Source organism: Crotalus tigris, unplaced genomic scaffold (assembly GCF_016545835.1).
Source record: "Crotalus tigris isolate CLP2741 ecotype Arizona unplaced genomic scaffold, ASM1654583v1 scf7180000017857.1083437, whole genome shotgun sequence".
Taxonomy (NCBI): domain Eukaryota; kingdom Metazoa; phylum Chordata; class Lepidosauria; order Squamata; family Viperidae; genus Crotalus; species Crotalus tigris.
This window is the reverse complement of record NW_024096679.1, coordinates 279,273-567,630: the sequence shown is the minus strand read 5'-3', so window position 1 is coordinate 567,630 and position 288,358 is coordinate 279,273. Positions and strand designations below refer to the sequence as shown.

Sequence of the window (288,358 nt, the reverse complement as noted above, 5' to 3'; positions counted from 1 at the left end):
ATTATCTAGATCAGGGGTTCCCAACCGGGGTGCTCACACCCCCAGGGGGTGCAAGACGATATTCCAGGGGATGTGAAAACTTGGGTTTTCAGAATTATAGTGTATATGTATAATTCGTTGCCATTATTTTGAACTTTTGTAAGGGGTGCAAGAATATATCAGAAGTGTTCTAGAGGTGCAGGGTATAGAAAAGGTTAGGAGCTGCTGAACTAGATGGAAAAAAGGTCCTTACCTCTGCACCATTCTCTTTGGTACTCAGCATTTACTTTGATAAAGTAAATTAGTATGAATTAATATACCATACATTTATTTAATTATGTACTTACAATATTTATATGTACCTAGTAGCCAAGCTAGCCATATGGTTTATAATTAAAAGAAAACAGAACGGAATACAGCCAACAATAGCACTAATGCTGAAAAAGAAACCGAGGTGAAAAAAAATGGGAAAAGATCTTCACTGAATACAATGTAATCAGATAAATATCACCAAAAAGCCTCTTTCTCTAGCAGCCATTTGCTATTTCTGGGCCTAATTCAAGATGCTGTTTTTAACTTTTAAACCCATGCATGAATCAGCAACTGTGGACCTCCGACATTTTCTCTCTTGACCAGAATCAACCCATCCTATGCATTCACCCAAGGAAGGTTGCTGAGGATCCCCACACCCTATGAAGTGAAAACAATGGAGATCAGAGGCATTTCCTGATGGTGTCCTCCCTGCCTCCTGCAGTTGGAACACATGTAGTTTCTATTCAGAAATATAACCCTTTTAAACTTCAGTTTACAATCCCACACACAAGCCAAGTGAGATTTATTTCTAACCAAACTAGGAAAGGGGTTACATAATTAATTTTGTAAAAAATATTAGGAATAAGGAACAAGGAGTTTATATATATTCTAGAGCAGTGGTGGCGAACCTATGGCATGGGTGCCAGAGGCAGCACTCAGAGCCCTCTCTGTGGGCACACGTGCCATCACCCCAGTCGTAGGCCTTCAGCTGGGTTTTATAAAACCTTTTCGCTTTAGGCCTCCGCCGTGTGCAAAAAAAAAAAAAGGTTCAATCAGTCAATATCAACTTCTCGCAGGAAAAAAAAAGATCTTGTAAAGTTGGAATTGATTGATTGAACTTTTTAGTCCCGCCCAGTCTGCCGTTATCACCGCAGCCATGCTCACCCAATGGGCCACACCCACCCGGCACTCGATGGGTTTGGGGTTGCAGTTTGGGCACTCAGTCTCTAAAAGGTTCGCCATCACTATTCTAGAGGATATATATTACAGTTTATCCCAAATCCAGCTCTTTTTACTTTCTGTAATGGTATGGGAATAACCTTGGGACAACTGGGCAATCGGATGCAAGCAAGGGAATGGCCAGACAAAAGGCAGTTTAGTCCACTGCAAGCTCAGAAGAGACCCTAGTTTCTTGGGCTGCAAAGCAGGCGGGAGAGAGAAGTACTTTAAGATTTACGATACTCTGTTAATATAATCTTACAGTAAACTAGAATTAGTTTACCTGGTTATGTCATCTGATCTACCTTGTGGCAAATGATGATATAAAATGGTTGCTTGCTGAAAACTCTTTGAATACAAAGATCAGAATCTACAGATAGAAGATGCTTTCTCCAGAGGACAGTTACTAATGTAAGGAGTTACTTATCATCAGACTCTAGTAAGATGGGAAACAACCATCAATAGTTTAAATTTGATAAAATGCAGGAAGCAAAACTCTTTATCAACAAATCATCTGTGGATTGCAATCTCAGGGTTGGGGGAGGTCTGAAAGTCCAACTTTGTAAAGTAGGACATGTAGCTTGACCTCTTTGGTTATATATTTCAGAGAGATGGATACCGTATTTAACCAGAAAATAAGTCCTAGCATGGTTTTTCAGGACCCTCGTAATATACGCCCCACCCCCAAAAGAAGCCCCAGATAAGATCGTCAGCCAGACAGACGCATTTAGTACTGTATTTCCCCCAAAATAAGACCTAATCAGAAAATAAGCCCTAATGCATTTATTGGAGCAAAAATTCATATAAGATCCAGTCTTATTTTTGGGGTAACACGGTACTAGTTGCGTGACTTACATTCACTAATAGAAAAGGTCAGGCCTCTCTACCAGAACTTCCCTTTTTTTAAGAAACAGATGAATGTTAGGCAATCTACCACAGAAATAATATTATTCCCCCAAATTAAATCAACTTCAATTCCCAATTCAGTACAATTATTAAAGAACTTAGCAGAGAAGTTGGTTAGAAATGGTTAGTAGTTGTGTAATTTTATCCAGAGATTTATGGCTAACTTTGATAATTGTACAAGAAAAGCCATTACTAATTGGGAAAGTTGCAGATTATATCAAGATGAGCGCAGGAATATATCAAGGAATTTCACCAGGAAGTTCAGCATGTGGTTGGAATAAATTAAGTTGAGCAAATCAATTTTAGGAAGACCTATTTAATGAACTCTGGGCTGAACCAGTTTGTCAGGGCAAGACATATAGTTTAGCGGAATTGTTACACCACCGTGTAATTATAGAAGAACACTGAAAAAAAATATGTCTTTCCATACTTGCTCCCTCTTTTTTTTCCTGATTCTTTGGATCTTCTGTTGTCCCAACTATGCCATTAAGACTACAGTAATATTACCCTCCTGTTTGCTCCAACAGAGGTGGTATCAGACTCCATTTGATTGAAGTGAAAGGTACTTTTATAAAAGATGCTGCTTGCAGTAAGGTCAGGTGGAATCTGAGTTTCCTGGGCAACAATACAAAACTACCCCCTTCCAATCCATCCCACCCCCCCCCCATGACCAGTCCAATCCAGCCAATGTGATGTCACTGCGATGTTTTGGGAACGCTGAGCTGCTTGGGCTGGTAACTCTCCACCCTCAGGGTAAACAACCTTGGAGATGCCTGCCACAAACTGGTTCCACATATCTCTGCTCTTCTTCAGCTGTCATACCCCACCCTAATTCCCACAAGCTGCATACAGGTTTATTGTCCATTTTCCCCCACCCCCTAGTCCTTTTGATGGCAGGACACCATCAAGGTGTCAAGCCGGAGATGGTGAAACTGACAGGTGGGCTCTCAGTTTATTGTGTCACCTCAGGTGACTTCTTCCTTGCCTACCTTGCTCAACTTGCTTGCCCTGAATCAGCTGGGAAATATTACCTGTGGAATCAAAGCCTACATTGCTATGTTTCAGAATTTGAGGGGAAAAAACCTTCTCAAGAGTTCAGAAGGGAGCCAACCAATAACTAAATAAAATTCAGATATCCAATGCAAGAAACCACTTTTTGCCTGCGATCTTAAGCTTTCAAACAAGCCCGTTTGTGTATCTTTTTTCACTATTGATCTCAGGAATCATGGTTAATTTTATTGATCAGAATACTATTCAGCAATTGCATAGAAACCTTATATATTTTTATGCCTTATCTGTTCTCATTATGTTGGGATTTGGGATTGGCTAGAAACTTTTAATTTGGATATTTATTAAGACGAAGAATCGTCTTACAAAGTCCCATTCCCCCATTACTGTAATTGTGTTGCATGCTTTCTAAACCTATTCCCAGGACTTTCTTGTCAATTCAGTTTCTGGAACTGCTTCAAGCCAAAATTCTGTGATACCAGAGTTGGCTTCTTTTGCTAAAATTTGCTGATGACAGCATTAAGAAAGGATTTATTAGAACTTCTTAGTCTGCTGCTTTTGTTCTACTTTGCCAAGTAGAAAGTGCTGTTTTGAGGATCTCTTTTGACTGACCCACACTTTTTTAGTTGTCACTAGAAAGAGAGGCTGCTTAAACAAGCTTATTCTATTTACTGAGCAGCATGCCTTGCTAAGTGTGCATAGCGAGATATCAAACTCCTAGCTATAACCCCAGCTAGATAATTATTTCCTGCTTTTGCCCTAAGTGCCAAATATGTTAGAATCAGTGTTTCTCAACTTTGATCATTTTAAGGCATGTGGACTTCAACTCCCAGAATTCCACAGCCAGCATTGCTGGCTGTGGAATTCTGGGAGTTGAAGTCCACATGCCTTAAAATGGTCAAGGTTGAGAAACACTGTGTTAGATGCTTAACAATGCAGCTAATCCTTACTAATATGTAATATTTTAATTAACTGCAATTGTGCTAGTGTATGTGTTCCCCTGTGTATTCCTCCTTTGCTATCTGACCCCAAAATACTAAAGTGACAATAAAAGATGGTTTACAATTTCACACTTTTGAAAATGATAACCATCATTACTCACTGTAATTTATTTCTGGTCTTCTGGAACATTTCCAAAGGCAAATATTTTTTTTTACTAAACTTGACTTGTGAGGGTGCTTGGAATTTGATCCATATGAAGGAGAGCCATGAGTATTTAATTGGCTTTGACACATGCTGTGGGAGATTTTAATGCATGGTCATACCCCGAGGACTGTCTAATTAGCCTTCTGTAGTCATGAGATTCATGAACAATGTATTTTTTGAGTCCTGGACACTTATATCATGGTATATTTGGAGGATATGTTTTTATTTTCCCAATTTGACTGTCCACACCAATCATGTCAGAAATGTTTTGGAAACACTGTGCGTATACAGGCTATTTGCTAAGTTTGAAAAAATGTGCTTTTAACATCCTTGCCTGGATCTCTGCAGACAATCTGCAAATGGATTCTACTAAGATGGACTTCATGCTATCCTGCTATTCTGCAAAGACTACAAGGGAAGAGCAATGGTATTTAGGCTTCTGCAATTTTTACAGGTGCTTTATACCTGATGTTGCTGAAGGTACCAGATTTTAACTCAACCTTACTATTAAAAAGGGGAGGCTTCTGCTTAAGTGGATTGCTGACTCAGGAAGCACTTTAGCATTGGAAACAAATCTTTACCTCCCAGATTTTGCTGCACCATCTGGACCACACACATTCTTTCATTGTGCAAATCGATGCTTCAGACTTTGCCTAAGGTGGTATTCTCATTTAAGACACTACTGAGAGGAGAAAAGATCCCTTGCCTTCTGCCATTTATTCCACACTGCTTTTACCAGTTGAACTGAACCATGATGTTTTTAACAAGGAACTGTTAGCCATAAAATATATTTTCCAATACCAGAAAGATCTTTTACAGGGTTCAGCACATCACAAAACACTCTGAACTGATCGCAAGAACTGAGATCATCTACAGACTTCCCAGAAACTCAGTAATGTCAAATGAGTTTGGTACAGTCTTTTCTCAATTTTACCAGTGTCCTCAGGGATTAATCATTTGACCACAATTTTGGTGGTTGCAGATATTGTTATTAAGATGATGCACTTCATTAAAAAAGAAACAAAGTGAACAAGCAGAAATTCATATACTCTGGGCATGCAATATAAGTGGATGAAAGGACTTATCAGCCAGGTGATGTAGAATTCATCTAAGTACCCAGCAATTTTCCCCCTCAAAACAAGATATTAATTTTCTCTTTGAGGTGTACTAAAAATGGCAGTATAAAAATATAGGCCCAATTAATTTGATAGCACCAACACTGCAGAGACATTTACCAGTTAGAAGTATCTTCTTTCTAAAACTGACAATGGAAATGTATCAAATTTTGCTAATAAAAAAGCATTACTATGCAAAGGAATTGAAAAAGTTGTAAAATAATTTTTGATTTGACTGGCTGCAACAAAGATACCTTTTAAAAAAAATCATAAGAAATCACGAGAAGGGGGAATTAAGCCTAGAAAGGTAGACTAATTTAAAACTTTTTCAGCTTGGACTGACTGTGACACTAGAAATGAATGTATTATCTAAAATAAATTTTCCATTTCAAGTGATTTGAATGGTTTCTACCAATTTCAATCAAAACCCTGCAAGATTGGCAGTCAATAGATTTATACGAAGCAGGAAAAAAATCTGGTAAATCAGTACTACCAATAGGAGGCACTGTATGTCCAATTTTGGTGTTTTTTTTTTTGTTTTTTTTTTTGGTCTTTCCTAGTCTGAAAGGACAAATGGTCTTTCCTAGTCTGAAAGGACAAATGAACATGAAATGGTGTACCTGTACAATTCATAGTATTTATAGGACTGCTTTAATAATTATGACAAGGATTTCCATGATATGGAAATAAAGAAATTACAAGGAAAAAATTATCTCAAAAGTGCTTTTTCAAAAGCCAACTGCACTGTTTTTTTCCCTGAGGAAGAACATACTTTGCTTCTCATCCAAGAAGCTTCATTGGTTCCGGTGGGGAAAAAAATAGAAAATCAAGCTGAAAAAAATAGAAAATCAAGCTGAATTCAACAAAAAAGGTATACATTTGTCCCTAATATCATTGGCTTCACCCTTCTCAGAATTATTCCACATTTGAAAAACTTAGCTTATAAATGTGGAAATAAATACAGCTTTGCAAAGGCAGGTAAATATATATTTCCAAAACTGTAAGGAATATAGATGCTGTTAATTGCATTAAAAAAACATGGATAGCATATTCACAGGTGAAATTTGCTTTCCATTGTTCAGAAAATCAGAAGAGATAATGCTTCTATAAGAACAAAATGATAGTAAGATTTAAATTAGATGCAGAAATGAATATATAGCCCACAGAAACATTTTAGCAATTTTCTTGTAAAACATTACTGTCAAGAACTCGAACCAATATTTAGTAACCTGACAATACGACTGGGAATAATTAATTTGGAATGCATTAGTGGATATCTCTGCATGACCTGCATTAGGTTCTACATTAGAACAGCATGTAAAAAATTAGACTTAGCTTGCTTGCTGAATATTACTGAAGTATCTGAAATAACAACAAAATATGTTATTGAATTCAAAAGTGGATGTTTTCAAGGACTGGAAAAATTTAAAGAAGAATGTCACACACGTAATACCTTGCAATTATGTTAGTGATTTATGGATACACACAAGTGCCATTTGTTGTACTTAAACTTAAGGAGACATTGCTACATTTGGAAAACAGTGGGGTGTTTTCTAAGATGGAATGAACCCACAAAAGGGGGTCAATAGCTTTCCTATTATTCAAAAGAACACTGATAATATAAACATTTGTTAGCTCTACAAGATTTTAATAAGGCAATCTGCAGATAAGTCATATGACACCAATCACTAATGTGGTTTTAGATGGGATAACAGATAAGACCTTATTTACCATCTTAGATTAAAGATAGAGAGATTGGCAAATTAAACCTCTATCACCTTGACTCCGCCAAGTAGAAAAGGATAGATGGCAATAGAAGGACTCTTGCCTATACTATGCAGGACAGGGTCACCTACCAGCCATTGTCCTTTCAAGAAGACTAGACCTCCCCAGTCTAGAAGGGCAACTAGACTGGGCCAATTGGGAGCTACTCAAACCCAAACATCCTGTGCTACTCCTGCTAAGGAGTGTGAATTTGAACAGCCAATCATTGATTTCTTAGGATATATTTCTTAGAATTGTTGGTCATCCCTCAAGTCTTCTACATTCAATTGGAAAAGGCTAATGAAGATTGCAAGTGATCTGAGGATAGACTCCATCAATCTGGCTCTTTAGCCATCATAGATTTAGTCAAAAGATCTCACAACACAACATCTATAGCAAAAACTGGTCTCTAGTTTTCTGGGCTCATTTCCATCATCAGCCTAGTGGTCTTTCAAATTAAATTACCTCCTGGCATCTGTGTATATCTAGGAATCCATCATTCCCTCTTGGTACCTGCATTGGCCAAAACCCCTTACCAATCTGTGGCAACTTCTACCACCACCTATCAATTCTTAGGTGCACACCTGATGCCTCAGCTGCTAGATGAAGTTGGTAGAGTGAATAGAGACTTGGAAGCTAATATAAAAGCTAGTATATAGAAGGAAGTAGCAGAGTCTTAAAGCTTCACAAGCCTTTCAAAAATGCAAACCAGCCACAATCAGCAACCAATAATTGTTTTCTCCCTCATAAACTGATCATCACCCATCATTTTAGCCATTGCCTATCCACTGTAGGATGAAGACCTCTTCCTCATGTTTCCAACCAATATGGTCCTGAGCTTTCTTTTGCCAACTGGGCCAGCAATACATCCTGATGTCATTGATCCATCTTGTTTTAGGTCTCTTTCATGGAAGCTTTTTATCAAATAGAGGCCATTCTGTGACGGCCTTGGTCCACCTGTCATCAGTTCTTGCTATGTGACCAGCCCATTTCCATTTCTTATTCTCTTGATGATATTGTATACTTTCGTTTGTTCTCTAATCCATGTGCAGGTCTTTCTAGCTTGTCTTGTAATGCTGACCATGTATCTTTCCATGGCTCTTTGCGCCACTCGTAGCTTTTGTATTGATTGTGAGGTTCATTAATTTTTGATCAATGTGTGCTACCTGCTCTTAACATATGATGATGAAACATGGACACTAACTTCATAAACTGATAAGATCTTTTAAAACTCTGAAATTACTGTAAATCCAAAAGTGATTAGAAAGTGAGATTAGATAAACCCAGTGTCTTAAAAAGCTCCATGATGATTGAGAGCTTGTTGACTTCTCTTGTCTCCTGATGCTCAGACCTGTAGGATCACTATTTTCTGCAGTCTCCCTGTCAGAAGTAGCCATGTAGCGCACAAATGGGCAATCTGTCATCCTTTTCTTATTTGGAGAGATTTCTGTCAGTTGTTAATATCTTGGCTCTTTCTGAAATGTCTAGACTAGGTTTGGCTAGTCTAAAGAAAAGAAGAAATAGGGGAGACATGATAGCAATGTTCCAGTATCTGAGGGGCTGACACAAGGTAGAGGGGGTCAGGTTGTTCACCAAACAAAGCACCAGAGGGAAGAATGAGAAAAATGGTTGGAAACTGATCAAAGAGAGAAGCAACCTGGAATTAAGGAGAAACTTCCTGACAGTGAGGACAATCAATCAGTGAAACAACTTGCCTCCAGAAATCACGGGTGCTCCATCACTGGAGATTTTTTAAGAAGAGACTAGACATTCACCTGCCTGAGATGGTATAGGTTCTCCTGCATGAGCAGGGGGTTGGACTAGAAGACCTCTAAGGTTCCTTCCAGTTCTATTCTATTCTATTCTATTTCACCATTTCCTCCCCAGAAGTCAACCCCCCCAAATGTTCAATTATCCCTAAAGTTATTTATAGAAGTAGTGAAAGTGGGAAAATGAAATGGAGAAAACAAAAAGAAATTAGCACCTCAAAATGACCACTGTCTTCCCATTTCAACTTGACCTAGATTGCTCTCTTTTCTCCTTTTCCTGATCCCATCTCAAATTAATCATCCTCACCCACAGGCAGAGCCTTCTATAATCCTATCTCTATAATCCACACTCAAACACAATTGCAATGGAGATTAGCATTTTTACTTCAAGGCTGAAGATATAATAGCAAACAAAGAATGTAAGCAAAACAGAATCTTGCTTGAAATGTTTGCTTTTAATAGGAGCATGCAGAACAGTCCAAATCCAAACCAGAGTTTTGAAAGCCAGGTCAGAAGTTCAAGGTTTTTTTTTTATACAAATAGGATTCACAGGAATGTCATACAGGAGTCAGAGATCAGGCATTGTTTTCGGCAAAGGGAACATGGATCAGAGCTGCTTCTTAAATCAGCTGTAGCCAACCATCATCAATCAAGAGATTTACTTCCTTGCTTGGCAAGAAGCTCCATGGAACATCTCTGCTCTCCTCTCTATTGACTGAGTTCAGACCTGGGAGACTTTATGTCATTGTCATTTGACTGTTCCAACGATTTGGGTGATGCCAATGTTTGATCAGCTTCATGTGATTCTTGATTTGGTATCTCCTGAGGCTGACATTCCAGATGTCCAGCTGGAGCAGCTTCTTCAAATTCAGATTCAGAATCTGAATCCTGAGTATGGGTCATGATGTCGTCAGAAGAATAGAAGCTGTGCTTACCAAATCTGAATTAAGTCCAAGGGCAGCCTAGCAAAGAAATTGTAACACATAGCAAAATGAGAAACTACAATGTTCCATTGTCAATTGAGTTATCACGTCTGGTTATTCCCTTAAAATGGATTCCTTCCTCGGCTCAACTGCCTCTCAAAGTCCAGCTTTTATCTGACAATAGACATTAGCTACACAGTCATTTTCATTTATAAGGATCCACCTAGCCCTCCCCCCCATTCAAGAAATTTGACCTCTCCGGTTTTCCCACCCTACAATCTCTCCATTTCTATATGAAAGTCTTGTTCCCTTTGTTTGGACTTCCTCTTTCTTGTAAAGCAGGGCCCAACAATCATTGCAGTAACTTTGATTCTTCTCTGTGTTGTGCTGCTTCTTTTTGGTGGCATCCACAATACACATTACTCTGAATTGTTATGTGATATATTACAAATTAATCTGTTTTGTTGAATTATTTTAATTTTCTCTCCTTTCCCAACTTCTCATCACAAGGAAGGTGTGATGCTAAGTTTGTTTTATTGTGTACCTTTTATGTGTGCAAGAAATGGTGCTCATGTTGATAAGAACATTCATAGATTTCCAGAACAATCTACAGGTATGGGCTGGCATACATTCCCTAAAGAGGCAAGCTTCTTTATACTTTTAACAACTTCTTCCTAGAAGAATAAATCTAATAAGTAAAGAAGCACAAAAGAAAAACAAAGCCCATTTTCAGTTCCAGCATAAAAATTTAATTGAGGGAGGGTGTACAAGGTATACAACCCAAAAGCACAAGCTAGTTCTATTCAAGGCTCACTATTGAATCTAATTTAAATAAAGACCATCTTAAAAAACCCAAACTGTTTGTTTGAGAGAAGAAAACTTGATTTATTTCCAGCTCTCAGGGTGCATATTCCTCAGGAGAGCAGCAAGAAAACATTTCACAAGCAGCAGTTGCTTTGAAATTTCAGATATGTTTTGCATATTTTATTAAAATGCTATTTTAACATATTTTTTTTCTTACAGTATTATTTATTGCTGGGGTGAATATATGTTTTCCAATATGAAAATATGATATATGATTTATGTATGCAGATAATATATGTGGTATAATTGTAGGGAAATATTTGTACACAGTAATTATAATTTGCCCTAGTTTATATACTTAACTGGCTCATACGCCTTTGTATTTCTGGATGACTGGGTCAGGGGAACAAATTCAAAACTTTTAATGAGACCAAGTTTTTAAACATACTAAATCTTCTCCAAAGCTAGCATTCATATGTAGTACAAGGGTATTCCAATTACATAAGGCACCTTCTGTATCTAGTTTGTGTTTTAGCATTGTGTTTCTATTGGAAAAGATCTGCTTTTCTCTTTGCAAGTATATAGCAAATCCAACAAAAAGCCACATCAGCTGGAAGGATGGTGGCAGAAAGCAGGAAGAAACCTTTTATGCCCTGTGTCATTCTTTCTTCCTTATCTTCAGACAGAATCAAATAATCCAGTGTATCTGGCTGGTGCCAAATTAGGGAAAGCTGGATTAGATATGCTTTGAGAAAAATTAGAAAATCCAAATTTAACTTAGCAGAACATTATTGTGAATTCTGCATGGACACCTCTAAAAGAACAATCCATTATGAGGAGGTATATTAAAAAAAATTGTTATTTTTTTCCTATATAGGGAAAGCTATACCCACCACCTTTGAGTGCAGAAATAAAGATGATGTGATCCTTGATTCATTCCCAGTCCATGGCAAATGCAATCTGCACCAACATTTTACACTTCTGGTTCACACACGTTATTTTCTGACCAGAAACACCTTAAGGCCTTCAGAATGCATACTTTATAGCGCTTAAATCTAGTGACAGTTGCTGCCCTTAGCCTGCTAGGTTCTCAGCTGTTTGGCAGCTGGCATTTTTTAATTAACATGTGCTTGATCCAATAACAGCCTCTTTTATTTACTTATTTGATTGATTAATAAAACCACCCAGCTCAAACACTGTGTCTCTGAGTAGTGTATAACAACAACAAAACAAACATTAAGCCAAAATAAGAATCACATGTTAAAACAGATACAATTAAAATTTGAATATTAATTATAAAATGACATTATAATGGCAAAAAAATCAGAACGGGGCTCTTGTCAACAGTCTTAACAGCTTTCCTAAAGGAAATCAGGATCATGTTATATATGAGTGAGATCACTGCAGAGAATGGGCACACACCAAAAGGCTGCCTAGGTCTCCTACGGTACAAAGATTTAAAAGACAAAATCTGGATCATGTCCTCCTTGTGGGAACATATTGGTGGGCAGATATTGTTGGAAGAAGGCAGTCCCACAAGTAGCCTGGTCCTATGCTATATATAGTTTTAAATGTGATAATCAGCACCTTGAATTATAACCAGAAGCCTACTGGAAGCCAATGCAATTTACAGAGCAGCAGTGTTGCATTGGCGTAATGAGCTGGGTCCGTAACTATTTGCACTACTGCATTCTGAACCAACTGAAGTTTCTGGGTGTTTTCATAGACTACATTGCAGTAGTTCAAACAGGAGGTAACTAAGGTATGAGTGACCATGAGCAGGAATGGGTGCAACTGGCACACAAGATGCAATTGTGTAAGGGCCCCGCCTGGCTATAGCTGCCAGGTGCTTTTTGAGCAGAACTGTGAGTCCAGGAGAACCCCCAGATTACATACCAAGGGCTAACAGGGTAATGCCACCCCGTTCAGAACTGAAGATGGAAATACTTCAGCTATTGAATCCACAAGACCCCAAAATCCATTAAATCTCAGTCTTGGCAGGGTTGAACCACAACCTGTTGTTTCCTATCAAAGTGCCTACTATCTCCCCATATATAATCAATTTCCCTTTAAATTCTTTTTGTAAAATCAGGTGCTGTAAAAATCTTCAGAACTGATCTCTTCTTCTTACTAAAATCAATATAAAATACAGTACGTGCATTAAATTGTTTTAAAATTGTAAATAATTTTTAAATTGTTTATTATTGCTTATCCTTTTCATGTGGTTTTTTTTATTATGTTATCTTTGTACTGTGTCTACAGCAGTGAGGCAATTTATATACGTTATAAACAAATGAATAAATTACTGCAATAATACCAGTGTTTAAAGCCAGCTGGCTCAACAAGGACATTAAAACATACTTGGAAGCAATTTTTGAAGGTAAGCACATATAGAAAGCACCTGTTTTTCTATATTAAAACAAATCCTATATTAACATTCTTTTCTGTGCTTTGAAAAAAATAGTTTCATTTATGTGTTAACTAAATGACAAAGTTTAAGGTAGTTTGTGCTTTAAAAAAAAAGTATTTATGCTTCCAAACTTCAGTTTAAATGTAGTGGAAAGTCTGTATTTGACCAGGAGTCTTGCTACAAGGAGCTACCTTGTAAAGTTAACCGGCTTTGACAAGCCCAGATGTTGTTCTTTTCTCCAAACCAGTGACTTGATGGGGCTCAAAGTGATCATGGAACTATGATTTCTACATTTTCAGCTCTAATAGGTAAGCACATTCATCCAATAATACGCACCAAGGAAATGCATGCCATGAATTCTCCTGATCATTGAATTGCTCAAAAGATTAATCCTTTATCTGTAACTCAGTGTACATCAATACAAGACAATGGGATAATTTGAAATTTAATAATCTTGTCATATATTGGCTACTTCCAGTTCTCCATTGAATTGATTCATCTTTATTTTATATTTTGTACCTCATTTCCATCTGTAATTCATTTTTTATGGCATTTTTACTAGGCTAATGTAAGGGGTAAATAAGTTCTCTTTCAGACATAATCTTTGCCTTTGAGATGACTCCACTGGAAAACAACAAATGGAAATCGAAATGGAAAAGGAGAAATAAATGTCCAAAGAACTGCACCAGCATGGAAGAGTGGGACAAATTTTATAACCAGAAAGTTATAGAAGACAAAGAAGAATCAGATTGTTATTGTTGTTAGTTGTGAAGTCATGTCGGACCCATAGCAACCCCATGGACAACATTCCTCCAGGCCTTCCTGTCCTCTACCATCTTCTGGAGTCCATTTAAGCTCACGCCTACTGCTTCAGTGTCTCCATCCAGCCACCTCATTCTCTGTCATCCCATTCTTCTATTGCCCTCAATCTTTCCCAGCATTAAGCTCTTCTCCAGTGAGTCCTTCCTTCTCATTAGGTGGCCAAAGTACTTGAGTTTCAACTTCAGGATCTAGCCTTCTAAAGAGCAGTCAAGGTTGATCTCCAGGACTAACCGGTTTGATTGCCTTGCAGTCTAGGGGACTCGCAGGAATTTTCTCTAGTACTATAGTTCAAAGTCCTCAATTCTTTGGCGCTCAGCCTTTCATACTATAGTCCAAAAGGTGATAAAGGAAATGTTGGTGATAGTGAACAGATACTGTAGGCATCTGCACAAGGATGGAAAATTGGCTATAGAGCTACTGTAGTGATAAACAAAATGTTCATAGCCATAAGATGGAGGAGGAAACAAATATTTCAATTGGGCCTTAAGGAACCAAAAATTAGGAAGAAGATTGATGTCCTTTTCTTAATAATACAGTCAAAGTGGATTTGGGTTTAAAAGTATCTTATGCAATCAACTACTGGACAAAACAGAAGTCATGTGATCCTAAATAGAAAGGCTATAACTCCAATTCTGAGAGCTGAATTCCACACTTCTTAAAATGTGTGGCAAACAAATCAGTGGAGAGGCAGATTCCTGCAAATAAATCAGGCTACATATTAATGAAGAGTAACCAGAAATATTTGTTAGAAGCACTTAGGTAAAAGGAGTCCAGAAAACTGTTTAGCTCTAGACTTCATACACCATTATCACACCATGAATGAACAAAGAGGAAAGGCAAATAATATAATTTCTGTCCCCAGACTTTTGTTATCGGCAATATCTGCAGCAATCCCTAATAACACCAAAATGACAGCACAACATCAAGCAAAAACTGCACTTGGATCAGGACATCCAGTTCAAGCACATTTAAATTCCATCATTTACATGGTTACCTTATCATGTATGTACCATCATTAGAGATATAGAAGATACTGATGTCTGCTAAATCAGAGGTCTCCAACCGTGGCAACTTTAAGACTTGTGGACTTCAACTCCCACAAGTCTTAAAGTTGCCAAGGTTGAGGACCCCTGTGCTAAATAGTTTGGTTCTAATAGGGCTATGCATATTTTTTTTTTTATTGAAAGTTTTATAAATTTTACAAAAAGACAAAAACAATACAAAACAAAAGACAACATATACAAAAAAGAAACTAAACATTACATATATATATATATATAAAAAAAAACCCCATCCCCCACCCCTCACAAAAACCCTCCCTTCCCCCCCCTGAGCTTCCCAGAGCAGAATATAGGCTTAATTAAAAATTAAGAAATAAAAATAAAAAATTAAATTAAAAAATTTATATTTATATATATATATATATAAAATATCTATATATATATATAAAAATAAAACTTATAAAAAAGCTATGTGATATTTTTGTATACCCAATCTAAATTGTATAAATTTTATCCATTTGTCCCAAACAGCAAGGAACTTCTCTTGCGTTTGTTGCTTTAAGAAAGCCGAAATCTTTGCCATTTCCGCCAGATAAGCTACTTTAAGAAACCATTCCTGCAATGTAGGCAAAGATTCCTTCTTCCAATATTGTCCTACTAACAGCCTAGCGGCTGTAATCAAATTTAACATCAATACAACCTCCTTTGTATCACAATCTGTAACAATGCCTAACAAAAATAATTGCGGAGTAAATTTTACCCTCCTTCTAAAAATTCTCTGGATATTCCACCATATTTTGATCCAAAATGCTTTTATCTCTCTGCATGACCACCAAATATGATAATAGGAAGCATCCTTATAACCACATCTCCAACATTTGGGTTGCACGTCAGGGTACATAAGAGACATTTTTTGTGGATCAAGGTGCCATCTATAAAACATTTTATAAAAATTCTCCCTAAGGTTCTGTGCTTGTGTAAATTTGATATTTCTCACCCAAATGGTTTCCCAAATGTCCAGTGAGACTGGGACACCAAAATTCTGCGCCCATCTAATCATACAATCTTTAATTAATTCCGTTTCTGAGTCCATTTCGACTAATACTCCATAAATTCTCTTGATATGGGTTTGTCTTTGATCCTTGACTTGCTTAATAAGATTTCCATCTTCTCTAAGAAAACCCAATTTACAATCCACCTTCCATTTATCTACTAGTTGCCTATATTGAAACCAAGAATAAATAATATTTTCTTGCGCTAAATCTTCTCGTAATCTTAACTGCCAGTTTTGCCCATCCCATCTAAGTAACTGACTATAAGACACCATGTCCATTTTTACTCCTCTTTTTATTCCTTCTATCGCATGCCAAGGTATAGCCCATAATGGAACTTTAAAATCACTTTTATAATATTTTCTCCAAATCCTAAGTAAAGAAATTCTTAAAATATGAGATTTAAAGACCCAGTCCATTTTTTTATTAAATATTAAATAGGCATGCCACCCATAAAGTAAATCCCATCCCTCTAAATGAAGTATCTCAGGATTTGTCAAATTTACCCAATCACTGATTAATGTTAAGACCACCGCATCGTAATATAATTTCAAATTTGGTACCTTAAGTCCACCCCTCTCACGGAAGTCTTGCATAATTTTAAACTTAACCCTTGGCTTTTTCCCTGCCCAAATAAATTTATTAAGACCCTTCTGCCACTCACTTAAATTAATCTCATTTTTCAAAATCGGTAACATTTGAAACAAAAAAAGAAACTTGGGTAGAATATTCATTTTTATCACTGCAATTCTTCCCATGAGGGATAATTGCAACTTCTCCCAATTCTTCAAGTCCTTCTGTACCCTGACCCACAACCTTTCATAATTATTTTTAAATAATTTTACATTAGAAACAGACAACATCACCCCCAAATATTTTACCTTATTAACAATCTCAAAACCCGTCAAGTTAGCCAAAATCTGCTTCTCCTGACTAGACATATTTTTAGGTAAGATTTTAGTCTTATTTACATTAATCTTGAAACCCGAAACCAAACCATAATGATGAATCAACTGTAATAAGTTTACTGCAGAATAATCAGGTTGCGACAAAGTAACAACCAAGTCATCCGCAAAAGCTCTCAACTTATATTCTTTTTTGTTAACTTCTATTCCTTTAATTTCCTGAGACTCTCGAATTTTGATCAATAATATTTCCAGTGTTAAAACAAACAACAATGGCGATAAAGGACACCCCTGTCTAGTACCTTTCTCTATTGTAAAAACCTCCGACAAACCTCCATTAACAATAAGTTGTGCCATTTGTTTTTGATATATTACCGTAAGAGCTTGTAATATCTTTTCGCCAAAATTCATTTCTTCCATTACTCTTAGCATAAAATGCCAATTCAATTGATCAAATGCTTTTTCAGCATCTAAAAATATGAGCCCTGCAGGAACTTGGTTGTTCTTGTCTAAATATTCTAATAGATTAATAATTTGTCTAACATTATTTTTCATATACCTTCCTGTTATAAACCGATTGATCTTTATGCACAAGATGATGCGCCACCCTCATAAGCCTATTTACCAAGATTTTTACAAATATCTTATAATCCACATTTAAAAGAGATATAGGCAGGGCTATGCATATTTTGAAAGAGATACAGAAGTCCTTTGGACCACACAAGGGGACACCTCACCTCTATTAGTTAAATTTAGATTTCCATGCACATCTGAGAAAAGATGCCACTATTTTAAGAATAACATTAAATTTAATTAATAGATTTACTAAAGAAGCAAACAGGTCTTTTTATGTTCCTTCAGGAAGACATTTTTTAACAGGTACTGCTTATCCACATTTCATAGCTGTCATACTTGCCCACCCAAAAAGAGATGACTGCTCGTGCAATAAGAAAAGATCTATATGAATTAAAGGAAGTGGATAAAGTTTGTCCTTCAGGACCGCTGTTTTGAGCCCTTTTAAAAACATCAGCTTTATAGATTAGATGAAGGTGGAAAATTGAAAAAGAGGCAGAATTGATTCATGGCTGTTGCTTTTGTCTGAAAAGATGGAGGAACTGTGTGAAGCGTTGGTAAGATTGACTGTTTGCTACGTAACCACAGACATTAGTCTTAAACCAACCTCCAGTCACACAATGATGCTTAAGTTTGTGAACCCTTTTGAATTTTAATATTTCTGCATAAATATGACCTAAAACACGATCTCTTCTTCACACAAGCCCTAAAATCTGATAAAGAAAACACAATTAAATAAATGAGTCAATACATTATACATGTTCATGTATTTATTGAGGAAATTGATCCAAATCTACCTGTTTGCGAACAAGTGCTTTCAGAAATCTACTTTTAAGTCATGACATATTTCTCCTTCAAATGAACTGATAATCCTAGAGGTTCGTATACAGTATACATGCTGAACACAAATACTGTATATACATTTAAATAATTTTCCTCAATGAATAAATGAACAAGTATAATATTTTGACTCATTTGTTTATTTAGGTTCTCTTTATCTAGTTTCAAGGTTTACGGGAAGAACAGAGTACATTTTAGACCATATTGAATGTTCAAAAGGGTTCACAAATTTTTAAGCACCACTGTATGTTAGTGATAGGGCAGTATTAATTAAGGCCTGAAAACCTCTTGTGGAAAGAAGATACTATTGTTATGGGGATGAAATGGAATAGCCACATAAATACATCTAAAGAAAAATAAATAGTCAAAAAAAGAGTACGATTCCATTGATTTAAGAATTTTCAAAAACTCCTTTTTCAAAAGACACACATTCTGTTTGCAGTTGATATATTGTCTGGAAATTTATTAGTTTTGAAAATTTAAAACTTACTCTTATTTTCTTGTATATAAGCAGAATCTTAAATAAAATACTTCCCATACTTCCATATTTTTGCACATTTCAAAGCCAGTTGTAATCATATTTTATACTTGGCTCCACTTGGCTGTCTACTATTACCTCAGAATAAATTGTGAGGTAAAGTAGAAGTCTATAATGATATTTAGGAGGGCACAGTTCCTTGATACCTGAATTAGGCAAATCCAAAGTTGTGCGGAATAATATTATGTTATATGTAGTATTACTAGTATTTGTACTAATACTGTGAAAATGTAACATACAGTATGTAAACTTTTTCCTCAATACTGAAGCATGTAGAAAAGATGGAAACCAGACATTTTTAAAAGAACTATAGGAAAGATAAATATAGAAAATTTTTCTATAATCTTAATATTTTTAACTTATGGAAATACTTCTAAAATACAAGCATTTTTCAAAGCATATTAAAATATTGACTTATGATATTTATATTCCAAGGATAAACATGGAAGCCATTCTAATGTAAGATCCAAAATACATTTTCTCAAAGATGACTCACTAGTGCTACCTAAATTTTGATTACTGTAGTGAAGTTTATTCTTCTGTTTCAATTTCACTCAAAATAGAAGCACTGTAGAAAGCAGAAACCTGAAACATTTTCTTCACCTTCTTTTTAAAAGTATAAAAAGTAAAATATCTTCTCAGAACAAAACTCTAGTTTCTGTAGTCATAAAAACTACCAACATTGAAATTATCCCACAAAGACTAACTTTTTAAACTGATAGTGTTCAGATAACAACCATTGGTTTCTTAATAGTATTCTATATACAGTATAACTGACTTGGATTCATGATTGTGCTGTAAAAAGCACAATTTTGCCTGTTATTTTCATGTCAATTTTTTAAAAAAAATGTATTGAGAAAATAGCACTTTCACCTTTTCATGCTGTTAAAACAATGTCCTTTGTGATGTAATCATTTGATTATTGCTTTAACTGAGTCCATCAAATTACCACATAAAATATTTCTATCACTTATGGAATAGTCATGCTCCCGAAGTGTTGGGGACAATGGACCTGGCCTGTAAATATAATCAAAGGTAAATACATTTCTGTATCATTTTCTGCTATGGGAACAGAATATGTAATATTATTTGTAAAAATAAACCTGATTGTTATGGAAATGTAATGTTTTAGGACAAGAAGCCCAATAGTTTTAGTGTCCTATGTAGTTAATTTTTGTCAGAGATAAGATAATGGTTTGGGCTCTTTCTTCATCAGATTGCCTATACCTACAGTATTTCATTATGGAGAGGAACGTTCCATCTGCCTTGAAAGAAGCATTGACTTGCCCATTTCTTAAGAGACCTGCCCTTGATCCAACAATATTGGATAACTATTGCCCAATGCATAACCTTCCTTTGAGGAGAAAGTGTAGGGAAAGTGGTGGAACAACAACAAAGGAAAAGCGGTACTGGGAAGAAATCACGTTGGTCATTTTATTTGTGACTTCTGACAATGCACGAGTAGCGTGAATATAACCATTCCGTCCTGCTATCAATCTCAACACCCTTTGACACTGTTGACCACAGGATCCTTCTAAACTGCCAATGAGAGCTTGAAGTGGGAGGCACTTTTCTGGAATTATTCCACTTCTTTGGAATAATCCTATGGAGTACTTTTAAGGCTCAGATCTTTCCAGTATCCTGCTTAACTTCCACTAGAAGAGGTTCTCTGCCATCACTGGCAGAGAAGGTATAATTAGTATGCCGACAATACCCAAGTATACCTTTCTGCCTCAGACTGAATATGATGGAAATCCCGATCCAGTGTCTGGAGGCTGTCAGGACTTGCATGGCTCAGAATCAATGCAAACAGCTCAGAGTTAATGTTGATTCAAAAGCCAACCGGTTCTATAACAATACCATCCTTGACTCTTTATGGGATTGTCCTCCCTCAAAAGTTCAGATTTGCAATCAGGGAGTCCACCAAAGGACCTTTGCTGAGCTTTAGCTAATACATCATCTTGAGCTTTAGCAAAGGTAGGATTATACTCGGAAGATTGTTGCTTGGTACCTTGCACTTGGATTCACTCAACTTGGGGCTGCCCTTGAAGGCTACCCAGAACCTTTAACTGATGCAAAATGCAGCTGCTTGGGTGCTTAATGGACAGCCACAGCATTGCCACTTAACATTGTTCCATGTGAGCTACACTGGTTGCTGAGTTGTTTCCAAGTATAATTCAAGGTGTTACTTATAAATTCATGTATGGTTTTTGGTCTTGGTACCTTAGAGATCCTAAATCTACTCTGTCTACCTGATCTGGATAAACAGGACTGCCTGCTGAAGGTCCCATCCCATTAGGAAGTAAAGTGTGAGGAGGTATGACACCAAGGAGGTATGTGAGGGGCAGGAATTCTCGGTGGCTCCTTTGGATAGCTATAGTAGGGTTCCCCAAAGTAGTCAATATCGGCCACCAAGTGTCAATGGGGCTATCCAGTATTGTTATTATTACTTGTTGTATTGTTAGTCAAGTACTTTATTATTTTCATATAATAAATATTTAGGGATCAGTGAACAATCTGAACCTACATGAAGAGGTCAATGAGCTGAAAGAATTTGGCCTACCCCCTGAAGCAAGAATGGTGTCTACTCTATGGCTTTCCAAAGGTTATTTTAAAACCTGGCTTTTTTGGAAGACTTTTTGCGATTATAGGTTTGCTTGCACCTATGCTTGCAGCCATCTCCCTTTTTTGTCAAAACAGACTTTTGCCTCGTCTATTTTTTTTTTAAAGAAATACTGTTATGAGAAGTGGTTTTTTGGAAGTATGCTAACCTTCTAACAAATGTACATATACAGGGAGATTCAGGAACTTGGCAAACTGATACTAATGATTATATGGCTTAAGGCAATCATTTAATCAATGGGAAAACTGACGCAATAGAATGCCCAGAAAACATTCTCAAAATTACAACTGTGTCTTACTGACCCCAAATGTTGGCAATCTCTGACCCAGAGACTGCTCCTTGCCTTCTAGTTTAATTTACACTTTAAAAATCCATTATTTTTTATTTTTACTAGTGAGAAATGTTTTGAGAGAGAACAAAGCTCCAAGCCACTAAGGGGCACAGCCCAGGCTATCCTACAGTAATTATTTATATAGATAGCTACAAGATAAAGCTTCTTCCCCACTGTAACTTTTTCTTCTCAGATCAGAGACTGGAGACCACACTGTACAAGATAAAACAACTGAATGCAAGGGTATGTAACTACAGGCAATTTGTGATTATCTGTGGGAAGGCATTCTTTTATTGCAGCCTGCTTTAGGTGAAGTTATAGCACTGTTTTTAAACAACTGTTTTATCTAGTGTTGTTTTATTCATTAAATATAAATTTAACAAATATTCTACCTCTGGCAGCAAACCAACCAGAAACTTCCAAGAGATTAAAAAAAAGGATTAAAGCCTTTGCAGAAAAGACATTGACTTTTATGTATACTTTTGAAATCAGTATCCCATTTCCATACATTTCCCCTCATTTTCAGCCACGGACAAGAAAGCACCTAACCCAAAATTTGTGGGAAAGGGGTCACACATTGCATTTATGTTTTAACAAGGTAAATTCTGCCAACTTATATCCCAGTCCTAAGGAGTAGATTTGCACACTGCACCAAACCTGTGTTTTCCAAACTTGGCAATTTTAAGATGTGCAGACTTCAACTCCCAGAATTCCCCAGCCAGTATCCTGGCTGGGGAATTCTGGGAGTTGAAATCCAGACATCTTAAAAGCTGCCAAGTTTGGAAAATACTGCACTAATTCATATATTAAGACTGGAAACAAGCAAGCATGATGTCTAAACAAGGTAAACTTAGCCACTGAGGTATATATCAAACAAATCATGTGTGAACTCTCTAGAAATAAGCACACTACTCCCAGACCCCCCCCCCACCTCCCCCTTTTTTAAAATACCAAGACCTTTTCAATTGAATGTAGGTGATTTAGCTTTCAGGAATTCTAATTAAGAATAATAAGATCAAGCCTCCCGCCTCCCTTCGCTCTGCCCACTAAACCCAACCCAGTCCAAGAAAGTTGTTTTAAATGCCTCAACACTTTAGCATTAAAAAAAACAAACCTGTCCCTCCCTCCCCCCCCCCTCCGCCCACCTTTCCCTCAGTACATTTCTTCTGCCATTGCCGGCAGAGGTCAGATTTTAAAACACTGAGACAAAAAAAAAGGAAAAAGAAACCACCCTCCTCCCCTTTCCCGCCCTTAACCCAGCGGAAGGAAAGGGACGTGGCTTCTTTCCCTTCTCTCCCCTTTTGCCCTCTTGCGTGTGAAGTAACTTCCCGCCTCTCCCAAGACGTCGTCTGAGTGACAGCACCAGTTCAGCCAGCCAGCATCTGCCCCTTGTCACGTGTAGCTTCCCCCCCCCCCAGTCTCGTTCTCACGGGCCGGCCTCTTTCCCCCTTTTCTGCTGCCAACCGCGTGGTTGGCGCTAGGTACAAATGGGGGACTTGGAAGTTCTCGGAAAGGGCGGCTCGCGTGTCGCCGATGGTGGTTGTTGTACACGGTAAAAAAAAGAAACACGCCACGGGAGATGCGGGATCCTGCAGGGGAAATCGGCTGGGTCGTTACAGTTGGAGAGCCCACTTTCACGCCACTAAGCGGAGAAGTCGCGCGTGTTTTGGAGGGCGAGAAGAACAAGGAAGGAAACAACCCAGTAAGAAGTTAAAATCATGACATCCTGTCCTCGAGGCTAAAAAGTTAATTCTGCGGGGCCTGAAATTGGGGTCTGGGGCTTTCTGGCTGGGACATGGCCTCACCTTAAACATGGCTTCATTCTCCCATCGTAGAATATTTCGTTGTGTTTTACACCAAAAATCGAGAGGTCTTTGTTGTAGGTAACGTATCTGGCTGGGTATTATGGGAGATGTCTGTTTGGTATATTAGTCTAGATGGAAAAAAGCTAATCCAGTTTCTCAAAATCAAATCGGGAATTTTGCATTACCAGAAGATTTATTTCTTTTTATGCAGCACTCTGATCTTATTGTGTACTAAAACATGGTCCAATATATTAATTTTCTTTCTTTATAGTGCAGTTCCGTTTTAAATAAAGCTACACACTGCTGAACAGCCTCACTAGACCCCTAAGGACTTCCAAGTATCCAGGATCAAATTATATTACACAAAGAGAGCATGTTTGGTGTAGTGGCAAAGGCACCAGACTAGAAACTAGGCGACTGAGTTCGAGTCTTGCTTTTGGAGTAAAAGATTGGGTGCCTTTGGGCCAGTCATTCTCTCAGCCCAATTTACCTCATGAGGTTGTTTTGTGGGGAAAATAGGAGGAAGGAGTATTACGTATGTTCGCCTCATTGAGTTATAAAGTAATAAAGGTGGGATAAAAATAAAAACAACAAAAAAGTCCCCTGGCCTATGTTTAGTATAGGCTCCACATATGCACACCCCTTTCCCGGACTTATTTAGGGGAAACAGGAAGAAGCTTATTTATGTGATTCTGTTAACTCTTAGGAAGCCTCAGACATTACTTTGAGAATATTTCATTCTGTATTATTTGTTTCCTTTCAAATAGTTGGTCATGGAGGCAATTCATCTAGATGAACAACCTCCCTTGAATGCTGAAAACTTATTTAAAAAACATGAGAGCAACAAGAAAGGTATGTATATTTAACAGCAATCTAATAACTTCTCATCATTTTCCTGAAAATTTATGCTCCTCATTTTGGAATCTTGATTAGTTTTTTGACACTCCACAAATGATTCTTAAATTTTCATAGTACCCAAAGATGCTTTTCAAAAGGCAATTGGACTTGGTTTTTCCCTTGAAAACGTTTCGCTTCTTCTCCAAGAAGCTTCTTCAGTTCTGACTTCATTCTCATGTTTTGTTGGTTGAAAATCCTCCTGAGGTTTTCAGATATTCCTGTAAAATATGGAATGACAGTGTTGCTTCGTTTGTTGTTCTCTTCTTTGTTATGGAGGAGCTTTTGCTGGATTTTTTTCTAGATTTGATGAAGGCCTAAGTTCTGAGGGGTTCCTTGAAGTGTTTTAGTTCTTTTTCTGTTCTCCCTTTGCTGGTAGGCAGACCTTCAGCCTGGTGAGGTAGAATTCTGATCACTCCCATTTTGTACTCACCAGTGGGTGGTGAGAATCAAAATGTAACACTGATCTCTATGTGTGGGTCTTCTGTATGCTTCAGTCTCGAGGCTTCTGTCTTACTTAATGTTACAGCTTAGTCCAGGAAAGCCAGACTATTTTCCTTAACATCTTCCCATGTGAACTTAAGGTACCTGAGAGTTGATATGTTTGGTGATAGCTTCCACTTCCTATGTTTTAATCTTAACCCAAGTGTCATTCACATACCTATACCAATGATTGGGTGGAATTCCTGTGAAGGAGTACAGGAGGATCTTCAAATAATACAATATACATGCACACTTTAAACCCAAGAATACACGTAAGGCAGAAGCTTGTCCACCCCAAAGATAAAACACCCAAACACAAGTTGAGCAATGTAGTATATGCAATACAGTGCAGTGAGATGGGCAGATCTGGACTTTGGGAAATCAACACACCACTTCACAAAGGCATAGCATAGCATAGGACAGTGTTTCCCAAACTTGACAATTTTAAGGCATGTGGATTTCAACTCCCAGAATTCCACAGCCAGCGTTGCTGGCTGTAGAATTCTGGGAGTTGAAGTCCACATGCCTTAAAATTGTCAAGTTTGGGAAACACTGGCATAGGAGAACAGACCTACCAGGATAAGCTTCAGCAGTATATCTGCATTTGAAAGAGAAAGGTTACTTTTTTGAAGGACAGAAAAGCCCATATCCTGGACAGAGAGGACCATTGATTTGAAAAAGGGGTCAGAGAGGCCATCTATGTTAAAACTGAATAGGCCTCTGTCCACAGAGGGAGAGGAATACAATGCCACTTATCTCCTGTCTGCAACATAGTCCTTTCAACAGTTCCAAGAATGTTCCTCGCCCATTTACACTCTGATTCAGGTGATCCTGAGATAACTGATAAATCCCCAAGGATCCTCAGAGAGCTAACTCAGAGAACTAACCAGATGGCTGTAAAGAACATAAATACTTCTACAGGTAATCCCCCAGGTATAAAAGCTCATTTAGTGAGTTTTCACAAAAACAAATTTATTCAGAAAGGGTACTTACATTAGAAATTGAAAACTATGACCAAAAAGAGGCCTCTGTAGCCATGTGACTTGGATTCAGTCACTGCTGCAATGGCAGCCATTTTTAACTCTGTGACTTGCCTGGGCTATTTGGGTTACAAATGCCATTTCCTGAAGCCAGCAGGGTTTTTTTTATTTTTATTTATTTATTTTTTTGTCCCTGGTCACATGGCCAAACAAGAGCTGGTGATATTTGCAGCCGGCCTCAGTTTGTTTTTGGTTTTTTGGTGCTGGTGGAGGATCTGCTGCTGCCTGACTGGAGTGCTAGAATTGCTTCTGTTAAGTATTTTAAAATATTTTTTTTTTGTTACTCTATAGTGCTTTTTGAAAAGCACAAAGCATTCTAATCTAAAAAGTGCTTTTATTTTGGAGATTAGCATATGTTACTGTAGTTTGTAGGTTTTAAATTTAAATTGCCTCTAGAAGTTGTGGGTGCCCCATCACTGAAAGCTTTTAAGAAGAGATTGGATAGGCATTTATGAGAAATACTCTCTTGTGAGAGCAGTGGGTTAGACTAGATGACCTCAGAGTCTCTTCTGTCTCTGTTACTGTTGCAAGCTGACAGTTCTGTAAACCCCTCCCCCATGTCCCTCTGGGTGCCTAGTTGGAGACTTAAGCTAGGGGCAAGTGTTTTGTTTTTAAAACAACAGCAATGGCAATTGGAGAATTCTGCTCCACCCCTCCTCTGGGCAGCTGTCTGAAGAAGCTTGAGCTGACTAGCAACAAATGGGTTTTTTTTTTTTTTTTTTAAAAAAGCATTGCAAACCGAGAGCTCTGGAGGCAATTTAGTTCCTAAGCTCAAGGCTGCACTGGAAACAGCTGATGGGTGGCCAGCAGCAGAGGGGAAAGCCTCTCAGTTCAGGCAGCGATCAACAAATCGGAGGAAATAGTAAGTCAGATCTTCGTTCATTTAACGATCCATTTGATTCAATTAATGAATTTATTTTAAAAATTTGTAAAATTGAGTCTGATCCATTTGACAATTTTTTTTGACTTACGAACTTAATGGGCAGGCTCCCTTAGATTCGTACCTCAAAGACTACCTGTATTCCCCACCATTCAGTTCAGAACTTGAAGAAGCTTTTTGGATGAGAAGCAAAACGTTTTTAAGGGGGGGGGGGAAACACAAGTCCAGTTGCTTTTTGAAAATCATCTTAGCTATTCAATCTCTTTTCCTCTTCTTCCTGCTTGATAGTTGTTTAACTAAGGTACCAACTCGGTTCCGTTACAGATATACAGAAAATAAATACAACATCACTGCCCTGCCATCTAGTGATAGAAACACGAAAAGCCACAACTTAGTTTTTCTGAATTGAATTTAATTTCCTCAAGCTTCCTGTAAAGTTTTGGTTTGTTGCCCACTTTTGTGATTTTATCTCAAAATAATAATTATTGACTATTTGGAACTTTTCAGTCAGATTTCAGGCATACTATAGCACCAAGATAGCGTTAGTTACACTTGTGGATGACATGTGCAGGGCTCAAGATGTGTGGTTCATCCTGTCTTGCCCTCCTTGATCTCTGAGTGGCTTTCAATACCATCAGTCATGGTATCCCGCTGGGCCATCTTTGGAGGGAGTTGAATACAGGGAACTATTTTGTAGGGAATGTCCATTTATCCAAGGTTGTTTCTAGTGTGGTGGGGGGGAAAAGTTGAATGACAGAGCCCTTCATGTGAAATGCTTTGGGGCGCAACTCTCTCTATCACCAGACATTAGTGGAGTTAAGTATGTGTTCATTTATTTTGTGGAATTGTTTTTGTGTGCCTCAATTTTTCTTCTCTGCATTGCATTATTTTTGGTCATAGTTTTTTTAATACTGTTTTTTTTTTTGTAAATTGATAGTTCACAATCAGTTTAAGATGGCCATATAAAATATCTCAATAAAAATTTGGGGGGCATTAACCATACTTCAGTATCAGTTTTCAGCATGTTGATAATATAAACTGGAGGTGATGTTTAGTATCATTTGTCTTATTACATAAACGTTTATTTTTTTAATTTTGATTACTATTATGTAAGTTTATTTTTATTTTTTAATTTTGAAATGCTAAGTAGCTGCATTTGGGCAACAGGCTTCTTAGCTCTCCTTAAAGGACAGCACTTGGTGCCTTAATTTTCACTATTAAATCATTACATTGCAAACATTATATAAAAGTAAGGGGCAATGATTTCAATTTCTAAAATGACTTATTTTAAAATTTTCTCCATAGGAGCACTTACAGATATTGAAAAGCTTTATCAAGCAGTACCTCAGCTTTCAAATGTGTTCAGAATCAAAGGGAAAATTGGTGAAGGTGAATATGATTTAAAGCTTTTTGAAAATCAAAGTTAAGAGGACTGTAAGTCATTTATCCAAATTTTCTAGAGCCCCTTTTATATACATTATTTCAGAGTTTAGTATTAATTTTTGCCTGCATGGTCAAACTACAGACTGGATTATCTGAAACCTTATAGATAATGTGTCTAATTTTAAAAAAATTAAACAACAGGGAAAAAAGACTAATTAGTGCTTTGGAATACAGGGAGCATTTAATTTGGCCATGTTGCTCTACAAGTAACCCCTTCTTAGCCACCCCTACACATTGCTAGTTCGTCTGGTAGATGGGTTCTCTTGGCATCATAAACATTTCTATCCTACAGTGAATAATAGGTAGGAAAGAGTTAACTCAGTTGTTTTCTGTGTCATTGTTCAGATTCTTCTTCTGTCTTCTTTTTCCTCCGGGAATCCCAGAGGGGCTTTTTCAAAGGCAACTGGACTTGTTTTTCCTTGAAGAGGTTTTAGTTCTCATTCAAGAAGCTGAAGAAGCTTCTTGAATGAGAAGAAGCTTCTTTGATGAGAAGGGAAACGTCTTCAAGGAAAAACAAGTCCAATTGCTTTTGAAAAGGCACCTTTGGTACAACCATGGCCTGGACGATTGAGAATCTATATAGAAGATAAGATAGAAACTGGTTATTCAAGATGCTAGTTTTCCATGTAGGTAGTCCTTGGCTTATGACCAGTTGCTTAGGGTGCAGAATAGCAGTTTGCACCATTCTGTGATCCTATGACCGCATTTTATGACACCTTTGGTGAAAACTTCCAGTTTTCATCAAAACTGACCCATAACAAATCCATTGGCTTGTTTAATGACCATGACATTAGTTTAACGACTCGCAAAAAAAAGATAATAAAATCAGGTCAGTCTCACGGGTAACATGCTTTATGACTTTATGACTATCGTAACTTATGATTGTGATAAACAGGCTGCATTATGCTTTTAAGTTGAGGACCTTATGCAAGAATTTCCCTTTATTGTAAAGAAAAGTATGTACCTATGTGAGTCCCTCCTGCAATTGAAGTGGCAGTAGCCAGTAGCAGATTTCCCATTTCAAAGCTATAATTAGGTTTGTAGGTGACCACTGTAAGGCTGATGTGTGCTCTGGAACAATACAGGTAGTCCTCAGCTTACAATGATTTGATTACTGACTATTCAAACTTACAACAGCACTGAAAAAAGTGACTTACAACTGTCCTCAGACTTACAACCATCGCAACATCCCCATGGACACATGATCAAAATTCAGGCACGTGGTGACTGGCATGTAGTTACAAAGCTGCAGCATCTCAAGTCATGTGATCACCATTTGCCACCGTCCCAGCTGGCTTCTAACAAGCAGAGTCAATGGGGAAAGCTGGATTTGCTTGATGACCATGTGATCCACTTCATAACTGCAGTGATTTGTTTTACCATAGGGGGAGGAAAAAGATTGGCAAAACATTGGGTGCAACTCACTTAAAATCCGCCTTGCTTACGATGGGTATCCTGATCCCATTTGTGGTCAAGTGGACTCTCTGTATACATAGTTGGGATAGATCCAACTCATGCTTGCTGTTATTTTAACATTATTCAGGAGTATGGCAAGTAAATAGTAACTTGCCTAGAACTTGTCCATGAATTTTCTTTAGTAGTGCTTTTTTCCTTATCTCTGATACATTAGAAACCTCTTTGAAGGACAAGGAACGTAGCTCTACAATAGTATCACATGCATAAGTTGTGTGGCTGAAATAGCTTCAAATTAGGTGACAGGATTTCAAAGAAGAGAAAATGTCATTAAAGGAAAAAGAAAAGAAGAAGAAAAATATTATTTCAAGTAACTACTTATTTTTTCAATACACTTTTTACTTTAACTCAGAGCAGATTTTAAAAAATGGAAATTGTTTAAATTAGTAACCAGTATTGTCTGAATTAGAGTATAAAGTGTGTTCGGAACTTTAAACTTTACAAAACTGTTAAGATCCCTACAGAAGTATAGCTGTTTTACAGAAGTTTTTTCCCAATCTAGTTCATGGAATAAAGTTCTGTAAAGGTACTATAAGTATCTGCAATTGATAATCTACCTTTATTTTGGGAAGACAAATGAATTAAGACGGGTGATTTCTTTTCAAAACCTCAGAGGGAATGAATTTGGTGGATACGGTGTTGGGCTGATCTCTCTTTGTTTATTTTTGATACAAAGAGCCAATGTGATTAAATCTTTTGTCAAAAAATAAAAATCTAATATGCCCTTTTCTGGGTAGTATAGAATATATTCTCTACCCCCATATTTTGAAGACATATAAATCCATAAGGTTGGAGAATCTCAAAAAACAAAGAACAGGCAGCTATTTTTTAAAAATCCAAGCGTACAGCTGCAGCATAGTGAATGTAACCTTCCTTCTTAAAAGTTCATCTGAACTATGTATCACAATGACAAGGCTCATGTTCTTGCAATTGCACAGTACTTTTTTTTAAAAAAAATAAAGTTTAAATGGCTTATGCAAAGATCCAAAAAGCTTCAGATGGGGATTTGGTGGTTTAGAGAAAGAAAAAGCTTATAGAAAAACAAAATCGACTACTAACTACAACTGGAAACTACTACATTTTTGCTAAATATATCTATATTATTTTTTGTAGGAACATTTAGTTCTGTTTACTTGGCAGTAGGCCAGGTACGAGGAGGCCGTGAAGAAAAAGTGGCTTTGAAACACTTGATTCCTACCAGTCATCCTGTACGAATTGCTGCTGAACTTCAGTGCTTTATAATAGCAGGGTATGTGTGGATGTAGATGTATACAAAGATCTTACATTTCCACAAGATTCACAATGGGTTTCTTGTCATTTAGATTACTTTGATTTATGCTTTTTATAGAGGAAAAAAAATCACTCTACCACCTTTGTTACTGCTATTTAGCATTCCATTGTCACACACAAACACAGAGATGTGTGTGTGTGTGTGTGTAATATATAATATATTTAGTCCTCAATTTATGGCCATAGTTGAGCCCAAAATTTATGTTGCTAAGTGAGAAATTTGTTAAGTGCATTCTTAATTTATAACTTTCCTTGCCGCATTTGTTAAGTGAATCACTGCAATTCTTAAATTAGTAACACTGTAATAATAAAATTAATTAATTTATTTTATTTTTTATTAGTAACACTGTTGTTAAGTGAATCTGGCTTTCCCATTGGGTTGGCTTGTCAGAAGGTCACAAAAGGGGATGACGTGACTCCGGGACACTGCAACCGTCATAAATGGGAGTCAGTTTTCAAGCATCCGAATGTAAACCACATGACCCTGGGGATGCTGCAACGGTCATAAGTGTGAAAAATGGTCATAAGTCACTTTTCAATGCTGTTGTAACTTCGAACAGTCAGTACATGAACTGTTGTAAGTCAAGGACTATCTGTATATCTAAATGAACCATGGGATAATATATAGATATTATATATATTATTTCATTTATTTCATTTCAATGGGACTAAAAAAAGTGACTTATGATTAGTTTTCACATTCACATTTCACATTCAGATCCTTGGCAACTTGCATGTATTTGTGAAAGTTGCACTGTCCCAGGGTCAAGTGGTCACTATTTGTAACCTTCCCAGCCAGCTTCCAAGAAACTAACAGGAAGCCAGATTCGCTTAACAACTGCATTATTTATTTAACTGCAGCATTTTACTTAACGACCATAGCAAAAAAAGGTAATAAAATGGAGCAAAACCCACTTAACAACTGCCTTGCTTAGCAACAGAAATGTTAGGCTCAATAGCCGTTGGAAGATATTTTCAATGTGGTGTGTGTGTGTGTGTATGTATAGTATATGCAGTGTATATATGTTTTATATAAAAACTTTTAACGTTTTAACTTTTCCTGGTGATCGTTTTATTCTCTCTCTATATATATATATACATACATATATACATACATACACTGCATATATATATATACATACATATATATAGGTCTTTGGTTGTTCGGGTTTTCTCCCGCGTAAAATTGGAAGTGTCTTGGCAACGTTTCGACGAAGTCACATTCGTCATCTTCAGGCTGGTGTTTTTAGCTTCTTGCTAAAAGAAGCTAAAAACACCAGCCTGAAGATGACGAATGTGACTTCGTCGAAACGTTGCCAAGACACTTCCAATTTTACGCGGGAGAAAACCCGAACAACCAAAGACCTATATACAAATACCCGCGAAAACCTCAGAAAACATACATATATATATATATATATATATATATATATATATATATATATATATATGCATATATATGCATATATATGCATAGATGTGAATATTTTAAATCATCTTTATTGTGTATCTTAAATTTGTATCTCGCTTCATGATTTTGAACGTCTTTAGGAATACAAAAGTAGTTTTGAAAAATGACATCAGCCATTTTCTTAAACTTGTTTTTTGGATTTCATCAATGGAAAGCAGTTAGTGTGAAATGGTTTTCCTTAAAGAATAATGAAGTGTTTGTTCAGAAAAGATCTGTGGAAACATGCTAACAAGGCTATGTTCTCTCTCTTTTCCCCTTTGGGTAGGGGGCAAGATAATGTCATGGGAGTTAAATATTGTTTTAGAAAAAATGATCACGTGGTAATTGTTATGCCTTATCTGGAACATGAATCATTTTCGGTGAGTTCTAAATTCCTTTTTATTAAAAGAATTAAGAGAGTTTGATGGCAAGTTAATGCATACTTAACTTATTACAACATTTGTACAGGACATCTTGGATTCTCTCTCATTTGATGAAGTTAGAAACTACACATTTAACCTCTTGAAAGCTTTGAAGCGCATTCATCACTTTGGTATCGTTCACCGTGATGTCAAGCCCAGTAATTTTCTGTACAACAGGCAACTGCAACAGTAAGTCTAACCTACCATGTTCTTCTATGGTATATTAAACCTAGTAAGTTAATAATGTATTTAGTAAAAAAATAATTGGGTCACGAATGTCTGGATAAGGTTGAGAAAAATCAAATATTTATGGTAGAAGGGAGGAGATGTATTGAACTCGTGGCCTGCCAGTTTGGTAAACTGGTAAATTTCCAAATCAATTTTGTCACATTTAGCAGACGTGTTTTTTGCTTGCACAGTTTTTCAGTAAGTTATTCTCATTCTGTTATTAAATACGGATATTAAATGTAATATGGTACAAATTGTATATACTGTGTTTTCCCGAAAAAAGACCCAACCAGAGAATAAGCCCTAGCATGATTTTTCAGGATGCTCATAGTATAAGCCCCACCCCAAAAATAAGCCTCAATTAAGATTGTCAGCCAGACAGACAGATTTAGTACCATATTTCCCCAAATATAAGCCGTAACCAGAAAATAAGCCCTAATGAGTCTTTTGGAGTAAAAATTAATATAAGATCCGGTCTTATTTTTGCGGAAACAAGGGTATGTGCTTTCAATATCTGAATAGTATTAAACAAGGAAGACGTTTTTTAGATTCTGTTACAAGAAAAGTGAGTGTCGTCATTAACTGTTTGTATTTTTAATTGTCTTCAGATATGCATTGGTTGACTTTGGCTTGGCACAAGGAACTCCTGAGACAAAAGTGGAACTTCTCAAAGTTATACCATCCGAAGCTCAGCAAAGAGGTTCTGGATACAACAAACCTTTGATAACTGTGGGAAGCCAAATTGCTTCCCCAACATCAAGGCAGCTCATTCATCAGTCAGCCACCAAAACAGCGAATAAAAGGGTTTCTTCCATTTCACAAACGCAGATTAAACAAGGACACAAAAGAAAGGTTCTAGTTCCTTTTTTTCATAATTTTGCTGGATGGATTTATTTAATAAGTAACTTTATCCAACAGGGGGAGATATAATACCAGAATAATATGTCGTTCTGTTTCAGAGTTTTTGTATTTATATGAAATATTGAAAAAAATATATCAGTATCTGATATCACACAAAACTGGATTTCATTACTCTGAAATAATTATGCTTACATAATATTCATATGAGAGTATTGTGATTAATGGGTTCCAGTTTGGTTACTACAGAATAAAAAAATCTGGGTCTGTTCCATTATATACCTCTTTGTATTAAGCTGTAACTGCTCCAAACATCACACTGAATGAATATGGGGTTTGTCTCAGCAGGTGGCAACATATGATCAACCTAATATGGACTTGGAAACCAAGTTCCCATCTCACCTATGGTGTAGTGGTTGTTATACTGGAACTGGGGAGACCCAGGTTCCAAACCATCTCAATCCCAGCAGCTTACTGGGAGACTTTGACCCAGGCGGCTTCCCAATGCCTCACAGATTGATCGATGGGTTGATTATATGTAATCAGGTCACATACTTTTCATGATGATCTGACCTTAGCTGGTCCTTCTATTTTTCCGTCATCACTATAACTGAGTCTGGCTACATTATTGCTGCCATTTTCTTCTCTTTCCTTTGCCTTTCCCAGCATGAAGGTTTTCTTCAGAGATCTAGATTTTTCACATAATGTATCCAAAGTAGGATAATTTGAGCCTGGTCTTTTGTGCCTCTTCGGGTTGATTTGTTCAGTTATGCATTTGCTTCTTTTCTTGGCTCTCCGTGGTTTTTCAGAAGTCGCCTTCAATGTTAATGCTCAAAAGCATCAATACTGGTTTAGTCTTGCCTCTTCAGAGTCTTAACTTTCGCTTTCGTAGAGTGTTGCATGAAGTACCGTTAGTTCAGGGGTCCCCAACACCTCGGGCTGCAGCCCAGTACTGGGCCGTAGCCCGTTCAGAACCGAGCCGCAGAAGTGGCAGGTGAGCACATGCAACTCCATTTGCGCAAGCAGTGGGTGAGCGCGCACACAGCTTGATTTGTGCAGGTGGCAGGTGCAGGTGCCCGCTGCTTGTGCACGTGGAGCTGCGCTCTCGCCCGCCACTTGCATAGAACCATCCCCTCCCCCCACAAGCCCACAAAGCCAGAAAGATTGCGGACCACTGCCATAGCTTGTACAATTTTGATCTTTGTAGGCATAGATGCATCATGGTATTTGAATAACTTTTCCAAGACCTTTGTGACTGTGTACCAAATGCTAGGCTGTGGTGTGTTTCATAATGCTTCTTCCTTTATTGTTGATGGTGGATCCTAAAAAGCAAAAGCTATCCATTGTTCAGTACCTTCTTTGTTAATTGTAAGGTTTGTTCTGCCTGCTGTTGTTAGTTTGAGGTTTATATTTAATATTAGTCCTATTTTTTACTGTGCTCCTTGATTTGTATTACTAGATCTTGCAGATCCCTCACATTTTTGGCTTTAAGGATAATGCCATCAATAAAGCACAGCTTTATTCATGTTTCTTCTTCCAGTTTTAAAACCATGCTAATTTTCTACTGTCTCACAGGGAGGTTGAAAAATCAGAGGATGGAACACTATGTATTCCGTCATGAGCTCCTGAGTAAAAACAGGATAATTGATGAATACAGTTATTTCAGTATTTGCTCATTAACTTAAAGGATGTGAGTGCTGCATTAGAGATAAAATCCTCATTCTCTTTTCTTGACATCACAGGAGGATCCAGACTGTCATTCTGTTCAGCGTTCGGTTTTTGGGGAGAGAAATTTCAATGTGCGAAGCTCAGCATTTCAAGCCCGTTCCACAGTTAAAGTAAGTATTCTTATCCCAGAGGAACATATTCTGAGGAACGGTTTGCCTTTGGTCAACCACCATTCATTCATTCAGTGACCAAAGTTACAGCGGTGTTGAACAAATGGTATTTCTGTCCAGTCCCCCAAATTACATCCATTGCAGTTTCTCTTTGGTCATGTAATTAGTATTGAGCGTTAGGCAGTACAGGGGCACTTTAACTTCTCCCACCTGTCTATCTCCCCTCCCATCTCTGCTCTGTACTCCACCACCTCTGCCAGCCCTATTGCCCTGTGCCATACCAACTAAGTGGTTGGGGCGATGGAGGCTTTGCACTGGGGAACTGGCTGCAGCAAGGGGTTTGTGGCAGTACTTTGCAGTGCTAGCGGTGCCGGAGCTGAGTTATAGGCTGGGGGTCATGGTGGCTGGCCTTGATTGGTAAAGGTCCAGGGCAGTGCTTTAAATCCTAGTGGCACTTTGTAGGATAGCTAGAAGGGAAGAGATGAGGGGAACATGGGCGGATGGGGTTCAAGAGGCGTTGTAGCCTCAGGACTGGCAGGGAGCAAGCCAGGAATGGCTTGAATTAGGGTGAATCCTCACCTAATGGCTGGATGGAATTCAGTTAATACGACAAGGACTGCCATGATTGTTGCCACTGCATGATGCACTCATGTGATGCCGTGCTTTACAACTGCATGCAGGGAGCAAGCCAGGAATGGCTTGAATTAGGGTGAATCCTCACCTAATGGCTGGATAGAATTCAGTTAATATGACAAGGACTGCCATGATTGTTGCCACTGCATGATGCACTCATGTGATGCCGTGCTTTACAACTGCATGAAGGGAGCAAGCCAGGAATGGCTTGAATTAGGGTGAATCCTCACCTAATGGCTGGATAGAATTCAGTTAATACGACAAGGACTGCCATGATTGTTGCCACTGCATGATGCACTCATGGGATGCCGTGCTTTACAACTGCATAACTTAATTCTGGTCCCAATTACCATCATCAACCAAGGAATACCTGTATTTATAAAACTTGGAAGCCTGGACTGACTGAGTTCTGTTAAGCAATTAGGGAATAGGAATGGCATTTTATTTGTAATGTTTTTTTAATCTGTGTAATTTGATATGTTTTCTCAAGTTTTTATATTTAGCCCTTTTTATATAGTTGTACATTATTAGTGCAGTTAACCATTACAAGTCTCATGAAATAAATCAGCACACCTATTCTGTGTTTGAATATGCCTTGCATTAAAATGCAACTTTTATTTTACTGCTCATAAAGCAACCCAGGATAATGGATATTCCAATGAGGAAACTGTCGGTGAAGAAGAAGACAGCTTCAGTTGTAAATAATGGTTTAGGCAAGAAAGCTGCCAGCAGCACCCCAGCTCACTCGACCTGTGACTGTTACGCAAAAGATAGCGTCTGCACCATTTGTCTTTCAAGGTAATTCATTACGGATGTAGTAAAAGTATTCACTCTGTTGCCAAGCAGCATTAAAAGTATAGATAAATGAGGAGTTAGCAAGCACATGCTACATTTAGAACCTTGAAATGTAACAGTAAAAAAAAATATCAAACACTTTGTTCGCCCACATGATTTTATAATGGCGTACACTTTCAGTACAAGAATTCTCAACACCAACAAAGACTTGAGCCCTTTCCAGTTTCCATTTTAGCGGTGTCAGTTTGGGAGGATATCAGATATAGAATGCATAGAAAAGTAGATTTATTATCTACTTGTTACTCCTTCCTATATAAACTGATTTAGTCAGTATCAGTTAGATCAGTGGTTCTCAACCTGTAGGTCGGGACCCCATTTGGGGTCGAACGACCATTTCACGGGGGTCGCCAAACCACGCTGTCCGCCATTTTTTTCCCTTTTCCTTAGCTGTCCTACTCCTTCTTATTGGTGGCCACACCCATTTGGCCACACCCCTGGGGGTCACCACAACACGGGGAACTGTATTATGGGGTCACGGCATTAGAAAGGTTGAGAACCACTGAGTTAGATAGTTCATACAAGTATCAAAACAACAATTGTAGACATAGAGCAGTAGAAAAAAAAATAGCACCCAAGTTCTATAGGATAAGTTTAAATAGATAGGTTCTCTAGAACCATAATGATATAACTACAAGACAAATCCTTTGCAATTCTACTCATGAGTACTGTGTAAAGAAACGTAAGCTGTATCTCTGTGTATATATTCCCAGTAACAGGAGAAGTAATTATATGGTTTAATTTTAAAAATGTTGTAGCTAGAGAGCAAGATATTAGAACAACTTTCCCTAACATGGTATCCTCTGGGGGTGATTGGTTCAGTTTTTGGGCTTCCAAGTTAGCATTTGACTGTGTTGGCAGAGAATTCTGGAATTGCAATCGCAGCATGCTATTTATCTTGCTAGACATCCTTTAATATCACCATATAGAAGTACATCCAAGATCAGTCCTGCATAGTATACGACAGTGATGGCGAACCTTTTAGAGACTGAGTGCCCAAAACCCGTCATGCCCCTGCTCTGCCCCCACCCACCCACCCACAGGGAGACCTACCGCCTCCACGGCCCGCCGCAACAGATGGCCCAGGTGGCCCTACAGTGCCATGGCAGCCATGCCCTCTGCCCGCACCCCGCAGCATCATCTGCGTGCAGTGGGGCTCAAGGGCTGAGTCTTGTCCCCACTGCCCGGCTGCCATGTCCTTGGCTGTGCTGCTTCACGTGGGCTGCGCCTGGGGGCGACTCTCTGGGGGGGCTGCTGGTGAGAAGGCCACAGGGGGAGGAGGGGCTGGGGCGATGGTGTGCGTGTCCACGGAGAGGGCTCTGAGTGCCGCCTCTGGCATGCATGGCATAGGTTTGCCACCACTGGTATACAGGTAGCATGTGGCCCACCAAGCAGCCTTGTGTGGCCTGCAGACCTTTTTTTTTTTTTTTTTTGAAAAAATGTAAACTTACAGCAATCAGAAAACAAATGCTGCCAAGCTCACCAGCAGCTCCAGCATTTCCACTGTTCCCTAAGACACACAATCATCACTCCAATAATTTATTTGTGGCCCATGAGGATTTTTAATGTATCCATATGGCCCTTTGCCCTCAATGAGTAGAGCAGGCCTGATCTAGAAAGTACTTTGGTTGTGGAATGTTCAAATTGTATGCTATTTGCTAAATTGTTTTTTTTTTTTTCTATTTAACCCCAAGACGTCAGCAGGTTGCCCCAAGGGCAGGCACTCCTGGATTCAGAGCACCAGAAGTATTAACAAAGTGCCCTAATCAAACTACAGGTACAATAAATCAAACTTACACCAGCTACTAAATCCAGTAAACTACTAAAACTATTAAAATGTTCTTTTATTAAAACTGGTTAGCTAAAATAAGAACCTCAGATAGAAACTTATCTTTATCTGAAATATTTACTATGATGTTTCTATTTTAAACAAAGGAGAACAAGTAGAACATTCAAATGATTTTTAGTTTTGTGCTATTTTTTTTTAAAGCCCTTGTTCTGAATATGTAATATCCATTAGCATGCTGTCTTAGAGCAAGCGTAATTAACATAATATTCTTGCAGGCAGATTTTTTTAAAAGTTTCAAACTGACAAAAAATATTTAATAAAGCTGTTAGATGTAGAATTTAAGCGTTTTGGAAATATGAATACTACTTCCACCTGTCCCTCAGAAAACCATCCAGATTGATGCTGTTTCAGTCAGTGTATCTGAATTCTACAAGATTATTTTTTTAAAAAAACTTTTCTGCTGCTGAAATAATAATATCTTGATATCTTTTAGGATCAATACTTTTAGGATATACTGCAATGGGACAGATAGTGAGGAGCCCAAGTTTCCTCTTGAAAAAAAAAAAGTCATGTAAATTCGGGCTTATCAGAAACATTTTGCTGTGATACAATTTTGAACTAATTCCTTCACTGAACTTTCCACAATGGCTGATTTTACCCTTTTCATAAATTGCATCGAGTATTTACAGTATAAGGTGTTATTGCAGATCCTTCGTCCTTGCTTGGTTCTTCCTGAAGTTCATTTGGGAAAGATTATAAAATATGAAAAGCCAAAGAAAGAACAGCAGTCTCATGTTGAAATATATAAAATAATGCTTTCTATAATGTGCTTTGACTTCTCAGATTTTTTTTTGTTAATGCTGGGAATGAATTGGAATAACTAATCATTGTTACTAAAGTCTTGTTTCTAATTACAGCGATTGACATGTGGTCTGCAGGCATTATATTTCTTTCTCTGCTGAGTGGTCGGTATCCATTTTACAAGGCCAGCGATGATTTAACAGCTTTGGCACAGATCATGACTATTCGTGGCTCCAGAGAAACCATTCAAGCTGCTAAAACATTTGGTACGCAGATTTTGTCATCCTTTTTTGAACCTGTTTGTAACTGATGTTATGATTATTGGTCTGCATGTAGATAATTAGGATTATGTTCATGGATTTCTACATAATTTCAGATAAAACAGCATTGGAATTCATTCATCTAAAGGTCAGGACCAAATTCCTTAAATCATGTCCGACTTCTTAAATAATTCCATAGAAAACAAACATACAAATCAAATCAGAGGCATCCAGTTTGTGAAGTAAAAAAGGCAGCAAGCCAACATGTGGCTAATTAATTCTAATCAATGTTACTGGCTCTGAATCACCCCTCCTCGGATCTGCATTCCTCTTTCATCCCCGTTCTCTTTTGCCAGAATTGTAACCAGACCTCTTTTTTGCTGCATTTCTCAATAGTAGTACAGGTAGACCTCAACTTAACGTCCACAACTGAGCCCAAAATTTCTGTTGCTCAGTGAAGCATTTGTTAAGTGAATTTTGCCCCAGTTGACAATCTTTCTTGCCCGCAGTTGTTAGGGTGAATGACTGCAGTTGTTAAGTTAGTAACATGTTAAGTGAATCTGGCTTCCCCATTGACTTTGCTTGTCAGAAGGTCACAAAACGGGGATCACATAACCCCCCAGGACACTGCAACCGTCATTAATATGAGTCAGTTGCCAAGCCTCCGAAATTTGATCAGCTGACCATGGGGGAATGCTGCAATGGTCATAAGTGTGGGAAATAGTCATAAATCACTTTTTTCCGTGCCGTTGTAACTTTGAATGAACTGTTGTAAGTCGAGGACTACCTGTACTCTCCCAAAAGAGACTGCCAGCAGAAAGGCTTCAACTCCAGAAGAAGGAGCAGATAAGGGGGGAGACCCAGGCGACACAGTATTGAATAACTGGAGGTTGTATAAATGTTTATAGAAATATATACCGAGAAGGTTAGATAAATAGAAATATTAATCTTATTGTATATAATACAGATAGGGAAATTTGGAGAGAGGAGTTGCTCGGACATTACCCCTGAATTGTATCTGAAGAGGGATGAGAGGGAAGAAAGGAGAGGAGAGAGAAAAGAGTAAAGGAGGGGAGAAGGAAGTAGGAAGGTTGGAGGAGAAGAGGAAAGGGGAGGAGAGTGGTGAAGGAGAGGAGAGGAAGAAGAGGGAAGTAGGGGAAGAGAAGAAAGGGAGAAAGAAGGTAAAGAAGAAGAAGTGTGGATACGGTGAAAGGGGAAATGGGCGAGCAACACCAAAAGTTATGTGTATGTATTTATTTCATTTTGTTAAAAGTATCTGTATGTGAGTGTGGAGGGAATGTATGTTAATATCTGATAAGTATTACAGTATATGTATGGGGGAGAGTTTGGAAAAATAAAAAATTATTAAAAAAAAAATCAGAAAAAAAAAGAAGGCTTCAACTCCCAGGATGGCTCCACCTGGATGACATTCCTCACTTTCCATTTCTATCTACAGCGTTTAGTTCTAGTTATCGGATGATCATCCAGAGTGATTTGTGCAAAATATTTTGCCCTAAACATCACGATGGGGAAAAAATGTTTCTAAATCTGTCAACAAAATCCCATTAAGGCAGAATCAGCAATTCAGTAAACATAGTTATATATTTGGCATTACAGTGAAAAGTAAAACAGATTAAAATGAGAGCCACAGTGTCAGTGCTGCTTTTGCTGCACTCGGAAGAGCCACAGATATTCAGTTTAAATACACTTCAGATACCTGGGGATAACAAATTTTCACCAAGTTTAAAGGTTCACAGATTCCCCCACATCCATCAGAGCCACAGCAAAAAGTACAGACTCACTGGTGATGGTGTCAGTTAAGTCTTTGTTTATATGTCTCGGGTATTACCGTAAATGCCGGTGTACAAGGCGACCCGGCGTATAAGACGACCCCCGTCTTTATAGCCGGGCCGCATTCCTAGAACGTCGTCTTATACGCCGGAAACTACCAGTATTTCCGGCGTATAAGACGACTCGGCGTATAAGACGACCCCCGTCTTTGGCGCCGATTTCAGCGCTCGCGGAAGTTGCCTTATACGCCGGCATTTACGGTATGTCTTGTGGTGTCTTCTGCATCTCTTAATATTAGAGCTGCTCAGCAGATAACGGTCAAACAGCCTCTTCCTTCATAGGGTAGTGCAAAATAGCTCAAAGATATTTTGCGCTTGAAACAGCTGATTTGACAATTCCATACCGAGAACAAAACTTGCATGTCTGGCTTGTAAGTCAGGTACAGAATAAAACAGGCTGCTTTGTTTAGGCTGCGAAAGGCAATACGTTCACTTGTAGCAACACAGTTTCAAGGGCTTCCAGTTGATGAGGTGAGTGTAGCCATGAACTGCATAGTTGAGGTCTGGCTAAGTTGACTCTTGGCTGCTGTATCTTCATAGTCACGCACAGTGGGACCAATATACACAGGGCAATCAACCCAGAATTTGACAGTTTCACTTATTTTTTCCAGAAATACATGTGATCATGTGGGATGTGTTCCTTCTCTCTCCCTCTTTTTCTCCCTCCCTCTCCCTCTCGATGAGGATGTATAGAGAGACTGGCTCAGTTTGGGGCAATACACTTGCGCTATTGGCTATATACCTATAGCTGTGTATCTAATAACTGCCAATGAATTCAGTAAGAATTGTCTTAGCAATTTTTGCTGTTCTGCATGCTTGCTGCTAATTTTTATAGCCTCGCGGTCCTATACAAAATGTTTAACTCTGTACAATGTACATAGTCTATGTTGTAGTGTTAGACCACGTTGCAGAAAACAGCTCTGCATTCTGAAAAACATTCTAACAAGTGCTTTTCATTTAGGTAAATCAATCCTGTGTAGCAAAGAAATCCCAGCACAGGATTTAAAGAAACTCTGTGAAAGGCTGAGAGGGAAAACTACCAGCTTTGACAATTCAGCAGGTGATGTACAAATCAACCCTTCTCAGGAATTTGCTTTACAAGTTGGAATAGGCAACGCTTCAGATTCCCCCCTTCAGACATCCAAAAAGCACGTGCAATATCAAAAACAAAGCGGTCATGAAGATGGTGCTAAAGAAAAAAAAACTATACAGAAACCGGCTGAACCCAAAGGATGGGACAGAGTTCCTAATAGCGCCTATGATCTCCTTGATAAACTATTGGACTTAAATCCTGCTACAAGAATTACTGCAAAGGATGCTTTGCTGCATCCTTTTTTCAGAAACATGAAGCAATAAAAAGACTTTTGACACTGTATTGTGTGTGTGTTAAAGTACTATTAGAGTCGGTCACTTTTTAAAGGAAACCAACAATCCAAGAAACATTATTTACCGTGCAGTGTTGGTCTAGGTGCAATTGAAGTAGTAAATATACTTCTGCTTTTCGGACAGGTTTTTAAACAATTTCAAAGTGCATTTGATTATTTCACCATTATGGTGTATTCAGAAATGGCAACATGCAATCTATATAATGGGATTGAAATCTGAGGAGGGTAGCTTTCTGCTGCGTCCTTGGGTTTTAGCAATCCTGTTATATTATGCAGCTTCCTAATATTTGGTTAAATTTGGCTGGACAGATATGGTAAATGAATTATTCTGGTAGGCAATGAATTAAATGTTGATATATTTTTAATTTCACAGATCTGGGCGGGATTGATTTTTGTGATTTGTAACTTCTGCTAGTTGTTGACAAATGCTTAACGTTTGTTTCTAGCAGAAGAAAAGTAACCTTCATTTTAGATGTAATGTAAGATACATGTAAATGTAGCTCCTTTGACAGAATTGTTGGTGGGGAATTCTGACAGTTTAATCTTAATATGATAAAGGATGTATATTGTTAAAAGCTAACTTAAGGCATTGCTCAAGAATTTATATTTTATGACTAGGAAAGAGTATTGAGAACACTGACTCTGAGGACCTGGAACTTTTTCTTCTTAAGAGCATATGATATCATTTACTTTCTTTTTCATATACCTTTGGAACTGTTATCTTTTCATTGTATAAACTGTATAATATTATTTTCTTGTAAAAACAATGTACAGACACAGCATTAGCTTATTGATTAATATGTACAACTGTATTATAATTTTGTGATGAATTTATTAGAATGAACGAAATGGAATATTTTTTTAATAAAAAAATAAAAGCCATTATATAAAACATAACAAATGATGTCTGCAGACAAAAGATAGTATGTTTGTAATAAAAGCAATCCGTACACATTACAAACATATCACAGTCAAAGGGCTGCCTTGGTTCTTGGAACCAATTTTCCAAGACTATAATAAGCTTACAAGGTAGACATATTTTAGAATGAAATGATATCCCTTCTCAGTTAAAAAAATATATGTAAGATTGGAATGAAGGTTCAGTTATCTTGTCTTTTATACAAAAATGAGTTTTCTAGACATAAGTCTAGGCTCTACTAATTAAGAATACATCTCTTGACACCTATGGAGAAGAGTAATCGGCATTAGAAGCATTCTTCACTCAAGTAACCATGACAAAACTAGAGTCAAATCTTACTGCAATGTGAAGTGAAGAGGCATGCATATGCTTATCTTTTTTTTTTTAAGGACTGCTTTCCCAAGATCTGTGTTCGAATAAAGCTAGGTTAGTTTTCTTAGATTTGTGTTGACTTTCTGGTATAGAATGAAAAACGGCGCCGCACAGCAAAAACGGAGCGGGCTAGTGAGTGTCACTTGGGTGCTAGCACCGCCCTGTTTGTGTCACATGCTTGCAGCCCCGTTTGTGCGTGTAAAATGCTTCCCCCTCCCTTTCCCCCCAGTCCACCAACGGAGAAAGGTTGGAGACCTCTGTTCTAGTCCCTGCCAGCTGTTACATTTTGGCTAGTGGGATCTGTAGCATGCCCATTCTACTAGATCTGGTTGGAAAAAGGCAAGTCTCAGGTATGCTGGTCCCAACCTCTGTAGGGCTTTAAATGTAATCACCAGCACCTTGAATTGTACCCGGAAACACGCTGATAACCAGTGATCACACAGAAGTGTCATTACGCGTGCCATCTATCTGGCACCATTTACTACCCCCACAGCCACGTTCTGCCCCAGATGAAGTTTCCAAATGATCCTCTGGGGCAGTCCCATGTAGAGTAGTCTAAACAGATTACGAAGGCATAAGCTAACGTGAGCAGGGCTTCCCAGTCCAGGTCAGGATGCAGCTGGTGCAGCCTCTGAAGGTATACAAAGACCTAGCCACAGCTGCCACTTGCTTGCTACTCAAGCAGAAGCTGCAAATCCAGGAGGACGCCCAGATTGCACACCAGGTCTCTCTAGAGTATGCAACTCCATCCAGAACCAAAGATGGAAGAACCTTGTCTGTTTCTGGAGTGTCCAAATACCCACAGCCACTCTGTTTTGCTTGGGGTGAGTCAGAGTTCATTTTGTCCCATCCCGCCCCCACATCCCCCAGACACTGGGACAGGACAGCCACAGCATCACTCAAAGGGCCTGAGATAGAGATATCTTCCCCCAAACTGACGGATCACCTCACCCAGCGACTTTATGTAAATGTTCAATAGGAAGAAAGAACTCTGAGGCATCAATTGCACAAAATAGAAGCTGTGGGCTGGATTTCTCTCCCTCCAGTCAGTGGACTGGAACCAGCCCCGGAGGAAGGAGGAGAACCAGCACAATTCCCGAAGCCGGTCCAGAAGGATACAGTGATCAACGGTTCCGTGTTCAGGCAGTAGCAGGCAAATTAATAATTAAAGTAAAGCTTCCTTCAAGTTGAGCTCAGCTCTTGATTATGTCATGGACATACTGATGCCACTTTCTTGGTAGAAATATGTCGTTGCCTTCTTCCAGATTATTTTGACTTGCCAATCAAACCTATAGTCCTGAAGTCTCCAGCTATGAAAGCCAAATCCTGCCTAATTTCTGCCCAAAGTCAGGTAATCTACTTGCTGAGCCCAATAACTATAGTACTAGTACATTAACTAGTAAGAGACCGATAGAGTCAGAGAATCTTTGGCATAGTTCTGTCAGCATCTTCATTTGTCATCTTGCCCTAGTGAGATCTTTCAATGTATCTTCATGAAAATAGTTATAATCCTAAAACTACAACTTCGGTGTCTGATGCAACAATGATGGATCAGCTAGGGAGACCCTGCTCCAGGGTCATTCTTAGTCACAGAAATTGATTGGGTCACTTAGCTTAGCCTACCACTCAGCGCTGTGATAAAATGAAGCATTTCTGTGTAAGCTGCCTTGGGGTCTTAGAGGAAAGACAAGAAAATAATTCTAACAAATAGTTGTATGCAATTGGTATTAATAAATTCATAGGCTGCCAGAGAGCTCTTATATGTGTGTGCGTGTGTGTGTGTGTGTGTGTGTGTGTGCGTGTGTGTGTGAATAAGCGCTATCAGCCGTAACACTCTTTGCAACACTTTCTGTTAAATTTAGAATCAAGTCTGCACCATCCTCCTTTCTATATAAAGTCAGCTACAGAATAAATAATGATACATAGCGGCAAAATAATTCGTGAATCAAGATCCTTAGAGTGAAGTGATGGCATTTCTTTCATTTTTTGCAGCTTTTTGGCATCAGCTCTTAGGGATAAATGTTTGCAGATGTCAGAATATTGATTGCAGAAAATCTTGAAACCCACAAATCCCTGGGGCCTAGGTCTTAGTAATTTCTGCTGTTTATGTAATTTCAGCACAGCACGTCACCGAGAAGTTATTTATCTAAAAGAACTGTGGCCAAATTTGGCAGGCAAAGCTGCTGCAATGCTTATGAAGGTACTGCTTCCTCCAGCGTTCCTTTGTGCTATGGTAATCACAAAATGTTAGCTAATATCCATTTTTTCTCTCTCAGACTTAAGGCCTAGAACAGGTGAGTGGAATGGCCCTTTTCTTTTGACAAAAGTAGTACCAGTTCAGCTGGCCAAATGTTCAGCAATGCAGTCTTTAATTTAGTTTTTTAACTATCAATGGAAGAGAATATTTATATGTTAGGGTTGAACTGTGGGTCCTTGGTGGTCTCTGAGCTTGGTGGTTTTCTTGCAGACGTTTTGTTACCCAAATAGATAGCAACATCAGTGCTAGAAAGGAACAGGGTTTGCTCTCTTTATATGCAAGTGGCTTGCCCTGTCATTGTTGGCTTATTTATCTGAGTCAGTAGTTCCTTGACTGAGCAGAGATTAACACCAAGATTAACATTAGACCAACAATCAAGAAGTAAACAATACCTCAATCAAGGAACTACCAATTCAGACAAAGAAACTTATAGTAAACAAAAGCCTAATCATAAGAACACTCCCACCAACACTGATAGGGAAAACACTAGTATATAAAAGGAGCAAACCATACTTCCTTCTAGTATTGATGATGATACCTAGTGGGGTAATGAAATATCTGCAAAACAACCAAGCTCAGAGAGCACCAAGGACTCCACAGTTTTAGCTATTTTAAACATCAGGATTCCTAATTTAAAAAATTAAGTCCTTTTTCATGTGTTCTAAACAAAACGTAGAATTTGTCATATACAGTAAAGATATGAACTGGTTTAACTTTTCCTGGCTCTTCCTAGAGCACCAAACCAAATATTCTTCAGGTCTATTTACACATTCTCCTGAAATATATTCATATCACATGCTGTATTTCAGCTACAGATGCCATTTATTTTTGCCACTTCATATTGTATTGGTTTGCAGTCAGATACTGGAGTCCTTAATTTGGGATACAAATCAAATTTATAGCAGTACTTGGGGTCAGGAACTTAAATGCAGATGTGTGTATTGATGGACATGTGTTTGTCATATGGGATCCTATAAAGCAGTGGTTCTCAACCTGTGGGTTGGGACCTCATTTGGGTCGAACGACCATTTCACGGGGGTCGCCAAACAATGCAGTCTGCCATTTTTCCCCCCTTTTCCTTAGCTGTGCTACTCCCTTTTATTCTATTGGCTTTTGAAAGCCAATAGAATAGATTCTCTTGAATACAGTCTAATTCTATTGGCTTTCACAAGCCAATAGGAATTGTCCAGGCTGTCTCTGTCCTGCTGAGCCTGTCAAAAGTCCCATTCTGCAAACGGTGCTGCACCAGTTGAGTAGTCCTCGACTTACGACCGGTTGGGGGTCTTGGTATTAAAAAGGTTGAGAACCACTGCTATAAAGTCTATGTCCCTGTAGGTTGCCTGGGTCATCATATTTTTAACTCAGAGGAGCTGCCATAAGAATTCTATGGAGCAGTTAAAGAGGAAAATCTAGGACAAAAAAAAATGAGAGGGGAATGAATAAAAAGTAATAGGCACAGGACAGCATAAAGAAGAGAACTGCATTCAAGCACCTTCTCACAGTGCTCATCCTGCAACAGGTTTGAGGTCAGAATGTGCCTGAATGAAAAGAGTTTGTCTCCCAACGAAGGTATATAAGAGCAGAGATTAAATGCTCAGCGGTGAGTATCTGATTTAATGGCTTCCGTCATTTACGTATTTATATTGTCTTGCAAATTATTATAAAGCATGTATTATCTGAATTGTTCATGTTAAAGCTTTCCTGCTTTTCTGCTTTTTATTAAATACATTTTGACTGCAAATATTTTGTCTTTCAAGATTGCTTTATTTAATTGTCTACGTTACATAGGTTTTGCTGTCTGAGATTCTGGACTAATTCGATTTTCACAGAGCTTCAGGGTTGCTCTGACTCTCTGACATTTATTCAGCTTGGAGAAAAAGGCATTGAACCTCAGACCACCTCGCCTCTCAGTTCAATATTGGATTTCACTAGTCCCTCCAAAAGCCCATTTGGACTTGAAGCAGTGCATTTTTGATGCTGTGTTTCACACTGACCAGATCCTGCCATTACTTAGATGAACTTTCTCCCCCAGCAAATTACCTAACAAGCATTTGGAGTGTGTTAGGCTGAAAAGCTTTATAGTTTCTGTTTTGCTGCAAAGTAAATTAATCCAGGAATATGAATTAAATAAATAGATAAATGAATGAATGAATGAATGAATAAGCCCTTTTCCAGTAAAAGAGACAAATAGCTGTGGCAAAATGGGCAGGTCAAGCATTATGGAAGTTTTGTAACATACAATACCGACCTTGTCTACAATCACTTTAAAATGTTGAAGATGCCCCAGTGCATCATGTAACCCAGACTTCCATCTGGAAAATGGAGGATTGGCTGCTGGAGATGGAGAGTTGTTCCTTATTAATCCTGAGTTAGCCCACTGTCTGTTTCAAAAGTGAACCAGCATAACAAAAAAATGGCACTTTTAAGAGTGCATCTAAGAAGTTTGAACTTCTACTTTCAGGGCCCTGCAATCCTGGGTTACAGCTCCAGAACTGTGGATTGGTGCCAGCCCTGGATCTGATGCAGTCATTCCCTCTCTCTTTTGATGTTTGGTTGCTTTTTTCACTCTATACTTCCACCTCAACCTTTTTTGGATTGCATTTCCTAGTTTGGAAAAAAATCTTCTGGTGGTCGTTTTTTCCCCAAAAGCCTAATTTTCTCTCCAAACACTTGCTAACTATGGGGATCGTGCATTTTTCTTTGAAACATTTTTTATGACTATTCCTGCTTGAGATTTTGTAATTCTGTCTCCTTTGGGGTATTTTGTTTGTAAAACTGCTTTGGGCTCAAATCTTGGAATGGTTTCAAACCACAGGTCTTAAGAATATCCCTGGCTGTTCTAACTCTTGGAAAGTTTGAAATAGCAAGTGTAGTCCTGTGTAATTCGGGGATGAAACATACCATTTTTATGTGTTATAAAAGAGCACAACAAAAGAACTCTAAAATTCCCTAATATTTGGGAACATAACCTGGCACCTTTTGATATTTAATGTCTTTGGCCAATTCTCATTGTAGAGTTCAATTTGTTTGAGTCTTACTAAAATGCAGGAATTTAGAGAACTATCCAAAGAGGTACTACTTCTTCTTTCTTACATACACATATTCTCTTTTTGGAATATGGCTCATAATTATAATTTTTGTGCTGTATGTTGAAATGGAAGTAAAATTACAAAAGAGGTTAGGATGAGGAGCAGTGAAAAAGCAGAAGAAATTGATTTGCTCAAGTAAAAGACTAATAACAATGTGTTTACATTGGTTTTATTACACTCTATTACAATATATCCACAGTCTATGTTATCCAGCCTCTGCAAAAGATTAGGCTGAAAGTGAATAACATTCAAAGACCACCCAGTAGATTTCATGGCTTAACGAAGGAAGAGGAGCAACATAAACAATTAAAGACTGTCTTACAATACAACAATATATCATTTTATCTATTTTGCTGGGCAGGAAAATTAAGGTGTGGAAAAAGGGAAACACTCAATAGATCCTCTGCTGGCAATTATTATTCATTTTAAACAATAGGATGGTCTTTTATTGTATCCATTTCTTATTTTTCCACTTTCTTTGTTTGGCCCTTGCTTCATTCTTTCCAATCACTGTAGCTGTCCTCCTCATATGAAACTTCCTCACTGCTTTTTGTCTGTCTCTTCCAGGCTGGACTTATTGACTCAGGCTTAAGTTCTGAATTCTCAAGTCAGAATATCAGAATAATAATAATAATCAATGCTTTTTTTCTAAAAAAAAAAAAAAAAAAAGGTGCCGGAACTCACACACGTCATACAATCCGCCTTACCTACCCTACAAGGTTCCATCCAAAAAAGGTGCCGGAACTCCATTCTGGGCGTTCTATGAGAAAAAAAGCCCTGATAATAATAATAAAAAAGAATGGATTTAGGACCTTTTTCCAAGTACAAAAGGTAAGCATGTGAGAAATATAGAGAGAAAGAGAAAGGAAGAGCACTGGTTTAGGGCCTGCAGAATAAATCCATTTATTCTGAAGTAAGCTCTACTGAGTTTACTGGGTTTATTTCCCCATAAATTTGCATCAAATTGTAGCCTCAAAAGACGTGTTTCTTCCTTATTTCTTCCACCAACCTGCCTGGCTTTAAAGAAGTAATTGCATACTGGAGGGGATACGTTTTAAAAAAAATCCCTTTGGGCCTACATCATAAAAACCGTTAAGAAATCCAGTATTTTGATGCTTCTAAAATCCCAGATTCTCAGCTTTCATTAAAGGAAATGAGGTTCTGAGGTAGCCCTATGTCAAAACAAACCCTGTCATGATTCCTATCATTTCTCTCAGGTTTTGAAAGAGTTTTCATTTAGCCCACGTTGAAAGAGAATAAAAATTGACAAACTGAACTGACGCTCCACCGCAAGCCTAAGAGACAAGAGTATATTCTTTCCCCAACTACGTTTTTCATTTCCAGAAGAAACAGAGCTGCAGGGAAGTCTTTGACCATCAGAAGCAGAGGCTGATCATTCTAAAAGCCTTTTAAGCAACCACCCATTCCTTTTTTCGTTCCTTTCCCCTACTAGATTTACATGATGAAAACAACCACTCCTTGTCACTTGGTTTTTCAGCTTGCCAAATCAAGAGCTGCTTTCAGATTTTGGGATTTCTTTTGCAAACTATCCAGTAGTTGGGAAGGTGTGACCCATAATTTGGGAAGGCAGAAATTTGTTTCACCAACATTTTGTTCATTAATTCTGGCCAAGGAATCAGCAAGGATTTTTTTCAGAGTAAAACAGAAGCCAATGAACCAGGATATCTATTTGTATTGGTGAGAATGTTAAGTCTTTTATCTCAAGCACAGCAGTTTCCAAAAATCTAGGATCTTAGAATATACAAGCCTACTCTGCTCTCTCTCCATCTTTCATCCATCCATCTAGTTTTAAGCAGTATTTCAACCTTAGATATGAATTCTGCAAAGGCATCCTAATGAAAACTACAAAGGAACCAAAAGCAAAGTAGTATTTTTTAAAAATTACAATGGTGTTTGTAGAAGTAAGGAAGAAGAAGGATTATAAAGTTAGAATTTACAAAAAGGTAAGGGAGAATTGGTAGAAGAAACTATCTCTTCTTTTTCCCAGAATGATTCAGCTCCACTTTTTCTCATGTTAAAGTAGGATGGTCATTTGAAACTGCTAACTAGTCTTAAAATTGGTATTTTGGAAAGTGTTCCAATGGAGTTCAATGGGACCTATTCCTCTCTAAGTATGGGGCAATAAGATACTAAATTTAGAATTCAGTTCTAGGACACTTTCCTGAGTAAACAAGTCAAATATGTTAGGATATTCCAGCAAAGGTCTATTCAGAATTAATGTTTCTCCTAAAAAAGGAGAACCAATTGTTTTTAGTCCAGCAACGTTTGATTGTATGTAGATAGGAAAATGTTTGAACTAAAATATATAAATAAAATAAAACAATAAAATAAAATACCCTCAGATTCACAGTTGTCATTAAAACAAACAGATTAACCAGGGTGTGAGAGAAGCAGCTCATTTGGAGACCATGTAGGTGGGAGAGCCCAGTGAATAAAAATGAATGCACTTTACAATGGAAGAGGAAAGAAAGACAAGGTAGTCAGTTGCACATCTTTCTTTTGTAGCATTTGTCCTTTGCCCAATTCCTTTGAAATGTTTGACAATCCTGTGGAAGAGAGAGCTTTGAGTTAGTCTCTGACACTGTGCTGAGGCTAGGTTGAAAGTTCACTCAATTCAGTCCTGGGTGTCAAACAAGGTGCTACAGGGCAACCTGGAACAGGCAGAAATTCAACTGCCACTGTGCAGGAAGTCTTCCAGCTGAATGCTTGACAACTTCCAATCCAAATTGTAATACTGGAATGGGTCTTATGAACTTGTATAATATGGGTTGAGAGCTCAGGGATATTAAGAGGATTCAAGGGAGAAAGTGTGGAATAGGGAACAAATCATGGGCCTTAACTCACACTAATATAACGAAGTTACTATTATGCTCCTTATTTCAACCCCCATTTGGATCTTTTGTTTTGTCAGAAGAACCTGATACCCCACCCCCACCCCAGATTTAAGCATATTCTACTAACCAGCAGTTCCTGATTAAATTCATTCAGCTGCATATACTACAGTGGTTTTTCAAGTCAAAAATCCATGAATCTACATGTGGAGGAATGCATTCAGATTTCCAATTGGTGTTGTTCCAATCATGTGGTAGTGGTGGCCTTGATGAATTTATCCTTGATGCAGATGCCATAGTACTCCCTCCCACAGTATATGCCACATATTATTGTAACTGTGGAGGAGAAATACCAACATTTCCCATTAGTTTCGACAGTAATGTAGTCCCATTAGTTTCTACAAATACATTTCTCTGATTGTGTAGGGAGAGACATTTAGAGAGGACTTGGACCAAAGACTAGGCAGTTGTGGAAGGAAAAATACAGATGCTGGAAGCCTGGGATGAATTTTATTACATAAATCTGATCATTTTGCTTTCATTGGCCAAGGGCCATAATAGTAGCTTGAAGAAACGACAGAGAAAGAGTAAATGGACAGGACTTTTCCAAGTTAAGTAGTGACTGGTCATTGTGCCAGAAAGTGCTGTCCTTATTTAAGTGAACAATTGTACCTTGGATGCAGGAGGCTACAGGTCAAGCCAACATATTGTTCTCTGCATCACCTCTGCAATGCACTGACATCATCTCAAGATGCTTATGAAGCAAAACAATCTAAGAAATAAAATAAGATAAAATGAATACCGGTCTTGCTAAATGATAATATATAGTTGTTGCATATTTCTACCTACCACTTATTAGGTTTGTAAACCAAATCTTATTTCCACGGGTGCAACATTATGTCCTTGAAGTTAATACTTGCTAATTTCCTTCCATGAGAATTGGCAAGACGAGCAATTGCTTTGCAATACAGTCCAGTAGTTAATTTCATTACTGACTGAGGTTGAACAGTAAAAATTAACTTGCCAGACAGATCAAAGTCACATGCGCAGGGTTATTTCTGCTTCTCTTCAAAACTATAAGTGGTATATTTTGATTATCATAAACTTTAAAATTTAGCAGCATATTCACAAGGAACCAGAAATATATGCATTTGTAAAGAATTTCTCTTGGAAGTAAACAACATAAACACTTTAATGTTATTTTATGGACTCCTTGGTGCCCCAAGGACTCTACAGTTCAGTCCTAAGCAACATATATTACCTTCTCTGAGAACTCTAATTTTTCCAATCAAGAGTACATTGATCTCTGGGGGGGGGGGAAATCACACATCCCTCTTTTGATTTTCTGAATGTTTGTAAATCTTGCTCCTGAACACTTTCAGAACTTCAAATTTATTATTATTTTTTACTAACTCTATTTTATGCCACTCTATTTCTCAAGAGCTTCTGATAGTGCAACTGATCAAGTCAGCATATAACTATAAAGTGTGGGGTCTTTCTTCCTTTATTTCAACCAGCTGAATTTAATCCATCCAATTAAAAGAATAGCTAGGAACAATTATGGAACTACCCTTATTAATCATAACTTACATCAGTGATGGCAAACCTTTTAGAGACCGAGTGTCCAAAAACCGCCCTCGCCCCACCCGCAGGGTCACCCACCGCCTTCACGGCCCACCAGAGCAGATCGCCCAGGCAGCCCAGCAGAGCCAAGGTGGCCACGCCCTCTGCCTGTGCCCCGCCTCATCTGCGCATGATGGGATGCAAGGGTGGAGTCTTGTCCCTGCTGTCCGGCTGCCATGTCCTTGGCTGCACTGCTCTGCAATTCTCCTCTGGGGGGCTGCTTGGTGAGGGGGCCGCAGGGGGAGGCGGGACTGGGGCAACGGCGTGTGTGCCCATAGAGAGGGCTCTGAGTGTCGCCTCAGGCACGCGTGCCATAGGTTCACCACCACTGACCTACATAAATCTCAGAAAGATTGACATGGTCGTCACAGTGACATTCTCCCCTCACAAAGGCACAGGTAGTCCTCAACTTACAGCAGTTCATTTAGTGACTGTTTGAAGTTACAGTGGCACTGAAAAAGTGACTTATGGCCACTGTTCACACTTAACGACTGCTGTGGCATCCCCATAGACATGTGATATCAAAATTTAGACATGTGACTACTGGCTGGCATTTATGACGGTTACAGTATCCTGGGGTGATCCCCTTTTGTGACTAGCAAGGTCAATGGGGAAGCCAGATTCACTTAACAAACGTGTTACTAATTTAATTTAATTTAACTGCAGTGATTCACTTAACAACTGTGGCAAGAAAGGTGGTAAAAATGGGGCAAAACTCACTTAACAAATGTCCCACTTAGCAACAATAATTTTGGGCTCAGTTGTGGTGGTAGGCTGAGGACTACCTGTACTACAGGAGTCTTTGGAGCTTTTATTTTGACCAAAGTCAGCATTCGTAACTTAGCCTTTGGAAAACTACTAGAAAGCACTCCGGTAGATAAACTTGGGATTCGTGGAAAGTGGCAGAGCAAAAGCCACTTGCTCACTACCAAGGGAATTGAGATTTATCTCAAGGTTATCAAAAAAATACCTGGAAGACCCACTGCACTTCGGAAGGAACAAGTTGTCTGATTGAAACCAAGCACTCCATTCCACAAAAAGAATCTCACACTGGCTGCCAAGCAAGAAGGGGATAGTGCCATAGTTTGAGGCAGGAGCATCTGCAAGGAGGAAGGACAATGACAAGAAAATGGCAGCTGTGACCCACCCCTTTCTACAGGTATGTGAGGTATACAATACGTGTAACAAGGGGCAGGGCTTAGATGACCCAGTCACACTGCTCTTTTGATGCCTTTGATCCCCTCTTTGCCTCACCTACCCAGATGCCCTTAATCCATGGATAATTTGCCATTATGCAAGGCAATATGGATTTTGTTTTCGGTGAGTAAATTCTACAGGAGAATGTCCAGCCACCTATCTATCAGCTGAAGCTGAAGTACAAAGGGGGTCATACAGCAAAACAGCAAATCCAAACACACAGGCTGTCACTGCAACAACTAATCACTGGCTCTAAGAAGATCATTAATGTTTTACCTTAGCATATTGCAGGTTAGATGTCATGAAATCAATTAAACAAGCGTTGAGTGGTATTATTTGTTTAAATAACAAATCACTTAGGATCCCATGGAGCTCTGCTACTATTTTGTGGCAAAAGTATGAAAAAAAAAACCCCAGAATGTTCAGAAGGTGGTAAACATTTTTTAATAGAATGATTGTTGGGGAAATCGGCTTCAAACTCTTTTGTATGCTACTGCTTTCTCTGCCTACTGTCAAACAATATGCAAAGGGGGAAAAATAAGCCATCTGAAACGGTCAACTTAAATTTCATTAACTATGCGTTGTGTGCAGCATGCAGTAAAAACGGTGAATAAATTAGACCCAAGTTGTGTAAGGCAAATAGTAATGCCACCCTTCTTCAAAATATATAGAACATTTATTGCCTTGTTTCCTCCAGCTACCTCATGCTGATTCTTGGAGACAAGAATCTATCCAAAAGTTCTCATTACAGTCAAGAAAATAAGGCAACCCAGCAGAGCACTAGAATTTATCCTTTGTTTTAATCATAATAAAAAAACCTAAAGAAATATGAGTAGCTATCTTTCTGATGATCTTGTTTGTCGATCAAAAATATAAAAAGTGCTGTTAGGAGAAGAAAACATTGGGAAATCAGCCAAATCTACCTAATTCCCTACTGTTTTGGAGTCTCATATTACTTTCAAATTAATGTTTTTATTTTAGGAAGCTTTATATTACGTTCCCTAGTCACGGTAGAGAAGTAATTACTGTCTTCAGTGTAACATTTTCCATGTTGTCCCACTATTTCTTCCACCTTTTTGCTTTACTTTAAAAAAAAAGTTGGCAAGAAAAGAAAAATGGAATAACCACAAAATATATTTTAATTGAAAGTACAACAAGAAGCTCTAACTGGAAGCAGCCTGACATGTTTCTTGAACATAAAGACTCTCAACTAATCAATTTTAGGTTAGGTAATTTTTGGCTACGAATATTTATCGTTCTCCATCAAACTACACATAGCAGAAACTAATTTTCTTCAGAGAAAAAAAGTCAAACAGTAGCAATATTAAGAGTGGTTTCAGACAACTGCTGAGAAAAGATCCATCACTTCTTCGGAGCCATGCATATTGTTTCAATTAACGTTTAGCTGATGTCATAAAACATTATAAAGTCAAGTTTGAAAAAAAGAATAAAACGTCTGCTTATTAATTTATTGAAAAGATTAAGAGATACCTCCAGAAGCCAGTTTTTGTAAGGCTGGAAAACAGTTTAATAAGGACTCAGATATATAAAATGCTAGAGAGTCTGAAGAAAAAAAAACTTTCAGAGGCTGTAATATTTAAGATTTTTGTGCTGTTAGGAAGAACCTCCTGGATTTTGAAGGTGAAAGGAGATTCCAGAAATAAAGAATTTCATACTGGTTTGAGAAACAAGATGTAAACAGTAGCTTTATGATCATCACAAATGTTCTAACAGTATTATTGGGAAAGTAGAAATGATACAATAAATATAATAAGGATGGGATAAACATCAGTCAATCAAACTAACAAACAAAGAAGATAAAGAAGTCAGCATTTTAATGCTCCCCAAGAGGAGAAGCACTTGCCAGCATCACTTTATTGATGCCTGTTGTATCCCAAATGTCTATCAAAAGGAGGCTCAAATGATGACATATGTATCACGACATTACTGCACAAATTATGCAAACTTACATAATCGTCACTTGCGTGTTGTAGTTTTGATGTCAACATGGCTTGTAACAGACACTTCTGAAAATACTGTTCCTGTTTATTCAATATTTATAATATAGCTTCCTACCTTAAATATGTGACTCTGGACAGCTTATAACATTAAAATGGTAAAAGATACAATGACGTAAGAATCACAGCAGATGAGAAATTATGAACAGCACTCAATGTAAGCAGATGACAGGCTTTCTCACATATCTGGGCCTGAAGTTCAAGCACAGAGCCAAATCTTCAGGGCCATAAGAAAGCCCAGCGGGGTTGGGACCATTCCAGATGGCGGGCACACAACAGAAAAGGCTCTTCTCGGAGATCCCATCAGTTGATACTTCTAGATCAGGGGTAGGCAACCTTGGCTCTTTTATGACTCGTGGACTTCAACTCCCAGAATTCCTGAGCCAGCATGGCTGGCTCAGGAATTCTGGGAGTTGAAGTCCACGAGTCATAAAAGAGCCAAGGTTGCCTACCCCTGTTCTAGATGGATGAAATTAAGAGCATGCCCTTTTGCGAGACTGAATAGGATGGCTGGAAACAACTGGGGAGATGGTCATATATGAAAATAATACAGGCAAGTAGACATATTGCTATTGATAATCTTTCTTTTCCTCTGTTCAGTGGGTCATCCGAATTGCTGAACAGAAGCAGATCATTGGAACGTTTGAAGTCAAAAAACAAAACAAAACACCGAGTGGAATAAATCAGAGTTTTTGTTACCCCTTCTGGAATTCAGAGATCCTGGCCAACCTCAAAAGCTCCAAGCTTAGAAAAGCAATCATGCATCAGTAATAATACATAGAGGATAACTGCCCAACTCTAACTGAAAATAACGCATTGTTACCAACAGTTTCTTAATCATAATGTCTGAAATCTTGTCAGAATTGGGGGTGGGGTATATACTGACATTAGCATATGCAACAGAAGAACTAAAGATGAGCCTGGCCACATTAGACAATTTTAGACCTGGAGAATAAAAACTGGGGATTTATGTGACACTTAATACTGTATGGTATGATTATTCTCCATAAAAATCTGCCAATTCTCATCTACACCAGCATTAAATCTCACCAAAAGCTAAAAAAAGAGCTGGAGATCATAAATTTGAATTGGTAAATTTCCCAATTTATTGATGTATAAAACAGCTCTGGATCCCGCAGTGCTAAAATTAGACCTTTCTATGAAATATAACAATAACAACAATAATAAAGTTGGAAGGGACCTTGGAGGTCATCTAATCCAACCCCCTGCTCAGAAAATATTTCTGTTTCTATTTTTTTCTATTTTTCACCCAAGTTCATTTAACTTTTGGAGCTCAGCAATTCCACAAGTCACTTGCTCATTTCTTAACTTTGTATTTATTAGTAAGAATAATACCAAAAGGGCAAGAAAAAAGCACCTTTTTATATATAACAGCCAATCAGGACAGTACAATGTGTTTCAAACTATTTTTGTATAATTCAATTTATTTTTTTAAAGAAGAAAACAGCCTGTAAAATTTAAAATGTTGTAACATTTAGAGGTTTTCCTCTTTTATTTTTATTAGTAAAACCACACTTTAGAAGAACAATGACCCCCATTTATAGCTGTAATGTTTTTACCATTTATCAACATTAGGTTTTAAAAGGACAGAGGGAAGACAAAATTTGCTCCAAGAGAGGATTATGATTAAATGCTGGAACTCTGCAAATCAGAAAAGCACAGCAACAGTGCAGAAAAGGAGAATGCGTCTAATCTGATGGCAATCTCCTTCCACCGAGTTCATCAATATCATTTTGACAATCCAAGTATATTCTTACAGATGAAAGAATGCAGGGGAAAACCCCCATAAATTGTTGAAAAAGAAACCAGTGATATAACTTTTGGGCTATGATTTTGTATAGATTCTCTACAGCAGGGGTATCAAACTGCCGGCCCGTGGACCAGTTCCATCATTACAGAGGCCATGCCCATCCCAGCTCCGGCAGCACGAAAAAAGTCACGATACATCGCAACATGTCACGTGACGCGGCGAGTTTGTTACCTGTGCTCTACAGCAATGTTTATCAACCTCAGCAACTTTTAAGATTTATGGACTTCAAGTCCCAGAATTCCCTAAACAGCATGCTGATTGGGGAATTCTGAGACTTGAAGTCCACACATCTGAAAGTTATAGAGATTGAGAAACACTGCTCTAGAGAAGGGGTGTGAAACTCACAACGTCACGTGACATGTCACGATATATCACGACTTTTTCGCCATTGCCAGCAATGGGGTGGGTGCAGTTTTGGCATGACACATCCGGCCTGTGGGCCAGCAGTTTGACACCCCTGCTCGACAGCAATGAAACAAGTGAGGTTTAGTGTGTTTAGTGTGACTAGAAGAATGTGAATAGATGAGTTACTATCAGTGAACTCATCCTGTACTATTGTTGCAGCTCTTATTTTAGGGGACAGCTTGAGAAACTTTAAACTCTCAAAAGGCAATAGATACAAAGATTCCTACACACAACAGTGCAGATCATTAAAGGTGCTGCCCACCTAGCATCTTCCAAATAATTATTGTTCAGAGCTAACCCAATCCACATATTTAGTTGTGAACATAAGGAACTAATTTCAGGGACTGCCGTGAGGCTAGATAATGGTTTCTCAAGCGCAACAAGCAAAATGTTACTGATTCCCCCCCCCCCCCAGTCAGTACTGCTTGAATCTGGTGTGCCTGAGAAGGAAATTGGATAATGAAAGCAGGAAAAATCTGAAATAAATCTACTGATTTCCTGCTTGTGAATTTATGCACTAAAAGCACATGCTAAACCAAACCAAATAAACTCTTTTAATTTATACATAGGTTAGATTAGCAAACGCATTAGATTGGGCATAACTCAGAGACAGTACATTCATGTCTGTGCGTAATTGCAGTAAGACAAGAAAGCAATTCACATGTGCAAAGCCAAAGTGCATTGAGCAATAGATTACCTACTCTTTAAAATGCCTAAAATGAAGTCCACATTTGGAACTGAACAAGGGCCAGTAAATGGCTTCTATCCTGAATTTCTTCCGCAAAAGCCAAGATGCCATTCTTTCCAGAGTTAACAGGCCACAAAAAGCAAAGGAACAACCTAAAATGTCAGTTCGCCTTATTTTCTTTTTGCTCCTTAACCCAATCTACCCCAGAAATATTAATAACTTCCTTCCCTTTTAATCCTATCAACGATTCACTCCCACAAACAAACTCAGACTTTGACCTGGGAAGATAGAATGACAGCATGGAATCCTGAGGCAGAACAGACTGTACCAAATCTGACTGCATGTGAGGGGAGGATTTTAGACTTCTTTTCTACAGTAATACTGGAGAGAAAAATTTCAGGACTGAAACTGATCCTTTTATCTGTTAATTGGTTGGTGTTTATCTGTATAGAACTATATGTGCTTCTTACTTAATATCAGGAATATTAGAATGTAATCCCAAACTCACATCCAGAATAGTATGGCCTATTTTAATCACTTCAAAGTCAGTGTCTATAGACAACCAAGTAATGGTTGTCCCAAAGGTGCTTTTTTAAGAGGCAACTGGGCTTTCTTGTTTTTCTTTGAAGATGTTTCGCTTCTCATCCAAGAAGCTTCTTTAGCTCAGAGCTGAAGAAACTTCTTGGATGAGAAGCTAAATGTCTTCAAAGAAAAACAAGAAAATCCAGTTGCTTTGTGAAAAAGCACCTTTGGGACATTTCAAAATCAGCTGCTGCATGTGTAGTTTTCTTTGTCCTGGCCTAGTCAGGATCCAAATGGAAGCAGCGGAAACATCCAGGAGAGGATGGGTTGGTCATCAGACTATCCTAAGAAACTTATTGTTGTTTTTTTTTTGTTCAGCAGTAAATTTTCCCTCAGCTCCTAGGAACCAAACACTTCCTTCTTATTAACGTAAATACAACCACACATTAAAATGTTTTGTTTTATTTACTTGAAATTTTTATACAGCTCTCTGCCTTATACAATATAACCCAATAGTGCCATAGCATTCCTACACCAAGTAGATATGTGCTGAGCTTAACAACCATGCTGGCCTGGGAGTTTAGAATCTACTAAGATGTTATCCTAAGATTTGGGGTGGGTGGAAGCTGTGTTGGAGTAAGGAAGGGCAGAATGACAAAGCCGTCTTGAGCTTCAAGTTCCGCCCCCTTTTTGTTTGCATCACTGTACACTTGTACAGAAGAAGTTTTAACGCTGTTCTGAAAGACCAGGCAACTGGAGGTGGACCTTACCTCTGATGGGAGAATATTCCAGAAGTTGAGGGCCACATCACATCTTCTGGATCCCACTTTGGCAGATAGAATGCTAAGTAGGCCTCTTCGGCTGGAACAAGTGGGATGAGCTGATCCCATTGGGGTGAGATGACTCCTCTTTAGTATAAGAGGACGTTGAAAGAAACTATCATCTTTGATCTTCTGACTCTATAGCAATAAAGTTCTGATAGCCTTTGTGATGTCACTGTCAGCAGTACTATCACTTTCCATGATCTTGATGCTATCCTTCTGCTAAAGCAGGCTAGATCTGTTTTTTTCTTTTTTCTTTTTGGCTGCCGCAACAAACTGCTGGCTCACTTAAGCACAGGTGCAGAGGTACAGAATAGGCAGTTCCTGGCTCAACAGTAGTGCCTGGGAGAGAGATCTAGCTGTCATGGTGGACCACTGCTTAAGTGAGTCAGCAGTTTGTTGCAGCAGCCAAAAAAACCCAAAATGGACCTAGGCCGCTTTAGCAGAGGGCTAGCTTGAAGATCATGGAGAGTAATAGTACTGTTCTATACTGAACTACTGAGGTCACGCTTGGAACACAGATAGTCCTCAACTTACAACCACAACTGAGCCTAATATTTCCATTGCTAAGCAAGGCAGTCGTTAAGTGAGTTTTGCCCCATATAGTGTCCTTTTTGCCCTGGTTGTTAGGAGAATCACTACAATTATTAAGTAAATCATGCAGTCATTAAGCAAATCTGGCTTCCCCCACTGACTTTGCTCGTCGGAAGCAGGCAGGGAAGGTTACAAATGGTGAACACATGACCCTGGGACAGTGTGTTCACCATAAATACATGTCAGTTTCCAAGCCACCCAATTTTGATCACGTGACCATGGGGATGCTGCAACCGCTGGAAGTGTGAAAACCAGTCAGAAGGTCTCTTGTTTCAGTGCCATTGTAACTTTGCATGGTCACTAAACGAATGGATATAAGTCAAGGACTGCCTGTACTGTGTCCAGTTCTGATCACCACGATACAAGAAAGATGCTGAGGCCCTAGAAAGAGTGCAGAGAAGAAGGACAATGATGATAAGGGTCTGGAGGCTGAATCTTATGATGAGCAGTTAAGGGAATTTGTTATCATAACAAAGAAAAGGGAAGGCATGATAGCAGTTTCCCAATACGTGAAGTGCTGTGGCAGGAAAGAGGAGGTCAATTTATTTTCCATAGCAACTAATGTCAGGGACAAGAAGCAATGGGTGCAAGCTTATCAGAGGGAAATCCAACCTGGAAATGAGGGAATTTCCTGACAGTGAGAACAATTACTCAGTGGAACAGCTTTCCTCCTGGTGTTGTGGGTGTTCCATTGCTGGGTTTCAAGATTGGACAAACATTTGTCCAGAATGGTATAAGGACTCCTACCTTGGGCAGGGGATTGGACTAGAAGATCTCCAAGGTTCCTTTCAACCCTATGAAGAGCTGACAGCATCTGGTATAAGGATGCCATCACATGGCTTTCCAGCTGCAGAGAGAAGGGAGAGCCAAGGAAGCCGGAAGAAATTCTTCTTGCAAGCGGGCCACTGGATTTTTGAAAATAATTTGTCAAATGGGTATGGCCATTCTCACAAAAAAGTGACTATGGGCAGCATACAACACAAATAATAGGATCTGTGCCATGCTCCAGCTGAACCAGAAATAACTAAATTGGCTCAGCTGGCCTGTGATGACAACAGCATGGGAGAACAGGAATGTAGTGCTAATTTGGAAACAGTGCCACAGCTCTCTGGGAAAGTCTACTGATCCAACAGGAAGGTTTCATTTTCTCTGTGGTTTTCTCCTGTGCACGAAACACACATAGATGCAAATGTTCATCTATGTGGCAGTAAATACCCCCATCTGGATGAGATCTAAACAATGAATTCTTAGCCACTTATCATTAATTCAGAACATTTTCTCCTGGCACCATTGTAGCCATAAAGAATCCCTAAGAACATTCATTTCCCAAAACATCAAAATACATGGAAGAAAAAAGGATTCATCCTTATTACTACATTTTTAATAAAAAAATATCTTTGTAAATCAATGAGGGTGAGGCTTTTTTTTTCCTTTTCTCCTTAAGCTTCAAAAATGCCCAATGAAACTTTAAGAGAAAAAGTAATCCTTTACTGGACTTACTCTCTGACCACTGAAATGGCCACAACTTTGTGAATAAAAGTGGTCTGAAGAGCCTTAAAAATCCAATTTCATGGGAATAGTGTGTCTTGGATTTCTTATGCATTCTTTAATTTAGCAGGTTTGAGGTAATGTAATTCATAAATTGTACTATGATGCACCCTTTGGGCTACTGGAAGGATGAGTTAGTGAGATCTCTCAAATGGAGATAACTATATGGTATTGTTGAAAGAAAAATCTTCATCAGGGTCCAATCCAAACCGGGAATAAACAAACATGAAGACTGCTTTAGAAAGAAGGTAGTAGTTTATTGAAGAGGAGAGCCAGACAGAAAGATGGCTCTGGAAAAAAAAAACCTGACCACCTGGAGCTTTTCTGGGGCTCTTGAGGTTGTTTCATGTTCCTGTTTGAGGCTTTGTATTTCCTGTGTCATGTACTTGGACCTGAATCTGAGTGTGCCCCTTTGGCACTGGTGGGTTAATCCTATTATGTCCTGTCTTAGAATTTGGGTGGGGTATGTAGATTTTAAGGGTCTTTGTCTTCCTAATCTCTTCAGTTTCTAGCTGGAAGACTCCAACCTTCCTGAATGGATTATTACATCTGCATTTCTAAAAACTGGTTTCTGCTGAGTTGCCTGGCTGGGGGAGGGGAGGAGAAGTTTCTGTCATGTTAAAGATCTTCTCCATTATTCATTTGGGGAAATATATTCTGCCTTTTTAATATTCCCCAAAATATTTCTTTCTCTGGGTGGGGGCTGACTTCCCACAGTATCTTCCACACAGTCCTGCTGAAGTCCATACATCTCAAAATTGTCCAGGTTGAGAAACACTGGTCTAAGGAAATGAGAATCACAGCATCCTGAGAGCAGAACCAGTATACATCCTTCCAAGTGCTGAATTAGAAACCAGTGAGATCAGATCTTCTCTTAAGCATCAAAGTCAGCTGGGTGACTTTGGGTGGTTACTCTCTTTTAGCCTAATCTGTCTCACAGGCTTGTTGTAGCTACCACTGGGTTACTTCTACTAATCTTTTCCCCTCTAGGTTCCTGTGCCTGTATATATATTCTCAAAAACATAAATCCCATTCTATAACACCACACACTCTTGCCATTCCTCAATAGATCTGCAACATCTTCATTACAGTTATAAATATTAAGCTTCACTCAGAATGGATCCAATGAATGAACTGATGTCCGTTAGTCAATTTGTGCGTGTGTCTGTGTGTTGTTTTAAAAGAATTCACCACATCACCTGAATTTCCAAGAGTATTTGATTGTGTTGCTCTAAAACATAGAGATACTTTACCAACAACGAGGGGCAAATCATATATAGACCAAACCTCTCAGTTTTCAAGGGAACTCTAGAGACAATGTAATACTTCTGCTTGACTATTGCCATCTAGTGTTTCTTTCAAACATTAAACACGTTTGAGCAGGAGACACAAACCGCTTTTGAGTCATCCTTGAGCTATTTCTAGGAATGTCTAACAATTAGAAAGAGAAAAAAGAAAAAAGGCAAAAGGAATTTTTACTATTAACAAGCCTTGTGGTTTAACCTCCACCTTATAAACCAAATCAACAATAGTTACTTTAAGCCTCCTGTGTAAAAAGATCGGTATGTGAGTAGCTGCCTCTTCCAAGATCCTACTGGCCTGGATGAAGTGCAGGAAGATCACTCCCTTCTTTATTTCTAGTTCCCCGTGTCCGTTTTCTTCTTTTCTTTTTACTGTCCAATTAAGTATGGAAATTCACTTCAATGGTGGCATCCCATCCCACCCCCAGTGAAAGTTTTTTGGCTCTTGCAAATGCAGGTGTTCATTAGTCTGCCTCTAGGCCAGGGATAGGCAACCTTGGCTCTTTTATGACTCGTGGACTTCAACTCCCAGAATCCCTGATCCAGCCATGCTGAGGGGAAAGGGAGAGGTTTCCAAGCTGAGCCATGCTGGCTCAGGAATTCTGGGAGTTGAAGTCCACGAGTCATAAAAGAGCCAAGGTTGCCTACCCCTGCTCTAGACATCCAAAAAACCTCTTTTTCACCTTCAGAGCAGTTATAGTGGAAGAGCAATGGTGGGAGATGTTTTCACCATTGCAACCAGGTAGCTTTGGGACAACATACCTCCTTTGACTACAAATTTTCTTCTCCATATGAGCTCTTAGTGGGGTTTAACAAACTGGGTTTCCTGGAACTCCAAGGTCGGGCAAAGACTTGAACAGGTTTTCTAGGAGTAAGAATGGGGAGGTATTTACTCCACAAGGGATAAAGGAAAACAAAACCCTCTGCAAGGAACAAAGAGGTGTTTTTTCCCCTGCCTAGTCCCATGTGAAGAGTGTTCTCTCAATCCCTCGTAGACAGGTTTTTTATTTTAGCCCTTAGAGCAGGTATGTCACGTGACGTCGCACAACATATCAGGACATTTTCCCCATTGCTGGCAATGGGGTGGGCGCGGTTTCACCGTGACGCATCCAGCCTGCGGGCGGGCAGTTTGACATGATTGCCTTAGAGGGGAAAAAAAACTCAGAGGGTGAGGTGGGGGGGAGAAGCCCCTTGGAAAGATTTTTCCCATGGCTTTTTGTGGAGAGTACATCACCACCACCATTTAATCACCAAGTTCAAATAGAAAGGACCAGATTTGTCAGCTGACGTTCAAAAGGCTTATCCTTCTTATTCAATGTTTTGGGTTTTTTTAAACAAACAGTTTCTGTAGGCTGAAAAAGTTGAAAATCCCTGCTGTTAAAACCATTTATTCTATATTCCATATTTTTTATTTTATTTTTTTATTTTATTTATTCCCTGTCTTTATTAGTTTGATAAAAACTCAAAGCAACTAACATATCTAATACTCCTTTCTTCTCCAATTTTCTCTACAAAAACAATCCCATGAAGTGAGTTGGACTGAGAGAGAGAGAGAGTGATTGGTCCAAAGTCAGCTGGCTTCCTTGCCTAAATCAGAACTAGAACTTACTGTTTCCTGGTTTCTAGTCTGCTGCCTTAACCACTACAACAAACTGGCTCCAAACTACATCAGTACGGTATCACTGTAACATTGAGAGCTGAAGTGCATATCTGGAAATTATTTCCAGTTTCGTTAATAACAGATCTTGCTCTTAGGATCACATATACAATGAATATGTCAGCAGCTAGTACATGATTTTAGGAAGTGGAGATACCCTAAAGTGAAATTTGTTTCTTAATACATTCAGATTAATCTAAAAACGTTAAGTCTGTCAGTGGATATTAACCATTTCCCATTATGTGGGAAACCCGGGGCCTTCCTTGCTGAACACGTTGCAGAATTCCCCCCACAATTGTCAATTTCTATCTATCAGTTTCTGGTAGACCAGGGGTAAGCAATCTTGGCTCTTTTATGATTCATGGACTTCAATTCCTGGCTGGCTCAGGAATTCTGGGAGTTGAAGTCCACGAGTCATAAAAGAGCCAAGATTGCCTACCCTTCTGGTAGACAAACAGTTCAGAAGGTTAGAACATCTAACTTGTTAGAACATGTAGATGTTAGAACATCTACATGTGCTCCTTATTAGAATCCCTGAAGCATCTATCAAGTTTTGGAGACAGAATTATGGACTAAATTAACAATAAAAATTCATTAAGTGAATTTGTTATCCATTTCCACATTCAGCCTATGGTCATTAGGAAAGGTGCAACTGTATAGCACCCTTGGGCTTCATCCAGAATGACACAGATCATGCCCTTCATATGCTTTTTATCCTATAAGACAGATGTCCTTTTCATGAATGGATGGGGTTAAACTGGTTGCCAGTTCAAATTGTTTGTTAACATGTTTGCCACCACAAGAGTACAGTCAACTTAAAATATGTTTAGATTCTTTGGAAAGGAAGGGTGGATAACTGGAGAAGAACACAAAAATCTCGTTTCCCATGGTATTAACATTTAATGTACATGAAACTGCTGGGAAGAATTGTTTGCAGATCTGGAGTTAGCTGTCATCAATATACTGATGATTCTCAGCTAATCTTTTTTTCCTGTGACCCCAGGGTTGAATATCTTTAGAGAATCCACATGTCTTTTAAAACTCACTTGTGTTTAAGTAATGCTGAATGCAGCTGTTCCTGCTTTCCCCAGATGGTGCCTTAGAGATGTGTTGGACTTCAAGAATCAATATTGTCCGGAATAAAATAAAAGTTTATGTGAATTGAAATTCTACAACTCCATATTATGTAGGAAAATAGCCATGATAAAGTCTTCAGTGCCCATTTGTTAACTATGATGGGACAGATACGATGCTCATCCATGCTTTGTAATGATATATGAGTATTATTATTTTTGAAGTATGAATTATACATAAATATAACATGTTGCAGATTGAGCACTCACAGGTCTCCACATCAATGCAACATTTATATATTGGTAAACATTGTTAAGAATAATTAACAACTCCTTTTATGTATGTATACATTGAATCCCATTGTGTTCAGTGAAGTATTACTATGAGGCAAGTAGATTCAAAACTGCATTTGAATTCTACAATCCTGTAAATCAGAGATCTAACCAGGTTTAACTAGCCTTCTTCTGAAGTAAAAATATAAGATAGCAGCTTTAATTATTCAAACATATGCTTAAACACTCTAAAAAAATTGCTTGTGTTCATTTTGTCAATATGCTAACAGTCTGACAACACACTTAGAAATGAGAAATAGCAAAAAAATATATCTCACAATGGTCTAGGCACTATATTTATTGAAAGAAATACTTCATTTTTTGGCTTGTTCTCTTGACAGTTTATATTCCTTGGAGAAACAGATCCAATAGCAGCACCATGTCAGAATATTTTCACTTCAGTAAAATTACAGACACTTCTTTTTAATTGGAACATTTTGTTCTGTAGATTTTTTTTTTCAAAAATAACTTGCTCAGAACTAATTAATGGTTTTTCCATTCAGATGGTTTGAGTTACTTTTGTTTGAAGGAAAAATTCTAGGTAGACTTTAGGGATTAAAGACCATAACCTTTTAATCTAATTAGCAGACCATATTTACTAGTTTTATCTTTCACTTAGAAAGCTCCAGCCATTTGAATAGAATATCTTTTGGGACTGAACAGTCCTATATTTCTTAGTAAAGTTAGGTTAAGTTTCAAGTGAACTGATCTGTCTGCTGTGTCTGAAAATTAGCTCATATTCCTTTTATAGAAATTACAGCACATCACTCCATATTTTCTGCAGGCAGGGTTAGAATAAAAGGAGCATCAGTGCAATTATTAGAGGGAAAAAAATAGGAATGGGGCCTGACATATATACATACTCTTGATATTTGAGTAAATTTAACAAGACTCTGTTTTATGTCCTGATATTTTCCAGTAGATGAACTACAAACAACTTTTAACTGTTCTGTATTTAGGCATTTTTTTCAAAGTTGTAAAGAAGGATAGTTACTTAAATAAGCAGATAAATAAATAAGAACCATTGAGAGTTAAAGACCACAATTGATGTGATGGTTAAGACATCAGGATATAAACTCTGAGACTGTGAGTTTGAGTTCTGCCTTCTGCATGAATCCAACTGGGTGATGGTGGGCTAATCATTCTTTCTCAGCCCTAAATAGAAGGCAAGTGGAAAACCACTTCCAAAAGTGTTACCAAGAGGAGAGGCTTCCAGTTAAGATATGGTGAACTGACTTCAGCCAAAAATTGCAGATGGATATTGGTTCTGGACCACAAAATTGCTCCAAAAAAAAGGAGAGATCTTTGAGATCATTCACACATATTCAATGTGTCAGTTTTATGTGTGTAGATGGCAGAAACCAAGATTTTTTTTTGCAGCTGCTTGCAATCATTTGGGAGTCATGGGTATTTCATTGAGCTTATAGCCATTAATGAAGGCTTCATGGACTCAAGGTTTGACCAAACTTGACTTCTTAATTTTGTATCTTACTTTTTTAAATTGCTTTTTAAAGATTGAGGACCTTCAGAACCACAAGTTTTATCATGTTATCATGTTCATTGGATGAGCTTTTTCTTCAATCCTTTAAGAAAGAGGATTACAAGTTTTTATAATATATAATTTATATTTTTTTTATAATATATAATTTATATTTTTTTGGAATATACAGCAAAAGGATTAGAATGTTGATTTTAGAAAGTTTTAAATGGATTAAGGGTTTAGATGGACTTGAATTAAGAATTTCAAGTTAATTAAAAGAATCCTTCCCATGGGAAACTCTCTATGTTTACATCTGAATAACTAATAAGAAAACTTTGAAGGTTGGTCACTAGAGGGCAACAGAAGAAAATGAATGCATCAATGGGTCCTTGAGAGTGATCTATGGTTTTGGGGCACATAGTTATCTGCTATGATACATAAACTGGAAATATAATAGAGGAACTAACTAAAAGTTGAAATTGATCTAAATGTGGATTTAAAAATATATAAGCAGATGGGGGGGGATGAAACAGTGGGTATACAAAAAATGAATTCTTGGTTATACAAGATAAGATAACCTTTATTGTCATTTTTATACTGTGGGCACAATGGCACACATCAAAAATGAAATTTAGTTGCCCACTCTCAAGTGAAACACATACATGATGCACACCTAAACATACTATGAACAACATATGTATAGACTCACATCCCTATATATACGTAGCAAATAAATATTAAATACTGTCCATCTTGAATATATAACAGAAGGAGGAAGCTTGAGAGTTCACAAGATTAATACTGTATGGAATTAAACTCTGGCTGAATCTGGATGTTCTGCTTCGGATACCACGAAGCCTCCTCCCAGAAGGTAACAAGGAAAACAGGTCGTGAAGAGGATGTGTAGTGTCCCAGATAATCTTACGGACCCTGCTCAAGCAGTGCGTCTGTGCTATGTCCTGGATGGGAGGGAGGGGACTGCCAATGATCTTTTCAGCCATTCTCACCACTCTCTGCACCTCCTTCCTGTCTGAAGCAGTGATTCCTCCAAACCAGATTGTGATGCTGTATGACAGGATGCTCTTGATTGTCCCCCTGTAGAAAGTGGTCAGGACAGGGGAAGGAAGATGTGCTTTTCTCATGCGGAGCAGAAAATGCAGGTGCTGCTGTGCCCCCTTCACCAGTTTCTCACTGTTGAGCGACCAAGTCAGCCTACTTGTTAGTAAAACCAACTGATATTTTAACAATTAGCAGACACATACTAAATCAGAAGACAATCTTTTTACATTGGATTTTCAAAATAGATTTGATGAAGTTGTTTACAATTTTGGGAGAAGGGACAATGAGAATAGGAAGGGTGATGTGAGTAACCTCTTTATACTGGATCTACAAAAGGGGCTTACTAAAGTTGCCAATAATTATATGAGAGAAGACCAAGTATAAAAAAACCCCAGATGTTTGGATATTATCTGAGAAGACTAAAAGTTGTTTTGAGAAAATGGAAGAATCAGTTTATTCAATCAAAATTTAAAAAGACAGATTGCTATTTTTGGTAAAATTTAATAGATTTATGATGGTCAGGACTGGATGACAATATTTTAAAGTTTTGTTTATTTAAAAAATGAAGTGAATAAGATTAAGAAAAAAATCCATGCTCAGAAGACAAATATTTATTTGAAGCACACATATACAATAACAGCTGTCCATACTGGCTTAAATGCATCTTTTCCTGGTCCTATAGGCTTGACACCACATGAGTCAAAGAAAAGATACAACTTCTTAAGCAGTTACTGGCAGGAGGAACATAACCCCTATATGCTGTCCATCACATTTTCAAATCCAGATTTAATCCACAGCCCTAAAAGTTTATGTGTCTCTTGAAGCAGCTATATTGTTTTTTTTCACGTGGAACCATGGAAAAAGGTCTGTTTTATTATCAGCGGATGCTACACTCATGCTGACTCCAAAGTACTTTTAAATCATTTTCAAAGGACTGGTAGTCCTTATTTCTACTCTCAAAAGCTCCTTTGCTTACATAGAAATCTGCAAGTTTGGGTATAAATTATTACAATTACTATTTGGTTTGAATATCTGTAAGGACGACAGGGAATGCTGCTGCAGTTCACAGGGTATTATGAAGACATTTTCTGGAATTAAATTGATATATTATAGGCTGGAAGTAATCCCCTTTTTTGACCTAATTGAGGAGCTTCACTAAAATGCAGTAAAATATCAATTTTACAAATCCTCATTCAGCAGAATTTGTATGCAACATGCATGTAGTTTACAGACATTTGGATTTAACAGACATTTGGATTTATCAAACACCCTTCTCCCAAACTGCTCCTTAAAGTTGAGGTTTATTGTAATCTGTGTTCCAACAAATAATTTGGTAGAAAGGAGAGTCATCAGTTTTCCTTTTCACATTGTACTCTTTTAAATTTTAAACTGCCAAAATAAATATATTGTTTTAGTTTTCCATCCACCAATCTAACTTTTTCCCCTTCTGCGGCACACCTGGATATTGGAAAACAATGGTGTTTTTTCCCCCCAGCAGTTACTAGATTTCTTTTTTTGCACAAATTGTTTGTTCCAACACTATGACAACTTGTCCCTTTCTAGTTCCTCCCTGAAAAGAAGCACAATATTTGAATTGCTAGGAGGGTAAATTGGACATACAGTCCCTTGGGATCTAGGAAAGTGTTCTTTTCTAACAATGTAGAGCAGTGTTTCTCAGCTCATATGCTGACTGGGGAATTCTGGGAGTTGATGTCTAGATGTTTAAAGTTGCCAAGGCTGAGAAACAATGAATGGGCACTAAAGCAACTATGGTAATTAGGAACTGGAACAATTCGTTTATATGAAGGCAGATTACAGCTTTAGCTTAGCTTTTAAGCTTAGAGTGCAGGCTGATAATGGACCACATGATCAAGATATATAGACAATGCACAGTGCAGCAAATGGGAACAGAGAAAAAGATTTTCTCCCCCGTTGTTAGCCTTATCAGGTAGACCAGAAATGCAACCAGGTAAGCTAATTCTATTTTTAAAGCTACATTAACAGAACCTTGCAAGACTGAAAGTACAGTTCTTATGCCATCTCTTTTACCGCTGGAGAAACTTGGGAGGTTCCGTCTGAAAGTCATTCCTTGCCCCACTATCCAGCTGAGGGTTACCGTAAATGCCGGCGTATAAGGCGACTTCGGCGAGCGCTGAAATCGGCGCCAAAGACGGGGGTCGTCTTATACGCCGAGTCGTCTTATACGCCAGAAATACTGGTAGTTTCTGGCATATAAGACGACGTTCTAGGAATGCAGCCCGGCCATAAAGACGCAGGTCGTCTTATACGCCGGGTCGCCTTGTACGCCGGCATATACGGTATGTTGTTTTTTGTCTGACTGTTCCCTAGACAACATTTCTTCATCCTGTCTCCAAGGTCTTTTCCACATGCCATTACACTCACTTAGAACTTGGGATCATCTCTAAAACTAAACCTATAAAAGGACCTTGTTGTATAGCCAAAACTTTGTTTGTTTAAATGATTTGTATGGCCACCCATCTTAGAGTACACCAGTTAAATTGTGCAATCTGTTGTTAGATTTTACAGTGGCTACTAAATTAGACAGTTATAGACCAGACAAAATAGTAGAGCGGGTCAGCTTCCCATGGGCACTTATTTCCTGTTTTCTGAATCATAGATAGTATTGTTTAACTAGAAGATACTATAGGAAAGGGCTCTCTCTTTCCTATTTGTGTATATGAGTTTCCCAGTTGTGTCTGGATGCTCAATACATCACACAGAAGGTTGAGTAGATTGGCCTTTAGCTTCTTCCAATGGGGCTCTTCTAGTTTTTCATGTTCTTATCAAGAAAGCATTCCGCTAAAATAAGGGAATCAAAGTGGTATCATATGTCCTAATGATCAAAAGTCATTACTTTGGTATTAATATATATTTTAATTCAAAAATTCTTCTTACCTGAAATAGGACAAAAAAAAAACCTTAGGGTTGAGGATACTACCAGCTTTTTGCCCTCTTATCCCTGTATCAAATTGTATAAATGTGAATTATGATGACTTCTGGAGGCATATAGGTGCATAAATCTTATTTTAGGGCAAATTGAGAGCATATTCTGTACCAGTACAAACATCAGACAAAATGTTAAGATTACTTATTCAAGATAAAACAGTACTTAAAGGTGTTTCTTAATAATCAAGTAGAACAAGTTAATTGATTGCCAGTTTTATCTGTTGTCAGATGAGTATGTTGAAAGGCCTATATAACAATACTATTCTTATTTTTTTAACTAGGAAAAGCAAAACAGACAGTATGGATTAATCTTTAATTCTGTATTTAATATAAAATGCACATGCCTTTGCACACAATTTGGTGTATTATTTGGAAAAGGCTAGTTTATGGTCTATCACTTTAAAAATTGTTTCGGTATTGCATGCCTTACAATCAGGCTTGATGGCTTCAGTTAAAAGGACATTTGCTTCCATCTTCTTTCAACAAATCTCCTTTACATCTTTGTTGCACAATGCTGGCAGTGTCTTTTGTACACAGTGCTATTTCATAAATCTTTGACAAGTTCCAATTTAACACTATTTTCTTCTGCCAAGAGACTAATTCATACAGATGGTACGTTTCTTCTATGAGAATAGAGGCATGATTGTTTTTTTCCCCCTTTATTTTTATTTTGAGTTCAATTGTATATGGTAAACCAATTGATGGCTAAATGCCATTTATCAACAACCTGTTTAAGAAGACTTAAGAGAGAATGGGCTGCCTAGGGCATTGTTAGGGTGTAGTGCAATGGTTCTCAACCTGTGGATCGGGACCCCATTTGGGGTCGAATGACCATTTCACGGGGGTCGCCCAACAATGCAGTCTGCCATTTTTTCCCATTTTCCTTAGCTGTGCTACTCCCTTTTATTCTACTTGCTTTTGAAAGCCAATAGAATAGACTCTCTTGAATAGAGTCTAATTCTATTGGCTTTCAAAAGCCAATAGGAATTGTCCAGGCTGTCTCTGCCCTGCTGAGCCCACCAAAAGTCCCATTCTGCAAACGGTGCTGCACCAGTTGAGTAGTCCTCGGCTTAGGACCAGTTGAGTAGTCCTTGACTTACAACCGGTTGGGGGTCGCGGCATTAAAAAGGTTGAGAACCACTGGTGTAGTGTATACTCTCTGGAGTTAGGCAGCTGATCTTCAACTCTTTTTGACTTTCCTAAAACTTTGCCATTGGTCCAAATGCCTGAGGCTGACAGCAGTAGGAACCCTGAAGCCCCAGTTCACCTGATCCTAGATTCCTAGTTTTTCTATAGGTGGACAAAATAAGAGTTCAGAGAAACAATCTGTGTATGGATGAGAACCATTAGAAAACACTAGAGCTATGACAAAATGTGACCACTTTCATATTCTTACTAAGAAAAATCTGCAGGTTTGTATCCATCTGGTTACCAAGACTGAGGCTCTTCAAATGCTTCTTCTGTCTCCAGATTCTGTGCATTAGGAGAAGGCTAAGGACAGGAGTGATTTCTTTCAAAAACGTCAATGCATTATTTCTTTCACAGTGCAGTTCCACACAATGAATTCAGAGGTCCATTACTAAAGGGTGAGAAAGTGAGGAGCAGCAGCAAGAATTTTCCTCGTCCATTGCTTAATCTAAATGCCCCTTTGAAGCCACCTAAACTAGTGGCCCTCACTGCAATACTTCCACCTCCAAATCTAGATGGGATTTCTTTCAAGAGCAGGCTAGCAACCAGCCTTGTCCAGACATGACACTCAAGGTTCCAGACAGACAGCTCAAAAGTTCAAGAATCTCTATTAAGCCAAATTGTTTTTCCCATATCAAGCCTCTGTAAACACAGCTGGATATTTATCTCCTCCTCTCCAAAGATGTTCGCAATCTTTTCCAAGTACAGACCTTCAGACATAGTTACCTTACTGTGTAAGGGCTAGTTGGTATGAGGATTCAGCTATTTTTTGTAAATAAAATTAAAAACAAAATGCGAGCCCTTTTTTGTGCTAAAAGTCTCACAGATGTTAGCAGGACAGCTTTTCTCTAATCCAGGAAGATGTTCCAAGGGGACTATCCGTTGCTTGAAATAATATTTACAAATAGGATTGAATATGAATGTATTTTTGCCTTTTAAAAAATAGCTAGTCTTCTTCCTTTAATATCTACTAATTTAGAGTTCTGTCTTCTCTAACCTGAAGTCCTTCAGGTGTACTGGGGGGCTCCAGGTATATTAATTTCCCTGTTTGCATGGATTTTGGCTGCAGTTCCCAACACATCCGAAGATCACTAGCTCAGAAAGAACCAGCTCAACATTATCAATATAGAATGACAGCAGTCTTCGATGATTTCAGAAAGGACTGTTTTAAACTCAACCAGGAAATGCCCAGAATTAAATTGGAGGATTGTACCTTTTTACCTAATAGCCTACGCATTGAATAACCTCACAACAGTATTGTATCAAAACAGGGAGGTAAAAATATGAAAAGAAATGAAAAAGAAAGGCAGTAAAGGCATTTGGTGACAGTAAAGCTATTGCATATTTTTTTACACCATTACAACTTTGTACCCATGTTCTTCAGAAATTCAGTAGAGAAAACATCAGCACCAACTGGCACTGCTCAAAGCGGTATAACTAACCTCTCCTCCTATGATATTGGCTACTAAAACTTGCAGGAGCAAGAAAATTACATGAGGTTAATGATTTGGGGGGCTTCAACAGTGAAATGAGGCTTAGTTGTCTCCACCCAGATTCCAGACTAGATTAGATCGAATGGCTCAAGATAGATTAACAAAGAAATGTCTGCTTGAAGATAAAACTTTACTAGTAAATTCATGGACCCAAGTATATAGTTTTCTTGGAAACAATGCAAAAGTGGGTTAACGAAACATCTTCCAGGATTTCCCAGTCTAGCATAGCTCTGAGTTTCCCTGATAGTCCATCATCCAAGCATTAACCAGGTTAGTAAATCCAACCAAAGTGCATTAGAAAACACAGTTAAATGACTAGGAGCTTAGTTCAGTCTATCTCATAATACCAGCCTCTTCCACCCAAAACAGCTACTACTCCTGGGCCAGGAGACCCAAATGCCATTCTATGAGGCACAGAAAAGGGAAATTGATAATAATGTCCATGTGCGTGCATGCACACACACAAAATACGCACACAGTCTGTTTGAACACTAGCCAATCTTTATAAACACTTCTGCAATCTAAGAGTTTCTCAACATGTCCAGATGGGGATGGCATTCATCCATGTCTGCTTTCACTGGGCTAGAAACTATCTCTCATTTAAAAGTCAGTGTAAAAGTAATGGAGAGTGAAACTTTTAACATCTTCATAATTGGCTTGACAAAAGAAAATATTTTATTTATCCTAGACTACATGAATTATTTGGTAGTATATGATACAACCGCAGTATTCTTTGCCCTAAACAAATATTTTATTAGCAGAATTCACAGCTGACATGTTTATAGGAGATTAGAATTCAACAAAGCTGTGTGCTTTGTATCAAGTTTTATAGGATAGATAACTTATTTCTTTCTGGAAGGTTTATATATATATATATACTAGTAGAATCTACAATGGAAATCCTTTAAAAAAAAGATAAACATTATCACAGGGTAATACCATATAAGGTCGGTCAAGATCTTTCTATTTAAATAAGTAACCAACTATTTATACTTTTATAAGCATCTGCCCTATTTTAGTAAATATTTGGCAAAGTGACTTGATTAAAAGAACAAGCTGATCTTCTTTAAACCTACTTACTTGCTATAACTATATAACTCCACTCATTCAATCAAAAGTGAAAAAGAAAAACTGCACAGTTTAAGAACAATACTCACAATTTGTAATGGCTCTACTTCATTAGAAGTACGCTGGCATGCTTCTTTTAATCATAGACTTTAATTTTTTTAATTACTTTGTAGTAAAACATAGACATTATTTTGATATAGTAGTATTTGTATAGTATTGTCTATAGATTACCGGTATTAACTCTTTAAAATTAATAATAAACACCACCCCCAAGCATAGAAGAGTCTTTTCCCTAGCCCGTTTCAATGTCTTGCCCTCAGCACTACTTGACAGGCGATTCAAGAGGCTCCCGTTTAGTGAGCGATTATGCCCCTGTGGTAGGGCTGAAGTTGAAACTGTGGAACATGTCTTATTATACTGCCCTATGTATAATACAACCAGAATTAAACTATTGCCTTTCCTTGGAATTGATCCCTCTAGTTCTAATGTTAGTAATTTGGTTTTATATTGTCTAGGGGATGGCTCCTCCTATATTACTTCTCGGGTTTCTAAATTTCTTTTAAGAGCTGTAACTATTAGAGGAGAACGTTGTAATTCCCCTTAGCCCAGGCTTCTGGTGTTAATTGTTTGTGATTATATTTTTCTTGTGTTTTCTTTTGTTGCACTTGTATTTTGGTCTGTGACCGCAAAATAAAAATTATTATTATTATAATAATAAACATGGAACTTTGGGGGAAAAATGTCAGGGGATGGAATGATAGGCTATTGCTCCATGACAAAGTTTTACAAAAATGTAAAGAGGAATTGATTTTTTTTAAAAAAATACAAATAGGGCACCACGAATCTCCCATACCGCCATCTGGGAAACAAGTAAAGCGTACATGAGAAGCCTCCTAGTTAAACTAAATGAATTCACTTCATGGTGCTGGTTATTGTGAGATGCTCAATGGAACAGAGCTGGAAAGGTGGGAAGGTCAGGCTATGGGTATCTGTCCAATCAAACTAAGTGTTGCCTTTGCCTCTACTGTCCTCTAATTTTTGCCCAACCTGAACAATTAGGTCGATTCAGCAACTGAATTTTTGAAATAAATTTGCAAGGTACGTATATATTGTTTTGGAGCCTTCAGTCGCTTGTGTCTCATGGAACCAATTTATATATATATTTAAAATAGACCTACTACCATAGCCTGAAATGAAGATGTATGACATCAAACTAATCAGAAAAAGATGCATTAAGAGGTAACGATGACATTTGAAACATGTTACTTCCCAGGATGCGCACACTGTTGGTCGTGTACAAGCATTCCAAGCTGTGTTCAAATGCTTGCATCCACGTTTACAGCGTTGAATTCGTAACAGGCTGAGCAAGCCTTAAAAATTAAATGAATTTTAAATCGAATTTTAACTTGATTTAATTAAAATTTAAGTTTCAAATGAATTAAAAATGAAGAGAGAGGCAGAGATCACTCATCACTAATAAAAGCAGGAGGTATCCTATTGCCCTATGGCTTTATTTATTTTGAAAGATTTGTAGATCTTAAATGGCTCCAGGCAGGTCTCAGCAATAAAACTATAAAAAGCATAAAAGCATATAAAAAGCAAAAAAAAAAAAATCCCTGGCACTTCGATCCACCTGCCAGAGTGCCCCAATAACTCTCTGAAGGGCCCATCACTCTATCTCAGTGCCTGGGTAAAGAAGTAGGTTTTGATGGCCTTCCAGAAGCTAAGGGAGTGGGAGCCTGCTGGCGTTTTGGAGCTAGAGATAGAAGCTGCCATGAACAAGGCATACTAGATCGCAAAATCTAAGGGAAAAGACTCGTAGGGGCTTATCCTATATAAGGAGGTCCTGCAAACAATCTGGGTCTGTGCCCTGGAAAGCTTTAGCTGAGTCTTTAAGCTGCAATACAGCTCTTTGGCCCTCTGTACTGAAATATTTTGTACAACAATAAGGTGACCAACCGTCCTCCTTTAGGGAGGACAGTCCTCCTTTTGTAAGTTCTGTCCTTCCTCAAAAAGTCTCCTCCTACATGTCCTCCTTTTTGATATTTGAAGACTAATCTGCAGGGCTTTTTTTAACTCATAGAACGCTCAGAACGGCGTTCCGGCACTTTTTGATGGTTTTTTTTTTTCAACTTTTGCATGAGCTGTGCTACTCCCACTATTGGCTTTTGAAAGCCAATAGGAATTGCTGCTGAGCACGCCAAAACACCCGGCTGGCAAACTTTGCACATGCAAGTTGTCTGTATTATTGTTGCAATGAATAAAATGTTTCTTTTATTTACGATATTTTTTTCTTCAATTTATTTGTGTCCTCCTTTTCATTGTAAAAAAGTTGGTCACCTTAACAACAATAATATGAGATGGAGTAGATATTTATAAATTGTCTTATAACCAACCTTATTAAGACTTCTCAATTTTCTACCGGCCTCTCCCTTGGATCATGATAGGTATCATTTAATCACAACTAAATTTGATTCAACAAATACCAAACCAAATTCTTATCTTCCGTTTTTCTGAACTTTTTCTCCCCCCCACAATCAGCATAGCTTTCCTTACTGTTTTTGAGGTTGCTTTAGAGTTACAAGTTTCTGTTACACATCTCTCAGGACCTTAAGCTGTGCCTGCTTTGTAGTGGTAGTGCTTGGACTCTACACCAACTTAAGAAGATTATTTCTAGATGGGGTGCTTTGTCAATAGGTTGCCAGGAGTTCAGTCCAGGCTGCTGGCTGCTATATCCCTTCTCCCCTCATTAATCAGTTCCTTTTAGCTGTGCCTTCCCAACATTTAATGTCCAAAAAGTAATTACCTCGACTGTATTTTCTTGCCTCAGCATGCACACTTGGGTTAAAGAAAAAACCCCAGAGTTCCAGTTTTTCATATATTATATATCACCGTAGCCCAGGAGGAAACAATTTTTTTCAGAAAGGACTTGGGAGGTTAGACCTGCAGAGGAGAGGAGTGATTTAGTTCAATAGATAGGGATCTCCAGACTTGACAATATTAAGACTTGTGGACTCCAATTCCCAGAATCCTTTAGCCAGCCATGCCATTTGGGGGAATTCTAGGAGTTGAAGTCCATACGTTTTAATGTTGCCTAGTTTGGAGAACCCTGCAATAGATGATGTATTCAGGAACTAGTTTCAATCTTACTCCTTCTGGAATGAAGATGATAAAGGAATGTGAAATAAATATAAGTGGGGTTTATGGATTTTATAATGAGTGGTTATGATTCTACACAATTTGCCAATTTGGTCTAGGGCAGGGGTAGACAACCTTGGCTCTTTTATGACTCGTGGACTTCAACTCCCAGAATTCCTGAGCCAGCCATGCTGGCTCAGGAATTCTGGGAATTGAAGTCCACGAGTCATAAAAGAGCCAAGGTTGCCTACCCCTGGTCTAGGGGTTAAGACATCCGATTAGAAATCTGGAGACCTGGAGTTCTAGTCCCACTTTGGCCACGAAGTTGGCTGGGTGGTCCAGTCACTTAGTCTTAGCCCTAGGAAGGAAGCAATGGCTTCTGAAAAACCTTACCAAGAAAACTGCAGAGATTTATCCAGGTAATCTCTGAGAAGAAGACACGATTGCACGTAAGAAGAAAAAAAAGAATACTCTCATAGAGAAAAAAAATTGTCTAATCCAGAACTAGTCACACACTAAACCTATTCATATCGCTTGGATTTAATCTCATTAGTGTATGGTCATCTAATACAATAAATAACATTTTTAAAAGGCCTGCGTATTCTCTAGGGCACATTTGTGCTCACAAGCACCATACTGCTTACTCTGAATTAGCAATAATTAAAATGCTAGTGGGGAGGAAGATCTAAGGAGTAAGAATGTTTTGTTAAGTGAATAAAAAAGAGAAAGATTCCATTGCTTCGTCCCCATAGGAAAGATAATGGCTGTCACTCCATAAACCTCTAATTCATCGCATCTTATTCTTCAGCCCCTAGAACATTAGTGATAGAATAAATCAGGGTTGCTTAAAAGATAAATGTTGCTATATGGCATTAATCTCCATTTCAGTAGTAACTGAGAGATACGAAGGAAGGGTCGCCTCAAAAATGAAATATGTGCTGGAGCAATAATCTCAAAAATGCACAATAGCAAAACACACTTTGACTACCCTCTTGGAACTGAATCCTTGCAAAGAGGGCACAGCCACCTCTCCATTTCTCCTACTCATTTTTCTGTCACCAAAAGATTAAAAACTCTCCCATATGTTTTGTAATCAAAGTACACTGAGCATAGTCTTAGCTGGCCACAAAACTGATGATCCTTGAGATTTTTTTTTAAACAATAACAAAACATATCTGAAGGTCATTTTGGAGAGAAAAATCTCAAGGGGAAGATGCTGAGGGGCAGAATTTTTGCTGACACATTGTTCTCTTATTGAAAACCAGGCACACAGTGACACGCACACCCAGTGACATATACACAACCGCCTTTCACTAAAGTATTATTAATTGTGTGTGGCTTGCATGACCTTCAGGGTTCTGTAAACTTTTGGACAGATTTTGCAGGACTTCCTCATCATAGAGGTCAACTCTGAAGGCCTGGAATGAAGGCAACATGCTATCATGCCTGATATGGCTGGCTATACAATTTCTCAGAGTCAGCAAATGAACACACTGATTCACCCTGCTGAGAGTTAACAGTATTATAAGTGAACTCTCAGTGTATGCAATCTCTAAATAAAATCAGAATTTTCTACTTATAAATAGAGAAACAGGTAGTCCGCGACTTGCGACCATAGTTAAGCCCAAAATTTCTGTCGCTAAGTGAAAGATTTGTTAAGTGAGTTTTGCCCCATTTTACGACCTTTCTTCCAGCATTTGTTAAGTAACACGGTTGTTAAGTGTATCTGACTTCCTCATTGACTTTGCTTGTAATAAATTCGCAAAAGGTGATCACATGATCCCCAGACACTGCAACCATCAGAAACAGGAGTTGGTTGCCAAGTGTCTGAATTTTGATCACATGGCCATGCGGATGCTGCAACAGTCATAAGTGTGAAAAACGGTTCCAAATTCTGCCCATTCAATAATTTATTTGCATAAGACCCCCAATCTATGTTCGCATAGGAACTTGAATCTCTATTTATTTGCATAGGATTCTAAATCTAATGTAGTAATGTATAATGCAGCAATGTAAAAATGTATTAACTATATTAATTCTCCCTCTGCTTTTGCAAGGACCCACATTAGACACTCCTACATGTAAGACCTCTGTGCAAATGGCAGCTTGAAGGCATGTGAGTGAGGGACACAATGATTGCATAACCATTCATTTGTATATTCATTTCTCTGCAGAACAATTTTCACAAAACTTTTACCCATTTTAGTCTTTCCAAAAGGAATATGCATGAAAAGAGTCCTTGCTACCCTTTAGACAGGTGCACATAATTTGGAAAGCTGCTATGGTTTTACGCACCTCTGTTTTATTTCAACAAATGCTACATCCAAACACAATCCACTTACACATGGATGGAGAGAAAGGGTAAGGAGTAACTTCCTTCACCTCTGTGATGAAGGTGCGCACGTAATCGAGTGTATGCAATAAAATAATCCTCTGTAAAGCCAATATTTATGGATAAGTCAAAAACAACAGAACAGCAAAAAGCCCACACTTATTTTAATCATTCAACATATTCTGATGTTTGCATTTACACGTTAGAAACTGCTACTATGGGGCCAAATTTAATACTTTCTGTTTTCTACTTCTCAATTTGGAATGAGAATGCCAAAGGTTTAGCCATGCATCATATAGAATGTCTTTGGTTTTTTTCCCCAGTATTTTCAGTGAAAAGCAATGGGCTGCATTGCACCTGCATTTTCTTCTTAAAAGACACTGTTTCACATCATTTACGTGTTATAAAACTGAAGACAATGTTATGCAGTTAGAAAGAAACTCTTATTTTTAGAAACAGAGCCAAGCTTAGGAGTTTATTATTTATTTTTGAAATATCTTTGCACTCTAAAAAAAGAGAACATGTCACAATGTGTTGCTGTGGGGGTCTTGATTTAATGATAAGCTTAGTGAGTTGAATTAACTTTATTTAATTATTTACAGTTATATGGATTTTTTTTCTCTCTCAATGAATTGTTTTGCTTTTTTTGGCACATTTAGTTTATTTCAATCGCTGTAATATATTTAGTGAGGTTTTTTATTCACTGTGGAAACACTATTTTTTCATTTTTGTTTGTTGGTAATGGAGACTTTTGCACTTCAACTTTGTTTTAAATGTATATGACACAAACATAGCTTGTTTTCACATATCACTTTGGCTGTCTTAAATCACACATGAAAACTACAGATTTATATCTCACAATAACTCTTTAGTAAAACTAATATACATAGCCTATAGAAGATGGATGGATGGATGGTTGGAGAGAGAGAGAGAGAGAGAGAGAGAGAGAGAGAGAGAGATCAGACAGACAAGCAGATAGACATACAGATAATAAAATGTAGAAATTGATGATATTCAGTCCTGGTCATCACCAGTTTAACGTAAGCATCAACTACTACAGGAGTTCCCAGCCAGGGAACCTGTGGGTGAGAGATGATATTCCAGGGGGTGTGAAAACTTGGGTTTTCAAAATTATGGTGTATATGCATAATTCATTGCCATTGTTTCAAACTTTTGTAAGGGGTGAGAAAATATATCAGAAGTGTTCTAAGGGTGTGGGGTATAGAAAAGATTGGGAGCCGCTGAACTAGTGGATGTTGGGAAAGAATGTTAAGAACTTCTGCTAGTTGGGTAACCCCTGTTGAACTGAATGGACTTATGGTTTGTAGTGTTACATCTAGAACAGCTGCAGTTGGGAAAACAAAATATCCCTGAGACAGACAGTATGTGCACCAGACATTACAATCTTCCTATAACCAGTGTGCATAAAGGGACCTTTACAGTTTTTAAAAGGCCTATCGGGCTTCCCATAGTTTTAGTAAAATCAGACCATCTGGTCAACATTGCACTACACCCTCATATTTTACGAAACCAAGCCTAAATGACGCTTAATAAATAACATTGCTTTTACTCCCCATTGTTTAGTATTCCATTCATTTCTTATGAAACTTAATGCAGAACACATGCATTGAATCCATACAATTAACTGCAGAAAAAGCTTTGCTGGATTGCAAATTCCATCTATCCTGGCAACTATTATACACATTTCCTCTATTTCCAAGTATACACTGGAGATCTAGGGAGCACCATGCTGGCTTACAAAAAGGCATTCCCAGCTTAAGCAAGCGAATGGCAATAAACTGCTGACAAAATACCTTTTCACATGAAGGAAACACGCTGTGATAAGAAACAAAAACAGCACAGGGGAGTTTTCAGGAATATATTTATATATATAATGCTAAGCTCTCTCCTTTCTACAATACCTTCTTGTATATCTGATCCCAACTTGCTAAAATGTTAAGCATATATCCTTTTAGAATTCATTAAAGCTGTAATATGCCTCTGGCTGTGCCCAGCAGGGTGCTTATTATATATACAATATTGGGAATATTCAGGAGAAAGGAAAAATTGATAGATGTAATCATTTTCACTGGGGATGGGGTGGAGCTGGAACATGCTAGACTTGCATTGAAAGTACTCCACATACAGAAACCTGCATGAAAAAACGCACTTTCCTGAGTCCAGGTCCACCTACACATCTTCACCGAAATGCCTGCATGTGTATACGTCACAGTCAAGGCCCATCTTCACTACCTTTGCTGTTTGCTTACACTGCTGCCTTCCTGCTAACAATAAACATAGAAGGCAAGTTGGAGTTTGTTTCTCCATTTTGGGAAAATTTTATTTGTGTTTGAAACAAATCTGTGGGTTAAAAAAAAAGAGAAAATATTTATTTATTAGATGTATCTATATATCACTTTGCAAGGTATTTAAAAGGGTGTCTGGAAGCATGGCAATACAATAAAAGCACTCTAATAAAAGATCCCACAAGATGGAGGACTAGATTATTTGTTGGGCTTTCCTCTCTCAAACAGCATCTGCCTGTCCCGCTCGCTCTAATGAAGTAGACACAATGAAGGGGAATATTTGAAGCTTGGGGTTGAAAGAGGCATCCTTGGTGCTCTCTGAGCTTGCTTGTTTTCTTGTAGATGTTTCATTACTCTAACGAGGTAACATCATCAGTAAGGTGACCAACTGTCCTCCTTTAGGGAGGACAGTCCTCCTTTTGTAAGTTCTGTCCTCTCTCGAAAAGTGTCCTCCTACATGTCCTCCTTTTTGATATTTGAAGACTAATCTGCAGGGCTTTTTTTTCCCTCATAGAACGCTCAGAACGGTGTTCCGGCACCTTTTTTGGGTGGGTTTTTTTTCAACTTTTGCATGACCTGTGCTACCCCCCCTATTGGCTTTCGAAAGCCAATAGGAGTTGCTGCTGAGCACGCCAAAACACCCGGCTGGCAAACTTTGCACATGCAAGTTGTCTGCAGCAAAGGTAAATTGGCAGGAACTTTGCACCCCTCCCTGCTACCCAATTACACCATCTCCTAGTTAGTCCCGAAGATACCTGGAGGAGGCTAACTTCCATTTAGGGATGGAAAAATCAAAAAAGAAGAAATGCCATTTCAACGATAAATTGAATAAAGAATTTCCATTCATCACATCAAAGAAGGATAACATTGTTTTCTGCAATATTTGCAGCGGAAAATTTTGTAATGCAGTTGGGGGCAGAGCAGCTATTACAAAACACTTGACCACCAAGAAACATAAGCAATCATCAGATGCATCTGCTTCCAGTTGTAAAATAACAAGTTTTTTTTTAAAACTTCAAAGTATTCTGAAGATGAAAAACAGTTAGCTGCAATGGAGGGAACATTTGTATTCCATACCATACCATAATTCACAATCAAAGCTTTTGTAGTATGGATTGTACAACTAAATTATTGAAAAAGTTTCACGATGCTAAATTTTCGTGTGCCAAGACAAAATGCAAGGCTATTATTAAATCAGTATTTAAAAATTACTGTGACAAAATACTTAGAGAAGACTTGGAAACTGCAGCATTTGTAACGGTTTTATCTGATTCAGCCAATCATAATGAAACTAAATTGTATCCAATACTAGTAAGATATTTTAATGTTACCAAGGGCATTCAAGTAAAAATTTTAAATTTAGAATCCATTAAGGGCGAAACTGCTGAAATTTTGTCAAACCATCTATACAGAGTAATAAATGAAAACAATTTGAAATCCAAAGTTGTTGCACTAACAGCTGATAATACAAATACAAATTTTGGTGGGCAAAGACGCAAAGGGGTGAATAATGTGTATGTAAAATTACAAGATTTACTCCAAAAGAAAATACTAGGAATAGGTTGTAATGCACATATTTTGTAAAATCCAATCAACACGGCGTCATGTGCCATGTCAATTGATGTGGAAGTAATAATAACTACAATTTATTTGTATTTTAGTCGTTTTACCATTTGTGTGGCTACTTTAAAACAATTTTGTGAAGAAGCCAATGTTCAATACAAAAAAACTTTTAGGATATTCAAAAGTTAGATGGCTTGCTCTAACACCTGTATAGAGCATGTTCTACAATTATTTGAGCCTCTCTGTTCATATTTTTTAAGTTTAGACAAATGTCCTAAAATCCTGGAATTGTTTTTCAATAATGAAATATCTGGGATATTAATGTATTTTGTACACAATCAAGCATCTATTTTTCACAAAACGATTCAAAAGATTGAAGGTGAACACATTTCAGCTACAGAAGTTAGTCTTATTTTGAATGACTTTATTCTTTGATATAAAACTTGATTTGATGAAAATTTTCTTCCTTTAGTTATAAAAATAAAATTGTCAGACTTAGAGGAATCAAATCCGGGCATAACGGAAAAGTTTATCAAAGAAGTGTAGAATTTTTACCAAACATGTTTTCAATATATCAAACAATAGTCTGAAACAAACACCACAGGAAATAACAGTTTTTGACTTCATCACAAGTATATTGGACAGATATTGAATCTTGTGTTGAGTTTTTATCTGAAGAAATGCCAGACATTAAAATAGATGACAATTGTCTCTTTGAAGAAATTAGAAGACTGAATGTATTTTTAAATTCTGAAAAATTAATACAATGGGAAAATAAACACGTTGAAATTGATAAAAGATGGGTGGAAATATTCAGCCATTTCAAAAATGAACATATTCCATGTGAACATTTATTTATTCTTGTTTAATTTACGTTGTGCTGCCCTGGAACTAATGCAGCAGTTGAAAGGGTTTTTTCAATTGCTAATGATTTTTGGAAAAGTGAGAAATCGAGATTGAATGTTGATACTCTAGCTGCAGCACTTGCCGTAAAATTCAATATGAAGGGTATTTCTTGTTCAGATATTTCCAATATGTTAGAAGATGATACATTGACAAAAAAAATATTCATTCAATGGAAAAGTACTCATTTAAATAATAATTAAAGCATGTAAGCATAATTACAATATAAAATGTTATTGTTACAAATGTTTTTTATTATGCGTTTATCATATTATAGTGTATTCTGTATTATTGTTGCAATGAATAAAATGTTTCTTTTATTTACAATATTTTTTTCTTCAATTTATTTGTGTCCTCCTTTTCATTGTAAAAAAGTTGGTCACCTTATCATCAGTGCTAGTAAGGAGTGCTGTTTGCTGTCGGTTTATATTCTGGTGTCTTGCCTGTGTGGATGGGTGGGGGGGCAGTCTTAGGGATTCTTTGGTTGGGCTGTTTACTAGTGGCTCTGTGGCAGTTTCTCCTTGGAGATAATCTATGCTTACCTGAGTGCTGATTAGTGGTGGGGAGGTGCTGGAGTCTTTTTCTCTTTGGGGCTGGTTGATTGTCTCTTTTGCTTAGTCCAGGGGTAGGCAACCTTGGCTCTTTTACGACTTGTGGACTTCAATGTCCAGAATTCCTGAGCCAGTCATGCTGGCTCAGGAATTCTGGGAGTTGAAGTCCACGAGTCATAAAAGAGCCAAGGTTGCCTATCCCTGTCTATAGATGTTGTTCATGTCTATGTGTCTATTGATGGCTGATTTGTCAAGAGTGCCAGGCTTCTAGAAATTCCCTGGCATTTTTGGATTTGGCCTGGTCACATTTTCCCAATTGGAACTATGGTTAAATCTGTTTATATGTTGCGAAATTAAAGAATTTTTTGTCATGCCTTTTGACTGCCAATTGATGTTCATGGATGTGTTCTCCCAGTCTTCTGCCTGTTTTCGTATCCTCTCTCTTTGAAACTGCCATCTGATGGCACCAATGTGGCAGGCCTTCTCAGCAGCAACTCCAGACATTTCTTTATGTATTATTTGGAGTTACATAGTCACCCTTCTCTAGAAGGCTTACAGCATTTTTTTTTTTAAAAAAAAGACCCTACAAAAACCACAAAATACAATATAAAAAAACATGAGGCCATCTGTAGCCTTTGCAATTATTTCCCTCTAATCCCTCAATGTCAGAATACAGAACACAGGTGGTCCTCAATGTATGACCTCAACTGAGCCCAAAACTTATGTCGCTAAGTGAGACAGTTGTTAAGTGACTTCTTGCCCCATTTTACAACCTTTCTTGCCACAGTTGCTAAGCGAGTCATTGCAAGGGTTAAGTTAGTAACACGGTTGTGAAGTGAGTCTGGTTTACTCATTGTCTTTGTTTGTTAGGTGGTCACAAAAGATGATTGCGTGATCCCAGGACACTGCAACCATCATCGTAAATATGAGTTGGTTGCCAAACATCTGAATTTCAGTCACATGACCCTGGGAATGCTGCAACAGCCGTGTGAAAAATAAGCATGTCACTTTTTTTCAGTGATGTTGTAACTTTGAACGGTCACTAAATGAACTGTTGTAAGTTGAGGACTACCTGTAATAGAATTGGAATGACCTTGGGTATCTTCTAGTCCAGAAGTCCCCAACCTTTTGGGCACCAGGGACCAGTTCCATGGAGAAAAGTTTTTCTACGGACCAGAAAGTGCGTGGTTTTGTGTGCTGCCTGCATTCCACTGGTGGGGCTTTGCTTGTTTGTGCAGATCGGTTGCTGGCATGCTGCGGCCCGGTACCAGTCCACGGACTTGGGGTTGGGGACCCCTATTCTAGTCCAGCCCCCTGCTGAAGCAGTTGCCTTAACTTTAGCATGACCTTAAAACTGTGGTTATTTCTCCAATCGTGAGTAAGTTCTCATTAAAAGAGCATAGGAGTATGGGATTGTTACTGTTATCATCTATTGTGTTTTTATTTTATTTTTGTTAGCCATTTAGACTCACATTGCTGGGTAGCCATATAAATTCTTTAAATAAACAAATAAGCAGGTGGATGCGTGTGAGTTCATGTGTCTGTACAGTATATGCACAGGTGACGATGCCTGGCAAATATGGACCCATCCCTTGCACTTTTCTTGCAACTTTTTCAGAAATGGTTTATCATTGTTTTCTTTCTTTGCATGGGCTGAGGGATGGTGGCTGGCTCAAGTTCACCCAGATTATTTATGTTCTTAAAGCAAGATTTGAACTCAGGTTTTCCCACTTCTAGACCAGCATTTTAACCATTAGAGCAAACTGGTATACATTTTTCTTTCTCTTTCTCTTTACTCTGCTCTCTCTCTCTCTCTCTCTCTCTCTCACACACACACACACACACACACATACACACACACACATATATACAGAGCTTCTATTTGGGGTCTTTTTCCCATGGAGTGGTTGTAGCAATAGCCTTATGGGATTGAAAAGGGGAGAATTGAACTGCAGCAGGCTTGGCAATGGGCCTTGCCTACTTCCATCTCCAGAAAATCTGAAGAGGGACCTAGAATACAAAGAAGGTAGTAACAAACAGAACAATTACATCTTTTTTTAAATAAATTTTATTGAATAAAAAAAGGAATTAAAAACATTGAACATGGTAAATCAACATTTGACAAACATCTCAGTCCATATTTACATTAATTACAAATAAATCTCTTTACAGTAACATCATTCTAATCTCAATCTTGACTTATCACATTACAATGACCTCCATTTTTTTCCCACCATCTATAAAATTTATTCCATATTTGATAAAAGTCTGTTTCATCCTGATTTTTTAATCTTTTAGTTATCCTGTCTAATTCTGCGCAATACATGATTTTCTGAATTAATGTTTCCCCACTCAGTACATCCGTAGCTTTCTATTTTTGAGCAAATAATATCCTTGCCGCTGTAACCACGTGAATGAATAAATATGTGTCATCTTTACTTACATTTTTTTCAAGTATTCCTAACAGCAATGTCTCAGGTTTGTACTGAATGTTTTGCATAATCATTTCTATTGCCCATTCCCAGACCATACGCCAATACACCTGTGCTTTTCTACATGTCCACCAAACATGAAAAAAGTGCCCCTTTCTTTTTTACATTTCCAACACATAGATGAATATCTGTTATACATTTTGGCTAATCTGGCTGGAAGGAGATGCCATCTGTAAACCATCTTATACAAATTCTCTTTATATGTTGATGCCAATGTGATTTTATTATTTCGCATCCATACCTGCTGCCATTGATCCAAATTAGTATTATGTCCTAGATCTATCGCCCATGTCACCATTGTTTCTTTGACCTAGAACAATTACATCTTTTGAAAGGAAAGATGGAACGGGAGACATTGAAGGTGAAGATGAGTAGAAGAGCATTTTGAAAGAGGCTGGAGGAATAAAAACCCAAAACAAGATTTATTTATTTATTGCACGCCACCTTTATTACTTTTACAAATAATTCAAGGTGAAGAACATCCCTAATGCCCCTTCCTTCTCTTATTTTTCCCACAATAATTTTCCCCTGAGGGGTGGGTTATTGAGAGGACTAAACAACTTTTGAAAAGTATAAGCATTAGTAGAGTAGCTTATTTTCCCATTTGTTTTGAACCTTTAAAAACATTTCATTCCATTCCATGGCTACGTTCAATTATATCTTATCATTTAACACAGCGGTCCCCAACTTTTCCGGCTCCATGGCTGAGGCAGCAAGGAGGGGGAGAGAAAATGATTTCACACATGGCCCACCGCTTGTGCCAATGACGCTTTGTGTGCTCATGTGCTTGCCTGCTGTTTGCGCAGCCCAGTTCCCAATGGGCCACAGACAGGGTCCAGGCTGTGGACCCGGGGATTGGAGACCCCTGATTTAACAGACACAAATATTTGCATGTTTTCTCTAGCCTTTATGACTCCCATTTATCACCTTTTTCTCATGTTATATTAAACTAAGCAAATATTAAAAAAGGAAAAAAGGAACAATGATCTTATACTTGGTATTTCATAGACTTAACACCTATAAAATTCTTGATGCTTCTTTTTCAAATAAGAACGTCTACGACCTCTGCAAGCTTTTAAAACTCTTACTCTCCTGTATGCAGGGTTTACCTTCCCTTTCCATAAATATTTTTTTTTCAGGATAAAAAACAGCAACAACAAATGGTGAGACGGTCGGTTATTGAAAGATGAGGTTGCATCTCCCAGTCCGAATTTCTCCCCTTCTGAAGCTCTGCTGAAAAACTAATTTCATTCAGAAATCAGGCAAAGCCTTCCTCATTTAAGTTCCAGCTGCAGTTAGAAACCCAGACATTCCTCCTGCAGTTAGAATCCCATTTGCTGACAGTGCCTGTGCAGTATTGCACTATTTATCCCAAGTTCCCAATGCTTGCCATCTCTTTTGAGCCAACGTCTACAAGTTGGGAAGCAAATGTTCCCAAACGTTAAGGCATTTTCCTTCTGTCCACCTGATGCGCAGACCATTCCTTCCCGTTCTTTTATCGTCTTCTGTTCTTCTAAGCACTTTTGAGTTTCAAGGGGGAAAAAAACTGGAAAAGATTGCAAGAAGCACAGCTGGAAATGATTGAGACATACCCTGGCAAACTCTTAGCAGGAAGGGTAGTACTTTATGCCAGACCCTTGCTTTCGGAGAGGTACACAAATAAGCAGCTCTTCACCTCAATGGAAAATACTTAGGAGAAGAAAGTAGAAAAAGTAGCAAAAAAAAAAAGAAAGTAGGAGAAGAATATAAGGAATACACCAGCTGTTCCCCAATATGATATGAACTCGCCAACCATGCCTGAGAAGGCCAGCAGAACACATTTTAAAAGGGATGAAAGAGGTTAAAGTGAGATTTATATACCCATTTATAAATTGCATAAGGTATATGCAATTTATAAGTGTGTATTTTATTTCTTTCTCTTATGCCTATGGAATGTTGGACAGTCTTCTATTCTATTTGGAGTTGCCTAGACCTATTAGAGAAAGATGGCAAGAAGATCCTGTTAAGTGCAGATTGTTATCATCTGGCTGAATATTTTGTGCATACAATCAACGGCATTCCCTCTGAGCTGGAGGCTGGTTAGATGGAATCTGTTGATGACAGAAACAACATTTTGCAATGTTAGTTGAGAGGCTTTCCAGAAAGTGGGTGGGATGCTCTATGACAGACATGTCAAACACAAGGTCCAGGGGCTGGATGAGGCCCACGAAGTGGTTTCATGTGGCCCGCGAAGCCATTCTGGAAACAGTGAGGGAACGGCCCCTGCTGCCTTGGCCCTGGCCCAGGCTAGCCGGGAGCCAATGTACAATTTTGCGGTGGCCATTTATGCTGAAACGCATTCAGTCTTAGCTCCACAAGGCCGTCTAGAAACAGCGAGGAACCAGCCCCTGCTGTTTTGGTCCTGCTCCCTGGGTGCATGCTGGGGAGGTGTCACCCTTTGTGAGGAATGAAGAAATGCACCATGCCTTGGCGCTTGCCCTGGTCTCACCCCCTTCTGCCAGAGACCCTCAGATCTGTCCCACTCCTGCCCAGGCTGCCACAGGCACCCTTGACGCAAACAATGTAGAGCCACGCCCACCCAGTAGGCCGCACCCACCCTGGCTACACACCTCCGCCCCCCCCCTGAGGGCAACCACAATCCTGATGCGGCCTTCAATGAAATTGAGTTTGATACCCCTGCTCTATGTATGATGTTAGCTTTGCCCCTTGTGGCCTGGACCTCTACCCCATATGATTCATTAATCTGCCATTTTGACATCCTGGAATCTATTTTGGTTTTCAGATTAAATAAACTCATACCAAGGTATCTGCTTAATTGTTTATTGTTTGTGGGAGTTGAGTCAACAGTGACTACAAGATGGCAGAGTTTGACTCAGTAGCTCACCTAAATCCCTTTTCTCCTCTTTAAAAGTCCCTGGGCTCTATAATTCAACACTGGGAGATCAAACTGAGTTTCAGAATATTTTCAGATGGATATTGTCCCATTATTAAAACTGGTGCAATTTCAACAATGATTTAATTTGAGTTCTTGGAGAATACGAGAAGGGTAAAAATCCTCAAAATGTCCCTATGAGTTTTATTACTATTATATCACTAAAAAAAAAAAACTATTGATTTCTATCCAGGTTGGAGAGCGTGGAAGCATTTTTTTCTTTCTTGTGCTGCTTTTAAAACTTAAAAAGTTGTGGGTCAAGCTGAGTGAAAAATTTAGCAGTTTGGATTTAAAATCCATATACAGGAAGGGAATACTGGTTTTTTTTCTGTTTTAATAAGTTTTCCTTGAAGACCAATTAAAAAAGTGTTTTGGATCTTCTGCTCACCCACATCTTCATATATAACAGGACAGATTTATTTATAAATATATTTCTTTGTTAAAAAATTTCTCTTTTATTTTTGGTGAACTTAAGGCAAACCATATTTTAAAAGTTGTGGTTGTCATCCTGCATAGTTTGAGCCTGAAAAATCTTAAGTAGGTTGTTTAAACTGACGTACAGAAAGAGTAGTGGGATCGATGCTTAATAAAAATTTTGCCTTATTGACTAGTAATACTTGTAGTTGTATTTTGAACAGTTGTATTGAAATCATGTTATGACTTCAGTTATTTAAATCAAGTTGTGACCTTACTTTCTTTCAGACAACTAAAGCAAGCACCCATCATCACCAAAGAGCATACTTGTTTAAGCCTGTACATTTCTCTTTAAAATAAAGGCATATTTTTTTATTGTCCTGACCTTTTGTCTCTTGGAAATCAGTGTAAAGAAGTAACTATCCTCAATATTTGTTTTCTCCTGAGGCCTGCACAAAGACCCCAGCATCGTGTCAATCAAGTCATGACTAAAAGTTTACTCACTCATTCAGGAAACAAAACATCAGAAACAATTTTAAATGGTTTTGGCATCCTCTTTGAAATGTGCTTTGGCATATAGACCGTTCCATCACATTGGGATTATTTTCCATCAGCAGCAACAAAAGAGAACTCTGGCAGAAGAACACATGTTTCTTGTTTACTTCAAAATAATTTGGGGTGAGACCATAATGCTAGTTCCATATGAATATATCTTGACAGGGGATTTAAAAGACACCCCAATTCTTCGAGTGATATTCTAACTCTTAACTTATTTTCCTTTACAATAGTTTTCCATTATAAAGACAGTCTTGCTGGAACTGAGCAGAACCCATTGAGTTTCGTGTTGCTATTCATCAGTAATCAAATGCTTTTGAAAACTAAGAAGCAAAGTGTGAAAGCACAGCCAGTTCCTTCTTCCTCAACATATATTACTTCACTAAAACTCCTTTAAAACTCCTGAATGTTTTATTCCTGATAAATCTGATTTTTCTTCCTGTGAGGAAGTCTAAGCAGGTTTCAAAGGAATTATAGAACGATATATCTGAATTGCTCCAAAGAACAGTCAGAAATTTCAACATCATCTAAACCAGACATGTCAAACACAAGGCCCGGGGGCCGGATGAGGCCCACGAAGTGGTTTCATGTGGCCCGCGAAGCCATCCTGGAAACAGTGAGGGAATGGCCCCCTCTGCCGTAGCCCTGGCCCAGGCCAGCTGGGAGCCAATGTACAATTTTGTGGTGGCCATCTATGCTGAAATGCATTCAGCCTTAGCTCCATAAGCCCTCCCCCTGCATGGCCTGAGAGGAACAGTGAGGCTTCTCCAGTGGACCATGCCTTGGCACTTGCCCTGGTCTCACCACCTTCTGCCAGAGACCTCAGATCTGTCCCACTCCTGCCCAGGCCCCCACAGGCACCCTTGACGTGAGCGATGTAGAGCTGGCCACACCCACCCAGTAGGCCACACCCACCCCATCCACGCCCACCCAGTAGGCCACATCCACCCTGGCTACACCCACCCAGCCCCCTGAGGGCAACCACAGTGCTGATGCAGCCCTCAATGAAATTGAGTTTGACACCCCTGATCTAAACTCAAAACAATCATTCCAAGATTCTAGAATGGAACAGTCCTGTGTAGCGATTTGTCATGAACCTTAATTTTGTCCTGAGATCAGGATGAAACCAGCCGCTTTAAGTATTCTTTTACTTCCTAATTCACCTGCTCTTTTTTCCTCCAAGCTATTGAATCTTTGAGTCTCACTAGTCAATAAAACAGCAAGTACAGAAAACAGGAAACTAAAAGATTATCTAAATTCAAAGTTTATTGATTATATTTATAGACAGAAGCAAAGCATAGAATGAAAAATTAAGATACTGACTATGTTAAAACAGGAGAGTAAAGAACAGTTTAAAAGAGAGATATGAATCAGCTTATGGGAAAACAAACTAACAAGATTGCTAGACAATTAATCACCTTGCAATAAAGGCTATTAGAAGAAAAATTGGCATCTCTTCTAGGGATATTTGCTGTACTGTCAGCTAAAAGAAAGCAAGTGTTCTCTTTGCCTGGTCTTGCATGATGGTGACTCAGAAGAGGAGTTATTAATCGAATGTGTTAGGTTACATAAAAAGGACATCATTGCAAGAAGATATGTGAAACTTTTTCTGTTTCTTCTAGGATCATGGGCAAAGTTATTCTTGGAATATTTTGAAAGCCGTCTTCTAAAAGGGAGGAAGGCAAAATGATACATTGAGCAAGACTTTCCTGTAAGAAGGGCAGAGAGGATGTTTGCTAAGCATTGTGCACAAATGCCCTTCCAAGCATCCCCATATAGCAAGCAGGGGTTTTGAGCAAGTCCTGCTGAACAGCTGTCCACTATTTCAAATCTAACCAAGCTCTTTCTGGACTTAGAAAGATCAAACAGTGAGCCGAAACTTTGTAATACTTTAGGCCAGCCAGAATCCCTTTCTTCCATGTATAAATGTGGTTGTCCTACAAGATCAAGGAGATCGAGGTATTATCAGAGGAGGACAATGTAATCCCTAATTTCAGGAGATATTATTGCATACAAATCTCTAGAAAAACTCCAGTGTTATTTCATGTTTGGAGCAAGGCCTTTAAAAACTTGGGCTGAACTTCCTCTGTAGGATTTTGGTCATAATAGTAGCAAATCGTAGCAGCTAATGATCTTGGCTCTAAAGATGTTCATGACCTCCAGTATAAGGACACTTCCACTGTGATGGCAAAACAAAGGATGGTCTTTGAAAGCCTATGAGTCTGGGTAATAATGGCTCCGTATTATTTATTCCAGGAGAGTGAACCATGGAAATGGCCTCTAGGTATCTGGGTGTCCACGTTTGCTTGATAGCGAAGCCATCAATGCTGCAGGAGTGGTGGTGACAAATGATTTCTTTAATGAGAATGACTACTTTGGTGTTGTTGTAGTTGACAATGAGTTTGTCCATTTTGCAATATTCGCCGAGAAGATTTTGTCTCCACCCACTTCTGTCGCGGTGGCTCTTGCATCATCAACATAGAAAAGCAGTGATACGGATTTGTTGTGGAAAATAAGGGACATAACTCAGATTTTGTTAACTCTTATACAAGTATATTGACATAAATATTAAAAAGGAAGGGTGCCATTAAGCAACATTGTCTCACCTCTTTAAGGGCCTGAATTACCAGTGAAAGGTGTATTATGCTGTTTCAGTGAACCTGCATATTTTCCTGGAGTTTCATGATCAATTTATTCCCCAAGAATTGAGTAAAATGTCACTTTAAAATTAATAAAGTAAAATGTGTAAGTAAAATGTCATTGATAAATATACTGATTGATTGATTGATTGAGCATTAGTTAGAAATTTATTAATATGAACATGATATAATATTTAAGGAAACTAGAGAGGGAATCTTTATTGATGTAACCTGAGATACACATGAATGATTTTGCTATTGGACTATTGATTACCCTATCACCACGCTGCTTCCTAAGCACCTGGATGTAAAAATTTGAAAAATTAATAAAACTTGTTTAATTTTTTTAAAATAAAGATGACATAAAAGGTACTAGATTATTCTTCTATTAAACAATGTAAAAAAAGGACACTAATCAAGGGCTGATTGTTCCTTTCTGAAACCGTCTTTCTCTTCCTGGCCAAATTGAGAAATAACAGTGTTGCATTTTTAATCTTCTTAAACCACCTGACCCTTAAAATCCTATCCAAAGAAGTGTTAGCTGAACAATTTAGGTCCTGTCTAAAGGTAAACTACTTACAAGGGAAACAATTGTCTGTAGTAATTTCAAAATGAGCGGAAGGTGGTTACGGTTGGGTTGTATAATAATTTGAACAGATATGCCATTATTGTAGGCTGGATGATACCAGACAGATGTTAATTGTTTGGGCATTTCACATATGCCAGTACTTAACTTTGTTAATTTAGGCCCCAAACCAAAAGACAGATTTCTCTATCATGCCCAACAGGAAATACGTTATGGTAGAAATACAGGGGATGACGTTCGATCAGCTTTGTATAACAATAGAACAGAACAGAACAAGTGTTCCTCAAACTTTTTTTTCTTAGGACCCCTTTTAGAAATTATGGATGATTCCAAAAGAGCTTTTGTTTCTTTGATTATATTTATCAATATTTGTTTGATTATATTTATCAATAGTTACTTATTAAAAATTTAAATTCATACATTTGCTGCTGCTTGTGAGTCTTTGATGAGATTTTAGTATTGTATTATTTTTCAACATAAGCTGGCTGAAGAACAATTATAAATTGGTGAACCCCTGATAGGGTCTTCAGGAATGCCTTAAACCCCACTTTGAAAAACACTGGAATAGTTCCCTCCCCTCCCCCCCAAAAGTTAAAAGATATATTTGGCAGTTCAGGCCTCTTAAACGGTATAAAGAAAACAAAGCCAGAGTCTTTTAATAGCAATTGCAACTGAGCAAACTTTGTATCTTCCTGGAAATTTCAGTGGAAACTTTAGGAAATGCAAAGCAAATGTCTTCAATTTTGGTCAAGCCTACACAGTGACTATGCTGTCGACATATGAGCTCCATATCCAGAGCACAACAGAGGGGGCAGTGAACTTAACTGTTTTAATTACTTGCATGGGTTCATTTATTCTGGGAGATATTAGAAATGGGACAATGAAAGCCACAGAAAGACCCATGATTGGCTGTGATCATCTTCCAAGTGGAAATAAACATAATCAGCCAAATTAAGCACTGAAGACTTTGGGAGTTCAGATTGTGCCCTCTTGAGTTTGTTGCATCCAAGAAGTGGACAACTGGAAAAAGTTAGCTCTTCATTTAAACAACTTTGTTTAGGAAATGAACCCTGGTTTCTCTTCAGATCATACAGTATAAACCTTTGGCCTTTTATTAAAGATTTCTGTGGGGGAGGAAGCCATACACTGAAAAAGAATTCAGTCAATGCCTTCATAGTTAAGGCAGAATTTCTCTCTCTTTCTTTCTCTGAGCATTCATTGAAATTCCCAGTCTTTAAAAGGAAAAAATAAATGTATGTGGATCCAGAGCGCTTTTTCCAAAAGGCAACTGGGCTGTCTTGGTTTTTCTTTCCTTTGAAAATGTTTGACTTCTCATTCAAGAAGATTCTTCAGTTCTAACTAGTGGGGAATGGAAGGATTTATATTCTTTGCACATCTTCTTCTATTCCCCACTTGTCAGAACCGAAGAAGCTTCTTGGATGAGAAGTAAAACTATTTCAAAAAAAAAAAAAAAACCCAAGAAAGTTCAGTTGCCTTTTGAAAAAAAGCACCTTTGGGACAACCATGATCTGGATGATTGAGAATCTCCATAGACACAAATGTATGCAGAACACCGGAGATTGAAGGCAGTTGCAAAGAGTAAAAATTATCTAGATCAGGGGTTCTCAACCTTCAACTTCAACTCCCAGAATTCCTCAGCCAGCTTTGCTGAGTCCACAAGTCTTAAAGTTGCCAAGGTTGAGAACCCCTGATCTAGATTAAAAGAGAGGAAAGACTAAAAAGAGAGGAAAGACTATTGTTATTGCAAAAAGAGTCTCTTTGAAAGTTTGCTCCTCCATTCTTACCCTGACCTTACCCACGGCCTTTTCATCGTGAGAAATGGAATATATGGAAGATCATAGCACTACACAAAATTGCAGGATGCATTTTTTTAATATAGTCTAATCTTGTCTCAAGCCATAAAATTAGCACTTGATTTAATATTCTTGCAGAACCGTAAGGGAGCGATTTCAGTTCATTATATATCATCAGCATCACTCAGAAGACAATGAAGGTGTGAAGCCTCAAAGGACTTTCCTTACAGAACTGAGAAAAAAACACAATTCTGGGTGGCTTGGAGAATTGTCCACAGATGCTATCTGGCAGCTAGGACATGGGCTGTGACAAAAGCAGCAGCTGTGGAGTATATATACTGTGGGAAGTCAACCCCCCCAGAGAAGGAAATATTAAAAGACAGAATATATTTCCCTAAAGGATTTTAAAAGCAGAAATCAACCCTGCTCCCAAGTCTCTCTGTTCCAAACAGAAACCAAGTCTGCAGAACTGCAGATGTGATAATCTTGTCAGAAAGACTGGAATCAGGAAACCGGGATTAGGGAGAAAGTTCCCTAGAATCAACACACCAAAAATCTAAGAGTCATCAGCCACAGCCCCAGGGAAGCAGGATTGACCTTTGGGACATAATAGAATTAACCCACCACCATCAGAATACCAGAAAGACACACTCAGACTCAGGTCAAAGTTCATGCCACAGGAACAATTCCAAACAAAAGGCTCCAGATGGTATAAAAAACCATTCCCTACATGAGCTTACTCTCTTTTTCTTCCAGAGCCATCTTTCTGTCTGGCTCTCCTCTTCAGTAAATGCAACCTCCTTTCTAAAACAGTCTCCATGTTGTTTATTCCCGGCTTGGACTGAATCTCAGTAAAGACTTTTCCTTCAACAATACCATTAGATCCAGTGGTGGGATTCAGCCAGTTCGCACCACTTCGGCAGAACCAGTAGCTAATTTTTAGTTGCCCAGGCCCAGAATGGACTTACAGAAGCGGCATCCACACAGAAAACCGGTTGTTCACATATTTGAATCCCACCACTGATTAGATCATAAAATCACCTTATGTTTCTACATCCATTTTTACTAAACTTTTCTCAAGGAGGAACCCAACTGGCTGAATTAATGAATCCCCCTGTAAAGTAATACACCAATAGTATCATCCTTTGCCAGAATTTCTTTCTAGATCTACCACTGTTTTCTTCAAATACACTCCAGTGTGCACAAGCACTAGGCCGAGATGGATTAGCTACAGAAAGGGGGAATATTTTGCATCCTACAATGGTTCAAATACCTACTAGAAAAAGGATATCCAAATTTGGCAACTTTAAGACTTGTGGATTTCAACTCCAAGAGTTTCAGCTGGCTGGGGAATTCTGGGAGTTGAAGTCCGCAAATCTTAAAGTTGCCAACTGTGGAGAATCCTATGCTAGACCAAAAGTGCCCTAGCCTTTTGTCATTGCTTATTTGCAGTAATTATCAGCTCATAAACGTTAGGGAGAGAAAGATGATTGTTTACAGCCTTGTATATTTTGTCTGGCGGAGCAATCTTGTCCAAGGCCAAATGGAAGTGATTCTTGGTTTTGCCACACTGCTTATGTTAGCTAAATTCACATAAATACTTGGTTCTTTTTTGTTTGTTTGTTCGTTTGATTGCTTGTTTTCAGGCTATTAATCTGGTTTTCTTCTAATATTTCAGCTAAAAGAACTGAACCCTGAGAAGTTATATATTTAAGTTATATTTATATTTAAGCTGGTTTGGTCTAATATATACATTTCGTATATGCCCACACAAATATACTAACAAAAGACAGGTAATTCTGTAATTTAAATCACAAGGAGCATTCCATTGTCTGCACTCTTCTCTACTTTCTCAAGGCCCTTTTTTCTCTCTTTTTTTCTTTTTCTCCAAATGTTCAGTTCGTTTTATGTCTTAACAAATAATTCTCTTTCCTTTTGAGGCTGGGCAGCTCTCAAACATGTCTCTGAAACTGTATATTTGGCAATCCCCATCTCATTATAGCATAGCCTTTTCATATGAAGATATGAAAGCCTTCAAAAAGGCCTTTTGTTTAGCTCCTTGCCTGGTTTGATTGTTCCTACTCTTAATAAATGCCTCTCCTTTTTTTGGGGGGGGGGGGAAGCCTCCAGTTACCCTCAGGTATTTGGCACTCCTTACAGGCTTAGGAAAGAGTCTATGAATTAGACCAGGGGTAGGCAACCTTGGCTCTTTTATGATTTGTGGACTTCAATACCCAGAATTCCTGAACCAGCCATGCTGACTCAGGAATTCTGGGAGTTGAAGTCCACGAGTCATAAAAGAGCCAAGGTTCCTCCACTCCTGAACTAGACTATATAACCTGAAATCTCAAGCCATTCTAAAGTCTCCATTCCATCCCACTTGACCGGGTAGCCTACATCTTGCAGGATAGATTGAAGCGTAAGGACAGCTGTCTATATCCAACACTACACTTTGTGACATAATGGGCAGCAAATGTACTCAAGGAACTGATAATCCAGCTGATTTGGGGCCAGTCCCTCTCTCTCAGCCCACCCCATCTCACAGGGTGGCTGTTGTGGGGAAAATAGGAGAGGGGGAGGAGTGTGTTTGCCACATTGATTTATTTATAAAGTCATAAAGGCAGGATTAAAAAAACCCAAATAAATATAAGAAAATGTGAATCTGATGCTCCTTATCCATTGGCATTTGGCCTTTCATTCCATTTATTCATTTTTATCCTCCAGCACAAGGCGGGGAGGGGAGAAATCACATGTAGTTGGCCATGTTGAATGTTTATCATCCTTACAAAGCTATTCAACATAATGTTATTCTTGTCATATTTCTTCAAGCAGCAGGAACATTGTTGTTACTCATTTTTAGTTTACCTTGGAAGGTTGTAGCAGTTTTGATATATATTTTTCTATCTCTCTGTCTCTCCATCTTTTTGACTATCTATCTATCTATCTATCTATCTATCTATCTATCTATCTATCTATCTATCTATCTATCATTATGTTTGAACATAGATTAACTGTTCTTTCAATATTGAAAACAAAATAGTCCAAGTCCTTTGCTCCCATATAAGATCAATAGTACCCCTCTTATATTTTCAGCTCTCTGCATTTGTAAATTATACTAAGCCATCCTTTGTTTTAATCATGGTGTTTTGAAGAACAAAATTTTATTTCTGATGGGCAAAATAATCTTGATTTGATATGTTAATTCTTTGTTTCCTCTTATGTATCAGTAGTTTCATTTAAAGCATTGTTAAACTACCCATCTGGGCATCACCTTCGGCTACAGTTGCAATCAGTAAGCCAAAAAAATAATGTAAGATGTTCTGTGTTCTAAATCAACTCATGCCCTTCCCCACTAGCCCCCATTTGTAAGTTCTGCAGAAATGTAAACTATAAACAAATAACTTCTTGGAATGAACAGGAGGGTTTGTTTGTTTTTTGTTGCATGTAAGAGTCTGCGAGGGCAAGCTATAATTCTGGCACTGAGAATAAATTTCTGGATTCCGGAGCTCACGAGCTCCTCATCCTGTAATTCTGTGTATTCCTTCCTCTTTTACAGATGCTGGACCTCAAAATTCTAGCGAAAACAAAAAAGATCCCATTAAGTCAACGGAATCACATTGCTGGCCTCTTGTGGGGCAAAGAGAGAGAACCCCTTAGAAAATTTACCAACTGTTGTTTTCTATGAAAACATTCTTTAATCAAGCCCTTGGCTTTGGCCAGAATCTGAGACAGGACATACTCCATCAACAACCAAAGAAAAATCTGAAACAAAAAATTTCAAGTAATATTTTGATAGATAGTCCTGGAGGAAACAAATATTCCCCGAGATCTATATTATTCATAAGATATCAAAAATTCCCAGGAAGGAATGATACGGTCTGCCTCAAAACATTAAGATCATTTGAGAAGAAAGTCAATGAGATATAAATCTAACAGCATCAAAAAAATTGGAAGTCTTTCCCATTACAGATGCATCTAAAGAATTTTCTTCCAGCTGTTTTCTTTATTAGTACAATAAGTTAACAAATATTTTGGGCCTCCAAATCCCAGAAACCAAGATTGGCATAAAGATCTTGTTTAAAAAGCCCAGGGATGAGAGAATTCCAGTCATCTTTTGAAAGACGCACCTGCATTTGTTGAGGGACTGAGAGAATAAAACAGGAAAGGGATAAGGCAGAAACTTTGCCAGCCAATCTTGTTGACTTGGGGATGACAGCTCTTCATGAATGCTTGGGATTGCTTTCCTCCTTTCAACGATTTTCTGTGCAATAATTCATCTTTTTATGTCCTTTGTTCTTTTTAGGCCATTTATAAATTAATATGTAAAAACGCATGAAAAAAACCTGTGTTAGAATGCTAATTCCCCGCATATCTCCACAGCAACATACTGCAATTCTGGTTCAAGCGTGTGACTCATCACTGTGAAAACCAGGGCCTCTTTTAAACATAAGGGATATAAAAGAATTTCATAAATAATTCCACTGGAAATGAAGTGGAGCATTCTGTTCCCGCTAGGTAACACAGTGTCAGAAATGTATCTAATTTTAATCTTTCCATCAAAAATCTGCAAAAAAATATGCCTGGAAAAAGGTACACAATGGACAGTTATATGCAAACAGAGGTAGTTCTCTTTTAAAAGAGAGCTTATATTAAGAAAAATTATATTTTAAAATTCTTCATTAGGAAGAGGTACACATCCCAGGGCAAAATTGTGGTGATTTGCATTTTCTAAAAGTTAGGCTAGAAACGGGGATAAATATACCATAAACCAGTGATTCTCAACCTGTGGTCTGTGGACCCCTGGGAGGCCACAATGTTGTCACAAGGGGTCTGTGAAGGCTTGAGCAAATGTTATGATTTAAATGTTAAATCTTAGGGGGTCTGTAGCCATGGTCTGTGGCACAAAGGGCATTTAAAGATGGGGAGGTGTGGTGAAGAAAAGATTTAAAACCACTGCTATAAACTGTCTCTACACACTGATAAATATAAACCAATATTCATATGACACTGTCACAAAATTTGATTTCATACTGTTCTCTGGAGTAATCCTGTTATTTATTCAATCATTGTCAATGGTAGTGGTGGAATTTTTGTGACCAGTGCTTCTCCATTTTTTTTTTGCTTTCCAATCAGAAAACTGCCCAGAAAGAGTAGTTGGATTTTTGAGGATTGGAAGTACACAACTCTATCAAAATCCCAGCAACCTGGCACTCCGTTCCTTTGGAGAATATGTACGGCTTGTTTAACGTGTTTATACAGAAGATTGCATCTAGGTCAGATCAGTGGAAACATTTACTCCAAACTTTCCATCACCCTTGTAATTTTCACTAATTCTCCTGGACCCACAACACCCTGAATGGGATCAATTCATCTCTTCTGTAATACTTTTTAGCTCTTTCATTCATACTTGAATCTACTCTCTCACTTCCTTTCTTATATCTATTAACACTGATACAAAAATCAGGCACCTTAAATTACACCTATTGGTAGTCCTTTACATATGACTGTAATGGAACCTGCCATACAGTCATATGTTGTGATGGTTGTAAATGGGTTGTTCCTGTGGCTAGCCTGATTTTACAACCTTTTTTTTTTTACTGCAGGAATCAACTTAATTGAAATAGTGAAATAGCCATTAAGTGAATTCATGGTTCTCCATGGGGCCAGTTTTGCCAAAATCTGAAAGTAACTGTCACTTTTCAGCAAAACAGTTGTAAAATGTGATCATGTGATGCAAACCGCCATATATTTAGCCGTATTGCCAAGTGTCTGAACTGTGATCATGTGATTGCAGGAGGGCCCCGACGAACTTCAGAACTGGGGTTGTAACTTGGTAGGGGCTTCAAAAGGTCAGTAAGCAACCAGTTGTAAGTCAAGAACTACTAGTATTGTATTTTTCCCCCCTTCTCTTAGTTTCAACACAACCTAGATATTTAAATGTCATTTTTAGCATTCATTAAGTTATGTTCTTTGCTATCGTTCATGTCAAACTTCAGCGTTGTATATTCCATTCTTGTTCTCAGATAGCTCAGGAAAAAAAATGCTTGCAGCATTCCTTGTTAACAATAAATACTGTACCTGTCTTTTTAATGTTTTGACCAGCATTCTAAAACTGCAAAGTCCATTTTCCCCCCATGCATACTCCTACTATTCTTTGTATGTTAGGATCTCTAAGGATTAACTTGCAAACTAATAAACTATAGACATCTAGGGGTTATCTACAATGTATTGGTACACTCTCAGGATACAAAACTGAGCAAACTATATAGATCAACTAATGCTGAAACCATTTTGTAAACACAACTATACTGTTGCAGAAACTGTGATTGATTACAATATCTGTGGGACTAGATCCATTCTGCATGTTTCTAATTATACTGTCTCATTGCTATACCTTCTTCCCAGAGTTTGTGCCCTCTCTGCTTTATATATATCTAGAATATCCACACAGAAGGTTGGGAATATACATGCAACCGAGGCCACCGACTTCTGTTTGCTAGTTTGTCCTTCATGCTGAAATAAGGATTGTTGTAAAAGGATGGTGTCCGGTTCAATGTAATGTGATCTATCCAATGAGCTACATCTACAAGGCTTTCAGTTCATAATTCTCAGGGATGGAAAAGCATGTCAGCATCCTTCCCACATAATCAGTGTGCCTCTGTAAAACTAAAAGCATCACAAACAACACACTGAACAAATGGCAGCACACAGAACTGATTAATAAACTGGTGCCATTTCATGGGCTTCTTTGACAGACACTGGCTGAAATCTTAGGGGTAATGCCATTCATTCAAGAAAACAAGTTTAACTAAGAATGCTTCTATTTTAATTTTTGTCAATTCTGACTCTTTTCAAATGAACATCCTTTTAGATTGCTATAAATGCAGACTATTTGAGCAGAAGCAAGCACAAAGGAGAAAGAGTTAACTTTTTATGTTGGCTTTTGGTACCACCAACCATGATGTATGTTCTGTTTCAGGGAAACAGGCGTTGAGACAAATCAACGAGTTCCAACAGTTCTCCTTTATTTCAAACACCAACAGAACAGATTTTAAAATGGTGCAGCCCCCTTTTATAGCCCCCCTGCACAATACCTTGCTGGCCAATCATTGCAAAGGATCTTTTCCTGCCGTGCATGTACATGCAAGGCTGGGAACAGCCTTTCTTGTCCCGGGCATCCACATGGTCTGCCCGGGCCAATCGCTGCAGCCTGTGCCTGCCAGCCCAGGACATAACAATGTCCATCTGCAAAGCAGCCTGACCAAGTATAAGCACCTTCTGAACAGGTGTAACATTGCCCATTCAATCAAATTGCTATTAAAAGTACAGCTTTGAAAAGTTTGCAACCTTAGATCCATCTTGTAGGCATCGTGTGAAGAGAAATCAATTGTAGAATGGGTCTATACATCAACAGCTCAAAATCTACACCCTGTTTTCTCCATTCACCTTTAGACATAGGACTTTGGATGTTCTTGGCAATAACCATACTAGTGGGGAAATTGTGGCAATTAAAGTCAACACATCAGAAGAGCATCCAGGTTGGGAAAGTGTGACCTGCATGTCCGCCCCAAGGTATAAAACCTACATGGTTCTAGAATGTGTGAAGTAGGCATAAAGATCCGCAAAGGCATGGATGTTTGGTTCACGGCCAGAGGCATTTCCCTGCAGCCCTTGCTGTTTGTGGGTCTTCTTCCTGCAGCGCCTGCATATAGAAAGAAATGTGAGAAAGAGACCTCTGATATGGATCCTGTTCCATATCTGATTAGTCAGGCTTTATTCCTGGGATGCCCTCTAGCTTAAAGTTTATAAGTCTTTTCTCCTAAAAGGTCACTGTACTCTTTGCGTATTGCCCCGGGGCATTTATTATGGAGGAAACCAGAAAGAACAAAAATAAGGGGCTAAGAATTATTAGAAGCTGTCAGAAATGAAAAAGAAAGAAGCATGCAAGGGAAGCTTTTATTGAAAATTGCTTCTCAAACAAAGGTCAGCAGTGCAGCGAGGGGGTCTCCTGTTGATCGCTTCAGCTGGTGGGAGTTGGAAATTCCCAGTAGAGTTCAAAAGATTTATGTGCATCAAGACGCTATCTAATGATGGGAAAATGGATGAATTGGAAGGCAAGGCGCAGCTTGGAAATCTGGGGTTAGGCAGTGGATATTAAAGGTCAAGGATATCCTACTGCTGTGAAAGATCCTAAAGATGGAATGTTTTCTTTTATTATTGTCATCATCATCATCAAGATACACGTCTCAAAGTAAATAGAATAATGGAAGCCTATGCCCTCTTGCCTTTCTCTTTCTCCTAGGACCTACGGAATGGCAAGTGCTTTCTGGCTGCATTTATTTTAGCACCTTTGCAATGTCTAGATTTGGCATACAATTTATTGGAGGTGCAGCCCTACATCAGGAGGATGACTTTCTACTAGCGTTGCATCTGTTAATATTTTTATGAAACAATATATACGCTGCCTTTTCACAAGAAATATTTTCCCAGGGCAACCCAGAAGGTTAAAAAGCACAGCTCGACTAAAAACAGCAGTTAAAAATGCCAACGGGCAGACAGGCACTTGTGATTTTTTAAGCTGGGCAAATTGAAACAGTAAGAGCAATGAAATTAGCTATGAATTGACATTGCAGTGTATTAGCTTACTTAAAATATTGGCCCTGGAGAATAAATAAAGGCATTGGGAATATACTGGAAGTATGTGTCAGAAATAATTTGGGCAAGGCGTTACAGCAGTGTTTCTCAACCTTGACAATTTTAAGGCATGTGGACTTCAACTCCCAGAATTCCACAGCCAGCATTGCTGGCTGTGGAATTCTGGGAGTTGAAGTTCACATGCCTTAAAATTGTCAAGGTTGAGAAACACTGTGTTACAGGATTAGGGGTGCCACACTGTTCTTTGTGAGTTGAACTCTGTAGTTCAACTCACAAAGGCGGCTTGAACAGGGCCTCTGAAATCTGCAAAAGTTTGAGAAGCAAAGTCTGGGATTGTTCATTTATCAGGACGCAATGACACAAGAAGTAAACTGCCTTTGTTTTATTCAGATCTGCTTGGAGTAAACTCTGACCTGGAAGAAAAAGAACTGCAGTAAACATACTGGACATACAGTAAACATACAGTAAACCATAAAATGGGCAGGTGGAATTGGGGGTAAATACCTACTTCCTGACAAGCTCTTCTTTCTAAACAGAATGATACATCCACACAACATTCAACACTGTTGAATAAGTCTCTTAGACTTTGTAAATTCGTATCTGCCCTGCGTAATTTATATAGTGGCATGTGGATAACCTTTGTCATCTACATTTGGGGCTGGTTGTTCGGAGATTTCTGCTGATTATGCTTAAGGCTAGTTTTTGTTTATTAAGGTCTGCTTGGACTCAATTCTGATCTGGAACAAAATGGAATTTAATCTATTGCAAGGAACACATCTTTTTCCCCATAACAAGGTTAGGCCCAACTTTTGGTAAATATTTGCTTCCTCATAAAGTCCTCCCCACCCCCAAGCTTTTAAAAAAGTGTGTAATGGTTTGGTTTCTGAGCTCACATACCCAAACTACAAAAACTATGAGTTCTTTTTTGGAAAATGCAAGTAGAAGAAGTATTTTAAACAGAATACAACTTGTTTCTCACAATATTTATTGGTGAAAGAGTATATGCTTTTGAATTCAGTGAAATTGAAATTCCTACATTGTTTTTCAATATATTATTGTATGATGGAATCGTAATAGTAATGTTTCCAGCCTAGCCTGCAGCAGTTGAATGAAAGGCTTAGCCATTCAAGAATTTGTGGATAACATTTTCATAATAAATTAGCTGATGTAATTGCTTATATATAGATGCAACAATAATTTCTCTTTTTAATTCTGAGGAGGCCTATGTCTTGAGATTTGCTCGTGAGATTAGTTCTTTAATCGTACTTCGTCCAAACTGATGTTCTCAAGATGAGATAATACTAATAACCAGAAAATTCTTAACTGTCATTATCAACAGAAATAACTTGAGGAAGACTACTTTAAAAATATTTTACCGGTGTCTGAGATTTTTCTTTCTTTCTTTCTTTCTTTCTTTCTTTCTTTCTTTCTTTCTTTCTTTCTTTCTTTCTTTCTTTCTTTCTCTTTCTTTCTTTCTTTTTTTCTTTCGTTGCTATGATTGAAAAATCTTTAAAGAAGAAACAAATACACATCAGCAGTTTAAATAGAAGTTTTATTTAATTCAATGTAATTCAGTTTAGGTTAGCTTGGCCTTTGTCCTTCCAGCTATTTGGAGCTGGATTGGCCCCTCCTAAGATAAGATGATGATGACATTTGATACTCCGTTACAAAATCTAAATTGCATAAATGGGCCCACAGGCACAGAGGTAGGTATGAAAATTTAAATCAGAGGCAGACTAGAATTCAAGGGGGGAAAAGTGGTTTATTCTCAGGATAAATTGTTGGGAATGAAAGCTTAGAAAAATCTTACAGAAACTGGTTAATAAAGAATTCAGCTTCAATTTCATATATATTTCATGGGTCATAAAAAAAAATCTATGCAGTCCCTAACAGTTGACAATTACTTAATAGCACATCATCAGTAAGTATGCAAGTGCCCTTCTCTTTCAAATAGTAAAAAAAAAATATCCTTAAGTTGTTGAGGCCTCACAAGGAAAGATTGCAACAATAATTAGATACTCCCTCTTGGTAGTTAAGTTCCCTACTACAATCATCTAAAATATTAACTATCCCCCAAATAATTTTTTTTTGAAAGACTATATACTTCTTAGGTCTGCTTGCCCTCTGAAGGCCCTTGAGACTTTTGGATTTCTCATCTGTGTGGGATGCGCATGGAGGCCTTCGCCTCCCCCCACCTGGTAACTGATTGCTTTCCATGATGCCAAGTCAAACATTTCTCTTGTTCTCCTGCTAAGGTTTTGTGCAAAGGAGAATCTCATCATCACAGTAGGATAAAGTAACCCAACAAATTGGACTCATCGTTAACAAATTGTAAAGGAAGTCTCAATGAACTCCCTCAATGCATATGGAATTGTATTTGGGGATGCCAGAAAGAAGAGAAAGAAGGAGGCAGGAGAAGCCCTTATAAGTGCTATCACTACTAGATACATGGGAAGGGAAGGGAAGGGAAGGTGGGGAGGGGAATGAGTAGCGGAGGGGGAGGGGATGGGAAGAGAAGGGAGGGAAGGGAGGAGAAAGAAGAGAAGAGGAGAGGGGAGGAGAGAAGAGAAGAGAAGAGAAGAGGGGAGGGGAGGGGAGAGGAGGGGAGGGGAAAGGAGGATAGGAAAAAGAAGAGAGGAGAGGAGAGGAGGGGAGGGGAGGGGAGGGGAGGAGAAAGAAGAGGAGAGGAGAGGAGAAAGAAGAGAAGAGAAGAGAAGAGAAGAGAAGAGAAGAGAAGAGAAGAGAAGAGAAGAGAAGAGAAGAGAAGAGAAGAGGGTCAGTCAGCACTGATATCCATGGTAAGATTCCAATATGAATGTAGGTCTGAATTTTAAGGGTGAGCCTGCTTAAAATTGAAATAAAGTTATATAATAAAGTTGAATAATGGCTGGCTGTAAGTTCTATTATTCTCACTTACTTGAGTCACACATTCCACTAAGTCGCAACCTACTTAAGTATGGCTTGTGGAATAAAAATCACTTAGTTGGTTTCACAGAATGCACTACAGTTTGTGGACAATTGCTGAGTTTATGTCACACATTAAATCAAAGACAATTAATCAAACTTATGGCTTAACATTAGATGTGGACCCTGCCACAAGTTAAGTTTCCTTTGTTGCTGATTTGAAAAAATAAGACCTGCATCTGTTTTAGAGTAGGAATTAATAAATATGAGAAATTTAGAGAAGGAAAGACCTGAATTTGTTCTTTTGATACTACACAAAAATAGACACGGTGGGTAGAATTTAGTACTCTTTACCTGCTGACTAGTGGAACCCCAAATGAAATAAACTTCCCTTACACAACTAAAATCTACAGCAAATTTGGAGGAATAGCACCATGGGTTGTATGAAGACATATTGTTGAGCAGAAGTCAACTTATGCAATGAGTACGACTGAATAAACTTAAATGTGAGTTTGAAGCTTGAAGAAGGCAATAGCTAGTGCTAGAATCTAAGGAACAATTTTGATAAAGATCACAATAAGCAGATTTGAGGAGAGAGAGCCAAATTAGTATATTTAGTGTTTACTCTAGTTAAAACAAGTTGAATTAAACAAGGTTACCTTTGTATAAAATACTTTCACCCTCATTTCAAGCAAATATATTCAGCATAGACTGCATCCAAAAAACAAACACCTGTTGTTAGCCAAAGTGAGAAATTCTAGAACTATGGCTATTGCAAGTTTCTTAAGAAAAAAAAACCTCTAGAAAATTGATATGAACTTAATTACTAATTAGCACTTTTTTCAATTGTTCAATAGGGCATTTTCCAGACTACCTGAATTTAAAGAGTTTTTTTAAAAGATCTACACTGTGTCAAGAAGTAAGAATAACTTCTCTATATGCATCTTGACAACCTCAGCTTTTTTGTTAGTAAAGTGCAAATATATTTTGTATAGGCTTACCTAAAGATCAATCCTCTTGTGTATAAATAAAAATATTGAAACAAATGTTTTGAGTAAAGGCCCTTATAGGTAGAAATCTGAGAATCTGCTATGTTATGGGAAAAATTATTTTTCTGGAAATTCTTTGGTTTGACATACTTAAAATCAGGTATGTGAAACAAGAAGAGAGGTTATTGGACCAGAAATGTAAATTGAAGCAGGGGAATAATTCCATTTATCCAAAGAACTGGAGAGGGGAAAAGTTAGTCTAGGGAATAATTCTGAAACATTTAATGGTCTTTAGCCAAGAAAGCTCCCTGCCAGATTTACTTAAAGCTAAATAAGACATTCTATTGTTTTACTAGCAATTTTATTAAATATTACAATTACAACAGTACAAACTAATACAAATTAAAAGAATAAAAACAAAAAAGATGCAGATAATAAAGAAAAAATAGAAAGACAAGTAGAAAAGAAGGAAAAATAAGAATAAAAGATTTCCCCCTTCATTAGAAGTATGAACAATTTTAGTAATTTATTACTTTTTAAACTCTTCTTCTCATATCCCACCTTTTATCTACAAACAAATCCTTAAAACCTGATCAGCAAAAGTCCATCAGGGATTACCAAAGACAACAACATATGTATTTTAATTTTGATCAAATAAACCAACTGCATATTCATTCTTTTTTCATTTAACAATCTTAATCTTTAGCCTCTTCAAATAATGTTTGATCTATTTTGATTTATATTTGATCTATTTTTTTTTTTGCCTCTTCTCACAAAATTCTTTCAAACTTTAACAGGACTTTTTTTGCAAATCCAATATAGGAAAATTATCCAACTCATCTCTTGATTTATTATTTATTATCCTTTTTAATTACAGTATTAAGATATCAATTGTTTTTTGAGTGTGTGTCCAGTGTAAAATTTTTCCATGTCATTTTTGTAACTTATCATTTTTAAATTGACTTTCAAATCAGTCTTAATCTTGTCAGGTAAAATGTGTTTCTTTTTCATAAAATTTTTTAGACACAGTCTATCTATAGAGGCAGAGACTCTTAAAATTAACCTCTGGGTCCATTGTTCAAAAATATCCTTCAATATTTTGCTTCATTCTGTAATTGTAAGTTAAGATTGAGAGTTTTTCTCCTTTAATTATATTCTTTAATTCCCTATAGTTCCCTATAGTGGCCAATTTTTAAAGTCTTAGCTTTTAAAGCTTTTTTAAAATTCAGAACAAAAGCATTTTCTCATGGATAGGTTTTTTTATTATTAATTCAAAAATCTTATTTCAAATTTATTTAGACCTTTATTTCATTTGTAACTTTCTAAAATCAGTTTTCACCTTTTTGCTAATTATTCCCCCCCAAAAAAATTTGAAGTTAATACTCCTTTCACTCATGATTAAAGTGTGTCAAATATGTCGATCCAAAAGTTCCTAATAGTCAAAACAATTAGCAAGCAATTTCCAAAAGTGATTAGAAAAGGAAGTATGCTAAATGTCCTTCTAAAGTTGGTAACTGTGGATTGAGCAGGATGATCATTCCCTCTTTACCCAGAGCTCTAAACCCACTGGAGATCAATGTCATGTGATCTCCTCATGAGGAGCAGCTGTCTAGAGTACTTATGGGTGAACTCAAGCCTTCTACTTGTCTGGAGAAGAATTATATCAAAGGGCCAGTCTACTCAATGGCTCTTCACTCTACTGTGATCATCAGCTCACCATTTTTTTTTTTTTTTTTGCAGAAGTCCATGCATCCTAAATAAGAAATTATAAATTTAAATTGGTTCTTCAGCTGGTGATGCCAATGAACTTTTGTTGATATAATACCATTTGGAATGAAGTTAGACTTCGATCCAGCACAATATCAAGGTAAATTTTTGTTCCAGATAGCAATTTCCAAAGCCACCATTAAATATTTGTGCCTATATTTTAAGAAATGGAAGTCATAATGAAAATTAAGCTTCTGCAACCGAACTATGTTTACACATTCCATTTTATATAATGAATTTGATACAGTGAAATAAATTCCAGATGGATTATTTCTGTTGAAAACTTCCTAATTCCACTGCTTATCAATAGGAGCAATAGCATAGAAAAGATATGTTTCCTATTAGCATATGACTTTTTCTGTATTCTCTGTTGGTCTTCAAGGCCTATCATTCCTCTCTTATCCAAATATATAACTCCTGCGAGCCTTCAGGGACTAATGCTTGTATAGCCTTGCAGGATTTCTCCTCTTTTCTTCACCTCTTCTTTTAACAGGTTGAGCAAATATGGTTACATCATACATTTTTAATCTGGTTACTAAATAAGTCCATTGTCTAGCTTTCCACAATGCCATAAACTAAATGAAACATGCCCTTTCCATACAAAGCCAACTCTTAAACAAACAAAGGCTTAACAAGGTTAACACTAACAGAGCTTAGCACATTGCGTGATGGCATCTGCTCAGCTGTTACCCAATCTGTTTAAATGTGTGGTATGCATAAAACCAGATAATAAAAGTTAAAAATAAAACCGCAAAACCTAGATAGCTTATATTATCTACACTTCTTGTTCTTTAAAAAAAACCTGTTAAGACAAAGAAAAGATTCCTACTTTATAACTGCATGAGGGGAATTGAAGAGATAAATGAATCTACCCTGTTACTCTGTACAAATTTTAGGTTCTTTCCCTTCATTGTTATGCACTTGGGGGTTGAGACAATTAGCCTGATTGTATCGTCTTTGGATTTTGGTTGCTTCAACACAAGCTGTGAAATCTCTGGACAGTTCATCAATTAACCCATCTTCTGACTCATTTTCTGGATCTTCTTCACTCCTAAATCAATGAACTACTTCTACTATACCTTCCAAGCTCGGGGACAATTTTCAGAATGGCTTATAATTGAAACTGCTGGACCATCAACATTATTTGGAGACCATTGCTCCACAATCAATTCCCTTGACTAGTTACTAGGCTCGTCCTAGCAATTCAGTCAAAGCTTGCCTTTAATTCATAGAAAAGGATCATTCTGTGTTCAGTATAGGCAAATCAGCCAAGGAGAAGCTGGATCTGATTTCTGCCTATTTCTGCAACATAGAACTTTTTTTTTTCAAAGCATACATATAGGGAGGCTCAAAAGCACTCAACTCCACTGTGACTTTTCTGTTCCATTTGTGTAATAGCCAACTATAGTGGTGGCTTTGAGGCTGTGCTATTAAGGCTATCTCAGAATTTGTAGTGGGCCACCTGCATGGAAAGACAGCTTGCTCCCCACTTTTTGAAGAGCATCTGATTGGGCAAGACTGGGCTACAATGTCAGGATGTCCCCTCAGGAAAGCCACATTTCCAATCTCATCCCAATGTGTGTTCAGGCCAATCTCCCCTCCCTCATTCCTCCCTCCCTCTCTCTCTCCATGTAACCTAGAGAGAAAGGATGGAATGAATAATAAACAAACATGTTGCTAGCAGCTGTGGCCAAGAATGCCGACAACTTGAGAGCAACTGTTATTATTTTCTAAAACCCAACTGACTCCCAAATAATCCATAGGCTCTCATGGCTGGTAACCTATACACACTTTTAAACCTAGGATGATGACACTTCAAGGAGTCTTATTTCTCACATTTCTAGGAATTTCACCAACTTCCTCAGTGGCATTTTTAAAAATTCTTGGCTGTAACACAGAGCTCAGTTACTTGATACCCATGATCTGTTTTTTGTTTGTAAAGGAAAGTAAAATGTGCAATCGTGATGATCTGTTTGCTATAGGCAGATCATTATGTCATTAGGAATCACCACCACCCCCACCCCATTGTGGTACTGATTCAACAAGCTGGTGTTCCTAAATCATGGTTTCTGCAGATTAAACAACACCTTGTTGAGCGCATAACTCCAGGGAATACAACTCTTCAAAATCTAACTCATCTCTTCTTTTTGTCTGCTTTAATCTGATAAGATCTGAGTATGGCTAGCTGGGGAATTCTGGGAATTGAAGTACGCCCATCTTCAAGTTGCCAAACTTGAAAAACGCTGCTTTAACCTTTCTTACAAGACTCTGTAGGGCAGGGGTTCTCAACCTTGGCAACTTTAAGACTTGTGGACTTCAACTTCTGGGAATTGAAGTCCACAAGTCTTAAAGTTGCCGAGGTTGAGAACCCCTGCTGTAGAGGCTCCTTCCAATGGAAAGCTTGCAAAAATAGTTCCTCACTTATGGTTTTCTGCAAAGTGGTAAAGACCTGGCTGTTTCGAATGACCCGTGGGAATTGGTTCTAACACAGAGGTGTAAGATGGCATTTATGATACTTATATGCTGTTCATTTTTAAAATATTCCTGTGTTTAATTATGCACGTTCCAAATCACCTAGAGTCAAAGATATGCATTTCATAAATAAATAAGTACAAACATTTGTATGCTGCTGTTCCTAAAACATCAGAGACCCAACAATGACTCTCAAGTTGCTGGCTTAAAAACAGACACTCTGGAGCACCTAGATGGAGCTGTGGCCTTTGGCTCAGTTTCAAAAGACCCCAGAGGTTGCCTGTGTGCCTCTTATTTAATTACTGAGTTAATTTTATTTATTCTAACAATGCACTCAATTATGAATAAACCCCAAGGGTTGGCTTTGCACCTCTTGCAAATCCGTGAAAACGAAGCAAATTAAACCCAACCCAGTTTTACGTGAACGCTACCACTGGATCTTTAGCTGTCCAGGTTAAGCTTTTGGGAAATGTCACCAAGAGGCAATTTAACTGCAGCAGATGCAAATGCAATAAATCCAGAAATAAATCCAATCAAAGTAACCGAATAACATCTTGAATACCTTCTTACGTTGGTATTGGATAGAGAACACAAAAAGGAAGACAACGTAAAAATGTTTTATCAGAGATGGGGATGGAGACGGAGATGGATAAAAATTCCCTGTCCCATTTCTATGCTCTTCCATTGCTACCTGCAACCTGATCCACTCTGGCTTGAGATTTCCCAGCAGATGGCAACTGTCAAGAGGAAAAAAATTGCCCAGTGCCCAACAGTTGACAGGTTTCTTACTTTCAGAGAATCTTTTCACATGTAATTATTCTCTACAAATTTAAACATGCTCTCTCTAAGAAATGCCCTATATGTTGCAGAGAGTTCTGCAAGAGTCTTAAGTGCGACTCAGCCTCAAATCAGGGACTTGAAGGATGAGAATACAGTCCTGTATAGCTGCAAATTCCAAGTGAAGATTAAGGGTGGGAGCAAGCTATTTTTCCATGCAGGTAGTCCACTACAAATTCTGGGATAGCCTTGATAGCACAGCTTGGAAGCCACCACTATAGTTTGCTTTGCACATATTTTACCGAAAGGTTATAATGGAATTGACAGCTTTTGAGCCTCCTCTATATTCATGCTTTGTAAAAATTGATCTATGCCACAGAAGTAGGCAGAATTCAGATCTGGCTTTTCCTTAGCTGGTTGTCAACCTAAGCTTAAGATCTAACTTAACAAAGATGTGTGAACGGCAAGGATAAAGTTAACCTCTTATTGCCAGAGATTGCTGCACATCCACCATAATAATCAGCAGTGCCCCAATTATCATCTTTTAGAGATGTCTTCTTGTTATTCTGGATTGACCCCCCCGCCCCACATTCTCTGTTATTTTTCTTCTGATCTATTATAAAGGTACTAATAAACTGGTATCGAGAATATATGGAGAATGTTACACTAGGTGGTTTTGGACTTGAGTCAGGGTAAGACATTTGTCATTGTTTTGTAATTGTTTGTAATATTGCTGAAAAGTAGTTCTGATGCACTTCTTGTAAGTACTCCATGCTAGAAAGTTGGGTAAGATAAGATAAGATAACCTTTATTGTCATTTTTATACTGTGGGTACAATGGCACACATCAAAAATGAAATTAGATCATTAGTAGATAAATTCTTGTTCAGGTTGAAACTAAAGAGCTAAAACTAAGCTAAAGGATTGAGGAACAGCTTTCGCACTTTTCCCTCTCTCTCTCTCCAAATTAGTTATCCTTTTAGTGGGAAAGAACTTTATGTTGGCTTCCATAATACGGTCAAGTGTTTAGTATCACAAGTGAGTTATTCAATGAAAGTGTTACTCACAGTATAAAGTCTTTTTAAAATCAAGCTGAACTGAATTTTTTCTTCAAAGATCAATATAAATGGTTGCATTACGTTTATCCTCTGAATTAATTAAATGACAGTTTGTGGGTTTTTCCAATCTTCATCTTTGCCAATGATCTCCAAAATAAAATGGAAACATGTCCAGCATGTAAGGTTAAGTAAGTTGTAACAAAAGGCCCACGAACACAGAGGTCCAAAATATTGCTTCACCATAAACCCTTCCACGTGCAGATTCCCTTATGGCTTCCAATAAATAAGACAATCTATGAAGGAGTAATTTAAGCTCTGGCCCTTTTAGGAGATGGGTGATGTCATTTGACTTTTATATGTGTCTGAGCAATCCAATCCATGTAAATGCACTTAAGTGCAGAAGGTCTGGTCTAAAGTTATGACAGTGGGAATAAAGAACAAAAACAAAGGCAGCAAGCAGACTTCAGCCCTCATAAATTTTGGCCTTGCAATTACAAGATGACTTATAATAGACCTTTATCTGAACATGGCCTCATATGGTGCCTTCCTCTAGCTCACAGAGCTATATATTTAAACTTTGTTTAGAGTAAGGAAAGGCTCTGGACTGTATTCTTCTTGCAGCTGACACTCAGTAATCATTTCGATTATCAAAATTATAATTTATTCACAAGCGACTGGCAAGCACAAGCACAATATGTTGGGTTTTCTGAGTAATATTCTAAGATGTTAGTATATTCCATTGCAAAAAAAGGTCACAGCTCAGCTGTCCAACTCGATAGTTATAAACCATTTTTCTTAAAAACAAGCTGTACTCCGTTGTATTTGCCTTCCAGCTGGATTCTGCCTTGTAATGAGATTCTTCTTCTGCACTTTACGAGGGTTGGAAAACTCATATTTGAGGTATCCTGGAGATAACAGGTGGAGAACATCTTTCATCTGACATTTGAAATCATTGGCAAGGGCTTACTTCAAAGTTAATGTGTTATGGCCATATCTACAACCATAGAAATATCAATGTCCTGATTAAATCCAAACCCAATGGTTAAGAATAGAGGAACACTGTCAGGGATATTAGAGAGATGCCTTCAAGCAGGTGAGAACTTCGAGCTGTTTTAAGCAGTGGAAGAAGTCAAGGAGAGACTAATGAAGAGCGATACACAGAAGGAGGTGCTCAACTCTATGGGAAATTGTGCCGTTTCCAAGAAGGGTGAGGTAATGGTATGTGGGAATGACTTTGGGATACAGGATAAAGCACCACAGATTAAACAACTGTCCGACAAGTTGTAGCTGAGTCTGCAGAAGGAAGGGGTGGTGGCAAACATCTCAGGAGGGACCCTCCTTAATGTCTTGGATTGTAAAGGTGAGAGTTGAGAAATATACGGTTGTTTTAGACTTGCATGATTCTGTTAATGTAACCTTACAATAAAGTTCTTATCTGGACTACTGTGGTTCTCAGACTGTTGTTCTTTTATGTAATATTTCAAGTCCCTATTAAGTTTGAAGAAACTGTGTTGTTTGATAATCCCCTTGTACGAAATGTAAGCCTATACTTAGTAAAAGAAGCACTCGGTTTTATTAATAATTGAGATATCTTTATTAAGCACAGAGAACACAAGGAACATTACACGGGTTTTATCAAAACTGTACAACTTATCAAATGCACAAAGGAGTGTTTTGTTTTTGTTTTTCCTGGAGTGGGGAATGAACCAGGCACATACACAAATGGGATGTCAGACTGGCCACAGGGATTATAAAAAGGCATATTTTCCAGACTCATTGGCTTAAAAAAAAAACCCAGGTTTTTTTTTCCTTTTCCATTTTTTTTTAAAGGTTAAAGTATTTGCGTTTGGAAATGGTCGACTCTAAACCGTGAATCAGTCACTTCATGAGCACCCCAGTTTGGACAAACAAAACAGAACAATTGCCTCATTAAAAATACTCTCCTCACACAAGGTGCAAAGCAGCCTGGGCCCACCGCTGTTTATCGTCCGTTTATTCTAATGAGCTTGGCAGGCTGGGACCCCCAAGGCCCCTTTGAAATGGGAGGAGGCATTCAGCAGCAGCAGGGCCCACTGGATTGCACTTACAATCAGCAAGAGTTTTCTTTTGAAGCCTGAGGTAGATCTACATCATAGAAAAGACAAGGACACACACATACAGACAGAGACCATTAAGGGGTGGATAGGGAGAACATACAACCTTCTTTTGAAAAAAATAAAATAAAATAAAATCTGCAGACTGCAGTGACAGTTCTACACAATGCATGGCATGGCGACAGTCAGCTTAACAGCTGCCCAATGTGAAAATATTTGAACAGGCGAGAGCTTTGATTAGACAGGTATATCAACAAAACAAGCAAAACAGAGTGAAGTTTATACGTTTGCCAAAATAAAGTTTACAACGCACAGTCCTTTTTCGTCTTATCTTATTTTAGTAGTTCCACTATTGGCAAGCTTTATAAAAATACGATTGGATGATAAGGCAAGCAAATATTTATAAGTATATCTGGATCAGAAAGCCCGCAATATAGGAAATATGATACTTAAGTTTTTTTAAAAAAAGATAAGGAGTGATTTTTTGCCTTCACTCTTCAGGACAGAGGTCGCTCGGAATGATACTTTTATTGGAGGCACCAGAAGAATTTTGTCCAATTGTGAATAAGGATAATATTTTCAAGCTAACTGACAAATTTTGAATTAACACAAGGTTGGGCTAGGAAATAGGTTATAACAATTTTTTTAAAAAAGAAACCTAAAATATTGTATTTATTTTTAAGAACAGATATATAGTATATTCGTGTGTGTGTGTGTGTTGTGTGTTTAGCCTAGCCATGATACTGGCAAATTGGTATACATATTAATCAAATTTAAAAAATTGAAATCAGTGAGGGAGGCTTGTTAAAAAGGATCAATTTGGTCTCTGCCAAAAGCAGTCTCCAAACACATATTACAAGGATTATAGCTGATTATTCACAATAGTTCTGACAAAATCCCTGCAAAATGCCATACCATAGATATTTAAAACCAAGTTTTAAAAACGTGTTAGTGTGGCAAAATATATTCACAAGTAGCACTACTATGCAACATTAAATAGTATACAAGAACCACATCATAAAAAAAACAAACTTTGAGTAAATAATGGCATGATAATGCAAAGCTTATATCTGTAGAAAAAAAACAGACTTCAATGAGTGTGAAAAAAATCTCTTGCTTGTGGTACAGTTATCTGCTAAAAACATTCTTTCTTATTTGGTGTCTGGTTTATAATAGTAGTTGCTCCCTTCTTCAATATTACTACTATCAGGACTTCTATAATTCAATTGAAATATACAATTCACCGTACTAAATCGTCTATTACAGCCCTCCTCCAATTGATTCTCTCCAGGTGGAACTACAACTCCCAGAGTTCCCAGTCAACACACCCAGACTGGTTCAATATGCTAGGAGACATTCAAGCACATCTGAAGGAGTGAAGATTGAGAAAGGAGCTTCACTGTCCAATCAACAATATAAGAATTTTCTATTGTTAACAGAGGGCAAACAATAAAGTCAATATATAATAAAACTGAGCTTTCTGTAGTATGTTTAAGTGCAGCAAGGTTGCTCTGTTTATTCTATTTTAATTTTTTATATAGGTCCAGGAAAATGTAACTTCTCTACTTGTAAAAATGGAATTAATTTGTATATCAGGAACTATAAAGCTACTTTTCAGAGTAGTTTTCAATAGAAATATTCATAATGCAGCATCTTTCGGGGAAAAAACACACACACTTAAGCATTTTACACAAAATGTTTAACCTTTTACTCCAGGAATCAAATTTATAATAATTCTATACTTCTACTTTTTTTTTTTTAATCTAAAGAATCAAAAACAGGGGAAATAACTCTTAGACAAAGCCACACAATTCACAGTAACCAAACTTACCCATCTTATATAAAGCCATTTAGATTTAAATATATGTATTTTTAATATATACTTATATTTTATGCTCACATTTAATATAATAGAGCTATGATTGATTTAAAGACTCTAGTCTTCTCTGAAGACATTTTAAAGGTTTTCATACACAGAATATGATTGCATAATACATTCAGCTGAAGGTTAGGCAAAGAGCATTCTTTTTAAATACACAGGTAGCATCCTGGCTGCCTGTAACCCTCCCACCAATCCAGTCCTGCAAACACTTAAGCAATTGTTTTGTCTGGTTTCTTTTAAATACATTCCAAATCTGCCAAAATCCCCCAATTTGATCACTTCTGCACCAGAATTTTATTTTAGATTCATTTTAATCTGTCTTTTAAAAAAATTCCATCTTGGATTTCAATTATGAGTAGTAGTCCTGAGTATTTTTTTTAAAAAAAACAAAATAGGCTCTACACTTTGTACCACCATTTGTATCTTACCTATGCAGGAAGCTAAATACGAGGTTGCATGAAATGCAACCCAAAAAGTGGTCTTCTACTGGGTACCAACTTTGGAATATGCTCCTGGAGCTGAATGTTAAGTAAAATTGATAATGAAAATGTTGACCATCCATTAGGTGAGAACGTTCTACTCTAGGGGGGCGAGAAGCTATGCTTACTTCTGATGGAAGAGACTATTTGTAGCTCAGAGTTGAACTGTGGGGTCCTTGGTGCTCTCTGAGCTTGATACACCTCCTTAATCTGTTTTTGAGCTGCTATTAAAAAAAATGGGATCAGAACTGACTGCTTCTAATTGGACTTTTTGGAGTCAGCTTGCAATTCTTTTGTTTCACAGAAGTAATTTTAACGGAATGGAGAGGTGGGGGTGTAAACCCCAGCTTTCTTTGGACTCTACTGTGAGCAAAAGCCAGCCAGCTATTGTGCATTTAGGCATTCTTGACCTCCTCTGAAATCCTTCCACAGTTTCACCCAAATTAGCTAAGGAATCCTTTCCAAACAGAGACCGTTACTAATCTACCCGTGTTTTCCCGAAAGTAAGACCTACCCTGAAAATAAGCCCTAGCTTGATTTTTGGGGGTGGGCCTAATATAAACCCCACCCCCCAAAATAAGCCCTAGTTTTGGGGCGAGGCGCACACCTGAAAATCAAGCTAGGGCGGGGGTGGAGCTTACCATTGCAGCCAGGCCTCCCGTGGATCGACACTTGCTTCGCCAGCCCACTTCTTCTGCGGCCGAAGGAGCAGCTTCGTTCTGCAGCTGAGAATGGAGCTCGGCCCTGCATTTCGCAGTTAGAGGCATTTCCGGAAGGCCTGTGCAGCCGAGAACCGAGCTATGAATTCAATCCGTAGATCAGTTCTCAGCTGCAGAGGCCTTCTGGAAAAGCTTCTGACTGCAAAATGCAGGCCAGAGCTTCATTCTCAGCTGCAGAATGAAGCTGCTCCTTCGGCCGCAGAAGAAGTGGACCGGCTGGGCGAGGCTGTCGATGCTGCTGCGGCTGCGAGGTGAGTGGAAAAGATTTCCCCCCTTTGCGAAAATAAGCCCTGGTGCCTCTTTTGGAGGGGAAAAAAAATAAGACCGGGTCTTATTTTGGGGAAAACATGGTGTATAGCTCCTGCCCCGTCTCTAGGGGGGGACATGAAACAAACAACAAACTAAGATTGGAAGCAGGTAGTCCTCCCTTACTGATGGCCTCATTTAACAACCATTCAAAGTTACAACAGTGTTAAAAAACTGATATGTAACCAATCCTTGTATTTATAACATGATCACCATTCAGGTGTTTTGCAAACAGTGTGCCTTTACAACTGTTGCAGTGTCCTGCAGTCATATATTTGCCATTTGCATTCTTCACAACTGGCTTGCAACAGTTAAGTAGAGAAGGGGAAGTAAAATCGTAAATTGTGGTCACATGATGTCTCACTTAATGACTGTAGCACCTAGCAAAGGAGTCCCAATGGTGGCTGTTAAGCGAGAAATACCTATATTTTGGAATGGCCAAAATCTCAGGAAATCAGCTAATCTCACAAGATTTTCGTTTCCTTGTCCGAAATCTCATAAAATTTTAGATGGGATTATCACTACTGCACAATATTTTTTAAATTTTTAAAGCTTTTGGTGCAGGCAGTGATAATAATGATAACAATGAATCAATATAGAAAATCAATAATCTTAACAGTTTGTGTTGAAGGGGGAGGAGTTTATAGGACTGTTCGACACATATTTAAATATCTCAGTTAAGATAATCTTTATGTGGCATATTCATCTTGGTTCCAATTATCTACCAATATGACTATACAAACGGAATGTATGTCATCTAAGCTTAAATGGGCACAATTTCTGATTCCCTTGCAACTGACCAGTAAGTTGCTATAGTAAACAGTCAGATCCAGAAATATGAAAAAAATACTAACATCTGAAGTTATCAGAATAATACTTATGATATCTGCAAAGGAACAACTGTGCTTATTTTGTTTTCAGTTCTCAAAATGATAACATAATATTTTTACAATTTCATGCCACTTCAAGCGTTACTTTGATATATTTCCAAATGTGAAACTGAGATGAGTTGGAATCAAAACATAAGAAAGCTTTTTTACAGGAGGCATCTCATTGCTATCCATGCTACATGTCATAAACAATAGCATGATTCAATAGTTGTCTCCACTGAGCAATAAACAAATGGAAAAAAAGTAACATGATAGAAAACTGGATCCACAATACTTGACCCTAGTGTTTTTCAATAACCCAAAGGGGAAAAAAAACCCTAACTATTTTTAAAGCAGAGCATTCTCATGGAGCACAGAACTGAATCTGAATATTAGTTTATACTTTTAAAAGTCAGCAATATATACTTAATGGGTCATGTTAAGCATTGCCATATGTATTCTACAAACATCTCCAGATACGTAAGGTCACGAATCCAATCAAAATGAATGCCTTACAATAAATGACTCTGAAAATAATGTAAAAATATCTTTAAAAATGTATCAGGGAACCATTTTAGTTTTCGTAGTCTTTCTTCCTTTGGTGAAGCATATTTAGGCATGTCTAAGTTCAAAATTGGCCAATGAAGAAACCCCATCCTGAACTTCCAAGTGCAATCGTAATACAACCCACCCATCCCTTTCCAGAATATAGCATCATGAATGTATCACTGGGCATGGCCTTTACAGGAAAAGCAAGATTTTCCTATTTTGTCAATTGTCAGAGACAATCCTGCAAATTCACTCAGTGGAAATGCATCTACGAAGCAACGTCTAACACAGCAGTGAGTAGGGAGGCTGTTACATCTGCAAGCACACGTTACATCAGGGGTCTTGAAACTTGGCCCTTTTATGACTTGTGGACTTCAACTCCCAGAATTGGAGATGAAGTCCACAAGTCATAAAAGGGCCAAGTTTCAAGATCCCTGTGTTACATCAATGGTCTCCAACCTTTTTGGCACCAGGGACCAGCTTCGTGGAAAACAATCTTTCCATGGACCGGGGCTGGGGGAGGAGCTTGCAACCTAGATCCTGCACATGCGCAGTTTAGAGAAGGGTTTTGCGCTCCTATGAGAATCTAATGCCTGATGATCTGAGGTGGAGTTGAGGCCATGATGCCGTAGTACTGAGGAGCGGCTGCAAATACAGATGAAACTTTGCTCACTCATCTCCAGCTGTACAGCCCAGTTCCTAACAGGTCGCGGACTGGTACCAGGGCTTGGGGACCCCTGCCTTTCACGAAGCAATGCTGTGAGACAGGATTACTTGATGGCTTAATGCAAATTGCCACAAGACAAAGAGCAGGTGAAGAGCATGCAGTATACAAAGAGTATCTTGTAGAGAAATCTTAGCTTACAAGGGTGAGACTTAGCTGCTCCATCCTGAAAAAAAAAAAAAAGGTAGTTCCCAGTAAGGGAGGAGGGGAAATGGAGCAACCCTGAAAACTACCCTAAGTATTCAAGCAAGCTTTTTGGATATATGAGAAGGAAGGATAAGTAATTACAAATACCTAACCAACATGTATTTTTAGCCCCTGTATGCTGCTTTCATTTCAAAAGCTTCAGTGGATATAAATCCCCTTAGATGGAGAACAGCACAACCAGGGCCAAAAGGCTTCCCGAAGTCAAGCTCAACAATTACACAGTGACACAGCTACGGTGACCTGCCATGCGTATCAGAGGAAATCAGTTTCAAATGTGGCATTTGAAACCACCCTGCCTTTGTGCTCAGTGGGGTGGGGTGGGGTGGGGTGAGGGAGGGAGGGAGGTTAAGAAAAAAAAAACCCAAACCCCTTCCCCAGCTTATGAGACTGAAATCCCTTGGCGTCTCCTGCACGTTTGCAAAACTCAGCCCTGGGATTCTCTGGAGACAAAGCAGCATTTACAGGGGGTGGGGGACATTGTGTTTCACATTGAGAACGTGTGGACAGTCCACAGCTGCACAAAAAGAGTAGCTCCATCATGTGTAGCCTTAGCATGCGGCGGGAGGTTCGAGGACCATGTTTATCTGGAAAAAGCCGAAAAAGAAGGAAGCGCCTTCTCATTTTTGCCAAAGAATCCAAACCAATGGAAGCAAAAGGCAACAAACAGCTGGGTTGTTGTTGTTGTTTTTTGAACCTCTGATCTCCGATGTTGCTGCATGCATTTCCATGCTCCCTCCTGTGTTAGGCCCTGCTGCTGCTGGAACAGGGGGTGCTTTGTGTGCTGCCAATGCTGTGGCCTGCACTGCTGTTTTCAGAAGGTGGTGGCGAAGTGGGAACTGGCTGTCTTCCTTCTGGTTCTCCTGGAGGAGAGGAAGAAATAAACACAAAGCAAGGTCAGAGTTATTACTTCTACTGTCCTCACATTCTCCTGGCCATCCCGGGGAGGGGAGGGGAGGGAAGGAGGGTCTTCAATTCTCTATTATTTAAGATGAGATAAGATGAGATGAAGTGGGATGGGATGAGATAAGTTGTAAGATAAGATAAAATGATAAGCTAAAATAACCTTTATTGTCACTTTTTTTCTGTGAACACACTGGCACAGATTAAAAATGAAATTCTGATAGCCACTCTCAAAAGGATATACATACAAACATACATATACATACATGTGCGCATTATATATATACACATATATATGCACAGACACATACATGTACATATCTATAAATTGTACAAATCTATAAATTTAGATTTTGCTGACAAATAAATGGTTTACAGAAATGGTTTATCGCAGTAGCGACTTGAGCCTGCAACACTCCTAGATTGGGGCTGCGGGTGTATCATAAAAAAAACACTTAACACATATCTCCCCCACGGGTCTCTCCCCTCCCAGATACAGTTGACAAAGTGGGAAAGAGCCTGTTGCCTAGAGGTCAACACAGCTGCCTAACGTGCAAGAAGCCCAGGTTCGAATCTCAGAAGGGTATGGCTGGCTGATGAGAGCTAAGTAGCTCGAAACAGCTATAGTAATCTCCCTTTAACTCTTTGTTAGCAATCCAAATTTAACATAAAAATGATTGTCGCAGTAGCGACTGCTGCCTGGGGATAGCCCTAGATTGGGGCTGATATAGGCAAAAGATTTCTTCTATATATATCACAGTCCATTCAGCAAAGTATCTTTCCCCTTGCTCCAAGCAGCCAAACATTGACCGACTAAATTTCCCCCTTTTTATTTCCCCAGGGATTTTCTAGTGAATGTAATTGACTGCCCCAAAGTGGGCAGTCCCCTCATTCAGTGGGATGTGCAATCTAAAAGGCATTCAATTCTGTAGGTCCTGGGACCAAGTGCAGCCTTTTGCCCCCTTCTCTGCTTTCTTCCTTCCTGCACTGTTTAAAGAGAAAAATCCACCAATAACTCTCTCTGTTATTATTTGGGGAAATATTTGGGGGGGCGGGTGATACGTTTTTGGCAACAGGAAGTAGAATTAAGGCTGATTTTTTTTTCCAGTGTAACCAAAACAAACTTTGGACTTCATCCTGGGTTCAGTTCAAGCGTCTCATTTGTGAGGTTACTTTTAGATATTCTTTCTTTGATCCCAAAGCCTTTCCTGACATTGTGAACGCTATCTCTAGGTAAGAGAAATCCTTCCCCCCCCCGAGATTTTTTTCTTTTTTCTTTGTAAAGCTTTCTTAGCTAAAACCAAAATAAAACCTGAGAACGTTTAGGAGAGAAAAGCCACAATTTCTATAGATTCAAGTCCGTAGCTTTCATTCCCTTAATGGGGCCTCTCAAGCTTTCTGCCAGGAAAACGATCTGCAAAATGTAGAACTGGCCGCATCCCCTGCTGCTGGGTCCTGTTACAGCGATGTTGTCACCCAGGCTACAAACCACCTTATTACACAGCCTTGTGCACCAACCTCAGCTTATCAGCTGCAATCTGTATATATTTTGCTCCAACTCAGTGTCCGTGAATACCTTTTCGTCTTTGGGGAAAAGGGCACATACAGCTGTCAATATCTGGATGGCAAAAACAAAAAATACCCCGTCTCATGTTTTTCCCCCTCCCCCTATTTCCTCTTTCTAGAAAACTTTCCACAGATGCATTTTTCCCCCTCTTTCAACTATGGGGTTATGTCCCCTTGTCTCAGTGGCACAGACCTCTGCTGGAATTTCAATCTTTCCTCCAGCATCTCCCCCTTTTATAGAAAATAAATCCTTGATTTTTCTGTTCAGCAGCCCTGTATTTTCCAATTGCTCACCTGTCACTCTTAAAACACAGGTAGTACCTTAAAGCCTAAGAATATATTTGACTAGCCACTACTGCATGGAAAATTGAGTGCTGCAGTTGATTGGGTGAGTGACAGCCCAAATTCCACCCCTTCCTGATTCCATCGTACAACGTGCCATCGGGAGTTTGGGAGTCTTTAAAAATGAAAAGAAAGCAGATGAAATACGGGTAGTCCTCAACTTACAACAGTTCATTTAGTGACTGTTCAAAGTTGCAACGGCACTGAAAAAAGTAACTCTCGACCGTTTTTCACACTTACGACCATTGCAGCATCCCCCAAAAGGCTTGGCAACTGACTCATATTTATGACAGTTGCCGTGTCCCAGGGTCACGTGATCCCCTTTTGCGACCTTCTTACACACAAAGTCAATAGGGAAAGCCAGATTCACTTCACAACCACATTGCAAACTTAGCAACTGCAGTGATTCACTTAACAGCTGTGGCAAGAAATGTCGTAAAGCGGGACAAAATTCATTTAACCAATGTTTCAGCTTAGCAACAGAAATTTTGGGCTCAACTGTGGTCGTAAGTCGAGGACTACCTGTATGTCAGTTTATGCGTTGTGACAAACAATGAACCTTCAGACTTATTCAAGAGGATTTTTGCAAGCAACTATTCCTAGGAGTAAAGAGCAACAAAGATGATTAGGGGACTGGAGGCTAAAGCATATAAGGAACGGTTGCTGGAATTGGGTATGTCTAGTTCAATGTTTCTCAATCTTGGCAACTTTACGATGTTTGGACTTCAGCTCCCAGAATTCTCCAGCTAGCAATGCTAGCTGGAGAATTTTGGGAGTTGAAGTCCACACATTGTAAAGTTGCCAAGATTGAGAAACATTGGTCTAGTTTAATGAAGAGAAAGACGAGGAGGGACATGATAGCAGTATTCCAATATCTCAGGGGCTGCCACAAAGAAGAGGGACTCAACCTATTCTCCAAAGCGCCTGAAGGCAGGACAAGAAGCAACAGGTGGAAACTAATCAAGGAGATAAGCAATCTAGAACTAAGGAGAAACTTCCTGACATTTAGAACAATTAACCAGCGGAACAACCTGCCTCCAGAAGCGGTGAATGCTCCAACACTGGACGTTTTTAAGAAGAGACTGAACAGCCGTTTGTCAGGGGGTTGGACTAGATGACCTCCAAGGTCCCTTCCAACTTTATATATATATAAAAAGGGGCCCTGTAGCAAATTTCTGAAGACAAAAGCTGGCTGGAAAGGAAGATTGTTCCTGTAATGGGTTCTTATCACCGTTTCTCCAAACACTATTTAAAGTGGATGTTTTTGTAAATGTCTCTATCCCAGCTATAGGCCATAAGCAATCTTTTAAGCCACTTATAGTCATATGTATCTGAATGCAACAGCATGTTCTTTATTATTCACACTGAAGAAGCCTGCCAATGTGGCTTCTTTTCAAGGCAGTCTGTTTGCTTTTTCTAGCCTCAGTACACTAAGTTCGCACATGCCAAACTCTTCCTTTTTTTCAGTCAGAACTTATTAAATGGAGTCTTCTAAGTTTCCCCCCAAATTATTGGGGGGAGAAGGGAGAGCAGGCTGCATAATCTTGTTATTTGAAAGGAGAGATTTTCCGAGGTGCTTAACTAGGAAAAGTTACATACGTTTTGAAAACCGGCTTTCCTTTGAGTTCAGATTAATAAATAATAGACCGTTCTTGGCCCTTTGCATTCGCTGGATGGACTCGTCACGTACAAGGAAGGGGGTGGGAAGAGGGGATCTGCAAAGGAACGTGTTTTCTGTACCTATTTGTTGAGAGCTCCTTGGACATGAGCAAAAGTCTGACATCTGAAAGAGTTACTTGTGTTCAAACTACGAACTGGAAAACTAATAAAAGTTCAGCCAGTGTACTAGGTCACTGTTGAACAAATTGTTCAAACAAGGCTTATATGCTGTCCCCCCCTCATCAACCAGGCAAGGAGGACTTTAGGGAATTTTGCCAAATTGCTTAATCCCTTCCTAGCATAAAGTTGCAGCCGGATAAGCCATAAACACATTCAAATGATCAAATATTATCCCAGGAAACCAGCTATATAAGGTGCAGATACGCACACAGCCCCATTCCCTTCAATTTGCTTCTCACTTAAATGCACAAATCCTGAGTGAACAAGTCACAATTAATCAGAATTTTCCATCAGGAAACCATGCCTAATAACTTCAGGTAAGACAGAATGTGGCCTTATAGTTTACAACTGCTTTCCATATCCTGGTTTGTTTGGAAGCTACTAGTTGTAGTTTCTGATTTAGACAGAATTTGAAGTTGCTAATAGAGGCAACTTTCTCGCTTAGTCACCACGTGTGAAAGATAGAATTAAGTAGGAGACAAGATCTGATTGCTCAAAACCGGACACTGCTTTTTTCCAAACTAGCTCTGATTCATAAATGATAGGAAACGGGATTCAGAGGCATCAAAGCCAAGTCGTATACTTTAGAAATAAATGAGGCATTTAAACAGGAAAGCAAGGTGATGTTTTCTTCCACACTTCTTTAATCTATGGCAGATGTTCCAAAACTGTGTTAAATGGACCTTCTCCTTCTCTTATTGTAATGCAAACACAACAGAACAACATTCTTGACTGAAGTGCCTCTTTTTCTATTGTACCAAAGCTCTTCTCCGTATGGTTTTAGGAAATATAGACTTTCCTTGCTAATCATGTCTTCCACAGAGGACCAGCAATTTCCTCCACCCCACCCCCAATAGAGTACCCCCCATTTCTTCTTCCTGCAGTGGATTAAGGTGGTACAATAATCTAGATACAAAATGTGATCTGGAGCATGTTTGGGCATGCGTGTTGCATCTGCGGAAAATGCCTCGGAGTAAAACATCTCTTCGTAAAATCTCACTTCATCTGCAAAAGGTAAGCCACAAGAGCTCAGGAAAAGACCATTTTTAAAAATACTCCCATTTATACTCTTTGAAGCCGTATCTCTGCAGAGCCCTAATGTGTACATTATGGGAGAGCACCAAAACGGCATTGGAAAAAGATTAATTACACACATCAAATTAAAATCCCAATGAGCGATACAAGAGAGAAACATTGGGACGTGCTCTCTTTTTATCCAATGAATTGCATAAACGTTAGCATCAATACAGTCACTGATGGTGTGCCTCAGTTTTCAATCATAAAGCAACATTCCTTTATGGTGATCGGAAGAAATTACAACTCCTAAGAAACTTGTCCACACATTTCTATACATTTGCATACAATTCTTTGTATTGGCTCATATTCAATTTTATGTGTCAAAGCCGAAATTTTGTACTTCCATATGTAATCATGGATAAAATCTTAGTATAGCTATTCCTTGGTTAATCACATCTAACCTTGCTTTTAAAACCAAGATCATGGCATCCAGCCCTCTCAATTTCTGGCAAATAGATGGGGAAGAAATGGAGGTAGGGACAGATTTTATCTTCCTGGGCTCCAAGATCACTACAGATGGGGACTGCAGCCAAGAAATTAAAAGACGCTTGCTCCTGGGGAGGAAAACTATGGCAAATCTAGACAGCATAATAAAAAGCACAGACATCACCGTGCCAACAAAAATATGTATAGTCAAGGCCATGGTTTTCCCAATTGTAATGTATGGCTATGAAAGTTGGACCATAAGAAAGGCTGAGCTCCGTGGAATTGAGGCCTTTGAACTATGGTGCTGGAGAAGACTCCTGCGAGTCCCCTGGACTGCAAGGCGATCAAACTGGTCAGTCCTAGAGGAGATCAACCCTGACTGCTCTTTAGAAAGCCAGATCCTGAAGTTGAAACTCAAGTACTTTGGTCACCTAATGAGAAGGAAGGACTCACTGGAGAAGGGCCTAACGCTGAGAAAGATTGAGGGCAATAGAAGAAGGGGATGACAGAGAATGAGGTGGCTGGATAGAGTCACTGAAGCAGTAGGCGTGAGCTTAAATGGACTCCAGAAGATGGTAGAGGACAGGAAGGCCTGGACGAATGTTGTCCATGGGGTCACGATGGGTTGGACCTGACTTCGCAACTAACAACAAGAAACCTTGCTTTTGTTTTCAAGAAAGCCAAAATCATCTTCTGAACACATACTCTTTCTTCTTTTTAGTGGATCGGTAATGTTTGTTTAGTTACTTGGGTTTCCTCTACTGACTTATACCCAACCACAACATGGATCTATCCTTATATTCTTCACAATGCAACGAAGAAGCTATCTATGATTCTTTGAAAGAAAGTCTCAGGAAACTCAGCGAACCTTATTCCCAGATAAATGGCTACAGAATGGTTGCCTCAGTCTCTATTAAGACACGTTGATATGAATGCCAATTAACATATTTAAATGCTTTTCCATTTTCCATTCAGATGCAAGATACAAAATTCCACTCCTACTTACGACAGCTACATTTTTCTCTATCCTTTCAATGTATTCGCTGCAGTTCACGTATCTTAAAATGGCCAAGTTTGAAAAAACAATGCTATGGTCATTTAATGTGTTATATAAATATTCTCCACTCTTGAAACTCTATTGTTCAAAAAGAAATCCTTTTAATGGCAAACTATTATTCAGGAGAGGCATCTATACCAATCCGTCAGGAGCTTTTATTTTTCAAGGCAAAGCAATGGCTAGTGAACAGGGTCAGTGTTCCAGATACACTGTGCAATTTGTGGAAAAACATCCGACTCACCTGTGCGGGAATAGATAAACCATAAAGCTCCTGTTAGCAGCGCGCCTATCATAAAAGCTGCAAAGGCAATTCCCACAACTGTCAACGTGTCCAGGCCGTGTACAACAGCTGTGAAATTCAGAGATTAGAGAGAGAGGGGGAGAAAAAATCAACACATTTGTAACGCAGAAACAAAGATATTTTACTTGCATTCAGAAAGAGAAAGAAACCAAAAGCGATGGCATTTTTCTTTCCCTAAAGTGCGTTTTGTAATCAGGACTCGGCACCTTTTTGGGCTCATCAAGTGTACCTCAAGCTCTTTTGGCCCCAAAGAGGCTTATTTGGTCCCTCCCTCTCTTTCTGGCCCAGGTCAGCTTTGCTTTCTGCTACCTATCGGGGAGAATGAGAAGGAAACAGAACAGTACAAGTAATCCTCAGCTTGCAACCACTCGTTTGGTGACTGTCTGAAGTTACAACAGCATTGAAAAAAAGTGAACCGTGGGTGTTCTTCACACTTACGACCGTTGAAGCATCCCCCTAGTCCAGTGGTTCTCAAGCTTTTTAATGCCGCGACCCCCAACCGGTCGTAAGTCGAGGACTACTCAACCGGTCATAAGTCGAGGACTACTCAACTGGTGCAGCACCGTTTGCAGAATGGGACTTTTGGCGGGCTCAGCAGGGCAGAGACAGCCTGGACAATTCCTATTGGCTTTTGAAAGCCAATAGAATTAGACTCTTTTCAAAAGCCAATAGAATAAAAGGGAGTAGCACGGTTAAGGAAAAGGGGAAAAAAATGGCGGACTGCGTTGTTTGGCGACCCCCGTGAAATGGTCGTTCGACCCCAAATGGGGTCCCGACCCACAGGTTGAGAACCACTGCCCTAGTCACACAATCAAAATTCCTTATCAACTGGCTCATATTTGTGATGACTGCAGTGTCCCAGGGTCATGTGATCGTCTTTTGAACCTTCTGACAAGCAAAGTCAATGGAGAAGTCAGAGTCACTTAACAGCTGTATTATTAACTTAACAACTGCAGGGATTCACTTAACATCCGTGGCAGAAAGGGTCGTACAATGGGGCAAAGCTCACTTAACCACTGTCTTGCTTAGCAACAGAAATTTTGGGTTCAGCTGTGGTTGTAATTTGAGAACTTCCTGTAGATGTTCAAGCTTCATGCTAATTCCGGCAAACTGCTGTCCATACAACAAGAGAAAGCTGGGTTGAAAAAAGCTGGTATGGAGATTTGGGATCATGTCAATCCAAAGGAAAGTCTAAACAACACTATTTAATACATCTTTGGTTAGCGTGGCCTGTTGTTTCACAAGAACAAAGCAGAGAAGCAGGATACAATTTTAAAATGTAGCTCTGTTATGAACAACTTCAGCCTGGTAGGTTTCCCGCTGATTTCTGCTTGTTTTTAAGTTGGAAAGACCAAAATAACTTACTTCTCTAATTTTAGCCTCCTTAGTTTTCAGGTCACGCTTGTGCCTTTGAGGTAAGGCAGGATAAACTCATTCAAATAATTAAATAAGACCTCTGCCAATTCTGTTCCGTCTCCCCAATGTCTTCAGCATATTAAGTGGGGAGCGGAAAAGCTGTCAACCAAGCGGGAGTGCCAGCTTGAAAGTCAGCAAATACATAAATAGAAACAATTGTTTTTCACGTTTGGCAGCAGTTTTAATTACGGAAATCGGTTCCAGGCTGTAATATGGAGCCCGCTCTGGGAGAGGCAGGATAATCTGCGTGAGTGTACATCTGGTTCCTGAAAGCCTGGCTTTGAACATGTGCTGAGCAACGGTAGTCACTTCCAGCCCTTCAGAACTTTCACTCTTTTTATGCAAGGATAGCTACAGGGTAGAGCCTCATTAATTCTTACTGAGGTTCGGCTCCAGCTTATCAAGACAATAAGGACACTTTCTTTTGGCACTAATTTCACTGGAAGGCCATCTTAAATCGGAGTGCTCTCCCTCTCCCCTCTCCCTCTCTTTCTCTCTCTCCCTCCCTCCCTCCTACCCTCCCTCTAAATTTGCAGGATTCTTTTTTAAATTCCCAGGATTCTTTTTTTTTTGCCATTTGACCTAGACTGTAATGTTTCTCTGTGTCATATATATGTGTGTATGTGGGTATATGTATAATGATATTTTTTGACAGTTGAATGCAACAAAATTTCATTTTAATGTATGCCTATTATTGTACATTTAAACTGACAAAATTCTATTCTATTCTATTCTATTCTATTCTATTCTATTCTATTCTATTCTATTCTATTCTATTCTATTCTATTCTATTCTACTCTACTCTACTCTACTCTACTCCCTCAGCTGACTGCTGACAATGACACCACCTTCTTCAACACCACAGTATTATGTATACAGGTAGTCCTTGACTTATAACCACAACTGGGACCAGAATTTCCATTGCTAAGCTAGGCCGTTGTTAAGTGAATCCTGCAGCTGATTTTATGAACTTTTTGCCATGGCTGTTAGGCAAATCACCATGATTGTTAAGTGAATCCAGATTCCCCCATTGACTTTGCTTGTCTGAAACCAACTGAGAAGATTGCAAATCATGATAACATCATCCTGGGACCCTGCAACCGTCTAAATAATTGCCAGTTGCTAAGCACTCAAAATTTCGATCATGTGTCTGTGGGAAAGCTGTGACGGTCGTAAGTGCAAGGACCAGTCGTAAGTCAATTTTTTCAGTGCCATTGTAACTTCGAATGGGTGCTAAATGAATGGTTGTAAGTTGTACTATTTATTTATTTATTTATTTGGATGTCATACAATTTCATTTCTACATGGCCTGTGCATGCCTTATTTGATTTTTTAAAAAAAGTATAGAGGGCTTGCTCAGGCAAAGTAGCAAGCAAAAATGGAGGCCATGGATCTAGTGATTGGTGAACCCAGTGGTGGGATTCGGTCGGTTCACACTACTTTTTTTTGTTGCCCAGGCCCAGAATGGACTTCCAGAAGCGGCATCCACACAGAGAACCAGTTGTTCACCTATTTGAATCCCACCACTGGGTGAACCCTATTCACCAATCAACATAGTTTTATTAATTTAAATATTATTTATTTTATTTTATGGGTAATTTTATGTATATTTACTTCTACGGCCCAAGATGGAGAATTCTTGTCTTAAGCCCCCTTTCCAGAGCAAATATCCTGAGACTCGGATGTATTCCAGGGTCAAATAGGAATTTGAACCTGAGGGCCTAGTGACTCTTTGGCAGTTTCCTCACATTAGATTAGATTAGATTAGATTAAATAGATTAGATAACCTTTATTGTCATTTTTTCCCTGGGGGCACAACGACACATGTTAAAAATGAAACTTAGTTGCTTGCTCTCAAGTGTACACATACATAACACACATTTAAAATATACTATATAAACATACGTATAGATGTACACATGGGCTTTCTCCTAAAAAAAACCCGTTTCTCTGTATAACTCATACATTCAAAAGGTTTAAAACCATTCTCAGTTCAGCTGAGAATGAAAGAGTGAAGAGAAGAGCAACAAAGATAATAAAAGAGGCTAAATCGTATGGTGAACGGCTAAGGGGCTAAGGCAGGGGTAAGCAACCTTGACTCTTTTATGACTTGTGGACTTCAGAATTCCTGAGCCAGCCTTGCTGGCTAAGGGACCCAGGTATGGCTACCTAATGAAGAGAGGGCTTAAGGGTGACATAATAGCTACCTGAGGGGCTCTCACAGAGAAGAGAGGGTGAACTTATTCTACAAAGCACCTGAGGGCAGGACAAGAAGCAATGGGTGGAAACCCATCAAGGAGAGATCCTTACAGAGAGAACGATAAATCAGTGGAACAGCTTGCCTCCTGGAGTTGTGGGTGCTACATCACTGGAGGTTTTCAAGAAAAGACAATCATTTGTCCTGGATGGTATAAGGCAGGGGTAGGCAACCTTGGCTTTTTAAAGACTCATGGACTTCAACTCCCAGAATTCCTGATCTAGCCATGCTGGCTCAGGAATTCTGGGAGTTGAAGTCCACGAGTCATAAAAGAGCCACGGTTGTCTACCCCTGCTATAAGGATTCCTGCCTTGGATAGGTGATTGAACCAGAAGACCTCCAGGACCTTCCAATCCTGTGATTATTCTGTTCTGTTCTGTTCATTTCCTAGATGTAGTTCTTTAAAAAAAAGTTGAACTATATATACTTACATAATGATCCTTCAGAAGGATTCAAGTGGGAGGATTTATCTGCCAAAAAAAAAAAAAAAAAAAGTAAAGAAAATTTTATACACATCAGAAATTCTTAAGGTGAATCTGTAACCTAGTAAGAAATCCAGTTAAACTGACCAAATCTGAATGAGAACATGAAGAAGAGGAAGGAAAATCCCATCTATCTCATTAACCGTCTTTGGTGAAATAATCTCGAAAAACGCACGCAACGAAAGTTACCAGGTGCTGTCCAATTATTGCCAAATAACAAGTATTGGCGTTTTCTGTAAAGAATTTGATTTCACCCTTGAGGTAATGGTAAAATAGATACGGTTATCCCAAAGACTAAATAAGTAAGAATAAGTTGGAGACATGTAAATCCAAGGCACTGAAAGAATACAGAGGCAAACTTATTTTACTCCCAAAATAGTTTGCATAAAACAGTTTTCTCCCAGTCAAGAGACCATTCAGAAATGTGGATTTCAAAACCCAGAATTCCCTCAGTCACTGCTGAGAGATGAAGCCCACAGATTCTGATCTGATTGCAGAAGACAGGCACGTGACATCTACCTAGGTTTTAACTGTCACCAGTTTACCAAAACCATGATTAATATTTATATCTTAATATATATTTTATACACACATATATACAATCTTCCATTTCCTGTGCTGCTTTCCACAGTCTTGGAAAGCAAATGAGTGGCACCAGAGTAACAGAAAAGGCAAACTAACTAATAAAAGAAAACCATATAGTAGCCCAAGTCAAACATTTCTAAATAAGTTTCTCATTTCACAAAGACTGAATTCCAGTGATGGCGAACCTTTTAGAGACTGAGTGCCCAAACTGTAACCCAAAACCCACTTATGTATCGTCGGGTGTCGGGTGGGCGTGGCCAATTGGGTGGGTGTGGCGCATTGAGTGGGCATGGCTGTGGTAGTAATGGCAAAGTTCAATCAATCAATTCCAACTTTGCGAGATCTTTTTTTTTCCCGTGAGAAGTTGAAATTGATTGATTGAACCTTTTTTTCCCACACGGTAGCGGAGGCCTAAAGCGAAAAGGTTTTATAAAATCCAGCTGAAGGCCTAGGACTGGGGTGACGGCGTGTGTGTCCACAGAGAGGGCTCTGCATGCCACCTGTGGCACACATGCCATAGGTTCGCCACCATGGCCCTATAGCAATGGCGTCCTCTACATAACCCAACTTTGCAACATTTAAAAGAAATCTGGAAGGATTTCTTTTCTCTTAAACACGCAACTATATTATCCTTGATCACCATTAATGGGAGTCACGTGTGTAACACGTGGAGAAAAAAGCAAATTGTGGAACTGAACATTCTGTTCTGATTCTGTATCTATGGCATCTCCAAGTTTCTTTATTTGGCTTCTAATGCAGATCTATCAGGAATGGATCCAATAGTATGTTTGTAACAATGCACATGACAAATGGCCAAATGTCTTGGAGATGCAACTCTTATTTAGTTGCTGTCATTTTTAAGCCTTACAAATTTGCTCTTAGTTCATAATGACAATGGGCTACAAGGGCTTGCTTCGTAACCAAGAGGGTGTATACTGCATGCTGGTGCCCATTAAGCTGAATATCTGAAAAATTCTAGGACACTTTCCAGTAGACATCCCACAATAAATTTTGCCAGCCCTTAGTTCACTATGTTTATTATCAAACTCTTTTCTCTTCTAAAATAAGAAAAATCTAAAAAGCTCTATAAAATATTTGCTTTAATTTAAACTACTGAGGTACTAGATTCCATAGAGAATTGAACCCAAATGACATCTATTCTTGCTGATCCAATGAGGCATTTTGCTAGCTATTGAAATTCATGAGAGATTATGGATATGGCCAGAAAAACACAAAAAAGCAAGCATTTTAATTGCATTGTGCACGGAGACCACGGGATTGTCCTCAGTGGATTCATTTGTGTCAAGAATAAAGATTTGCAAAAAAACAAACCCAAAAAAACAAACCCTTGAGGTCTCAAATAGCTAAGCAGAAACAGTTGTTCTTCTCACACCCCAAGCAGTGCACCATGGTATACCATCAATTGCTTAAATGCCAAGAAGAACTCTCTCTATGTGACTGAGGTTAAGGGATTTTTGATCTTCAGTTTTTTTTTTAAAATCCCTTAGAATTTGAAACAGCCCTCGCATAGAAGTGAAAGATTTTGATCTCCATCTGAAAGAACTGTAACCCTTTAATTAATGTGCCATGTCAACACCAAATGCAAAAATGCAAGGTTGAGGTTTTAAAAAATAAGTAAAAATGCTCATTTGCTGCTATTGTTAGAGGGGCCCAAAGAAAGATTATTTTTATATGCGCATGCATGGTTAGCTGGACTCACCAGCTTTTGCCACCCATATTAATCAACCCCTGATTTTGAAAACATTGGTCCAACTTAAATTGGTTAAGATTGGTTGTTTAATCACCTATTGCTTTTTCAACTATATTTTATATTCTCTCTTTACAACATACAATATGGGGAGATTATATTTTGTAACTTTCTACCATTTTTCCATTCATGAAGCTGGGGGGGGAGAGGAAGAGGAGAGAGAGGAAGCACAACAGGGATTTACTTAAACAAAACAACAACAACCAGTTCCAATATAGGATGAATAAAGTAATGTTGGCTTAAATAGCTTTTTCCAAGTTGGCAGCTATTCTGGTCTCTCTCTCTCTCTCTCTCTCTCTCTCTCTCTCTCTCTCTCTCTCTCTCTCTCTCTCTCTGTGTGTGTGTGTGTGTGTGTGTGTGTGTGTGTGTAGGGATCGCATATTCCCCAGCTAGCAATAATGCCTGAATAATTTGGGACAGAAATCAGAATTTTGGATGTGGATTATGTTTTGGCTTATCCATGTGCTTTCAACTACACAATGAAATGAACCTTTATATGCAACATCATTCATAAGGAATGTTCATTGCACTCAATTACAAAGAGGCAAAAAGGGTACATATTTATCCAGCATTTCAGATTTCTGGCAGCTTCAAATTAAAAATAAATAAATAAAAAATTAATACACATCACATAGGATTGTTTCTTTTCTCCTATGGGTAGAGAGAAAAGGGGGAAGATTGTATAGCACTAACAAATATACTGAGAGAGACAAAGATTTCCTTTGTAGTTCAATCTGTGCAAATAATTTTGGGTTATCAAAAAACCTGCAAATTTTCTTTGAACACAGGACACTATTCGTGTGTTAATATCGGATGGGTTCAGTGAACCAATTAACTGCATTAGGTTAATTTAATTGGTCGGAAGCCTTGCAAACCTCGGGAAGCTAAATTCCAAATAATATGAGGAGCATTTTAAGAGAAAAAATTGTGTGGGAGAAGGAAATCAATATAGAAAGTAAAAGTGTGGATTGTGGACTCAGACGTGAAGCACCAGAAAACGAAAAGCTTAAGATAGAAAAGTTTTATCAAAGCGGGTAGAAAGTAAGGGGTTTTTTTTTTTAACATACCAATTCAGGCAGTCCTCAATTTATGACCACAATCGAGCCCAAAATGTATGTTGCTAAGTGAGAAATTTGTTAAGTGAGTTTTCGCCCCATCTTACAACTTTTCTCGCCACAGTTGTTAAGTGAGTCACTGCAGTTGTTAAATTGGCAACATGGTTGTTAAGTGAATCTGGCTTTTCACGTGACCCCCCCGGGACACTGCAACCATCATAAATATGAGTCAGTTGTCCAGCATCCGAATATAAATGTAAATCACGTGACCATGGGGATGCTGCAATGGTCATAAGTGTGAAAAATGGTCATAAGTCACTTTTTTCAGTGCCATCGTAACTTCAAACGGTCACTAAATGAATTGTTGTAAGTTGAGGATTGCCTGTAAGGATAAGGCTAAGGGTAATCTAGAGATTTGTTATTTACTGTATATACTTCCTCCTCCTGAAAAAAAGAGGTTAACAATGATACAGATACAAGGAGGGGAAAAAAAGGAATCCCTTCAGATTTCTAAATATAAATATTGCCATTTTCTTTGTTGGTTGTCTTTATTAACAGGAACACATCATGCTATGGAATATTTTCAATATATTTGAAGTTCCGTTACAACATTTAAATAAGTATTTACTGCCCCAAAGAAAGAAATTATGCAAGCTTTCCCAATATCTATAGCATAATGAACAGCTGGAATCAATTGGGCAGCATCATTTAATGTTTATAAATTCCATATATAGAAGCAAAATACATTCCTTTGTGAATCCTTGGCCAAATTGCACTTGGAAGAAGATTCAAGGAAAATATGAGCGCAAACAAATATTAGTGTTTAGCAAATAATGGTTATTTGTTATAAATTAGGAATAATAATAATAATAATAATAATAATAATAACAACAACAACAACAACAACAACATCACCAGAATGCAAAATTGTATATGCCTGGAGGCAAACTTGTATACAGAGATTCAAAATGTGTTCAGTACCTTCTGGTCTCCCTTTAGTTATCACAGCAAGAGGTTTGGTGAAGGTTTTCTTATTCTGCATCATTGCAAAGATCATATCAACATTAAGAAAGGTGCACGCTTCATCTGGAAGGATACACTGCAAGAGGGAGACAACAGGTGACTTGTAAGATCAGAGACTCACTGAAAACGTTTATATTATCACAGCAAATGTTCATCATCATCGTCATCACCACCATCATTATCAGTATTTAGTGATATTTACTCAAGAAAGGGCAAAACGTAAAAAAAATTTCCAAGAACATTTGCAAGAATTTATTTCAGTTACATTTCAGCTTTTCCTTGATATTTGAGTTACTTAAAACTCTACCAATCCCATCACAAGACCCACACCTGAAGCCCTTATATAAGTAGAACCCTGACACTGACACTGACGTCCCCTAAACCCTGACACTGACATCCCCAAACAGTGGGTCGGACGCATCATCCGGAAGCCACGCCCACCCTATTGCCGGCAATGGCAAAATTGTCCCGATACGATGCGCGACATCACATGACATCGCGAGTTTGACATGTCTGCCCTAAACTCCGCTGAAGATGTTACCTAGCCTGGTAATGAAACATTTGGAAACCAGCCCTCAAGCTTGGAGAACGAACCTTCACCCTCAACCTACAACCCGAGCTATAGATGTTCATCCCTATTGCAAACTCTACCGATTCTCAAGGCCGCAGATAGTCCCCTGTGTGCAATGTCCATTTGTTGCTTCACCACTGTGTTGAAAGGTTCTTCTGTTTCCTACCCCATTTTCTATCTTCATGAACACAATCAACACAATAGGTAATGAGACTAGACAAGATGACTGTTGGTCTGCTCTAAGACTGTTCAGTTCCCCCACCCCCGAGTAGAAAAGTAATACTGCCCATTTAAAAAAGATGCTGATTATTTTAATGTTTTAGAACAAAGAGACTTTTTTCCCCCTGCTTAGAGATATTTACTACATCTATAAAACAGATATTCTATGTGAGATAAACAATTAAAAATGCAGAAATTAAGTTTAATTTTATTTTCCTTCAAAATCCTCTGAAGCAGATCAACCTAATAATTCACCGGTAGAGATTCAGAAACAATAACATTATTTTATCTCAGCAGGATCTGGAAAATTAACGCTAATGCATTGTTTACAACAAATGTGATGAGGACCGAACAGTTTAAGTAAATCTGAACCGCTTCAACAATAGAACGCAATTTCTGTCTATCACCTATAACCATTTAATGGAAAATATATCTCATGCCGTCAAAAGCTACAGCAGTTTTCATTGGGAAAACTCAACATATATTGTCCTACTGCTGTTAACTGCAATTATTCCTAAGTTTATTAACCTTCTGGAATCTATTGTAATGACAATTTATACCACGTAGCTTCATGAATGAAGGCAAATGTACATGTCCCAGGATCCAATGGGGTCAGTCACCAGGGACCAGAGATTTAGTCTTCCAAGCTTTCAGACTTGTGCTGGAGCCTACCTACAGAGAACTTCTCTCTCACCAGAATGTGTGCTTTGGTCTATTCCAGTGATGGCGAACCTCTTAGAGACCAAGTGCTCAAAAACTGGCCCCGCCCCACTCCACCCCCTGCCCCACCCCCGCTCTGCCCCCCATCCCCTGCCCCACCTGCCCGCAGGGCCACTCACCACCTCTAAGGCCCCCTGCAGATCGCCCAGGCAGCCCAGCAGCACTATGGCGGTCACGTCCTCTGCCCCAGCCCTGCAGCATCATCTGTGCACGATGGGGTATGAGGGCAGAGTCTCGTCTACGCTGCCTGGCTGCCATGTCCTTGGTTGCGCTGCTCCACGTGGGCCACGTTCAGGGGTGACTCTTCTTCAGGGGAGCTGCTGGAGTGGAGAGGTTCGCGGGGGGAGGCGAGGCTGGGATAATGGCACGTGTGCCCACAGAGAGGGCTCCAAGTGCCGCCTCTGGCACCTGTGCCATAGATTTGCCACCACTGACCTATTCTATACATAGTATTTATGTGGTGCCTGGTTGGGTGTGGCTTCTTACACTCCAATCAACCAATAAGAAGCCACACCACTCAACCACCATATAAATACTACGCATAGAATAGCCCAAAGCACACATTTAGATAGAGAGATTTCCCCGGAGGATGGGCTCCAGAACAAGTCCGAAAGCTTAGAAAACTAGACCTCTGTTCCCAGTGACCAACTCAGATTGGATCCTGCAAGTAGCTACAGTTCACCTACGTTCAAATGAATTAACCCTAGTGGTTAAACTGGCCTTCTTAAGAGAATTTTTCACCTCCCAGAAATGCCCAGCTGATATGGCACACTGGTGGAACTGGATGGCCTCCAGTCCAACAACAAGGAATGCACAGTTTGGGCAAGATGAATGGATTATTAGAATAACTGATATGGGCCTGTCTTATATGCCTGAGTAAAACCCTAGGAAAACACAGAATATTCTTTAGACTAACAGCCTAATCTTACAATGGGCAAAATGCTACTTGGCAACTACAGTCTAAAGTCTTGCTACATAAGATCTTCCAAAACTGATCATCCCTTCTGACTCAAATGCTTTCAGAAAATGGAGTTGAATATATTATTCTTTTTTTAAAAAAAGTTTGTTTTGAATGTAAAGAAGAATGAGACGGAGGAGGAAGCATAGAAAAAAAGGGGAGGAATAACAACAAAATACCTATTAGGTTACATACCAAAAAAAATACCATTCAGCCACATTTTTAGAAAAACCATTAATCCTTGACCATATGAAATTGTATTCATCAGTCTTTCTTTTATGCTGGAAAAGACCCAACTCTGAGCATTCATATTAAGCCCTACCTCAATATTATAACAGCTCCCTGTTCAGAGGGGTAGCTTCACACTGTACAATCTATTCTAGAAAAACTCACTGTTACTCATGTAGAAAATGTATTGGTTAACATTATCTGTTGCAAATTGGTTTAACCAATCAGTCACACTTATAACTTCTTTGGCTATACTATTGTGTAAAGTAGCTTCCCAAACTTGGCACTCTCCAGCTATGCAACTCCCAGCCAAAGTCTAAGGCTGGGTTTCCTAAACTAAGGGCCATGAGCCCCCATAAGAAATGTGGCCAGACTCACATTTTAAAACAAAAACAAAAACTGGGCATGCAGAGGCAAAGAGACAGCAGGGCAATATTTTGTTTCGTGCTTTTTCTCTGCAAGTTGGTTGTTGGTTCATCCACGGCAGAACACAAGCAAGTTTTGACAACACTCTCTAGGGCTGTCAAACTCCATTTGCATGCTGATCTCTACCTTCCCTGTTCAAATCTGTAGCAGGAAGTATTTCTTGATTGAAATTACATTATAAAGAGCATGCGGTATGTTTATTTCTTGCCCAGTTTTAACCTTAATACAATCAGTAGTTTTCTTCATTTGACATTCATTTTAGAACTTTGGCTTTCTCTATTTTCTTTTTCAGTGATTCACATTAAATAAACAAATACTTAGTTTCTTTAGAATTGTTAACCTACCAGAACGGTTGCAATGTAGGTGAATTACACTATATATGATAGGTGCTCTCAGAAAACAGTCTATGCCCACCTTTATTGTCAGATCCACACATTAAACCACAACCAAGAAAGTTTTGGCTTAAGTTTTATCTTAAAACTCTTAGTGGTGGTGTAGATTGCAGCACAAGGTAATTACAGATGTGTGTTTGTGTGTGCCAGAAAGAGAAAAAGGGAGAGGAACCTTCTCACAAATTACCTGAGCTAATCCTGGAATATCTTTTTCTTTCTTTGTACATAAAGTCACCTCACAGTGTAGAAAGAGAAGAGAGCTGTTGAATGTGGATTTGAATAAGAAGCTAAATCGCTTTTTGACGGTCTGTGTATTCGGGACAGGAAAATTAGCTTTCGGAACATTGAAGAATCTTACAGACTCATCTTTAGGACAAACATTTTCAATAATGGTAAATTCTGACATTCGATCAGGATAGGAATTTGGTGAAATAAAGCAAGTTTGGATTACAAAGCCCAGGGATCTCTCAGCCTTTGTCAGAGAAATCTGCACAAGAAAAGAAAAATAGATTATGCTACATTTAATGTTTTTGAAGACGGCAGAGCAGTATAATAAAGTCAGTCAATCAGATGTTGAATACCTTGGCTATCCCTCCCACTTGGATAATCTGCAGAATTAGGAAACTTGGTGCCTGTCATTCCCCCCACATCAGGAGGGATTTTAAGAGTTTTACCAGACTTTTTTTTTCTTTTATAGTAACCACCATTTTTAAAAGTGGAATATGAAAACATACTTTTATAGGTGTAATATCCTCAAAGTCTTTGGTATGTTAAGTCATGGTTTCTTTGTAGTTTGTTCACTAAACCTTAATTGGCTGGGTTCATTTATTTATTTATTTATGAGACTTATATACCGCTTTAAGTGCAAGCACTCTCTAAGCGGTGTACACCAGTAAGCAATGTATATATATATTTACATTGCCCCCAACAATCTGGGTCCTCATTTTACCTACCCCGGAAGGATGGAAGGCTGAGTCAACTTTGAGCCGGTGAGATTTGAACCGCTGACCTGCTGAACACAGTCAGCTAAAGTGGCCTGCAGTACTGCACTCTAACTGCTGCGCCACCTCGGCTCTTATCATATATAATACCAAGTCAAACAAAAACTAGCTGCATTCTATTTTAGCACAGGGTAAACTCATTAACCAAGAGGGATTGCACTCTTTCAAAGTGTGGTGACACAAACTTAGTCGACTGTAGTTGGGTGTGAGTGTTAGTTTTTACAGAGTCAAAAATAATCAGCTTTATACTAGAACATGACATTAACAAATTAAGGAACAAATGAGAATTTTATCTTCTACCCCTTTCAGAGAGAGGAGACAGAGAGGGACACTACTGTATATTGAGAATTTGCATGTGATACACAGCAATTCTTGGAATTGTTTGAAACCACCCAGAGATGCTTGAGATGGACGGCCGTATAAATCTTTTAAATAAATAAAAAGGAAAGAACTCATTTTTTAAACTGTGCGTGCTCATGCATGTTTTGCTGGCAATTTGCATGAGAAAAACATGAAACAATAGAGCATTATTTTCATGAATGATTGTTATTTCATAGAAGACTTGATGAGGAAGACACATGTTTTGCACCGGACTTGCCATATTACTAAGATTTCTTGGTCTTTACCACAAAAGAATTATTTTATTCAAGATTGGTACAATTTCCTTCTTTCAGAAACCACAAGAGGACGCATCTGCCTGCCAGAGGCAGTTGAACCAGGCCAGCTTAGGACATAGGAGAACAGCCTCTTCTCAACTACCGTGTTCCTGAAAAACATTTCATTGATTCCTATTTCTGCTCGAGTCAATTACCTCGACAAAAATCTGGCTGTTGTCTGCCACAGAGAAGAATCCTTGAACTGGGGTATGAAAAAGCTCCGTCTCGTAGAGTTCCATTCCAAAGGTGGCATTGCCAACATGTATTTCAGGGGGCCAGAACTTGGAAATCCTTGGATCTCTGGGTTGGTGGAATGTGCAATTGAACTAGTCCATAGACAAGAAGATAAATTAATTTAAGAAGATAGAAAAACATATAAGGAAAGGCAAGAACAGTTGTGGACTCCACGTGGACTCCCAATTACATTTTTATAGCCTTAGAAAACCTTACAGTCCTGTTGCCAAAAGACCATATTTCAGAAGCGTAGTCTTTTGCCATTTTATTTTTTAATGTTTTGAGACTTGGGTTAGATCTAAAATATTTGAGAGCTTTGGTGGCCTAATTCCATCCAGTCAGACAATGTCTCCATGAAGACCCAGACACACATCAACACTCCCATCACAAACATATTTCAAGTATGACTGATTTACAAACATTTTTGAAAGGGAGAAAAATCAAGCTTTCTTTAAAATTGACTTATCTCTCCATTGCTTTGGTTCAGAATGATGTTTTCTTTTTATCTTATTTTCTGTCTAACCCTCTCATGAGTGATACCATAAAGTCCTTATGAATACACACAATCAAACAACGCTTATTAAGGCAGCAATTTAAATCTTCTTCACTAAATTTATGGCAAGAGAGACATATATTCTTAAATACAGACAACCGAACAAAAATATATGTTTGGGGCGAATTTATCATTTTGAACAAAGAACAGATTGGGAGATAGGATAAATGAAGAAACCCAAAAATACTCGCTGAAGGGAAGCTTTTCTTAAAACCAAAAAAAAAAAAAAAAAGCCTATTTGGAAAGAAAAGGTTCATTGGGAAAATACAGAGACCATTCATACCTTAACAGCATGAAAAACTGATATTGTTTTGGGATTGGAAGGAGAAAGTTAGTACTCTGGTTCCTGAATCAATAAAAGATATATAATTCACAGGTGCACAGAAATGTGTCTGGCTTTCAATCAGTCTGTGTATCATAAATGTTGTTTATCAAATACTTTAAAAAACTCAAAGTTCCAAGCAATGATCATTATCAGTCTTCTGGATTCTCAAGCCAAACGATGGATAATCACTACATACCACAACAATGACAGGCCGGCTGAAAAAGGTGATGTCCGATTCATCGGTGTCCCCAGGAAAACCATTATCCCCTGATTCCATGTCTTCATAATCAACTAGCCAACCACTAGCTTCAGATGATGGTGACACCTGGATAACAATCTTTAACCAAATGGAGAAAGGGAAAAAAACAACAACTGTCAAAGCTTTTCTGGATTCTGGTCCCATCTCGCTTGTCTCCTTGATAAGAAACATGCAAGGAAAAATTGGTTATGGGGACGATCTAATAGTAGTAGATCTGTTATCTGTTGTTTTAAGCTTATCCTACTTTTCCGTGCAACCATTGTTTGAAATGTTAGATCAAGACAATAACCACATTCATAGGAAATACCCTCTGCTTTCCCAAATTTTAGCCCCTTCCGGGGGATATGCTGGCTAGGCAGTTTCAGGATATGAAGTTCACAAATCGGGAACAACTTGTTTCAGTTTGTGTACAGCATGCAAACAGAAGAAGCCTATACAAAAGGCTATACAGGTAGTCCTCGACTTACAACGGTTCATTTAGTAAATGTTCGAAACTGCAACAGTACTGAAAAAAGTGACTTGGGACCATTTTTCACACTTACGACCGTTGTGGCATGCCAAAGGGTGATGTGATCAAAATTCAGACCCTTGGTGGCAACCAACCCATATTTATGATGGTTGCGGTATTCTGGGGTCACCTTTCGTGACCTTCTCACAAGCAAAATCCACGGAGAAGCCAGGTTCACTTAACAACCATGTTACTAACTTAACATCCACAGCGATTCATTTAACAAGTGTGACAAGAAAGGTCGTAAAATGGGGCAAAATTCACTTAACAAATGTCTCACTTAGCAACAGAAACTTGGGGCTCAATTGTAGTCATATGTTGAGGACAACCTGTATGCTCTGGTCAGCAGGATATCTTAAGAACAATTTACCTTAAATTTTGCAGTTGATTACAGCAGGGGTCCCCAACCCCCGGTCCGTGGACCGGTAACGGGCCACAGCATGCCAGCAACCGGTCCACACAAACAAGCAAAACCCCATCCATGGGATGCAGGCAGCACACAAAACCACGTGCCCTCCAGTCCACGGAAAAACCTCTCTCCGTGGAACCGGTCCCTGGTGCCCAAAAGGTTGGGGACCTCTGGATTACAGTTTATTTAAACTGTGATTGTTAGTTTGCACAGAATTTGTCAGGTCAAAGGTAAATGAATGCTGAATGATTCCTGTTCTTTTCAATAGACAATAAAAAGAGGAAGTAGGTACAGAATGGCAAGTTTCTAAACGATGCTGAACATTCATCTTGTAGGAAGTTACTGAATATTATCATTACAAAGAGCCACCCCAGGATCTAAACCCTTCAATTCCACCCCCATATCTTCCAGGTCAGTCAATTTATCTATTTGCATGGTAAAAATAGGCTTATTGTTAGGCTTCCAAACCTGGAGTGTAATAGAAGTAACATATTGGTTTTAAAAAGCCATCTGAGTATTGGCACATAAATGACTATACCAGCAGTTTTACTTCTCCTTCTGGTAAAACTATAACATATTCTGCATTTCAAAAAAGTAATGGGTCGTCGAACTGGACTTGCATATATCCTACTTTTTAATAATCATCACAGTATTCAGTAGGCAAAGAGCTTTAACTTTATACTACTTCAGTATTTCTTTATTTGAAGAACACACAATAATAGTGAGTTTTCTTCTTCTTTTTATTTTGTATTATCTTCTTCCTTCTATACCCATTAAGTTTTTGCTATTCCCAACTTTGCTTTTTTAAAAACAACAAAATAAAAACCCTTTATTTCCCAAAATAACCCCCCTATTGAGCGCATTACTCATTTGTGCTTTTCATACACAAATGTTCCCTACATATTCTTCTGGATTTCCTGATGATGCAGTATTTCTTCAATTCAGTTCTACCTTTGTTTGCTCACATGACAGATGGTTGACATGCAAAAGGTATTTCTAAGCTTTTTCAGATATTTGCTTCATAATTCACTGCTCGTTTCAGTGAGTTAGAAATCGGTCTGAGTACTAAGAAAAAATCTGTGCTTTTAAGATCAATTTAATGTTTAAAGATAGGAGTCCAACCACTGAGTTGAGATCCAGATGTATTTTTCCACAACCTGTTGATCTATATTCTATAGTTTTTGTTGGGTACATCTCTAGATCAAATGCCAAAAAGGATTTTAGATGGTCTTTTAAAATATCCAAATTTCTTTTTCTGACAAAGAGTTAAAGAATTAAACTGGGAGACTAAGATGGCCATTTTGAGCTCATTCTGCTCTCTTCAGTTAGCCACAGCCTTTATGGGATTCGAACCTGGGCAGTTTACATACTAGGCAGTGATTTAACCACCAAGCGACAGGCTTTCCAATATATATATTGGATATGGCTATGTCTGATCAGGTTGCCTTAGCTATATTTGAGTTGGACAACAATTTTTTCTTCATTTGCCAAAATTGTCACCATGTGCTGAAATTACAAAAGCCAATAGCTATGCTTGTTTACCTGAACTGGCTAACATCCACCCAAGTCACAGTAAAAATGCTGAATCAGACTGAAAGGAAAAAAATCTTACATGGGCAAAATAACTTGCATAGCTGTTTATACACTTGGAAAAATCCATTTCAACCCTTGGATTCAAATTTCCAGCACTGGAAATACATTAATAATGAAAATATATTTAACATAACTAGCATACACCAGAAACCCCCCCCCCCAAAGCATATACAATATCCTTTAACTTAAAATATGACTTATTTTGGAATTGCCAAGTTACTGTATTTGGTTTACTTCTAAATAAGTTCGTGCTTGCAGCTACTACTGAAAAATAACTGCGATTATCCAAATACTCTCACCCCAATCCAATAATGATGAGCAACTGAAAAAGATATCATACAGTTCTATTAAAAACATTTATCCTTGTTCTGATTTTTGCATACCTTTGCCACTGAACGTTATCAGATATATATTCTCTGTTGAAATAGAATCTGTGTGACAAACTTTCACCCTTGCTTCATATATGTCCTAAACGAAGTCACCCCATTGGCAAAATGCTAGAAAGAAAACCCAAAATTTGTAGGTTCCTTAATTAGTTTTCACCATTTTAATTGTTATAACTGCAACCAAACAGTTCCAGTTCTTGGTGATCAGTCTTTTACATTGTTCTGTAGGAATTTTGGGCCATTCCTCCATGTCAAGCTGCTTCAGAAACATTTGAGGGTCTTCTAATGTAACCATTTCCGATCCTGCCATGTTTTTGCTGCACATTAAATGACTTTACTTCAAAAATAATAGACACAAGATCAGATCCTCTGTATAAGTCAATAGGACCCACATTCTTGTAATTTTCAGGAACAAAGACATGCAAAAATTCAGACAATCAAAAGGGTGGCAAATTTTATTTCACAGATGTGTATTTAATGAATGGTGTCATCCCACCATCACTTATTAGAAATCAGCATTAGATATGGTACCATATGCATCTGATGAAGGATATTATAATGGTAACCTGTGGACTAAAAAGCAGCTAGGAAATATTCCTCCCCTCTGACATATTTTGCCCTTCAGTGTTTTTAGCTATAAAATCTGGAAAAAGATGTGGAGCAGATTTCAGTATCTTTGTATCAGAGAAACAGCTCAGAAATAACCTCTGCTGCTCCTCCTGATGTCTTCTAAGAACTGAGGAGCAGAAAGAGAGATTTGGGGTTCCATTTCAGTATTTTTCTAAGAGATAAGAGACTCACAGAGTTGAGATAGACGATGTTATCCAAAGGATAGGGAATCTGTCGGGTCCCACAATCTCGCAAAGATGACTCCAGAATGAAATGGGTCCTGTTTGTTTTAGCTCTGCAGCTAGGATCCAGCAGAGAGAGCTGAGTCCCAACGAAACCTCTAGCCTAAAAGGAAACAGAACAAGCTAGAAGGTTATACCTGAGCCACTGATCAGAACTGCAAAGGGCAGTGATAAAAAGCAACAACTGGTACCAAGCATTTTCTCTCACATCGAGAAACTCTGTATTAGAAATCTGTTGTATGATTATTTGTGCTGACACAATGAGTGAAGTAGGAAACCAGCAGGGCAGGCATTCAGCAGACAAGCAACTGGATAGTCTCTACCCGTTCAGTAGAATGAAGAAATGAAGATCCTGAGAATGCAAAGTAGACTTGAACATTTCAGAATACAACACTGTAGAGAAATGGGATTTTTGAAGTTCCCATCCGTTTTTGAAGAAACAAGACGGAGCTTCTTTACATGCACAAAAGCTATCATAGAAGGGAGGAAGGCAGTAAACTTTTTCATTTCCTCTCTGTGGGATTTCTTTATCAGTGGACTTTTAAATGGAGAGATTTGCAAAAAGTGATCAGTTATTTCAGGGGTCTCCAAACTTGGCAACTTTAAGGGCTGACTGAGGAATTCTGGGAGTTGAAGTCCACAAGTCTTAAAGTTGCCGAGCTTGAAGACCTCTGAGTTACTTGAAACGACATGGTGCATTCTACTATCTCAAGACTGCACCCTACCTAAACAAAAGCTGCACTGCTGAGACTATGGACTCAGCTGAGTGTCACTACTTTTTTAGAGCCAAATGGAACACTAATGGCCCCTTAGGTCACATGACGTTTGCTGAGCTGATGAGAAGAACATCTTCTGCTTTTGCTTTGAGGTTCAGCAGAACCATATTCATCAGAACAAGCAAGAGGAACCCCAAACAATACAAAGCAGCTGTAAGGATATCGGTCTTGCGCCGGTATGAATCTGACTAACCAGAATCCAAAATAATTTATTTTGAAATGAAATTAAAACAGCATACTAACCTCCAGCGAGTCTTTTGCTACAGCTACCATCATGGATGTATCATTACATATCACAGACATGGCAACATCAACGCTACCCTGCACTTCTTCTGGCTCTGGGTCTTTTGGAAGAAGCTGTTCAAAACCATGACTGGCCATGATTGGGTCAACAGTGTCAGTTGATGGCAAGGAGCCTTGGTTCTTCTCATGAAGAAAACCAAAATGCATGTCTTCATTCAAACGTGGGGCTTTAATGCCATGCAGCAGTTCCGTCAGCTCTGGTGGAAGGAAATCGTCTTCTTCATCATTCATTTCTTCTACAGAAAGAGAGAAATTACGAATAATAATTCCATTCAACTTATTCATAACTAGAGTCATGCATTGGTTAGTTCACACAGCATGTTAAACATGATATTATTTTTTTCTTTGCCGTCCCAAGAAACAGTTTCTTTGGCCTATTTTTCTTGCGACAAGTCAATATTTGATGGTTTATGATTTCCAGCTTGCTTTAACCATGACTTATTATGTTTGAAGGTGTAACACTGGCTTATTCCTAAATTTGTCTTTTACTCAACTTAGCTCTTATTGTTCTTGGCAGAAGTAACAAAGAGAAAAATCCTAGGAATTTACCCAATATGTCTTATCAGCAAAACTGGCTTTGGCTTGTTCCTGGCTTTCTCAACCAATCATGGTTATAATAAATGATTATAACAAATGCTGACTTAGCAGGATGCATGAAACGGACATTATATTAAGAATGCTATTTAATTTGCTAATTGTTTATGTACAGTTAGCATCTGATACTTCTCTTTCTTCACAGGAAACAACAGTGAAGGTATCTCATTTGGTAGGGCATGTGCAAAAGAAGATATGATCCTCTCCATTCTTTCAACCTGCCCAAATCTAGATCCCTTTTAGTTCCTTGTTCTTGGAGGGATAAACACTGCCTTGGTAAGTTATGCAAAATATAAAAGTATGAATTCCCTCTGCAACCTTAGCTCAGGAAAACAGAACATTTGAAAAATAAAGTACAAAGCTGAGAATCATCTCACAAATGTTAACAGATGTAACATTCTGCACTGTAACTTCCAAGAGCAAAAATGCCTGTCAAGTATCTTCTCAATTCAAGACCTTTGGAAAATGGACTAAGGAGAGCAAAAGAATACTGTTGTATTTAATACGATCTGATGTTCTTCCTTACCTGCATCCATGAGGTGTAGGTGAAACTTATTAGCAAGGGGTGCTTTTGTATAAGTAGTAACTGGGTAGTAGCCATGCTCATATGCCCAGGCAATTAAATTCTCATGAGAGGAAGGCATATCAAACACTATAGTTTTACTCATCGCCATAGAGCGTTCAGTTTCTTTTCCAAAGCCAACCCCATTTGATGTCTATAAAACAGAAAATAAAAACGTTAGCCCTGGACAGAACTATTTTTTCTTACAAAACTTAATTTTTTTTTTTAGTTTTGAAAGGTTTAGTTAACTATCACTTCAGATCAAACTTTGCATTCATTCATTCATTCACTCACTCACTCATTCATTTTGTGCCATTCAGTCAGAAGGAATCAATGTTTTCTTGTCCACACGAGGACTTTTACCAAAAGGAACAAAAATTAGTGGGTAATCGGTAAGATACGTTCAAACAATTTTAACTGAGGAATATCCATATGACAGAACCTCATTGCTTCATGAGATTCTTCTATTGATAACCACAACATATAAAATGGCTCTATGGGTTTGATCGCACAAAATAGTGCTCTTGACCATAACTCCGCTTAGCAAACAGAATGAGATCCTCCATGCCAAGGGATAATTGAGAGGAAATACACACTGCGACAACTTTCTGCAACCTGATGCTAAGTACGTTTGAAGTTCAAATTCTCAGAATTTCAAACCAGTAGGAGAAAGGACAGAAAAGACAGTGTAATGATTCTTATGGCTTATAACTCATTACTAATAATTGGCAGGAAAATCTCTCTCCTCTACTGTCCGCCCCTATCAGGCAGCAAGATTTGAATTAAATTGTAATTTTTGATGTCAGAATGTTTGGAGAATCAGGGGACCATCTGTAAAACTGAAGATCATCCCCAAGTAATCTTTAAGTCTTTGAAAAAATATATATTTTTCACTATGGCAATGAACACAATTAGAGCAATGTATTAAAGTGTGCAATAAAAAATAAAACACTGTATATACATCATCCAAGTTCCCCTGTTTGCAAAAAGCTTCCAAGAATCCCCAAACCGGACCACTTTAGCAAATGTTGCATTTAATCGTTGGAAAATGGATACTCAGAAATCATACTTAAAAGGAAATACATATAGTATTGAATATAGTAAAATAAGAATAAGCCCCATTTTGAGTACAGTATTCCTTGATTCAACGTGCAGCAGGCATAGAAATGCTTTAGGAAGAGAATTGATCTATCTCTAAGCTTACCATTGCCTTGCATTTTCCAGTTATTGAACTGAATAGCTCTGTTCCCATTTATTTTTTTCCCTTATGGATGGGCAATCTTTTTATTCTAGACAGCATTTTCTCAGAGATACTCTGCTGAGGAATCATAGCGAGCAGGACTAAAGCACAGAGGGAATCCAAAGCCAGAGGGCGTATGAGACCCCTATCCCCTCCCTCTGTAGGGCGCTCATTTTCCCTTTCTGATATTTCTCTTTCTCCGTTCATTTTCTCACCAAACCATCTTTTCTCTCTTCCAAGCAATCTTAAATTGCTGGTCATCCTTCCCAGTTCAGCAGGTGCTTTCTCTTTGCCATTCACCTTAGCACAGTGGTTCTCAACCTGTGGGTCAGGACCCGATTTGGGGTCGAACGACCATTTCATGGGGGTCGCCAAACAACACAGTCCGCCATTTTTTCCCCCTTTTCCTTAGCTGTGCTACTCCCTTTTATTCTATTGGTTTTTGAAAGCCAATAGAATAGACTCTCTTGAATAGAGTCTAATTCTATTGCTTTCAAAAGCCAATAGGAATTGTCCAGGCTGTCTCTGCCCTGCTGAGCCCGCCAAAAGTCCCATTTTGCAAACGGTGCTGCACCAGTTGAGTAGTCCTTGACTTACGACCGGTTGAGTAGTCCTCAACTTACGACAGGTTGAGGGTCGTGGCATTAAAAAGGTTGAGAACCACTGCCTTACCAAAAGCCCATCAAAGTGTTATTGATTTTAAACATACATCCGAGTCTAAAGATGTAATCACACCTTCTAGCACGATGTGGTTCAACTTACAACGTCCCCGTGCAGTTGTAGAAATCTGATTTTCTTGAGCCGCAAACCTACCACAAAAATGCTATGTAAACAAGGTGGGCTCTACAGTTTAGCCTGCCTTGGTGTCCTCTGATGGGCGTAGCTGCTGTATTTCTAGCAACTGTTTTCATTTTTCACAAGGCCCCCAAAAGGTAGCTGTGAGAAATGAAAAGGCCAGTTACATCCAGTTGCGCAAAGCTGCTCAGAATGCCACATTTTAATCCTATTTAACAATAGGAGATTCTAACATTATGTAATGAGATCCCAGCACCTGCCCCAAAATGCCAAATGCTGATATGAACACTGTCTAAACTGGAGTTATTGTCAGTGAGAAATACCCCATATTTAGCAATACTGTGTAACTGACCACTGGTGAGCACTGCTCTGTGCAATTATTGGTTTTATCGTATGCCTCCCAGAATCACATTTGTGACATGAGCAGCCATATAAATTAAACTGACAAGACAGATAGATAGAGAATAGATATCTTCATTTATGAATGCATTCTTGGGAACAGAAGGAATATGATAGTCACTGAATCCCTTCAGCTTTTAGAACTGTGAGTGGAACAACACAGGAACTTTGCATGTATGGGACCCTTCCCCTTTCAATTGCTCTTAATATTTAAATAATAATAATAATTTTGATTTAACCCTTGATTTTTGTTGAATGAAGAGCTTTAAAAAAAGGTTCAAATTCAACAGGTGCACAGAATAGGATGCAATGGCATCCCTGAGCTTTATAAAGGCCTTCAGAAATGAAAGTTGATCCATCCCTTACATCAGCAGTAGGGAATGATGGCTTTTTATGACTCGTGTACTTCAACTCCCAGAATTCCTGAGCCACCAGGAATTCTGGGAGTTGAAGTCCACAAGTCATAAAAGGGCTATCATCCCCCCCCCCTTGCCTCATGTAGCAGGCTGCTTGGTAGCTAGGAGAAAACAAAGCACCAACAACATTAGCAAAAGAGGGTGAGACATTTAGTCAGCCATCTGTTATCAGGCCTTTCCTTGTTCACAACAAGGCATGAGCTGTTACCAGCCCCAGTGCCTCCTCCAGGCCACAAAGCAGGGTAGTATTTACTTACAATGGCTTCCAATCTTCCCTGCACGTCATGTGATTTGATGACCCAGTTGACTGACTTTCTGCACTTGAGAATAAGTACAAGATCCCTGACAAGTGTAGTGTCTGGCTGAGATGGTCTGATGTCAACGATGATATCCACCTGGAAAGCACTGGATATGGAAAAGCAAGGCAGAGTCAGCCAGCACGCCAGAAAATTTCTGCTCTCAACCTTCTTCCAATCCATCATGTTCCCGGTGTCTGGCCAGTAGATTAAAACACTGGAGGTTATCCCAGACGTCCAAGCATGTGCAAAACAGACTGTTCCGCCACACTTGCTAGAACAATTTTAAATAACAATGGAAACAACATACTTCTTTACGCTAATAACGCTGCTCAAAAGCTTGTCTTCCCCATTTAAAGAGTGCACATTTTCTCTGCTTTGGTGTTGGTTCAGGAAAACCACTTAGAGCTGGCTTTTCACATCTGCACAAAAGAGTTATCTCCGTTTGCATCAGGAGTTTTTTAAATGCAGATTTTATACCTCCGTTCCCTCTGGTACGAAGCTAAAGTCCCTTTGCTGTCTCTTCAAACTAGAGTTTGGCAAACAGCAAAATAGACTGAAGAGTTCCATCTGCTTGCTGGATTTTAGAAGCAACTTCTACCTACGCAGAATTACTGAAGTAAAGCTTCGTAGCTTTACTTCATATTTTAAACGACACAGAGATACGCTAGCTTTGTTGTCAAAGATATTGTTGCCTGTTTTAAATCAATAGCCCATTTCTTGCTCCCCAACTCCCAATTGTGAACCCTATTCCCTCTTCTCAATCCCTTTACAACGTTATACTATGCCCTTTTAACTCATGGACTACTATCCTCTGTCTCCTTATGCCAGCCCCATAAAACTATTCAAGTCTTGGTGGACAATTTTCTTAACAAAAATGGGTACGTGGTCTCTGTATTACCTTCTCCCACGATGTTTAATCAACTTTCTAGTTTAATTTTCATCACTTCCCAGTCGTTTCCCACTTAGTAGGAATCACGTCCAACCTTCCTGAGTTTTTCTGAGTTCAGAATTAAACAGGTACCTGTCAGGCCCAGGTGAAGGTCCAATTTAGTGCTGATTTAGTGCTATTCATGTCTTTGCACTGGAATATTCTCAACTAATAGCATCTGCATGGAGTCAGATAAGGGGCAACAGAATTCAAGGGGGGGGTTGGTCCCCTTATTTTCTCTTATGTAGGGAATCTAGGTTGATCCCTCCTTTAACTCTGTCCTCAGGTTCTGCCATTCCTTTCCCTACAATATCAATCTTATTGTCACCTCCTATGACAGTTTCCTATAATGAAAAGATAGTGCCCAACATACAATCCTAACCATCGTAGAATTTGGAAGCAAATAGGACTTCAAACAATTTTTAAGCTTATGTCCAATTATTGTGTGCTACCTGATGTTTAAGCCAGACCTCCAATCCGCTGAATCCTGTGCTTATTACAACTTGGCATCGAAACCATCATTTTAAGAGAAAATATCACATCTAATTTGATTTGCTTCATTAGATTTGTCCCTTGTTTGAAATGTTAGGTCAAAGAGGTTGAATTTATGACTTTAAAACATCAATATATCAGTTCCAATTATAAAGTGGTTGGTTTTATCCCGATTCCCTTTTACGAATTTGTATCAAATGTCTACAAAAGCTAGTCTCAACTTGAATATTTTGTTCTTTTTATACTTTTTATACTGCTTTTACAATATGAGGCTTATTGCCTTTAAAACTGCTATAGGGCTGAAAATCAGTTCTTTCCCATTCTGGAGAAATATAATTTGATTTAAAACTTTTACCTGTTTGAATCAGGTGCAATAAGTTCAATTATATGAACTTCTCTATCATGTGCCATACTAGACATAATGCATCCCTCTGCTGTCTTTGGTTGTAGGTATCCGGCAAGGTAGTTCAAAGAAATAAAGTTCTTTTCTATATTGCATGTTGTAGGAAAAAATTGAACTACAAAAAAAGAAAAAGATAAATTATTTCAGACATTGGTTTTAATTACCTGAGATTATCAAATGCAATTAAATAGATTACATTTGCAGTGATGCCAAGCCACTAGAAACTTAATAAAATAGGAAAAGTACATTCATTCTCTTAATTATTCTGGAAGTTTTTCTGTTTTGAATAATTTCTTCAAATTTCTGCCTTATTTAGTTCTCTCTCTCATCAGTCAAAATATTCGGAACATCATGGGTTTCCAAGACACTGCGCCCACAATGTTTTAATGACAATCAGCGCTAGAAACGCTATTTTTTTTAAAAAAACAAAACTAAATACGATATTCTTTTGTGTTCAGAACTGTATTTTTTCTGTTTCTATGTTTTTTACAAATTTAATCAATTATAAGTCATACCAAAATGTGGTAATTTATACCTCTACCTGACATTCAAGAAATCTCATGTGCTGAAGGTCAAAATTTTCCTCCATTTCTATTTGATTTTATTTGTTCAAGTCTCAGAAAAGCTGAGTATAGAGTAAGAGGCCTGGAAAGAAATTTGATTTTTAGCCTTTTCTGTCTCTGCAGTTCATATTATTCAAGCCTTTTCTTATGCTTAGAGTAGATTTTTGTTAACAGAGTTATAATTCAACAATTAACGTGCAGATCCAAAGTTCTTAGATTACAGAATTCATAATCAAGGGTAAAGAATAGCAAAACTCAATCTAGCTTAAATATGCATATCAGGTATCAGAGTAATGGATACAATTTCTCACACCATTTCAAATCTCAAGCAAAGCTTTGGTGCCAAAGAATGGTTAAAGACTGAGAATTCTTTAATGAAAAACAAGTTTCCCTATTTGCCATTGTTTCTAAATTTGCTTTAACTCAGGCTTACAATCACAGAGCGAGTGCCACATTTTTGTAATAGTTCCACATAATGTACACATGGGATGACTTATTTCAGATGCACAACTTTTGACCTTTCAGCATCACCACTGCTACCTATGGAACACTTTCTTCGAAAACAAGAACTCCACTTCACAATTTGTTTATAATAACACACATGCAAAAACACAACAGACAAATATCCCCAAATGCAATCCCACACAAAGAATACATGCAAAGATTGTATTCACTGTTCAATGTTTGAAGGACAAAGCAACTCTAGATTTATAATCTTGGAACTATATATTCATTTTCTGGTTATGAACTAGCTCTTGATCTGTGTAATAAATTAACTCATGTACTTATATGTTTAGAAATTAAGGTGACTGATTCCCTATATCTATATGGAAGATATGTTCTGGATGTCTTCTTTTTTTCTTTGCTTTCCTCTCTGTTTACTTTTGTTATTTTTTTATTACTTTTCTTTTTTTATCCCTCTTCTCCATTTTTGAATATTGTTGATTAAAACAAAACATGTCATGAATATCTCACTGTTCACAGGGTTTTAAAACAACTTCCAATACAGGTAGTCCTCGACTTACAACCGCAATTAAGCCCGGAATTTCTGCTGCTAAGCAAGATAGTTGTTGAGTGAATTTTGCCCCATTTTACGACCTTTCTTGCCATAGTTGTTAAGTGAATCACTGCGTTTATTAAGTTAGTAATCCGGCTGTTAAGTGAATCTGGCTTCCCCATTGACTTTGCTTGTCAGGAAGCTGCATGTCCCTGGTACACTACAACTGTCATAAATACGAGTCAGTTGCCAAAGGACTGAATTTTGATCATATGACCATAGAGATGCTGCAATGGTCGTAAGTGTGAAAAATGGCCATAAGTCACTTTTTTCAGTGCTGTTGTAACTTTGAACGGCCACTAAATGAACTGTTGTAAGTCGAGGACTACTTGTATTATAAAATAGAGCAGCGGTTCTCAACCTATGGGTCGCAAATGGTCGAACGACCATTTTACGGGGGTTGCCAAACAACACGATCCGCCATTTTTCCCCCTCAGGGGGCGGTGCCGCGCATGCGCGGCGTGTCCGTGTGACAGGGGTTGCCGTCACACAAAGGTTGAGAACTGCTGAAATAGAGAAAGAAACCTAATCTCGACAGACTTCCCTCCACATCATATCTAATTAGGATTACTGCTTTATATCCTGCTTTGGAATCATTATGATTTTCATGAAAAGCAGATGGCGCTTTTTACAAAAAACAAATAGAAATGGGAACTGCAGTATCGTTTTCCTTCTCTTGTCCTTTTAAATAAACTAAATGCCACAAATGTTGTAAACTTTTCCTAGAGGGGAATAGCTCCAGCCTTTTGATTGCTTGGGTTGGCTTTTTTTTTTAATCCTTTCCTAATTTTCCAATATCCAACTTGAGATCTGGCAGCTCGAACTGTCTATGAGGTGATTCACATCTGATCCTACCAAAGACGGGTATGAAGGGATTGAGACTGGCAGTTTTGTTTTATTTATTTTTTAATATTTTCCATCCTGACTCAGTTTTAGTGTCCCTTCGCCTTCCTCTCTGGAGCATCCTTCTGTGTCAGCCATGAGAAAGTAAATCTATTCATGGAGCCCGACAGAGCACTCCCCAAACATCTGCTAAGTATCCTGCCAGATGGGATCTCAAAGCTGCAGAGATTCTGCCAACTCCTCCCATCCAGACCGTGGAAAGTGATCCTGAAGATGTCCAGTTTGCGTTCAAGATTAATGTACTCAAAAGGGCACACATGCAGAATTGATGCTCAGTACAAGTAATGCAAGTTCTTTAAATGGGCAGCTGGCTTTCCAACCAGTTCTCTGAGAGTTATCACCACGTGTTTCAATGTGAAATACTATAGGAGATTTTGTATTTTCACTGTGTGTTTCTGGAGCGTCCTCGTGTTTCAGTCATCAGCACTAGCAGATAAATAAGTAAAAAATGGGACAGCTGCTTTCATTGTGTGGGTATCACCTTAAATCATATGCTGTTTGGATGAATTCAGCTGCAGGGGACAATCATAGTGCAATAATAAATTACCAACACTGGAGGTGAAGGACAGGAATCCTTTGAGCTGAACTAGACTTCTGGTGATTATGTGGACATACCGAGGTAGATTTCATGGCAACAAAACCAAATTGCTTTTACATTATGCTCCCCCAAGGTGGTTTTGTGACTTCCCAGTCTTAACCTTCCACCCAGAGATTATTATTGTATAAGCGTTCACGAAGTTTGTCACATATCTTTGTTTTGTTTTGTTCTTTAGCTCTGCTAAGCTGGTTAGGTCAAACGCTGCTAAGCTGGTTATAGTGTTCCGCACTTAAAATAAAAGATACAGATGCTGAGTTTTGTTTTAGCCTTAGAGCACAATTTGCTGTTGGGCGTGGCTTTGCAATAGCACTAGCAAATAGCACTTAAGACTTATATACTGCGTCGTAGAGCTTTGCAGCCCTCTCTAAGCGGTTTACAAAGTCACCATATTGTCCCCAACCAGCTGGAAGGATGGAAAGCTGAGTCAACCTCAAACTCTGTCAGGATCGAACTCCAGGTTGTAGGCAGAGTTAGCCTGCAATACTGCATTCTAACCACTGAGGCATCATCTTGAGTACAAGTAGTCGTCAACTTACAACAGTTCATTCTGTGACCATTCGAAGTTACAACGGCACAGAAAAAAGTGATTTATGGCCGTTTTCACGTTTGTGACCACTGCCGCACCACCCATGGTCACGTGATCAAAATTTAGTCATGACATCTGCAGTGTCCCAGGATCATGTGATCACCTTTTCCAACCTTCTGACATTGGGGAAGCTAGATTCACTTAACAACCGTGTTACTAACTGCAGCGATTCACTTAACCACTGTGGCAAGAGAGGTTGCAAAATGGAGCAAAACTCACTTAACAAGTGTCTCACTTAACAACAGAAATTTTGGGCTCAGTTGTGGTCGTATCTCAAAGACCACCTGTACTTTCAGAGTCTGAGATTGGATAGTTGTGTTGTCCCTTGTGATTGGCTTGCTTTTCCAGAGTGTATGGTCCCCACAACCAGTTACATTCTTGCTGCTACTGAATTAGGCTGGCGCAGTTGAGGGAGGAATGGAAAGCATTGAATAGAGATTATTTAGGCCTGTCTACTAACAGAACTTGTAAATTAGAGCTTTTTTTAAAAAAAACAAAAAACAAAACACTATTACTATGGAGAAATTAATGTACATATAAGTGGTTGGGCTTTATGTTTGCTGTGTTTTATTTTGCAGGTAATTAGTGGAAAAGTGGGTGAGTGGGTGGCTGGGTATGTGCACTACACTGTTCTGGTGTCTTATTACTTTAATGTTATCCGTGTAGTTTCCAAGCCCCAGCAGCCTTTTGTATATGTATCTATATGTGTATCTGCTTTCAGCAGTTACTCCTATGTGCAAGCAAAATCCTCAGCGAAAGTTAGCTTCAACTGCTATTTTTATTAATAAGGCCCTAGTTCAACTTATTCATTTTTCTCTATATAATTCTCAATTAAAAAAGAGTGTTTGTCGGTAGTCCAGCTTAGGGTGAGAGGAGACACAGTTTTCATTTCATATCTGCATCTACTGCATATGATATACTTGGGCTGATAAGCTACTCCAACTGAAAAAAATACCCCAAGTAACGTAAAGCCCCCTTTACAGGAAGCAGTAAACAAGACAATGAATAATGACAGCCATCTCCCCTTCGTCAACTGCTAGTGGCACCTCCTCTGTTTAACCATCCACAAAGGTCCTCCAGGTAACCCAGGTCCTGACAACTTTCTGAAACACTACCAGGTATCAGCCAACCTCATCTATGTAGATAAAATCTTCCAGAGGAAAGAGGGAGAAGGCTCGCCACCAGGTCACTGATCACAACACTTCCTTGGGGTTGGGACCTATAGCAAGCTGCCTCTTCTACATCTTACCAGATAAGCAGATACCACTAGAACAGTGGTTCCCAACCTGTGGGTCGGGACCCCATTTGGGGTCGAATGACCATTTCATGGGGGTCGCCAAACAACGCAATCCGCCATTTTTCCCCCTTTTCCTTAGCTGTGCTACTCCCTTTTATCCTATTGGCTTTTGAAAGCCAATAGAATAGACTCTCTTGAATAGAGTCTAATTCTATTGGCTTTCAAAAGCCAATAGGAATTGTCCAGGCTGTCTCTGCCCTGCTGAGCCCGCCAAAAGCCCCAGTCTGCAAACGGTGCTGCACCAGTTGAGTAGTCCTTGACTTACGACCGGTTGAGTAGTCCTCGACTTATGACCGGTTGGGGGTCGCGGCATTAAAAAGGTTGAGAACCACTGCACTAGAAGAAGGAGTCTGATACAGAGTTTCTAAGACACAAAGGCTATAAAAGTAATGACCAATATCTTGAATTGTACCCAGAAGCCTACTTGGCAACCTGTGCAGCTTTCATTGTACCACTATAGAACAGACAAATTAGGCTTAAACTATTACTAATCAGGCTACTGCATTCTAGGTGGTATTCAAGGTAGCATGAGTTGCAAACCTGAAATGACAATAAAGGGTGATTATTTACAAAGCTTCCTGATTCAGGAATAGCTAATTTGGTGCATCAGACGGAGCTATACAAATGATTTCAATTTGCTCTCCCTGCAGAAGTTGTGAATCCAGGAAGTATAAAACAAATACTATAACTGCGGTTTTGCTATAATGCTCGTGCAAATGAAAAGTTGTTAAAACCGTGTATATTCTGAAGTATATGTCTGTAAATTTAATATAAAAGAGATGGTTTGTCAAGAATTCAGTGATTATTATCAGTGGAGAAGAAAAGTTTGGAATCTGGGTAGATGCTAATAGCAGATCAACGGCATGGCTCAGAATAAGACTGCATTCTACAATCTTACAAGATCTTTTTGTCATTGGGGAACGTTAGATGGTCTATACAAGGTTCTCAGGGAATGTATACTTATTTATCTGCTGGTCACTATTTTATTAATGAATTTAGATTTATTTATTTACTGCTATTACTATGAACTAGTAGATATTATAGCAGTAGTTTTTTTTGTGCTATATGTCTAGCCCTATTGTACATGGATACAGTAGTCCTTAGGCCACAGTTGTTCCCAGGCAGGTAGTAAGGATCTGTATAGCAACTTTATAGCAATGCTGAATTCATGGAAAAACAATTCCTCAACAGATAAACTAATGGGGACAACATATTAATTTCTGATATTTTTTTTATAAATTTTTCCAATGTCTTATACACAACGATTATTCTTCCACTACATAAAGGGTGAAAATTACTGTTCAGTTGTTGGACTTCAGCTTTTGTATATCTTAATTTTCCTTTACAAGAAAATCAGTGCCAACAACCTTCACCTGTCCTCTACTTCATTATGCCACTCACATAAACATTGCCAGCAAATGAACAATAACAGCAAAACATCAGTTTGGGATATGTGGTTGCCTGGAGCAACAATTGCTAAGAAAAGGGCTGATTCCAGGAAAAGAAAAGAACAACTGACAAATAACTCTTACCTCCTTTGGATGTTGCCAACTTTTTGATCTGAACTGAAAAAGTGTGTCCTGGATCTTATTATTTATGTGTGAATGTGTGTCAACAACTTTGCTTAAAAATGGGGAAAGCAATATCATGCTTTTTATTAATTAGGTGTTATCTTGATATTCCTATCCAACATGACCCGACATTGGTGTAAACTTTAGTTCTTTGGGCTTAACAAGATAAGCCCTTTTATTGAAAATGTTCATCATGTATCAACTTTCCTCAATAAATTATTCCTGCCAAAAGTCATATATCAATAATAAAATTCCCCTGCAGCTGGAAGGCATTTTAAAAAGATTTAACTCTAGGATAACGGAAAACTAAAGGGTGCTAACAAAATGCTAACAGGGAAAAGAGTTTCAAGCATTGAAGTGGGAACACTTAAATTCATCGAAGTAGATTTTGAAAGACTGTTAACTAATTAATGCTTTATGAAATAAGGGCATAATAATATAGAAAACAAAATGGCAAATCAGAAAAGTTAGAGAGCTCAGTTGCCATGAAAATACAGTAACTGTAATATGATAAATTATAGCACGACAATTAGAATTAAGACCGAAGCCCAACATTCACATCACATTTTCAATACTCTAGAAATGGATTGCTTAAGGCTAAAAAAATCAGACACAAAAGTTGGCCGTCTCAATTGCTATAAACTGGAATCTCAAAAGATGGCAGTCAGAACCCTTTATGTTACTTTCTGATGTTCTGATTATAATTGTAACCCATGCCTGCAATGTAAATAGCCAAAAGATCTATTCAAAAATACTGGTAATATAAATGGCAGGGGACTGGATTTATTAGATTCCAGTTTAAGTGCACAAAATTAGAGCATCCATGTTAGCATCCCAAAATGAATTGGGTTCCTTACTTTCAAGGAAAATATTGAGCAATAAAATATTGTGTCAAATTTCGGTATTTCCCTGCACTGCCAAAGAGCAAATTAGTTTGAGATGTAATCAGTGCATCATATAGCATTCCAGTAACAAACAGGTGTTATGCCAGTTTGGTCTGGGAGTTCAGGCACCAGGCTGGTAACCAGGAGATGGTGAGTTCTAGTCCTGCCTTAGGCACTCTCAGCTCAATCCATCTCACAGGATAATTGTTGTGGGGAAAATATGAGGAGGAAAAAACATTAAGTTATGTTTACTGCCTTGAGTTATTTATAAATAAAGGTGGGATAAAAATGAATAAAATATTATTAACATGTAAAACTTTAAATTCCAGTCAAAAAACCTTTCTGATCAGCTCCCAGTTATTCAAACATTAGTTTGACAAGCACCAGGATTAGAGACAAATTGTCAGAGTGTGGCAAGCCTTATTTTACAGTCCTCCTTCTTTTAACCTCTTATCTCTCAATTGCTACTTCTGGGGGGTATCAAATGAAACCCTTTGAAAGTCAAAATTCACCCAGATGTCCCCAGCTAACGTTCTGTGTAACTTGACCCTTTTTAATACACTGCTTTCCCCCTGTGGCAATGACAACGGTACAAAGGAAACAACTTTTGGAGTGATTTTCTTATCTCAGGAGAGCCAAGGAATGTCCCTCGGGTAAAATTGAAGACAAACATTAATTAAACCCCATTTCTTATTAACAGTCATATAAGCTTCAACGGACTTACCTTCACCCACTTTTATGTAAACATTCCTGGATATTTTAAATTCAGTGAAGGACGTTACTGCTCCATATTCCTTTTCAGCCCACTCTAACAGACGCTTATTTCCTTGAGGAAGGGGTTTCTCTTCTCTCTTTGCTGTCAAGGAGAAGTCTTCCTTCACAAACTGCACCGTGGAGCCTGCTGAAACCTGAGGAGATTGGAAGCCATATTTAAGGTGACAGTCACCTGCTACCAAACAACTGTCTCTTCAAAAACGTACCAACTGTAAAATCATGACATTAAAACGGTGACACTGTCTCCACTACCTGCTAAATAAACTATATTGCAAACACTTGGACAACCAAAGTTACTTTAAATAGAATATCGCACCAAAAGCATGGATTTCAATTCTTCTCAGTTATCAATGAAAGATTCAGTGTGGATAAGAAGGTATTTTACCTTCTAGAAAGAAAACATAGAAAACATGCATAAGAATTTGAAAGATGGTCCCAAACACTAAATATTTCTTAACAAGATCTTTTGCACTGTATCCCAATAAATAGCAAAAAACAAGCCTTACATAATTAAGAAAATAATAACAAAAAAGCTGATTCTTTTGGGGGATACCTGTAACTCTACTTTAAAGAAAAACAGCCTATGACGGCCTTCTTCAAGCTGTCACTCCCCAGTTGTGGTAGGACACCTCTCAGAACCCCAATAAACAATAGCTGAAAATGTTAGGTCCTGTAATTCCAGCATAACCTGATTCACACAAAGCAGTCTAATAAAGATTAGGGGAACCTTGTTAATGGGAGATTCCATTGTTCATTGAACCTCCATATTATATTGCATATGAAGACGAATGCTGATGTAATACTGGGCTCCTGTTCGCTACACAAGAAAACAGAACATGGTTTTTTTTTTCTGCTTCATTTGGTGAATGGATAAAATTCACTCAGATATACATGTAATAATTGTATAGCATGAAAGTATGGGCTTATTAATGATATGCCATTATTCACCATTTTTCTATATTCCCGTCTTTCTTCCTTTTAAATATATAATTTTATTAAAATTATCATAACACAAAATACAAACGAAAACAAGATAATAGAGTAGTGGGGGAACAGAAAAGAAGGGGAAAGAGAAGTGTGGGGTCGGGGAAAAAAAGAAGGGAAAAAAAGCATTAAGTTCCAACTTTTTCCAGTTCAGTAGAATAAAAATAATAAAACATAGCCTCATTTTTTTTTACTTTTATATGCTTAATATATACTAGCCATTTCTATAATAACAAGCATATCTAACCAGAAATCCCATTTTATTTATTTTTTCTTCCCTGAGCACAAAGTCTAGAAACAGTGGTGGCAAACCTATGGGACGGGTGCCAGAGGCGGCACTCAGAGCCCTCTCTGTGGGCACCCGTGCTGTTGCCCCAGACTTGCCTCCCCCCGCGACCCCCTCATCAGCAGCCCCCCTGGAGAAGAGTCACCCTCAAGTGTGGCCCACGCGGAGCAGTGCAGCCAAGGACATGGCAGCCAGGCAGTGTAGACAAGACTCTGCCCTCACGCCCCATCATGCACAGTTGATGCTGCAGGGCGTGGGCAGAGGGCATGGCTGCCATGGCGCTGCTGGGCTGCCTGCGTGATCTGTGGCGGGTCCTGGAGGTGGTGAGTGGCCCTGCGGGCAGGCAGGGGGCAGGGCAGGGGATGGAGTGGGGCCGGGGCCAGTTTTTGGGCAGTCAGTCTCTAAAAGGTTTGCCATCACTGGCCTAGAAGCAGTTACAGAGTAGAAACAAAACTGGATATATGCTTTTCTTTAATTGAATTAGTCAATTTGGCCATCTTTCTATATTGCATTAAAGGTATCGTTCCACTTCTTCATTGTCATTTATGACCTCCAAGTTCACAAGAGGTTCTAAAGCAACTGAAACATTCAAGTTCGACTCTTGGAAACAGCATTAGAGGATATGAAGTCAACCAACACAGGAAGCTGCCTTACACTGAATTAGAGGACTATCAGTCCATTGATGGGGGAGGGGGAATCTTTCTGAGACAGCAAAGCAGGCATTGTGCAATGAAAATGGGTGTTTTCAAGGCCAATCTGATACAAAAATGGCTTTCATACGGTATATAAGCCCAAGCAAGCCAACTGATGCAATGAAATAAAATCCTGAGGTACAATAGCATTTGCAAATGGGACTGTACTGATCCTGCAAGAAAGAACCTTCTTACTCTTAAAACTGATTTTTGAAAAGTCAGTCAAAGATAGTAGAAAGCATTTAAACTACTATGGAGCAGTTCATGTAATATCAAATCAATCGCAAAGCTTCTTAAGTGGGAGAAACAGATCACAGAGAAATGTTTCTATGGCATGTGCTTAAGGTTAATGGAATTTGATCTTTTGGATCACTACTGCTACTAGCCAGCGTCGTTTAGGTAAATCTTGGATGGTATGAACTGGTAGACTAACCGCTTAGCTAAACCAGGAAGTGAAATGATCACAAAGCACTAGAAACTAATACACTGGAAAACTGCCTAACCCTCGACAAGTAACTTTCATGGGCTTATGTATGGGAGCCAAAAAAAATCAACATGAGAATCCTCATTATCATTGCATTTAATAGTTATGGATATCAATGAATAGTGCAAGACATGTACGCTATTTTAAAACAGATGTCAGCAGCACATGTGTTCTTAATCAAATTAAATCCTATCTTGGAGGGATAAAAATCGGAAAATTGATAACTTGTCTTTCATGTTGTCAAATCTCATAGAACGGAGGATTGCATCATAGGAAACTTATTCTGGTGGGAAAAAGGAAAGGATCTGTTTGAGAAATGCTCACAACAACAGAGTGAAATAGAGTAATGTGATTATTTCCATAGGATACTTTTTTCCTTAAATACTGTGACCAATGACTTGTCATGGTGATTTTGAACATCACCCGGACTCAATAGAGCTTTGTTTCAAACAACAACATGTTGCAAATAGATATGAAGATACTTTTGGATGAGTAAGTGGAAGCATACGTACGCTCTTAAACAGTGACTCTGGGCAGGGTACATAGTAGTAATCAAGAATTTATAAAAAGGTCTCAGGGACCACCAGGAGTCCTTAGAGTAGACCATACTTTGACAATCACTGACCTAGATCATCCAAGCAGAAGAAATTGTGTGGCGTTCTATCCATTTTTGTTGGAATAGTACTACTATTGCTGCTGTAGTAGTAGTTGTTGTTGTTATTGTTGTTGTTGTTATTATTATTATAATACCCTCTATAAAAGAATTTATCTCAACAGTAATGCATCAGGATATACCTGAAATTTTAAAAACATTGCCCCTAAGCGATAGCACAGTAAAGCAACAAATTGAAGAAATGGCAATTAATGTTGAAAAAAACCTTATAAGTGTTCTCCAAAACTCTTCATTTTCCATGCAATTGGACGAGTCTACCATTGCAGATAATAATGCTTTATTGATGGCATATGTACGTTATTTTGATGAAAACAATACATTACGAGAAGAAATGCTATTCACAATAAATCTCATTACAGATACAAGAGGATTATCTATATTTAATACTGTGAAATCAAACTTTACAAAAAATAATATTCTTTGAATAATATCCTTTGAATAATATTGTTGTATGTGCTACTGATGGAGCACCATCAATGGTAGGTCGCTATCGTGGATTTGTTGTTTATTTGAAGGAAGAAGTGCCAAATGTTTTATGTATTCATTGTGTGGTGCACAGACAACATCTTGCAGGAAAACATCTAAGTACAAGTCTCCATTCATCATTAACTATAATAATTCAAGCCATAAACAAGATCAAATCCAATGCAAAAAATGAAAGAATGTTTCGACAGCTTTGCCAGGACAATAATGAAGATTTTATTACATTATCTTTGCATACAGAAGTTTGGTGGCTGTCAAAGGGTACATCTTTGGCTCATTTTGTAGCATTATATGATAGTGTCATACAATTTTTTTAAAATAATAATAATAATACAATTGTATTGTAATATTGTAAGATTATTACAAATAATTGTAATAATACAATTTTTTGAAAGTAATAATCTGTGTCAACAGTTAAAAACAGTAAAGAATGATGCCTTTTATTTGGCAGATATTTTCAAGAGATTTCATGATGTCAATTTGCAGCTTCAAGGAGCTAATAAAACTCTTATAGGTTGCCAAAGTATTGTGTCATTATTTATTGACAAACTTGAACTACTTCGTTATAATCTATCGAACAGAGAATTTCATCAGTTTCCTGAATTATCATCTATAAAAGATGATGTAACTCCAGAGGATATTGACAGATTCAGTAGCCACCTCAACGAACTTAAATTGGACATGGAAAAACGATTTGAAGATATTTTGAAACTGAAGGTGTATGACTGGATGAAAAATCCTTTTACCGCAAAATATTGAAGAGGCTGATACAACTTGCTGATACAACTTGCCAAATTAGATATGATGAAGAAAGTAAACAAAAATTCGATAGTGGTGGATATGAAAACCTATGGCAAAGTAAAAAAATGCCTGTCTTATATCCAAATAAGTGGAAAATGATATTCAGTTTATTGATACCTTTCCCTACCTCATATCTTGTGGAATCAGGCTTTAGTGCTGTTAATCATATTATGACCAAAGAAAGAAACTGCCTGAATATTTCCGAAAGAGGAGACCTTCGTTTGTTCCTTACAAAAATTGAGCAACATATCCAGTATTTAGTTTTGCAGCATCAGCCTCAGGGATCTCATTATTAATTTAATTAAATTAAATGTAATTTCATCAGACTTCATGCTTCTGTGTATGCAAAGTATAAATAAAAAGATAGATTTAACTACAGTAAGTTGTTTTATAAAGATTTATTCTGCCAAACTTAGCGAAAGTCCGACATAAAGTATTTGGTAAGTAATTATTATTATATGCTTTAAACTTGCTGTAACTCTGCTTTATAAATTTTATAAAGTAAAGTTACTTCCCTACTTTATAAATCACCATTACTGTGGAACCGGTGGGCGGTTAGAAAATTTTCCTACTAACAGAGATATAAAAGTGGGCGGTAGGTATAAAAAGGTTGACTACCCCTGTGTTAAACCAACAACATAAATGCATCAAAAAAGCCATACTTCAGTGCGTAGGCTAAGTACATACTCTTCATATGTGACCCCATCAAAATAAAACAGCCACACTGCCCTTCTAAGGCTACGAAATGGGGGGGAAAGCCACTGTCTGGTCAGTCAACACATTGCTACGCTGCAGTTTCCAACTTTTGGATAAAATAATTCTAATTAAGCTTTAACATGACTGCCTAATTTACAAATAAAGTCTGGAATCAAGTGACAGAGGCAAGAGCAAAGAAGGCTTCTGCTGTGCCTGCCAGGTCTCAAAAGTTTTACTATGAGGGCTTAAGGCTACATTAAATGAGCCAAGCATGTTATTTTCTTTGGATCATGTTCAAGAAACTCTTCCAGAGAAGGAAAGAAAAAGCAGCCTCACTTGGGTTTCACTACTTTTCATCAGACATTAACTGCTTCCTCAATAGGACTGATGTCTTCCAGAAGAGTTAGGGCTGCTCTGGAAATCTCCAGGATGTGAAAGTACATCTGGCTTGAGAAGGTAACTTTTGAGGCTAACAACTGGACAGGCCTGAAATGGCATGAAGGACATAAGGTTGGGCTGCGTGACCATACACAAAGCACCAAGCTGAATGGAGAGCAAGGTGGGAATTGGGTAATCCCACAGGTCTCCAAGAGGAGCATTTTTATGACCAATATAGATAAAAGTATTTGATCATTCCCTTGTGGGTTGTGGGTTTTCACTCAAGTTGTGGGTTTTCACTCAAGAACAATCACTGAAGATTGATTCACTAAGAGTTAAGGAACTGACTCAGAAAGATTTGCACTATTTGTGTGTAGGGGTATATGTGTGGCGATGTGTGTGTGTATGTGTGGGGGGGGCTGTGTGTGTGTGTGTGTATGTGTTTGTGGGTAGGTGGGTGGGTGACTGGGTGAGTAGGTGTGCTTTGAATCTTGGACAAGTTACTGCAGCTTTCTTGGCAAGAGGTAGTTTGTCATTGCCTTCTTCCTGGGGCTGAGAAAGGGGAACTGGTCGAAGGTCACCCAGCTGTCTTCGTACTTAAGGCAGGGCTAGAACTCCCAGGTATTAACCTGGTGTCTTAACCACTATATCAAACTGGCAATCTTGCAAAACTATAAAAAAAAATAGTAATTCCTTTTCTGAATGATGGGTGTAGCCCGCCTGAACTTTGTTGAGTTTTCATTCTGAAGCCGGATGTACAGTAATTGCTATAATGACTATGTCAGCAGTTATTTCCCGCACTTATTCCCAGTACTTAGTTCCTCTTTGTGGCAAATAAACTCTTGTCCGTTGCTTGTCTGACAGAGCAGAGGAAAATATCCTAACTAATATCCCATATTAGTTAATATCCCTCTAATTATTTGCAATATATCTCACCAGTAAGCGTTTATGTGTAAGCATGTAACTGCTGCAAACAAATGCTAATCATCTATGGATAAAGGGAATTATGCTTGCTAACTGGAACACTAATTTGTCTAGTTCCACAAGACCCTAGGTTGTCTATAAAATAAATCAGAAAGTTATGCATACTATTTGTTGGATGATTACTTGCCCAGCCAACTGGCTAGCTAACAACTCCCCTGCCAAAGCCTATAGTTATGAAATGTCTGCCTATCACTGTGACAAACTTCACCTGTCACCACTTGGCCTTCATTTTTATAAACAAGCATGTAATGAAGCTAAGAAATGTAAGTTCACAACTATTGTGAACTTTATACACAGGGAGCTCTATATAAGGGTCTGTTCCAATATATTCTCCGGTCTTCTGCAGTGACCTTGTTCACTCTTCTCAGAACAATGACTTGGCTTAGGGCACTTTTCCTTCCCAAACAAGGCATTCTAACTACGATGAGAAATTATCTTAATCCTAGAACTTGGGCTAGTTTTTAAAAATATTCATCCTTTGGGAAGAATGAAATCCCTTAAGTAAGATTAACCCTGAAGTTTAACCCTGCTGTTTTCTCTACCCCAAATAGTCTCCTGATTTGGTCCTTAGAGGGCCACACACATATCCCACCTAGAAAGCTGGCCTTCAGATGGAATCTTCCCAGTGACCATGATCTGAAAGGAAAACTGAAGTTTGAAATACTTTACCCTTTTTACCTAGTGAAACCGTGTCAGAGTCCTAATATCTTTAGACATCTTAGTGTCTATTAAAAATAAAAGCTGATGTTCTGCACAGATTCTTTACTTAAGTAGGGCTTTAATGCTAGAGAGTTTGTATGTCTTTCTCTGTGTGTATCAACATACACATAGACATACATGTATAGTATTCTTTACACCCCTGATCTTGAGTTCAATTCTTAATTGTGTTGAATTAATTGTTCTAAGTGGCTTTTATAACATGTTTTCATCATGGGTTTTATGGTACGCTGCTTGGAATCATCATGTGTGAAATGGATGGCCATATAAAGTTGATAGATACAGGTAGTCCTTGATTTACAACAGTTCATTTAGTGCCCATTCAAAGTTACAACGGCACTGAAAAAATGACTTGTGATGATTTATCACCCTTACGACCACTGAAGCATCCCCATGGTCACGTGATCAAAATTCGGATGCTTGGCAATTGGCTCTTATTTATGACTGCTGCAGTGTCTCCCGGGGTCGTGTGATCAACCTTTGCAATCTTCTGACAAACAAAGTCACTGGGGAAGCCAGATTCACTTAACAAACCTGTTACTAACTTAACAACTGCAGTGATTCACTTCACAACTGTGGCAAGAAAGGTTGCAAAATGGGGCAAAACTCACTTAACAAATGTCTCACTTAGTAGCCAAAATTGTGGGTTAATTGTGATTGTAAGTCGACAATTACCTGCAAAGTATCTGACAAGCTGAAGAACCAACCGAACCAGTGGTTTGGACCAAATATGATTTCCAATAGCTCCTTACTGCAGATCTGACCATCTGCATTGGCAAATCACCGATATGTACAAACTGCCAGGCAGACTTTCTGCTGTATGTTAGGCCAGTGTTTCCCAAACTCGACAATTTTAAGGCATGAGGGCTTCAACTCCCAGAATTCCACAGCCAGCAATGCTGGCTGTGGAATTCTGGGAGTTGAAGTCCTCATGCCTTAAAATTGTCAAGTTTGGGAAACACTGTTAGGCCTTTAGCAAAGCACTTTACACCCCAAATGAAGACAGTCCACATATTTTCACACCAAGTACACAACGCAAACCATTTGCTTTGGATCCCAATCTGAATTATAAATGAAATGTTTTAGCCTTGTTCTTGTCCTCAATTCAGGTCACGGCCTGTTCCTCATCGAGTAAAACATGCCATATGTTGAATTCTGTACACTATTTGTCTTTTGCATGCCTTACAGCCTCTATTAGCCAGTGATCATCATGTGTGCGTAATTTAGGATTGAAAGTTTATGTCAATCTAAATCCTATCAGTTGGAGGGGCAAATGGCTGCTTTCGGGGTGGGGTGGGGGTTGGAAGTATTTATATCTCCATCACAAACAAAATATGGCTACCACAAAGACTTGCATATGGTTAATAATTACATCTTGTAAAATAGCAACCGTAAAGAGGTAACATGGGTTGGGATAATTAACTTACAAAATCCTAATTCAGTGAATTAGCAAAGGGGTCATCTAAGGATTCAGTAGTGGAAGATCAGACAAGTCTGATCTCGTCTGGCAGATCAGTGGGAAAGTTAACGTCCAATAAAACTAATTTTCCCCTTTCATTTAAGAATGACTAATCTTGGAGTGGGAGTGGGGCTCTTTTTATCATAAAGCATTCTAATCTCTCTGTTAAGTGTTGAAGAGAGTGAAAACATTATTCAGGGCACTTTCTAGGGAATTAACATCTTTCACTTATTGAATTTTACACAATTTGGAGGTTTTTTCTTCCTCTTATAACAGACATCATTTGTTTGGTACACTTATTAAGGTAGCAGAGAGGAAGAAAAGTTTACTAAAATAGAAACACTCATCAAGCTGGTTAGTCCATGATCAAATGACCTCTGGCCACCAGATTTAATGGTGTCTACCCTTCTTTGGGTTTAATATGTAGACATTATTTTTATGAGATTATAAATATTCATTCTGTCCATGAATACATTATCTGTCAAAAGCCTTTGCCTTGAAACATGCAGAGTTTTGATAAATAAGTGACTAAAATAGAATTATAGTCCTATTCTCATTAATATGGACAAAACAATGGATGCCCTGGCAGTTTCAGTTGTTATTAGATATTTCAATTCTGCCGATCCATTTTTATACCTTGATAGTGAATTTCCTTTTTTTATCCCATTTGTTTTGGCATTACTAGAATTTAACAAACATTTCTCTTCCTTTCTTTTGGTATGGAATGTCACTTCAATTTCATCTGTAATGCAGCAGAAGAAAAAACTAAAAATTTGCGTAGTGCCAAACCTATTTTTAAAAGCAAGCTAATCTTTGCTTCTTAAGATATACTGAAATAAAGCATGTTTTAAGTGGCATTTAATATATCTCTGCTGAAAGCAAAAGATTTTTTAAGCAGATGGAACAAGAAAGGGAAGTATTTTTTTTTCTTCATGTTAACAGGGCCTCAGTTACATCACTGTCTTTGGGATGGGATTCTGCCAAAACATTTATTTGAGGTCATACTGCAATACATATGCTTCTTATAAAAGAAGGAACAATTATTTAAACTTAAATCCCTAGGGAAGAAAAAAAGGAAATATGCAGTGTATGGATCCCTTTTAGTACCTTTATCAACAATGATAGGTGGTCCCCGCTTATTATGAACAAGCTTTCTGAAACAGAGCTTTTAGTACAATGACTCAAACAACAGCTTTTAATACAATCAATCAATCAGCCATTCTCCAAATTGTCAATTTGGAGAATACAAAGCCTACTTTAAAGATGCTTAGGACATTGCAACAATTTCAAATGGGAAATGGAAGAATTTGTCAAATAATGGCTTTCAGACTCAGACATGTTAAGTAACATCAGGGTGTATCTTCATTGAGGTAGACATGAGAAAATATACTGATTTTGTGATCTATTCATTTTTTATATCTAGATTGTTCAATACTTCGTCAATAATTTAGCCTTTTTTTTTTTTACAGAATGTGAGTTAATCAGAAAATACAAAAAAAAGGGAAAGGTTCCATGAACTGATTGTTTCCCACTTGATAGGCACAAATTTGTGTGGGGTGGATGGGTGGGTGGGAATGTGTTTTGGCTATATTTTAGTATGTAGCAATAGCAATAGCACTTAGACTTATGTACCGCTTCACAGTTATTTACACCCCTCTCTAAGGAGTTTACAGAGTCAACACATTGCCCCCAACAATCTGGGTCCTCATTTCATCAATCTCGGAAGGATGTAAGGCTGAGTCAACCTTGAGCCAGTGAGAATCAAACTGCTGACAATCGGCAGAATTAGCCTGCAATACTGCATTCCAACCACTGCTCCACTATGGCTCTTATTGTATTGGAAGTAAATACTACAGCTTTTCCAAATATTCTTTAGTTTAAGGAAGTAATCATTACAGTTGTTTGAGAGCTGAGTAAGGATTCGATTAATGTTAATGTAATGTTAAGCTTTTAACACCTACTTTGGCCAATATATTGCAGCTCTTTCTGCTATTGTACACTAATTATTGAACATACCATATTGTTCGAGGTTGCCAAGTCCTGACACTATTTCATTCTTAATTAAACCACTTTGCTATAGTGAAAATAAGACAGGATTCATCATTCTCTTTCTCTCTCCTTTTTAATCTGGTGGAATACTTTTAACATAATTGCATGGGAAAGCCAGAGTAAACAATTCAGCTCTAAGCAGATGACAAGTTATGTTTTATATTGTAGATAAACTAGAATGTTTTATTCCTAATTTCAGTTCATTAGCATTGAGTCAGATATCTGCCAGAGTTCATATCACTAGTTCACAAAAAATGATTCTTACAAGTACAAGGATTAGGGTTTTAGAATATATGGCATTCTTTATTTATCTTGGTGTAAGTATATCCAGGAACCTTTCAGAACTGGTAAATTGGAATGTAACTCTTGCTTTAATATATATACAAGAAAGTCTATAGTTTCTTTGACTGTTTAGGAAAACATAAATGTGATCAAGAAGACTACAAGCTCCCCAGCACTCTTTGAACCATGAACAATGTTTGCATTTAATTTAAATTTCAGGAAAATCTGTAAATAGTTCTTTACCTGAAGGATTTGTGAGAGGCCAGTTGCCATTGTTCACAGTTTGTTTATTTGATTGACATTTCACCTTTCATTCAGGAGCACAATACAGAGTTCTCTCCTTCTATTTTACCCCACAGCAACATCCTGGGAAGTGGGCTAAGTAGAGAGAGAGAGAGTAACTGGTCCAAATTCATCCAGGGAGGTGTTCAGCTGGAAGAGTAGACTAGGAAATGCCCCCCCACCCCATCAATAGTCCAACTCTTTAACCACGACACCATGTAGCTTTACTGTATAATAGAGATACACTGGCACTTACACAACATATGTCCAGAAACTTTAACGTTGATTCCCAATGGAAAGTCAAATGGGTCACTGAATGTCCATGCACAGATAGTCATATAAATGACCCCACCAAAAAAAAGGCTTCGAACTACCAGGTCAGTAATGGACAACCTTGAATAGCACACCTGGAATACTGCATCCAGTTTTGGTCACCACATTACAAAAAGATGTTGAGACTCTAGAACAGTGGTGGCGAACCTATGGCACGGGTGCCAGAGGCAGCACTCAGAGCCCTCTTGTGGGCATGCGCACTGTCATCCCAGTCCTAGGCCTTCAGCTGGGTTTTATAAAACCTTTTCGCTTTAGGCCCGCCACCGCTGTGTACAAAAAAAAAAAAAATAGGTTCAATCAGTCAATTTCAACTTCTCGTGGGAAAAAAAAAGATCTTGCAAAGTTGGAATTGATTGATTGAACTTTTTAGTCCCACCCAATCTGCCGTTACCACGGCAGCCACGCCCACCCAATTGGCCACACCCACCCAATTGACCACACCCACCCGGCACTCGACGATGCATAAATGGGTTTTGGGTTGAAGTTTGGGCACTCAGTCTCTAAAAGGTTCGCCATCACTGCTCTAGAAAGAATGCAAAGAAGAGCAACTAAGATGATTAAAGGTCTGGAGACTAAAATGTATGAAGAACTGTTGCAGGATTTGGGTATGGCCAGTCTAGAGAAAAGAAGGACTGGGGGGGGGGACATGATAGCAGTTTTCCAGTATTTGAGAGGCTGCCACAAGGAGAAGGGGGTCAATTTATTTTCCGAAGCACTAGAAGGCAAGACAAGAAACAATGGATGGAAACTAATCAAGGAAAGAAGCAACCTGGAATTAAGGAGAAACTTCCTAACAGTGAGGACAATTAATCAGTGGAACAGCTTGCCTTCAGATGTTGTGGGTGCTTCATCACTGGAGGTTTTTAACAAAAGACTGGACAGCCATTTGTCTGAATTGGTATAGGAGGTTCTCCTGCTTGAGCAGGGGGCTGGACTAGAAGACCTCCAAAGTCCCTTCCAGCTCTATTCTCATTGATTGATTGATTAAACATCTTTATCTAATAAATGCCTTGAATAGTCTTTCCAGCAGCTCTGCAAAGCTTTAAGCTCTCCCTACCCAGCAAAGCCAGGTCACCTTGAACAGAACTGGTTATCTGGCTATCTGCAGACGCAATGAAAGCAGAAAATAATTGAGGCAAACCTTGATAAAAGGTTTTACCAAGTTCAATCAGATTTATTATTTTTTCTCCTCTAGCAATGCTTTAGGCATCTTTTCTACTAGTTCATCTCCTGGAATTCCTCTAAAAACTAGGGGGTGGGGGGATGTTGCTGGGTAGAGTTCTCTGGGATTCACACAAAGAGAGATTCCATACCACCAAGAATATGACTTTTTAATAAAAATTCTAAGTTAGGCTACTTATCTGAAAGTTGATCTTTGCGCAAACAAAAAAAGGCCTGTTAATTTAGATTAGCTATAATACTGAAAATACATTCCTAGAATCACAAAGTGGTCAGATGCTCTGTTTTTATATTCTGCGCCTTTTGTATGTAGCTTTGGTGGGTGAAACCAATACTAATAAAGCAGTTGAGCTTGTACTTGTATTTCCATTAGAGAATTGGTCGTAAGGTACTCTGAAGATTTTCAGGAGGAAAATGTGTGCTTCTCTGTTATACGCTTGAATGTAAATCTTTCAGATACCACATTTCTGTTTACTTGAATACCTTATTTTTTTTTTAATGTCTTTGTCTTATGGATTGTAGATAGCTCTTTTCAGCTACAACATAATGCCGATATAAATGCACTGAATTGGAACGCCAGCTGAATTAGAACAGTTGCGATATCTATGCAACTGCTTTGCATGTTATCACCAAGGAGAACCAGTTACTGGGATAAAAAGAAATAATAAGTGATAGCTGCTTTCAGAGTGAAATTCCAAACACTAAAACAGATAAATTAATTTCAAGATTTTACATCAATTTCTATGCAAGATTCTATTATCAGTTTCTAAAAGTGTAGCTACGTTAATCTGTTGCATTATAAAGAACAGATCACTGTATAAAGATGAATAAGGTTTAATGAATGTGTTGGTCTTTAAGATGTTATAAGATTCTTTGAGGTTTCTAGATCAATGACAGTGGAATAAAGGAATACCTCTAATATGTTAAGAACGTGCACTATAATATGCACAAAATCTATTGAAATAAAAATGATGTAATATGCCCTAAGAAACCAGACAAGTTGATTTGCATAGATTCTACCTAAATAAAGGCTATGAAAGTAATATAGAGAATCCAAATATATTCCATTGCTTTTCTGTTTCCCATTCTAGATTATAGCACAGGTACCATGTTGTAAAACTATGTATTTATGGAAACAGTTTCTATTAAACTAGTAGGCAGTAAGGCAGGTGAAATTCATTTCAGACAGGGATTTGTCTATGCCTCAGAATTAGAGTGTGACAGACCGAGGAATCAATATTCTTGTTTATGTTTCTTTCTAGTCTGTTTCAAAAACTGTGCAGACTTACAAAAAAACACCCTTGTAAGTGCATCAAGGACATATTCAGGCTGAATTATTTAGTAAACTAGAACCTGAGGCAAGTACAGATCACATAACAAAGTCCCATGGGATGCACCGATTATGATTTTCCATTACTTTCATTTTTGTTTTCTGTCCTTTTATTTTTCTTGATGTATTCATCTTAACCATTATATATAATTAAGTGGTCAATCTAATCCCCACTGCCAGTCCAAAGAAAAAGACAACCAGGCAACTATTACTTGGTAGATAAAAGAGTAGCAGATCTGTTGATTTTCTATTTAAAATACAAAAAAATGAGATTATGGAAGCTGAAGACTAAATGGCTGAAAGAACTGGGATAGCTGCTTTATCAACACTGACCATTATTACAGATAATTTATCAAATGCTAACTTAATACAGAATGTATGTAACACTGGTGAGTTTATTCTACTATAGGGCCCCCAACCCTGGGGCCTATTTGGAATTGGGCCACGAAGGTGGCATGCACGCATGTGAAGCTCTCCTCGCGTGAGCAGCGGACATCTTACACTCTCGTGCAAAGCTCCCCTCATGCGAGCGGCAACCGCTTGCGTTCACGCGCAAAGTTCTCTAGCTCACCTATCACTCACAAGGAACTATCCCTTCTCCACACCCCCCTGCCAGGCTGCCAAGCCAGAAAGGCTGGGGACCACTGTTCTAGTACATAATGAAACATAAAAAGAATATTGCAATAAATGTATATAAACACTTGTTTTTACTTCTATGTATACATAGTATTCTGCACCCATATGTTAGCACTGCACATCATTATTATTATAACTGAACACATAGTTCAAACATAATGGTCAATTTAGAGAATACAAAGCCTATTTTAAAGTTGCTTAGGATAGTGCAACAATTTCAAAGCATCCAAAATCATGTAGATGTTGATGAAATAAATAGATAACAACAGAAAAGGTGTTAGGTATTAAATGCTGCTCTCAAATGTAATCTAAAATTGTGGAACTTATATATATGAGCAGTAAGAGCCAAGTCATTTAATTTCATGATTTTACCACAACTTTCTCCCAATTCTACCTCATTATTGCATGCAGGTTTAATTCCTCTGAGCCTAGCATATATCCTCAATTTAAAAAACATACAGGAAGGCATATTCATTGCCTTCCATTTGCTAGTAAATATTCAAAATATATTTGGCAGCCTAAAATAACTATATTACTTCCAAATATTCTTAAAGAACCTCAGACTGGAAAAGCAGGGGGGAAAAAAATCAGCTGCGTCATTAATTATACAAAACTTGAAATAATTATTTTTGACTACATATACAGATTTAAAAATCCCATAATTAAACTTTAGTAAAGTTGCCCTTCTCTTATTTTTTTTTTTCCTTCTTGGAACATAGCACGTCACTATGTACCTGTGTTTTATCAGCCCAACTTCAAGGAGACTAGCTAACCTAGCTTGTTCCTCTCCTCGACCTCCTGTTCAGTTCACATCTGGATTGGCTTAACAAGTAATTGGAAATGAAGCCTCCTGATTTCCCGTTAAATACTAGGCACAGGAAAAGAAATAACACTTGTTTTTCAGTGAGCTTTGACCATCATCCAAAATCCAGCACAAACCAAAGAGCTGCCTGCGGTTTGATGGCAGCCACCCAACATTTCTGAAACCCATTCTTGGGGGAAGGGAGCACATCAGAAATAATGACACAGGTTTGCCTTTTACGAAATGCAAATGGGACTTTTTAAATTACCCACATTAAGCTGGGTAACTATCCTGTCATTGTAGATGCATGTTTTACGTCTTCAGATATAGAAGCCATTTCTTTAAACTCATGGGATTACTTTGTAAAAGAAGCTTGTGCCCCTCAGCATTTTCAGATGCATGCGATCCTATAAAAAAATCAATACTGGTATGAAAGGAAATAAAATGTTTTCTAGAGAGCAGACTCAGAGCTGTACATTGTGCATAAGGAAGGGCTGTACCTGCAGGATACCTTTTTGCTTCAACAGCTGAGGCTCTGCTTATGAACTCTGGACTAGAGGTTAGTTCACATGAGGAGAAATTTGCAGCAAATACATTGTGCCCACAAAAAAAAAAAAAATCCATTGTGGCCCAAAGTATTTAACATAGTAATCTATTACACATGATCTTAATTGACTATTTAAACCTAGAATGCCATACAACCACAGAATTAGGTATCTAAGGACGTTTCATTGTAGTTTCCATAACAACCAACTTCAGTTCAGCAGGAAAGATCTGGAGCCGTGAAAGTCAACGGGCCCACCGCTTGAAGCAAAAGTTTCCACCAGCTGAGCAACACCTGCAAAGGCCACCTCTCTGACACAAAAATAAAACATTAAAAAAAAATGGCCTCCTGCCAACATCTTCATGTGGAAACTAGCTTGAAAAAGAAGGGTGGGAAGAAAAAGGAGAGAGAGGGAGGAATTAGCCAAAGGGGGGGGGAATAAACAATGCTATAGTTTGGAGATACTTAAAAGACAGAGAGAATGAGAAAACCTCCCACCAGTGGGAGTTTTAAGTATCTCTAGATTTAAAAAGCTCTGCTAATAAAACTGCTTTGTACCGTAAGCCAGATATCTCACATACCTTTGAAAACACAGGTGTAATTGTCTAGCTTTTCTCTTCTGTGGATTTCCTTTTAACTGAAACTCCAAACAGTGCAGGATTTGTGGAGAGTTAAGATGGAAAAGCAGAACATTATCCTTTTAATGAAATTTATTTTCTTCCCTTTCCTAATTGATCCAATTATGAATCTTTAGATCAGGGGTAGGCAACCTTGGCTCTTTTATGACTCGTGGACTTCAACTCTCAGAATTCCTGGCAGTTGAAGTCCACGAGTCATAAAAGAGCCAAGGTTGCCTACCCCTGCTTTAGATTATGCAACAGGATCAATGGGGCCATAAGGACTGAAATTGAAGTATTAATTTGGCCCTCTCTCATTTAAACTGAGTTTGTCTACAAAGTTTGGCCATTGGGGCCCAGAAGCCGCAGTGCTGCAAAAGCTGCTGTTCCTAATTAGCATGGCTGAGCAGGGCTGCTAGAAGCTGCAGTTCATCAGAACCAGTTTGATCTAGTGATGAAGGCAACGGGCTAGAGGCCAGGAGACTGTGAGTTCTAGTCAAGCGTTAGGCATGAAAGCTGGCTAGGTGACTCTCAACCCAACCCACCTCACAGGAGTGTTGTTGTTGAGGGGAAAATAGGAGAAGGAAGGAGTATTGTGCATGTTTACACCTTGAGTAATAAAGATGGAAAATGAAATCTAACAGCTAACACTATCTATCCCGCTCCTATTATACAGTAATTCTTCACTCATGGACAAACTTGGGACAAAAAAATAAATACAATCTAAAGAAGAAATAAAAGGAGCTATAGAAGTTCAAAGAAGAAGAAAAAGTACATGACCATCAAAGAACTGAAAAAAACTCATGATAGTTTTTGGGCAAGATAATTGCGTGTGGAAAGAATGATCAATCAAAACTAGCTTATTTTTATATACAATTTTTATATACAATTGGAAAGGCATAGGAACTCTCTCTAACTATTTGATCAATTCAGCTGGAGCAGTTATTAAAAAATAATGAGAAGGAAGGGATAACATCCAGGGGTCTTACTAAAGAGGAGTTTGATTCCTACAAGGCTCCAAAATATGCTTGGTATAATCATAACAACTTGTCATAAAACTTTACTGTAGGAAAAACCATAAATACCCCGAGTATATGATCCAAGTTTTGCCTTCAAGAGGAATTGAGTTTTAAGACCCAGGAGATTCCATGCTCAGATTAATGTAATATTTGTAGCTCAGGTGCTAGTATCTTATGAAACATAATATTCCATTACATGAATTAATTTACAGCACAGTCTCTACATTTTAACAGAGAGATATGTTCCATTAGACATATTGAACCGCAGCTTCCTTTTGATTGTCTTCCAGCTTCTGTTCAACTCACTTTCAAGACTATTTGATGCACACGTAACTAAAGATAGCAACCTTTCATAGTGATTTATTCCTGCTATTAAATTAGTCCCTCAGTATAGGCGAGCATAATTTATTTGCTAATAAGAAGTTAGAAGCTGGCAAGGGAAGAAGCTACATACCTGCTTTCCAGTGCAAATAGGATTAACCTCTTAAAATATAGTAAATTCAAACTCCTTTTTTTAATTTGCTGTCCCATTCATTATGTTCAAAAAATACATAATTTGTCAATATATTAATACAAAGGACACAGAAGAAAATATAAATAAACCCCCAGAGTTTGGTTTACAATAAATACCTGTGTTTTTAAAAAGAAAATTTATAAAAACAGAGTTTATTTTTTAAAAAGTTAGACTAACTACAGGGTGGTTATATCACAAAAATGAAACAGGATTTAACATCATAGGGCCATTCCCATTCTCTTAATGAACATGTCATTTAGCAGGAAAACAAAATAACAAATTAATACACATGTGAGAATACAGTATTCTAAGACTGGAAAGTCACCAGTCAGTGTCTTAAAAATCCATATATGGAACAAAGTACCTTTGTACTTTACAAAAACAATTGTAAAGTTTAGCCAAATATGGCAAGGCATACTTTAAGTCAATGAGAAATGAACATATAGTGCTTTTTCAGAAGAACAATGGCATAGATAATGATGCGCAAACTTCACTCTGCCTATGCACCAACTCTACTTTTGTGAGCTGAACTGATTCCCAGTGAGATTTGGGTGTGCTGCTTATCTTCTACAATCTATAATTTTGTGAAGCCATTCAGAGTTATCTTTTGGGTTGGGAGGCCTAGGAACTGGGTAAATAAATAATATGCATATGTTTTATAATTCTTTTATTGGATCTTTGTTTTGAAAAAACACAGCCATTGAAGGGTAAAACAAAATGGGGGTGGGAAAAAAATTGTTTGATTCTCTCCTTTTGGGCTATTTCCTCAGCAAAAAAAGTTCCACTACATATTTTGTCAGGTAATGTAGAGAAAAACATGTTCCACAGCAAGGGTAAATAAAACTGATGTGATGGGGGGGGGGGGAGAGAGACGCTAAATTGGTGGCATGAAAATAAGTTCTCTCTGTTATGAAGGAAGGCATTGGAAAATTTATGTTTCATTCAATTTTACCTTTTTGGCTACAAATATATCATTTTTTCCTTCTTCCTCTCTCACATCTCACTTTGTTATAAATCTCTCTCCACTTATTTGTCATAATTTTACTTCTTATCAAAGGTTCTGTCAACATGTGCCAATCAGGGAAAATTATTAAAACAATAAATACATAAGTTCTGGCAACCAATTAAGAACCTCTTAAAATCATGTGGTCGGGAAGCAATCTAAGCCAAACCAAAATCATGGTAAACATATGTCACAATTGAGATTCTTTTCTCTTTTTCAATGAATAGAAGAAACCATTTTAATATTTTAATGGACGGTGAATTCAATCTTCCTGCAAAATACAGAAAATGATGTATAGAGAGAGAGGGTAAAAACTCTTCATCCATTCATAACTTTATGCTGGAATTACATCAGTAAATTCCAGATTGAAAGGCTATAGCAGGTGGAATTGTGCCTTTCACTCAAGATTATTTAAAAAGGGGAGTCTTTGATGTGGAAAAACATTTCCCTGGATGATTCCACTTCTTCATATAAAATTGTATGACTTCAGGAGAATTAGCCTATGTGATCTCTCTTTTATATCTTAGGGTCACATTCTGTAGAGCTGTGTCTATTCCTCACGCAATTTTTCAGGTTAATAGACCTGATCCAAAATACTTTCTTTGAGATTTAAATGGATGAGACACCACACTATAGTTTTCTCTACAGAAAAGTAACAATGAAAATTAAGGGTTTCTTTTTAAGCAAAAGTGTTGTCCAACAAAACAGAACATTTTATGGACTGGCACATTCATTCACCAAGTCCACCAAAGACTGTCCCCCACTATTTCTCAGCTCAACAACACCAAAAGTATGTATTTTAAAAGCACAGGAAAAAAGCATACTGTGTATCATATTTGGGTAAGTACACACAATAGTTTTTGCAGATTTCTTTAATAGTTTTGTTATTTTAAAAAAAACTAAGGAAGATTGATTCCTTACTGGTAACACATTTTTGTAAAACTGTCATACAATATTATATTCATTATTTTGGAGAATGTCCCTCCAGGTGCCAGATGTGACATTTTCCAGAGATTGTTTGGGGCTTGTATAACTCTTGTATAAAGCATTAACAATGTTTGTTTCAGAAATTGGGATGTTAAATAATGAAGTTGTAAGAAGTCATCATCAGACATGATATCACAGCCTAAAAATTCAACCCAAACAACCCGTCTGGTCAGCTTTACTAACAGCACGTCCTGGCCAATGATCAACGTGTAATTTATTAAACAGGTGACTGCTGGACCTTTCTTCAGAAACATGCCATGGTTTCACGCTGGACTTAAGCTTGTGCCTTTAACAAAACCTCAGCTCAAACTTTCTCCTGAGCACAAGGGGCTCAACTCAACAAGAGTTTTGCTGGCAGACCACACAGCAAGCAAGTTTCTTGCTAATTTCCTACAGTCCTCTTGACCTTTGACATTACAGTTACTGCGTCTTCTAAAGCTAGTGATCTGTCAGAGGCACCATCACTGATCAAAACAGGAAGCCTGCCATAGTCAATAATCACACAGTAAGGGCAATCCTATAACCTCCCTCTACCATCACCCATGTTAAACAAAAATTCAAATAAGCTTCCACACGGCCCTTAAGAGATATTTGCTGAAATTAACATTTATTTTTCTCTGTCCATATCCATCAGCCGCATATGAAATATTATGAAGTACTACGCAAGATCAGGATATTCCAAATACTCACAATGAAAAGTCTCTGGATCCCCAAAGCAAGTCTTTCTGTTTTCACTTTCCATGTCAGAGGCACAGGAGAGTTCAGGAAGAACACCAATGGTTTCTGATGAATATGCATTGAAGCAATTGGATTCAAATGCAAAACAACCTGCAAGATAGAAACAAATAAGTCAAGACACTGGAACTACCACTTGATCCAATTGAGAATAAATCAATAATAATTAGCACTTCTGCTGTAGGCGCTTAATTACTTCAGGGGCCACCTGGTACTTTGCACATAGACTTGCTCACAGATTTGAAATATTTTTTTGTATTTTCTAGAGAAAGAGTGAGGCTAAATCTCAAAGTCAACAGCGCTTAAGGATTATTTAACTGATGAACGAAATGTCAAGACTAGCATCATTTGGCATGCTCATGTCTTTTCCAGGCAAGAAGATAGAAACAGAAAAATGGGGAAGAATTAATACCTTCTTTATGTCTTTCTCTCTCCAGCCCTCGTCCTCCCAACAGTGGCAAGATTGGACATGTAAGTAAGGCAATGTGAAGAGCAATGGGATGGAAGAGAAGGATGTACTACTCTCAGGGAGAGGCCCCTGAAGGCATCTTGCCAAATAAAATTGCACCATGCCCCCAAAACATGGAATTTTCTAAATTATAGGCAGAAGGGGGGGGGGCATGAAGGTGGGATGGTACACTTAAGAACACATTTAGCTCATGACCGAGTTAAAAATTGAACCTGAAACTTCCAAATCATAGTTTTTACACCCTAAGCATAGCTCTCCTCAAGGATCAGGGCTGGCAAGAACATCCTTATTTGAAACCACTCAATCTGTTAATTATAATGAGCGACAATAGTAGAGACACTAACACCTTAGTCTTAAGCCCTTTGACATAGTAAAGTAGGACTTAAAAAGGGGGCATTGTCTTATGTCACGCAAATGTCAGTAACATAATATGATGAAAAAGAGGGGGGAAGAACAAGCAATACAGCATTCTGAAAACATTTCAGACGCTACAGAAATGTTTCTCAATCTTGCTGGCTGTGGAATTCTGGGAGCTGAAGTCCACACAGGACAAAAGTGCCAGGGTTGAGAAACAATGCTCTTTCAGTTTGCAGCCTGGTTCCAGATTTTCAGATTTCCTGATTCCCATTTTCAGATAGTTCCCTTGAATTTGCAGTCTTTGATATTATAGATTCCTGCAGGATCAAGAAGCACATGCCTCTTGTAACCCTGTTCAGGACACAAGAAGAGAATATCATTTTTGCAAAGCGTAGGCTGAAGAGTCTGTAGAGAGGAAATCTACACGTAACATAGAAAACTGTAAGAGGTGGTTTGCTAATTAAAAGAACCATCAGAAAGGATGTTTTGCATCTGTAAATGATAGTGTGTGGCCCAACTGTGAAAAAGACCTGTTCAAAGGTACAAAAATCTTCCGTTCTGGCAATTATCATAAAAGCTCTCCTTGTTTGTAAATCAGGAGATGTATTTATTTTGTTTTGGAGATTTGTTTCGCCTTATCAATGTTTGGAATACAGGACATACTAACCCCCACATAGTGGCATGTTTCCTTTAAGGGCCTGTGTAAACAAGATTTTTTTTTTATTCAACTTCCTTCTTTGTCAAAGAATTAAAGATACACCAAATAAAACAGGACACAATCAGCAGATAAAATGAAAAGGCTAAGGACAAGGATAGATTTGGGAGTACATGAGGCATACCACAATTAATGAGTCAGGATTATGCCAATAAAGGCAAGTTAATTAAAAGTCAGGGCCACTTTTAAGCAAAACATGTGATAAAGTGTACCTTGGATTATAATATGTCAAAATTTGGATAGAAAAATTCTATGTTTGTTTACCTTTTAAATAGGCTTTCACATGTAGAAAAGTTATGTGCCAAAGAAAAGAACAGAATTATTTTTCGTAACTCTCTAGTGTTGTATATCCAGGGTGTTTTTTATATAAGAAACATCAAATCGCACAATCCATTAATCTATATTCTGAAACTGTTTTCTCCCAGAAAGATCATAATTCCCTTTTTAAAAACCCATTTACCAGCACTTAATCAAAAGGAAAATGCAAGTTCAGCATTGTAATTAAAACATACAGTAAATGGCCATGCCTTTAGAAAAGTCTCATTTTTTCTTTTTGTTTTAGAAAGGTCACTGACTTTATTTTGTACCTTAAACATGGGCATTTATATATTTCAGTGCAAACTTATACAATTAGGAATTGCTTTCAGAAATGTTCTACAAACATAGACAATATCCAGTTGGTAAAGACGGCAACAAATTTGGTCTCCCTGGAGATGCCAGGGTTGTGGAAGGCTGAATATTATTACCACAGCAACCAAATTACAAAAACATTCTGAGGGCTCATGCCCATTATTCTGGCAGAGTAATTTATATTACAAAGAACAGGCTAAGGCACAAATGCTGGAAAATGATTAAAGTAAAAAGAAAACCAACAAACCCTTTTAGCTTTATATAACTTTAGGACTTGAAAATCCCACACAATACACACTCCCACACACAATGTCATTATAAAAGTAAATATCTAAGGTTTTGAAATGCTGAACCACCTTGCTAGTGTGAAGGACTCCAAATTAATTCACAGCATAGTTTTTTTTTCTTCAAAACAGCCATTACAAAATTGTGCTAATAATGCAGGGTAAAATGTATCAAATTACAGTACCCATACTGAGACAGCTGTTCAGAAAAGCATGGGAGAGGAAAAGATGAGTTCTACGCCTGAGAAGTTTCTGTCTTTAAATCACAAAATTCAAACATTATGTCTTCAAGGAATTCTTATATGAGTCTGATTCACTGGCTGGATTAAAAACTAGTCCATTGCATCTCTAAAGTAATCTACTTAATGTGTTGCTTTCCAGATGTGTTGGACCACAATTAATTCCAATAATCTCAACCCAACACGGTTCACTCAAGGAAACTGTAGTTCAATACACCAGGATTAGACTTTCCAAATTACCTTGAAGAAAGCTGTTAAGATGATTGTCACAAAATTCTAAATAAAAAACTACACCACGTTTTTTTAAAGAAAATTTAGAAAATGTATATGGACATCCAACTATGAACAAAGAGCTCAAGGAGAAATCCAAAATTATAATTAGAACCATAATGTCAACCAGAAGAAAGCAACACTTGATCTACAGTAGCATGCAGACGGGAGTCATCCAACAGTCATTCCATCTTAGGTTCAGCTATCCTTCTGCCTCACTTTGGTGGTACCACTAGAGTAGCATTTCTCAACTTTGGCAACTATAAAAAAAAATGTGGACTTCAACTTCCCAAATTCCCCAGCCAGCATTGGAATTGAAGTCCATACTCCTTAAAGTTTTCAAAGTTGCGAAACACTGACCTTGAGATAGGACAAACTGAGCTGCATTGATTGTTGCATTGACCTGTCTTGAATCTCCTCGGGCAGATTTCACTAGTATTTCCCACCTGAGGCTGATATTAACTCAACAGCATGAATAACACAGCTGTTCTAGTTTTCAGAAGCTGCATTTGGTCCAGTTTTTTTTCAAATGCTGATGTCTAAAACACGCTCCTTCACCAATATGCTAAGTATTTCTGGTGTTGTTTAGCCTTTGTTTTTATTGAACAAAATTTAGAAACACAATTCTTTACTCATAGATTCCATATATAATATGTTTCCAGGTCTTACAATCAGAGCAGAATAAGTAATATTTAGATAAAAATCAAATGAGTAAGAACCTGAAACAAAGCTAAACCAACAATTAACAAAAGCATTCTGTTTTAGATAATGCCCCAGATCCGTATAATGTTTCCTACAACAGTAGCACTCAGCTATGTTCCAATTAGGCAAAATTGTGGTTGGCAATGCAAAACCATGAAATTTGGCTGATGTTTAGGCCCAGTCAAACCAAGACAAACATATACTTCATAATATGGATTGAGCATCTTTTGAAATACAATATGTACACAAACTTCATATGTGTCTGTCTGCATTATCAGCTCCCTGCTTTGCCAAACAGCAAAACAACTGATAGTGAACAGGTCAACCAGGATATAATTGAGAGCAAAAAATCCTGGCCTTGCTTCTTAACATCAAACTTACATAAAAATATCTAGAATGAAGATTTAACTCCCAACTACTGAGGAAATCCAGCCAAGAGAGTTTTCCATCTAAGCCATTTTGAGAAGGACAGGGGGAGGGGGAACAGAAAAATGGGAGGGAAAAAAAACCAAGAATATTTTTCAAATAGCCGTATTCAGTCTGGGAACTATTAAAGCCAATAATTGTAGGGCACTACAGAAGTTTTGAATACATGTCATGTCCTGCATTTATCTCCTACTATACCAGTGGTGGCGAACCTATGGCACGGGTGCCAGAGGCAGCACTCAGAGCCCTCTCTGTGGGCACGCGCGCCATCGCCCCAGTCCTAGGCCTTTAGCTGGGTTTTATAAAACCTTTTCGCTTTAGGCCTCTGTCACCATGTGCAAAAAAAAAAAAAAAGTTCAATCAGTCAATTTCAACTTCTCGCAGGAAAAAAAAGATCTTGCAAAGTTGGAATTGATTGATTGAACTTTTTAGTCCCACCCAGTCTGCCGTTACTACCGCAGCCACGCCCACCCAATGGGCCACACCCAGCCAATGGGCCAGGCCCAGCCAATGGGCCACACATACCCGGCACTCCATGATGCATAAGTGGGTTTTGGGTTGCAATTTGGGCACTCAGTCTCTAAAAGGTTCGCCATCACTGTACTATACAATGTGTCGTAAATAATTTTTGTTCAATTATTTACATCCAGATGCTGATGATTTATTAATAACACACATGTAAAAATTGGTTCTGGAATCAAGTTACTGATTTCTGTACATTTTGAGGCCTAAACAAGAACAGTATGAAATCTCCCAGGGTTACAGTATATCATAGAATTATCTGTGGTCTGGTCTGTTCTCTAAATTCCATTCCTTGCTTATTATTTCTTTAGACATCCCGTCCTGTCACTCCATGCCCCCTTTCCCTGCCCAGCAAAATGAAACTATCTTAGGATCATAATTTATCTCTCTCTCCATTATCCCAGCACATTCAAACCCTACCATCCTAGTCAGAGAACTAGAAAATCCAACCTGCTAACTATATTATGTCTTGAAGGGTGGCAGAAGGTATAGCAGTATAGAAAAGAATATACCACGTGACAATATTTATATTCCTCCATAGGTGAAAGCAATAATATGCATACATAACTTTTAAAAGACACATAACTTCTAACCTGTAACTTTTACTAAGGAAGAAATCCGCATTTGACAAGTGTTTGTTGGACAGATAAGTTGCAAAGTAACAAGCTGAAAATGCACAGCAATGGAATGGGTAAACAGGTGCCATTTCAGGCTCTTTAACATTCTAACTGTGGAAAGATGGGTGAGCAATATAGAACTATTTTATTTTATGGAATTTTTCTTGTGGAATAGTTACAAGATAGCTTGAGGATGAAACCAAACAGTATCGCACTTCAAAGTTAAGTTTTTTTTTTCTGTTGTTGCTGTTATGTTCCTTAGAAGCAGCAACACATCAAAACCAAAATAGTCTGAAAAACAACTGTTGCCGATTCAAACATACCATAATGAATTAAAATAAGTCTCTATTAAATCAATTAAATTTATGGTTGATTTATCTGGTGATTAAACATGTTGAATCATATCTCTCACTGATGATTTCAAACTTTCCATCTTCAAGCAAGTGTTTCATCAGTGTTCTGTTGTTGATAAACCCACGAATCTACTATGGAAACCAAATTCATTTTAAGTGTACAGCAGATTTTTGGACATACTGTACTTTCAGCACATTAGGAGCACCAGTGCCCATGCAAATAAAAAGATTAGACATCACTATTAAACTCTAATCAAAGCATAAATATGAGGACACATACCCAACTTAAAATGTGTCACCAAAGGAGACAATAAATTCCAATCTTACAGTGTGTTCTGATTTTAAAATTTCATAAAATTGAAATATAGACTCTATGCATAAAGAAACCCAAATGTTATATGTAGTACAGGTTTGTGTATTTAACTACGATTTAGAAATGGTTTCCAGTTTGAATTAAATTCTGTCAGATTCTCCTTCTCCTCCTCCTTCTCCTCTCCTCCTTTATGGCTTCAGGTGTCAAGGGAGACACAAAGTTATGGGTCTTGCTCTTCTGACAACTTCAATCATTGTTAATTGATGATGTTACAATGATATTGCCACTGTCATATTAACTTTTAAAATATTAAGTCATTCTAAGCATCAGAATACATTCCCACAGCTTGGTTAATCATTCTTCCAATAAAGAGATCAAAGAACGTTTCCAGGAAAAGGCATACAATAAATATCCTTGCAGCACTTTGCATGTACATACTTTTTACATATTTTAGGAAATATGTTTAATAAAATTTAATTTTAAAAAATAGTTGAAATAAAATTCAGCTTTTAAGATGTGTCTCATTTGGGTATGAATCATTTTCCAGAATTGTTGAGTTTTACCCAGTTGGCACAAAATAAGAAAGAATGACCCAATCTGCTCATTACTTTTTCTGCAATTTTTAGAGCAGGGCTTTTCAACCAGTGGTACGGGTACCACCTGTGGTACATTGGCACCTGGCAGGTGGTATGCGGCCATCCTAGAAAAGTGGTAGCGGGGGAGGGGAATGAGCTGAACTGGTGGCAGCACTTTTTTCCTTTTTTTCTTTTTTGGTCATCAAGTTTTTGACACCTTGCTAGGCGACTGGTGGTACTCGGATATTGCCATATCCTAAAAGTGGTACAATGGGTGAAAAGGTTGAAAAGCCCTGCTTTAGAGAATGGACTGTCCATTTTGTAATCAGGACTGAGTAATATATCAATCTTATACAATTATCTCTACTATTTGGAGTGAATAAAATGTTCTTCCATTGAAATTCTCATTGTTGCATATCTATTACTATATTCAAATTTAGCATCTATTTAATCATATAATCTTTGACTTGTTTGGTTTCTAAGTCATACCTCACTAGCAATTTATAAAAAATGTCCAGCAGATGATATATGCTACAAGGATTTCACTTTCACTCATATCTAAACTCAAATTGAGTAAACTAGACATTTTAAAGTAAGTATAACAAAAACAAAAGATTATAACTTCATCTTATATCAAATCTTACAATCAAAATGAATTACTGTCTCCCTAAATTTTATAGGTACATGATATTGTATATAAGGCTAGGCCAACCTCATATTTGTCTGCCTCATCAACACATTCTTGGAAAATTTAAAATGACTCTCTCATTTTAAATAACAATATTTGGGGAAAGAGGTAAATTCCAGGTAAAAAATAGTAAAGCCACTTCTCATTTAGCACAAATACACTAATAAAATTTCATTTTTTGACTCGGGTGCATTTACAACCAAATTTCATGTATCTGACAAAAACGTCAATGCAAAACTGATTAAGGTCTAATCAGTTTCAGGCAGCAGCTGAGCAGCCTGGAGGGTTCTATTCAACTAATTAAGATCACAGAACTGAGCTTGTTAACTGGCTCAGCTAGCTAACAGTTAAAAAAATTAGCACTTTTAGGGACCAATATGCTCCTAAGAAAAACAGCTCAGGAAGACATCTCTCTGCTGTGTGAGGGGGCAAAAAAGAGAGAGCGGAATCTCTCAGGCACAGAACACTACAAGAGACCATATCTGAATGAGATGGCAGTAACCAGTGATCTCCACAGTGTGTGTGTGCGTCTCTCTCTCAGCCATGTGTTCCCTTAGAGACCATTTTGTTTAATGACCAAGTCTTTGGAACACTAATCAAGGAGAGGGTATAGTTCAGGGCTCTTTTATGACTCGTGGACTTCAACTCCCAGAATTCCTCAGCCAGCATTCTGGGAGTTGAAGTCCATGAGTCATAAAAGAGCCAAGGTTGCCTACCCCTGGTATAGTTCAATGGATGACTTGATGCCAGTAACTATTTATCTGCCTAAGCCCTAAACTGATTCATAAAGATGTTGTAAAAATAAAAAAAGTGAAAGAACAGTGTGCATCCAAAGAAAGGATGGTATCTAAATGTATTAATAAGATAACTCTCATTAAAAAAGTCTCAGTGTGCAGGATTGCAGAGCTAACTTTGAAGGTACGCCAGAATAGTTAGGTAAACATCCACTGAGCCTTGGGAAAGAAGACAGGGTGAAACTTAAGATTCTCTTTGGTATAAGAGAGAGCAAAGGCCATCTCTATCAGACTTTCAAGATTGTGTTATTATATCCTACAGTATTGTTTTTCAACCTTGGCATATTTAAGATGTCTGAACTTCAGCTCAAAGAATTCCCCAGCCAATATTAAATAATTCCAGCTAATGCAACCCCTACAGTCTCAGGAAAACAATTTAAATGCTATTGTTCTAAACAGAGTATATCTTTTTCAATAATCCCATCTTGAGTTAGCTGTAAAGAAAGACTTCTGTCATCAAACGTGTTCTGTAAATTAAAGTTTTAGTAGTCTTTAGAAACAAAACATCCAAGGAATTGGCATAAAATGTAGCTCTGCTACTGGCAGTATTTGCAAACGCTATAAAACATTGCCAGTATCTGCCATAAAAAAATTTCCATCAGCACTGAATTTTAACGAATAATTCGCCCAACGTATTTCTCTTACCCTAGACCAGGGGTAGGCAACCTTGGCTCTTTTATGACTCATGGACTGTCCTGCTTTTTTGGAGTTTCCCAGGTCATCCTGAAAGCTTTATTAATATGCTAGCAACTTTCTTTTGGGATTAAATAATAAAACACAAGGAAAGATGAAGGATCACCATCTGCTGGACAGTGCTAGTCTTTCTATAAGAACCTATATAACTTGCAATCTCAGCTGAGGATTTAAGGAGAGCATTATTCACAATATTCCTTTCCTTTTTTCCTCTTCCATTCAGCAATTACCACTAGAATGCAACCTCAAAGTGAAAACAATAGGACTGATGGGAATGGGAATCAGGGGTAGGCAACCTTGGCTTTTTTATGACTCTGGACTTCAATTCCCAGAATGTTGGCTCAGGAATTCTGGGAGTTGAAGTCCACGAGTCATAAAAGACCCAAGGTTGCCTACCTCTGGAATAGGTGAATTTAACAGCTTTTTGGTCATTGGTCGCTAGCTTTTCAGTACAGTCCGTGTATGATCCGAAGCATATGGGTAGACTCACTAATTTCAACCTGAATAGTTCAGCAATTGGGAACAGGATTGCAGCTTCACTGATGTTAGCAATGGCAACATTAAGAGAGGGATGGATGTATAAAACCAGTAATTTAAACTAAAGCTACCAGAACCATTTCCTCTGTATCTGCAAAGCAGATATGGATTTAAAGTAAAATGCAATCACCCGGCCATTTTGCTTTTTCTAATTTTTCAGTAACAAATCTGAACTGTTCAATAACCTTGTCTTGATGAATCCATTAACAACAGAAAATGGAAAATACTAACCAAAACATATAAAGAAATTAACTTACATGGGAAGCACAATTGTACTTCTGGGATATACAAGTAGTCTACGACTTACAACAGTTTATTTAGTGACTGTTCAAAATTACGGCACTGAAAAAAAGTGACTTATGACCATTTTTCACATTTATGACCATTGCAGCATCTCCACGGTCACATGATCAAAATTCAGATGCCTGGCAACTCGCTCATATTTAGGACAATTGCGGTGTCCAGGGATCGTGTGTGATTTTACCTTTCGCAACCTTCTGACAAAGTCAATGGGGAAGCCAAATTCACTGAACAACCTTGTTACTAACTTAACCACTGCAGTAACTCACTTAACAACTGGGGCAAGAATGGTCGTAAAATGGAGCAAGATTCACTAAATGTCTCACTTAGCAACAGAAATTGCAACCTCAGTTGTGGTCACTACCTGCATATCCTTGTATCACTCTTCAACAGAAGATCAGTGAGGAAAGCTTCAATGCCCACCTCACCGCTTTTAGAAATGAAAGCTCTACTTCATTTTTACATCTAGCCTTTCTAAGTGCTGCTGGAGATCCAAGAGCAATTGCATAAGTATGCTTTACTTGTCCAGGCATGACTCAAGCAATCCATCAAAGTTAAACAAAAAAACAAAAAAAAACAGCAAGCATCAGATTATTGGAGAGAAAGCCTTCGTGAAATCATCTTATCTATCACAAATTTGGCAAGGGACAGAATCTTCTGTTACTCCAGCAATTTGGAATGCATTCTTTGCAAAAAAAAAAAAAAAAGAGGGTACTAATTCTTGGCTCTTGCAAAGAAAAATCAGTTAACTACTGATTAAAGCTGGTTAATTACCGGTTCTGTTAATTTTAGTTATGAATTCAACTTGTTTCATTTGATTGTTTTAATTTTAAATTTTAACTTTTAATCTCAAGTTGCATTATTGTACACTTACCGCTGAGAGACCTTGGACGTCTAGAGAAATATTAAGCCAAATAAATAAATATCAGCATTTCTTAAAAAAAATTAAAAATTAAAGATATTTGCAATCTGAGCTTCTGCTTAGCTTCTTGGAAGTTTACCTAAAGCTTCCTGTGATTTACTCCCAGTTTAAGATATAGAGGACAGCAGTCTTTTCTTTATCAAGTGTAAACTATCTTAAAAGTTAGTTTAACTAATTCCTCGTGACAGGCCATTTAACAAGGACATGTTTTTGGATTAAATACAGAATAGTGTTTTAAAGTAGGAAACAATAGCCACATGGCTGTAAAATTAAAGAAAAACTCAATCTACAAATTAGTTTTTCTCCAGCAATTTGACAGAGATTGATCAGTTAAAAGATGTGCCTCAGAAGAAATACAGGAAATATCAAATTTAAGTGAAACAGAAGCCAGTGTAAAAAGAAGCATATGAGTCATAAATATCATAAGTCCAAAAATATCTGAATTTAAGACTGAGATCTGTTAAGGATGTCTGTATTAAAAATATTAGCGGATGAGATAAAATATAGCAATAGCACTTAAATCAGAGGTCTTCAAACTTGGCCCTTTTATGACTTGTGGACTTCAGTTCCCAGAATTCCTCAGCCTGGCTGAGGAATTCTGGGAGTTGAAGTCCACAAGTCATAAAAGGGCCAAGTTTGAAGACCTCTGACTTAGACTTATATACCGCTTCACAGTGCTTTACAGCCCTAAGCGGTATTCTAACAATATAGTATATTAGAGGAAAATTTGTTATGGCAATATATGTATTTGTACTATTCTCTCCCTGTTGACAAAGAGCAGGCATTCAGCTTAAGCTATCCACATGTTTGAAGCATGTTTAACTCTTTCATAAGACAAACCATGGTTTTCTGTAAATTAAAGTTTATATGCACCTATTTATAAGTATGTCTCAGTAATTGTTCCCACATAGCTGAAGCAAATCAGTGAAGGCAAGACAGATCTATTTATTAAACTGCTCGAACTCCTTAGCCTCAACCTTTGAACAGCTATGATGAAAGCAAACTCTGCTGAAAATAATTGGTTCTTATCCTGTTAAGACTAAACTATGATTACACTAATATTTCTCTTGGAAATAAAGTTCAAGGCAAACTGAATTGTGGCCCCACACAGCTTCCTCTGAAAGTTCTGGTGACTAGACTTCAAAAGAATTTCAAAATTGATGACCAGTAATTTTTGAAGTAGTTTAGAAAATAATCTCAAAGACAAATCTATCCTAAGTAAATAAATTGAATAATTGCTGGATGAACACTAAATATCAACACCAACACTGAATCCACATTGAACAAATCAGGTTTGCTGTGCAAGCAGGTTTTATTAATTAGATTAGAAATAAAGCTTTAGAATTTCACTTGTAGCACACGTGCACACTCAGACACAAATCAAATCAAGACAATTAATTGACAACATTAACATATACAGTAGTTCCAACAGCTATCTATAAAAAATTAGTGATTCTGAATGAAATTAGGAAACGCTTCTCACCATAGCTAGTGAGTAAAGTAATGGAAAAGCAAATCTTGCCCAAGTATTATCAAATTAAATATCTTTATCAGTCTTTAACCAGCTTTTACAGTAAAAAGAGAAATAGTTTAATACAACAATTCATTATTCGGGAAAGAACAACAGGACAATAAAAGGATATATCTAATTAAAAATTTTGTCCACTTGTATGACTTAGTAAAACTATCTGGCCAAATTGGTAGGTGAGTGTGGAGTTAGCATCCCTTAAAAAGTAAATTTATCAGGGCAACCCTCAGATTTGGAGATGATTGGGAAGATCAGAGCAGGCCTTGGGGCATTATAAAAAGGACACCATATGAGAAATAAGCAAGAGTTTCTATCTCCCTGGATCCACAAAGTCAAAATCTCTGCAAATAAGAAATCCCATGAAATCTTCCTGCCAATACAGCTGACATCACAGTGAGCTCTGGAAAAGGCCATCTATATTAGCTCAGGGTTACATAGACTGTATTTAACTTTTGTGTCAATTGTATTATTACTACGCAGTAGGTTGCTTGCGGTTATCTAACATCTGGAGATACAATTCAGGGACCCTAGTGAGGTCATTTTGATGATCAGTGTCCCTGATTCTCTTTTACTAGTGATTTGGCTTTCTCCTGGGTTAATTGACCTAAGTATTCAGCAGACAGGCCAAGATTGCATAATTCCTCTACAGATACAGTGCTCACGAGTAGATATGCAGATACAGTGTTCATGAGATTAGTAGTTGTCTGAAAACAGCAGAGGCATCATGTCTGTAGACTCTAAATCCTGAGATTGGAATCCTATCCAAGCCTGAGCCTTAATACTTATTATCTTCAAGCCTCAAAATTGCATTGGGAGTGCATTTTGGGGCACCGAAGTCCAAAGGAAATGCAACCTGAATAACTTCAAAACATCTTAGGTTTGTATATGGGCCAAGTTGAATTCCAAATAATGAACACAAAATTGCCACAAAAGGAGGAAAAGAACCAACAACCAACACCAGAGAAAAGTGTGTCTGGAATACCTTATCTGTTAACTTTTTAACTTTGATTTTTTTTTACTTTCAACTAGTACATTTAACCTTGTTTTTAAGCTGTTTTTAATTGTGCTTTAAATAACATTTTTATATTATGATTTTGTAAATTGTGCAGTCACTTAGGGGAGAGAGAGAGAGAGAGAGAGAGAGAGAGATCTGCTTTTGTCACTGATAAGTTACTAAATTGTCTTAAATAATAACAAGTCTTTGCTGTACTATCCTTGAATTCCTTAGAGGCAGTTTTGGACTCAAGCTCTATTTGAGAAACCAAAGCAGAAAATGTGTCCAAGTACAGGATAAGAAGAAGAAATAAACTTCTGTCATAATGTTGCTCCACAGGAAACAATCATTTGATAAACACGGCTTCATAATTTAGGAACACTTTTATTAAGCGCCATCAAACTTTGACAAATCCTCTGTAAGGTTCACCTTGCTCCCTTCTCATACCAATTATAGCATTTCACAAATGTCTCAAATAGATAGATAGCTGCAAAATTTAATCTTAAGAAATTGAATTTTCTCCAGATAAATATTATCACAGATAACAAAAGCTCCTGGGAATTTTTATGCCTTCAAGTGAAAATCTCTCAAATCATGAGATAGGAGAGGCACTCTCTGTTGCAGTCTGCCATGCTTTTAGCTATTATAAACAGACGCCACACAAATCATCTGCCTTGTTTCACTGCTGCAGCATCTCCAGCTTCTGTCCTAAAAGAAAACCTTATTTATTTGACAAGAAGAATCTCACATTTTGGCATAAGTTGTCTTTCCAATGGTTGTTGTTTTCAACTAGTTATTTGCTTTTAGCTGATTTGTGCGTTGTCGAATAAGCAGGCTCCAATCTAGTTTTCCTGAGTAAATTATTTTTGTTGCTCTTCTACACAACCAGTACAATTTGGATCCTACACAGGTGTCAGCTACCATACAGACCCCTGAAATGTTGATGCTGATGAAGCTACCAGTTTTCCCCAAGTAAGCAAACAGGCCATGCTGGGGAAGCATTACAAGGGCAGAAGACTAAGCTAGTGATCTGCTCCAATTAGTACGTGGTTGCAATATTACTACAGCACAGCAATAGATAAATCTGATAGTGACTTGAGAGTATTTTAGTCAGTCTCCTCTCTTCATCCATAAGGACTACTTAATAATATAGGTGGCAGATTGTTAGATGTTACAAGTGCCCTTGAAAAAAATTAGATTTGCTCTCAGAATGCTCAGACACATATTGACTATTGAATTTCTACAGTCTGAGGTTGCATCAGTTATAATATCCTCACTCTGTCACGGAAGTCTGAAAATTATGGGAGCCATATGAGCAGAAACACAAATTGCATACATAACACAGTTTTCTTTAATTCTGTCCATTGCCATTTTTAATCCCTTCCCCAATGTCTTGAAGCTCTATGCGTTTGCATTAAATTTTATTAGCACTGTCTGTGGAAATTAAGAAAGATTTAAAGGGATAAGCAAATAAACATGCCCCATTCATGTGTGATTTTTGGAGACTGTGAAGGGGTATGCTGTTGTGTGGCCTCTGGGCCATCTGGATGTGTTACATGAGAATGGGGCGTGCTTTTGCCCAGTTTTCTGAGGCTGCAGAAGCTGCGGAAGATCATTCTCCAAAGTTGCTTCAAGAATGAAGGCCTAGTATGATTTGGATATGACAGCTGCAAGGGCCTCTCAATAGAAAGAGAGGACCGCCTGAAGTAAGCGGTGCATGATGGATCCCAGAGAATGCTGAGCGGTGAGGGCAACTGCACCATTCCCCATGGCTAGCACACTTTGGGGAATGGCAGATAACAGAGGGGAAAATAGGAAGAATAATTTTTAAAACCTCCGTTCCAAACTCTATGAACTTTGATGAGCTATTTAAAAAGTTAGCCACAATTAGAATTTGTAATACTTGACTGATCCAAAGATTGAAGGAGCTGGGTAATATTTTAAAAAAATGACAAGCAGTCACTTATGCAATTGAGTTGCACAATAGAATTAAGAAATGGGTATGTATGTATGTATGTATGTATGTATGTATGTATGTATGTATATCCTGCCTTTATTATTTTTACAAATAACTCCAAATGGCAAATATATCCAACACACCTCCCTCCTCCTATGTCAAATATACTACAGAAATAAATGATTCTACCTGTTTTTAGTTTGCAGTTATGGATTCACTTATCTGGGAATGAATGAACTCAGTGAGATTTTATTTTCCCAGATATCAGCCTTCCATCCTTCCGAGGTAGGTAAAATGAGGACCCAGATTGTTGGGGGCAATGTAAATATATATATACATTGCTTACTGGTGTACACCGCTTAGAGAGTGCTTGCACTTAAAGCGGTATATAAGTCTCATAAATAAATAAATAAATAAATAAATAAATAAATAAATAAATAAATAAATCTTAAATAAGCTAAATTCCAATATTGTTTTTCAAAGCACAACTGCAAAATGAAGGAAAACAGGCAACATTTAATGGAGGAACAACCTGCCATTTCAACAGTCTGGCAGCACATTTCTGATGCACTGGAAATGCTTGAAATTCAACTCCTTTTCACAACATTTGAACGAACACTTCTTTGTAATAATCTAAAATGCAGACGTAAATAATCTTTATTCACTTCATCAGAAGACTCAGCGCTGGGAATACGTAGTGATTACATATGAGAGGTTGGTTTTCTATATGTTCTAAAAAAATGTCAGAAAGGTTCTACACGTTATATATTTGGGAGAGTTAGGATAGCAGAAGAATGTTTAATTTTGAAGGATTTGCTAGAAGAAGAAAAATCGTGACTCCTCAGCATATAAGACATGTAAATTTGGCAGAACCTGTAAAGGGATAAGTTTAAGGAACCAAACAAAAACTAATGAGACTTGCAATGTGGATTTCTAATAAAAACCTTTAATGTTTTCAATAAGGGCATGGGAAACTGGCTTGCCTTAGCTCTCTCCATGTTAGACAAGGTACAAATCAAAAATAAAATTAAAAATACTAATTATCCTCCAAAACGCTGGAAGCATTGTACAGTCAACATATAAATCTTGGTCTTTGCCGGATGCATCTTCCGGTGCAGGAAATGTCACGAGGGACAAAGTAAGACTGTTCTCAGTATAAGTTGAAGGGGACTGCAAAACGTGGGCTCTTTTTGTGTAGAAGCAAAAAAAGAAAAAAAAAGGTTAATGATAACCTTTGCTCTGCTTTGTTTCCAGGCTTCTGGAACATAAGGGGAAAGCTGGTCTAAACTTGTTGTTTATACTCTTACGATTTCCCCTGTTGTCATGAAGTCTTTTCCTAACTTCCTGCTCATTTTCTCAGGGGCCATCGCAAATGGTACAGGAACCCTGCTTTTATAAAGAAGCAGGAAGCCAAGGAAAAACTGAAGGCATGGAATGTGCCATAAAACATTGTCAGAAAGACAGGAAGGACGGATTACTTGAGAAACTGTTTTTGGAGACCCATCTTAGTACAATGATTCTGAACCATAGTAGCTGTCCCATATCAGATAACAGAGCTGAGCATTCAGAATCTGTGCCACACTAGGGAAAAACAAGCTGGAGGACTTACTACACAGGCTCAGATTTGCTTCAAAATTCAAAATATTTGTAGAGGAACTAGGTCAGGTTTCCATGACACAGTAACCTCTACATAGGTTAAATTCCAACTCTGCAACATTCCAGGAGATCAGCAAGATGGGGAAAGCCTCAGTTCTCTACAATGCAAATCACTATAATTCCCACAGATTTGGTCTGTATCCCAGCCCATCCTAAAGATTTGTGGGGGCAAATGTTTCTGTGAGAATGCAGTCCTGCAAGCAACATCTACTACTTCTGTGTGTGGATTAGGCAGGCTGAATATTTCATACCAAAAATTCCATTCTAAGCAGATTTCCTGGAAAGCAAATTAGCCTGGAGGAAGTGGATCTATCGCAGTTCATGGATTGACATGGCTACTAGTCATCATTCTGAAGAATTACTCTCTCTTTCCCTCTTCCTGGTGTTCCTATTCATTCCTATTATCTATAGGATAATGCCAGCATCTCTGGAATTAAATCTTTGTATCTTGCTATTTCCTCAGCCATATAATAATAGCAATAGCAATAGCATTTAGACTAATATACCACCCCATAGGTTGAGAGTTCATCCTAGGTAGCAGCAGATATTTCTTAGTGCACACACACATAAAAAAAAATCTGCTGCAAACTCCACATAGGTGTCAGAAAGGGCATCCAGCCAATAAATGCTCAGCTCCATCCAGTTGCCCCAACTCTATCTCAAATAGGGACTACAGGGTCATTAAAAAAAAAGGAAGTGCTTTACAGCAGGGCTTTTCAACCTTTTCACCCATTGTACCACTTTTAGCATATGGCAATATCTGAGTACCACCAGTTGCCTAGCAAGGTGTCAAAAACTTGATGACCCCCCCCAAAAAGGAAAAAAAGTGATAAAGTACAGGTAATCCTCAACTTACAACAGTTCGCTTAGTGACTGTTCGAAGTTACAATGGCACTGAAAAAAGTGTCCCCCAAGCCACAGCCGAGCAAGACACCTGCCCGCCCGCCCGGCAGCACTCTTCCTCCTGTCCGAGGTTTTCATTGTTGTGAGCGTTTCTGTTGAGGATTGGCAGCAGGGGTGGTGTGTGGGGGTGTTTGGTTTTTATTCCCCCTGTCTGCTGGGTGGTTGCAGCAGGTTTTGGTCACTTCACATGACCCTGGGACACTGTGACCGTCATAAATATGAATCAGTTGCCAAGCATCTGAATGTAAATCACAAGACCCTGGAGATGCTGCAACATTTCAGCTGATCGGCGCTTCTTCTGGGCTCAGCAGAAGCACCAGGATCAGTGCTGCTTTTCAGCTGATTGGTGCTTCTTCAGGGCTCAGGAGAAGCGCCAAGATCAGTGGCCGAGCTCCAGCTGGAGCCTGGCGCTTATCCTGGCACTTCCACTGAGCCCTGACAGTCCCGAAGAAGCGCCAATCAGCTGGAAAGCAGCACTGATCCTGATGCTTCTGCTGGTCCTGGCAGCCCTGCAGCTCCAGCCATCTCTCGCTTAGGCTTGTGCGGTACTGCCACCAGTTCAGCTCATTCCCCTCCCCCGCTACCACTTTCTTAGGATGGTCGCGTACCACCTGTCAGGTGCCAATGTACCACAGGTGGTACCTGTACCATTGGTTGAAAAGCCCTGCTTTACAGCACTCACTGGGCAACTTACAATGTAAGCATTATTTGCATATTGCCCCCAACAATCTGGATCCTCATTTTACCAACCTCAGAAGGATGGAAGGTTGAGTCAAACCAGAGCTCCATAAGGATCTAATTCTAGATTGTGGGCAGGTTTAGCCTGCAGTACTGCACTTTAATAACTGTGCCACTAGGACTGTTACTATAACATGATAATAATTGTGTTGTCTTCTCAGGCAAAGTTGTTTGAAGTATCCCTTCTCCAAAGTAAAGCAGCCTTATCAATCTTGTCCACTAAAGTTGGGTTCCACTTAGAATTATGAACCAAACCAACAAAATACTGTGGTGGTTTATGAGAGTTGAAGTCCAAGACAGTTTAGAAGGCAATAGATTTGGGAAGATAGTGATATTTAAGACTAAGACACAGAATGATTTCCTCCATACCTCTCTTTCATGGTGGCCAGAATCTTCTGAACTCCTAACGTTGAGGATGTGAACTTCTTGTGGCAATCCAGCAGTTCCTTTGCTTGCACAGCCAGATAAGACAGTAAAACTTTCTAGCAAGGCTTGGACAGGATGTGAACTGTTGACCTGAGACAATAGACAGCCACTTCTAGGCACAGGACCTGTAGAATAAATGGGAAGGAAGATTAATTTGAGGTGAAAGGCTGTAGCAAAACCTGAATTAGAGCAAAGTCTGAGCTATCTCACCAGCTCACACAAATTACATAAGGTACCAAGTTGATAGCATACCAGTTGCAAATGGAAGGGAAGGGATTAAGATGGGTACAAGAGGAAATTCTATGCATACTTCTTATTCAATGGAATTTATTGAAAAGTTCAGTGCCCTGATTTCTGCCTAAGGATGTAATCCTACCTATATTATACTGAGAATATGATCTGTTGAAAGCACTGAAACCAAGCTTAGAATAAGCCAGTTTCAGATTAGGATGTAACTCAAAACGCCTTCTTGGAAGTAAAACTATGGTAGTCATCTATCTTATTTTTTCTGCAAGAAGTAAACATTAAAATGAAAAATCTGTGGAATTATACCTCAACCCTAAACTGATGAGGAGTGTGTGATTGGAATTTATATATAGGATTATAGACTTAAGACTCACTTGAATTGCTTTGGACTGCATCCAAATCTTATAACTATAGCCTTCTACAATGCGGTCTTCCAAGGTAGTTAATTAGTCATTCAATTGTTCCTGGAAACAAACCAGCAACTAATGCGGTTCCTACAGTTCCAGTATTATTACCCAGCAATAACAGATTATCCCTGTTAGTATACTGAATATTGCATTATGTATTAGTTGTAGATCCTGGATAGTCTTCAAGGGCAGTCCTTTGTAGCCCAGTGTGAGGTGACAAGGGTTTGAATGCCTGTAGCCAATGTCTGTTGTTAAATAAATGACCAGGGTGCACCAGCCAAAGCAAACGTACTATACTAACATAATAAAGTAATATCTCAAAGCATGCTATGAGTAGGATAGATAGGTGAAATGCAAGGTGGGTTTTTTTAAAGGAGAACAAAGTAAAGATGCATTTATCAAATATGCAAATTGGGGAAAACAAGTGTCCTTATATGTTCACTGCACTTTTTTGTTGATGTTGCATTCAACTGAAATGCAACTATTACTAATCTGAGTTGGCTAAACACTGATAAGGTTTACCTTGACTGAATACCCATGTACTGAATCTAAAAGCAATTACCTTAGCTAATAACCACACTCTTTAGCACAAGAAACAGTGTGTGTCCTTCCAAATATCCCCTTCCAGCATAGTCTTGCACTCTTTTTTTTTTTAAGGCATTATCTTATGAGACAAAAATACAGCAGGAGAGCTGAAGGGCACAAAAGAGTTTTACACATTAAATATATCTGCAGGAAGCTAAAATGAGGCAAATATTTATAAAAAATGGACCTGGCTTCTCCCAATCTATATAGAAACCCACACTGCATTGCAAAACTCATTGAAAAAATGCCATGATTTTAGCTACTCCTTTCACATATTCTAACTCCAATTTGGAATTCATTCAGCATAGCTGAAACTTATTAATCTTAAATGGTAACTTTGGACTTTTCTTCTCTTCAGAAAAATCTACTTACTGGAGACTATTATTTACAGAGATCATACTACATTTACTACTTCTAATAGGAACTTGTTATTTGACATTTCTCAGCTTCCTGAACCATCTACAAGCACCAGAATAAAGTCAGTTAGTTTAAAGAGGCAGGCAATAGTTAATTTTTTGCTCCATTGTTTGAAGAGCAGCTGGTTTTGCTGTAATTTTCTATGGTTAAGGAATTTACAGAAGTTAATTATTGCTGCATTCTTTAATGCAACCACCTACTTTGAAAACACATTTATAATTTCTCATGTTGTTGTACATTGCCACGGGCACTATTCTCAGAAATGGCCTTTTCAAAATCTCATGCATCAAGAAATACGAAAATGAGCCAGTTTCTCCTAGACTTATATGGAGATGACAGGAATGAATTTTCACTACAAAGTCTATGCTCCACCACTGAGCAAAGACACTGAGTTCTAACCTTCTTGCTACAATAAAATGGTTACAAACTGCCTTACTCAGCTTGGCATCTCTTGCTCCTTTTATTGAAGAGGTTTTTTTTTTTCTTCTCAAATGTTGTCATACTTAGCATCACCAAAAGATACATTTGATTTTAAAAACTTAAATCTCTACAGGTAGGGTTTATCCCACATCTCTAAGGTATATTCCTTCATATTTCCACCATCATGGCTTGTCTTACAAGCATCTGGACTCAATCGTGGCTTGTCCAACATGCATCTGAATAGAACAAAAATAAAATAGGTACTTTATGCCCAAAACTATGAAGAAGGACCCTGAGGGCCTTCTTTGCTGCAGTCCCTCTGACTCCTTAGTGCAAAGATCATTTTTGGAGTCCATGCTGCCTGCCATACTCCATCTTAATAATAAATGGCTCAGGGTGTTATTAAATAAACAGGAAAAAATTCCCAGTAAGCTCAAAAGGAGAATGTTAAGATGTTGCAAATGACGAAGATGTTGGAAGGGCAAGTTTTCTCAAGCAACTGGGGTCATAAGGTCGAGGGAAAGATACTCTTCCCCATATAGTCCAAAAAATGTACTTTAAAAAAAACTTTCTCCCATAGATATGAATGGCTGTCATTCATTCTTTTGCCAAGTCTAGATTATATTTTTTTCTGTTTTAAAAAACACTTGGCTAGCCTGTTGTTTGATTATTGGTCTCCTGGTTACACTGACCTCTTTTTCTTCTTGAAAATTCCACTACTTATAGCACCATCATACTGATGACTATTCAGTTGATTTTCTAATAAGTACAAAAAGAAGTCAGCCTTAATGGGACACGATTTTCATGTATTTGTAATCATTGTTTTAATTCTTTTTTTTTTCCTCTCCTTTTCTACCATAAGCCCATCACAGTATTCTCTTGGGAATGGAAAATTATGACTTAAATCTTCCAACTAAGTTCCAGGAGGGTGAAGAAGATGAACTATCTGGGAGAGGGAGCAACTATATTACTTGCCCTCAGTAAAAACAGAACCTTATGTGTCCTTTTGGGTGTGTAAGAAATTATACTGGCAGAACTCAGAGACACATTGTGCTCACATTTTACTGTGACATCACTGAGGCCTATTTCCTGGTTCTCTGCCTTCTGAAGATGGCGTTTTATTTGTCTGGCAATGTCTCTTCTGTGACCTTCTTCTCCCTGAGAAATCTGCCTGATGTCAATTTTGTCATCACAGCACTAGAGAAATACTTTTGGCTGTACTTAAACTTTTTTTTTTTTCAAAGGATTCCATGATTATGATCTTAATGTTTTCTACAGGACACTACAAATATATCTTCCTTTTACTTGCTGGCATCCCTTTTTAAACAAAACACACTTAAACCTTTGTTATTTTCTTTTCTTTTATCGATGGTGCTCATTTTATCTGACGGTTAACAAAGATATAAGTAATTGGAGGAAAATTTAGTTTGTTTATTAATTAATTTAGAGGGAGTTCCTTCTGTCTATATTTGAACTCAGAGCAAAGCATGCTTAATTTTTGTCCCAATCAATGGTATATAACCCATTATTAATGTCTTTCTTACACCAGATATATTTTTGTTATTTTGGGGGGAGGGGGTAGATTGGGCAAAAAAAAAATGTTGCAAGCGCATTTTAAAGAACAGGAGCTGAAGGAAGGGAAATAATTTTGAAAGAGAGATGTAGCAGTCCAGAGAAGCAAATCTGATTGATTATACAGTGGTACCTCAATACTCAACTGCTTTGAAACTCATCGAATTTGGAACTCAGTGCATTTTAACGAGGTAATTTTGTCCAGGCACTTGTTGTTTGTTTGGTACTTAACCCGTGATCTAGAAGTTGTGGGTGTCGGTTGTCTCGTGATTCACTACCTTTTCCAGCCAAAACCAAGGAGAAAGCTTCAGTCATGAGGCAGCTCTTGCCCTGTGCAATCTTATCTCATTTTGTGTATTTTTGCACTTTTTTCTCATAAGAACAGGTAAGGTTTTTATTTCATTTAATCTAAGTATATATTAATTTTTAGGTTTTTCTCATGTAATGATATACAGCCCTATCTTTTAACACATTGCCTTAAAAATGTGCAGTGTTTTTGGTTTGGGAATGCATTAAATTTATTTATATTATTCCTCAGGGGAAAAAAATGTTTTGGTATTCATCATTTTTGGTACCCATCGTGCCTCATCATTTTTGATACCTCCTGGAACCAATTAACAACACGTACCGAGGTACCACTATATTATCCAGCACCATTTTTGCCCAGGATCCTAGACATCAACTAGCAATATTAGTATCAATTAAGTTCATTTTTAATATTAAAATTTAGCAAGGTGAAAAGTAACTCAGTTATGGAATGAGGAGGGGAAAGGGTGATGATTAAATACTCTCCCCCTTGTCACTGCATCTCAGCTGAAAATCACTGTCCCACTATTAGATGAGGTCCACATTTTATAGGCAGATGCCACAGTTGACTCATTACTAAGCTATGCTAGACATGAATGGCTCTAACTGCAGGAGTAGGAATTATATCTTCCAAACTAAACTATACTTTGTTTTTCATTTTCTGCTGAAGTTATTTTTGTTACACTTTTTTTTCACTTATTCCTCTGGGATTGCCATAGCCTTGGTTATCTATAAATGTTTGTGTGAGTCTGTGCCAAGGGAAGAAAAACAGTGGCCTTCCCAGCAGTTGTTGAGCAACAGATAGGAAACTGACCCACAACAGCCCAGATTGTCCATGCTGTTAAAAATGGAAGTTTTACCACATCGAGTCGGATGCAGGTTTTCTACTTCTGAAAACTAGACCATAAATTTGGTATATCAATTATTTGGTGGATTGGCCCAGTACAGTTGACTGAACGCCCTAATTGTTCTTACAAGCTTATATTTGTGAAAGCCAATGCTATATAATTGCATGCTGACCACCTAGGACTATGGTCTATGACTCATCTTCCCCAACTAACTGAATTCAGAATCAAAATAAACTCTTGCTATAGCAGCTTCCTTGTCCGTTGCCAAACCCTGTACCAACTGCTATGCAGAGCAGGCCAATATTTAACTCGAAGACCACATTCTGGCCTTTTTTTTCCATAAACCATGCATAGCCACTGACATCTGCTTCTACATATACAAACCAATTCACCATTCATAAAAAAAATCCCCCCTGATGTTGATTACGCGTAATCGTTTCTCTTATTTCCTTGCTTAACAAAATGTGTATTTGTGGGTCAAAAAACTGAGATTTCCACTTCCCTTGATATTTACCCATCCATTTCAATGTGGTGAGAGGACTTTCTCTGGCTGTCCTCAAAAATGCTGGAAAAGCTCAACTCTAGTGTTTAAAACAACAACAATCATCCCAGCAACTTCAGTTTGAGGGGAGTAAAAGTCAATGAAATGAGAATGAATGAAATAAGCATCTTGTTCTTCCCCATCTTTATATGTTAATTAATGTAACCAATTCATCAATCATCTTCAAGCCTAATGAAGCTGGAGGAAGACAGAGGGATACCAGTGTGTATCAAAAGAAAGAATTCACCTTTAACAATTAAAAAACTAAACTGATGGTTCTAATGATTGAGGATGTTGGTTAACCATTAAATTTTCCTTTTCCATATTTTTTTATTCCAATATGTATTCCAAATCAATTAGCTACACCTCAGTCAACAAATGGAACATTTATTTATTTAATCAAATTAATATGACCGACCATTCTCGTGTAAAGTGACTCTGTATGGTTTAATAGAAAGCCAATAAAATAAAATAAAAAAATAAAACAATCATTACCTAAAACCATGATATAATAATTAAAAGAGCACTAAGAAGTATAATAGTAGAACACAAAATCCAGAAAAACATCTTGTTTTCAATGTTCTTTATCTCTTGGTTATAAATTGGCCACTTTCTAGACAAGTTGGGGTTACTTCTCTTGAAATTTTCCAGCTTTTGACTCGGAATTCTGAGCCTTGTTATCCCAAAGCATTCAGCAGCCACCAGACTATGGATGTCCAGAATTAGGGTATAATATAAACGTAGAAAATTAAAGGCTTTCCACAACAGCTGCTATTAAAATGAACAAACCAACAAACTGGAAAAAGAAATCATTTTAATATTTTCCTGAAATAACTCAAATTCATTTCCTTCCCAAAGCTGTGTGATCCTAAACAAAACACCAATTTCTCAGACTCACATCTAGAAATTACTGAATTTCAGCACCTTGGTTTCCCATATCACTAGTCCCCTCATGTTTACTGTGTGTCAAGCTGCAATAAAATTACAAAGTTGTTGAGAAAAGGAAGACTATTGTAGGCTTGAGGCCAGCCTGTAACAGTGGTGTGGCTTTCTTTATAATTCTAATGTTTGCCAATTTAATATGCTCCAGTTCCATAGAGAAAATTATTTGGGGCTATCAACTGAAAAAGCATGATCAAATCCCACAAACTGCATGAATAAGCACCACTGTTTCCAGAGCGTGTGGTATCCGCCTAGATTGCATCCTCCCCAAACTAAAAATCAGAAATGTCAAAGATACTTCAAACCCTACCCGCAGAATGTGGTCCAGTCTAGTCCAGGGAGGAATACCAGAGAAAAACACTATTGTTGTTGTTTAGAACTACTCTTCAGTCCCAACTACATATGGAAAGGACCAGGAAGAAAAAGAGCAGAGGGAAAATCTGGGAGATGATCCACTTTTTAGTTTTTTCCTAGTCTGCCATATCTTTAACCAACCCAAAACCAAATATTTATAAAAGTTCTGTTAGATTGAGCAATATGATTCATGCAATTCTTTTATGATTAAGTAGCTATTTATAACACTGTTTTTGAACACTTCTTCCAGTAGTTAGTTGATTTTTTTAGTTGTGATACCCACACATACACACACACTCATCATATAAACACACACACACACACACACACACACATTAAAAGCGATTAAAACTAAAGGTAAAGTTGAGTCATGTCTGGCTCTAGGGCAGTAATGGTGAACCTTTTAGAGACTGAGTGCCCAAAACTGGGCTACCCCTGTCCTGCCCACCCCCACTCTTCCCCTGCCCCCACCCCTGCTCCGCCCCACCTGCCCAGCCACCCACCATCTCCATGGCCTGCCGCAGATCACCCAGGCAGCCCAGCAGCTCCATGGCAGCCACGCCCTCCATCCGCACCCTACAGCATCATCTGTATGTGATGGGGTACGAGGGTGGAGTCTTGTCCCCGCTGCCCGGCTGCCATATCCTTGGCTGCGCTGCTCTGTGCGGGCCGCGCTTGGGGATAAATCTCCAGGGGGGCTGCTGGTGAGGAGGGGGCCGTGGGGGGAGGCAGGGCTGGGGCGACGGTGTGGGTGCCCACAGAGGGGGCTCTGAGTGCCACCTCTGGTATGCGTGCCATAGGTTCACCACCACTGCTCTAGGGGGTGGTGCTTATCTCCGTTTCTCAGCTGAGAGAGCCAGCATAGTCTAAAGCAGGGGTCTTCCAACTTGGCCCTTTTATGACTTGTGGACTTCAACTCCCAGAATTCCTCAGCCAGCGTGCCTGGCTGAAGAATTCTGGGAGTTGAAGTCCATGTCATAAAAGGGCCAAGTTTGAAGACCCCTGGTCTAAAGGCACTTCTGTGGTCATGTGGCTAGCATAATTATTCACTGAGGAACATGGAATGCTGTTACCTTTCCTCCATAGTAAGACCTATTTATCTACTCGCATTTGCATGCTCTTGAACTGTTAGGTTGACAGTGGCAGGGGCAAGTAATGGTAGCTCATACCTCATGGAGCACTCAGATCTCAAACCAGGGCTGTCAGTTTTCCAGCTGAATAGCTGAGCATCTTTACTTATTGAGCCATTGTGCCTCCTGGAATAAAACTAAAAGTAAGAAATAAACACTGTCTTCAAGTTTCTCTTTTACCCTACTCAGGGGAAACTAACTCAGGGCTCTCTAGTCATTAGACCACTTGACACCATCTGCATAAAGTGTCAAATTCAAACTTCAAGTACTTTTACTAGTATTTTTCTGTCCTACTCCAAATGTGACATAGCTTCATGAGAAGAAAAATAATCCACTGAAATTAATGGCATTGGGATTTTCTTGTTTTTTTATTTCTTTCATTAAATATATTAAACACATCACAGAACTCAGATCAGAAAAAGGTGGCTTGTATTAGAATGATAACTGCAAGAGCATCATCATCAGGAATTATTACTTCTAAAATATTTGCATAGTTAAGGTGAGAAATAATGATTGATTAAGAGGAACAAAGGCTCTGAAAAGGTTGGAGATAGTCCTGTACAGAAGGCCAGCAGGGTGAGTTTATTCTCAAGATCAAATACAATTGGGATCAATCAGATTTTCTTGCCTTTTGACTTTCTGGTTGTCTTTGACTATAATTTCAGTCTTCCCAGCTCATATTCTAATTGAGAGAGGACATTGTAGTTTGCCCATGTGAAGACAGGACTGATGATCTACACCAGGGGTGTCAAACTCAATTTCATTGAGGGCCGCATCAGCATTGCAGTTACCCTCAGGGGGGCAGGTGGGTATGGCCAGGGTGGGTGTGGCCTACTGGGTGGGTGTGGATGGAGTGGGTGTGGTCTACTGGGTGGGTGTGGCCAGCTCTACATCATTCGCATCAAGGGTGCCTGTGGGAGCCTGGCAGGAGTGGGATAGATCTGAGGGCCTCTGGCAGAAGGGGGTGGGGCCGGGGCAAGTGCCAAGGCATGGTCCACTGGAGGAGCCTCACTGTTCCTCTCAGGCCATGTGGGGGGGGGGGCTTATGGAGCTAAGGCTGAATGCGTTTCAGCATAGATGGCCACCACAAAATTGTACATTGGCTCCCGGCTGACCTGGGCCAGGGCCAAGGCAGAGGGGGGGCCGTTCCCTCACTGTTTCCAGGATGGCTTCGCGGGCCACATGAAACCACTTTGTGGGCCGCATCCGGGCCCCGGGCCTTGTGTTTGACATGTCTGATCTACACTGTTAATGATTTCATTTATTCTAGGTTCTTCCATTAAGATAAAGGTTTTGAAATGAAGGAAAGCTTAATATGGAAAGTTATGCTTGATGTTTCTTTGATAAAAAGAGAGAGGGACGTGTGTTAGGCAGGCACCCAACTTTCAGCTCCTCAAAACATTCTAGCAGCCTAGAATTCAACTGCAACCTGTCACAGGGAGATTTACTTATTGCAAACATTAGGTAGCCATGAACAATATTTTCCATAGAAACCTTTTCTACACTTTATTTCACCAGAAAGATTCAGAGAGAGGGCATCCCTATGAGCCATCTTGAGAGAAATACATGACCTGTTATAAAAATGGCCCAAACTTTGTTAACTAAAAGAAATTTCTGGCAATCTTCTCTTTCCCCCTCCCCTTCATCAGCCCCACCCACCCAATTGATCCCTGGACCAAAGAAGCAAATTTGTGGTATTATAATATGAGCTGAGATAGAGTATAATTTATGTGAAAATGCCAAAAGGAAACTTTTCTTAACAGGGGAGTAAGCTACACATCATGAAGTCATTATTAGGCAGTAAACCATTTCAAACAGAACTATAGAGTAAAAGCTTCTTCTGATTAAAAAGAAAACATGTTGTCAATTTAAGAATATTGGGACTGAGTAAGTGGGTGCCTTGCAGATGTTTGAGATTTTAACCCAGTCAACTAATCAGAGGCATCTAGAGTTCTAATCCCCAACACCCTAGTGCAGTGGTTCTCAACCTGTGGGTCGGGACCCCATTTGGGGTCGAATGACCATTTCACGGGGGTCGTCAAACAACACAGTCCGCCATTTTTCCCCCTTTTCCTTAGCTGTGCTACTCCCTTTTATTCTATTGGCTTTTGAAAGCCAATAGAAGAGACTCTCTTGAATAGAGTCTAATTCTATTGGCTTTCAAAAGCCAATAGGAATTGTCCAGGCTGTCTCTGCCCTGCTGAGCCCCCCAAAAGTCCCATTCTGCAAACGGTGCTGCACCAGTTGAGTAGTCCTCAACTTACGACTGGTTGAGTAGTCCTCGACTTATGACCGGTTGGGGGTCGCGGCATTAAAAAGGTTGAGAACCACTGTCCTATTGCTTATTCCTGCAGTACATTGACCACTGCAATTATGCAATACTATAAATGATTATTTAGTAGTCGTTACTATACATCACTATTCAGAAGTAAGATGTACTAAGTTCTTAAGAATCTACTCCTAGCTATGTGATCATGTGACTGCAATCGACATACGAAGAATGGCTGCAGGACTTGGGTTTGGCTAGTCTAAAGAAAAGAAGAAATAGAGGAGACATGATAGCAGTATTCCAGTACTTGAGAGGCTGCCACAAAGAAGAGGCTGTCAAACTATTCTCCAAAGCACCAGAGGGCAGGACAAGAAACAATGGTTGGAAACTGACCAAGGAGAGAAGCAACCTGGAATTAAGGAGAAAGTTCCTAACAGTGAGGACAATTAACTAGTGGAACAGCTTGCCTTCAGAAATTGTGGGCGCTCCACCACTGGAGATTTTTAAAAAGAGGCTAGAGAGTCACTTGTCTGAAATAGTATAGGTTCTCCTGTTCGAGCAGGGGCCTGGATTAGAAGACCTCCAAGGTCCCTTCCAGCTCTATTCTATTCTAACCCAAAAGGGAAAAAAATATTAATTCTACATCTGCTTTGTGTAGCCCATGTGACACAACCCAAGATACAACATCTGCAGCAAGTAAACAAAATAAACAAAGAAATATTTGAGAGCAAGCAGATGTTGTGAGCCCCCTGCCAAGGCACTATTCTGATTTGCACTGTTTATTGTATTTCCGCTGATTTATGAAAAGGCTGCTGAGTCTCAGGTTCCATTATGCCATTAGACTAAAGCAGCTACATTTCTCTTAAGGGGGCTGTGAAATGGAAGATCTTTTTTTGCTATTGCCCCATCACTCCTTGCCTTTAAGAAAGCAACAAATACCATTTCCCCTTAGCTCCTTGCAGTCTGATGTTTCTCCCAGCTTTTTACAAGTGTTTTCATGCTGTTGTGCTATTATTATTATTATTGATCATCGCACAGTCAGCCAGATGTTCAGACTGGATTTGGCATTTTGTCTACCTATCGAGTCCTTACCCAGGACCTGGAATAGGCAGATGTGGATGTTTGATGGTATTACAGATATCGTCGCAAGATGGAAGCAGTTCCTAGTAAGGCCGCCTTTTGCAATTGACTAATAGCGAATTTGTCAATGCCAATGGTGTTCAAGTGGTGCTCCAGTTGTTTTGGGATTGCACCCAAGTAGCCTATTACTATTGGTACTACCCTTGCTTGCTTTTGCCACAGTCTTTCTATTTCTATTTGTAGGTCTTTGTATTTTGTTATCTTCTCCAGTTCTTTCTCGTCTATTCTGCTGTCTCCAGGCACTGCCACGTCCCCTATCCAGACTTTTTTGTCTTTCTTATCGACAATTGTTAAGTCTGGGGTGTTATGTTGCAGGTGCTTGTCTGTTTGAATTCTGAAGTCCCAGAGCAGTTTAATTTTATCATTTTCTATGACTTTCTCTATTTTATAATCCCACCAGTTTTTGCTTACAGGCAAATGATATTTTTTGCAGATCTTCCAATGCATCATTGTTGCTACTTTGTCATGCCGCTGCTTGTAGTCAGTGTGTGCAATCTTCTTGCAACAGCTTACCAGGTGGTCCACTGTTTCTTCAGTTTCTTTGCATAGGCGGCACTTACTGTCTGTTGCTGTCTTCTCAATTTTGACTTTATATGCATTTGTCCTTAAGGTTTGGTCTTGTGCAGCCAGAATTAGTCCCTCGGTCTCTTTCTTCAATTTTCCTGCTCTTAGCCATTGCCAGGTCTTGTTATTATCTGCTTTCCCAGCTATTTTTTTAATATATTGGCCATATAGTGCTTTGTCTTCCCATGTCTCTATTCTGTTCTTCATTTGGTCTTTCTTGTAGGCCAGTTTGGTCTCTCCAGTAGTCAGTAAGCCTTCCTGATATACTAATTTCAGTGCATCTTCATCATTGTTCTTCAGATATTTTTCCAAAGCCATTTTTTCTTCTTCAACCATTATTATTATTATTATTATTATTATTATTAAAAATGTATTGCTGTTTGCTTTAAATGCCTGTAAACCATCTTGCCATCTTTTTTGTACTCAAATGAAATAAAATCACACCTGGCCTTGTGAGGTTTACAGAGTTCATGGCGTAGAGCTATCTCTATCTGGAAGGGAGCAATTAAAATATTCAGCCTCGGGTTTCTGGGCAGGGCATACGAGTTGAATGGGTGAGATTTAGAAGTGAAATATAGAAATTAAATATTTGGGATTTAGTGACTGTTGTTCCTTATATCTGGGTAAAAACAGAGAACGTTGATGGCACAAACTGGGGAGATGCCAGGGGCTGCAGAAAGAGAGCTAAGAAGTAAGTGTAGGAGATGACCAGGCTGAGCCTGAGGGAGGGGTCAAATGTGTCATCAGTCTTGAGTGCCTTCACACCCACAAGAGATTTAAGTCCATCCCACCTTGAATTCCTTTATCTACCACTAATTTGCTTTGACTGTTAGTAGTTCAGATTCTTGTAGAGAGCTTTAGCATACAATAAACCTATATATTTATTTGAAATGCCTGAACTCCTGATTTCCTGTGCTTGACAAGAAACCTTGCATGGGTCAAAGAGGTAAAAGTAGACAAACTAGGTTTCTGATGGCTGAACATGGTGTGTTTTTAGGCATTTTTACACATCTTTGTGCCTCAGATGATCTGCCATTCAGTGTTGCTTTGGCAACATAAGGGTACAAGTTTTAAAACTTAGCAATTTACACAGAAAAACTGAGTGTTAATTTGGCAAACAAAAAAGCAGCTATAAAAGCACTGTAACACCGTCATATAAATAGAATTAAATCTCATAAGTAACAATATAAATCTTTATTCCAAAATATGAACAGCATCTTGCAGAGGGTTCAAAGAGCAAAGAAAGAAAAGTACACAGGAGGAGATAGTAATGGAATCAGAAAGTCATATTTTGATCCATCTCCATCTTTATGTTTTAGTAATGATATGAAATGAGATGAAAGTGCATCTTCTCAATGTGTAGTAGACAGAACTATAGTTCAGATAAAACCTTAGTATAGGTAAGAATATAAGTCTCTGGAAAATCCTATTGAAAATGTGTGATTGATTATAACTGTCTATTGCCTTTTTTTTAAAATTACCTCTACTAGACAACCCATGCCCTTTTGGGACATTGTTTCAGAGATGTTTCCTTATCTAAATAGAGAAACAGAATGACCAAAAAACCAATAGGAGTGGAGCGACTTTCAACTTTTCCATTGAGTTTCCTTGTGGGAAACTGGCAGGCAGCATCAGAAACCTTCCTTCCTTCCTTCCTCCCTCCCTCCCTTGAACTCCTGCAAGCTTCCCCATTTATTTTACTTTTGTGGAAACCGTGCAGGAGAAAGAAGGAAAGCCAGCAGGAAGCTGCAATTCTAAGTCCAGCTGGCAAGTAAATGGATGGCAAGTAAACGGATTAAGCAATGGGATGAACAGGTTGGGAAGAATACGTGGGGAGGTGTGAGGGGGAACAAGAGATGCCATATGGGTCAGAAGAGGAGCATGGGGGAGGCTCCACAGGTTGGCCAGGTCGCTTGCAGGCAGTATGGCCTAGGAAGGGTGTACAGGGGTTCCTTTTTCCCTGTTTCTCCCTCCCTTCCTCCTTATTCCTCTCTTTCTCCCTCCCTTCCTTTCTAGCATGCAGGTAAGTGACTAGTGCTAGCTGTGGGAAGGAGTGAGGGTTTGCAAGAGTGGCTGGGAAACTATCATGGAACACTGAAAACTAGGATCACATGACCACAAGAGCTGCCCAGAAGACCTGAAGCAGCCACAACTTTCCCAAATTTCATTCCCTTAGGAGTCATGGGTCCCTGAGGGTGGATGCATTCTGTAAGTTAGTCCATTCGAGGTACCTAAAGATACCTAAAGAAAAGAAGAAATAGGGGTGACATGATAGCAGTATTCCAGTATTTGAGAGGCTGCCACAAAGAAGAGGGGGTCAAATTATTCTCCAAAGCACCAGAGGGCAGGACAAGAAACAATGGTTGGAAACTGATCAAAGAGAGAAGCAACCTGGAATTAAGGAGAAAGTTCCTGACAGTGAGGATAATTAACCAGTGGAACAGCTTACCTTCAGAAATTGTGGCCGCTCCATCACTGGAGATTTTTAAGAAGAGACTGGACAGTCACTTGACTGAGATGGTATAGGTTCTCCTGCTTGAACGGGGGGGGGGGCTGGACTAGAAGACCTCCAAGGTCCCTTCCAGCTCTATTCTAGTCTACTTGATTCAAAAATGGTTGTCTTATGATGCATTGTTTTGCCCAATTGAAGGGGACAGACACAAGAGTATAGATGTCCTGAAGAAGTAATTGGCAGACATATATGTTGGAAAGGAGGAAAACCCCAGCAATCACTTTTTTAAAAAAAATAATTTGCGTATTAAAACCAGATTACATATTAGGTAAAGAAGTTCCTTCAAATTAAGCAGTACTCTAAAACTGTTACATTACAGCTGAATTAATACCCAAAGGGCATTAACAGCTTTGTGTAAGGAAAGGCACGTCTGAGAAATTAAGCTATTTCAGCCTTGGAGGTCCCTTCCCCCATGCACCAATAAACAGACTTATATAATTCTCTCTGACTTCTATCCAATTCACTTGTTAATTGGAGCAGCAAGCAGATGTGTTCTTGCTAGTTTACAGATAGCTTTTTTTCTTTCTCTGATTTTGCCCTACCTTCAACTTTATCAGCCCACACTATTTCCCTATCTTTTGCTTTCCTCCTAACATGTATCTGAAGCCAACAACCATGACCTGTGCAGGAAACAAATCACGTTTCACATTCTTGCAAATGGAAGGCTTTAGATTACTCCACAATGCAGCATCTATTTATCCTCAAGAGTATGATAAAAGCAAAAGAGGGAGTAGAAGACCCCAAAATATGTATTTTTTAAAAAAAACAAATTAACTGGAAAAAGTTAAAAACATCTAGAATGATGAAATTCATAAAACCAATATAGAAAAATTATGATTTTATAATGCAGCTTTTTTTCACTTTTCCTGCTTTGTATCCTCACCTCCAAGGATAACCTATACACATATGTCTTAGATTTGAACCTTCACAGCCACAAAAAGGATAGGAAATTGAATAGAAAACAATAGATGGAAGTGTTCTGTTTAAATAACAAGGGCTGGAATTTCAGCCCGGACAGTAACAAAGGGTGGAATTATGAATTACATATTAGGACCAGAGAGAAAATAAAGCAGAAAAAAAAATCCACAAATCCCCAGCAAAAATTATAAGCTCAAGTCTGTATGAAAAAGCATAAATAAGTGTACTGAAACTTTTAAAAAAATGAATCTTAAAAGAATGCAACTAAAATACCTCAGCCCAATGTATGGTAGTGTTGTTTATTGCAATGCAGAAAACCGAGACATAATAAACCATTTGGTAAGCTGAAGACAATAAAAAAGGAAACATTAGACATTATAGAACTAACAGCGTGAGCCCAGAATTGAACTGTATTTATTTTTACACCAGATTATGCAGGAATTCATAAATCAGCAAACAAAACTCACACACACAAAAGTAAACACATACTGGGCCTCAATCTCTACATGGTTAACAGAAATAAATATACGTCTGTTCATTTCTTATCCTGGAAATGGGAAAAAACACCTGTGAGATATGCAACTCCTTTGTTCTTTCTTTACTGTGGTTTCTGTTATACTCTCCAAATACATTAACGTACAACTCTGAAAATCAGAACTGGAAAATTAAATATTAAGGATCATTAGATCTGTGTAATTGGACAGAATATTTGCTCTCCTGTATAGCTTATTGATCTAGTAAAGCAGGGGTGTTCCTGATCCCATCTTTAAATTTAAATGACTGAAATTTAACAGGACAGCATACCCTTCAAATACAATATAGCTCTGGATCTGTTTTCTTTTAAGAAAGTGTTTAAATGATGGTTTTTGCAGCTGGGCAATTTATGATCTCTGCACTGACATTGGGATTTTATACCTTAGTTCTTGGGGATTTGGGTTTGCTTTTTGTGTTCTTGCTATTTTTAATTCTTGCTATCCTACTTTAGACACATCATGTGAAGACTTAGCTTTCCACTAGTCTCTAATGCTGGGAGAGATGGAAGGAAAGAGAAGAAGAGCAGAATCAGCACCAAGGTGAATGGAGTCTGATACATTGGCCACAGTTGCAGCATTGGAAGACATAAAAGATCAGATTAGGAACGTATTGTTATGGAGAAAATCTTTGTGGTCATTAGGGGTTGAAAATGACTTGATGGCACATATATATATATCTATATATTGCTCACTATTGTTTTCTACTTTCATTGTTATTTATTAGTTTTCTGCTTTGGCACCAGTGGGCCAAGGCAATGTCAACACAGCCATTGAAAAGACAATGTATATCCCTACCAATACTAATATCCAGGGACCATCCCTATTGCAAGTTCAAAACAAGTTTTTTAAGGGAATAAATAAGTTGTGCCTCAGAAAAACATGCATCAACATGAAGGACTTTGCACATGTGTAATTTCCCACATAGACTAGATTTTAAGCATAATAGAGAAGATTACCATCTCTAAGCAAAACCAACATTTGTAACCGCAGGAGCCATGGTGGCACAGTGGTTAGAATGCAGTATTTCAGGCTAACTCTGCCCACAGCCAGCAGTTTGATCCTCACCGGCTCAAGGTTGACACGGCCTTCCCTCCTTCCAAGGTCAGTAAAATGAGGATCCAGATTGTTGGGAGCGATATGCTGATATTTGTGCCGTAAAGCACTATGAAGCAGTATATAAATCTAAGTGCTACTGCTATTTGCAGCATCAACTTGTTGCAAATGCTTCACTTTTATAAGGATTTCTGAGAGGAAAAATTCAAAGGGCTACCAATACAAGAGCTTTGCTGGCTGAGGAATTCTGGGAGTTGAAGTCCACAAGTCTTAAAGTTGCCAAGGTTGAGAACCCCTGCTCTAAAAGTCTTAAGGTTCTGAACCAGAACTGCAGATACCATAATCTGACAATTGGTTGCCAAGCATAATCAAGCAAGAGACACTTCCATGCAGCCAATGAGAGCCTCATATAGTATCTACCTCTGTGCCATCTTTCAATATCCTCCTATACCTCCTGCTCTTGATCCCCCTTAGATGACCAGGTCTCTCTCCACCACAGCTGGCAAACATGACCCAGCTCTCTACAAACCATGTTTCATTTTTTACCTCACTAGTTTTTTTAGTGAAGGGGCAAGATAACAGATAGTATATAAAGACGGATGTCAACAAGGATAGGGGGGGGGGGGCAGAGAATATCAAGAAACCTAGATTTGTGAAGAGAGAGGTGAAATCCCAGGAGGAGTCAGGAGGTTGAAAAAGGAGGAATTCCTGCCAATAAGCAAGTGCTTACTCGGCAACCTCAGAGGAAATGCTGCAAAACTATGTACACTGCATTTCCTCTGTAGCGAGGGTTCAGCTAATTACTGTAAATTGTGAAGGCAATCGTCTCAGCTTGCACACATCTAGAGAAGTCATGGAGAACGTAAGAATGCAGTACCTTTCTCAGATACCTGTAATTTTTTCATATGAAAGGGGTTGTAGAACTACCACCAGTCCTTTACGCCACTTCATAAGCTATAGAGAACTTGTACTTTCCTGCATAAACTTCCTCATTCTCTATAAAAGTAGCTATGTGCGATCCTAAAATCAACATGCCGTACATTATACAGCTTCATAAAAACCTTCCATATTGAACTAAAGGCTGAATTTCTATAATGGACGCCCCTCAAAGTATTTTATTGATATTTATTTATATAATTATATAAAATCTGAAAAGTGGGCTTTATCTCAAAGAGTTTGCCTCAGTGTTGCTTTTGTTTCATCCAAGAAAACGTTTTGCCAAAAGTTAACCCTTCCCATCTCTGTCACCATTATCCACAGCAGTTTTCTTACACTAATTAAATTATAAGGCAGTTCTCAAAACCAGTTAATAAAAGCAGAATTTGGACTCCTCAAAGATATATAGTCACACTGCTGTACTTCTTTTTACATTTGCTTCCAATAAGTTCAGATGTTTTGCTAACTTCAAATGAAGATGTTCTCTTCCATTTCTTCTGCTGTTTAGAATGTCTTCCCCATTTCCAAATATTAAAAAACAAAAAACAAAACACGGGCTGCATTATGAAGCTGGAGAAGGAAGGATGTGAAAGGCTCAATTTTCAATCATGTGTGGAAACACAAACACACTCAGATTTCCCTGAATACAAATTGGAGACTGTATTTAAAGTCTTTGCTTTGTTCCAAGCATCCAGATTTTATTGGCTACAATCCAGCCATAGTTGAATAGAAAGACATACAGACTTCCAAAGACACTAGCAGAGATACATATATACATTTAGTGAGGAAGGCGGTCGGACTGTGCAATAAATTCTGCATTAGTTACAATACAGGTTGCTTTTGAGTTACAACCACAACTGAACCCAACATTTCTGTTGTTAAGCAAAACATTGGTTAAGTGAGTTGTGCCCCAATTTTACGACTCTTCTTGTCACAGTTGTTAAGTGAATCACTGCAGTTGTTAAATTAGTAACATAGTTGCTAAGTGAATCTGGATTCCCCACTGACTTGGCTTGTCAGAAGATCACAAAAAGTGACCCACGACCTCGGGACACTGCAACCGTCATAAATATGAGAGTTGCCAATCATCTGAATTTTGATCACATGACCCTGAGAATGCTGCCACGGTTGTAAGTGTGAAAAACAGTCACAAGTAATTTTTTTTTAATGCCGCTGTAACTTCAAACGGTCACTAAATGAAATGTTGCCAAATTGAGAACTCCTTTTACAGATGCATATCTTCAACTGTATTCACCGGAGCTGCAGATGGTTAAAAAGCAGAGGAATAATTGAATAAATACAAGTAGTCCTCAACTTACAACCATTCATTTAGTGACCATTTGAAGTTACCATTGCACAGATGAAAAGAGTGATTTGCAACTGGTCCTCAAACTTACAACTGTTGCAGCATCCCCACAATCACATGATCAAAAATCAGGCACTTGGCAACCAGAATGTATTTGTGACAGTTTCAGAATCCCAGGGTCATGTAATTGCCACCTGGAACCTTCCCAGTCATCTTCCGACGTTAAATCAATGGGAGAAGCAGATGTTGCTCAACAACTGGATGATTCACTTACCCACAATGAGTTGTTTAGCAACGTGGCAAAAAGATTGCAAAATGGGCACGACTCATTCAACAACCACCTTGCTTAGCAGTGCAAATTCTGGTCCCAATTGTGATTGTAAATCAAGAAATGTAGTAGGAAAATATTGTTCACATAAGATCTTTCTTCCGACACATTTTGGAAGGATGCAAGGGTTCATATTTATATATGTCCTGAATGTACACCTGACTTAAAGAAACAGGTCTTCCACATCCGGAGGTGTCCTTTTTTATTTTTATCAGTTTAAACAAATTTAAATTAAAGATGGGTGACATATAAATTTAATAAATAAATAAAAGTACTTGAAATTGGATGGGAAGATTCCTACTACATGTGATGTTTGGGCTGATTTCTTTTGCATTCTGTGCTAATAAAATGTCAAGTAGAGGACTTAGGATGCCATGAGTCTTACAGAAACAATATTTAATAGGTTATTTCTTGTTTCCCCTGGTGCGTAAAACTCTTGATCATTTATTAACAAAGAAATGTTCTACAAATTACACAACTCTGATTTTCAATCACCTCAGAAATATTCATGAAGTGTGTAGACCATTTAAAGATTGGACTATGGCCAAAAGAAGCAGTTTATTAAAACCAACCTAATGTAACACATTAGGGATTAAAGCCAGACTTAGAACAGACACCACCACCCCATAGCTAAAGGGACTTGATCATGGTTAACTTCATTCTCAATGGAATCAATAATATTCCAAATCATGAATCCAGACTCAATTAAATGTTTTGTTTTGTTCCACAAATAACATCTTGTATAATGGTCGGAAGGGCATTTTCTAAAATTCACATACATTACAGAAATCCCTGAACTTCAAGTTTAAATATATTTATCAACATTAAAAAGTTAGGTTCCTTGGTTTTAAAACAAGTTAGTCTATAGATACAAAAGGACAAAATGCTGACAAATAATAGTCAAAAGGGGTGGGAGGACAGTTTAAATTCACAGCTGTATTTTCCATTTACAGTAGAAGAACCATGAAAGAATGAACATAAACGATCTTAGGTTACCATAGCAATATTACTTCCCCACACAACTCAACACCACATTTTAATCCCTTAGGATATTGTGTGTTTTTTAAGTGTCTTGAGCACAACAAATGTTGGCCCACATTCCCAGCAAAGCCACAAATAGTCTGAAGGTCAGCAATAAGCAAGGGTTGCTTTCAATTAGAAAGCCTGTTATGCTGGAAGATTGCCAGAAAATATATAGTTTAGCATAGTACATTCAAAAATCAGAAAAGAATGCACATTTTCCATTTTGACCTGGTAAGCATTCAGCTATGCTTACTGTAGGGGAAAGGAAGAAGAAAAGGAAAGGAAATTTAGTTTTGTGGCCCTTATACAGACGGAGTCATGAAAAGAAAGGATTATACTGAATAGAATCCAAAACTCTTTTAAGTAATACAGTCAATCAAAATACATCTTCTGAATGACCTAAGGTTCCATCATTCCTCCGTACCTATTAGGTTAGCCATTTCTTTAATGATTCCCCCAAAATATGGCTCTTCAAGCAACTATAATCTATCTTCTTGGCACGTGTTTCAACCAGTTGAACTAAACAACTGCATTTTCCACTTCTTGTGAACAACAGCTGCTCCCTGGACTGAGGGAGGTAATCCAGTTTGGTCTAGTAGTGACTAAGGCACCAGGTTAGAAACCAAGAGACTGTGAGTTCAAATTCTGCCTTAGCCAGGAAAGCCAGCTGGCAGACTTTGGGCCATTCACTCACTCTCAGCCCAACCCATCTCACAGGATTGTTGTCGTGGAGAAAATAGGAGGAGGAAGTTGTGTTGAATATGTTTGCTGCCTTGAGTTATTTGTAAAAATAATAAAGCTGGGATATAAAGAAAATAAAATAATCCTTAGAAAATCAGGAAAACCTGATTTTATCCCAGTAAATATGCTCAGTGTTTCTCTACCTGGAAACTTTAAGAAGTATGGACTTCAACTCCCAAAATCCCCTGACTGGGTGGGGAATTCTGGGAAGTCCAAACTTTTTAAAGCTAAGGTTGGAAACACTGATTTAAGGGTTTTCGTTAGTGAGCTTATATTTATACGATGCCTAAAACATATACCTTATTCTCTCTCAAGAGGTAACTGGGAAATTTGCTAGAAGGAGAATTGTATGAAATAGTTGGAGGTTTTATTACAGGTAAATATCCATCTGGGATAGCCATTTTTAGGAATGTGGGACAGAAGGCTTTGCTTAACCATCACTATTTTCTAGGTCTCAGGAGATGTATATTTAAAATATACAGATATGGTTGTTTAGAACAACATGTGGTCTAAACAGAGTTTCTTAACATTAAAAAAAAAATAGACACATCTATTCCCTGACTTCCAGATGCAATTTGTTTGACGTTGACATCTTTCATTTTTGCAACAAAAACAGAAGACCGTTCCCATGGTACTATTCTTTGCCACGCTCAATAAAATAAGCCTCATGAAGGAATTGAATCTGAACTATAGATGCCTAATTATAGAAAACAGATGTTAACTACAAAATTAATTGAATCGTTTGTCAGGCTTTTAAATCTGTTTGGTTCTGTTACTAAAGATGCACAAAAGCTGGACCTTTCTCTACAAAAGTTTTCCTAATAAAACTCTTGTTTAGTTTGCTTGTTCAAAGAAAAAAAAAACACTGGTTAAACTTTTACACACACAATTTTTGCTTCTTGAGTAGCTTGTCAGAGTGACCACCTGGTGCAATAAGCTCATGATTTGTGGGGCAAAACTAATTCCAAAATGAAAGTGACTTTTCCTTAGGTAACTACTTCAAAGGTGTTTTTTTATTATTTAAAAGGCTCAAATTAAAATCCCGTTTACAGGTAGTTCTCACCTACTTACAACCATTCGTTTAGCGACTGTTTGAAATTACAACAGCACTGAAAAAGTAACGTATGACTGATCCTTGCACTTACGACTATCGCAGCATCCCCACAGTCATGTGATCAAAATTTACGATGTGTTTATGATGGCATCTTTTTTGTGATGGTTGTCGCATCCTCAGATCATGTGATCATCATTTGCAACCTTCTCAGTCAACTTCCAACAATCAAAATCAATGGGGGAAGTTGGATTTGCTTAATGACTGCCTGATTTACTTAACAACCAGCCCAGTGGTGGGATGGGCAGAACCGGTAGCTAATTTTTTGTTGCCCAGGCCCATAATGGACTTTCGGAAGCGGCATCCACACAGAGAACTGGTTGTTTACATATTTGAATCGTACTATTGAACCAGCCCAAAAGGGAATAAAAAGACCCAACTACCTCTCCACCAGCAATCAGCACCCAGATCAGCATACATTAACCCCAAGGTCAACATCAGACCAACAATCAAGTAAACAATATCCCAGTCAAGAAACTGCCAAAGAAGCCGGCAGCAAACAGTCCAACTAAAGATTCTGTAAGACAGGGGTGTCAAACTCGTCATGTCACGTGACATGTCACGATGTGTCACGACTTTTTCCCGATTGCCCGAGCTGGGGTGGGCACGGTTTCAGCATGACGCATCCGGCCCATGAGCCGGCAGTTTGACACCTCTGCTCTAAGACCATCCCCATCAACACTGACAGGCAAGACATCAGAACATAAACTGACAGCAAGCAATACTACTCCTTGTTACTACTACTTGTCAAGTCCCGCAGGTGGTTAACCCAGTAACTGTACGGTTACGGTTACCCTGATTCCTAGGGAAGGTACATCCTCATGGGAGCCTGCTAAAATTAGTCCAGGGTTCCCTCCCCAAAGTTGTAACTGAAGCACCAGGACCAGTCGTAGGTGCCCATTATGAAGTAAGGAGATACTGGATTTCCAGACCCGCCACGGACGAGTGCAGTACCTAGTCAGGTGGAAGAGGTGGGATACCTCTCCGATGCATCCTGGGTGGGGGAGGAGGACGTCCACGCCTCCCGGTTGGTGCGGACATTTCATCGCCGTTGCCCGGAAAAGCCAGGGAACGGAGCCTGAGGCAGCGTATGCTCACCCATGACTTTTTGTCTTTCAGGAGGAGCCCTGGTAGAGGGGGCCGCCTGTCCAATGTTTCATTGGACGACGACGAACGGAGGTGACACTACTGATGATGTTACCTAGTTCAGGTAATGAAACGTCTGCAAGAAAACAAGCAAGCTCAGAGAGCACCAAGGGCCACTCACTTAACAACTGCAGTGATTTGTTTAATAACCACAGCAAGAAAGGTCACAGCTCACTTAACAATCGCCTTGCTTAGCAATGGAGATTCTGATCCTAATTGCAAAATAATGTCTGCAAAGAACCAGACTGGGGAAATATGTTCTAGTGTAAACCATTGCCAACATCCCATATGGACATCGTATTATTTACTGCTTGCCATGGAAAATTATCTTCCAATTTGTTTTGAAATACTGACACTGCCTGTACGAAGAGTGAATAACCTGATTGTCATGTTGACACTGAGCTCCAAAATAAAACTGGAGAATAAGAAAAGAATGAACAATTGCTTTGGCTATTTAGTACAGATCAGACTATAACTTACGGTACAAGATGAATTCATCTCCTATAATTGGCATGATTTGGGCTGAAATCTTCAAATGTTTTGAAGCCAACACTGGAGTCATGGAGAGAATTTTAAGTTTAATAATAATAATAATAATAAAGTTGGAAGGGACTTTGGGGGTCATCTAGTCCAACCCCCTGCTCAGGCAGGAAATCCTATACCATTTCAGACAAATGGCTGTCCAGTCTCTTCTTAAAAACGTGGAGCATTCACAACTTCTGGAGGCAGGTTGTTCCACTGATTAATTGTTCTAACTGTCAGGAAATTTCTCCTAAGTTCTAGGTTGCTTCTTCTCTTTGGTTAGTTTCCATCCATTGCTTCTTGTCCTGCCTTCAGGCGCTTTGGAGAATAGCTTGACTCCCTCTTCTTTGTAGCAGCCCCTGAGATGTTGGAACACTGCTATCATGTTGAAGTCATCAAGTCATAAAAGGGCCGTTTGAAGACCCCTGATGTAAACCCATCATCAGATGGAGGGAGATCAGCAACAACATCCACCTTCCAGCCCATCCTAGAATATGCACAACAGTATAATTCCCATAATTCATGAAGATACTGGTACAACAGTTTTGTATTGCCGTTGCACGCTCTTCCTCCCAAACAGTGCCTTTCCACAAACAAAAAGGAAATCCTAACTATTAAAAACACAGCTTAGCTTGTAATTATCTCTCAACGGTTCTTCTGGGGATTGGTACTGAAATCATGCAAATAAAATTTTCCTGTTTGGGGATGCAACTCCCTCCAACAAAAACTGGTTTTTCAAACTTATCAAGGAAGTCAGATCTTTGAAAAACAAGCCCTGTAAAGAATAAACCAAAACATTTTCTTTCCATCTTCCTAGGTTTTTGTTTTCTTTAGACATCACTGTAATATCAATTTCAGTTCTCTCTGTTGCTCTTACTTCCTTAGCAATTAAGTACATCGGAAAGAAAAATGTGCCCCTTTTTCTACCCCTCTTTGGTTAAAATACCTCTTTTAAAATGTAATTTACATTTTACTGAAATTTCTGTTGCATCCAAATGGAAACATTTATACACTGTTTCTATATATTAAATTACAAAAAATATACAGGCATTCCTCGACTTACAACAATTCATTTATTGACCATTCAAAGCCACAATGGCAATGAAAAAAGTGATTTATGACCATTTTTCATACTTATGACCAATGCGGCATGTGATCAAAATTCAGATGCTTGGCAACTGATTCATATTTATGACGGGTGCAGTGTCATGTGATCACCTTTTGGGACTTTCTGACAAGCAAAGTCAATGGGGAAGCCAGATTCACTTAACAACCATGTTGTTAACAAACTGCAGTGATTCCCTTAACAAATGTGGCAAGAAAGATTGTAAAATGGGACAAAACTTACTTAACAAATGTCTTGCTTAGCAACCAAAATGTTGGGCTCAATTGTCGTAACTTGAGGACTATCTGTAATTTCGAAAGTAGTTCACTTAATAATTTGTTAATTCAGTAGCCAGTTGTTCTTATTTAATTAGCTGAGGCGCTTGTGAACATTTTCAAAATAATTACAAACTATTCCTTCCAGAAACCTGTTATTGTTTAAATAAGTAGAATCAGTTGGTGACAAAAAAAAAACTTTTGAAAATATTTCTTGTTCAGTGTCTGTTCTTCATCACATAAGGAAAGAAACTGCTTCAGTTAAACGGCAGCAAATCTTTACTGCAATACAAATAATTAGAAAGAAAGCCCCAAATGGGGTAATTTTGAAACTATTAATTTCACTTAAGGTTATGCACTTGTCAAAGAGTTAAACTGCACATCAAATAATAAAATAAACACCAACGATAAAAACATTAAAATAAGCTATCTTCATAATCAAGAAATGAATATCTATGCATTGCTGGTTATAAAACAATATTTCTTCCAGTATATTCTCTATATTTACTTTCTTAAACCACAAAATAAGAAACAATTAGCTACTTACCCATCCATTCATCCTGTAAATTTATATTAGAAACAGAAAAACTTAAAGAAAATTTGACCAATGGTCCCTAACTCCTCTTCTTTGCCCCACTGTTGGAAAAGTACACAAACAACAATTGTATATGCAAAAGACCATTGCTGAAGATCGAAAGCAGAATAATTGTGAAAGATTGTAAAGTCTTCCCAAGGCAACTAGGAAAACAAGGAAGCAGAGCTCCTGTTTGCCAGATATAGCAGTCAATTTATTGGAGAGAGATTAGCTGAGCCAGGGGGAGGAGTCAAATGGGGAATTAGTCTGGAATCCTTACATGGGCAAAGTTTGACCCCGCTTTGAAAGCTGAGGAACCTTATCTAGTCTTACCCATATGTAAACCGTCAGTCCCGTGTATAGCTTTGAGCAATAAAGCAGCAAATTGAACTCTGGTCTACCTTAAAGGGCTGACATTAGAGCAAACCATGCATGATCCATATAGGCTTGATTTTTATGCTTCCCAGAATTGTATAAAAATTCTTGCCTAAGTCCCTATCATAACAGACCAGTCCAGAACTGCCAAGGCTGATGCTGCCGACTCCTGCTAGGCCTCCTCCAAAGCTTTTGCAAAAATGAAAGAAACTAGTTCAATGTACTTATACTGGAAAATATAAATTATGCTCTACATTAGTCGTTCTCAACCTGTGGGTCAGGACCCCATTTGGGGTCGAACGACCATTTCACAGGGGTTGCCAAACACTGCAGTCCGCCATTTTTTTCCCCTTTTCCTTACCTCGACTTACGACCGGTTGAGTAGTCCTCGACTTACGACTGGTTGGGGGTCGCGGCATTAAAAAGGTTGAGAACCACTGCTCTACATGATGCATATTAATCCAATTATCCTACCTAGAGAGTCCCAAATTAAAGTCTGTCTTTGGTTATCTAGTCACTTTACAACTTCCTAGGCATTTGGAATATCCATTTCTTTCACAGGACATCTCAGATAGAAAACAATGATAACACTGATAAAATTCCTGAACATTTTTAATATCCATTTATTGCCTGCTTAAATTTAATAACGGAACGGAATACAATTAATTAGCATTTAACACAGCTATTTCAGAAAAGGGTTTTTGAAAAGTTGCAGCCCAGTTCTACAGAAATAGGTCCGTCTAAGTTTGGCACAGCCACAATTGAGCCCAAAATTTGTGAGACATTTGTTAAATGAATTTTGCCCCCATTATACAACTTTTCTTGCACAGTTGTTAAGTGAATCCCTGCAGTCGTTAAGTTAGTCACACGGTTCTTAAGTGAATTTAGCCTCTTCACTGACTTTGTCAGAAGATCGCAAAACTTGATCACATGACACGAGCATACTGCAACCGTCATAAATACAAGACAGTTGCCAAGCATTAAAATTTTGATCACATCATCATAAGGATGCTGAAACGGGTCATGACTATGAAAAACGGTCATAAGTCACATTTTTCAGTGCCGCTGTAATTTTGAATGGTCACTAAACAAACTGTTGTAAGTTGAGGACTACTTGTACATCTGTTTCCCTATATGCACTCTTTCTGTTGTGGTTCTGCCAGATTAATTCTCCAAATATTACTCCCTTATTGTACATGTTGCATCCACAGAAGAACGATCAATTATCCATAAAAGAGTTAAGCACATTGCTGAAAACACTAATTCAATGGAGCTAATTTTTTAAAGGAAATAGTTATCATAATAAAATACTGAAACTCTGCCCTGTTAACATTCCCAAGTTTTCAGATGAGGTTCTTTTTCTATAGCTACTAGATCAGTGGTTCTCAACCTGTGGGTCGGGACCCCATTTGGGGTCGAACGACCATTTCACGGGGGTCGCCAAACAACGCAGTCCGCCATTTTATTCCCCTTTTCCTTAGCTGTGCTACTCCCTTTTATTCTATTGGCTTTTGAAAGCCAATAGAATAGACTCTCTTGAATAGAGTCTAATTTTATTGGCTTTCAAAAGCCAATAGGAATTGTCCAGGCTGTCTCTGCCCTGCTGAGCCCCCCAAAAGTCCCATTCTGCAAACGGTACTGCACCAGTTGAGTAGTCCTCGACTTACGACCGGTTGAGTAGTCCTCGACTTACGACCGGTTGGGGGTCGCGGCATTAAAAAGGTTGAGAACCACTTGAAGAAATATCTCATGGTGACCTTGCCGTGAATTAATAACACAGGTGCGGTTTCATCTCTCCATTAAAGAGTTAGATGTTATGGTCTTTCAACACACATCAAAACAGGCAACATCCAATCTTGGGGAAAGTAATTTCAGACTCTGTTAACTAAACAACTCAGCAGTGGAGGTTGCATTACATTTAAACCTGTTTTTCTGGAACTGCATAGCTCTCTGGAATTCCTCTAAGCTGACTTTAACAATTGAGATTCCTGATTAGGAGACATATCTTTGACTTCTTTTTTACAATGTTTTAAGACAATTGCTTCTTCAGAACATGTACTTTAGAATAACAAGAACATATCTTTTGTTACAACGGGCACAATGGCTCAACTTTTTTAGCACCAGCAATAGTTCAATATTGTAGTCAACTAATCTTAATCTGTAACTGAACAGTCTGCTGGTTTTTACTAAAAAACTTAACATTATAAATAAATCCCATAGATCCTAACAGTTCTCTAATTGTACTACCAAACCTAATTGAACATACTCTATTTCCTAACAAGAGTACATCGTTGTTTTAAGTATTCCTTATATTGCAAATACTTTTATACATCATTATTAAATCTCAGAAAGTTTTTTTTTTAAGGACTTCTCTAGTATGCAGCATCGGTACAATCTCCTGCACAGAGAGGTTCAAATGGGGAATCCTGCTGACATTTTTTTTCTCCCCCCCTCCCCTTTTTTTTTTAAAAAAAGATTAAGCTAAACAGAATACGTAGCGAGAAAAATGAAAACGCACAAAAGTATACCCTAACAAGAAAAAGCAACAAGAAAAACACAAGTTGAGAGTATGAACAGCATACTATAATTGTATAGCAAACTACAAAAGTGGCAAACTCAATATTTCATATTTCTACATATCTTATTTAATACTTCTATATAAGTATTCTGTTCTGGTTGCTATAATTAAAAAAACTGTGACCAAATCTAATTAAGATAATATTTAATTCACTAGCTCCCCAACCAGTTGATAATACACCAACAAAAACTTTATCTTAATAATGACATGAACCGACTTGATTTGATTTTGATGGTGCCTGACTCCAAGTGACTCTGGGCAGTTCACAAAGAACAACAACATAAAAAAACAAAAAGAAAATAGGAATGCAATAAAAATTAATCCAAAGAGAATTTCAGGGTAATTACAGGAAGGCAATCTGGACCTCATACCAAATGTTACAATGCCTCAAACAAGGGATTCATTCACCTTACCCCAAAGGCCTGGAAAAAACAGCTAAATTTTGAAGGCATTTCAGAACACTATCAAGATGGTAGCCATGTAGATCTCAAAGGGGGTCTTAATTCCAGAGGGCAGGCACTGCTAAGAGTATGGCACATTTTGTGGATCTGAAATGATGGCACTGTTAGTTCAAGGGAACCCAGTTCGCACACCTACTATCAGATCATGTCAGCCAAACAGAAACCATGGGATACGGAGGACACTCAAATCACCTTAATGTGGGTTAAGTGTGACTTTTATTCATTATGAATGGAAACAGGTTTAAACAGAGATGAATTATAACCAAAGCCCTTTTTCATAACTGTGCGTAAAATAAGAGAACTGCTTGCATGACATTGTTGAGGTTTAACATTCCATAGGATTACCACAGAGATTACAAAACTGGTTGTTTTTAAAGTCTACTTAATTTGACATCCCTTGAGTTCCACAAATGAATTTTAGAAGCAGTGCAAGATATAAAAGAAAGAGGGTTATAAAAAAAAAGATTTATACAAGAGCAAAAAGGGGCATAGAGCAGGTAGACACAGCATTAATGTTATTCCCCAAATCCACTCATATACTAATTTTACTGATGAAGCTCTTCTTTTTATTGGTTCAATTCTACCATTTTGACCCTGTTATTATTACAAGGGATGAGGTAAACTGGCACGCAGTACAATAATTCTACCTCTTTTTACAGCTGTTCCCCCCAAAAAACCACTCATATTCAACAAAAGAAATGATTGCCCAGAACATATGATATAGAGAATATAGGGTATATTTCATTTAGTGGGGAGAAAAAAACCTATAAAAATGGAGATAAAATAAGATTAGGTTCAGATCATGTCTAAGATACCATGACATCTAGCCAGGCACAATTCTTACAGAGTTTCCACTCATGGAGAATAACATTACAGGTAGGTCCTAGAGCCATATATTCTTTCTCTTTGTTATTCATAAACAGAATTCAAATCACAGATGTTGAATAACTATGTTCTGTGCCTAATCATATAGAAAAGGAAGGGGCTTACAAAGCAGAGATCTTCTCCTAATAAGTTTTGGGAAGTGGTAGATAGAAACAATCATTATTTGAACAATAGGTAAAATTTGCCAGAAAATTTTGATTTAGAAATATAGACATCAAGAAGGAATAATGGTAATGTTTCTGCTTCAATCCTCCTTTGCTTACCTCTAGGAACACAGAAAAGAGAAGTTATCAGGGGATGCAGTATCTTGGCCCTTTGTAGTTACAGACTGCTACAGATACTAGAGCTCTATCTTCAGAGTATGACTCCTATTCTCTCCAGCCTTGAACATACTACCACAAACAAAACCTGTAAATTAGAAAAGGGATACTGCAGCAAATACTGTGTTGAGTCTTGGGTGCCTCTGAATGAGGATCTTCTGGACACGTATAACTAAAAACATTTCCCTTGGCTCTCAGCGGCTCGTCTCTCCAGCTGCATACATTTTACTTTTTTTTTTAAGTTTAAAAATTAAATGAAGAATTGGAACGCTGCAGAGCACAATCACAAACTTCTAACGTCACCTTTATTCCCAGTAATTCCTTTGGATGTCTTGTAGGTGCCATTTGTTTTCTTAGATATTATGAACAATGGATTGATTCCTTAGACAACAGTACCCCAACTTTTTCTAGCTTTGCGGACTGGCGGGGGGGAGAGGAGAGGGGATGGTTCCACACAAGTGGTTGGCAAGCACGCACAAGTGCAGCTCCATTTGCAGGAGTGGCTGGCATTCATGTCTGCCACTCGTGCAAATGGAGCATGCATGCATGCACTCGTCTGCTGCTTGCACAAGTATGGATATGTGCATGCATGCAGCTTCTATGAGCCATTTCCGAATAGCTCAGGGCCCAGTAGTTGGGGGTTGATGATCTCTGCCTTAGACTTTAAAAACAGCTGTAGTCCAGTGCTTTTACTGCTCATCTATCTAGGGGAAGGCAAGGGGAGAGAAATGGAAGAAAGCATCCCACAATGTCATAAATATAATTAGTAGCATCCTCAAAGTTCATACCATGATAAATAGGTGGCCTATAACCAGCCCCACTCACCTTGGCAGCCATTTTGTAAAAGTACTTGTGATACACATTCAAAATGTTACATGTGCTTACAAGTTGAGAAAGCTGCCACCTCATCACAAGGACCTTTAACAGAATTAAATGCAGAGATCCTGCTTTCTAGACAGTTCATTGCTCTAAATACACATATACAGCATATATAAGCAGAGCAAAATTTATTCCTGGTGCACAAAATATTTGTGTAAGGTTTATTTGCAACATTTCAACCAAAAGAAGAAACCAGAGAATCAGTTACGCCTTCTTGTAGGCAGAAGACTGAACAACTTCATTAAATGGTGCAGAGCTCTGAATCCTTTCATTAGGATTCTTCTCTTTTGAATCATATCCATAAAACCAGAATTTGTCTGAGATTCTTGTTTGGATTTATTTGTATGGTTTTCATGCAGGCCTCCTTTTAAGATCTGGTTAACCTGAGAGAGGGATTAAGGTGTCAAGGCTGCATTATTCAAACTGATAGGGATGCACTGGGTGATTTTAGACTTAAACTTGAAGATATACATGTGGATTCCAATTAAGCTGTGAAACTTAGGGAACCAGTACAAAGCCATTGTATACTGTATTTGCCTACTCTGTAAATCAGGATTAAAATGAGAGTAAAATGGGAGAAGGATAGATAGACAGAACTGAGGAATTAAGACAGCAGAATAAAACAGATCAGTATTGCCAATAATCAACATATTGTTCTATTAATCATCTGTAAATGCCTTTGAATATATTGTTTAATTTATGACCTAATTTTTAGTTTAAAGATAGTGTTGACAGGCAATGTGCTGGTCATTTTCCCAATTATATGGCAGTTACTTTTTCTTAAGCCCCTGAATCCTTTCTACAATATAACAATATTGCAAAGGTTGTAAGCAGAAGTGTAATTATTGTAATTGACCAGCCATATAATAAAAATATTTTGAATTTTACTAACCGTAACAAAACCGATGGCTCTGGAAGGTTCTGCCAAAAGTATTTTATTTTATTGGCCACTGGTTTTTCTCTGGTCAAATCCTTCACAATGAATGGTTATAAATAAGAGATCTCAAAAGAGAGAGCCAGTTTAGTCACAACTACCATTACGGCTACAAAGGAAAATTAAATCAAGGGAAAAGAAATATTTCTGGCATTCACCCGAAAGACAACTGATGTTGGGGAGTGTCCAATTCAATCAACAGTAAATGCATGCGCCTTTTAAATAATATAACATTTCAAGATTGAACAGGAACAAACATACACACAGAGTTCACAATTCTTTGCTACTTTAAGTTAGTACCCAACAGGATGATTTCCAACGCAATGCTTTAAAGTTTAATTTGAAGGGGAAAGCATCCTAGAAAATCCACTAATAATTCTTCGGATCACTCTTAGCAGAGACTTTTATTCACAAACAGCCAGTAAATTCCAATCAGAGTCTTTATTACGAAGCTTAAGATTACCTGGAAGGGAGATCGCTTTCATACTTCAGCAAAGAGCAATTTTTAGCATTCCTATCTGTCGAGCAATTGTTGAGGCACAAATCTATTAATGCAAATACACAAAATCACATGGCATTTGCAACCATTGAGTTCTCTCATTGCTCATTAATACAGAGAAGAGGTCACATGTAAAAGCCCCATTAAAATGGCAACATCTCTAGTACAGTATGGTGTGAGAAGTGCTTTGCTACAACCCTCAAGATCTTTCTGCTTCAACTGGAAGCCACTCAGCTTGCATTTACTTGGTTCCAAAACATGCCATACTTCAATGTTCCCCCCCCCCAATCTAAAGTCCCGATACAGCTTGGCGCAAAATTGTATGTAATTCAAAAAAGACAGATACCTCAGTCCCTGAAAACAGTCCAGCATCTCTCTGAACTACCCATTCTAATGTTAAAATGGAAAATGTTTTCCTACTTAATGAGTCAAGCTTTGTGAAGACAATTAAAGGACAAAGGGAAAGAAAAAAGCATATACTTTTCTCTACGACAGTGATGGCGAACCTTTTAGAGACCGAGTGCCCAAACTGCAACCCAAAACTCACTTATGTATCATTGGGTGCCGGGTGGGGGTGGCCCATTGGGTGGGTGTGGCCCATTGGGTGGGTGGGGCCCATTGGGTGGGCGTGGCTGCGGTGGTAATGGCAGACTGGGTGGGACTAAAAAGTTCAATCAATCAATTCCAACTTTGCGAGATCTTTTTTTTTTTCACAATAAATGGAAATTGATTGATTGATTGAAACTCTTTTTTTTTGCACATGGCCACGGAGGCCTAAATCAAAAAGGATTTACAAAACCCAGCTGAAGGCCTAGGACTGGGGCGACGGCCCGTGTGCCCACAGAGAGGGCTCTGCTTGCCACCTGTGGCACACGTGCCATAGGTTCGCCACCACACCTCTAGGAGATTGATCTAAAGCAAAGCTTTCTCGACATTTTCATAATTTAAAGAAGAATTCCAGAAGTGCAGTAATAACCATCTGAAAAGGGCAAGATTAAGGGAAACTGAATTTAGGAAACAATCCCAATACTGATGCCAATGGACAGTTGTCATTAACCTGAGAGAAATCTGGATAGCTTCACTGTGTAATCTTCTACCACAAATAATATATCTGCTTCTATTTTTCATCTACAGGTAGTCCTTGACTTACGACTACAATTGGGACAAGAATTTCCATTGCTAAGCAAGACAGTGGTTAAGTGAGTTGTGCCCAATTCTGTAACCTTTTTCTGCCATGGTTGTTAAGTGAATCATGTGATCATTTAAGGAAAGCTTCTCCCTTTAACTTTGCTTATGGGAACCTGGCTGGGAAGGTAACAAATGATGATCATATTACTCTGGGATGCTGCTATCGTTGTAAAGTTGACAAGTGCCTGAATTCTGATCATGAGACTAAGGGTATTGTAGAACAGTTGTAAGTGTGAGGACAAGTCTCAAGTCACTATTTTTCTAGTGCCACTCTAACTTAATTAGTACTAAATAAACGTTGGAAATTGAGGACTATCCTGTATGGTGAAAATGAATGAGCAGCTATACGCTATTTATATAGAATTTGGTGGCCTAGATGGAGTTTATGCAAACCCCAGAGCTGACATTTCTAGAACCTAGTCAGAATCAGAGATAATAGCTTTTTTCCTATTGTTGGTACAAATGCTTTTTCACAGCCGTGAACTGTTGACAGAATATTGTAACACAAATGAGATATTCCACTTAGAAAGTGATCAACAAACAGCATGGGGCATGGAGGCTTAAAAGACTGGCGTGATGATTGTACATACCTAAATAAATGACAGCTTGTTAAATACTGGCTTCTGCGTAGGGAATATGCATACCTATCAATTCTTTCTGCAGACAATCCAGCTGTTTAGGTTACACACGAAATGGTGTAAAAAAAATAAAACCCCAAGTGTTTTGCTTTGAAATGAAGCATCTGCTGTCGGAAAAACAATTGCTGTCATGATGTGCCCATTAAAAAAATGCTATTGAACTCCCACAGTTCTTGCAAACAATAAACTTTTCCACTGGAATATATCTGCATGTGCCAACACTGTTGTTTAATACTACTCAAGGTTTTCATTATATAGATAAAAGGCATGAAGTGCACAGATGCCAGATGCTTTTTCTTTAAAATAAGCTTTTGGGGTGACTTTTCTTTTACAGATATTAATTTTTAAAACTTTCTATGCACCTATTTACGACATTTTTTTCAATAGTAAAACATACACTATGTGAATATTACTAGTTTGATTTATTTGAAGGCATCTTTTTTCTGCCATAGAAAATCTTGATTTTCTTGGATGCTCAAATATTGTTTAATGGTAATTCGTCCTGAGAATCAGTTAGGCATTAGGATAGAAACTGGAAGATCAAGAGTCCAATGTGTCTATTGATGGTTGATTTTTCTGAATACCAGGATTCCAGGATTTCCCTAGTCTTTTAGGATTAAACTTGATGAAGGATGCTATTTGCTCAACCAGTTGAAACTCTGGTTGAGTCTGTCCATATATTGTGAGATTAAGGAGTTTTCATCATATTTTCTGGCTGCTAGTTGGTGTTGATGGATATACTCAGCTAGTTTTCTGCCTGTTTTGTCATACATAGTGGCTGTTTCAGTCCTCACACTTTATGTTGTAGATGACTTTTATTTTTTCTTCTTGGGTAACTGGGTTTTTTTATTTACTTAGATTTAATTGGTTTGTGTTCTACAATGCCATACATGTGTCTGTAATAGTCTGTTAACTGTTTCTGAGATGTTTTTGATTAGAAGTTTTTGATATGGTTTTAATGGCTAGATACGTAAAAACCACATTTACAAACCATTCAAAAGAGGGAATTTTTTAAAAAAAAATCTAAGAAGGAAACAAGAAGACCAGAAAATATCCTCTCCTGTAACCAAATGCACAAATAAGCAGAGATGAACACCAGACAAACAATCAACTAGCAAACAATACCCATATCAAGGAAATACCAAGGAGCCCACCACACCCCCATCAACACTGGCAGGGCAAGCTATGAGCAAACCCCCCCCCATTAGCAATTTGATTTCATCTCCAACACATCCCTTGCATTTTTTTTTAAAAGCCTCCAAAAACTAATTTTAGGATGTGAGGCCCCCCAATCATAAAAAAAAAAAAAAATTATTTGGTTCTGCACTTTTTATTTGTTGTGTATAATGCCATTTTTCTTTGAAGAACAGTTGCAGAAAAATCTACCCCTTCTTTAGACACAAAATTCCTCACCCCCAAGGTCTACAGCGAAAAATGCCAAATACTCAGATCATCAAAAGGATTAGACCCACTCTAGAGCAATGTTTTTTTATATACAAAATGAGAACTTATGTAGTTGTTTAAAAAAAACAGTAACATTAAATTTGTGGCGGAAGGATAACCCGTTCTCCATCTCTGACAGTTGATAGCTTAGCTCATGATAATATGGATTACTTACACAGTTTTTCTATGCAATACATAGCTTAGTTTCTTTCAGTTTCTATTTATTCAACATTTGGCTTAAACAGTATTATTGTAAAGAAATGGTATTTATGATTTTTTAAAAACTGCTCCTATATTTTTTCTTTACAACTTCTATTTTATTTCAAGTGAAAAATATTTTTTGCTTAGATGGTTATTTCATGCTTTTCATTTTTAAGCTAACTACTTTGAGTTCTTCAATAGATAACAGGGATAAAAACAAACAAGACAGAAAATTTATCTAATGCAGAAACAGAAAGTCTGCCTCTTAACTGGTATAGATTAGGTTTTTATGTACAGTGTGTTCCTATTTGAACTATCTCTAGCAGCTATTCATTTCTCTTCAGTTTTTATTTAAGGCCACACTGGCACTAAACCAAAACTTAGCCATGTTATATTTTCAATTCAAATTATACTTTCAATTAACTGAAAATTATTGAAATCACTGAAGGTATAGTTATATGATTATTTACATTATAATTATTTATAATTATTGAAAATATAATTAAACTATAGATACTGTATAAAAATATGAACAAATATAAACACTGGGATATCTCAAAGAACCACCGTCTTCATTTGTTACTCTTTTTCAATATGTCAAGGATAAAAAAAAAATCTCTGGAGTAGGATACCAAATATCAGTGACATAATCTATATGTAGTTTTCTAACAAGAATTGTCCTTTTTGATTCTCAAAATTTCCCCATGGCTTCCAACAATGTTTTACGTAATTATTAATATTATAATTGTCAAGCACTATGTAAATCACGAGTTCTAAGCAGTTCAAATGTGTATAAAGATTTATTGTAAGCTTAAATTCTCTACAAGAATCCGAACTACTAACAGTCAAAGGAAATTAGCAGGAATTAAGAACAAAAGGAATTCAAAGTGGACTGGACTTAGATTTCTTGTGGATGTGCAGGGACTCATGAGTAATGATGTGTTTGGCCCCTCCTTTGGGCTCATTCTGGTCATCTCCTACATTACTTTCCCATCAAAAAGCCTCAGCATTGTTGGGAGGTATTCAATTTTAATATATGAATACATAAAAATAAATTAAAAAATAACTATCTTCCATTTTAATTTCAAAATTGTGTGAGGTTAGCTAGACTGAAACGGTGATGATCCAAGATCTCCCAGTGAACTACATGGCCTAATAGACATTTAAATTGAAGTCTCCTATATCCTGGTTAGATGCTATAATAACATCGAAGAATTATAAAAATTAAGAACATGTGAAGCATTTCAATAATTGTATTGTTTGTTCCAATAAAATGTTCTGTATTGTGTAGAAACTTTTCTTATAAATTCTTAATTGATTTATCAGTTAAAATATTGTTGAGCATCCCATTCACTACTATAAAATAAATCCATTGTATTGATCCTGCATGTCTTAATATTCTTTCTCAATTTCTGGCTCTGTTATTGCTAAGGGACAAGACCCAATTGTCTACATGTTTCCTTCCATCCTATACTTTTCCTTTTACCTGTTTTCAAGAGCTCAAAATTCATTGACTGGAATCTCTATATTTATTAGAACAATGTCAATTAAACATTCTGATCAGATAGAAGTCAAAAATTATCCTGTTGCTCAACTTAAAGTCCACTTTTTGAATATAAAACTTCTCAGGTTGTAGAAATTATGTGAGCTGTTTAAGTCAGTTAGAACCACTGACTTCCTTTTCCTTTCAGGAAATTTCCAACACAATCTGTATTAAATATAATGGATGAAAAATGAAATATAATGAAGAACTGAGATTATTCAATAAGGAAAAGAAAAACCAAGAAAGCATGCATTTTTTTTATTACCATACAGACCTAAAATGCAACTCACTATATAGCTAGTGTCTGATTTTGTAATTTATTTGAAAATACCACTTCAGGCCAGTGAACATTATCTTCAATAAAAAGAGAGATAATACCAGCAGTAAATATTATTGGCATTATTCTATTTACAAACTTCACTATGGTATAATATGACCCAGAACCAAGATAAAACAAACATGATTTTTTTAAAAAAAGATCAAAACCACTACTACACTCCTATGAGACTCCTTCAGTTGCAGATGTGATTATACATACCAAATAAAATGTTTAAAAAAGGGCTTGTATGAAAATGTACTTCAATTATGAGTACAAAAAGCCAATCAGAAATTTCAAAATGCTATTTTATTTTACTGATCACTAACATCTTAGCTATTTTCGTTTGAAGCTATTATCATAGGTTATTATTATTGTTCATTGCACGTCAGCCAGGTGTTCAGACAGAATTTGGCATTTTTGCCCACTTATTGATTCCTTCTCAAGCAGCTGGGATAGGCAGATATGGATGTTTGATGGTGTTAAAGGTATCGTGCAGGATATAAGCTATTCTAACTAAGTTGCCTTTTGCAATTAACTGATGGTGAACTTGTCAATGCTGATGGCGTTCAAGGGGTACTCCAGTTGTTTTGGGATTGCATCCAGGCACCTATTACTATTGGAACTATCTTTGCTTTCTTTTGCCATAATCATTCTACTTCAATTTGCCAGTCTTTGCTATTATATTAGCAAAGCAACTGAAATTAACTAAGAAAACTTTCCAGAAACTTCATGCTTTTCTTTGTCTTCAGTACAAATTAGTCATGGGCATGTGCATGGCTGATTTCTGTAATTAGCAAGTTGATATGTCCCCCAGATTGACCTCATCATATCCAATACTTTTTTTTTGACAACCAACTAGTGCAATTGTGCTGCAAGCCTCAGCCAAGACAGATTTACAAATTCTTGCCCCCAAGAATTTGTTTTTCCAAGCCCCCCCCCAGTATTTGTTTGATACACCACTGTTTTTATTTGTGAAAAATAGCTATGTTTATTTACTCCCACTGTAGTGCATTTTGTTTGGGTAAAATTAAGAAACTATTTGATAGCATTGCAAGTACTTTACAATAAAGGATTATGGAAGTCCTTGTCTCCCAGTCTGGGTTCCAACCTATAATTCAGAAATTCTAGAATAATAATCTTCTATGATCTTCTATTCAGAGTTATTTGAAGGTAAAGTGAGAGAATGCATATGAAGCAATCTGAACCCTTCTTGGAGCATGAAATGTGATTGTTCATAAGCAATACTCTGCTTTACATTGCATTGTATGCAACGCCTACTGTCGGCATATGTATCTTGTTTATATTAGGGTTTGTTGCAAAATAAAATCATTACAACATCAAGACCTCATGCAGTGTAACCAAACAAAGTTCATACTGGCCATGTGCCTTTAGTAAAGTTCAGTGCTGGAGAAAGTCCCAGAAGATTTGAAACTCATTCTTCAAAGAGTATTATTTTCCATGTTGCTGATGTAGAAAGAGGTCAGACTGTAATGTTCTCTATTGCTCAGACAGGCCTCCCAAACCAGATGGTCATTATTTCCATAATGAGGACATCCCAGATTTAAAGCAAATCATCCATCTCCTCTCCAGTCTACCCCACTCCATCTTCTCCACGGGACCATTTCTCTGATGACCATCCCTGCCCTCGATATGTTTGAGCCAGAACAAAATAATCTAAGCAATTTATACGGTTGACATCAGTGTATTTTTAGAATGCCACCAATTAAGAAGTCTGCATGACGTTTACTGCAGGTGGTAGGGATCTGATCCAAACATATATTGCTGTTGCTTTGTACAACACTAAAGGCATTGTCTTTGTGTCTTAATTATGTGCCTGTTTCATTTTCTATCAGCACTGAGACTCAGGTGATCACTCATGACCTTACAAATGGACTCTACATAGGGCTGACCTTGAAGACCATTTGGAAGCTACAGCAACAGTATGGGCTGTAATGGATATGTTGTGATATGATCATGTGACACCACTGCTCCATGAACTACATTGGTTACCAGTCAGTTTCCAGACACAATTCAAGGTGATCACTACCATCTACAGTATAAAGCTCTTTGCATAAGGCCCACTTATTTCAGGGAGTAATATACTTGGCACAGGGGTTGCCTATCTGAAATAGTTTCTGCCTATCTTATAGGTTCAGAAAGAGCGGTGTGTGCCAGCTTTCCATAATGTCATCTATTAGGATCTTGGAAGCATACATTTTCTGTTGAAGCATCTGCCTCCAGCAAAACTATCCCCTAGATATCCATTTAGCTTCCACCCTGATGATGTTCAGAAAATCACTGAAAACCTGGCTATTTACCCAGGTCCTGGAATAAAATGGTTGCTGAACCCTTGCAGGATTTTTTTGTCTGTGAGGTACAGTTTTCTTCTAGATCAGTGGTTCTCAACCTGTGGGTCGGGACCCCATTTGGGGTCGAACGACCATTTCACAGGGGTCGCCAAACAAGGCAGTCTGCCATTTTTTCCCCTTTTCCTTAGCTGTACTACTCCCTTTTATTCTATTGGCTTTTGAAAGCCAATAGAATTAGACTCTCTTGAATAGAGACTAATTCTATTGGCTTTCAAAAGCCAAGAGGAATTGTCCAGGCTGTCTCTGCCCTGCTGAGCCCGCCAAAAGTCCCATTCTGCAAACGGTGCTGCAAGTTGTCTGCAGCGAAGGCGAGCTGTCTGGAAGCTTTATCCCCTCCCTACTGAGCAACTACTAAAAATGAAAGTAAAAGAGGGCCAGGGGTGGGAGGTGGGAGGCCGGCGGGCGCAGGGAGGGTTGCTGGCGCACGTGGGGCCCGGCAGGTGCCTTACCTCCCTTGGGCTGGGCCAGCTGGTAGCCCAGCCGGTGGTCGGCCTGCTCCGTCTCTGCTGCTTGCCAGCTACGCCTCGACTGGTGCAGGGGGTGGCACCACGCATGCGTGGCGCTCCCAGGTAGGGAAAGTCCTCTACTTACGACCGGTTGGGTAGTCCTCGACTTACGACCAGTTGGAGGGTCACGGCATTAAAAAGGTTGAGAACCACTGTTCTAGATGCATGTACTCTGTTTCCCTATTTTATTGCTTCCTGCTTTTAAAACTATGCGTCACTAAGAGCTACATAGAGTCAAGCAAGTTCGTCTATAAATAAACAAACAAACAAACAAATAAATAAATTCAAGTCATTATTTTAGTATATTTTACTACCACAGGACTTCTCAAACTTTGCCATACAATGTCTCTCCTACCCATTATCCCCTGCAAAATAAAAAATGAATTTGAGTGACTCCATTACCACAAATAAAGCTGATAATTTTATTGGGCTCAGACCTGGGCAAGACATAAATATAACATTCATTAAAAAGGGTAAAGCTTCCTTGACTTAATTTTATATTTATCAGCATTACCTCTTGAGTGATCATCTGTAGGTTTTATCTTCCAAAGCTTTTTCTGTTTTGAAATTTAGAACAGTCGCTAACACATACACTTTGCAGACATTCTAAAGACTTTGGATATACAGATAGTCCTCAACTTACAACCACAGTTGCCCAGTGTCTGAATTTTGATCACATAACTATGGGGATGTTGCAATGGTCAAAAATGTGAAAAAGTCATAAGTCACTTTTTTCAGTGCCTTTGTAACTTCAAACGGTCACTAAGTGAACTCTTGGAAGTCAAGGACTGCCTGTACTACTATACGCCATGCAGAGTTGCCATCTGATGAGAAAGCACTCCAAATCAAAGTTTTGCTATGATTGGTGAATGGGTCTAATAACAACTAAACTCGTTCTTTGCTGCCCATGATTGCCCCAAGGATAGAATAGAGTTGGATAGAGATGTAGCTGTAGTATTTTCTACTACATTCATTTTATCATAAAGCTAGGTAGAATGAGATAGGTAGGCAGGCAGGCAGGCAGGCAGGCAGACAGACAGACAGATAGATAGATACTAGACCAGTGGTGGCGAACCTATGGCACGGGTGCCAGAGACGGCACACAGAGCCCTCTCTGTGGGCACGCGCGCCGTCGCCCCAGTCCTAGGCCTTCAGCTGGGTTTTATAAAACCTTTTCGCTTTAGGCTTCCGCCGCCGTGTGCAAAAAAAAAAAGGTTCAATCAATCAGTCAATTTCAACTTCTCACGGGAAAAAAAGATCTTGCAAAGTTGGAATTGATTGATTGAACTTTTTAGTCCTACTACTGCAGCCACGTCCACCCAATCGGCCATACCCACCCAATTGGCCACACCCAGCCAATGGGCCACACCCACCCGGCACCCGACAATGCATAAGTGGGTTTGGGGTTGCAGTTTGGGCACTCAGTCTCTAAAAGGTTCGCCATCACTGTACTAGACCTTTGCGTAAAGTTGCTCCAAGCAGTTAAATGAATTCTTTGTGAAGAATTTTTCCCTGAAGTGCTGTGGTAAGCCTACTTTCTGGATGGCCTGATGCAGCTGCTGTCCCAGGTGGTCAGTGTGTAAGTCTCGGTCTATGTCTGAGTCTGCACAAATACTGCGACCGCTGGCAAAGTGAAGGGGTTGTGCAATGAACTGAGAAAGCCCTTGACGCAACTACCTCAACATTTTGAGAACGGATTGTACCCTTGTGCCAACACACTGCAAAGCATCCTTTCAGGAGATCTGCCCTGCCTAGCAATTCAGGCCAGAAACTTCTTAATTTGTGAAATTAAGAAATATTACAGAGAACAGCCAAGAATATCTATGTTTGGCTCTGCTCTTCCATTTATTTTTGAGCAGACACACGCATCTGTTTTTTTTTTTTTTTTTTTAAGAGTCAGGTTCATAAACAAGCTAAAAGATTTTGCTCAATTTTCTTCTCGGCACCAGAGCCGTATTCTTATTTTCCATTGCAACAAAGGAGGTCTTTTGAAAGGCCTAGCCTGAGAGGTCTGATTTTCATAATTCTGCTCTACGCAGTTGAAGACTGCTAGGATGGAGAACTCCACAGCCAAAACTGTCTACAGAGAGCATTTTCTGCCATGTCTTACATAACAACAAACATTTCCTGAAGAAATTTCAGTATAAAAAGGCTCACACGAAAAGATCCAATCAATCTGTAGGCAAACTTCAACTTTTTCAATACAGAGAAGTAATTCAAGCACTTTTTTCCCCCAGATAAAGCCACTCTTACTGTTTGAATGGCATGCAGTGGCACACTTTGAAAGGTAGGACAGGAGCATAAACAAACTGGCCTTAATGTGTATTTAAGAACTTTTCCCTTTTGTTACATTAAAATGAAAATTCAGGAATCCTGAGAGTCATAATCAAGGCTCTCTTAAGCATCAGGCTGTGCATTTCATATACTAAAATAAGTTTCTTAATGTTACTTCCTGTTATCCACTAATTGCTGGATACAAAGGAGAAATTTCCTGACAGTTGGAACAATTAATCAGTGGATCAATTTGCCTCCAGATGCTGTGACTGCTCCAGTCCTGGAAGTTTTTAAGAAGAGATTGGACAACCATTTGTCTGAAATGGTATAGGGTTTCCTGACTGAGCAGAGGGTTGGAGACCTCCAAGGTCCCTTCCAACTCTATTGTTCTCTTATTGTAAATTATATGTACAATTATGTTTGTGCCTTTAGCCAATGCAATAGACAATTAACAAAATATTTCACAGTAATTCTTTAAAAAGCCGTTTTTCAAACTAAGTGCTCATTACATAAGGCACACTAAAGCCCAAATAAAATTAACTTCTCTTACCTGGAAATGCTAAACATCCAATCATCAAAGCAAATGCTGGAAGGATACAATATGAAGTCATTTTTGCCACACCCAAAGTTCCGCAATTATCTCCTTTCAGCCGCGCTTTGTACCGGCGCTGATCTTAAGAAAAGGATTAATGGGGATGCTTTGAAAGTTGTCCAGCCTTTTAATGACCTGCAAAAATGTTCAGAAGCCAATTTTAGAACATTGCTTAAGCAGACGTGATTTTCCGTTACTTTTCCACAAAAACAAAGACAGCCAACATATTTTAAAACAATTTTACTTTATAAACCATCAGAGAGAGGAAGATGTTGTTCTTTTTGTCAAAAACTTAGTTTTCTCTAGCTTCAGGGTATAAGTCGGGGTGTCCAATCTTGGGAATTTAAAACTTGTGGACTTCAACTCCCAGAATTCTCCAGCCAGCTATGGTTTTAAAATTGCCAGGGTTGGATAACCCTGGAATAAGTCCAAACCTACTACACTTCTGTGTTCCTGATTCAAAGGAATACCACAAATGAGAAAGTAAGGAAACATCCTTAGATAAGGAAGATAGTCACAGAATTGCTCTCCTTTTAATAATATATTGTATGAAAGTCACTATGGTGCATTAAATATTTATATTTAGCTGTCTAAATAACAAGTGACCTTAATGACCTTAATGTTCAAAAATTCAACTGGAGCACTATAATGATTGTTTAAGGTTTTTTTTAAAAAAAACCTTTTGAATGGCTTATATAAATTATAGTAAATTACAATATTTTAAAGCATCTGTGTTATAAATAGGGCAGCTTCCCCGACTTTGTGGCCCCTGAGATGAACTTGACTTTCATTCTCAGAAGCAGTACTCAATGATTTTATTTTCCTGCATGGAACTTTATCTGTGCTGGTTTTGAAAGATGATGAACCAAAAAAACTGCATATTAGCTATGAGAGCACTTCCAAAATCCTGTACAGCAGGAGTCCCCAATCTCCGGGCCATGGACCGACCCTGGTCCATAACCTGTTAGGAACCAGGCCGCACAGGTGGCAGTGAGAGGTAGGTATTTTTATTTGCAGCCACTCTCCAGTGCTAATATTACTGCCTCAACTACACCTCAGATCATCAGGCATTAGATTTTCATAGGAACGCAAAACCTACTATAAACTCTGCATGCGAGGGATCTAGGTTGCCTGTTCCTCCTTCTACCACCACCCCTGGTCTATGGAAAAATGGTCTTTCATAAAATCGGTTCCTGGTCCCAAAAAGGTTAGAGACCATTGCTATAAGGTACAGCAGATATCTTAATCCACCAACTTTCTTGATGCTCCTTTTACATTTTACATGTTCATTTTGCAGGACACTGTCAGGCACAGAGCACCAGGAGCCCACATTAAGTTCCAGTTAAGCTGATTTATTGCTCATACCTATACACAAGAATCTAACTAATGATCAGCACTAAATTAGTGCTAGGTAAGAGTTAATGGAATTCAAGAAGAACTGGACTTAGACCATTTGTGGCAATGTAAGGATGCCAAGCTGATTTCTCACTTAACTCTGCCTCCATGCACTGCCTGCTCTTCTCCTACAGGCAAGCGATAAAAATCCTTATCTCCAATCCAAAAGCCTCCAACAGAACAAATCAAATCAAAGCAAGCAAGCAATAAATGCAAGCATCAGAAAGAGCGATTTTGCTAGGATAGGGGTAAAAAATGTTTCTTCCAAAATTTGGCAACCCAGTGCCAAAATCAAATACATTGTGTGATTTTCTTCTGTTAATTGAGTCAAAGACATCCCTTTGTTTTGACTTGCCCCATCAATTTTCAACAGGATATCTCTGTCCATACTCACAGAGATCTTATTATTATTATTTTTTTAAAGGACAACCTTTAAAATCTGCATTCTGGGTTGTGTATGGATGTTTTTGTTCTCAGCAACTTTAGTTTCTTTCTTGATAACATCTATTGGTATTCTCATGTACTGGACAGGTAGTCCCCGATTTGCAACAGTTCACTTAGCAACTGTTCAAAGTTACAATGGCACCGAAAAACGTGACATAATTTTTCTCACTTCTGACCGCTCCAGCATCCCCATGGTCACGTGATTTATATTCGGGTGCTTGACAACTGACTCACTTTTATAAGGGTTGCAGTGTTGTCCCAGGGTCATGTGATCCCCTTTTGCAACCTTCTGACAAGCAAAGTCAATGGGGAAACCAGATTCACTTAACAGCCATGTTACTAGTTTAACTATTGCAGTGATTCACTTAGGACAGACATGTCAAACACAAGGCCCGGAGGCCGGATGAGGCCCGCGAAGTGGTTTCATGTGGCCCGCGAAACCATCCTGGAAACAGTGAGGGAACGGCCCCCTCTGCCTTGGCCCTGGCCCAGGCCAGCCGGGAGCCAATGTACAATTTTGTGGTGGCCCTCTATGCTGAAATGCATTCAGTCTTAGCTCCATAAGCCCTCCCCGCAAGGACTGAGAGGAACAGTGAGGCTCCTCCAGTGGACCATGCCTTGGCACTTGCTCCGGTCCCACCCCCTTCTGCCAGAGACCCTCGGATCTACCCCACTCCTGCCCAGGCCCCCACAGGCACTCTTGATGCTAACGATATAGAGCTGGCCACACCCACCCAGTAGGCCACACCCACTCCATCCACACCCGCTCAGTAGGCTGCACCCACCGTGGCCACACCCACCCGGCACCCTGAGGGCAACCGCAATGCTGATGCGGCCCTCAATGAAATTGAGTTTGACACCCCTGACTTAGGAACTGTAGCAAGAAAAGTTGCAAAACTCACTTAACAAATTTTTCACCTGGCAACATAAATTTTGGGCTCAATTGTGGTCGTAAGTTGAGGACTATCTGTAGTTTGTTATTTTATAACAAACTTCAATAAAGTTTTTATTTTAACTCCTTCAATAAATCAATAAATGCTAGGCAGCCTAATGGTTGAAACATACCTGTATTAAGGCAAAGGGAAGACTTAGAGAATTCCAGAGATTTGAAACAGAATGCTAAATGCGAGGATGGTAAAATGCATGCTTAACATTTCAACACATTCCCCAACACACACACACATACACACATACCCCACACACAAACATATGGAAAGCTTACAAGGCAAGAAAAGGTAAGCCTTCTCCCTGATACGTTTGCCATGGCTCTCAGTTCTTTGTCTCCTCTCTTCTACACACAAACACACACACAGACAAACACACAGAAATTAAAACCATCATTCTGTCCATATGTAGTAGAAGAACATTTTACTGTTGACTTTAGAACAAAATAATACGTTCTTCACAATGCATTCCAAGCCTAACCACAGATTTACTGGAAGTTCATCGATGGGTTTCCAAAAGTAAAAACATGTGAGGTATATGAGGCGAGATATGCTTTTTTTTTTTCTTTTCAGAAAAGTAAAATCCTTTTCCAAACAGGAAGGCTGCATTTATTCTCCTAACTGAATCAGAATCAAATCTAGAAAATTGATTTTTCACTGGTCTGAAATCCTATTTGAATGAAAGTTGGTAAGTAAATGTTTTAAGAACACACACACACACACAGAGGAAATAAATACAGGTAGTCCTCAACTTACAACTACTTGTTTAGTGACCGTCCAAAGTTACAATGGCACTAAAAAAAGTGACTAATGACCATTTTTCACATAACTGTTGCAGCATCCCCGTAGTCACGTGATTTACGTTCAGATGCTTGACAACTGACTCATGCTTATGACGGTTGCAGTGCCCTGGAATCATGTGATCCCCTTTTGCAACCTTCTGACAAGCAAAGTCAATGAGGAAACCAGATTCCCTTAACAACAACGTTACTAATTTAACAACTGCACTGATTCACTTAACAAAGTTGGCAAGAAAAGTCATAAAATGGGGCAAAGCTCACTTAAATTTGGGAAGGACATTGGGTAAGGAAGTGGATTGACTGTTGTGGTTCTAGGAAATGGTGGTGGTGAAGGGGAAGTTGTGATTTGTATATCATAGAAGAAGCAAGGTGTGAAGTAATAAGCTCTTACTAAATGACAGATATCAGAATAGTGAGGTTAGTTCTGGAGCCTGGCAGATGGAAGACTCTGACACAGTGCCAGAGAGGTACCCAGGATATGCCAACCACATGAGTTCCCCATGGTGATTTTGGAAGCAAACTCTGGACTCCTCCACCTTCAGTGAGAACCAGGGGAGTGAGAGAGGGCTGTGCTTCCTGGGATGACATTTCTTGGGACAATAATTGAGGAAAATGGATGGTGGGAAGGAGACTTTCAAAGGTGAGGTTCTCCAGACAGCAAAGATCTGATGAAAGCAAATCCAAGGATGGTATAAGAAAACTGAGGTTAAGAATGTGGTTTATCCAGTGGAAGTAGCTTAGTGGTAAACTGCAGAATGGGAAAGATGATACAACAGTCAGTTGAGCACACTTCTGGCAGCTTGAGTCAAGGAACAGTAGATGGAGAGCAGAGAGTATCAGAGTTGCAAAGGGCAAGGGAAGGGATGAGGGGCACATGGGGAAAGTTTTATGGGAAGAGAAACCAAGAATTTGGGATCAAGACCCTCTTCTGGCCCCTCAGCCTCTTCCCAGGGTCCTAGATGTCAAAGGCTCTAGATATGAAATTAGATGCCAGGCAACCTAGGAGTACTGCTTATGTACCACTAGCCCTGATGCCTGACACTTTCCCTACCAAGCTGCTGGATCTAATCATTGAGCTGCTAGTGGATTTCCCCTGGCATTAGATGGTGGGGAACCGCCAAGCCGTGGGAATGAGATTTGCTTGTATTTTCACGGCCTCCATGACAACCATAAGCTTGCCTCAAGTCATCAAAGGCCCAGCATACAATGGGAGGGAATACAATTAATCTACCCTTTACTTTAGAACAGCTGGAACATGTTTGGAAGGAGGCAGATAGGACAGTAACGTAACTCACTCCCTTTTGAGAAATGGTGAGTCAGAAAAACTTTCTTCGGGCTTCTTGCTAGGCACTTGTAGACAGATTTGTTCATATTCACTTTGGATTCGAGGTTTGCTGGACAGAATCCCATGAGACAATAAGGATGATGTCTTATCTGAGACTCATTCAGATTCTGAAGAACTAGACAGGATTCTCTATGGGATGAGCTCCACCAGTCTGAGATGGATCCTTGGCCCTCTACACTGGTCTGAGCTGCTAGGGAGGGGACTAGCACTGAGTTCGGGCCCTGAGAGAAGTAGTAATATTTCTGGCCCTGAAAAAGAGATGGTACACCTTTCTTCAAAAGACCATTCCTCAAATCCAGTTCTTTTAGGCAACCACCACCCTAACCTTCTTTCCAGGAGAAGGTGACAGGCATCCCTGAATGAAATGAATTAACTGGATGTTTTCTAATCAGGCCAGACCAGAGGATGGATCAGAAATTACACTGGTTGTTCTTGAAATCAAATATCAAAACGTCTACCTGTTCTGCCTGATCTCTCAGCAGCATTCAATACCATCTATCAATGGGGCAACTATTTTTCTACACAGAGCATAATTTTAGGGTGGTTCTCCTGTTTCCAGAGTGACAGGTTCAACTGGCATGTTTGGGGAAGGAAAAGTCAAGTTCTTGAATACTTGGCCCTCTCTCCTGTTTTAATAGTTATTTAAAATTGCTGGGGGAGACATCCATCAGTCTGAGGTGAGTTATCATCAACAAGGTAATGATACCTGGTTAGACATTGCTACCTAGGTTGATCAGGAGATGTGATGGAAGCCTTGACCAGCTGCCCATGGGAGACAAATAGGATGGAACAGGATTAATATGAATCCCGGTCTCTTTTGTCAGAATTTCTATGATTCCAGGGCAGTTCCATCTTTAGCTTTAGAATGGATGCCTCTTCCCCAAAGAAACAGATACCCAACTGGAATTTTTCTTAGATTTAAAATTCCTGCTAGATCAGCAGATGTAGACCTGGAGGCCTTGTGTATTGATTGCGACCTTTCCTGAGTGCTTTTCTGACAATAGTATATTATGCCCTTTTCATTTTATCTTTGGACTACAGCAATTCATTTTACATGGGGTTGCCTTAAGACAAGTCAGACGCCATACTGGCACAGAATGTAGCCTCTCACCTATTGCTGCCTGGTTCCTGCTTCAGCAGAGTCACACTTAAATTGCAGAAGCTTCACTGGCCATTAGTTGGCCTCTGGGTCCAATTCAAGATGCTGTTCATTACTTACAAAGTGGCTTATGGCTTTGGTCCTCACTACCTTTGAGACCAAGGAGAATCTGCTCATTTCATACAGATTGCATGGTTGGCAGGGCAAGTTGGGGACACCTCCCCAAGAGGTTAACTGGGTATAGCTCTGGCTGCAGAGCTTCTCAGTCACAGTCCTGTCCTTCTGAAAGAGTTTGTCCTGTAGGATTTGAATGACTCCTCCTTGCAATCCTATTAGGTTGGCTTTTTGGAGCAAAAGATGCTATAAAATTGGGGACTGCTCTTTTAAAGATGATGGATGGCAGTAGGAGGATTTAATTTTTATGTTATTTATTGTTATTGTTTTACTGTATGGTTTTATGGGTTTGGCAAGGAAGCCTACAAATACATGGAATAAGTAACGATGAAATAAAAATAGTTCTCAAGTTAATTAACAAGTTATTAATTCTCTCCCTCTTGTAAAGTCATGTGCATATACATTTCAAAGAAATATATCAAGAACAGGAACTCCTTATTTAAGTCAACCACCAAGAACCTGGATCATAGAGCAGGGATCCAATGATGTCAATGGAAGGGCCCCAATATAATTGCCAAAGAAATGCTTTAAATTTAAACATTAAATTGATTTATTAAAATATATACAGCATGTCATTATGAAGAATGGATTGTTATAAAGTGGTGTTCCCCATTTTTATTCCTTCCGCCTCCTTATTTATGGCTCAGTAACATTTATATTTATCTCTCCTACTTGCTAAAGATAACCACCTGAAAAACATTAAGGCAACTTTGCAGTTGCCCATCTTGCAAATGACATCTTTTTGTTATTAGTAATGAACAGACAAAATAGACAAAGTTTGCTGAAAAATTAAAGCTCTCATTTCCCAGAAACATATTTGCAAAGAGCCTTTTAAAATTAGAACCAGCCCAACGCCTAAATCATATTACAGTTTTTATATTCAGAAGCACATTAAACTTGGGCCATTTTAATGCTCTTCTTAACCAGGTCCTGAAAGGGATTTTTTTTTAAAAAAAATCGATATATAAATGGATTATGCCATGTGGTGCCAAAGCCATCAAATCAGCAGCTCATGTGCTCCTTTGTTATTCATTTTATATGGACACTTGTCTCTTCCTTATTACATCACTGCTATTGCTAAGAGCCGTGGTGACACAGTGGTTAGGATGCAGAATTGCAAGCTAACTCTGCCGACTGTCAGCAGTTCGATTCTCATCGGCTCAAGGTTGACTCAGCTTTCCATCCTTCCGAGGTAGGTAAAATGAGGACTCACATTGTTGGGAGCAATATGCTGACTCTGTAAACTGCTTAGAGAGTGCTGTAAAGCACTATGGAGCGGTATATAAGTCTAAATATTATTGCTATTAACAGATTACCCTGTGCATACAGACTTATTTAAAACCCCTATCCCTCCAAACTTTGCATCACATCTGCAAATGACAGAATTAACATCTGATTGAGTGCTTTTGCTTTTCTAGCATATAAACCCACCTGTGTTATTTCACTACTTTTTTTTGTTATATTACATTATTTATATTGTTATATTACATATTCATTATTGACACTGTTCTTCCCACCTAATAAAGTTAATCTAAAATTAAGTACCGGGGGGGGAAAATCCACTTGGAAGAAATTCTGTGGAAAATGTTCCAACCCACTTCATGATTGTCAGAGTGAACATTTTGTTTAAGTGTTCAGAGGTCAACTTGCAACATAGAATGTGTATGTCCCTATCAATCTTGATGAGTGGATAAGTATTACTTCTTGGGTCTTCACTTCTCAAAAGGCTACTCTTGATCCAGCACTGATTTTCAGAGAGACCAAGAAAGAATGCCCGACTCTATAGTTAAATGATTAACCATACAGCTTTACAAGTTATCTGCTGTTACAATGGTGTAGTAAATCAATCACCTCCAAATTTCACATCAGAGATCACCATTTGATAAACAAGAGTCAGAGAGCAAAGAGTTTCAAAGCTGAGGAGAAAAAACAACAACTAAAAGTCTCTTGGCTGGTAAATATCAGGGGAAAATCCCAAGGATTTGAACCTTAGGATTGGCTATATTAGCATATCTAAGGCAGTCCTTAAATTACAACCATAACTGAGGTCCAGAATTGGTCCCATGCCATAAAGGGCTTTAAGGGTTAAAACCAGTACCTTGAATTAATCTCTTGGCCTAACTTCAAACTTGTCTATAAAGGACCAGCCAATTCTCCTATTAAGAGAACTCTGCTTTCTCCTTAAGTCTCTGATGGAAAGAGGAAAAAGGGGGTTCAATGTGAAAACAGTTGTCCCCATCTGATTTTCCTTGCCTATTTGCCATAAAACCCTCCCACCGGTTATCCCAGAGAGAATGCAGCTCTATTTTGTTTGTCTCACTGCTACATCAAAATTCAAGAACATCTCTTATAGCAAAACCAAGATTCTTCTCCTATCTTAAATACATATTAATGAAACAACATTTTCATGGGTTGGAATCTACTGCAAGAAATGCATAAAGCAGACTCTTCGGATGGCGTAAGTAACACTACAAACATCTGAGAGGAACCAAAGAAATAACTAATTTATAAATTATCAAACCAATCTTCACCGCTCCTTAGCAGGGCAAATGGCCAGATATTCTTCAGGCCATGAATAAAGCCATCAGAACACTAAAGTTGACACCCATGTCAATTTTGGAAAACAATGAACAGAAGAGAAGAATAACTAGCTACAGAAGCTCTGAACAGAACTCCTTGAATAGGAAAATTGTAACCAGAGCTTAGATCACTCTTTCCTTAAGGTCAGGGTATAATACAGCAATGCTCTTCTTTGTGGGGCAGAAAGCCCTTCTGAGGGGGCATAAAGAAAGAGGTGGTTATGGGAGATAATGCTCTTCTGACACTCATTATCAAAGGGCACAACTTTGCCACCACTTGGCATCAATAGGCTTTTACCCATGAATGCCTTTTAGATGCCGCCTTGGACAATAAGCTATCATCCAGGAAAAAAAATGCAGCTCACACATGGTGACACTCTACTCCCACGTTTCTGACCTGATCTCACACAATCGAATTTATGAAAAAAGTTCCTGTTTGTTTCCATGGATCTCTTAAAAAAAAATTTAAAAAAAAACAACTCTAGAAAGTCTAAGCCCAGGCATTTTGCAAATAAATTCTAAACTGTAAGAGGGCAGTTGGTTGCAATGACATCTGTGCTTCCATTCAATGCATAATGCAAGACAGAAAGCAGAGTCTTCATATGCTCAGTTCCTTGTATTTGCAGTGCTAAAAAAATCTTATTTTCTCTGCATTCAGAAAAATCAAGAATCCTGGCTTAAAGATGCCAAAAAGAAGCCGGCCTATCTTCTGAATCCAAGGTCCACCATAGGAACTCTTGACAGAGGCAAGGCACATACAACTACAGTTTACTATTCAAAGAGTCATTTGAAATATTATGCTTAATCCCCATTCAGAATCTGACTTTACTGGATTTATTAGTTTCCCTCCCATGTTTTTTAAACCATTACAATTTGTGCTCAGAATGATGGCATTTTTTTCCAATGGGACGAGAGTATCTAATGCTAGCATTCTTTTAAACGTTACATATTTCTTACAAAGGGTAATCTTGTGGTAGCTGCTGCTGTTATGGTTCAGAGAACACATTTTCTATATTGATCTTTAAATTTTAACATCTTTTAGAATTATAAAGCAGTTTAACATAAAACCTAATTTCTTTGCAAAATGGTTAAAGCATGAAGTCTGATACCACCCTAGCACACCACCAGCAAAGAAAAAACAAAACACGATGTACAGATGTTGGGATATTTTGTTTAGGTTATATTTTTAATGGAACTAAGTCCATTCATATTTCCCAGACTAATAGCATACATAAACCAGAAAACAATTATATTTGTGTTTAACTCTTCTCTAGGCTTTGTGATACAGTTTTCAGTTCAGACTCCGGCAAGCCAATTCTCAGATAATCAGACGAAATCAACCCGATATCAAGAGACGGATGAAAATACATACACATACACAGTCTGGATGGCTTATAAACAATTAAAACAAATATAAAAACAATTTTTTAAAAAACCCAATATAAACGCATATAAAATGACCATCATAAAATAATCATAAAATTCACAGCCAAGATACTCCGTACAACCACTGTACTAACTCGACCACATTCCCTGTTCTCTACGACTGTTGGCAAAACCATGTTTTCAGGGTTGTTCAAGAAGCCAGCAGTGTTGAAGCCATTCTCATCTCCATGGGGATGATGTTCCATTCCTCCTGCCAAAATGATGCTCCTTAGCTGATAAGACCCTCCTGCTGGACCTGATGGGACAGTAAATATAATTGGGAAGAGGTGGTCTCTCAAGTAACCCCAGTCCCATGTAACAGCTTCTCAGGTTTTTTTCTATACGTTTTTATTTATCAGCAATATTCAATTCTTGTGTATGTGTTTAATTGGAATTTGTCGAGCCCACTGGGGAGTAACGTAACACAATCCCAGATGCATTGCTTTAGGATCAAAAATATGTAACAAATGTGACGTTGTGTGGCTTTAAAAAGATAGAAGCGCAACTGGCGAAAGTCACAGAAAGTTGATAAGGGGAATATAATATCTCAGCAATTCAATATTTGCCTCATTTATTTTGGATTATTCAATTGCAATGTGGTTCTGATATAACCAGGATTATTCAATTGCAATGTGGTTCTGATATAACCATTCAGAATTATGCAACTACTTATATGATTAATCTATGTTCTGAAAACGATGACTCCAGACTATAGGCAGAAATATTTACAGATTTTGTTATTTTTTTTAAAAAAATGTTAGCAGGAACTGGAAAACAGCTGTATGAAATCTTTCGAAAGAAGCAGTGTTTTTCCCAACATGAAATTCTTAAGTGCAGAGAGTCATGGTATTCTTTAGCCTGTCTCTGTATTATATTCTTAATTCTTTCTGCTGAATCTGAAGGCAAATAATATGATTATTGGTTATTACTAAAAAAAAATCCAAGCAAACAATAGTCTTTCTTTCGGACTGAGCTTGATCACCGAAATCATAAACAGAAACTTTTATAAACTCCTGGGAAACAAGCTGAACTTTACAAGACCGAGAACATTTCATTTCTGGAAGCTAAAATAGTTCTCAATTTTACTAGCAAAATCCCAAGGAGAGAATTGCAATGAGTTACTCAGTTTCAGCTACATTTAATAAGACATTTCCACAAATCTCAGCTAAAGGCTATGGGAACTGGAAGAGTGCCAACACTGGATGTGTTATGTCACTCCCAGATCTGCCTTATTCCACTCTCACATGATGCTTGAAACTTTTTTTTTTCCTTTTTAAAGGTAACACACTGCTGTGTGTTCTGTCAAATTACAGGAAGCCGCAAAATACACATAATTATACCCTAAAAAGAAATAGAGATTTTTCTTTTTTCTCTCTGCAGTAACCCAAATTCATTTCTGCAATAGATACCGCATTTAGTCAGCCACTTCAAGGACACTCTGTAAATTTGTATTTCTGTCTAATAGTATATTTTTTGTACAAAGAGATCCCCAGTTCAACCTCTGGTGTCTGATTGGTGAAAGGGGAAAAAATGTTTTAATCAATCTAGGGCAGTGATGGCGAACCTTTTAGAGACCGAGTGCCCAAAAATTGCCCTGTCCGCTCTGCCCTTGCCCCTGCTCCATCCCCCCACACTGCCCCCACTATGCCCCTCCCACCCACAGGACCACCCACCACCTCCACAGCTCACTGTAGCAGATCACTCAGGCAGCCCAGCAGCGTCATGGTGGCCATCCCCTCCACCCGTGCCCCACAGCATCATCTACGCGTGACGGGGCGTGAGGGTGGAGTCTTGTCCCTGCTGCCATGTGCTTAGCTGTGCTGCTCTGTGCGGGTCGTGCCCGAGGATGACTCTTCTCCGGGGGGGCTGCTGGTGAGGAGGGGGCCGTGAGGGGAGGCGGGGCTAGGGTGACGGCCCGCGTGCCCACAGAGAGGGCTCCGAGTGCCACCTCTGGCACGTGTGCCATAGGTTCGCCACCACTGATCTAGGGACAGATGGTTAGTGTAAATATAAATCAGCAGAATTAATCTAGCCATTCTTGGACCAAGATACCTAACCTGGCTCCCTTGCCAATGTATGCCTCTACCCCAATGTTTCTCAACTTTGGCAGCTTTCAGAAGGGTGGACTTCAACTCCCAGAATTCTCCCCTAGCCTTCAGCTGAGATTTGTGGAATTCTAGGAACTGAAGTCCACCCACCTGAAAGCTGCCAAGGCTGAAGAAGACTGCTCTACCCTAACAAAAGTAGGAAATATTGTAGGGCCCAGAGGAGTTAAAAGAAAGCAAAGTTACCAATTCACTTTCTGCCAAATGGGTATTTGTGAGAGTCCCCACAACATCTTCTCAAAAATCACAATATACCCTAAGTATTAAGATCACCCTACCTAGGCTAAATGGAGGAACACTCTAAGATCATTTAAAGTAGCCTGCTACATTCCTAAAGTTAACTAGAGTTGGAAAAACTGGCCTGAAACGTTTGGTCAATAGCAGGAGCCTTCAACTTATCCATAACGGGAAATATGCCTTGGCCCAAATTGTCAACATGGGATTCCACCAGATGCTTCTATGTCAGTAATGCTCTCAAAGGGTGTGATGTAGTTTAGCTCAGCCTGCAAGACAATTGGGAATTCCAACAAGATGATTTAATACAATATTAACATTTAAACCAAAGGTGCTTTTTCCAAAGGCAACTGGACTTTGGGAAACAACAAAGTCCAGTTGCCTCTTGAAAAAGCACCTTTGGGACAACCATGGCCTGGATGATTGAGAATCTCCATAGACATTAACATCTAATTTACCTACAACAGTAGAGGGAAATACGTTTTTAGAGTAATGTTTAATGCTGCTTTACTTCACAACACTAGTACAACCTAACAGTGCCTAATGATGTATTCTCTCAGAAATAAAATTACATCCCTATTACTATTTAAAACTAGAGCAAACAAATTTTCCCCATCACCAGACAACACATACACAAACATACACATCCTCCTTGGGGTCCTGCCATTGGCCTAGTAGTTCATTTAAATTTGTAACACTAATTTTCTGAACTGGATAGTTTGCACTATTTAATAATAGAATTAGTCTCACACAACCTTCTGTTTTATTCAACTATATGTCTCCATAATCTTTGAGTTTAGAGAGCCTCAGAGATGACTCTGTAGAAACTATGCAGTGAAGCAAAAACGTATACCAAAGGAGGCTCTAAGTCCAAGAATAAAGAAAACATTAGAAAGAAACTCAGACTATCTTGTCCTATCTCCATGAGGTATTTGAAGGAGAGAGGGAAAAAACACTGAATCTGTTACATAACCTAAATCAGTGGTTCTCAACCTGTGGGTCGGGACCCCATTTGGGGTCGAACGACCATTTCATGGGGGTCGCCAAACAAGGCTGTCCGCCATTTTTTTCCCCTTTTCTTTGGCCACGCCCCTGGCACCCGGTGATGTATAAGTGGTTGGGGGTCACCACAACATGGGGAACTGTATTATGGGGTCACGGCATTAGAAAGGTTGAGAACCACTGACCTAAATCAATAAAATATGATTCAAAATAAACTTTTAGAGTCAGTTTCCTGAGCTGGCCGACCTTAAAGGTTTTGACATCACATGCAGCATTATCTTAAAATCCTGAATGTGCTCAGCAGCCTTAAAAAAAAGACCCCATTTTAAACCTTCGACAATAATGCATCTTGCAAGGATAGAAAAAGTATATTGTCCAAAGGTTAAAGTAGATAAGAGACGGAGACCCTTAATTAGTTTACCTCTTGCATATTTTAAAGATGAATTGTAGTCCTGAGAATCTAGATGTGGATAAGGGTAAAGGCAACAGAGAAATAAAATTAAACCTTCCTTGCATGCCTTTTTTTTCCAAGTTTGAATCACCCGGTACATGTATTTAGGGGTTTTTGTTTAAAAAACACCTATAAAGAAGATTGCACAATCTTTTGTTAACATATTACCAAGCTTAGTATTCAGCATACGTATTCCCATAACTGCCCCTTTCTCCTATGAAGTCAGTCAGTCTTCAGGGTTGAAACAAATTCTCAAGTATTGTCTTAATAGGATTATGCACGTATGTACATAATTCTTGCATTCTGGTTTTGTCTACTGATTTGTATCTAGGTAGGGCATAAGATTCCTGCTTTTGGCATATCATAACACATGCTAAATTCTCATTATTCTTCTTTGGGTTTGGCTCAAATCAGGACTATGAATATGCAATCAGAATCCCAGCAAGGGATTTTATATTCATTACAAAAATGTCAACGCCCACATGATATATTTTACCATGTTTATTTAGCTAGGTAAAAAGGTCTTATCTAAGTCACTGTCTCATAACCTTTGATGCAATTAATTTCCAGAGATAAAAGCTCCTAATACTGTCTAAATAAAGTTTCTATGGGAAACTCCCTATCAGAGAAACAAGCCAGCTTAATCTTTTCCAGATTGGCCTCTCCTTCTGTTTTCGTACCCTCTTTACAGTTTTGCAAATTCACACCCAAAAGTTGTGCACAAACAAGGAGGAGGCCTGCAAATGGATTCTGAGCATTAACTTTTGCAGCACTAGGTTAAAGATTAGAAAGTTTGCTACGCTACACTCATGTCAGTTAGAATCTTTTGGTTCCGTAGGCATCTCCAGAACAACTAAAGCTAACTTTCTGGCATTAAGGGGGAAAAAAATCGTGCTAAAACAATCAGCTAAGCAACTTCCCATAAAAGATTAAAAACGCCTATCGGAATTAGGAAACTTCTCCCACACATGTGGAAAAGGCTTTTAAGTGCAACACTTCTAAAACAATGAGTCAAAAGGAACTTCCGCTACAGGAAGAGTAAACCTTTCTCCCAGTCGTGCCTACTCTAAATGACAAGTCTAAAAGTAAAACACTTGCTTTTATTGGAGTTAATACAGAAGGTGATCGATCAAGTTGGTCATTGTCAACCATGGAAGAGGTTGGTCCAGCCCCAGAAGTCCAAGTCAGGATTCCTGGGGTTGACCTGGGATTCTCTAGCACAGGGCTGCATCATCTCTACTCTCCATCAGACAGACATGGAAGCTGCTGCCAGCACATCTGGAGGGCATCAAAGCACTGACCCTATTTTAGATCAATGGCAAGAATGTACTCAAAGCTGAGCTGGGCAGGAAATGTTCTTTTTTTCTCTCGTATAGAAGGTCAGGTTTTGGATGCTTTTAAGAAAGCTGGTTGTCAATATTCCAAAAAAAGTAGGGAACCTTATAGAGAAAACAGGACAGTGAAAAATGAATGCTGAACTATTACCATTAGTAGAAAAAGGACTGTTTTCTGTCCATGTATTTTCTTTCACATGCAAAGTCTATTTTATCTCCAGCAGGTCAAGAACCAGAGCATGGTTTCCCTCCAATGTTATCTTTATATTAGTTGGGCTGAGAAACAGTGATTAGTTCAAAGTCTTTCAGTGAACTTCTAAAACTAAATATGGACATGACTAGGACCTGGATCTCTCAGGTCCTCGTACAAAATCATAACCACTAAATTTGCTCTTGGAAGCTGATTTTTCAGAGCCTTGACAAAATTGCACAACAGATCATGGACTTTCATGCTTTTCAAATGGCTCAGAGCCCACCCACCCCACCCACCCAGTGATTGCTAGCTCATGGTCATTGGTGGCAGTTCGTTAAAGAGATACAAAGAGCATCTCTTGACATAAATTTTGAGTGGCTATTCCATGCCTGTTACAAGATGAAATGAGAAGGAACTAAAATAATTTGAGTTCTTGACTATTCAGGTTGGCAAGAAAGTCTCTCTTCTGACTTAGGTGCTAAGAAGGAGCTAGATGTGTTTATGGCATCATTATAATGCACCAAAATCTACTATACAGTACATATATGTATGCTGCATGGCAATCCCTTTCTGTCCCAAAGAGTGTAGTTTGCTTCAGTGGGAAATATCTCACTCTTTTCTAAATTGATATAATTGTGATGCAATTAACCCAATTCAATAACCCAACCAAATATATATATGTATGTACGCATACGTATACATATGTGTATGTATGTATGTATATGTATATATCTTATCTGTTGGGTAAGGCACCTGGTCTACCAAATATAAATCAGTCTGTTCTAGTTTCGCCCCAATCTAGGAGCATGTTTTGCAGGAAGATCTCACATACTGTGAACACTATAAATTCAAAATTTTGTGGTGACAAAGAGTTTGTGGGAGACTAGTATAGCTATTTCAGGCTCATTAGCCCTCATCAGCTAGTCACACCCTTCAGGGATTCGAACCTGGGCAGCTTGCATGTTAGGCAGCTGTATTACCCTTTTGAGCCACAGGTTCCCCCTTACTCCTGTCAGCAGAAACCAAGGAGGATATATATCTTATCTGTTGGGTGAGGCACCCGGTCTACCAAATATATAAGTGTTTTTTACAATGCACCCTGTCGGCCCAAATATCGGAAGAAGAAATCTTTTGCCTGTATCAGCCCAATCTAGGGCTAACCCCAGCCAGCAGCTGACAAAGTGAGAAAGAGCCTGTGGCCTGGAGGTCAACACAGTTGCCTAACGTGCAAACAAGCCCAGGTTTGACTCTCAGAAGGGTGTGGCTGGCTGATGAGAGCTAAGTAGCTCGAAATAGTTATACTAATCTCCCTTTAACTCTTTGTTAGCAATCCAAATTTAACATACACACACACACACACACACACACACACACACACACACACACACATATATATATATATATATATATATATATATATATATATATAAATGATAGTGTATATGCATAATTCGTCGCTGTTATTTCAAACCCTTGTAAGAGATGCAAGAACATATCAGAAGCGTTCTAGGGGTGCGGGGTATAGAAAAGGTTGGGAGCCGCTGTCCTACATTATTCAGTGAATGCTGAATGACCACTGTCATTACCATTCCAGATAGGGTTAATTTGTTGGTCTTTTCCTTATGGTGCAGAGGGTTCAGCCCAAGAATCTTCTAATAGAGGAGGCTTCACATGCTAGCTCCATCTAGAGCTACATTAGGAGGATTCATGCTGCTCTCTAACTACAAGGCGCACATCGTAAAAGTTGATACTCCCAGAGAGAGGCAATGTTTTCAGTGGAAAAAAGCCAAGAAACAGATCCAAAGACAACCCCCAAACTGCTTTCAAAGTTTTTTGGTCAAGTAAAACTGCAAGTCTTATGGCTTGAGTGAACGAACTGCAATTAAATGATCACGGTGCAGTCCCCTGAATTATAGCTGTTAGAGGAAAATAGCATACAAACATTGTTTTCAGCCTGGCCTTCCCATAATTGGCAGGCCACAGCCAGATCCACAATATGCAAAGAGTTCCTTACCTACAGAGGTCTGCACAGCCACACACAAGTCTGTGCACACTTACACTGCCAACACCTCCAGGACTGCTCTGCAAAACCGTAGGAAAGGAGATACCACAAAAAAGAACATTTGTACCTGGCTGACTCACAATAGTGAGCCTCTCCTGGCTTCTGTCCCAGAGGGTGCAACATCCCTCTGCTTCTCCCATGTCAAGCAAGCTTGCTACCGGCTGCATATCTGGGCTTGACAGGTGTGGGTTGGAAATCTCCCTCTTGTTGCAATAGCAAAACAACACAACACGCCAATCCAAATGTTGTGAACTTTCTCAAGATCTTAAAAACACCAGCAGCTAATCAGACCCCCGTTAACACACTGTGCTGCTCGTTGAGAAACATCTTTGCAGAAGTAGAGATGTTTTGATTGAATGGCAGGGACTTTCCAATCTTTTCAGCTTTAGCACTCCACACTGGCTTCCTGTTTAATGGAAATGAATTGCAATCAAGACAGGAACTCTCCAACTCCTTCTCCCACTGAGACCCTCCATTGTCCTTTCACCGTACAGTCATCAAACTAAGAACGCCACATTAGGTCTAGGGACTAAGTGGAAGCTGCGTCCTTAATCTTCAAAAAAAATCACTGTTATGTACTAAAGCCTTGGTGCATGCTGCAGAAAACAGACATTCTTGTTACAAATTTTGAAAGACTCAGAATGTTCTACCTGCTCTACTGCAACTCATTTTAATGCATGCAGGACACAGACACAAGGAAGAGGATTTAGGAGGGAAGAGGAGAAAATTTAAGTGGATGGTCCTTGTAAAAGTGACAGCTGGAGGTAACTTCCTGCAGCTGCTCTATAATAAATAATCTACATACTGTAAGGGCCAGGCTGGTCTCCTCCCTGTGGTGACGTTTCTGAAACCCAGCCTCCTAGTTAACCATTTTACTTCTTTGGTTATAGTGGGTAAACATAGAGGGCTTGGCCTTCCTTTTTCAGAATCTTCAGTATGGAATTTCTCGGTTACTATCTCCATGATATTCTCAATGGAGATGCCATGAATTGAACCTGGTCCTTTGAACATGCAGAACACACATACCACCAACTCTTTTGCCAGCTTAGCAACAGAGACTACAACCAACTGCAATGGAACCTGCCCATCATGATTGTAAATCAGTGGCCCCCAACCATTTGGGCACTAGAGACCGGTTCCATGGAGATAAGTTTTTCCATGGACCAGAGGGGGCGTGGTTTTGCATGCTGCCTGTATCCCCCAGATGGGGTGTCGCTTGTTTGCGCGGACCGGTTTCTGGCATGCTGCGGACTGATGCCAGTCCACAGACCAGGGGTTGGGGACCCCTGTTGTAAATCACGATAGTTCTAAAACAGTCACCCATGAGACTGATCCAATTTTACAAACTTTTGTGCAGCAGTCCTTAAGCAAACGCCTTGGCTATAAAGCAAATGCCACAGTCCTTAAGTGAACCAATGGTTCTACATAAGTCACTTTTGCCAAAAACTGGAAATAAATGCTAAGTTTGGGCAAAAATATCATAAAACACAGTCATGTGACTACAGGATGCTGCTATCAGGCGTAAAAATAAGAGCTCGCTTCCAAGCATCCAACATGCCAGGGGGCCATCAGAACTTCCAAATCAGGTTGTAAGTGTCCCAGAGAGGTCTATCAGAACTTCAAATGGTTGCTAAGCAACCAGTCATAAATCAAGAACTACCTGTACTGTATCACACAGGACCGTTCAAATGGTATATTCAGGAAGAGTGTCCCCAAACGGGTGACCAAAATTGAACAACTGCAAGTCTGCCACGGTTTCCAGTTAAGAGGACCAAAAACACTAATTTGTGAAAGGGCACTTTTAGAAAAGGAAAAAGCTAACTTGTTAGTAATATCTCCCAGACTCATCATCATCTTCAAGAACCAAGGCTGCAAGTAAACAGGGTACATGATGATTTTTTTGTTCTGCTAGGTTGCCCTTCACAAGCACACGCACACCGAGATAAACACAGAAATATCTTTTTTAGATATGTTAACCAAGGCTAACCACATATTACCATACTTTTGCTCTTTTTTGTTTTTCCTTGAAAATAAAAAGGCCAGTGGGTGGTTTTTTTTTTTTTTTAATGATTTGTCATTGAATTTCAGGAGAACAAGAACAGAAGGCTCCAGGGACACAAAAAGGGTGTGGATTACTCATCCCTGCTTTAGAACATTATCACTGCATTGTGCAAACAGAAGCTTGCAGAGGGTATCCCACTTGCCCAGATCTCTCTGCCAAATTACATCTTACAACAATCTTCACTTTAATTCAAAAATTTTGGATGCATAGAACTGTCGAATTTAGAGATCACTGCCTCTGTGAAAGAAAATAAATAGGTGAAAGCTGTTGATCACCTTGGAAGATTAAAAAGTGCTGGTTAAAATTACATCACGTGTTTCTTTTCTATGTCAGCTCAGCCAGTACAACCAAATTGCTTCTGCATGGTGGAGAAACTTCTATTCTACAATTTGAGTTCCTCGCAATCCCCTCCTTTAAAATATATTCGTATTTTGCCTTCCCTCCCTCTTTCTTTCACCTGCATGCCCCTAGGGCAGGGGTAGGCAACCTTGGCTCTTTTATGACTTGTGAACTTCAATACCCAGAATTCCTGAATCAGCCATGCTGACTAAGGAATTCTTGGAGTTGAAGTCCACAAGTCATAAAAAAGCCAAGGTTGCCTACCCTGCCCTAGGGCAAGGACAAAAAAAAAAGAGCTTTATCTAAGTAAAATGATATTTGTTTACTTAAATAGTTTTTCTTGGTTTAGGAAACTGTGATAGTATTGGAGGACACCAACTTGAGATGAGCACATAACGTGAAAAACACAGCAGATATTATAGATTAGCAGCCTTGGACATCCTGACATACAATCAATGAGCTGATAAGGTGGCAAGAGGGCAAAATGATCCCTGTTCTATTCATTTTTTTTTCAATGTGGTTGAAGCAGCATACATCCAGAATTATTTTATCGGTGACAGATTAGATTTCTTCTCAATTAAACCTGCAAGCTAAGTACATTGCAGAGGATCAGACATACAATACCGCTAAAAGTAACCTTGGACACCACCAAAAGATATTAGAGGAGGTCTCTGATTTTAGAGATCCAGTCTGGTGCAGTGGTTAAGGCAGAGGTCGCCGACCTTTTGGGCACCAGGGACCGGTTCCGTGGAGAGAGGTTTTTCTGTGGACCGGGGGGGGTCGTGGTTTTGCGTGCTGCCTGCATCCCATGAATGGGGCTTTGCTTGTTTGTGCAGACCGGATGCTGGCATACCACTGGGGTTGGGGACCCCTGGGTTAAGGCATCAGGCTAGAAACTGGGAGACAGTGATTTCTAGTCTGCCTTAGGCACAAAGCCAGCTGGTTGATCTTGGGTCGGTCACTCTCTCTCAGCTTTAGGAAAGAAGCAATGGCAAACCACTTCCAAAAAAACCTTACCAAGAAAACAGCAGGGACAAATTCAGGTAATCATAAAGAGTCAAAACCCAGCTCAAAGGCATCCATCTTTCTTCCCACCCTGCTTTAACACAAAACAAGATGGATCCGTCACCCGTAAGATTGCATTCCTCCGTATCTCTCTTTTTCCTTGACTCTCTTTCCCATCATCCATGCTCCAAAAGAACGTTGTGCAATAGCAACTAAGAAGAGTTTAGCACTCCTCATTCTCCTATAGGTGTTAAAATAGTCCCTCCACCCTACAGTTGATCGGTGATCTGCAGCAATGCTGGATTTAAGTGCACAGATCTGCTATTGTCATGTCCTGTTTGACCCAAAGATTCTCCCCATTCAAAGAAAGCCCTTTTTTCTCAGAGGAAGCCTGGGAGAAGAGATAAACTTTGTACCACACCCTCAGGGTCAATATCTTTCTGCTCAAGAAACCTGCTGGGGGAAAACAAATTCCAAACTCAAAGATCCTTTGCTGCAATTTTCTTCAAAGCTTTATTGCAAAGCTTTTCCAATAAGCCAGTAAGCATCTTGCTCTGATTTCTCAGCTATTTATGTGGCTGCAAAACATGAAGTAGGGAATTAGCTAATTTATAAATATTTGCCCCTGAAGAAAACTGATATTACAGCTTAAATAAGAGGACTATTAATGCCCCTGCCTTTTTAAAGTATTGAAATACTGTGAAGTTTTAGAAGTACATCTTCTTATACAGTATATTAAATACCTTGTGCTATAAGCTTACTGTTTAATTTTATGAATAATACCAAAGAAATGTTCAGTATTTTTAAGAGAATTATGGCTAATTAAAGACTGTCAACTGAGAACAGCAACTTTGGAATATTGTCCTAATACATTATTTAACTATAACTATCAAACTAATGAGTTGGGCAATCATTCCAACGTAATTATGACAACTTTTAACAGCCCATATTATTCATAGAAATATACAAGACTGCTTTATAACAGGTAAGGCTTATTTCCATGTACCCAGAGGTGGGATTCAAATATGTGAACAACCAGTTTTCTGTGTGGATGCCGCTTCTGGAAGTCCATTCTGGACCTGGGCAACGAAACATTAGCTACCAGTTCTGCCGAAGTGGTGCCAGCTGGCTGAATCCCACTCCTGCATGTACCCCTGTATTGAGCTGGTTCTCGTGTCACATCAAGCCATAAATTGGTTTGCTTGATTTCAGCACAGCTATACTAAGCAACTCGTTATTGTGGTTTACAGGCGATGATCTAAGATGCTTAAATGTGGTTTGCCAAATAAACTATGGCTAAGTGTTTATTGAACAAGCCACTATGTCTGTACTTATTGGCAGCTTCCGTTCTCTTTTCCATTGCAATTCTTTTGTCAGTGACTAATCAAGATTGATACCGAGTCCACATAATATAAAGCATGTGAGTTCGGCTGCAGCCCTCCCGCTACACTAGTTCTTCTTAGACAGAAACGAGACATTACCAGCAAAATATTCTATAGTAATCTACCGGTGATCCAGTACATTGTTATATTTTTAGAATGACTTCTTCATTGTGACCCCTGCAGAGTCCAAGGATATATTTTGTATGCTACTGGATACATACAAAGTACGTATCCACGCCTTCAAGTCATTCTTGACTTCTGGTGACTGCCTGGACAAGTTCACTCTATTTTTCATGACAAGATTTTTAAAAAGTGATTTGCCATTGTCTGTTTTCTAGGGCTGAGAGAGAGTGACTAGCCTAAGGTCATCCAGCTGGCTTCGGGTCTAAGCCAGGACTGGAACTCACAATCTCTGGTCTTCTAGCCTAGAACCATATACTATGCACATTTAAGTACATTTAAGCAACATTAAAAACAAAAAGCCAATCACAATTCCCCAATCAAAATATCTTGAACTTGTACATTTTTATATAAAAGTCCAGTCTCGTTTAGATGAATCGGACTTGCCTCCCACAAGGATTGTATTTTAGAAATACATGCAATTAAAAAATATACTTCAAAAGCTAATAAGCTATTATCCCAGCAGGGCTTCTAAGCTTGTTACTGCTGGGTGCCAAGCAGCTGTTTTGTGGGTAAAACTTTTCCATCACCATATTTCCAGAGGCTGGAAAAAGTTTTCTCTCCAAAATATCTACAGTTGTTGCACAAACACCCTGCTTTTGAACAGGGTGAGGAAGAGAAGTTGGCAATTCTAAAAGCAAAGTATGATATAAAAAAGGCAGCTGTCAGTGCTAAAGGTGGACACAAGAGCTGCAACAGACAAAATTCAGCACATCTTCAGAAACATTTGCCCAGCAATGTGATCAACACTGTTCCAGCTTCTCATCCTTAAAGCAGCATTAACTTACTCGACTCTGCCAGCTAATAGTAAAACACTAAGGGAAAAATTACCTTCTGTTTAAAGACAGATGAGCAAATACATTTTGATCCACTGAGAATAAAAAATCTGCATTCATGGTTAAAAAATAAAAGGCTTGCCATGCTAGAATTTTATCCACCCAGCAATTCTATTAACATCTCCTATATTAAAATTACTCCACATAATCTAGCCCAGATGTTGGTGCTTGCAATGCCAATATGTCCTCTGCATCCACATAGCCCTTTAAGCGGTGTTTTAGTTAATAAGGATTAGCAAAAGCAAACAAACAAAAACAGTCTGGATTCACATTTTGGCCTTGCTTAAAGCAGGAATCCACAGTCAGTCACTGTCAATGGCCTGAATGGAAGAGAGGCTGTTTAAAGCAGGAGTCTTCAAACTGGGCAACTTTCAGACTTGTGGACTTCAACTCCCAGAATTCCTCAGCCAGCCATGCTCAACCACATCTAGGCTCTACTCCACCCTAACTTTGAGCCAGGAATTCTCTTTCAGCCCAATCTACCACGCAGGGTTATTGTGAGCAAAAATTGGAGGAGGAAGCATTATACAACATCTTCAGCTCCTAAACATCTAATTAAATGAACACAGGTAGTCCTCAACTTATAACCATTTGTTTAGTAATTGTTTTGAGTTACATCAGTACTGAAAAATGTGACATGATCAGTTTTCAATTGTTGCAGCCTTCTCGTGGTCACATGATCAAAATTCAGCCATTTGGCAAGTGGCTCATATTTATGACGGCTGCAGTGTCCTGGCAGGGGGGTCATTTGATCACCTTTTGCGACCTTCTGACAAGCAAAGTCAATGGGGGAAGCCAGATTCACCTAACAACCGTGTTGCTAACTTAACAACTGTGGTGATTCACTTAAGAATTGTGGCAAGTAAGGTTGTAAAACGGGCAAATCTCACTCAACAACTGTCTCACTTAGCAACAGAAATTCTGGACTCAATTGGGATCGTTAAGACGAGGACTACCTATAAAAAAAATCCTGTTCAAAGCACGCAAAGCTGTTTAAAACTACCGCGTAGCATTAAAGAACAGGTATGGCCACAGGAATAAAACTTAAAAATCATCATTAAGCTTTTGTTATCCAAAAAGCATCTTACATTGAATCACCAAACCGCAAAAGCCAATGTCATCCAAAAAAATTTCAACTAACCCTTTTGTCTTGGGATGACACTGGTGGGATGTTTGAGTATTTAGCTGGTTGTATATGTAATTGTCTCTAGAGGAGTATTTATCACCACCTCAGGCGTAGTGATGTCACAGCACTGCTCTACACACTTTCATCATGCCTTCTTAAAAACATGGGTTTACAATCCCACAAACCGCTCCCTTATAATTTCACCTAGCAATTGTAAAATGGGCGTCTAATTGTTCATTTCCCTTTTAGCTTATGTGGAGTACATGCAATCAAGTTTATTGTGACATATTTCCAAAGAAGTGGACCCAGGGTTCTAGTTTAATCTATTGGGTCCACACAACCAGAATTGCCCAGGGAGACACAGAAAAGCCAGGCACCTTCCTGGACACAGAACCTGGGGTTTTCAGAAAGCATAATACGAAAAATACGAACCAAATTGCAGCATTTTGTAGTTTGCTGCGTGGTTTAAAAATAGTGAAGAATTGCTGTTAAGTAAGAAGTTGGTCTCTGAAATTTAAGAGCATTTATCAAAATCTAAACATAGTAAGAGTGACATAGTTCAAATGCTTTCAAATCAAGCCTATAATCATAGCCAAGAACTCAAGTGCCTAGTAATTGTGTAATAGTAAATAACATGCTAACACAATGCAATTGCTTCAGTCAGTGGTGTGAATCTGTAAGGAGGGGCGCAATGCAATCAAAATAAAGGACCAATTAGCTTATGTAAATTACCACAGGCCACCTGAACTGAGCCTATGCTTATTTTGAAGATTAGGTGTCCCCAAAAATCTGGCACACTGTAAATGGATTATAACACTCATTATCTTCCTAGATAGGAGTTGCAGCCTGCCGTGTACTATGCAACACCTTGATTCCAGGAGAGCAGCTACGCATTGGCTCGATTGCACTAAGTCCCGGGGTAACTAGCTTGCATCAGGCACTGCAACATTTTTTCAGCGCTGCTCCAGAAGTCTGCAACCCTACTTAGGAGTAAAGCTTAATGTGCAGAATTACTTTGGAGCCGATCCATTAAGTCTGACAGTTCGGGGGAAGGGAAACCCTCCCAGAAAAGGTGCGCAGATGGCGGGATTTGATGGCACCCTGCAAGGCAGGCTACTGACTGCCCGAAGCACATGCCGAGTTCACACGTCGCGCTAAGCCAGGGTTTATTTAACAGCGATTTACTAAACAACCCCAACTGGCTACTTTCACACAACACAGGAAAGCGATCCCAAAGAAGCGCCGGAGGGCAGGGCGCAACACGCGATCGTAGCCGCGTTCTGACACGCCAGGGAGCTGTCAAAAGTCCGGGGGGGGGGAGAGTGGGAGGCTTTCAGCTTGTTTGCTGAGTTACGAAGCGCCCCGTCTTTGCGAGCAAAGCAACTTCGGGGTGGAAGGGCCAAGATCTGCTTCCCCCGTCCTAATTCTCCCATCCTGGGGAGGGGATCTTCGCCCCCTTGCCCTGCAGCCCGAACCTTGTTCTGCCCTGCCCAGCACCGCGGGTGTCTCTCATCTCCGCCGGCCAAAGCCTGCCAGGGAAAAACCCTTCGCCCGGATTATGAATCTCGGCGTTTGTCAACACGCCCGCGCACCGATTCGGGTCTGCGCGTGGGCAGTGGCGAGTCGGGCAACACGCGTGTCTTGCGCTGTTCCCGAGCGGCCAGGAGAGAAGCGAAGGGACGGTCCCGGAGCGAGTCCTGCTCCCAGCAAACCCAGCATCCTTACCGCGCACGCTTGGAAACGGGGATTCCCTTCCGAGAAGCCTGGCCAGCTTCCCTCGCGCAGGATCGGGGCGCGCTGCTCCCTCGCCTCCTCCTCCTCCTCCTCCTCTCCAGAGATCTGTCAAGGCAGAAGTTGGGCTCGGAGGAAGCTGCTTCCTGCAAACTTTTTTCCGCGGCGCTTCCACGCGTAGCAGCGTCGCCCTCCGCCTCCTTGCTTTGCCTCCGGGAGGGGGGCGGCACCGGACAGGGAAACGCCGAGGCTCGGATGCTCGGTAGCCGCTCCGGTCCGGAGCCCGTCCGGGGCAAGCGTCAAGAAAGACGCACCGAGTTGCTATGGCCGGACTCTTGGGTTAACCCCCTCGTGCTAAGGAGAGAAACATTCCCTGCGGGGGGACTCGCGCACAGGCCCATCAATCAGAGCGGCGCAGGCCTCCTGTTGGTCGGAGGGCGGGTGCTTGAGAGATGATGGACAACCGAGAGCAACCAAGGAAACGCCTCCTTCCTCTCGCTCGGCTCCGGATTCCTCGTTTCCTTAGATGAGTCGGAGCGCGATGCGGAGCGGGAGCTGGTTTCCTTGCGGTCGCTTGGCCCGGATCCGGCTTGGCGAGAATCCTGCTATTCCCCGGGAGACAAAACTTTCAGGGTTTGATCAATTTCGGCTGAAATTCGGTTTAGTTTGCCAGCCAAATATTTCACTCTTCTAGGCAAATGTTTCGTTCACTTTTTATAACTGGCAAGGCAAGTTTTAGTTTTCTCCTACTTCTGACACGACTGAGATCAATATTAACAGGGTGTATTAAAAATAATAATCGGTTCCCCCGATTTTTTTTTTTTAGCTTTAATCGAATTGATTGGATTCTGGCTTTTGACTCTCATTTAACCTTTTTTTTCCCCCGCTTTCCGTAGCCCGTCTAAACCTGCCAATTCAGGATAGATGCATCTGGTAAGATAGACTTCTACTACTGCTAGCCACCCTGTCGAGCTGCTTAAGGATAATAGCCGTTAGAGTCCGAAGTGTTTGGACAGCAGAGGCTGGAGAGATTTGCAATAAACACGCAATTAAAAGGGGGGGGGGGAAACAAGTTCTTGAAGTGTTCTAGTTGCAACCCATTAGTACACTCGCTTTTTTTTGTTTGTTTGTTTCTGTGCCTTTAACACTCCCCTAAAAGAAACTCATCAGCTATCCAACTGTTCCTGACATTGGAATTCAAAACGTCTTTGTTTCAGCTGCATCATGCCTGTGCAGCACAAGATTATGTATGTTTACTGAAGATTAAATTTCACTCTATTCAACAGCACTTGCTCGGAAGTGTGCTGGAAGGCTTGCTGATATAACATCAACATCAGGATTGAAAAGGATTGTCATTCCAGCAAAGTTGCACAAGTTTTCTTTTCCAAACAGGAACTGCATGCAATTAAATATTCAAACCATGAACAGATGGATTTTATATGAAGGTGCAGTTAAGACCGCAAGCATTTATGAAGTGGTTAATTTTGTTATATTCACACACACACACACACTAAAATTATGAAACTCTTACCTAAGGAGAAGAAAGTCAAAGAGTGGTTCCAAGCACAAATGAATCTCCAAAAGTGAATCCTTTAGGATGGATTGCATACTTTTAATTGCATTTGGGCTCTTCCCCTTCCGTCCCTCCCCTTCATTAAGAAATCAAGGACAAACAAGATTGCTAAGGGCTGATTTGCCACCAGAGACCCTCCCCTGATTCATGACCATCTGGAGATGAACAAGGATTCTTTTAGGGTAGCCACCACTAAAGTCCATTGAAAGCGTTGGTCTAATTATATCTAAGTAAGAATACACTCTAGAAACAGCATTTGGAAACTCAGTGGGCCAAAGGGAAGAGGAGGGAGGATGGTGTGAAGTACACTGTAGACAAGCTCCTTGCTTCTTTCCATCCAAACGTTCCTGCTGGATTCCACCACCATCATCGCCACCCCATCCAAAAGCTCTTCTGGGCTTCCTGTTGTTAGCTAGTTAGCTAGCTACTTCAAGTTCAGAGATGATGAATAGACTGCACAATTTCAGACTAGATCAAATGTCATCCAGAAGAAGGGCAAATGTTTTTGGACACTTCCCTGGGTAAACACGACTGCAACTAGCAGTCAGTAATGTAAATTGTATATAATGGTTTTTCCTTGACATGCTGCTTTTTGTTTGCAAAGAGGGACGAGATTTATTTGGTTGGTCAAACGGGGCAGGGAACAGACAGCATTCCAAACCTACAGTATGAACTCAGGATTAAACACTGTCACCTAATTGTCCTGTTCCGGCAGACCAAAATCCCAAGAAATCTGTGTATGACTTAAAAGTAAACCTCCAGAGTTCAGGCAGCCAGTCTTGTAGACTCCATTGGTACAAACCATTGAAGGTTAGCTTATTCGTAGTTGACCAACTGAGATGTGGATCCCTTGCACTTCCTCCTGTTGATACACTGCTTTAAGGTAAGTATCAGGAAACAATCTCCAAATGTGTGTGTCTTAAATATTTCAGGCCCATATCAATTTCTTATAGTAGTACCAGCCGTGGGATTCAGCCAGTTCACACCAGTTCAGCAGAACCGATACCTAATTTTTTGTTGAGTTCAGCAAACTGGTTATGATGTTTCCAGAACACTTCTGGTTTTTGTTCAACTTCCTTTCAGGTGGGGGGGGGGGGAGAATTCTCCCCAAAAGTCAAACAAAGGAGCGACGGAAACCAAATGGAGAAGTGGCTCCTTCGATCACATCACTCAGGCAAAAACTAGGTGGTGCTTCTCAGAGGTAATTTCAGGAATAGATGATTTATCTCTAGTTTCCTGACTGGTGCATACAGGAAAGGGGCAAGGCCACCAAGTATTAGCTGGGGTTGTGGCTAACAGAACCGATTGTTAAATTATTTGAATCCCATCACTGAGTAGTACCAAGTAGTTTTCAGGATGGGGTGAAATGTTCTCTCAGTGGACCTCATAGTTAAATAAGCATTTATCCAGTGACAAATTATGAACTTTCAAATATTCTAACCATATTTCTATTTCCAGGAAAATACATACATAAAGTAATATGGGGGGGGGAAATCCTTATTGTCAGGGTCAGCTTATTCTTTCTTTCCTCCTGGTATTCATCCTTTTCCTATTTTAACTGATAGATAACAATGCTAAAATTGCTTTTGGCTTGGTCTGCCTTTTGTTCTGCCCTAGCAGTTTCCCTCTTTGTGGCCAATGGGTCACTTCAACTATCCCAAATAAGCCATCCAGATGCAGCCAGTCCTGAGCAGTTCTCCCCAGAAGGGAACAAGTCATACCACAATCAGAAAGTTCCTGGGCGGTGGAGAACTTTAAGGAGCTAGACATCAGGAGGACCTCAACACATATTGTAACTCTAGAAAGAAGACGCAACACTAAATGAGCATTGAAAAAGAAGTGATTTTTTTTTTTTTTTTGCAGCAGTGATCATCACCAAATGCCCTTGAAGTCAAGTAAGAATACAAGCCAAAATTCTATTTTAATTGGGGGGGGGGGAGTATTCTGTAGCTATTCATTTCCAAGCTGACTCATGTTAAGAGAATGACTCACTTTATTTTGCAACAATGAAGGAGCATGCTGATCAGGAGTAATGCTGTCTTGCAAGTAGAAAGTTTGACTGCCAAATAAATTCCAGAATGGCTTCCTTTTTTTTCATCCTAGTAACATTGCAAAATAAATTCTAAGCCTGTTTTAACTTGTATAGCCATATTTTGTGACAACAAATTCATTATGTGTATGCGTGTGTGTGTGTATATAATATCTTACTAAATATATAAAAAGTATAAGTGGAGTCTGGCCATTCAGATTTTTGTAGCCCATGTCTGGTAGTCCTAATGTATTGAGAATTTAATAGTTCACTTTTTAAGGGAAGCACATGACTTTGTGATTGGAACAGGGATATGGTGTATGAGAAATTAAACATTCCTCTGTGTGACAAAGCTTCCCTCAAAACACACAAAGCACTTTTAGCCACAAAATGTAAAAATAGATAGATAGATGATAGATAGATAGATAGATAGATAGATAGATAGATAGATAGATAGATAGATAGATAGATAGATAGATATGCACACATACACCTTCAGGTTTCTCTTTTATGATTCATAGGAATTCCAGAGGACTAAACTATCATTTTCTCCTTTCTCACAGCCCTCATTCAAATTAGGGTCTCTGCAGCAGAGTGTCCAAAAATATAGTTTATATCAAGAGCTCCAACTTAAGAAATGGCTTGCACATCATGCTCTGTTGTGATATGGTCATAGGTGGCTGGTATCATACAACAAGGCTAACTATACACTGTAGTTCACAAACTGTAGTGTCTAGCCCTGTGAATCTGGCAACAACCTCTCTGGAAAGCAATTTACCCCACTATCTGTAAAATAACTTTATAGATAGTGGAGTAAAGGAGAAATGCCTTGAAAGCCTACCAAAGTAATTCTCCCACACAAGTTGTACCTAGTGTAATTAAGGTGGAGTTACTCTGAGACTCAGCATCTCTTTGGTAATGGCTGTTTCCTCCTTAGCTGTCTTGCTGCCCCCACAATCTGTTAGGCATTCCATCACACTGAGTTCACAAAATATACTAAGCCAAACCAGGCAATAGCAATGTAGAGGCAGCGTAGTTTAGCATGTGTTGTGTAAAATAGGCCAAAAAGTACTTGGATCAAGTTTCCACCGAGTTAAGCTACAGGATTGGAGCGCAGATGCATTTACATGCTTACAGTGAAGACTGGGAAGGCTTAAGAATTCCCTGGGCCTGCTTGCATTTCATGATGAGCCATAATTATTATTAAGCGTGGTGTATTTTGCCCAGTCATTCTCACTTCTACCAGTGGGGGTAGCTCAACCGACCAAGGAACATCTCTCCAAAGTTTATTCGCTGTTGTCCTCAAAACTTTGTGAGTTTTTGCTCTTCCATAAAATCAGAATCAAGGGCTGGGGCTGTCATTACATAATACCCATCTCTCGAGAGCCTGGATGGAAGCAGGATTATGGTGGGATTTACTGATCTGGTTTAATTAGAAAAGTGAAAGCTCCTGGTTCTGAGATAACGGTGATCAAACCACAGATCTGAGGTTTCCTGGCTTATTTAACCTCTGTTGACTACAACAGAATCCTAACAGTGGTATCCATTACAAAAAGCATTGATGTCAGAATGACAACGGGTACCAAATATCATAGCCAAAAGGCCATAAATGTAAATTGCAGCCTGCCGAACAGTGACATTATCATGTTGATTATCATTTCTCCTTTATCCTCTCTACATACACTTTCAGAGACAAATAAGCAGGTTGAGAAACAGGTTTGACCCCATTGTGACAGAATTCAATGGGGGGGGGAATATCTGCTTTATTTTGACACATAAAATGACACTATGCATTAGCTGGTGATGAATTAGTCTTAGCATCCAAACTAATCCACTTCCTTGTATAGCTGGATAAATTGTTACATTTCAGCTTTTTTTAAAATGAATTAGTCTGGCCTTCAAGGGTCTCAAATGCCAAATTAAAGTTAATGGAAAGATATATTCTTTCCAGCTATTCTTGCGGCTCCACTCTGAAGAAGGAGCACAACACTGAGAAGAAACCATGTTTATTTCAATCATCATTGGGTGACAGCTTTACAAGAAAGAAGGACCTGGAACAAGAAGAAAGCAAATGGTTTATAGAAGCTGAGGACTACAAGGGAAGAAATCCTAGGGATCTGATTGGCTGGTCAGTTTGGAGAAGCTGGGCAGATCCTTGTTGGTATATTGGAGGCTTCTCTATATTCATTTGTTAAGGGCTGGTCTTGGATCAGGCTGTGAGCTGTTGAGGAGGTTCTTATGGTTTAATGAGATTGTGGGGTTTTGTCTGGGGACAGGGAGGGTTAGTTTGGATTTAATGGAATTAGGCAAAAAGAAGTACTAGGTCAGGGGTCCCCACTTGTGCTAGCGCCGCAGCTGCGGGATGCAAAAATGGGTTGCTGCCGTGCCTTGGGGCATGAAAACGGGGCACCACCACGCCACAGAGTGCAAAAATGACGATGCCATGCCTTGGGGTGCAAAAATGGGATACCGCCATACCACAGGGTGTGAAAATGGGACGCTGCCTTGGGGTGCAAAAACAGGACACGGCCGCACTTCAGGGTGCAAAAATGGGACGCCACTGGGGCGTGGAAACGATGCTGCACCATGCAAGAACGGACAGGGCTAGCAAGTATCACACAGGCACTAGCCCCATCCCGTTTGCATCATGCATGTGCTCATGGCCCCACGCGCGCATATAAAATGCTTCCCCCTCTCTTTCCCTCCAGTCCACCAACTGAGAAAGGTTGTTGATCCCTGTACTAGGTTATATCTAAACAAAAGAGAGGAGAGTACCTCTCCATTTTGTTTGTTAGATTAATTTTCCCCACTATAGCATCTTCTGCTTCTAACATATTCCCCTCATTGACACAACCAATAATTTCTATTCATCTTCTGAGAATGCAGTTGAAATAGAAGTGAACTTTACATGTATGTATAGGGTATGTGACTATAAGAAGAGATCAGGTTTGTTTTCACAGCACTTACAGTTTCCTACGCATTGTTCTCAGCTGATCCATTCAATTCCACGTTTCAGTCTTTAGTCACACCCCCACTGTCTAAAACTATGGAGAAAGAAATAATGCTGCCCAACCAGGTGCATCCCTAATGCTATGTCCCAAAAATTGGGGGGGGGGTTATTATGACAGAAGGGAAACAGCACTTTTTCCCCCAAAAGAGAATAGCATCCTGTTAAATTGGGGGAGAGGGTTGGGGATTCTTGCTGTCTTATTAAAGTGGATGTGAATGTCCTGTTTTACGATGTACATTACTATGTCTAGTCACTTTCAGATCCCCTGGCTTTAAATGTTTCAATTAAATCCTAAGAGGAGACATCAACAAAGAACTCTTCCTATGGGCCTTTTAAAAAAAAAGATCAGGAAGCATAGGAAACTGTAACAGTTATGATAGTGTTTCTCAATCTCAGCAGCTTTAAGACGTATGGACTTCAACTCCCAGAATCCCCCAGCCAGTGCTGGCTGGGGAATTCTGGGAGTTGAAGTCCATACAACTTAAAGATGCTGAGACTGAGAACACAGATTTATGGAATGATGGAGAAATGGTATAATGAAAACAGCAACCATGTTCTGACTCTTAAAACAATAAATATGTTCTTCAAGCATCCCAAGAATGAGGTGAGAAAAAAAGTTGTACTTTTTTAAACAAAGGGTGTTTAGAAATTGCAGGAGAAATTTCAACATGGCCCTGTTGAATTTTCAACCAGGATCGTAACCCCATGTGGGGTAATTTGGCAGCTAATACGTAATTGTATTTCAACAACACCCAAAAGGCAATCCGTTTGTGATAGAATAAGTCAAAAAACTTGGCATCACCAAGAATGATATCAGCATGAATCCATCTTAGTTTGATTTAGGATTAAAACTCACCGTTATGGTTCTGCACAGGGTTTGAGAGCAATAATGTGATATAATAGCTGAAGACATGGCGCTCTCTTGGGTTCATTTTGGAATACCAGATATAACCAGCTCACTCTCTGAGTCAGAATAACTACATCCTGATGTCGTCAAACAGCTACTTACCCTTGAAAGTGATATCCATAAGCTTGGAAGAATTCCAGAGTACACAAAACCACAGGAGAGAATGAAGGAAATTTATTTATTTATTCAAGTTTTGTCTCACCTTTATTCAGTGCTTTTTTTCTTAAAAAAAAAAAGGTGCCGGAACTCACACATGTCATACAACCCGCCTTGCCTACCCTATAAAGTTCCATCCAAAAAAGGTGCTGGAACTCCGTTCTGGGTGTTCTATGAGAAAAAAAGCCCTACCTTTATTACTTGATAAGTAACTCGAGGCAGCAAACATATTGAACGATCCTTCCTCTCCTGTTTTTCTCACAACAAGCACCCTGTGTGAGGTGAATTGGGCTGAGAGAAGGGACTGGTCCAGAGTCATCCAGACGGATTTGTACGCCTAAATGGAAGAAATGAAGAAAACCCAATTCAACAGTCATAAACATTGTCAGTGGGAAAGGAATTGAAAACGGAGGGGAAAGTAACATGAAGTACCTTGGATGAAGCCATCATTGATTGGTGGGCTTATCCACAAAGAGCCACACTCCCTGCTGCATCAAACACCACTTGTATTTCTGTTTCTCTCTCTTGGCAACTTTTAAGATGTGTATACGTCAGATCCAAGAATTTCCCAGCCAGCATGAGGAATTCTGAGAGTTGAAGTTCCACACATCTTAAAAGTTACCGAGATTGAGAAACCCTACTTTATGGCATTGAGCCACTTAAGCATACCGTACTGAGAGATCGAGCAACGTTAATCCCAGATTCCTGGATATAAATGTTAAAAAGTAAAACCATGGTGAGGATATCTCTTAGAAGCTATAAAGTCGAGAGAGGGTTGATTAATGAAATAAGCTCAACCAGGAAAGCTGCCAGAAACTGGTGGGATGCAAACGGGCTTAATACCTGGCACATTTCTCTAGTTTCTTTTGAGCTTTGCTGGAAACATTGTGCACTTGACCTACACCATCAGAGCTCTGTCTTATCATAGCTCTGCCACTTTTAGGAGGCCTATACAGCAATCTTTGTCTGACAAGAGAGGTGTCGGAGAGGAAGAGAAGGGGGCTATAAAATGAACACTCGCAACTCCACCCGCCAGATTGTAGTGTTAAAGCGGAGTGTAGCTTCCTGCCTGATTTGATTGTTCTCACCAAGTTGATGTGTATTTACCTGCTCATTTGGAATACTCATTTGTAAACATGCTTGTAAAAGGGAGATTTGATTATAGCAGATTTTTTTTCCCCCTTCCACCAAAGAATCTGCCAAACAATTGCAAGCCAGTCACAAAGCCGGAGTATATTTTTACCAAATTGTATTACTTTGGTAATGTGTAAATTATCAAGTCTATTTGGGGCGGGGCTGGACTTCTCTCCGTTTCTGGCTTAGAGAACGGATTTGCCTTTTTTGAGTCTGGTTGCACAAAGAGAGATTCTTATTTGGCTTATTACTCTTCAGCAGCAGTTCCCTGTCACATGTGGAAGAAACCCAGGAAAGGATTTGAGTGTTTGTTGAGAATAAAATCACATCTGGAAGTATTTCCATTACTTAAACACTTCACCTGGAATGCAAAAATGCACTCTCTGGGGGGACGAAACGGCCAAGCCGTTTGCTCTAGATCAGGGGTAGGCAACCTTGTCTCTTTTATGACAAGGGCTGGCTCAGGAATTCTGGGAATTGAAGTCCACAAGTCATAAAAGAGACAAGGTTGCCTACCCCTGCTCTAGATAGAGAAGCATGGTGGGTGGACAGGAGCCCAGTCTTCCTTTCCACAAAATGTTGCACTTTTCTGGTATACGGCAATGGAATTCAGCACATTAACAACTTGCCCACCTCTTTTGTTCTGATTATGCTTTTCCATTCATGGGTAGAAAAACGACGGGCAGGGATAGAGAAATGCAAAAATAGCATTTAGTCTTCCACACCACCCCATAGCGCTACACAGCACTCTCTAGGTCAGAGCTCCTCAACCTTTGAGGCACCGGGAACGGTTCCGTGGAGAAAGGTTTTTCCGTGGACCGGAGAGTGCACGGTTTTGTATGCTACCTGCACCCCATGGATGGGGCTTTGCTTGTTTGTGCGGACCGGTTGCTGGCATGCCGTGGCCCGGTACCAGTCCACGGACTGGGGGTTGGAGACCTCTGCTCTAGATGGTTTACAATATAAGCATTATTTGCATATTGCCCCCAATAATCTGGGTCCTCATTTTAAGGACCTCAGAAGGATGGAAGGCTGAATCAACCTTGAGCCCCATCAGGATCGAACTCCAGACTGTGGGTGTTTGCCAGCAATACTACATTTTAACCACTGTGCCATCAGGGGTCTTTAAACCTCTAAAAGGTGTTAGGATCAAGAAGAAGATCCAAGATTTAGCATCTTCTGTGCCACCTCTAATCCCTCCCAGATGTAAATCATTCTGTTTTAGAGATCCTCTGGAGAGAAGAGGCCATCTAAGAAGTAATGGGTAGTTTGACCCTTAACATGAAAGTATAATGGCAGAATTACTTTTGAGTCAATAAAGAAATTAATCATGATGTCAGGAACAAACAACCAGATCCACAAGTGTAGAGTTCAAGCTAGCTGCTTTATTGTATTCTGCCTATAATACAGGAATCTCCCCAGACTGTTTGCCTTCTCTTGGGAACAGATAGATATGGTTCTATATAGCTTAAGACAGTATCAGTCCCAAATCTCTTGCAATGATTCAAAGCTAATCCTTCCTTTGAGTCCTTCTCCCTGCCTGGCTGGGCATTTCCCAACAGTAATGCACCTAATGTCTTTTCTTTAAAAAAAAAAAATCAAGGAAAAAAATGAGAAAACAAAAGAAATGT

At 38.7% G+C, this 288,358-nt stretch overlaps 2 protein-coding genes and 1 long non-coding RNA gene across 9 annotated transcripts; 1 reads left to right on the top strand and 2 right to left on the bottom strand.

Annotated features, from left to right (window-relative positions):
* The first annotated feature begins 19,791 nt into the window (after positions 1-19,791).
* CDC7 (cell division cycle 7) lies at positions 19,792-44,331 on the top strand. 5 transcript variants are annotated; one of them, XM_039343523.1, is made up of 14 exons: positions 19,792-19,841; positions 21,035-21,139; positions 21,954-22,003; positions 24,333-24,417; positions 28,168-28,251; positions 30,892-31,027; positions 32,805-32,898; positions 32,987-33,129; positions 33,777-34,020; positions 35,769-35,864; positions 37,132-37,295; positions 39,044-39,126; positions 40,056-40,205; positions 43,011-44,331. In XM_039343523.1, the coding sequence occupies exons 4-14, from the start codon at positions 24,339-24,341 to the stop codon at positions 43,403-43,405; spliced, it is 1,668 nt and encodes a 555-aa protein (XP_039199457.1). In that variant the 5' UTR covers positions 19,792-19,841; positions 21,035-21,139; positions 21,954-22,003; positions 24,333-24,338; the 3' UTR covers positions 43,406-44,331. The 5 variants fall into 5 exon arrangements, with proteins under 5 accessions (XP_039199457.1, XP_039199455.1, XP_039199456.1 ...); XM_039343521.1 differs by lacking the exons at positions 19,792-19,841; positions 21,035-21,139; positions 21,954-22,003 and adding an exon at positions 23,179-23,462; XM_039343524.1 differs by lacking the exons at positions 19,792-19,841; positions 21,035-21,139; positions 21,954-22,003 and adding an exon at positions 23,490-23,643.
* Positions 44,332-50,862: 6,531 nt separating this feature from the next.
* On the bottom strand, positions 50,863-62,248 carry LOC120308045. The gene is made up of 4 exons (XR_005556725.1): positions 61,978-62,248; positions 53,596-53,695; positions 53,054-53,259; positions 50,863-52,638 (listed from the first exon to the last, which is right to left on the bottom strand). It is a non-coding gene; the product is annotated as an uncharacterized LOC120308045 (long non-coding RNA).
* A 61,691-nt stretch (positions 62,249-123,939) lies between these two features.
* Positions 123,940-278,289, bottom strand: TGFBR3 (transforming growth factor beta receptor 3). 3 transcript variants are annotated; one of them, XM_039343517.1, is made up of 17 exons: positions 277,913-278,289; positions 251,630-251,806; positions 207,787-207,968; positions 189,191-189,328; positions 168,237-168,420; positions 160,006-160,168; positions 158,189-158,336; positions 155,046-155,235; positions 153,866-154,161; positions 152,797-152,949; positions 149,037-149,177; positions 147,884-148,054; positions 146,259-146,558; positions 142,516-142,633; positions 138,076-138,114; positions 133,912-134,019; positions 123,940-127,323 (listed from the first exon to the last, which is right to left on the bottom strand). In XM_039343517.1, exons 2-17 carry the CDS (start codon positions 251,688-251,690, stop codon positions 127,205-127,207), a joined length of 2,511 nt encoding a protein of 836 aa, XP_039199451.1. In that variant the 5' UTR covers positions 251,691-251,806; positions 277,913-278,289; the 3' UTR covers positions 123,940-127,204. The 3 variants fall into 3 exon arrangements, with proteins under 3 accessions (XP_039199451.1, XP_039199452.1, XP_039199453.1); XM_039343518.1 differs by lacking the exon at positions 277,913-278,289 and adding an exon at positions 269,325-269,549; XM_039343519.1 differs by lacking the exon at positions 277,913-278,289 and adding an exon at positions 238,230-238,374 and having other exon boundaries at positions 251,630-251,786.
* Positions 278,290-288,358: the final 10,069 nt, after the last annotated feature.

Coding starts and splice junctions, on each gene's coding strand:
- TGFBR3 (XM_039343517.1), bottom strand. CDS start 251,690: ATGACTTCATATTGTATCCTTCCAGCATTTGCTTTGATGATTGGATGT. Junction 189,329..207,786: donor CTGGCCACCATGAAAGAGAG/GTATGGAGGAAA, acceptor TCTATCTTGCAG/GTTGTTTTGCATTTGAATCC. Junction 158,337..160,005: donor ATTGCACCTGATTCAAACAG/GTAAAAGTTTTA, acceptor TTCCATATCCAG/TGCTTTCCAGGTGGATATCA.
- CDC7 (XM_039343521.1), top strand. CDS start 23,340: ATGCGGGATCCTGCAGGGGAAATCGGCTGGGTCGTTACAGTTGGAGAG. Junction 28,252..30,891: donor CAAAGGGAAAATTGGTGAAG/GTGAATATGATT, acceptor TATTTTTTGTAG/GAACATTTAGTTCTGTTTAC. Junction 32,899..32,986: donor TGGAACATGAATCATTTTCG/GTGAGTTCTAAA, acceptor ACATTTGTACAG/GACATCTTGGATTCTCTCTC.